This window comes from Amblyomma mixtum, chromosome 3 (assembly GCF_055824585.1).
Source record: "Amblyomma mixtum isolate Tamu chromosome 3, ASM5582458v1, whole genome shotgun sequence".
In the NCBI taxonomy this organism is placed as follows: domain Eukaryota; kingdom Metazoa; phylum Arthropoda; class Arachnida; order Ixodida; family Ixodidae; genus Amblyomma; species Amblyomma mixtum.
This window is the reverse complement of record NC_143014.1, coordinates 106,885,498-107,173,855: the sequence shown is the minus strand read 5'-3', so window position 1 is coordinate 107,173,855 and position 288,358 is coordinate 106,885,498. Positions and strand designations below refer to the sequence as shown.

At 43.7% G+C, this 288,358-nt stretch overlaps 7 protein-coding genes across 18 annotated transcripts in view; 4 read left to right on the top strand and 3 right to left on the bottom strand.

Annotated features, from left to right (window-relative positions):
• The window catches only part of LOC149351286 (5-oxoprolinase), a 91,622-nt gene extending 28,213 nt beyond the window's left edge, over nucleotides 1–63,409 (bottom strand). Inside the window, exons 1-23 of one of the 2 annotated variants that reach the window (XM_089580571.1) lie at nucleotides 63,010–63,409; nucleotides 61,929–62,120; nucleotides 51,289–51,414; nucleotides 49,761–49,867; nucleotides 46,173–46,288; nucleotides 45,137–45,216; nucleotides 44,850–44,902; nucleotides 44,633–44,745; nucleotides 43,260–43,348; nucleotides 42,211–42,328; nucleotides 37,250–37,392; nucleotides 33,626–33,864; nucleotides 31,819–31,907; nucleotides 29,831–29,912; nucleotides 24,815–24,982; nucleotides 20,988–21,129; nucleotides 19,257–19,369; nucleotides 14,748–14,811; nucleotides 12,398–12,498; nucleotides 9,776–9,812; nucleotides 6,332–6,442; nucleotides 3,089–3,190; nucleotides 1,032–1,206 (exon numbers count right to left, since the gene is read on the bottom strand). In XM_089580571.1, the coding sequence (XP_089436697.1) occupies nucleotides 1,032–1,206; nucleotides 3,089–3,190; nucleotides 6,332–6,442; nucleotides 9,776–9,812; nucleotides 12,398–12,498; nucleotides 14,748–14,811; nucleotides 19,257–19,369; nucleotides 20,988–21,129; nucleotides 24,815–24,982; nucleotides 29,831–29,912; nucleotides 31,819–31,907; nucleotides 33,626–33,864; nucleotides 37,250–37,392; nucleotides 42,211–42,328; nucleotides 43,260–43,348; nucleotides 44,633–44,745; nucleotides 44,850–44,902; nucleotides 45,137–45,216; nucleotides 46,173–46,288; nucleotides 49,761–49,867; nucleotides 51,289–51,414; nucleotides 61,929–62,120; nucleotides 63,010–63,189 (2,740 nt within the window). In that variant the 5' untranslated portion in view covers nucleotides 63,190–63,409. The remainder of the gene's footprint in view (nucleotides 1–1,031; nucleotides 1,207–3,088; nucleotides 3,191–6,331; nucleotides 6,443–9,775; nucleotides 9,813–12,397; nucleotides 12,499–14,747; nucleotides 14,812–19,256; nucleotides 19,370–20,987; nucleotides 21,130–24,814; nucleotides 24,983–29,830; nucleotides 29,913–31,818; nucleotides 31,908–33,625; nucleotides 33,865–37,249; nucleotides 37,393–42,210; nucleotides 42,329–43,259; nucleotides 43,349–44,632; nucleotides 44,746–44,849; nucleotides 44,903–45,136; nucleotides 45,217–46,172; nucleotides 46,289–49,760; nucleotides 49,868–51,288; nucleotides 51,415–61,928; nucleotides 62,121–63,009) is intronic. The other variant, XM_089580570.1, reaches the window with a different exon arrangement.
• Nucleotides 63,410–63,859: 450 nt separating this feature from the next.
• On the top strand, nucleotides 63,860–86,738 carry l(1)G0320 (signal sequence receptor subunit 1 l(1)G0320). The gene is made up of 9 exons (XM_089580575.1): nucleotides 63,860–64,051; nucleotides 65,136–65,233; nucleotides 68,234–68,339; nucleotides 69,899–70,026; nucleotides 76,951–77,082; nucleotides 80,856–80,935; nucleotides 83,998–84,076; nucleotides 85,298–85,394; nucleotides 86,390–86,738. Exons 1-9 carry the CDS (start codon nucleotides 63,985–63,987, stop codon nucleotides 86,467–86,469), a joined length of 867 nt encoding a protein of 288 aa, XP_089436701.1. The 5' UTR covers nucleotides 63,860–63,984; the 3' UTR covers nucleotides 86,470–86,738.
• Nucleotides 86,739–92,039: 5,301 nt separating this feature from the next.
• Nucleotides 92,040–124,088, top strand: LOC149351284 (uncharacterized). 2 transcript variants are annotated; one of them, XM_089580578.1, is made up of 4 exons: nucleotides 92,040–92,599; nucleotides 106,559–106,720; nucleotides 109,776–109,883; nucleotides 119,392–124,088. In XM_089580578.1, exons 1-4 carry the CDS (start codon nucleotides 92,471–92,473, stop codon nucleotides 119,458–119,460), a joined length of 468 nt encoding a protein of 155 aa, XP_089436704.1. In that variant the 5' UTR covers nucleotides 92,040–92,470; the 3' UTR covers nucleotides 119,461–124,088. The 2 variants fall into 2 exon arrangements, with proteins under 2 accessions (XP_089436704.1, XP_089436703.1); XM_089580577.1 differs by lacking the exon at nucleotides 92,040–92,599 and adding an exon at nucleotides 93,021–93,208.
• A 9,723-nt stretch (nucleotides 124,089–133,811) lies between these two features.
• Nucleotides 133,812–183,465, bottom strand: LeuRS-m (Leucyl-tRNA synthetase, mitochondrial). Of its 3 annotated transcripts, none has more exons than XM_089580572.1 (20): nucleotides 183,301–183,465; nucleotides 179,587–179,670; nucleotides 174,132–174,260; nucleotides 171,277–171,368; nucleotides 169,627–169,687; nucleotides 169,423–169,512; nucleotides 164,493–164,636; nucleotides 163,181–163,538; nucleotides 157,643–157,752; nucleotides 156,916–157,080; nucleotides 156,700–156,818; nucleotides 154,645–154,811; nucleotides 151,610–151,780; nucleotides 151,383–151,477; nucleotides 149,308–149,398; nucleotides 141,448–141,605; nucleotides 135,346–135,423; nucleotides 134,462–134,617; nucleotides 134,324–134,392; nucleotides 133,812–134,148 (listed from the first exon to the last, which is right to left on the bottom strand). In XM_089580572.1, exons 1-20 carry the CDS (start codon nucleotides 183,379–183,381, stop codon nucleotides 133,906–133,908), a joined length of 2,661 nt encoding a protein of 886 aa, XP_089436698.1. In that variant the 5' UTR covers nucleotides 183,382–183,465; the 3' UTR covers nucleotides 133,812–133,905. The 3 variants fall into 3 exon arrangements, with proteins under 3 accessions (XP_089436698.1, XP_089436699.1, XP_089436700.1); XM_089580573.1 differs by having other exon boundaries at nucleotides 156,916–157,059; XM_089580574.1 differs by lacking the exons at nucleotides 174,132–174,260; nucleotides 179,587–179,670; nucleotides 183,301–183,465 and having other exon boundaries at nucleotides 171,207–171,323.
• A 203-nt stretch (nucleotides 183,466–183,668) lies between these two features.
• Nucleotides 183,669–190,043, top strand: RpL13 (ribosomal protein L13). The gene is made up of 4 exons (XM_089580568.1): nucleotides 183,669–183,788; nucleotides 183,971–184,227; nucleotides 188,153–188,326; nucleotides 189,779–190,043. The coding sequence occupies exons 2-4, from the start codon at nucleotides 183,982–183,984 to the stop codon at nucleotides 190,001–190,003; spliced, it is 645 nt and encodes a 214-aa protein (XP_089436694.1). The 5' UTR covers nucleotides 183,669–183,788; nucleotides 183,971–183,981; the 3' UTR covers nucleotides 190,004–190,043.
• Nucleotides 189,583–214,690, bottom strand: LOC149351281 (uncharacterized). 5 transcript variants are annotated; one of them, XR_016290567.1, is made up of 7 exons: nucleotides 214,114–214,689; nucleotides 213,449–213,529; nucleotides 213,303–213,365; nucleotides 211,777–211,920; nucleotides 205,687–205,791; nucleotides 204,346–204,411; nucleotides 189,583–194,684 (listed from the first exon to the last, which is right to left on the bottom strand). XR_016290567.1 is itself a non-coding variant. In XM_089580569.1 (6 exons), the coding sequence occupies exons 1-4, from the start codon at nucleotides 214,253–214,255 to the stop codon at nucleotides 211,859–211,861; spliced, it is 348 nt and encodes a 115-aa protein (XP_089436695.1). In that variant the 5' UTR covers nucleotides 214,256–214,684; the 3' UTR covers nucleotides 204,323–204,460; nucleotides 205,687–205,791; nucleotides 211,777–211,858. The 5 variants fall into 5 exon arrangements, 1 of the variants encoding a protein (XP_089436695.1); XR_016290568.1 differs by lacking the exon at nucleotides 204,346–204,411 and having other exon boundaries at nucleotides 189,584–194,684; nucleotides 214,114–214,688; XR_016290569.1 differs by lacking the exon at nucleotides 204,346–204,411 and having other exon boundaries at nucleotides 189,595–191,236; nucleotides 214,114–214,688.
• On the top strand, nucleotides 199,226–268,366 carry Dip-B (Dipeptidase B). Of its 4 annotated transcripts, none has more exons than XM_089580561.1 (17): nucleotides 199,226–199,345; nucleotides 222,585–222,665; nucleotides 244,239–244,359; nucleotides 249,745–249,889; nucleotides 254,504–254,572; nucleotides 254,637–254,719; nucleotides 256,010–256,121; nucleotides 256,912–257,042; nucleotides 257,472–257,647; nucleotides 258,904–258,989; nucleotides 259,494–259,598; nucleotides 259,793–259,868; nucleotides 260,503–260,621; nucleotides 260,712–260,795; nucleotides 260,860–260,967; nucleotides 261,608–261,739; nucleotides 267,954–268,366. In XM_089580561.1, the coding sequence occupies exons 3-17, from the start codon at nucleotides 244,343–244,345 to the stop codon at nucleotides 268,080–268,082; spliced, it is 1,572 nt and encodes a 523-aa protein (XP_089436687.1). In that variant the 5' UTR covers nucleotides 199,226–199,345; nucleotides 222,585–222,665; nucleotides 244,239–244,342; the 3' UTR covers nucleotides 268,083–268,366. The 4 variants fall into 4 exon arrangements, with proteins under 4 accessions (XP_089436687.1, XP_089436690.1, XP_089436689.1 ...); XM_089580563.1 differs by lacking the exon at nucleotides 199,226–199,345 and adding an exon at nucleotides 221,731–221,776; XM_089580564.1 differs by lacking the exon at nucleotides 222,585–222,665 and having other exon boundaries at nucleotides 199,270–199,345.
• Nucleotides 268,367–288,358: the final 19,992 nt, after the last annotated feature.

The window sequence follows — 288,358 nt, the reverse complement described above, 5'->3', positions numbered from 1 at the left end:
GATGTTTTTAGTATGCTATATCCATTGCCATCAATACAGTAGCTATCTCACGAAGAAACTTTTGCATGCTGCAAGGTTGACTCAGTTGACAAAATGGGCTTGTGACAGCTTGTCATACATGATGTCTAACAAAAGCTGACACTATATATTCTCCTACGTTCCACCATCAAATACAATAAAAAAAAGCACTCTTCTGAGCATAGAGGACACACATTGCTTTCAATTTTTTTGGAGCCACTGCTTATGACACTTGTATTTAACCTTGCTTTCTGAAACTTGTCGCTGCAACAGGACAGACACAAACAGCAGAAGAGTACAAGTCACAGACACAAGCTAACCTTCAGCTGGTTTATTCGTGACCAAAGTACCCACAATATAACCTTTCATCAGGACATGCACAGGATACAGCAGGAAAAAAAGAGCAGAAAAATCTTAAGATAGCCTCTGATTAGATGACTCTAAGATGGCAAACCAAATCACACAAAAATTCAGCTCGGCGGCTAAACAAAAAATTACAGGACGATCAGACATCTGATGCGACAATTATGCGAAAGCAGTTGAATTTAACCTCAATGATTACTTCGATACTTTTGCTCTAATCCAAGGCTTCAAACACGTGACAGAATTTTTCTGGAGGGTGAGGCTAGGTGGAGGTGGGCCGAGGGTGGCGATGGGTAGGTGAGCAGCCCCCTAGATAGGGGCATGGGGTGGGGAGATGGCTGGAGGGTGGTGCTTCATGAGGGTGAGGACTTCACTCTCTGAGACTACAGACAGTCAGACACAAACATTTTCTCACTCTGGCACTGGTACTGCTTTTACAGTAAAAAAAAATTAGGTTTCGCTAAAATAGATACTTTCTCCGATCTTTGGAAACATCCAACTATCGTCACCTCTTCTGCTGTGATACCTTTAATTTTAATATAATACCACCAAAACTGGAGATCTTTAATTTAATAAGCAGAGTACTCAGGGTCCTGTTGCAAGCTCTGCAATGCAAGCCCCCAAAAATTTGCATAAGCAAGATCACTTACCTTCTTGCTGAAAGACTCCAGTCTGGACAACTTTGAACGAGACAAATGTGGCTCCTTCTTCAAGGATGGTGTGCGAGTGAGCTGGCATTGAGCCTGGTGCTATGCCACCAATATCAGCGTGGTGGCCCCGGTTGGCAACAAAGAAGACAGGACGTGGTTCATCTTTGTAGAAAACCTAAGTGACGAGAGCATTAGATGCATAGACTGAAACTAAATTACTGCTACACGTAAGGCCACAGTGTTTGCCACACACACCAGGCATGGTGCTTCTTTGGCTAATCTGCTCTTGCGCCATTAAAATCAGACCATCATCACCAAGCCTCCAATGGCCAAGGATCACTGAAGGCATACTACTGCCAAAAATTGGCAACTTTATCAACCAACAATGCCTCGGCCTTTTTGAGGTTATGCCGCAAAATATGATGCAAAATAGTCACCACCTCTATTCTATCAATACAAATCAATTCAAGAAATAGTGTATACAGAAACATGCACTGCCAGGATAGCAAATGAATCTCTAAAAATGATCCTGTTTAAGCCTTGTGTTTTGAATGATAGTCCAACATGAACAAGCACTACTGGTAACTGCTGGACACACCGCACTACATACTGATAAGGCAGCTTAACATTTCCACGTTATAATTTTTTTTTCTGTACTATGGCACAAACTTATGCAAATTGTAAACTGTGAGGTTTAGTCCCAAAGTGACACATGGGCTGTAAGGAACACCACAGTGGAGGCCTCTGGATAATTTACACCATCTGGAGTTTTTTAACATGCGCTGAAATCACATAGCACATGGGCTTTTTCTTGCATTTAACCTCCATCGAAATACGGCTGCCACTGCTGGAATCAAACCCACAACCTTGGGATCAGCAGCCAAACTCCAAAGCCAATGAGCCATGGCAGCGGGTTGCACAAACTTTAGTTATAGTAGATGGCTGAAATAAATGACCACTTTAAAAGGAATGAACATTATAGATTTTATATCCATGCACAGTTTGCAAACACATAATGAAGGTAGTTTAACATCTGATCTTTAATCAATGCTTGAGGCTATGATTACAACACCAGGTGAACCATTACACATGCCAAATAGTGAAATTAATAAAAAGGAATGTACGACAATGTCACAAGCTAAAATCTACAGGGTAATTTTTTTTTAACCTATACAAATTTTCATTTTAAAAACTGTGAGATACGTCGCTGCGGTCAGTTGAGCTGAATTTTACAACCAAGCGGACATTATGTACTTCACATGAATTAATAACTGTACAATTAATTAACTTAAATTAACCAATAAACTTCATTATTTTTTGTTTTAGGGGGCAAGGTTATATAGCGAAATTAATGGCTGTCTACATCGAAGGTGAGCCCTGTTTTTTAATTTTCTTAATCAGCAATGTGGTTTGAAATACTGAATGTCAAAAATAAGCATTTGAAAGCTCAATGAGTTGGCTTTCCTGCATTGCATATTTATAAACTGGAGTCTCTCGCACTTGTTATGCATAAAATACAAGTGCAGTTGATGCATCTGATGATGTAGAAAAAGTTAAATTGATTTCAGTGACCATACCACAGGCAGCGACATCATTTTATAAATATGCAATGCGGGAAAGCCAACTCAATGAGCTTTCAAATGCGTATTTCTGACGTTCAATATTTTGAGATAGACGGTGATTACCAAAATTTTAAAAAAGGGCCACCTTCAATGTTGGCAGCCATCAGTTTTTCAATATAAGATAAAAAATGATAGAGTTCATTAATTAATTTAATTTAATTAATCTTCTAATTATTCATCAACATGAGGTACATAATGTCTACCTTGCTGTAAAATCCAGCCCAACAGACCACACTGATGTACATCTCACAGTTCTTAAACCAAAAATCTGTAAAGGTTAAAAAGAAGTGCACTGTACAAAGAAACGCTACAGCTATGCCAAAAAATGCAGTTAAAGTTACATGAGGTAAAACCCACACTACTGTTATTGCATGACCGTCAGTGCCTCACTATACAGTCTTTCTAACATGGACAGATATAAGCAGGTCAACATACGGGGGTGATGATTGTGAGATCCGGTAAATGGCTACCACCAGCCTGAGGATGATTTGACAGGAGCACATCACCAGGCACAAGGTTGTCACCCAACATCATCATCTGCAAGATTTTAAGTACCAAATGTTGTCAGACACCAAAAGTAAAGTAGAATTCTGTGCAGAGCCTGCAATCTAACACAAATAACATGCAAGCTCAGTCAATGGCCACATTTAGCTGTTGCAAGGCAAGATTCGTGAAATATGCAAGTACGCACAAAAAAAAAGAATTAACAAGCACAATGTATGAATCAATCTTTTTACATTGGATTTCACCCTTTCAAGGCTATCATACAATCATCTCACAGCCATCTTTTAATTAACAAATAAACATACGCTAACGAAACCTGCTCCCGTAGAGTACACCTAAAACAAAATGGAGCTGCTGTAAAGCAGTGGAGACAACTGAAAAAAAAAAACACACATGTGACAGAAGAATGAAACATTAAGAACACATGGCAGGAGCAAGACAGCTTAAAACATTGCTTAAAAATATCCCAGAGGGTAGCACATATTACGCACAATATTATTCATACTCTACACTGTACAAGATGGCAATATAGAGCATAAAGAGCCAGATTCATTCATAACACTTTCAGAACTTACAGCTAGTCCTGGACTACTTGTAATCAGTGAGCTAGTTTTATATTTGAAATTTTTGTGCCAGCGTTTGGACTATCTCTTGAGAATTAATGCCAGCAAATATCCATCACGGCCCTAAGACAATATAAGCACGAACACAACAAACTGCACAAATACAGATTTCGCACCAACATGTTTTCTGTTTTGCTCTCTTTATAAACAATCAGTGAATGCATCCAATCTGCAGTCCCAAGAGATTATTAACTTGAAATCTATTAACACATTCTTCTGAGCTAACCTTTCACCAATTGACACTAACTTTTCAGAATAAACGAAATCTGAACACTTCCAACTCCCAAGTCTTGGTAGAATGAAAAACAGTGGCAAGAAACGATTTGCCTTCAAACAAAAGTCACTGAGCATTACAGTAACTGGGTAAACAGGAAGAGATTGTATGCAAAGTAAGTGATTTAGCAAAATGAGAACAATGTCCTTTCTAAATCACCACATGGGGGCAAGTTATTCATCTCGATAAACCGTAGCTAGCTGCCTGCAGGGCTTTTTTAACATAAGCATCTCAGAATCAATGACACCAGGCATGACAGCACAGCTAATAGGATTATATTTAAGCTGTCCAAGAAGAACGCAGGAAAAAAGTTTGGTTTATTGGTTTATTGGGGTTTAACGTCCCAAAGCAACTTAGGCTATGAGGGACGCCGTAGTGAAGGGCTCCGGAAATTTCGACCACCTGGGGTTCTTTAATGTGCACCGACATCGCACAGCACACGGGCCTCTGGAATTTCGCCTTCATCGAAATTCAGCCGCCGCGGCCGGGATCGAACCCGCGTCTTTCGGGTCAGCAGCTGAGCACCGTAACCACTGAGCCACCGCGGCGGGGTGCAGGAAAAAAGAGCACGATGCATCATGCATAATTAACAATGCGACTGCTGCAATGAACAAAAGCAGAAAAAAAGAGGATATAGACAGGGTTTTATCGCTCACAAGTAGCACAGCTAAGGCATCTTACTTACAGTAAATTTGGTTTCAGTAAATAAATGCCATTGCAGAATGTTAACAGGGAGCCACCTGCAGCCCAGCCTAACAAGGCAAGCACTCTCCTAAAACCAGGGACCTTACCAGACAGCAGCAATATCCTTAGACCTATTCTGTCATTTGCATAAACACTAAAAAATATAAAATATATAGTTTCCTTATGTGCCAATTTTATTCTTAGGCTTAAGAAGTATAATACATGATCTTTCCAGTTGATTTGTTTGCTCAGGGAAGCTTTGTCATCACCCATACTGCATTTTACACGCCATATGTATTTGACACGCTGTTTTCACACTTAAACAAGCTCCCCTGTTGCACCCCAGCAAAACTTCAAGGTACAGAAAACTGATATTTGTGTTCACACTCTGCTCAATAACTTGTGCTAGAAGGTAACCATGCAGCAAGCAGTAAATATGCACTAATCAAGTACTGTTAGCATTTTCAGCCCAGAAAAGCAGGGTCAAGAAAACACTGCAGTTTGTTTAATTAAAAAGAAGCCACCAACATATAGCATCAACCAATAACACCTTATTCCTGCTATTCAGGTCTGCCTCCTGCACTTCATACAAGGTAAAATGAAATAAAAAGTCTTTTTCAGCCTTATAGTTCATATCAGAACAAGACATTAGAGGTTTTTCTTTTTTTTTTTACCACAGTGCACAGAACATGAAGCATCGGCTACTATGCATGTCAGCCTTGAGGCTTGACAAGGTCTGTACCTTCAACATTGTAGATCTATGGTAATGAACAACTTATGCTGGCAAAAACACTAAAGAAATTGTTCAAAATTTTCAAGAATAAATTAATTATACAGTAGTTACCTAATTACCATGTAAAACTATACGTAGTTACATATTACAACATTAAAACATCAGTTGTAACTGAACAGTGTGTAATAATGAAGATATTGTGTTACTGTTTGAGGAATTTTTGTCAAAATGAGCCAAGTGCATGTTAACAGAAAGCAAGAAAAAAGCAAGTCTTATATACTCTCAATGGCCATAGATTCTAGAGAAATTTTACGATATGCGCTTTATACGTGTAAAATGAGCTACCACATTATTACAAACCAAAAATTACAAGGATATTTTTATAGTAATTGTTGTCTAAAGACTGCATTTGGCTCGTGTAGGTATGACCCAGCACGGTTGCACCATTTTATTTTTAGTATTTTGTTTTAAGCAACCTTCACATCATACACAAAAAAAGAAAAAGATGAGCGCAGCCTGTGCTTTAAACATTTTGGGAATAAACCTAAGGCACAAAGTGGACGACGAGAGGCATACATCACCTTTTCGACTTCAAACAACCTCGGCTAGGCCTGCCACCTCGCTGTGTGTGCAGCAGACACTAAACATGTGGTATAGGCCATATCCTCTCTTGGAGCACACCTCACAGACAAAAAATATCACATAATTTCAGCTTCAACACTTGGCTCATTTTTAAAAAAATACTCCTCATTTGTTGTTGCACATGCAAAATTAAAAACAAACTTCTGGGCTTAACAAGTTGCCACATGACAAAAAGCAATACCATACTGTATGCCTGAAAGTGAAAGCAGCACGATTACCTGATATTGGACAGCCTCTTGCATGGCTCCAAGGTGGACAGGAATGTGTGGGGCATTGCACACGAGGCCACCATCAGGACCAAAAAGTGCACAGGAAAAATCAAGTCTTTCCTGCACAATAAGTTTGCACTGTTGTGAATGCACTGTTGTGACCTACAAACAAATACAAGCAAGCCACAACACCTTGCAGCTCCTTCACGGTTGACAACAAACTCAGCTCATCATGAGCCTTAAGCTTTTCTTCAAAACAAGTGGAATTAATCAAGCACTGCTCAGTATGATATGCATGGCTTTTAACAGCAGCAGCCTGCCAAATACATTTAGTTGCTTGTTTGATACAACGTATAGCCACAAGATATTCGACCACTTTGGAATCATTTTTCATGAAATATACATTATTAAGAAGCCAAGCCACTACCATGTTCTGGATGCCTGTGCAAAAACTAAGCTATGACCCAACTAGCCCAAAAATGTGCTCAAGTCCAAAATTGTAAACATCCTGAACTAGCATCACGGCTATAAGATACTGCTGAGTACACCAGTTTTAGGTAACTTTCAAACTGCTAAATTATAAACAGTCAGATCTGTACCACTAAGGTATTGTTTTAGTTAATAAAGTGAACAAAAATAGTATGCCTGAAAATAGGCTCACTATTCCCAAATTTTAGAGAAAGTGTCACTGCAATTGAAAAAGGTCATGACCAGGCATGTGTGAATAGTGCTTTTTTTTTTGGTCCGAAGCGAATATTTATTTCCTTCGAATAATTTTGAAGCCAATATTTTGAATACTTCTGGCACACAAAAAACATTGAACGGTACAACAAGCATTTTCAAAATCATGTAATTTTCGAACACACAAGGCAATTACATGAAAAAAAAATGAAATTGCACTGAAGCTTTGCCACACTCACTAAAGCTCTGTCAACATTCTGCAAAAGTGGCCATCAGAAATTGGGAGAGCCGACCTACACGCGGTGGCGACATATCTATGGGGTGTGAGACCTATATGTGGGGCCTCCAAATGCTGCTTTTAACTGCAACTGCATCGTTTCACAGCTGTTGCTTTTAAGCAGTGACTCCATGACACTTGCTAGGCATACACATCTCGCGTCCAGTGCCCAGTGCCACCTCGTATCAGGTGTCGGAAAGGGGCACCCATCTCCACGTGTCTCGTGCCAGCTCCTTTTTGTGCTCGTGCCATCATGCCTGTTTAACGAACTTCAGGCAGAGAAGAGTGGCTGCAGCAGCTGCAGTCAGTTCAGACTCATTCTGCAGAAGTCAAGGGAGCCGTGCGTCCTCCTATTACAGAGATTTAACATAGAGCGATCCGCTTCCACGGGGAGCCACTGCACATGTACAGGTCACCCTGAGTACACACCAGGCACCGGCTAGCTGTTTGCACGCCTGTCCCGTCAGGACCAATCAAAGCGTGCACACTGGCAGCGTGCAGAAGCTGATTACGACACATGTGCACCACGAGTATTGCAGCCGCAGACACCTGCCAGATACAGATCTAGGCGACGCGCTTCCACTTGCTCCCATCTGTTGCCGGGAGCACCTGCAGACCTGTACTGGCATACGTGTGGGAGTGCAGGCATATGGCGCGGAGACAGGGTTTTGGTTGCATGCATGCCGCAGTGCCATACTGGAAACCACCCGCAGCAAGAGTTCCAGAAACCTTATTCGTTCAAGATGAATACTTCGAAATTTTTAATACCAAACATTCAGATCGAATCGAATATCGAATACTTTACTATTTGACCGAATATTCGAAATTAGCAAATGCATGCACATGCCAAGGGTTCATGACCCATAAAATACTTCTGCATTCATTTGATATTTGATATGCAAGAAGAAAAATAATTTGTCGCATGTGGGGAACAACAATAAAATGCAATGAATACAAACTGCTTTTCCAATTACATTTCATGAAAGGATGTCAAAGCAAGTATTTGAAGCTTATTCCTTGAAGTGTTGCAAAATGGTACAAAACCTATTACATAATTTTGTCTCAATACTATAATTGCATAGCTTTCAATGAAAGCAGTAGCTCGTTAGTACAATGAAAAATAGGAAACTGACTTTTTGTTTTTGTTCTGATAACTCTGAAATAACTGCCGAATGATCAATTTTCCCCATAGGCCACTGAACAACTTACAGAACAGAATGTTTCGCTTGCACACAAGTGAAACTACACACCATGTGACAACAAAATGCAGCATAAAAAGAATTTAAAAGGCTACATTCATGGTTTATAGTAACTATATTTACACACTCATGGGAGGTAAAGACAAAACCATTTTGTTCCTTACCATAAGGAAGTCAAAAGGTATTACTGCTGTTAACTGCAATATATTCCACTTACAATGACTAACATGCTCATCAAATTTTTTTTTTCTAACTACTAATCTATTCCTACATAAGTTAAAAATTTTTTACAAACTATTAATACCCGGCACACTTATGGACACCTCTCGAAAAAATTAATTGCCATTTCATGACATGTACTTCAAGGCTAAAAAATTATCAGAATGTGGAAAAATTTTAAAGATGAGGATGATTAAGTCAATTATGACAGGCACCCAATTGTGTAAATGTAACATCTGCAAGAAATGGTCTGGCCTCACAATGATGACATTTTTTATTTATAACCTTAATATTGACATCTATGCGATTCACAGAGGAAAAAACCATTTACAACTTAGCAATTTTGTCTCATTTGTGAAGCTTACAACTAAGCATTTTCCATCAAGCCACTAATATGATGCTTAGGTTTAGGTTTAAATTTATTGGGGTTTAACGTCCCAAAGCAACTCATCCTATGAGGAACGCCGTAGTGAAGGGCTCCGGAAATTTCAACCACCTGGGGTTCTTTAACGTGCACTGACCTCGCACAGTACATGGGCCACTAGAATTTTGCCTCCATCGAAATTCGGCGCCGCGGCCGGGATCGAACCCGCATCTAATATGATGCACCAATGCAGATAACTGAGCAAGTTGGTAAACACTCATTGTGAATAACACAAGCGCTACATGCACAGACACAAAGTGTCTGTGTTTGTAGCACTTATGTTATTCGCAACTAATACATGATGCTCAGACAGTCAGCCACTTGGCATGCTCAAATCATGAGGTTCATCCTTTGACAATAAAAGCATGTATGTAATGCAAAAAAAGGATACAAACAGTATGAGCAGCAAAAGTATTTTGTCAAACTAGCATAAAATAAAAGAAAGGTACTGCTTGTCCATTTAGATTTATATCCCACAGCATTTCCATATGACTATGACTCTTGCAAACATTTTTTTTCGACACCGATTCAAGACGCCCCATTTATTTTGATAGAAACCAGCAATTGTATAAAAACCAATATAAACTCAAGCTTCATTTTCAATTGCTTTCTCCAGACCACCCTCAAAGACAATAAGAAAAATGAGACTGTACCTTAATGTTTGTTGATATGGATGTTCTTTGAAGAATCCTGCAAGGAACATAGTATGTGAGATGTGCTCTAGTATTAATAAAAAATTTACTCAATTTTGCAGCACTTTCAAGCATACAAAATGCATTCAGAGCCCTTTGGATATATAGTGGATTTAAGCAAGCTGAAAAGGCACATATATATGCACACATAAGTACCCTATAAACGTTGGTAAGGGCCGCACCCATGTATGGGCCGCACCCTGTTTCCCCAAAGGAAATATTAAAAAAAAAAAGAAAGATCTGTGTAAGGGCTGCACCCAAACTTTCGACGATCCACCTGTGGCCTCCATGATCAGCTCCTGCAGCGAGCAACAGCGCTTAATCATGGAGGCCATGCATGCGCACAGGAAATTCAAGGTGCCACCCACGGATGGCGCCCAAGGCCGCAAGTCATCATCATCACCATCAAGTTTTTTCGCCGCCGCGAGCTCATGCTATCCATATTGATCATGAGCTCTGGTTTTTTGTGGCCATCAAAGGCATGGGAGTTGTGACAGCGTGGTAGTTCACTGTAGTTGTGACTTTCATGTGCTGTCGCTGAGCGTTGCAATTTTAGCATGATGGGCAAGCACCTTAATAACTACACGGCAAGCGTGCAGTGGGCAGGAAATTCGAACGTGGACGAGATGTGTGTCTAACAATGGTGCAACCAAAAGGATGCATTGAGGAACACAAGCTGCAAAAAGCGAGCTTTCCGAGACCAGTCGTGCAAGTTTCCCGAACTGGAAGAAGAGCTGATCTGCTATGTGATGGAAGTGCGGAGCAACGGCTACATGTTGACAATGGACCTGCTCAGCCAGCTCAGAGTCGGAAGACTTTGAGAGCGACAAGTGAACATAGAATAAATGCCGCTCATTCCCTGATTGGTGTGTTTTTACATTAATTTTTTTTTTGCCCGTCGCATATATGGGCCGCATCCCGAAAATAGGCCCTCGAATCTGGAAAAAATGTGTGGCCCTTACACACATTTATCGGTATGCAGTGATGCAAAACATGCTGTCACAAACATTTACCATATTTTCCGGTGTATAAGACACACCCTTGTATAAGACGCACCCCCCATATATGCAGGCTGTCATTGAAAAAGTTATTATATAAGACGCACCCGTGTATAAGACGCATCCCAATTTACCCAGTTAGGCTAGTGAGGCTTAATTAAACATGCTTGTGCGACCATTGCAAAATGCACCTTACCTGTGAGAAGTTCTTAAGCACCGCTAAGTGATCGAAAAAGGCAACACTCACGCCATACTCACCCACGCTTTATAGCAAAAAAAGAAAAAAAGAACGAAGGAACTCTCCTTATGTCCATAAGAACATTTATATTAACTTAAAACCTTCAAAGTCTTGATCTTAAGATGTGCTATCAAAAAGCACGCCCATTTCTGGAGGCGACCCAGCTGAAACATTTTCTTCGCACTATGTACGTACTACGTACACGGAGCAAACAAAGTTTCAAAGGGTGACTGAAAGAAACGCCGGCTTGTCTTGACAATGGCGAGAAACGCGATTGTCACCATCTTTTGGCATTTCACATTACTTTTGCTTGGGGCCTGCGAAACGGTCGCGGGTTTATGATTCCGGAAGTCGTGATCCCCACCGTTTAATAATAAAGTTGCTCTCGGTGGTCCCCGTATTGAAGTATTAACCGTGTTAAAACTGTGTTATTGGTAGTGATGTTTTTTCGTTGAAAAAAGCTTGAACATGGACCTGAGTAATTTCTGAACTCGCAAAAAAAAAACAGAAAAAGTCGCATATAAGACGCACCCTTGTATAGGACGCACCAGCAAGATTTAAAAAAAAAATCCGCGTCTTATATACCGGAAAATACGGTAGACACTTTGTGTAAGCTTATGACTAAATCTAGAAGAGTGCTCTTATATTGTAAAGAAAATAAGAAGTTCGCAATTCGATTGGTTTCTTCCTTTTGGTATGTGTAATAATGGTCAGTAAACTTATTCAAATTTACAGCACAAAAGAATGACATATGAAAGGAAGGTAACAGGGCCTCAGCATTAGTCCTGTTAGTACTGTCTTCTTTCATACCCATTGACCTTTCGTGCTGTTGTTTTGAACAAGAACATATAACTTTTCATTTACACATTCTGTTGGACAGTAAAGTTTTACTAGTACACACAATGCTCTAACCATTTGATCTTCACTGTAGTACTACAGCATTCAAGCTAAACAGCATGAGCTGGAGCATCTATATGTTCATTCACAAAGCCATTTTTCATACAAGAGCTACAGTGGCCAAGTCTGCTATACAGATTAAGAAAAGGATGCTGATGGTTTATGAACCATTTTTTGTATCCTTCATTTAAGCTACATATTTCAGATGAGCATATTTTTTAGAAACACTATACAGCTCTTTCGTCAATTTTTTTATTACAACAGATCACTGCCCCAACACAAGAGCAGAAGAGAACCAACATTCCAATGCTACAGCAGAAAAAGGCGACAAATTTAAAGCTACCTAATGCTGATGTGCAATGATGACATGTACAACAAAACTGAGAGTACCTTGTCACCATAATGAGCTCTAAAAACAGGATGAATCCCCAATGTACAAAGCATACTTACTTTCCCATTTGCTCAGCAATGCTCATAAAGCGATGAGAGAAGAGGGAAAGTCGCACAGCATCCAACTCCAGTCCAATCTTCTCTTCCTTAGATTTGCTGACCTGTCATGCAAACAGCTAAGTGGCCCCATTTTCTCCAAAAAGTGCATCTCATGTTAGAAAACACAGCTCTGGACTACACAGTAAGCAGCTAGCTGCTATAACACTAAAAACACATTGCATGTTGCAGAATCACAGTGTACCAGAAAAGAAGGGAGGCATCACTATTTCATGATTTCATAACTTCATGATTTGTTAAAGCACAGTTAACCGACTAACAACTACTGTACTTCAGAGAGAAAAATAACGTTTTAACTTTCAACGCCTCAGGTTTGAAATTTTGAAATTCGTAGTACCTCCTCCCACCACAAACAGCACACTGACACCTTGAAGTCAAATTAAGTGCATGTGTTTCATCTTCAATTACCTTCAATAAGTTTCAATTCCTGTCCTCAAGAATTCAAATCTGGTATTAAAAGATAACAAACATGGACATGTTGAAAACTTCTGTTAGCAATGCAATAACATTTTATTCTGTACAGACTTAATGCTGATATGGTAACAGATTAGCATATACCACAAAGATACCATAACCTTTTTCAATGTTGTCCCAAAGTTCACCTGAGAAAATCAATGAAATGCAACAGCTTCAATTTTTTTTTATGCATATTACACAAATACAAACAGACTTGCAACACAATACCAACAAAGCAATTATTCAGACTGACATTCTGCATGCTATTTTTATTTCTGCCTTTTTTTTTTGAAATTAAAATGTTTTATTTTGACAAGGAATGACAAGACAAGGTATAACAGCTAAAACAGACATTTAAACACGCACATACTTGTGAACAAAAAATGGGTGGCAAAAGAAAGTGAAAACAGATAGAAGAGGCACAAGTACAAAGAGAGTAATTATGCGGTACTCATTGATGAGACCTGTTATTGCAAAATGAAAACACAAAAAGTGGTTCATGGCATACTTAAAAATCTCAAATAAAATTTAGTTGATACAGAGACTGACTATTCAAAACAGCCCGGCATGTATCAACTTCCATTTAAAAAGCATTAGAGGAAGGTAACAAATGATTACCCCATATTAACCTGATTTTTTGCTTTAGAGCATGCAGTGGAATAGCCCTTTTTTGTTTTTTGTTTGTTTTTCAGCAGAAGCTGATGTGTTTAGCTTTGCCGAAGGGGGCTGGATGAGGCAAAAACTACTTGTTTTAAATAGGACTGGCCACATTTCAGAACACAGCCCAGCTTGGTCACCCTTACCCTCAGTAAGCCTCCATGTTCTCAGTTATAAATGCGTCAGAGGCGCAGCGAATGAGATTTAGGCGCCTACGGAAGTAGGCAGTAGAAGTATTACAACAGCATTGGGCAAATTACATGATTATGGCCATCAACTGTGCTCATGTTTGCTATTATTGCTTTGATAACAAAACAACAAGCAATCTAAGAAATAATGCACCAGTTCATTTCACTATTCCAGCCATGCATTATGCCATTACACTTTCAAAGCGGCTTTGAATTTAAAAAACACCATATAAGATCGAGTTAAATTTTGTGCTTGGCTTGAATGAGGACAGGTGCCTACATGAAGTCTTATCAATGAGCTGAGAAATATAGGGGGCTTCAGCGAAAAACGCAAGCTTTGGGGAACCGAGAAATGCCTGAAAATACCACAAAGAGTTCATTGATTCTCACCTGAGAACCAGTCAGTCAAAACTATCCAGAAGATTTAGCATTTGTATCCAAGTATATTAAGTCTCATTCTGATCATAAGAATAAACAAAAAACTGGAGAGGACACCTAAGTTTCGCCTTAACGGTTTGACACAATAACGTTAATGGCTAAATGCCAGTATATGTGGAACTGGTCATTCTATACTTTACATCCACAGATTGCTTGGAGTCTTCATACCACTCCTGGCACAGTGGTGTAGCAGTTAAGTGATGCACCACTGCTCTGGCAGGTGGCCGTTTCAAACACAGCCACTGGTGGGGCTTGCGAAGCCCAGGGCTTGCAAGATGCTCTTCCCGAGCAACCGCTCGTGACCAATCATCAATTTTACTGCCATCTGCCATGGTAGGCAGTTTTCTCACAAAACGTTGGAGGCACAACCTGTCTTAGCGCGCAGGTTGTGAGGTCGTCACTTGGTCAACATAACCTAGGTGGTAGGTGGGCCACCTGCTTTATGAGGGATTTTTTGCTCTAGCAGCAGGCAGTGGGTTTTCTGCTGAATGCAACCCGTAAAGCTATCGTGTTAGCAGGAATGCAAGTACATATATAGAAAAGTAAAACATTACCTCAATGCTTATATCTCCATGCTTGAGGACTTGAGCACAGCATGAGGGCTCTACCACAATTGTGCTGCCATGGAAGAAATGAAATTGAAAGAAAACCTGTTTAGATCTTTCAGATCACCACGCGACTACAGCCAGCAAAAAAAACTGCAAGAAAGTCAAACCTATGCTGCAGTTTAATAAAGGTCTTCAGGAAATCTACAGTCAAAATTAAATGTAGTTTAAAAATAGTGACTGCAGTTTACAGAATTTTCCATATTTAGCCTACTAATTTTGCACACTCAAAAACAATGTTCAAAAAAATTTCTGAATAGCAATAAGACACATGTAGCAGTATGTCCGGGTGCTAAATATTTGCTGCCCTAGGTCACGCAATTTTATGACAGATATATGTAAAACATCCAAAGTCAGAGATTCCCTAGCATTAAAAATGCAGTAAATTCACAGTTTCCGAAAAAATATAATCAGGTTTTCATAAAAATGCATAAAAACATGCAAGGTTCAGACCATTTATAAAATAAGCAACCAATCTGAAACAGCAATTTAGGTAACAAAGTGAATACCTATTAAATGTGGCTGCAATAAATTCAAGTTCACACAGGCGCAGCCACTCTAGAAATGCACGAGTCGCTGCAATTTCTGGATACACAAGCATTTTGCAAGGTCTCTTTTCAACCCTTTGAACCCTAGGTACAACTGTGTACAAAGCGAACTTGCACCTTTTTCTGAGAATGGGCTCCACCTAGCAGCGATTTCTTTGTTTCAAGTGAATTTCTCATCCTTCACGTTGCAGATAAAACGAACGCAGTAAATATTATTTTGCATAACAGTGACGTGGCCAGTTGGTTGGTTTTATGGTTTTATGGGGTTTAACGTCCCAAAGCGACTAAGGCTATGAGAGACGCCGTAGTGGAGGGCTCCGGAAATTTCGACCACCTGGGGTTCTTTAACGTGCACTGACATCGCACAGTACACGGGCCTCGAATTTCTCCTCCAAAGAAATTCAGCCGCCGCGGCCGGGATCGAACCCGCGTCTTTCGGGTCAGCAGCCGAGCGCTGTAACCACTGAGCCACCGCGGCGGGGGGTGCCATTTTTGTGGAGACATACTTTGCCGACAGTAGTAACATCATTTTTTTTTTCTCCAATTTGAAGCGTAATGTGCACCTTCGAAATAAAAATTATTTCCACAATCCTTCAGGCGTTTACTTACAAGTCGTGGCATATCAAAGTTGCTATTTTCATCAATTTTGACACTTTATACGAAATTTTGCACGTCCCTGCAAAAAATTCACCACTAGTATTTTTCACTGGAAAAGTAACAAAGTTTCTTTCTTAAAGCCTGAATATACCACTTATCCAGAAAAATATTTATTTTCAATCGAAACAAAAATGGCGTGTCAAAGGGTCAAGTTAACTCATCTATAAATGCCTTGTTTTAGAGTTCCATGGCGCACCAAGTGTATCCATCCTGAAGCAACATTGAATGCTTCAAACAGAGCATTTTAATGCTGCAATAAAAAACTATCAAAGCTTGTTTACTACCATAACCTCCTATCGCACTTTAGCCGTACAGCAATAGATAGTAATTACAATTTTTATGGTCTCTTAACTTAAGTGTAAAAATACACCTTCCATTCATAGTAAACTCTAACTTGAGTGAAACCCATTGTTTTAGACTACTAAGCAGTTTCCCCATCCATCCCATGTAGAAATATTTCAATCCAACATATTTCACAGTAATGATTATTTAAGTAGAACAAACACTTGAGCTGGACCCAATATGTTTTCACAGTCAGTTTAGCGAAGTGCCATGCTTGAAACCACTGCCCTAGCCCTTCAAACTGCTCTTCAAGTGGCCACAGTAGCAGAGTAACATTGCTGACAGTTGTAGCAAGCATCAAGCTAGAGCAGTTAAGCAAGCAGCCAATGCATTTCTGCTTTCCTGTGTCGCCTCCGGTGTCTGTTTTTGTCTGTCCATCCATCCGTCCGCATAGGTAAATTGTGGGGTTTAACGCCCCGAAGCAACACACGGGCTATGAGGGACACTGTAGTGAAGGGCTCCAAATTAATTTAGGCCACCCAGGAGATTCTTTAACAAATGATGACATTGCACAGCACATGGGCACCTTTTACATTTCGCCTCCATTGAAATGCGGCTGCGTGGCCGAGAATGAACCTGGGTACTTCAGCTCAGGAGCCGAGTGCATTAACCACTGGGCCACCGCAGTGGGTCTGTCCACAAAGGTGCACAGTGTGCACCTGTGCACCTTTGTGGACAGACCCACTGAGGTGGCCCAGCGGTTAATGCACTCGGCTCCTGAGCTGAAGTACCCAGGTTCATTCTCGGCCACGCAGCCACACCTGTGAAAAGGTCAATCTACCCCTGCTCTGCACCTGTGCTTATCCTTTGTACAGGTGCACCTGTGCGGACCCTGAATGTCATGAAACAGGCTGTCATTTCTTGTACAGCTCACTGTAATAAATCAGCTTCAGTGGGAGCCCATTTCGCCAATTCAAGTCTAAGCTCACCTAGATAACAGAGGAACTACCATGTAGTTACAAGTGTAGATGATAGCTTACGTATTGCTTTGTATAAGCTTTGTGAAGAGAAGCGCCATGGGAAGGTACCTACTGCTTAAAGGATTGCCCTAAGCAGTAAGGTAATCCAGGCGAAGTATGAATTAGCCGGCAAGCTTTCTTTTATTGCGTTATCAGCAAGAGCAATATTCCCCCGAAACGGTGGTAGCATATCAAGCCTTGGCACATGAAGCTGCACCAGAGCCACCCACTACCCACCTCCACCCTCCAGAAGCCTATGCAGCAGCGGATTTAAAAGGTGACAGCGAAATAAATTTCAAAGACTCAATTGAAACAATATTAGTAACAGAAAAATGCACAACCAATACTGCTAATGCAGATTTGCAGCATCACATTCTATGATCGCCCACCAGATTTTTCTTTCTGGTCTCATTCAATTGTACATAGCCAATTTGGGGACAGCTGACAATAGATAACAGTGCAGGCACTGACGGAAATTGGTATAAATGTGAAACAGAAGCCGTATTCCATATATGACATGCTTGAAACAAGTTTGGTTTGATTTATGGGGTTTAACGTCCCATAGCGGCTCAGGCTATGAGAGACGCCGTCAATGGAAGGCTCCGCGTAATTTTGACCACCTGAGGTTCTTTAACGAGCACTGACATCACACAGTACACAGGCCTCTAGCATTTCGCCTCCAACGAAATGCTACCGCCGCGGCCGGCATCGCACCCGCATCTTACGGGTCAGCAGCCGAGCACCATAACCACTGTGCCACCGCAGCCCTCAAAAGCAAGTTGACATGGCTCAGGAATATGGCAGTGCTACATAAATGCTGTCACCAAATCTGAAACAGAATGCTAAAATCAATGAAGAAACTTCACTCAACCTCACCAGCAAGCACCTTTCCATGGGATACTTCAAACAAAAAAAAACTGACACTTTTGGAAAATACATGCAGCTATGTACGCAAGTGGCTCGGCTACAAAGTAAATGAACTAGGCAAGCTGTCATGCATTTTATATATATTCTTGAACACAACTAAATAAATGGCTTTCAACAGTTTTGATATTTTGTGCATGTTCCGCTCTGCACTATTTCATATCATGATTATCCAGTTTAACTTTTTTCAAGGTCCCCTGGAGTTCACATAGGTGGGAGATTATTGTATTTTTGTAAATGTCGCAGATTCTCTTTAAGATGGATTTTACCCGATTTCTTATGGTCCACAATGTAGATTTTAGCAATGAATTTGATGAACTTAATCCCCAAAGCATATACCACAACGTTACAAAGCAGCGCTATTTGTAGACAACAGAAGACATTAGCGACAGTAAGTGCTTGATTGCCATTTTGCCTTCCCTAAAATGACAAACTGCCATCAAATAAGGGCACCAACACAGAAATAAACTTCGATCCCGGCTGCGGTGGCTGAATTTCGATGGAGGCGAAATTCTAGAGGCCCGTGTGCTGTGCGATGTCAGTGCACATTAAAGAACCCCAGGTGGACGAAATTTCCGGAGCCCTTCACTATGGCGTCCCTCATAGCCTGAGTTGCTTGGGGACATAAAACCCCAATAAACCAAACAGAAATAAACTGGCTAATATAACAGTTAATTTAACTCTCCTATGTAACTCTGGGTCTCATTTTTTCACATTTGTTGATTTGATTTAGGCCCCAGATGTTCAGTTTTAAGAGAAAAATGATAAGACACCATGGTGTTTTTTTTTTCAGATCTAAAAAAGACTGTAGGCTTGTTACATGAGCAACAACTGAAAACTGCATATTTTTTATATTTTTAATTATATTCAAATGAGAATATTTTTACCATTGGGTGTTTCATTTAAATAGTTCATCACCTGTGCAATTCAATCTCTGCAAAGGCCAATCTTAAAGCTAGTTTACTAATTACAAAAAGCACGCTTTTTCTTAGCTGACATCTTGAACAACCATTAACCAGCATCCATACCAGTTGTCATCAATGATGATAGCAGGACCATTGATCAAATTCCCTGCCAAGAGGTTTTTCAGCAGGTAAACAGGAGTTGGGTGGTAGCGGTCTTCAAAGTAGCACTGTACAGTCTGTAATTTGAAAAATCAATTGTTTCTCTATGTTTCTAGCAATACTGACTTAACTTGGTAAAGATACAATAACAGCCGTGTACAGAGATTTCATGGACGTTAAAGAACTTCACGTTGTAGAAATTTTTCTAGAGCTATACACTAAGGTGTGCCTCACAGCCCCACTGCTACGTTGGCATGAAAAATCTATTAGCCATTAACCATTACGAGAAAAGATGTAAGAAATCAATCAATAAAGTGAATAATACACTTAACTGCCATAACATAATCAGAAACTTTCAGCACTGGTTTGGTATTAACAAAAGCTACTCTACAAAACTGATTTATTGATATACTGCATTAATCTTGCAAAAGCTTGTTATGGCAATGACTCAATCATTCATATTTCAAAATAAGTGAGTCTAATTTTTGTCCACACCAATCCAAAAAGTAGCATTCGTGGCATAAAAGTAGTTCCAGCTCAGACACAAAGTGTTTGTCAAAGCTACCTAATTTTTTTCTAACCTTAAATTGTACCAAGACCATTAAGGATAACTTAACCGCCATGATGTGTCACCCCATCCAGATTGAAGCCAGCCAAAGTTAGCATTAAAAATTGAAATAATTAAAAATACAAAAATATAAATAAAAATTAAAATTCAATCAGAAGAAATTATGTGATATTCACCTTCAAATGCACCTAATTTCTCATCAAGTCTGGCAACAAAGCATGCTCTGTTACAAAAGCGGAAATCCTTCTGCGCAACCTAGAAAAGAAGCTTTCAGCACTCTGAATTTTTTATGCATTAGGTCAAATGCATGGTAGCTTTAGAGGTTATGACATGAAAAATGCCAGAAATTTACCATAGCCTGTGGGCTCAGCTCTTCTGATTGCACAAAATATGGAGCTTCGAAGGGTGACATATTAATGTAACTTCTCTTCAATACAAACATTAATCAGCTGTCTTGTAAATATCAGTAATGTGAGTAAGTTTGTAATGCATGCACTGACTTTAGTCTTCACAACATGAAACTCCTGACCAAAACCTGGCTTGAAAAAAGCTTTGTCTCAATTGGCAACACTGTCACCTGTTGACAGCTTAACAGTCAATTTTGTGAATGAAAAAAAGAGTCCTTGCAGTTAATTTTTAAGGTAACATAATGTGACTTTTTACCATTTTAAAAGCGAATAAAACTCTTTTGATAATGGCTTTTCATCTCCCGACGGTAACAACATGAATTTCTCCTGGAGAAAACCTACAAACGAGAGGTAGAAACTAAAATTATTGTTTTTAAAAAGATATACCTGGTTTTTAATCAGGTGTTCATTATATAAAGAACACCTATTTTGTATTATAGCAAAAAATCAAAATTTTGTCCTCTATGGACACAAATCACCTGGCAATACACACTGAAAGGTTTATTAAACAGACATAAAATCCATATCAATACCGGACAGGTAGCAGCAGAACACAATTTAATAGCCTAGCAAACACTCATCTCCATAGTGCAACATTATTTTTACTTACGATGCCCTCATTTTCTGCATCCTGTAAAAATGAATTAAAATGACAGGATTCCAGAACAAAATAAGCACTGAATTAAACTGAGTGAAAACAAAACAATTCACAAATGCTACCTCAACAGGCTGTGATGGTTGCTTGCTACCAGATGCTAGGCATCCACTCTCAGCGAAGGCAGCGCGGCCCACGGCTCGAACCCGAATGTCGTCAACAATTATGCTGCGCCCAGGCAGCACGAAGCCAAATTCACGCTTGTACCTGCATCCCATCACAAGATAATAACAAGACAAAAATTACATGCACCACCGGCCCCATTCCAATGCTGCAACAAGTCCTAGTTCTTCTACTGAACAGTCTTCATATTGACATATGATCACTGCATACATCATGAAGACATGCAAATATCAATTTTGGCTGAGAGTAGAAATACACAACCACACAAAATAAAGAACAATAATGCCTTGAGATACACTACTACTTGTACAAATTCAAATTATTGTGATGCACAAACATATTCAGTTGTGGAAATATCAATGAGCACTTGAGAGCAGATCCTGCGACTTTCAAAGAGCCAATTAGGAGCATGCGCTCCTGGTTTTGTAGTAGGTACCTGATACTCCACAACTAAGTCAATGCAAAGATGCCTTGTGATTAAAACCATAAATATCAGTAAAGACAAGAAAACCTGAATACAGTCGTCAACCGAAAATTCCGACCCCTCATTTTCCGAACATGCTTGATTATTCTGGCTTTTTCTTGGCACTGCGACATGCCCCATAGAGCCAATGCATAAGAGCACTTGAAATTTCAGACACATCGCAACTGATTGGTCAATTTTTCAGACCTCACTCACACTCACCACAATTGAGCCGCCAATAATAAAGCACAATATATATAATGCATATTGAACCTCACTAACTCAGACTTCAATGGGGATTGAAAACTTGATTGAATAAAGCAGAATTCAAGCTGACATTCTCCACTGGTTTGCACAATGCACACACATAGTTAACTGCCTAATGGACATGTCTGTTGTCGAAAATGGTACCAAAATGGTGATTTAGTACCCTGTCTCCACCTGTTGGCAAACCACAAAAATTATTTGGGCAAGCCCTACTCACCTTAAAACGGACACAGAGTGCCAGATAACACATAACAAGCTGAACTTGTCACGAGACAGATATGACAGTCAGCTAATGATGAGTCTGGCTCGTACAAGTCCGCTAGGGGCTTAAGAGCTCGTACTCTTCCCAGATGTTGCCCGCTGTGCATACTAGAATAAGCACATACTGCACAAGAAATGCATAGTGAGGAACATGTTACAAATACAAAAAAAAAATGCCATAAAAGCAGGAATGCAATTAAAACAAATTTCAGTTGCACAGTAGCAGGCCATTCATTTTTTTTTGTTAGCCTTCAGGTGACATATAATTGCAGTCATTACTTCTTTTGAGATGGCAGTGCTTACCGCTTTAACAATGTTCATCAGGTTCATGCTTCTGTAATGAATGATTCAGCATTTGCCAATGCATATTGTGGCTTGACTGGCCATTGTACTTCAAAAGTCTTAACTGAATATGTTTGCACGCACTCAGTTTTTGACACACCGTACATTAAAAAGAGAAACAACTAACAAAGCTGAGAAAGAAAATGAAGGGGGAAATGATCACAGCTAGGCTAAAGCCCAGCCAGATGGAGCAAATAAAGAGAGTGACTTGGTGGTGCATGAGAGAACTGGCATAGCTCTACTCAGGCAACGGAAAGCTAGACAAAGAAAGGAGGGATGTACCACTTCCCTAAACTGCAATGTAAAAAGTGTGTAGCACCACCCAAAAGGTTGATACAGAGCACTAAAAAGAGCAACAAAGACAACAGTAGACTTCTCTGACCAAAGAGGAGAGGCAAAGAAGCTAAGGCAGTATAGCGGAATGGCAAGAATGGCATGCAAATGGGTCAAATAGTGGGTGTTCAATACTGGAATGGAAGCACAGACTAATGGAATCTTTGATAAACTTGCGCACGAGTTGTCTCGCAACCACTGTCGTGCTCAGGAGCCCATGGCATAGTGGAGCCCTGTGCGAACTAGTGCAATTATCGAAGATAAAATAGCACACCCAAAGATGCTGCAAAGAATGGGAGACCACAGAAAAACAGACATGGTAAGATCACAAGACAAGGCAGCAAAAATGGGCAGAAAAGTAGAGGCATGCACCAAAGGCACAAGAATTGATGCAGTATGCACAGCAGCGTGAAAAATTGGATCACAAGGCAGCTATCCCATTATGTCTCCTTTGGATGGAGTTGCATGAGCCCTCATGTGTTCTTTTGAGTTTGTTATGGTAGTTTTGGATACACCTGTCTCCAGTATAGTCATATGCTTCATATGGCAATGCTGCAGAGACAAATGTCTGAAACGAGGGCACACTGCACCAGTGTAATAACATTATATAGAGTACGAAATTGGACTGTGTTGCACAGGCTGCTGTTTTGGCTAGCCAAGTTAATTGTGAGTATAAATGCATTAGTCACACCCCTCGCATTAACGAATAGCTACATTCAGTTGGCCCTTGCTGCACCTCCCAGCAGAAACATATTTTGGTGCAGCAAAGGCACACATTCAACTAGGAGTGCTAACTGTGACAGCATGTAGAAGGTTTAACAAAATGAAGCTGTGTGGGTCAATGGACAAACATTTCTGCCACTTTACTTTAAAACAGCCTTGGTTAACCATGCACCAATCTTAACAGTACTAGCAGTGTAAAAAATGTTTGCTAAGTCATGCTCAAAGTCCTGAAGGAGGCCCCTAAATGAAATGATTTTTTTCCTGAAAATTAAAAATAATACTGAGCCAATTACAATTACACTGCATGCCTCTACTAAATGAATGGTTCATGGTTTATGGGGGTTTAGCGTCCCAAAGCGACTCGGGCTATGAAGGACGCCACAGTGAAGGGCTCCAGAAATTTCAACCACCTGGGCGTCTAGAATTTCATCCCCATCGAAATTCGACCGCAGCGGCCAGGATCGAACCTGTGTCTTTTGGATCAGCAGCGGAGCGCCATAACCCCTGAGCCACCACGGCGGGCCCTACTAAATGAAGTAAACAAGGAAGACTACATTGAGCAAGAACAGGAGGACATGAAATCTGTGCTCCATTTTAACAGCCCTGATCACCACACAAGGCATGCCCACTTAAAACTCTGTGCTAAGGTGTAATCTCAATGATACAATAACAGATGATGGAAATATAGGTATGACATGAATTCAAGAAATTCCGCAGCTAAAGTTCATTGTGAACAAACATGCGGAAATTCAGGACTACGAATACACTCCTGCACCACTACATATGATAGGAATGCGGGATTCGTGACCGCACCCGTGAACAATAAGCGCTGCCCTCACCAGTAGAAAAGCACGGACCTCAAAACGCTGGTGCTCGGCACACACATTGTTGATGCCATGATTGCCAGTCGCACAGTACGCACCACGAGTACCGAGCGATGACCCATGGTCCACACAATGCTCACGCTGCAACCACCAGTCACGCAATACGCACCACGAGTACCAAGCGATGACCCACAGCCCACACATTGCTGATGCCGCAATTGCCAGTCCCGCAGTACACACCACGAGTACAGAGTTGTGCCGTGAGGCCATAAATAAATCCCGGCTGCCGTAAATAAATTTGTCTGAATGCTATTCTCACTATTTCGCTTGTTCTCACACAAATTTCGGGTGATACAAAAATTTTTCACAGCTGCACGAGATTTGTACCATTGAGGTTCTACTGCACAAAGCTCAACATCATTCGCTTCATTTTTTTTTTTAACCCGTTATTTTACATGGCTCTGTTTTGTAAATTTGTCCACTTTTACAGCATGATAAGCACTTCAAATGTGAGCAAAACTGCTCTCCTCCTTAAGGCTGGCAGGAGTAAGCTCACCGTGACTCAAAGGACGATTCAAAGTCTCCAAAAGCAGAAGTGGCCTGCCCATCAGCCGATGCAGGTGGCACACTTGAACCACTTTTAATGACCTCAGAAGGGCACATGAGGGCACAGTCAGTCCGGTCATATCGCATGTGCAGAAAAGGTTCCACAAGAATGTTTCGCCTGCAATCAAAAAGGTATTACATATTTATTTATTTAGAATACCCCTAAGGGCCCTCGTGCAAGGGTATTAAAAGGGGGGGGGGGTGATACAAGCATAAATATACGGCACAGGCACTTGAAATAAAACAAATAATGCATGTAATAGTGAAGTATGAAATAAAGCTAGTGAAGTACACAAATAAAAGAACAAATAATGCAAAATAAAATACTCAGTGAAAGTATAATGCACATAACACAACAAAAATACAAAACCTGTCAGTCCATGGTTTGCTTTAACAAATGCTGAAGGATTATAATTTAACCTCAGTAGCTATGTGTGATGGCAGGTTGTTCCAGTCTATTATGGTGTGAAGAATGAATGATTTCACATAAAGTGATGAATGGCACGTCATGCATTTTATTTTGTTATCGTGGTAACGGCGAGGAAGGACTGCAGGGGGTGACAAAAAGAAGCCATCGTGGAGGGTGGATACAGTTTGTGAAGTAAGGTTAGGCGAGCGAAATGGCATCAACATGATAGTGGTTCCAACTCGGCACATTGTTTTAATGCTGTGACACCAGTGAAGCACGAATAATCTGAAAAGATGAAGCGAACAGCACAGTTTTGCAGGGATTCAATGTTGTTTATGATGTATGCTTGTTGAGGGAAGAAGTGTACCCAACTTTCGGGCAGATTAGCGTGATGTCAGCAAGTTTTTTTAAGTATGAAGGTGTGTGCTTGAGATTACGCCTAAGAAGGCCGAGTGCACGGTTTGCTGATGCTAAGATTGTGTTAATATGGTAATGAAAAGTTAGGTCAGACTGAAAGTGAACTCCAAGGTACTTGTAAGTTGCTGTAAGTTCTAGGCTATCGTTATTGAAGTATGCTGTAGGAATTCGAGTGGAGCGGTTAGTAGACAAAATTAACTTTGTTTTATATGCATTTAGAGATATTAGCCAGGAGGAACACCAAGCCGTTACAGTGTCAAGATCAGTTTGAAGGGAATAGCGGGCGGTTTCATTAGTAATATTAAGATATATAACACAATCATCCGTGAATAACCTAATTTGAGACAATACACATTTGGGTAGATCGTTAATAAAAATTTTAAAAAAGCAGAGGGCCAAGTACCCTGCCCTGGGGGACTCAAGATGTTACAAGGACAGAAGACGAGTTAAAGCCATTGACGGAGGTGAATTGTTTTCAATTGTAGAAGACCTGTTTTATCTATGAAATAACATTTGGATGGAGATTTAAATTGGTCAATTTGGTTACGAGCCTGTGATGGGGAACGCGATCAAAAGCTTTAGAAAAGTCTAAAAATACTGCGTCAACCTGTAAGCCTGCGTCTACTGCGAAAAATATGTTGTTAGTAAATCCAGCGAGTTGGGTGTCGCATGAATAGCCCCTGCGAAAACAGTGTTGATATTTGAAAATGATATCGTGCTCCTCTAGATAATTAATGACTTGAGTATGTATTACGTGCGCGAGGAGTTTACAGATGTTGCTGGTTAATGAGATAGGGCGATAGTTAAGTGGAATAGTGTGGTCTCGGGATTTGAAAATGGTTATCACTTTCGCTGTACACCAGTCATAAGGAATTGTACCAGATGATAATGATTGTGAAAAAAGCGATGACAATGCTTGATAGAGGTTTAGAGAGGCATTTTTAGTATTTTGTTATTAAAACCAAGGTGATCAGAGCTGGTAGTAATCTTGAGGTTATCTAAAAGAGCAAGAATGCCTGATTCACTAATGATAATTTCTGGCATGGAAGTGACGGAAGATGGCTGTAACATGGGCGAGGAGGTGGTGTTTTCATGGGTGAACATGAATAAAAATGCATCATTAAGAAGCTGTGCATACTCAGTTTCAGTGACTGGTTCTCATCAGTATTAATTAGTGCTATTTCGGGGTGGGAACTTGGATTGATGACGAGGCAGAATCTATGAGAGTTATTGGTTAACATGGTGGACAGGTCATCACTGAAGAAATCATGACTAGTTGTTTTAAGCAGTGACTGACATTCGTGATCGCAATGACTGTACTTTGTACTCTGTATATTTATTAAAACACTTTCAAGGCCCTAAGGCACTACAGAGAGGAATGGAACTATGCCTATGCATGGCACCTCATGCAACACATGGCAAGCATTTAAACAGTATGTTATCTAAAGTTTAATGCCCTAAGGTACATGCTGGCTATGGGAGATGCCATAGTAGGGCTCCAGATTAATTTTGACCACCTGGGGTTCTTTAATGTGCACTGACAACACACAAATATTTTAGCATTTCACCTCCATCAAATTGCGGCTGCTGAGACCTGGATTTGATCCCTTGCCCTTGGACTCAGCAGCTGAACGTAGTAGCCACTCAGACACCGAGGCGGGTTCCAAGCATTTAAAGGAAGCATTTAAAGAAGTGACACTTAAACACTATTGTTGGCAGTCATCAAGAATATCTAGAGATACTGAGACCATTTTCCAATTCATACTCGTGATGACGACCCAGATACAACAAAAATAATCTAGTTATTCAGTTAAAATGCATTGATCAACATTACTGCTACAGATGGTATGAGAAAGACTTCAATTTGAGAGCAGTAGAATGCCGAAGAAAACCACAAGTGACATATTCTGAGTAAAGCGTGCAAAATCTAAAATACCTGCAATAACAGTGTGTTCAAGTTGTGCAGCCCCAATTACTACTAATACATGCAAGTGGCCACAGTCTTGTTATCCTCCTGGATTCTGCTGTTCTTACAGAGCATAAGAACAATCTACTGAACAACCTCAAATGCACATAAAGACTGAGCCACCTGCATTTTTTTTTTTAAGCGATACAACTTTGTAACTGAAATGTTTTATTTTTCTCTAGTTAGGCATAAACATTAACCATTTGTTCTTCAGTAATTCATTCCTTTGCTTCGGGCTACTGCAAATAATATTATTTAAGTTTCACTTCCCCAACATGAACCAGTTTCCTTTAGAGCCAAGGCATTGAACCACTTTCCTTTAGGCCCCGGCCCCTAGGCTGGGCCCAGGCTTTTGGGCTGGCCTGAGCCCATGCTGTTCACTAGTGTAGACAACAGCGAAAAAAAAAAAGAAAGGTCTGCTAAGAGAATCTATACAGAGAAGCCCTAAAATCAGTGCTGTTTTTCTGATAGTACTCATCTCACCAGAGGCAGCAATGGTATCCTCAACTGCTGCTCTTAAGTCACAGAATGAATTACTTACACACCACTACTATTCTAGCACACTTTCAAGTATGAGCTAAAACAATTTTCTATATCTAATATCGCTTATTTTGAGGTCCCACTCTGGTGGTTACATTTGATAATTGTGAAGTTTTTGCTGTATTATTAAAGTTGTTATGTGCCCTTCTCTACACTCTTTCTTAATTGCTCTTTCATGAATTTCTTGACACAATCTTAAGTTTAACATGTATCAATCTATTTTTTTGCACTATATTATTATTATTATTATTATTATTATTATTATTATTATTATTATTATTATTATTAGGCAATGTCTGTTTACTTTGAATGATTATATTACACTAGCTATCAATTCACTGCTTTACTGTGTGTGTTGCTCTCATTTTGCAACTCTTAGTCAGGGATTTCATTGCAGTCAGCCATTGACTCTGGGACCCTTGTCTATACATGTTTTCTCTCATGAATGAATGACTGCTGACTGATAATAATAATAAACTGGAAGTAGACAATGTGATTCCACTCAAGAACATGGGCATTCAAAGAAAGAGAGAGCGCTGACTGGGCTAAAGTTCACTCCCAATCAAATGTAATAACGTTGCTCCTCGACTTGTCCTTTTCCCCCTCAGAAAAAATTTCTGGTCATAGCTCGGGTTCCTTTGAAGTTAGTTCTTGAAACTAAACTGCCATGTTAAAGTCAAATCAAGCATTGTGATTCTAAGCCCTCCCAAGGTCAGCTGACAACCTCATTTCAGAAAACAAAAAGTGAGGTAACAAACAGACTGATTATAATCACCATACCCGAGTCCAAAGGTCCCCTTTTTGAAAAAAAAAAAGGGATTTACAATAATACAGCATCCTACTAGTTAATCCAGCGAGATTGAGCATTTACTGGCATCTCACCTAGATTAGAACGCAGTAATACGTACAGGCCATACAACAGTTGTCTACACTGGTTCAGTAGCCAGCTATGGATTGCACAGGAGTCACACTCCTGACACTAGCCACTTGGTTCTAGATTGGATGGCCAACAGCACCAAGAGCTTGCATGATGCACGCACACTTTTCAAGGTGAAAGCCTGTGCTGTTTGCTGGTCACAAGTGACAGTGCTGACTAGGTACTTTTGCTTTGCAGACAGTGCCTGCCATGAGTGTGCCATGTTGCACCCACAATACCCATGGCATGCAACACACTCCCGAGCTGTGTCATGCCAAAATGGCAGTCAGAAATTGAAGCAGCATTCAATGCAAAGAGTGCGGGTGCACTGTGACGCATTCGCCGCAAGTGCTGTCAGCAAGCTGAAAGTGTCACTTCAGCACTGCTGCTTGTGACTGCCAAACCGCATAGGTTAGCATCCCAATGAGGCTGCAACTGAAATGACATATGCAAGCCCTTGGAACTCAAGGCCACCTGATCTTGAAGCCAGTGGTTAGCATCAGGACTCGCATGCAAAGTGGAGCAGGCTGCTTGGGCACTCAGACAACTGTATCTGGGTTTGTCTGAATAGGTGTAAAACTGACTGCCTTGTAAAGCTAGGTTATGATAACGAATGTTGTGCAAATGACAGAGAGAACAACACTATGATAATTCAACAGTTTTCACCCCTAGCATCATTACCAACAAGCAATTGCTGCAGATGACCTGCATGACTTACTTGTCAAAGCCTTGTTGACAGAGTGCTTCTGTGCATTTCTTACTTAAGGCTTTGATTCTGGCATCAATCAAAGGAATGTTTCCTGCAAAATAAACCAATATCAGCCTCTGCCACGAAATATCTCAAACCACCATTCTTTAAATGATGGAAGCCTTATGATTAATAAAAGCAGAAGAAAAAAACAACCACATGCCGCCGCTGGGATCCGAACCCACAACCTCCGAACTGACTGTTGGCTTCCGTCATTTATGTCATAACAAGCACCTCTTTCCATTCCCTTTGTCTTCTGAACAGTTCACCATTCTTTAAGACTGTTTGTTAGCATGAAGTGCAAGGTAAACAAGAAAAAGAAGCTATACATGCAGTTTAGCACAAGCATTTTATATAGATATAAAACATGATAAAAACCTATCCAAAGACCTGACTACAGCAACTGAATGACAGCGCACAAAAGGAATTACAGGCCTAAATATACATCTTAAAGATTTAGCGCGATGAAAGGCAAGAGAAAGAAAAGAAAGATTACATGTCTTTCTGTGTCTCATCTTTACCACACTAAATATTTAAAATGAATGTAAACCATCCAGGCCAATACAGTATAAACTTGAATTATACGCTTTGCTTTTTGAAGTTACTTTCTGAGTTCACCTGGCCTGACAAGTGAATCAGCTTTGCAAACCATAATAAACCAGGAGTAGTTTCATGCGGGTCAGAAAACTTGTAATGATACACACTGACTGCAAGAACAGACAATGTGGTTTTGCAAGTAAAGTTCCAGACAAGCAGACTTCCCATTAGCAGTGCTGCATTGGTTTTAATACATACTCATATTTACTGCTTTTGTAAATTCACTCCACGTTAGAAGGAAACATAAAAAGAACATTATTAAAACAACTTCAGAAGTCAGCTATGTTGCAAAATCTACAAACACTAATGGTGATGCCATTTCAACAAGCCCAATAACAGGGCTTTCCAGGCGACGTCAGCCACATGACGTCCCATGTGTGGAGACAGCTGAAAACAAGTGGAGAGCTGCTGCCCATATCAGCCGAGTGCTACAATTTTTAAGCAAGAATAGAATGTAAATTATCTGCCTTACTCAAAGCTCTTGAACTTGAACATTCGAACATTCACAATGACCTCTTTGGCGGATTTAATACACTAGAATATAGCCATCAAAACATTCTGTAATTATGTATTTATTTATTGTCGACTGAAACTGCTTTTTTTTAACTTTCCCTCCCTCCCTTTCGCCCCCCCCCCCCCCCCCACATACACACACACACACAAACACACACACACTCTCACACGCTCTCTCACATGCTCTCTCATTCGCTCTCTCACTCGCTCCACTCACTCACCTCACTCGCTCACTCAGCCCCACCACGGTGGCTCAGTGGTTACGGCGCTCGGCTGCTGGCCCGAAAGATGTGGGTTCGATCCCGGTTTACTGTGCGATGTCGGTGCATGTTAAAGAACTCCAGGTGGTCGAAATTTTCGGAGCCCTTCACTACGGCGTCCCTGATAGCCTGAGTTGCTTTGCTCACTCACTCACTCACTGTACACCTCAAATGCCCCTAATAGAGGTATTACATGAGGGGAAATACAATGCAATACAAAATATCAATACGAACTGAATGACACTGGCATGTGGGGTTTAACATACCCAAAGATGAGCATAGGCTACGAGAGACACCCTAATGAAGGTCTCCAGATTAATTTAAGATACCTGGGGTCTGTCCTTTAAGCAGTGACACAGCACAACACACAAGACGTTTTAGCATTTCACCTCCACAGAAATGTGGCCATCATGGCCAGAATTCAATCTCATGTCCTTGGGCTCAGCAGCCAAACACCATAGCCACTAAGCCACCGCAATGGGTGGTCTCATAATAGGTATTTCATGGTTCTTGGTGCTTCATTTTCTTTTTCAAGCTATGCAATCCAACAGTAAAAATATTTGCTGCACACTGTCACAGTGTCCTCACCAGCAGTATAGCTCATAGCACATGGTTCCTGTGCTTCCTCCACGACATCTGCAAGTGCCATGCCATAAGCTGACAGTATACCTGCATATCTGAAAAAAAAAAATACAGGAGCAAAGAATAAGATGGCATAAGTAGTTTATTATGCATCCCAAAGAAAAAATGAAAAAGAAAGGGCAGGTTTCTCAGTAATCCATATTAAGAAACTGAAACCCGTGAGTCAGAGGCCCAATTTTGCACTGTCTACAGAAAGCTCTATATTATATTACAACACTACCATGCAGCAAGTTGTTTTAAGAGATGCTGAGGGGTGCAGAAGAACATAAAAGGAAGCAAAGAAATAGAATAGAATAAAAACACAATACACATTGTAAAATAATATGATGCATAAACGACATTCACAGTAAGCCACTGCCCAATGAAACATAACTTGGTTGCCTTTAAGTTTAAATGTAAGCAGCACACAGGCTATGAAGCTTCAAGCCCATTAATACCACACAGCATCTCAACTACACAGCAGTATAAATACTGGGTGAGAATGATGTTTTATGCAATACACACAGATGCTATGTATGACGAAACTGGTAGTGCTCACGCAAAATTACATAAGACATCACAAGTAACTCCAGTAAGAAATGTAAACACCAGTTGGTAATAGACAGTGGAAGTGTACATGATGAAAAGAAGCTGAGAAAATACTACAGACAATCCAGCCAGTTAAAACTGAACTCGTCACAAAGCACCCAAGTCCTAGTGAATGCTCAAAAAACTGTTGTATGTGTACGACTACACACTTCGCTCTGTGAAATAACAACAGGCCATTACATTTGCTAGCTTTATTCCACTGACGCACAATAGAAAATAAGGCTGCAGTGTTTACTGTACAATCTTGACTGGCCATCTATATGTTTATGGACATAGGAGGAAGACAAAGGAGAAAGAAATGCATTCCCCAAACAACAAACAACTTCTGTTTGGCATTAGATTAGGTTGCGGACACAATGTAAGAAGGATAGCACAAAACAAATTTAACTCTTTGGCAGTCTATACTGACGCATCCTCACCAGCCATTCATCTTAAATGCAAAGCTTTACAGTACCCGAAAACCTGTGAAGATGCCACACTACTGCCCGAAAAATATATTTTGAATGTAATGAGCAAGAAAATGAAAATTAAGTCAAAGTTACCAGTATCTTTCAGCTTTCTGGGGAAAAAATAAAAGTGGCCATCGTTTTCTCTGGGTACGCATGGTGATCATCACAAGTGCTTAAACATGACATTTAAGTGCTAGTTACACAAGTATCATGGATGCATACCTGCAGGCTGCGAAGGTGCAATTTAACTGGACACAAAGACACAGTACATGACTGATAGCATAAGCGCCATGGCTACAGCACACAGGCTTTTGCCTTCTTTCTTTGCCTATATGTCTGGATGATTTAAATTTTCCCTACTGACCTTACACACAAAAGCTGTGCAAAAAATGCAGAATGAGCAGGATCATAAACAGTAAATGCATGAAATGATTTGACACTGAAAAGAAATTCATTCTAGAAGAAAAATCATGCAATGTATAAGTATTTTTCCAGTGATTTCTGCTTGTCTAAACATAAGCCATTATAAGCACAGGTGAGAAGCAAACTGGAGCAGCTGCGAAACAATGCAGAGCTCAGATTAAAAGTTTTGTTCGCATGGACTAGCACTGACAAACAATGTGGACAAGCATCGGCACTAGTCTATGTTCATGTTTCTTGCGCCCGTCCATTTAGAGCCCCACAGTTAAAATGGGTAGAGCCTAGTACTGCCGTACCTGTGAATCAGGACCTTTGTCATGCCAAGAGCTCTGGCAATTGCACAGGCATGCTGTGCACCTGCACCTCCAAAACAGGCTAATAAATGGTTGGAAACATCAAATCCTTTGCCCTGAGTCAAGGCTCGAATGGGACGGCACATTGACTCGTTGGCCACATTGATGAAACCCATTGCAACTTGTTCCAAGGTCATGTGCTTGTTCGCACTACCTGGCTGGCTTTTCAGGAACAAGTTCACCTGCACAAACCCAGAAACAGCCATGCATCCAACACGCCATTTAATACCAAAATTAGCAGTAGACACAGGAAAACGTTTGTCAGATACAATATACAAATGAACATTCACGGGATTTAACAAAGAGGTTTCACAACACTGAACAGCCATACCGTGCAGCCCTGCCTATGGAGTATTCGAACATATATGTGCTATGTTTAGTGTAGTTTTATGGGGGTTTAACGTCCCAAAGCGACTGAGGCTATGAGAGACGCCGTAGTGAAGGGCTCCGGAAATTTCGACCACCTGGGGTTCTTTAACGTGCACTGACATCGCACAGTACACGGGCCTCTAGAATTTCGCCTTCATCAAAATTCAGCCGCCGCAGCCGGGATCGAACCCGCGTCTTTCGGGTCAGCAGCCGAGCGCCGTAACCACTGGGCCACCGCGGCGGGGTATATATGTGCTATGCATCAGCAACGTTTGGTCTCAACAAATAAATGAGTAAGGTAATTTGATTGCTTTATAGGGTTACAGTGTCTCGTGTTAATGATGAAACTTTTAGATACCTGTAGTTTGTTTAAAACACTGGCTTCCTTGAGAAACTTAAAAATATGTGAGAAATCAACAAGTGCTTGATCAGCTAAAAGCAACACTGGGTGTAATGGGATGTATTTATTGTAAAATGGATGTAAAATTTTCTTTTCTTAGTTGTTCAAGTTTTGTACATGAAATTAAAATGTGGTTTACTATCCAACATTTCACAGAGAGGTTTGTCTTAGTTTTGTCAGTAAAAGTTTCAAGTAAAGTGACATAAATACGACATACAGTAACTTCTGTGAAACGTTCCTGATGTCCACATGATTTCCATTCTCCTAAGATGGGCTTTACAGAATGCAGTTCGTTGTTTATCTGATCTTCCCATACATCCGGCCACTTATTTCCCAGTTTACTGCACATTAGCTTCAAACAATCCCTGTGTGGTATGTTTACCTGTTCTATTTGACCAAATCGGGCTTGTGCAGCACATGCATCTGCTTTCTCATTACCCCCAATCCCAACATGGCTTGGAACCCAGCAGAATCTTATGTTAAGTTTTTGCGCTGCGACTTTAACAACATTATGTATGATGTTTCTTATTAAGGGTTCAGCAGCATTTCTAGAGTGCAGTCCTCTGAGCATACTCAGGAAATCAGTGTAGATGATGCTGTTTTTGATGTTTTCTTTCCAGGGCATATGTCAGCAAAAATATGAGCTGGCTGGCAAGTGAGCATAAAATAATTCACTACATGCTCACTCCCCTGTTCATTAAGTGAAGCTCACAGATCTGTGTGCATGAGTCAACTGCTTCCCATAATGTAAAGATAATATACTAATTTGTATAGTGATGAACCATAATTTGCAGCCTTAAGACATGCTTCCTCAGGAGCGCATTAAGAGCTATTCCAACATGACTACATATTTTCATGTCACAGTAGGTATGTTTTGGGTATACTGCTTTCACTGCATTTTGTTGTATACTGAAAAGTAACACCAAAATTCAAGCTACAAAAATGTAAACCTGCAAAAAAAAAAAGAGCATGCAGAAGCTTCTCCATCCATTGTGCTTTATTTGTACTTCGATACCATGAAGAAAAATTAAAGGTTAAAGCATAAAGTATATAGCTGCAGAATAAAAAATAAATGAAAATAAAATAATAACAAATAATAAAATAAATAAAAAGAAAAAAGAAAAGACAAAGAAGAAAACTACTACGCTATCAAACTCTCAACTTACAACTTGTCAATTCAGAGTTTACTACCACAGCACCCCAAAAAGGCTATAATGCACCAAGCCCTCCAAGGTATGCTGTTAAAAAAGAATAAAATCACTTAACGCTAGTGCAAGTGCCATCTAGTCAAAATGACAAAGTGACAAATTACTGAAGACACAATTTATATGCGTAGAAATGGGAATCATGCTTATATCAAAGGAAATGCTTTCTGTGCTTCACATAACTGTTATAAAAGTTAAAAGAGTAGAAAACTGATCTAGTTGGTTCATACTTCTGGGTGGGTACACAGCAGGAACAACAAAACGCGGACGCAGAAAGAAACACACAGAACACACGAAGCTGACTGTCAACTAAAAAGACAAAAGAAGCAGCAATGCCAGATCGCACATCGAACAAGATACAGCAAGTGTGTTAAAGGCGTGGTTTATACTATCCCTCTGGCCTGTGGCAAACAATATATAGGGCAGACGGGAAGGTGCCTCAATGATAGGATAAGAGAACATGCATCATCTCTATCAGGTGCCTCAAGCAGCAATCTAGCCTTGCATTGCAGAGATTGTAAAAGAAACAAAAAAGGAAAAAAGAAGAAAGAAGCGCGCAAATGTAAGCCCAAGTTGCATAAAGTGCAAGTCATGGAAAGGTCTGCAGACCAAGTAACACGTGAAATCCTTGAAGCATGGGCGATACGGGAAACAGGACAGTAGTGCGTTAGCGCACCATCAATAGCTTTATCAAGAAAAGAAATTTCTTTCTTGAGTGAACCCCACGGGAGATGAAAAGCAAGACAATTTTGACAAGGAAACAAAAAGCACGGGTTTTCCAATAAATTTTTAGTTGACAGTCAGCTTCATCCTCGTTCAGTGTATTTCTTTCTGCGTCCGCGTTTTGTTGTTCCTGCTGTACCCACTCAGATGTTATAAAAGAAGATGGTACTTAACTTCTAACCACATTTTAAACAAACTGTATGGTGTTCACAAAAAGCCAAACATCCATGAATAAAATGATACACAGGAGCAAGAGCCCAGCGCAATGCCATAAAATCTACCCCATAACACCTGCACGACTCTAACAGCATACACTTTATGAGGTACGATTTGCTATACTTTAGCCATCAAACATCCCTCTAAATGCTTGTACCTCAGTAACCAAGGCAGTGACCAAATAGCACATGCACCCAGATGAGCAGCACCTAAGCAAGCATATGCAGTGTACATTGAAGTACACAAAGGTGCTCTCTTCAAAGCAATAAAAAATTCAAATGAAGATTTAAACTTCTTCAAACCTGTAATTAGCTGTTGTACCTATAGTAGCATATTTTGCACTTGCTCCACCTTTCTAAAAAATAGCTGAGGTTTTTGATTTAGAAGAATTTGTTTCTGAGCTAGTCGGTTGAGCTAGTTGATTTATCAATACACAAATATAAAATGCTACTTCTCCCAAACCACTAGCAACAAAGATATCTTGAGTCTTTGCAGGCATAAAATAAAGCTCAGGATGTGTAGACCTTGGTTCTAATATAGTCAGAGAACATACCCACACATAACATGACCCAATTAAGATCTTACTTTTTCATCCACATCTTGGCCGTTAATGTACCTCCACAGCGCTATCACCAAGAAACTTTTACTGCTCACCTCATGTGTTAATCTGCGAAAAGCTGCCAAAGCAGCCTCTTTATCTAGTGGTTCCCTTTCTGAATGGCCAAAAATCTTGGGAAAATAATCTGGCAGCAGGCGGCCCAAGCAGACATTGGCATCAGTCACAGTTAGCGGGCCCCCTAGTGAAAGAAAGTGAAATCAGGCTGTTATGAAACGGAACAATAATGAATCAAGGTGGTTATGTTCAGTCAAGCCAACAGTACAAAACTGCCCATTTTATTCACATTTTTCGATGCACTACTGGCAGCAGCAAGCAATGTGCACCTTTATTTTGTCCAGCTTTTCTGAATTGGAAGCAAAGCTAGCAGCATGCTGACATCAAAGTTTCCTAAAGAAAGTGCTCAGATAATGTGGCACAAGTACAGCTTTCAATAAACATGCCTGGGGCATGCATGTGCAGTGATTCATGAATTAAAAAAAAAAAAAACAGAACTTGACCGTAGCTACTGTATTCCAGAAACAATGCCCATACACAAGTGCAGTCATACAGACATATGAGCAACACGCAGAAAAGCAGCACAGTTCCCGCCAAGCAGCTGCAGCAAAATCCTCCTTTGTTTCCTTCACAGTACACGGCTCCTGCCCTCTATGTATGACAGAGGCTGCACTTATTAATGCCCCCATGGTTCTCCACCTTTGCCTATTACAAAGAGTGACCTCAAAGAAAGTACAGCTACATAACACAAGCACAAGAAATTATAGAAAAAAAGAACCACAGAAAAGAGCATAAAACGCTGTGGGAACACATTATTTAAAGGGACGGTGAAATGGTTTCTTGAGAATTCGAGGTTATTTGAGAATTCGAATCTACGAAGCTTCTTGGTAATGCGGGCAAAGTAGTTGTGCGCTAGCATTTAAAATGGCGACATAATCACCGATTAAAACAGCAATGAAGTTCAGGCTTCTCCTCACTGTGCTGGAGGAGTGTGGGGAAACTCGTGGAGACGTCATCACTGCCGAAATTTCAGATGTCCACTGTCTTCGTCTACATGCAGCCGTGCATCTTCCGATGCCTCAAAACAAAGCTTCGTGAGCTTCAGCTTCGACGGCATTTGTTTTCTTCCTTGAAACAACCACCTGTTCGCTAGAAACTTAGCGCTGCCGTACGTGACGTCATCACTGGGGTCTCTGCCTGTCGCTGTGCACTGCAGAGAATCCTGAACACCGATGCCCCTTTAGACGGTGATTACATCACTATTTCAAATCCTAGTGCAAAAAAGATTTTGCATGCTTTACCTGCAAGTTTCACCATTCGGCACGTTTAAACTTATCAAATTCTGAAAACTCTTCAGTTGCCCTTTAATTTGATTTGCATCTTATTGCCTTTTCCTGCCATTTATTTACAAGTGCCACATGTTTTTGCACTTTTGCAATTATTTTAGTTCTCTTGGAAAGTAACGATATGAAAGAACACAGAGGAGAATATACACTGCTGATAATATGACAGTAATGCAGTCAACTAAAAGCCTGACAAATTGAAAACACCACATTGGCCAAGCCGATGATGTGGCGTGCTTCGCCTGCACAATCGCCACTCCACCTTCTGCGCTGCTCCTGCACACAGACTGCATGCAGACAAGGGGCTGCACGTACAGTGCGCAAGTGCACTACGCTACCTTCAATGTGGCGTCAGTGTAGGCATGTGTAAGGTGAAGAGTGCACCGGGTGCAGCACTGAGAGAAGGTGCGGGTCCAGGAGAAGGGTGGAGGGGTGATGTGTGGGGCACCGCACTGGGCGATGCTGGACCCAGTGAAGCCTGTCTGAGAACTGCGACCTCCCATCAGTCACCATCAACACTTCAACTGCGATTAGCCATATAATTTATATCGCGCCCTTAAAGCAGAGCCGTGTCGGGGCTATGAGCCTCGGCAAGGAGCAGATGACCACGTTGGAGATCTTCAAAAGCACCGTGACAGGGCTATCTCCAAAGACAGAAATGAGCATGATGGACTTTACCCACATACTACAAACTTTGGATACAATGTACCAAATCTGCGGGACCATGAGGTTATAAGTGGGCTCAACTATATTGCATAAAAACATGGTGAAAGTACCTATTGGAAGCCAAATATATAAAAAAAATAAAAAACTTTTCATAATTTCATACATTTTCGTAGCATCCATGCATGTGGTCATCATGGCACAAAGCTGCTGCATGTCCAAAAACACTATAACATATTTTCTCTTTTTCAGGTTATTGCTAGACATTCATAAATGTTTACTTATGACAAAATGCACCTCAGAGAATTATTATTTACTTGTAAAACAGACGAAAACTATTCTTTCTTGAGAATAGACAGCGAAAGATTCAGTATTTCATGCACCAAATACGACTCTCTAATTCGCAGCCTTCATGCCTGCATTGTTTCGGCCTAGGCGGGCTTATATGCTGGCGTCCTTGATTTCACCAACCGCCTAATATAGATTTCACCGCCTAATATAGATGCGGGCGGGAAATGGTGTCAGAGCCAACCAGTTCATCGCCGCCGTGAAAGATGCCATGCCCTCTTGGATTTAAACAGAGTCCTTCGCATGGATTGGCTGGGACAGCCTTTGCTATTTCTCCATCACTGCACTAGAGGCTATGGCACGTTCTTCATCGCCATCAAGGAGACGTACAAAAAAGAGCATGCAATTGCAATAAAAATGAGGCAGCTGCAGCGTCCGCCGTGGCTTAGATGACGAAGACCGCGGTGCGGGGCAGATGGGGTGGGGGGTTCACTACCAGCATTATCCATGGAAATTAACTGTTCTTGTATTGCGCGGCGCGTGTGACCATTCGTGCCATCACCTGCGGCTGTATCGCACTGTCTGGTATCGTGACGTGAGGTAGTATGAACATAACAAAAGCATGGCTCTGGCTTGGACAGAGTATAACGTTATCACTTGCAAATGAAATGTGAGGAGCGGCAAAGTTCATGATTTTCAAGCCCAGCTTTTCACAGAGGAGTCAATTTTTTAAGTTCATTGATTTTTCAGACTGTTCGATTATTCGGACCCTTTTTCGTGTCCTGCCGAGTCTGTAAAATTGGTCAGTGATTGTACTCTATTAGCAATATCAAATTGAAAGGTGAGCAAACCTAACGCATATTTTTTTTGCATTTGCTCTTGGCACTTCAGAGGTATTACAACCAAGTGTCGTAAGTGAAAATGAACTAAAATGAGAGATGACCCGATGCAGCCGATTTTTTATTCTTGTGAGCATTTAGTACAAAGACATCTAGCTTATTCACCCCCTCATGAACTTCTTTTATTTGACGATGACTTTAGGGCTTTGAATGCTGTCGTGATGATTTGGGGCTTCATTCCAACTTCGAACAGCTCTAGCCCATGACAGCTGAAGACATGTTAACAATGCTATTGCAAACAGACAAGAACAAGGTCTTCATTTTGAGAAATACTCTCGTGATAGTTTCCTCATCCTTCTACCTGGAGTTCTTTTTCCATTGCTATCAAACAACCAAGCAAGCATTCACCATCATAGAGGCATTTGCAATTCCCATCCATTTCATAATCAGGAAAGTCACCAGCAGAGACATCTCCATTGGTGATCTATACAAAAATGCTTCAGAGCTCAAATAATCCAAGTTTCTCTAAACAGTTGCTTGACTTTGAACACCTGCAGTCAATAAGGACATTTAGTATAGTACCTGATCACAGATAGGGCACATCAGGGAAAAAAAAATGCACTTGAAAAATTTTGAGCAGAAAGGTGATGTGTCCACGTTTGAGGACACAAAACTTTGGAAGCACGCCACAGCACTTTTTTTGTGTGTGTATATGATTATTAAGACCGCAGGATTGTTTCTACATTAACTTATTTCCCCATTTCACATGTTAAGCTGCTAGATAAACGACCAATTGAAGAGTCAGCATGTGAAAATAGGCAAATTTTTCATCCTGCCATTAAACATGCGAACGCCTATTTTTACATATCTTTTTCAAAAACATTTTCGCTGTATCTGTAAGTGAAGCAGCAACACATGTGAAAGGCAGGGTCTAAATATTTAGAGCGAGCAGTCCCAGGGTAGACATTTGCCTCGTATAAAAGGACATAATTAGGATTAGGTCACGTCCACTTATGTGGACACTGTGTCTGAAGGAAATATAGAAAAAAAACATTTCGCAAAGTATTTGCACACAAGTCACTCCCATTTTTGAACCATGCCAGTTACTACGTAGCTAAGGTCCCACCACTAAACTATTTTTCATTAAAAATATACCTTTTTAATTTGAACAGTATGAGCTCTTGATGAATTTCACGAGTTTAGAGAAACAAAAAGGTTACATAATATGGCACTGCAGTATATCAAAGAACAGTACTGTGCTAGCTGAAACTGCTCCCTATGTCATAAAGGTAATGCTACCTAAAAAATGAATTATATATGGCTAGTCCTTCTCAAACTACACTTATTCTACATAACACATGATTCATGCTCATGTAGCTTCATATAATAAGCAGTTAAAAAGCAAACTTGTTAAGTGTGTTTTTCATGGGTCTTAATTCATCAGTCATGGATCACATGACTGCCACACTCTCAAAAGCACACATTCTCAGGCTCGCATGGTCTTTTTAGCCCACACCCAACTTGATCATAACACCGTTAGCTAGCAGGTGAACACAGGAATCTTCAGTTATAGCACATTACAGCAATAAGAGAAACCACAAACTTAGCAGGAAGTCTGTTAACAGTTACTGCTGTAAGGGTATAGTATATCTTGCTTTGTTGTTTTCTCAAAGCAGCTTGGAAAACAAAAAGCCTACCTATTTCCTGGAAATAACCTTTAAAATGCTGCAACAGTTGACAGTCAGTACAAATTACTACAAATCTGAAATCAAGAAGAGGTGTTAATATCCCAAAATATGCCAGACAGTCTTTCCACAACCTGGATAAAGTAACAGTCCCTTATATAAAAGGGTTGCTAAGGTTGATCACCTTTCCGATAGCAGACAGGCCCAGGATGAGCCCCAGCCGACTCAGGTCCCACAACAAAGAGTCCTGATCGAAAGAACAGCATGGAGCCACCACCAGCAGCCACTGTGCTGATGTCCAGCTGAAGTATTAATACAATGCAAAGCAACCTCAAAACCTCGCAGTGAACACAGCTAACTCAGCAAAATTTAAGATCACTCGCACCAGAGTGCAACTAAAGTAATACTACAGCAGTATCATATAGAAACACTTCACACATTTTTTTTATCCATGATGTTTCCCACCTTTGCACTTCTCATTTCCTTTTTACTCCCCAAGATTCACTTCCCATACTTCAGGTATTCCATGTCAATACAGGTAATGCTCTTGTTTTGCATGATACCAATACCTTTCCTTCCTTTCTTCATTTCTTGAGCCCACATTCTGCCCACAGGTTTTCTCTGCTTCTCTCAACCCCACTACATCTTGATATGGCCTCAAAGCTGTTTTTTTCCGACTGTGTAATGCAGAAAAAAAATAAAACAAAAGTCCAGTTTGTTTTCCTTCCCACACTTGTGGTTCTGCCTTCTTTACTTTGGATCTATTAGCCTTGTTAGCCTCCTCCTGCTTTTCTGCATACAAACCAAAAATTCAAGGCATCCCAATTTTAGACATGCCACCTACTTGGCAACCATGCTGCTTATGGAAAGAGACATGCTGAGAATTTCACTTCCTTGGCAAATTCAATCAGGGACAACTGTCTTCGAAGACTCCCGCTTCACAATAACCCGAATCTGCCCTTTTTTTTTTTCAGCACTAGATGGCAGTCTTCATGGCCTCAGAATTCAAAATTCTTTTTGGATAACTTTGGACTTTTTGGAGACTTTCTGGAGACTTCAGATAACTGCATAAACGAAACTTCACTTGTCAAAATAGAACTGACCTGAGGCTCTAACTTGGTTCACTTCAATTCTACTCAGCTACGTTTTGCACCAACAAGCATGATAGCTTGTAAAGACACATGAACAACAATATAAAAGCAAGCCTGCTTTTGAAAAGTATGTGTTACAAACCTGTGGCGCTTGAATTGTCACACCAGCTGTTGTTGTTTCAAAGGTATGGTCAAAGTGGCCATCATATCTGCTTACATCAGTTGATGTTCCTGGAAACCAAATAATTGCACTTTTTTTGCACTAAAAGAGGACCTCGTGTAAGAATCCTTGTCAAACAAGAAAGCACACAGAGAATATGATATAAACTATGAAATTCTGAGTATTAAATTTACTGAAATAAAAGCCTAGAAAAGTCTTGTCTGGTCAAATGCTATTCATGCTAAAAGGAACTTATGCTGAAAGGGGGTACAATGATAACCACGAAGGTTGGAATTTAAAAGCATTTCATTTTCCTCACGACAGCTTAACTTACTCAGCGACATCCGAAAGAAAGCTGAAACATCTTGAATCCTGACTTTCTTGGAAGGCATCTTGTTCGTTTCTAACATGAAATAAATTTACTGAGCAAAGATAACATTAAAACTGGCAAAAACCACTAAAATCTAGTATAGTGCTTCTTTTTATATGCTGGCTCACTCAACTGCATTACCATGAAAAATGAAGAGACTAAGTATATAAAGCAAATGTATATACAGAATGCAGTGGATTTACAAACATAAAAAACTTAAAATATTCATCTTTGTATCAGCAACTTTAAAACCTACAGCCCCAGTACTCACATCCATTTATCCGAGGTCGAATTTCCAGTATCAAGAAAGTAAACAAGAAAATATTGTTGAAAATACAATGTTCACGTCTTATATAAGTAAGTTCAACACATTTCAGCAAGTTCAGAACCAGAATGTGATAAAAAAAATGTTGCCATAGGTCCTGGAAGGTCTTAGACCACCATAAAGCAGCTTACAATAATTAAATTCTGCTGAAAAAAATCCCCTACAATAAAAAAGGTTAGTGATACAGCACCAGCTAGTGAACAGCGATCAAACAGCTTATCAATAGGACTGCGATAAACATATTATAAATGCAGCAAAAGCAATCAGGCTTTAAAGTTCCAAAGCTCATAATGCCTATGTTGCTGAATACTACATTCAGCAAAATTAGAAATGTATTGGCAGACGATGTTCTTGCATTTTTTCAAAAGAATTGAAAATACAGTGAAAATGAGTCACTTTTTTGCAAGCTCTTCCACAACAATCAACATACACACAGCAATCCCTTAAAAATGAAACCTTTTGAGGCAATTTTGTTGTAGAAACCTAGTCTCATTAATGATAACCATTAAAGCCATTGTGCATCATGGCAGATAAAAGGAACATGTTACAAAATTTTATGAAGGTGTTTCCTCACTTTAGAATGCTTCCACTGATACCACATCACAGACTCAATATCATTTCAGAAGTTTGGCAACACAAGCACAGGACAAAAATACTAACCTCCCATATCAAAGCCAATAACTGGCACTTTATCCTCTTCATTGTAGGATGTTTTAGCGTAGCCGACTACACCCCCAGCTGGGCCAGACAGGATGGATCGAGAGCCTGAAAACCTGAATCAAAAGTGTATACATGAAAACTTGCCAAATTGATTGCAATTGCCAATAATGTTATAAATAAAATGCAAAATAAAAGGTGAAGGTGTCAAATGACATACGTTTCCATTGGTGTCAGTCCCCCATCAGACTGCATAAACAGGACAGGCACATCCTGTGGAATTGAAGAGAAGAAAAGGAGAGCATTTACAGCACAAATTATGGCAAGGAAAATAGCCAAGAACTAGACAATACAATGCGCTGGGGCAGAAATAAAGTGCCACAAATCTAATCAGCTGAACTATTCAGCACACTAGTCAGTATGTACTAATTCAAGGCATCAGGAAATGCACAACCCCCCCTGCCACTCCCTGCCTTAAGAAGCAGTAGAACAAATAAATAAAATTACTTTGAGGTTGTTTTTGAATCCACATGCGAAACTTTCGACATACTTCTTGATACAAGGTGTCAGATAAGCATCAACACAAGCTGAAAAAAAGAAGAGGTACAATCAGCAAAATCAATAGCTTTTAGGAACAATTACCTTCTGATTTATTAATTTTCCACATGTAATGTGAGCACCATTACGCTACTCATCATTCATCAGGCATGTAGGCATCTTTTGAAATTTTGGATGCATGCAAATACAGCTATTCATATCACTGCCAGCAGTGCAATGGTTGTATGCAAATAAAAGCAATCATGGATGGCTATGCCACCGAGAGTGGAAACCATGTAGCATGTGTTTATGTCAAATGCCAACCTAGCACTCAACCACAGATGGATTAGTTCCCTTCTGCAATGGTGAAAGGTTGGGGGTCCCTAAAAAGCCATGGTGGCAGAGGGTTGCGGAGTAATGCTACAAAGATAACAAATATAGCCACATCATTTTTTCAAGTACCAAATGAACTTATTTATTCTTGCACACAGAGAACATCAATGAAAAGCTGCACTGTTTTCTTCTGTTCATCAATGTATGGTGCACAATTGCATCATACGATTACTAGCACTATGCATGCATACAATGCTGTATATTTAGGTTCATAATAGGTCAATTACATATATTTGCTCTCAATATATGTTTCAAAGGAGGCTAGCTCACACATACACAATGCAGAAAGCTGTAGCAGACGATCATATCTAGCCTATGTTAATCCTCACTCAGAGATGGCCTTGGCTAATCGCTTGCAGGTCTATCTAGCCTTTCGCACAACTGTATAAAAAAACAAAGAGGAAGGAGGCTCCTGTGTTATGAAGTTTGAAGAACTTCATTACGCATTTACTGGTCTCATCATTTTTCGATACTGTCTTAACAGGCAAAGTGGTTCTTTACCAAAAATATATATCTCAGTCAAAATACACTGGTGTTTTGACTGAGCCTTTCCTTCCATGACTTTCACTTCACACAAAAAAAATGGGGCAACCATTGCAGCTAGCTCACGGACCTGTGAATCCTCTGGGAACGATGCGGACCATGGGCATCACATCGGATGACAAGGACACATGCTCGAAGCCAAGCTCAGTAGCACACTGGCCCACTAGCAGCTCATGCTCCTTGAACCTTTAAAAATATTACGAACATTATCTTGTTTGTGAAAAAAAAAACTGAACAGTCACAATGCACATTAGTGTAGCAAGAACAAGCTAGTCACAACAGCCAGAGCCAGGGCTGCTCTCATGTTTCTACACAACACATGATGCACAGCAAAGGACATCTGGTGTGCTCAGAAGCAGCAGCAGCAATGCTGAAGCCCACTAATCCTTAACTGGCCTGAAAAGCTTCCAGGAGCTTTTCCCTCTTCAGAAGCAACCCCCCCCCCCCCCCCCCCCCCTCGCTCCCATGTGAATGCCAACCGCACACTCCCCTCCCCAAATGGATAGCATTCCCATTGGCTAGCAAGTGAATGTGAGAGTTTCTGCTTGTAGCATATTGTGACACTGATGCCTATTCCCCAGAAAAAAAAGTCCCCTTGACAACTATAGCTGCAAAGATTACCACCAATAACATTCAGCACAATAAGTTGTATTCAAACAAGAAGCCTCTAAACATAGTCTAAGAGCACTTGCTGCTGGGCTAGTTGGTTTTGATTCATATTTGAAAAGGTTTTTTGCGCCTAAAACCTTTTTAAATAAGAAGCCTCTAACACAGACATGTGAAAAAGACATGGGCAGATTCAACCACCGTTCAAAACAGCAGTTAAGCTTTCTAGCTGCTGCTAAAATTAACAGCAGTAAGCCGTATTTTCACAGACCATTAAAAAAAACTACTTTCCCCTGTCTTCATCACCTAATTACAGCATGTGCAGAATGTCAATGTATAAAACTTTTTGCATTTTGGTACTCTTATTTTTAAACTTCGTTCCCATATTTTACTTTAATGAATTGCAATTTCTATTCAAGCTTTGTGCTTTGTGTATGCCACAGTTGAGCATAGCTTAAAACCAAGACAATCCAGTAGAGGTGCATTTGGCTCCAGCACTTGGCCACAGCTTTTTTGATATCACTCTACATGCTTGCACTATAGAGTCGATCAGTAATAGGACCTGTACTAGCCAGTACAATAATTTTTCATGTGACCTGAGGACATGTGGCAGTGTGAAATATTGCCAATTTGGCTAATATGGTGAGTCTGTCAACCACCACTTTGTCAGATGACCCATCCATCTGGGACCACAGATATCAGCTAAACTGAAGTGCCACTGAGAGCTCAACAACAGTTGGCACTGCTGTGTGGCACCACTCCACTGCAGCCAACTGCAGTCCAACTCAAGTGACATTCAACTTGATTACCAATGAAAATTCCCATGTAACAGAGGTATTCATATTCATACCTGTTGCAGTTGCTTCCAGCTACACAAAGATATTTTGATACTCTAAACTGCACTCATAGAGACCAGAGAACAAAAGAACAAGTGCTATGCCGCATTTATCTTAACAGTCAGTCATCCTACAATGAATACACTTTTCAAGCCCAGCAGCTGAGCACATCATGTGCTTCTTGGGGGAGCAGCTGCCACACAGTCCTGCTCTTCCTTTCACTCACAAGCTTTTGAAGCATGCCCACACAATATCTGGGGCCATGATATACTGATATTCTTGCATTGAGCATTTCAGCTCATATTTAAAGCAGTACCTGCTGAAGAGCCGCAGATAATTTTTTCACAAAGCCTGCATGGCCATATGGCACTCCTACTCAATCAGGAGGTCATCTAGCACAGCAGTGCTTTTACACAAAATAATTATGCAACAAAGCATTTTGGACAGCTCTGCAGACTAGCCAACCTACAGCCTTTCGCATCTCCAGCTCCATCCAGTTCAGCTGGAAACTTGAAGTATGGCTGCTCAATCTGAAAATTCTAAGGATATAATGACATTCTAAATAAATACACACTACTCAATTTATTTTCAATATTGCTGTCACTTCTGGGAAACACTTGCCTGAACTCCTAAACCTAGTCAGAAAAAAAAAAAAAGGACATTCCCTCACTTTAATAAGCAAGTCCAGCATTAATGTTTACAAAATGTGACAGACTTCATACCAATAAGGCTATGCTTACTGTTCAGATCATTGTGTGCCATTATTGTTACTACCTAATATTTAAGACAAATAAATAAGCTGCTCTTCCAACTGAGCTACAGTGACAGCTGTCAAATGTTCCGCTTTTGGGGGTATGTACGTTGTGTGTAACCTAACCTCGAGAGTGTTCACCAGTGCCACCCTTATCAATAGCAGCGGATGTAGTACGTCCTGTACTGGAGGTTGTGGGTTCCGATTCCACCGGCAGCATGTGGTTGTTTTTTCTTCTGCTTTCTAATCAATTATCTTCCAGCCATTAACTAATTACACTATTATTTCCTGTTGATCAAAAAAAAAAACAAATTAAAAAATAGAAACGCTCCCCTATGCTACTTAGTTTCGGTGACCGTTGGCTTCTTTAACACATATGTCATAACAAGCCCCACATTTCTCTTCCCTTGTCTGCTCAACTGCTTAACGAAGGCCTCGGTTCTGGCAGTCTTGATGCCATAGGTAGCATAACAGGGTTCTCGCACAGCTTCCACCCTTCTCTGTTCGATCAAGCTCCACATGGCGCTCACGGTAATACAGGACATTCTATGTGCACCACTATGGACGAGGGTAGCGCAGATGGACACTCTCAAGGTTATGTAACACGCAATGTAGATACCCCGAAAGTAGAAGATCTGACTGCTGCCACTGTAACTCAGTTGGTAGAGCACTGTGCGTGAAATTCAGAGGTCACTGACCTCACCGACGGCATGTGGTTGTTTTTTCTTCTGCTTTAGAATAATTTGTCTTTTAGCCATTAAGTAGTTACAGTATTATTTCCCACTCATAAAAAATTTAAATAAATAAAAAAGAAACACTCCTCTATGCTGCTAGGTTTCGATGCCTGTTGACTTCTGTCGTATGTATGCAATAACAAGCACCTTATTTCCCCTTCCCTTGTCTGCTCATGTTTACTGCTAAGAAATTCGGAGTTAAAAATATCTTTCCTGGTGCTCCAATTCAAACTTGTGACAATGATGATAATGTTAAGTGTGTCCAGAGCTCTAATACTGACTAGGGAGAAGTAAGTGCTATGGCCGAGGCCCAGAGACCTGCACAAAAAACTGCACTTGAAGTCACAGTAGTTTGCTTGTGAAATCGGACTGTGACGGATTTCGCAGGCCTCTCACAGCCTGTGACACGCGCACTACTGTACAAAAGTTTGTTACTAACATGCCATTAACAAAACAGCGCAGGGACACAGAAAAGCACAGAAGCACACACAGACAGGGCACTGCACTTGCATCTCTCAGTGGTTCTGTTCTCACCGGTGCCCCTGCACTGTTTTGATAATGTCACACCAACTTTCTCAAGCATCCACTTTTGTCCACATGACACTCACAAGTGCATATATAAACAAAAACACATGCCCCAGCCATTTTTAAGGCTGCTAATTGTATCCTTTCCAACCTCACATAAAATTTTTTTATCCCTGACACAAACAAATGTAACTTCTTAAACGTACGTGTAAGAATGAATCAAAGCCACAGCCAGGCTCTTGATTCCTTGATCCAACACCTTTTGCAGATCCAACTTCAGCTTTTGTACGTCAAGAGGTTTGATGATGGTCACCTATACAGATGTGCATGAAAATATAGCAACATTAGCAAAAGAAGTATTGGTTGGTAAATTGGTTTATTGGGGTTTAAAGTCCCAAAGCAACTCAGGCTATGAGAGACGCAGTAGTGAAGGGCTCCGGAAATTTCGACCAACTGAGGTTCTTAACGTGCACCGCCAATGCAGAGTACACGGGCCTCCAGAATTTCGCCTTCATCGAAATTCGGCCGCCGTGGCCGGGATCGAACCCGCGTCTTTCGAGTCAGCAGCCGAGCGCCGTAACCACTGAGCCACCACGGTGGGGCAAAAGAAGTATAAAGGTAAATGCAAGTGTGAGAAAAAAATTTAAAGAATATATAGCTGGCTCACCAAAATTCATCTACATGCAGTCTTTGCTAAGCAAAACTGTCCAGAATGTTCCCTTCCAATATTTCCAGCAGTAGAATATGATTAACATGATTCCAAACATAGTGACAGCTACAGCAACATGAATAAATGGCCAAGATTATCAAGCACAGATTTTTTTTTTACAAACAGACTACTGGCTTTATGGGGTACAAGTCAACATGTCTTGCGAAAGAAAAAAAATCTTGCAAAAGACAAAAAAAGAGAGAAAAAAAAGGTCTCAGTAAATACAATGTATTATGCAAATCTTTACCTCATATCAAAATTCTAATATAAAATACACCTGTCAGTAATGATGAGAATAACACTAAGCTACAAACAGCTTTTGAGCAAATCCATGAATTGAAACAGATGGGGCCATTTACTATATTTGCCTCAAGACTGTTGGGTACAAGAACAATTCATAGGAAAAGTAAGTGTTTTCCGTTCCAATTCAATGGGGAAACTCTCTCAATTTAAAGGAGTGCTAAGGCCCTGTGGAGCTGTCGAGCATCCTGTTTGTATATGTACCTTAGTTAATTACAAACTTATTGTGAATAAGTGTAACACACACATTTCGGTCTCTAACAAGCTCCTGATATAAAATGGATCCAAGTTCACTCTTTTAAGCGAAGATGTAGGTGACAACTACCGACCCTGCAAATTAATTGCAATGATTTTCAAAACACAGGTGCTCTCTAGGACACTTAAGAAGGAAACAAGCCTAACATTTGCAACCCACAACTGCTGCAAAACACACACATGACCAACATGCATGTCAAGTGTTATTATGAGAAACAAGTACAAATGCACTGCACAAGATTAGATCCAAGTGCACAAATCAGATAGCTTAGTGAAGGTTATCCTTGACTCAGGCTGATGCCAAGTTTTAGAAAGGAAAAAAAAAAAGAGAAAGAATGGTTAATATTTTAATAAACTTCCATGACCTCAGTACATATATTGCAAGCCATGAGCTCTTACACTGCAGCTTATACATCTGACCTATAGATGCTACAATCGTCATGCTTACTCTATTTAGTAGCTCTAAATACCTTTTCTTCGGTGGTGCCCAAGAATTCTGGTGAGTCCAGATCTAGACAGCAGTCATCTCTGCATAGAGCGACCCGCTCATCTGCCTCAACTACATAATCATAGAGCACTTCAGGCTTGGCACAGGTCTGTTTAGAAGACAAAATAGAAGGCAAAGTAAGAAACCAAGCAAACTACACCACTTACCTTGACAGTTATTTGATTCATTCTTTGCACCACTATTGAGTAAAAGCAAGCCATGTTTTATCGCAATGGAAATTAACCAGTCACACTTTATACTTAAACAAATACATATGTGTTGAGATGCAGTGATATAGCAGGCAGAGGCACAAATCATAATCACATGGTGAGTTACAGGTTATTTACGACACCCCAAAAGAAAAGACGTACAGTAAGTACTGAATCAGGCACAAGGCTTCAACTTACTGTGAAGCGAAGCATACTACGTAAAATCATTACTAGCATTATTATTGATGCCTGCACCCAGAAAAATTCAAATCTTCTTAATTATGCAGCAAGAATTGAAAAAGCCAAAGCTTTCCATGTTAGTATCACCACAATAGTGCATAAAACATGCCTTTTATCATATCCTGCATGAAGATAGCTCAGCCCTTTGTTCTGATCGTTACCACTACAGCACCACCTTCCCACATCTGCAATAGTAACCCACATCTGCAATCCTTGTTTACATAGTTGAAAACTCTATGCAAAAACACTTCACGAATATTACTCCCCTTTTAGAAACATGAAATACATGCAAAAGAAAAGAATGTAGTGACTGAAGAATAAATAGTGCAGTATACACAGAGCACTGCATCTTCCTTATTTCTTCACACACTGGGCACTGACAACTGGAAACTGCTATCATAAACAGACCTAGCAGGACACTGATCATGAACCCCACATAATTTTGAATGGAATATTTCTCCTTTCAAATTATGTGGCACTCTTAACATCATGTAACAAACTTTTTTTGCACCTTACAGCCAGGTTATAAAGTAGGTATATGCTGCCAACGACTTTCAATTGTTAAGTGCTTTACTTTTTCAGCTGGTATCGAATGCTACACAAGTCAGTTATGTCGCGTATTATACGGATTTCTTGAGCAGTATGAGTGTGCAAACACTGAATTTTTTTAATATGAAGAAAAATGCCATCGAATATTGCATGTGTGTTCAGTGTAAAGGTAAATTTCAGAAAGTGATAAATCGGCAACCACTGTGGTCTTTTCTGAAAACTGTGAGGTCTTTGAAAGTGAAATTAAACAATACCAGGCTAGCTAAGCACGTTACTAAAAAAAAGTTGGCAGTGGCTTAGCTCTGCTACGCCAGGGTACATGTAGCGTGAGCAGTGACGTCACATGGCTCTGCGCCGGCGGCAGCAGCGCCAGCGGCATGCCCGCGCGGCGAGGCACGCCACCTGTGCACAGTGACGTCACTCGCCCCTTGCGCATGCGCAGTATGGTCGATGGAAGGAGCACGCGAAACGGCGAGACTGTGGCCAATGTAGCTCACGCTACAAAAAAAAAAGCGCACAGAAATGTGTACTGCTTGATTAAACAGCATAACAGCATGCAAACTGTAATGTGGTCATTGTAAATGAGAGACGAAATGGGATCCATGAATTGACACATGACTGCCAGCTAAAACTAACATGGGTAGTAAAACTTCATTAATTCGTACTTCAAGGGACAGGATGAAATGCCTGAATTATTCGAACACATACAATGGCGTCAGAACAGCGAGACTGCTTCAAAAGAGAAAAATAAATGACCAGCGATGCACCAGTCAGTGACCGAAAGCAGCTTGAAGAGGTGCACAGACAGCTGCTGAGGTGAAGCCCAGAAACTAAAACTACACGGCCAGCTGTTTTTAGCCTTGTGACAGGGGTACTCCTATCATCATCGTGCCTTCTGTCATGCGCACGTCAGATGTGGGCGGGCTACAATGCAGCTTATAGCAGGTGAGATATACAATAGATTACTTTGCCAAAGACATCTCAACTCGGCTCTGCCTTCGGGAGCTCCATTTGAAATTCTGCGAGTGGACTTTCCTGCATATCACAGTTATCTAAAATGAGACGGCGGAGCTCAAACTGGAAGAGTTATAAAGGCGACAGGACAAGTTAAAGCGTTAAGTATGAAACAGATTATGGAAGGTTAAAAAACGATGCACTTTCGCATTGTGATTTTTGAAGCTGGTAGTTGACCATATTGTTTTCATCAAGAGGGGTAAGTGGGAAAGCTCACTTGCAGAACTTCGCATGTGGCCCAAGCTCATCAGTGTCTGAATGGTGACAGACAAAAATGTGACGAGGACACCTCTGTACTGTTTTTCGAACACTTTAAACTCGATATTAGGGTAAACTGCCCAGATGTTATGGTTTTGCCTTAGTCAGATTTATGACATTCGAAATATTTGATCGCTGCCGAATACTTGGAAATTTTCGAGTATTAGTTTATTTCCTAATCGATATGAACCAAATAATAAGCATATTTGATATGTAATCGAGATATCGAATATTCACACTCCCCTATTGAGCAGCAAACTTTTTAAAAAAGAAAAGCAGCTGCAAACAAGCACAAATAGCGCACACCAACAAATTAATGCCAACACCAGGATACAGTTAGTATGTGTGACATGTGTACACAAACTGCACATGCCACTGATATCACTCAGTGAACTCCATGCTACTTGAGAGAATATGAAATGCAGTGTTGTAGCTACAGAAAAACCACTAATACAAGACCGGTGCTAGCACCATTATTTCAGTGTTTCACTGCTCAGAAGAGATGGAGCAGCACATTCATTGCTCACTTTGACGATACCTGAATGCGACTGGAATGCTTCTATTCTATGAGGTCTGCATATACAGATCAACAAAGTATATGCATTCAAAAATACAAGGAACTAGGATTTCAAACTTAAATGCTGGGTCTCCTGCAGTCAAAATAAACCAGAGGCATCCACTATGACATGCCTCACGGCCCATAAATCAGAGGTTAGACTTTTTGGTTTAAACCAAAAAAAGTTAATAAAAGTACGCCAAATTCAGTTTTCAAAATACGGTTTTAACCAAAAAAGGTCAGCACTTTTGGCATGCAGGCATAGCTACCTGGTTGCCGAGTACATGTTACCACACCATCAAAGTTGAAAATTAAGCCAAGGGAAGCCAAGGGCGTGGTGAGACGGTGATATTGTTGAATAAGCAGCTCAGTTGTGCGATTTGAGGTATTGCTTCACTAGCTAACATGCCTCTGCAGACCAAGAAGCACCTTGCCGCTTGCTAGCTAAGTACTGTTTATTCACTACCATCCCACACTTAGAGTAGCTGATTGGTTATGTAGGGTCATCAACTGCATGTAGGACAATGACACAAAACCATGCATGGGTGTCATGAAATAGCATCATGTTCTGGCTACCACAACAACTAAGTGGCAGTTCCACCACTGCAGTACACACACAGACCATGTGATGCCCCACGCTCTCGATCAACCCAATGTGAGAACCCAAAAATAACATGTCGATCTAGTCCTTAAAAGTAAACTTCCACATATGTTTTTAACTGCCGGCTACCTCATTTGACTTGCCTTACTTTTTTTTAATGGCGGCAGCAATACCTTCTACAAGCACAGTTCTAAGTACTACCATTTACACAATAATTACGGGTAAATAAACTGTTCATGCTGACAAAAGCGCTGAGATAAACTCGAGATGACTTCTGACCACACAGGACTGCCACATTAAACCACCGGAAAAAGTTAGTAATTCAGTAATTCATTCATCGAAAATAATACTCATAAAAAAAAAACGAAACTTGCCTTCTGAAATAAACATTGAAAAAAGTCTGCCGAATTTTTTAAAAATAAAAGTGAAAAGTCCCACCCCTACCTATAATACAGCTTCAGTACATAAAAATCCAAAACCAAATAAATCCTGAGGCCCAAGTTCTGCTTCCTAGCCACTATTTGACCTCTTTCTCAATCAATGGTAGCATGTTCATCATGCTCATGTAACAAGAGAGAACTCAGAACAAAGAACAGCTCATGCACTTCTCCCTTGTAGGCCCACGAAAGACTAGCATGCATGCTCATCCACATTTAGGCAGGCAAGAAAACCATAGGGGCAGTCTCATTGATCAGTGTAAGCAAGGCAACAACACAGTAATAGCTGCAAAAATTAAGACCCATCATATGCCTACCACTAATGGATTAAAGAAATAAATCACACGAGGACGTTACAGCATGAGAAATCTATAGTAATAAAAGCTACAATTACTACATGGCCAAAGCCTCTGAGCAAAACTACCACAGTCAAAATGCCATGCAACTGGAGATTCACTATTGAATGAGATGCATGTACTAATATTGCAGACATCACACTGCTGCAAACACTACACAATAAACAGGCAAAGTTACTTTTCGGTTTGGTTTGGTTTATGGGGTTTAACGTCCCAAAGCGACTAAGGCTATGAGAGACGCCGTAGTGGAGGGCTCCGGAAATTTCGACCACCTGGGGTTCTTTAACGTGCACTGACATCGCACAGTACACTTCCATGCAGATTTTCAACAAAAGCAAAGTTACTTTTACACGCAGATTTTTAGCATGACTGCAACCACTACATTAATCCCTACCTTGTTCCTCAAATTAAATTCAGAAGATAATATTTCTGGTATTACAGCAGCTTTTAGATTATGTTACATGCATGCTACACATATTGATTACGCGAAATGAACGAAAAGTTGTGCTAACGCAGATTTAAAGCATAAATTTGTGCGGTCCCCTGTTTAACTCAGAGTACATCATAAATGAAATGACAAACTTAACGGGTATGGAGCTTCATTTTTTAGTGTTACTTTCTTCTTGAAATTCAGGACGTAAAAACCTGGTGTGATTTCTTAAGTTCAAAGTTGGTTGGAAATTGAGGATTTCTACAAGCCATTCTATAGTTTAGGTATTTAAAAAAGTCATTTTTAATGAACAAAAAAAAATTCATCATCAGAACTCAGTGTGGTAGTATAAAGAGCCCGATTTTCATAAAACAGTACCCCAAAAAATAATGCACTTAAAGGCGTTCATAGGTACCTTGAATGAATAAATAAGTTATATTGGGGTATTCCTTACAGGCTTCCAGGTTCCCTTTTTCTGCACTTCATTTACTATTCTTTCTCTAAATACATTATCATCCACACTCAGTGCATTTGTATGTTAATGCTAAAACTGCCATGCCTTTGCATACACTCAAACGGAAAAAGCATTCAGCCAGCATTACAGCTTCCATTTAGAAGAAACAGGAGCATTAAACTAGCGCCAGCTACGGTGTGGGCTTGCACTTAACCATTGGCATCAATAACCTATCAGGTGAACATCTGTGTTGCCAAAGTTCGTAGCTAACTGCATGTGTTTGAACTCATCCTGAGACAAGACCATACCTTGAGTAACAGGGCAAAGTTTACTTCCACTGCTAATAGACAAGGAACGCCAGCTGAAGTGGATTTAGGGTAGTGTCTTGTGCCAGTCAACACGTTCAGCCATTCACACCAACAGACCACATTTTAGAAACGCGGTTTTACTGGGAAAAATCAAATTCAACCTAAATTTCTTAAAATTAGCTTGGGGGTGCAAATATAGAAAAATGTTTGATTTTACCTGAAAACAAAGGGTCCTAATTATATGCAATCTAGACCAATACCTCAAAAAATTCATTTAAAGTGCAATAAGTAAGGTTACTACAAAAATTACGAAGAGCACTTAAGTCTACTACCATGCTTTGAATTCGAAAGCAGTGTTTCTATTTCTATTTCTTTATTATTATTCATTAATTTATTATTTTTTCTCTTCCTTTCCAATGACACACGTACTCATTAGCATAGAGTCGTAGGGCAACACATACACTGTAGGTTCATAACTGTTCACCAAGAAGCAACGCGGTTTTCCGGAAGTCCTGTGTTCAATTCCTGGCACCTTTGGAAGAAATTTTATTTTTCTTTGCTGATGACATCACCAGGTTTCTGGACACCACTTTCTTACAGTCTGCTGCTGGCCAATGCTGATGCCGGGTTTCGTTGCCGATAAGCCATATAACGTTTTTGCATAAAGAAACCTAAAATCCAATCCTACTTAGCCCAGTAGAGCAATCTGAGAAGAATGACTGCACTGTCACAAGAGTTTATTAGAAGAGAAATGAGGCTTACAAAAAAATCTTTAAAATTCTTATAACATTTTTTTCTATCACTAATTTTTCTGTCAAACCCACTACCTACTAACTTCTATGACCTCCTTTCACTGTTACAAGCACACAAAACATAGTATGCGCCTCATGCTTATTACTTCCAGATGCTTGCAAGCTGCATGGCTGTGCATAAACGCTGTGCAGAGAGATTACCAATAACATACTTCAACCAAGGCACTGATACATACAGCAGGGTTGTAAAAAGACAATGCCAGCTGTCCAGGAGCAGCCAGCTTTGAAACGCTTGAAATGAAACACTCTCGGAACACCTGTATTTTTTTTCCTTTTTTTCCATACGTCACAAGTAGCTTTCCTGTGGCTCGTAGGAATGAAAACAGCTTGTCAATCAGTCTAGCCCCCAGTTAGTCACTGTGGCTTTCAAAGAATGTCGTGAGCCACTTTCTTTTTTAACAAAATATACTGGAATCAAGCAAAAAAATTGTAATTGAGCAGGTCACTACTAACAAATGCTACTCTAACTAAACAATTAAATTTTAAATTGCACCTACATGGCTTCACTTCTCTATGTGATCAATGTACCAGCAGAGGTGCACCACATCACATCCAGCTCAGTAGTTGTTAGGTAATAATCAGAAGACAACACAACTGCAATTTTTTAAATATACCCAAATACTTTAATTTTTTTCTGCTCCATAATAAATTCTCTTAAGCACCACGTAAGCATGAGGGCCCACAGTGTACGTCTTTTAAAACAAGATTGACCCTTCAAGCTGTAGTCAGCATCACTACTAAGCAGAGCTTATAAGCATAAATTGGTTTAAGCTTTAAGCTAAGCAAATATTTCCACAAGAGCGAATTTAAGCTCTTTATTCTCACCAACAACCTTCTCAATGCATTATACCATGCATCATGAAAAGAATTCATTTTCAGAACATAAACAGAACAGATAAGGTAAGCAAGAATTGCTTGCATGAGCATACAAGACAAGTGTCTTCATGCTACCGTGAATTCGTTGCTTTTGATGACTCAAAAAACTCTGTGCATTCATGTGACAGCCCTTTACTCTGACAATATTGCCCATCGAAAAGGGGAGGCCTTTTCCAGACCAATTTTTTTTATCACACATTTGGTTTGGTTTATGGGGGTTTAACGTCCCAGAGTGACTCAGGCTATCAGGGACACCGTAGTGAAGAGCTCCGGAAAATTTGGCCACCTGGGGTTCTTTAATGTGCACTGACATCGCACAGTACACGGGCCTCTAGAATTCCGCCTCCATCGAAATTCGACCGCTGCGGCCGGGATCGAACCCGCGTCTTTCGGTAAGCAGCCAAGCGTCATAACCACTGAGCCACCGCGGCGGCTTTTATCTCACATGTAAAAACAGCCCAATCTGTGCTTTACAAAACGTTGTGTGACTGGCGTCAGGTAGTCGATACCTCCACTGGAACTGTGGTTATCAGTTATCTGTTTTGCTGTCATCGTTAGTTAGGCTCTGCTTGTTAGTACATCTGGAAATCTTCTCAGGGTCATATATTATTTTAGAAGAGCGTATTGGAGGGCTAGTTGGTCCTTTTGCTGCATGGTTAGGGAACAGCGCAGGAACGAGACACAAGGAACATTCAAAGACACACACACACAGGCATTAACTATCAACTGATTTTTATTTCGAAGTACAGAGAATATATAGCGAAGAAAAAAAGGGGGGTACATCGATAAGAGGGTTGCTTGGTCATATATTGCTCGGTCATATATTATTTTTGAAATTCTTTTAACTTTGAAGCTTTAAATAATAATAAACACGGACACTGCATGCCATGCTTTCAAAATCTATGAGTGAATGAGAGTTGCCCTGTTGGCACTGAAAGCTTGAAATGCAACTGTCCGTTTACCAGGTGTTGCTTTCTTCTTTTTTTTTCCAAATTCTAGGCTGTCAAATTTGGGGCAGAGTCTTTTACACAAGTGTGATGCACAAATAACTTATCGTACACCTATAAATAAGCATTATGTTCCCGAAAAGTGCCCACAAGTCACACCGCATATCAGTGTCTGAAAACATCATTAGGTGCACTCTGTGCCCACAACAGATTTTTGGGGGCAAGATGCACACAAAAAAATAATTTGTAATAAGGGAGTAAATCATTTTTCTTTAACTGCGAAGTTTCTGAGAAAGCTGTATAGCTTTCCTTTGTAGCCGTATGGCCGCGTTTGGGTGGATGCCAATGAGTAATTACTCCCTTATTACAAATCTACTCCACCTTGGGGGTTTCCCCTAAACATCTGACCAATACTGTTCCCGCTTCAGAGTTATTGATCAACTCGCTCTCGCCCTACCATACGCTTGTCGTCCCGGCTAGCTCAGTTGGTAGAGCGACTGCTCCGGTGAAGCAGTGGTCCTGGATTCGGACCCCAGATCAGGAGGAATTTTTCTTTAACTGTGAAGTTTCTGAGAAAGTTGTATAGCTTTCCTTTCTGTATGGCTTCGTTTGGGTGGATGCCACTGAGTAATTACTCCTTCATTACAAATCTACTCCACCTTGAGGGATTCCCTAAACATACGACCAAAAAAATAATTTCTTTAAGCTTTCCTGAAAGCTTGAAGCATTGCTAGACTGTATAATAAAGAACTTGGCATAGTAGCAAACCTAGTTCAAAATGTTAAATGGTAGATGTTAACTGCAGTTATTTCCTGGTTAGACACTTATTTGACTTTAAAATGTTTTTCAGAATACATTATAACAGCAAGTTTATTATAAATTATCAAGAGAACATCAAAATACTCTCATTTTCAAAGTAATGTGTATGTATGACAGGCACTCCATGAAAACACTTGAAAGTTTCAGTGTTCTAATTTAATAAGCGCAAATTATTTTTTCTCATCACACAGTTTATCTCCATACAGCAGACTACACTCTATTTAGGTTTCCACAGCTACCACTGTCGCGCATCCTATGCAACACTACAGGGGCCCCCAATTTTATGGACCCAAGGGCAAGTACAGCCAAACCATGCTAGCTGAAGAATTACATAGACCATTCGTGTCTATGACAATGCAGGGTGTAAATGAAACTAAAGCGGCATATTGAAAGCAGATTGTATAAGGGCATTTCTAACAAACAGCAACCAATTAGTGCTATACTATAAGAAGGCGAAGAGAAGACTGGCTAAAAAATCAATAATGAACCAGTGTATAAGGGCCAAAAAGGCAATCTAGTAATTGCGTTAGCAAATCCAGAAGCCTCACCACAATTCTTGTCACTGGAAGAACTGTGAAGCTGCCGAGAAACAATACAAAAAAAAAGACTCAGTTGTCTCCTAAAACTTGAGGGAGAGACTGAGTTACGTACGACAAAAAACCCTTTGTAAGAAGCCCTACTCTGATAAAAAAACTTCCAAGGCATTGCTAAAATTGAGCATTCCTTCATCTTCCAAGAGATAAGTGTGATGAGGAGGTAGACTTCTTCTCAATAGCACAGGGAAGTGTCTCTTCCTCTCAAGCCCTAGTCTATGACATGCAATTAGAATAAAGAAGAATGAGAGGCAGCTTCTCCAACATCTTGTACACCATGGCTTCTATGTGCTGCTTGGGAGATGAGTGCATTGCATGGGTGTGTTCTGTCCATAGTTTGTACAGTGTAACCTCCTTAAATCTGTCACTTTTTTTTGCAGATCTGCTTATTTTCGTAGTTTAACTGTGTGTAGTTTGTTGTCCATCTGTGGGTTCCATTCCTCTTACCAGAGATAGCAGAGTTTATTTTGAATGCTTGATGTAAAGTCCTGGTACAGTGTGTGATGAAAAGCAGTTACATCTTGAAGATGAGTTGATGCACCATGCCTGCCAGCTGTCTTTTTTACCAGCTATGCGCCTGTGACAAGAGACCCAGCATACAGTAATGTTGATGCTTATGTGCTCATAGACATGAATTAAGCGAGTAGTCGATGACTGAGTTTGTTTTTTTTTAGGCTTGGTTGGTTGGTTTGTGGGGTTTAACGTCCCAAAGTGACTAAGGCTATGAGAGACGCCGTAGTGGAGGGCTCCGGAAATTTCGACCACCTGGGGTTCTTTAACGTGCACTGACATCACACACTACACGGGCCTCTAGAATTTCTCCTCCAAAGAAATTCAACCGCCGCGGCCGGGATCGAACCCGCGTCTTTCAGGTCAGCAGCCAAGCACCATAACCACTGAGCCACCGCGGCGGCTTTTTTTTTTTTTTTTTCCTTTCTGGATGATAAAGCACCCGCTATGCTTAAGGAACTTGTCTATATAAGAAAGAGGGTGATATCTAATTTCCTATGATGTGTATTACATCCAGGATGACACCATACACTTCTGCAGTAATAGTGCTTCTGTACCATACACTTCTATACCATACTCTATTGCAAGAAAAGTGGCACATACAAAAACAATTCAGACAAATATGATGAAACTTAGTGCACTGCTGAGGCTCACAAGATCAAACAGATGTGGTCTGGCCTGATTTCCAATGTACAGCAGGTCTCTGAATCCTGCAGTGACAACAAAGGCAGTAGGCTCTCCTTTGCGCTCCAGAAGGGCATTTGTAGCCACAGTGGTTCCCATGCGAATCCACTCTATCATTGAAGCATCAATCCTGTCATTTGCTGGGTAGGGTTGCCCTGTTTCCTGCACATAAGGTACATAACAGTAGAACAATCAGGAACTTAATGTGAACAAAATTATAAAATTGTCCACACTGTACTAAACAGCAAATACAAGGCAGGGCTATTATATTTTAACTGAAAGCATCAAATGTAAACATAACGCAGATGGTGCAACAACGAAGTAGGTATGCATTAAATGCTCACGATGAGTCCCCAAAAGGTAATTTCCCCGTGAAGCACTTCTGCACTGGTTCAAAGAGTGGGATGCTTGGCTGCATTACGCTCATCTGTGCAGCTCGGGATTCCTGCGCAGTGCTCTCCGGCGTACAGCGTACAGGCAAACTGCACTCGTGGAATATAAGTTGTGCATGCAACACAAGTGAAGACTACAAACTAAAACTGTTCATCCTGATGTGATGCTGCGAAGAAGCCACCAAACAAGCCATTGAGGCCGAGGTTTCCTTAATTCATATGCGCTTGAACTAATAGAGTGCAGCCGTAAGTTTAAGAACTAAATTAGTAACAACAGGTTATTAACTGCAACTTTAGATTTACACCCACGCACGGCTGTGAAATATTTAGAGCTGCTGTAAAAATCTCAGTCAGCGGCCAGCAGTGAACCAGCAGGTTCCCCCAAAATATGCATCCACGGTTCAGCAATCTTCCCCAGTCAGAAACTGGTATACTTAAGTCATGCGTTTATTTCGTAACTTGTGCTGTGGCAGGGCAATCTGATATGGCTATGATCGACTGCAGATGCCGTCGTATTCCGAATTCTAATGGTAATCACTGGGTGCGCAATTCAATTATCGGTGCAAAGCATTAAATCCTTCCCAAGAATTCGCATGCAGCAGTAAAGTATAATTTGCTACGCTGTGAATATTAGACAAATGCTAGGGTACATGGCTCACCTCTTCCAAGATCCTCCTAATGCCTTCCCTCGGTGCATCGGGGTAGTTATTTGGATCTTCAGAAAGGAGCTTCATGACTTTTACTTTACCGCCTGGACACCGAGCATAAATATCGGTAAACGTACCTCCACGATCTATTGCAAACTGAAACTTGAGACTGGAATCCGGTACTGCGCTCATTGTGCACTGTTCCTCGACGTTAAACTGAAACTCGAGCCAGCACAGGTTGCCTTAAGAACAGGATTAGATTAGCTTAACCCACAGTTTAAAACGCGCTACTTTTTACGCCAATGCAGACTTCAGCGACCGCAGAAATGTAGTACGATCGCGAATACCGACCGTTACAACCATAGCGCTAGCCGCTATTTGAACAGATGTTTGTCACGTGCTTCCACTAAACATCGGACAGGACGAGCAAGGTCAACGAACCGGTATTTTACAACTAATAGAATCTATTTGTTTTCAACTTAATTTGATGCACTTTTAAATGTAAAATAAAACTTGCGAAATTCTCACTTTTAGGGCCCAAATATTTTTTTTTTCTTTTGTGCGTGTGTGTATCACGAATGAATTAACGCTGCTAACATTGTGCCGCCACCATCACGGCCACGAAGAAGCGTCTGCTGCTGACGTGTTCGACAACAGCGGCGCAGTTGTCATTGCGAGAATAAACTTCTTTCGGGATTTTGTTATTAAAATCTGCTTGCTTGATGCCTTGGGCAAATTGTTATTGCAGTTCAAGTGGTACCTGTTATCATGTAACCTCCAGGAGGATTTGAAAAGAAAATAATGGCTGAATACTTTACTTCAGTTTGGTCCAGTGTTGTCTGCTTGTATTTTTGTAGCCTCGAAACCGGTCCTTTTTGTAATGGTGGTGCTGGGGTAAGCACCGGTGTAGTCTGCTCGTCACCTCAAATCGGTTTTAATCCATCGACGTTTAGCCATTTCATCTGCGTATTCCCTCACTGCTACGAAATGTTATTCCGTTATATTATTGTAGCGCTTCTTATTGTACCTCTGGCGACTATATTTCATCAAAGCGGTGAGTATAAACTTTACGTGGCGGAGGACGCAGCATTTCCTTTAGCCGTCAACTGCGCCTCATATGTTTCGCTGAAGGATTGAGGCTACGTGTGTAGTAGAAACTAGTAGTATGTACTATAGGTGACTCGAGTCGGGCATTTTTGTGAGGGATTGTGCCGATTTAACTATTACTCAGAATTTGATTTGGTGCGCAATATGAGAGCAGATCTTGTGTTTGTCAGATATGTTTAATATGGTCCACTAATTTAGATTGTTATGTGGTGGTTATTCAGAGTAACAAAATTTTTCTATACTATAAGCTACCTGAAAAAATTTACGTGATTTCGCTTGGTAATTGTTCTAGGGTTCACTTGTAATCATCTCTGGTGGATAAGCATACGTCTTGCAACTCGATGAATTTTTGGGGCAGTCTTCACTTTAAGCGTTGGAATCGATTCAGGCAACTAGATGTTAATTTGTATAATGTATCGCCTTTGATCCATCAACTGAATTAATGCTGCCGACCAGCGAGTAAACACCGCATGCTATCGTCAGCCCTGATGTCGTTGGTTTAGATTGGCAAGCTCACTCTTGGTTGAACTTGTGGTATATATATGGCGGGCTGATTTCGCGCTTAACTAGCCGTGTGTTGCGAAAGAGGTATGGTTTGACCTCTGAAAGCACCAGCAGCCAGCTGTAGTGAATGGCACTCTCACCTGCCGCGAATTGTGCAAACTGAGGCGAACCAGTGAGCAGCGTTTGGCAGGCCCTATCGTAAGCTGTTGTTGTAGGTCTGAAAGCTTCTTAGAAAGTGACTGAATACTCAAGTCGTATTCTCAGATTTCTTTCCTGAAGGCTCCGAAAGCACAAAAGTCTGAAGGGAAAAAAAAAATTATATTAAACCTCGTTTCTCGTAAGCATCCTTGTGAGAGCGAACCTTATTCTTTGAAAGAAGAGCCTGGCAGCTTATTTTGAAATTGCCAGTACCTTGTCTAGAAAAGTATCAGTTCTAGGAGAGCAGGCAGCCTTTTGTAACAGTCTTCAACTACTCGTAAAAACGTGTCTTGCAGTAATGACCTTGTTTTAACGTGTACTTTTTTTAGGCCCACCCTATGCGCTAGCACAAGAGGAGGATGATGTTGTTGTTGAAGATGCTGCACCAAGTGGCTCTGAGCAGCAAGAAGCAGCAGTGAGTGAACAGGTTAGTAGCACTGACTTTGTTTTGAGCTTGCCCGTTAATTAACCATATGTAGCAGTGCTCATATACCACTTGTTGACTGTAACGGTGCCTGGAACGCCATTGTGTGGGGTCTTTTATGTTTTTTTCACGCAGAATTCATCAGCTAACCCGAGTTCAAGCCTTGTGCAACTTCTGCCTCGCAGTATTATTGTCCAAGAACTGCTTACGGCATTTGCACATTTGTATAGTCGCTGCTTTTCTGTAAAAATGTTTAAAATATGGTAGCAATGATCCTACTGCCCTTTTGTGCTGTCATGTTTCAAGTCAAGTTTCTGTTTTTTGTTTGGAACAAGGCCACTTAATATGGCAGCTTGGTAGCCAAGACATTCTTTTGCTGACCGTCAAAAGGCTGCCACAGTTTCAGTGCATGTTAAACGAAGGCATCTTCACAAAAACTTTCCTGCAGCCGTTCATTGCAGTGTCCCTTTTATAGTGCAGCTTTGGGGCATAGTTTGCTGTTTTGTGTGCTTATAAAGTTTTGCTACTGCTCGCATTGTGCTGTTGTCATCAGGTGGTTTGCATGAGGCCTCACATGCTCAACCAGTTGATGAAAATGCAACCTTTGCTGCTGCATGTACAAGTTCCCTTGACCATTTCAAGCTGCACCGCCAGGAAACATACCAGAGTATTCTGGAATATACATTACTTTTACAGCGTTGAAATAGTGCTTATGTTCACCATATGCCTTGAAGAGTTGATGCTGTAATGTACGAGTGATATTTTTCTAGGGCAGGTTATGCAGATTTAGCAGGAAAGTATTTTAATTTAGTAGAGACTATGTAGTTCATACTTCAGTCATTCAAAGTACCTTTTACCCTTTTTCACCATACTGTCAACCGTGAAAATTTGTGGGATCTGCGATGCATGGCAGAGCAAGGCAAAACTGCATTGCAGCGCCATCTGCCGTCACAGAGCATGGTGTCGAGGCCCGCGGCACTGTGGCTGACAGTACATTATTGGAAACTGCCTGCTTAAACTGGCATCCACTCTTGCGCATGCATGTGCGGTGGGGGTAGGCTGGCAATGTGGTCAGCCTATCATATGCAGTTTAACTTGACACTGTTTAGTATGGCAAAATGTAATTCTTTGGAGTACAGGGCCAACCTCTAGCTCTTTTCTGATGGGTTTCCAGTGTAGAGGTTATTGATTGGAGGCTCCTACATGGCAACCCTGCTGGGATACAGGGTCGACCAAGCTGGTTCCCAGAAGACGGGAACTGGAGGGTGCCAACAAACTTTCACCCTTCCCAGCATGGCTTGGTATATTCGGGCCCACCGGATTAGCCCACTCATGTAGCCACGACAGATGTGACCACCTACACGTTCAACAGCAAAATCCACGTCACATGAACAAGCTTTATAGCCCCAGAGATGTGTGTATGAGTCGGGGGGCATGTTTCATGTATTCCTTTCTTACAAGTTCGGTTCTTTCAATGCAGTGCATAATTAACGCGTTTTCTGATGTCGGCATACACGAGTAACTGCTGCAATATTAAGAGTTGATCTGCTTTAAAGCAGCTGTTATGACTTGAGCAACCCAAGAAACTGCTTAGTTGCACAGTGCTACTGGAGCAACGTGTGGTCCTGCCTGGTATATACAACTTGAACTGTGTGCTGGTAGTTTTTTGCATGATACCATGCCATACCATGTCTTGCCATGGAGGCAGATTACAGAGTTCACCCTCGGCAATGCAACTTGGTCCTAAAAAAGTAGTAAATTATTCCTTGGTCCTAAAAAAGTATTAAATTATGATGGCATGTGTGCGTCACAAAAGTGAACAGAACGACTCAACCTTTATGGAGGGTCCCACGCAGTATCTTTGCTTTGGCCAACTGCTCATTGGCTCTCCTAAAGGTATCTGACTGCAAAAAATCTGTGCATGAATATAGGCAGTTGTTATAAAAGAAATTGGGCGTTGTAACGTCCCAAAGGGAAAAAGGCTATGGGGGATGCCGTAGTGCAGGACTCCGCATTTATACCGCCTGGGGTTCCCTACATTGCACTGAGATCGCACTGCACACAGGTGCCTTTTGTGATTTGCCTCAATCAAAACTCGGCCAGTACGTGTTAAAACAATGTTGTAGACAATCAGTTTGCTGAAAGCTGGTTAGTCTGTCATGGCTTCATTTATAACTTACTTTTATTTTTGTACTTTTGGGCCAGAAGCAAATGCAGGTGTTGCCTATCAGAACACATTTCACCCACTCTTTTACTTCCAGTTATAGCGAGCAAGTACTATTGTTCCTACTTCTAAGTTAAAGGGGCTGTGAAAGGGGGTCTCAACAAAGATGCGAGATGCCTAGGATGCTAAAGGACGCATTGTTACAAATATCCTCCAGCAAAAATTTGTTTCATATGTTTTGTGGAAGCTGAGTTACTTGTAGGCAAAATTTGAATTTCCGAGTCTTCGCTCCTTTCCCTCTCCTCTCGTCACTTTTTGCACGCTGAAATGTCGGTCCACCGCCGCCATGCACTCTGCCCCTCTGCCAACTGCCCATGCGTGTGGGAATTCCCTAGGGGGCAGAGCCAATGCCTCCTGAACTGGTTCAATGTCAGCAGCACTGGAGCGGCGAACCAATGATGACATTCCGCTGCTGACGTAAAGAGCACTACATGACGCAATGCGCATGTATTCAGGTGAAAGCTCGGCACTGCTGGTCGCTGCGAGGCACGGAAGCTGTAGTTCTTAAAATTGTGTTGTAGATTATCGGCTCGATTTTGTGGTCTTGTACGCGGCATGAACGCTCGGTGGCCTGTACTCTACATAGTGCTATCATTCTATAGCCAACCTCCAACGCCCTCTACAGGGACCCTTTAACGGTCCTGTTAAGTGTATATTTCATCAGCTGGGTGCACATCTGTGGTATGGTATTGGAAGCTTTCTAATATTTAATTTCAGAGGGCCTTTTTAAGCAACGTGCAAGTTTTTATGTCTTGGACACTTTTGTGAAAATTGTGCAGGATGACGAAGATGAAGGTGATGACAGCACATCAGGTGGACCACTGAAACCCTCCCCTCATGGCGATACTTACCTGCTGTTCACAAAGCCTCAGAACTTCCAGTCAAGTTAGTTGGTTGTGATCTTCCTTGTGCCTCTGAATTCTTGCTTTCCTGTGGAATGCTTTCAGGCAGACGCTCAGTTTGTGAAAAAGCACCAGGCATGGGGATCCTGGAGGTAAAATTGCTGTGCAGTGAATGGAGCAACACATCATTTTGCAGCTAAATGTTTTGCTGCAGATTCGCGTTGCACTTAGGTAAATTCTAATGTAATGGTTGTTTGTGATTTTTCTGAGTTTCAGTTTTCATTCCTTTTTTCTTTCTTTCTTTTTGCCTCGCATGAGAAACTCTCATCTGACCTGGGCCTGTGTTCAGCATGTTTGCTTTATCTCGCCATGATTGGCCAGTGCCGTCGACTGTCACAAAGTATATCAAGTCGCACAGTATATCGAACTCACATTAGCTGGTCATTCCAATACCTAATGGTGCTGCGCACCTGCAAGTGGCGCTTTTCCTAACGATGCTCTTCGATCAGTTTTCACGGACAGAGATCGGTCAGTTGTGCGAACGTGGGGTGTGCTTCAGGGTGGCAGTAGTCTCCTGTGCTCTATCTCTGCGCCAATTTGCTGTCATGGGGTGAAACCAACCTAGCTACAGCCTAGCCGCAGCTCTGACATGGCGTGCTTCGCTGCAGGAGGTGTTGCAGAAACCAACTGTACCATAATTTTAATGAGTGGTTATTCTATTCATAGTGTACTGGTAGCAGCATTAGACATCTTATGATAGGCGGATAGTTCCAAAGCACCCTCCCCTCTACTGCAGATTCGTTACGAAGCAGGTTAGGCCTAGCAGCGCCTAGCAAGCAGTGTGCTGCCAACACGCCAGTGGGTGGCTCGTCTCTACATTAAGTGAGTCACTAGCATGGGTGCAATATATTCTTGCTTCCAGGTTACTGATACGCTATGCCATTTTTCTTAAAGTAGAATCGCTATCATAGAAATCTCACGGGGTCACAAAAATTATTCCTATCTTCCGAAACGAACCAAATTCATATGCAGAATTTGCGCAGATGTGTTTATGGCTGACGGGTTTTACATACGCCACGCACCACCGCTCAGTGCTACCGGTGCGCTCCGCACAGCTGGCGATCACAGTGTCGCCAATGTACGGGCTGCGCTGCCACTCACTGTTTGCAGTGCGCACCACGCGACTGGTGGTCCCGGCATTCGGCAATGTACAGGCAGCAAGCAGTTTGGGCTCGTGTAGTCGTGTCATCCACAGTGGGGCGGGAGGTTGCTCGTAACATCTGAACTGTGCCCACTGTGTGGCCAGGGAATTTTATGAATTCATGTCATCGTCAAATTAGTATCAACTGTAATTGTATTGCCGAGATTCTACTGTATATCGAATTATCAATATATTGAAATATTTTGAGATCTTCTTCGAGTTCGATATGTCCAGGCTCAACTGCACGTATAAAACTTCCTAAACCATGACAATCCGCATTTTCAGTAGAACGCATGTGCACTTTCTGTGTTTTATTTTGTAATGTTTTGCAGATGTGCTTGCACGTATGTAGAAATTAGGTGGCATGTCACTTTTTAAATTGAGGTTCCTCTTTTATGCAGAGTTGCCTGCTGGCAAGGAAGTACACTTTCTTGTGGGCTTTAGCAACAAGGGTGAAAGGGACTTTGTGTTGGACACCATGGACGCGTCCTTCCGTTACCCAATGGACTTCACTTTTTACATCCAGAATGTGAGTAATCAGAGTATTCAATAAGTGGCTTTCTCCCTGGGCCAACCTGGAATATGTCAGCCTCGACAGGCGGCAACCATCGAAATTGGGTGTGCCACATCAGCATTTCAATTTCAGATTTCATAATGGTCAGGATGTTGATCTCTACTCAGCATTGTTGTTTCAAGTGAAGAGAGACTGCTTTCAGGACTAACAAGGCTTCAGAAAATTGGTTAGCAGTTTGAGTACTCCTCACACTGTCCCATTAGTATCCCTGATATGTCGTGTTGCTACACACATGAAGGTAGTTACTGAATGAGTGATCTAATACAGGTGGGCATAGATTGTTTCAAGCTTCTCCAATATCCAATGATTTTTCTTCTAGTTGGCACCATTTTTATCAAAGTGATGGTGATTTCAGAGCATATGTGTACTTTTGTGATCAAAATATTACAGGACACGTGTTCTTGGAAAACAAAAAAAAAAATTGATAGTGTTTTACCGTAGTTAAGCCAGGTAGACGTATGAAAGCATGGGTTTAACGTGGTTGGCTCATTGCTTTGCTGCGCTGGGTCGTAGTCACATCTGGCTATGGTATTAGACTCTGGTTAAGCTCTTATCGAGGTTAAGCTGATCTGATCTGTTTGTGCCGCAGATGGAAGTTGATGAAGACAACGATGTGCAATGCACAGCACGAGAGTAATTTAACACAAAGCATGATCGGCTGGGGCGATTGCATAGGGCTCTCATGCAGTGGCTAGCGAAACTGATCTGTTCACGCTGCCGTGGGTTCAGAACCTAGTCGTGGCAATATTTATTTTATTTCTGCACCCTCAAGGTCAGGGATGCCATGAGATTCTTGTTTGGGTTTCATTGTAGCTCTTCCTCGCACCACAGTCGCGTGGTAGTGTTGCCAGCGGAAGAGGATACTTGTCCCCTCGCACCTTGACACATTTCAGGCGACTGGATTATGTGACTGCGCCATAAATATTTTTTCCCACACACTCGCGTCCTGTAAACTTTTGATCGCAATAGTACATGCATGCAGCCATGCCTTCTCTGTAGCAAATGAGATTATGATCAGCCGTGGTGAGGTTTGGTGTCTCGGGGAATGCTAGGAAACATTTATGCATGTATATGTTTGTGTAATGGTGCATGCTCATATGCTGTAAAAAAAACTTTTCTTTCTGGGACTCAATTTTTAGAAATTTCAGGTTTGGCTGAAATTTCGGAATATGGTTAAGCCTGGATGCAACAAAGCTCCATATAATGAATTCGTCAATATTACGAAGTTGCCAATTCCCCAATGATGCACCATTGGAGCGCTTGTATTTGTGAACTCCTTGTAACAGAGGTTTTGTGGCGATTAATTTTATATTTAATGAACTCGGTATGCCGACCATATCTTAGCGGGTGCTGCTGTACACGTAATTGAGCCGAACCATGCAAAAGTTTCTCAACAGTAAAACAAACCACTATAGGAAAGTCAATGATTTCAATGAGCGAACGCAGTTGACACAATGCGCCATGCTGCAGTGTTGTCAATACCTCTATGTGACAAATGCAGCAGTCTCCAAAGCTGACACTTTTGTAACATTGCACCGAGCGGCATTGCATCAGTTCATGCTCAGAAGCAGCCCGAAGCAACAGGACGTAGTAAAGAAGGCATGGTACGAGCAATGCGCACCCATTGCTGCCGCTCGATTGCTCGTGGTATTCTGGCGCTGACAGATGCTGTATGCCAGGAGTGGGTGGAGAGCGCCGGGGACTCGAGAAGTCGGTTATCAGGGCAATGACAGCCGGGCAAGTTGAGAGAGGGCACATGTAGGAAGAGTCCTCTGACTACGCGGCCTCGTGCACTCTCTCCACCTCATGCATAGTGGTACCGTGCGAGCTGTGGCAGACTGAGATGGTGGCAGTGGCTGCCACAGTCTCGTTATCAGAGCGATGACTTAATGGCTTCATGTGTGACTTCGAGTAATGGGGGTTTACTCTGAATATTTGAAGATGATTTCACCTACATTTATTTCCCATTTTGGTTTTCATTCTGCACTGACCTTTTGAGTCTTCGCATGAAAACGTCTTGTAGTGAAAAATTGCGGACTCTTCTCAGTTTCGCTATATACAGCTTTAACTGTATGCTGACACTAAATTTAGTTAGATGGCCTAATCTTCTGCAGGAGTGGGCCACCTGCGTAAATCATGTCTTTAGCATAACTAGCTGCACAGCACTTGACATGGGAATTGAGTTCAACATTACCAGCATGCTCAGTACATCAACACTGAGCACAGATCAAAGTTGGCCTGTATCGATGGGTTGGTGCGTTTCAATGACACGGCGGCTCCTTTCATAAAAATGGAGTTGTTGTAAGCTAAAAAAGGCTAAAGCCGAACTGTAGATATTGCCAGCACCGGTCATTCTCGCAGGGAAATAGTGGTGCACCGAGACATTTTTTCCCACACGGTCGCCTGAGGCTAGGCATACACTTCCAAATTGTTATCACTGAGACCTTTTTGCTCTGGACATCATGAGTTGAAAGCAATTGGTGGGAAATATTTTAAATCCAATTTCTCAGCAATAAATTTATTTCATGCTGCCGGATTTGTATCAACATAGCGAGAAAAAGTTGCAGCATCAATTTGTGCCGAGAGAAAAATTGGGTGAAGTGTCCCCAGGGTCCGCGTGTCGCCACTTTTGTACAAGAAAGCATGGAGGATGGAGAAACAAAACTGATGTCAGGATGACGTGCTAGTGCAGTGAAGCCTGCATATGCAGGAAGGTATGTTTGTCTGAACTGATCTGTTAAGGGTTATTTCTGGAAGTGTTGAGTTGCCTGTTCAAATTCAGCCTAAGCACCTTATCATGAGTTTGGTGAATTAAGTAGAGAAAAAGAAAATTAAGAGAAATAAGGAGGTTTATTGACGGAGAAAGAAGACTGAGTAGACCAATAAGGACTCACAGAACATGGTCAGAAGAGAGATGTGAAGGCTGAACACGACTTTCTGCTGGACAGAAAAAGGTTGTTCATGATGAAAATTTGTGGGCGCGAACAAACAAGACAGAGAAGAAACCACAGGACAAGCGCCTTTTTCACAACTAGTTTAATGAAAAGGCAACAAACACTTAAATATGAAAAGATATCACAGGTCGATACAGATAAAAACAGTTTTAAGATTTCATGTTATGACTAAACAAACTCAAAATTTACGCAGATAACCTATTTCCTTTTTCGTAAGCGATGCTGACGGCTTACTCACGCAATTACCGTGCGAGGCAATGTAGAAAGCTTCCATCACCTCCCTGATGCCTCGCACGGTAATTGCGTGAGTAAGCCGTCAATGTCACTTACGAAAAAGAAAATAGGTTATCTGCGTAAATTTTGAGTTTGTTTAGTCGTAACATGCAATCTTAACTGTTTTTATATGTATCTACCTGTGATATCTTTTCATATTTAAGTGTTTGTTGCCTTCCCATTAAACTAGTTGTGAAAAAGGCGCTTGTCCTGTGGTTTCTTCTGTCTTTTGTTTGTTCGCGCCCACAAATTTTCATCATGAACAACCTGCAACTAGCCCAGCTTTCCATTCTGTTCAAATATTTGTGTAGAATAAGCAAAAGACAAAGCAGGGGCTGCAAAAAAATATAGCCGACAGTTACGACTGTGTAACGCGACATTCTGCAATAGCAGTTTGTGGGACCTTCTCTTGAGCCTCTGCTCTCACGGCACGGAAGCGGAGTTTTCTCGCTTTCACGTTTTTGCTGTAATGTTTCTTGTGCCACAATGCACCAAGGATACCACAAACCCAAGTAGTGGCAGTGTGTGCAAGTGCTGCTTTGTTCTGCTGCACACAGATACATTAGGCTCCCGTTTAGACGAACTCGGTTAAGTCAAATTCTCGGGTAAGATGAGTAATGTGATACCATGTGGTTGGTTCCCATTAGGATTCAGTGTTTAAAAAAAAAAAAAAAAAATCTCCTGAAGACTAACTGTTTCGTGCGTGATTCAGTCAAGGCTAACTTTCACAGCAACTGCGAACCCCGGCAACCCCATGCAACGATTTTGCAGAGCGTCTGTGCAACACTGTCGAGCAAAGGAAAAGTATATAAAAGCTGCCCCGCAGTGAGCACGCCCTGACAAGAAGACTTCTGCCTAACTTCACGACGTTGTGTGGGGAACCTGTCTTGCAAGGCCCCTTTGCTGTTGCGTGGGTGGGGTGCAGATTCCAGATCTCTGCACCGTGCATGTGTCACCTGCCGCACATTGACACCGGCAGACTAAAAGGCGTGTCGGGTCGGAGTAGATCACTGGTTGACTTAGAGCTTAAACAGTTTGGAGCCGTACTTACAACTGTCACGGCGTTACAGTATGCATTATTGCGGCATAAGATGGCCAGATATCAGTGCCGCATGAGCACTGCCTGCGGCAGACGAAAAGGCACATGGTGCACCTGCTCGTCAAGTTGACAACGGCTACACTGCAGAAGGATCGAGATAAGAGAGAGATGCACGTCTGCCCAGGTAGGCGGCACCTTGAGAGCAGTTGGAGCCTCAGAAATTGCCGGGAACAAAAAATAACAAATAGAAGTCTCTGTAGAAGAGAGCTAAAAAGAGAGTGAAAAGAAGAAAACTAGACCAATGCGATTGATAACGTGTTTCATGCCCTCAGTGTTTAGCCCACTTCATGCATAATGCCATTTATGTTCCGTTTGCAATTATTCTCCTGCCGCAAGGTCGTTATATTTATTTTTTACTGCACTAGCACAAAGAACCCCACTCACCGATTTCACCACTGTCTGTCTGGCGACATGCATTGCTCGGGAAGAGCAAGCTGGGTCGCACAGGCCTCGCCAGCGGCAGCACCTGCCATCACGGAGCAGTGGTGCATTGCTTAACGCTGCACCACTGTGCCAGCAGTGGTAGGAGGACTCCCAGGGATCTGTGAATGTTAAGTAGAGAATTACCAGTTCCGCATAAATGGGCTTTAACCCATTAATGCTATCAGGTGGTACAGTTAAGGCAGGGCCCCCACTCACCATTTTTGACACTTTGTCTGAAACTCTGCTTGACCTTGAAAACCGAGCCTCGAACCGCAGTGAAAATCGAAGTGCTCACCTAACTCACATTTGGCCTAACCACGCTAAATCGTCAGTTATTTTTTTTTTCATGTAACACATATTTCGACATGCATAGCATGCTCACATATCTTTTTTTTTTTTTTTTGAGGCGCTTCTGATAAGGTGAACAGAATTTCTGGTCCCTTGATGTTCAAGTCTACTGTATTGTGTTCAGCCATTCTCAGTAACACGGCATCTCAGCCTTCCTCTTCTCATTCCCTCGCTGTCAGTCTTCTGTGTCATTGTCTCCAATGCCACAGAATCGGGAAACGTGCCCTTAAGTAATTTCGCACTGTGAGAGAAGAGGTGACGTGCCCTGGGGGCAGGCTGTTCCAAATGTCAGTGGGTGCTGCAAGGGAGCAAGCTGTCTTTGTCATGTCCCTAGGCCTAACAGCCTGGTGGATGCCACTCGCTTCTGTGCTGGTCCTGTTGCACGGACTCATGTCAACACAACATAGGCCCGAAGTGAGTGCCTCCGGTCATTGATGTGGTGAACTGCTGGCCATGGACCTTTGTCGTTGCTACTAGAAATCAGTTTCCAGTGCCATGGTACTGCTGACTTGGCACAGGCTCGCTAACACCACCTCTGCTGCTAGAGTCAAGTAGAGTCAAGTGTCTTTTTCTACCCGCACTAGTTTGTTAAACATTTGGTTTCAAGCTTTAGGTCTTTATTGTCTTATTGTCAGTAGCAGTTTTCTTCTTCGTTTGGTGTGCCATGTATATGTGCTTTGTGAATTGTGTGTCGTATAAAATGTTTCATTCCATATACAATCACTTGGCCGACTCTTCAGCTTATGACTCACACTCGTGCATAAGCCTTCCCAACTTCGTAACTATTTTCGATGAGCCTGCCATGAAATGTCACGAAGTTCGTAAGCATTCTTTATGTTAGTTCATTATAATCTGAAGAGACAGATCAGGTGGTCGCACGCGGGGCAAAACATCTCATACGACAGACAATTCACAAAGTGCACAGATGCATGTCAGCTGTCACCATGTGTCGCTTGCACCTATCACCGGCATGAACTGCATATGTGCGCTAGAACTGGTAGTTTGTTTTCATCCAACGGAGCCCAAGAGAGGGTAGAGGAGAGGTGCGCATGCGCTGAACAGCCATATGAAAAAGGCAGGTTAAAGTATTAATGCTTGAAACCAAACTCTTACAAACTGGCTCGCATGGAAAAAAAGAACCTTGAGGCCTCAACATGCTATGCCATATCGGCGAAGACTTACAGGTACACAGTTCTAGTGATAAGGTCCCAGCAGAGGTGGTGGTATGTGGGTCTGTGCCACATGTGCAGTAGCACGGCACTGGACCTATTGATCCTTCGTAGCAGCCACTAACGTCTGCAGCTGGCAGGTGATAACGTTCCGTTGATGGGGGTGTGCAGTGGATGCGAAGGACTGGAATGAAAGCCAGTGGCATCCATGCCTGGTCACTGTCCCTAGGGACACTGCAAAGCCTGCTTGCTGCCTTGCAACACCACTGATGTCTGGAACAGTCTGCCCAAGGCTTTGTCTTTCTCCTCTGACCATGTTCCACGAGTCCTATTATAAATATTGTTCTTTCCCGTCTCTTTTGTCTTCTTCCTTCTTCTATGAACCTTATTTCTCTTCTTTATTATATTCTTTCTCTCTTTCCCTACTTTATCCACCTTAATTCATGACGCACCTCCACTGGGTCCTAAGAACTTGCCTGAAATGAAGTGTCTGGGATTTATTACTAAGATTTTATCCTACAGGCTGTGCGTTATCCTATTTTGATACATGCAGTGGGCTGATTTTTCTCTTTTAAGGGACTTTAATTGATAACACATTTCCTTCTGCTTTTAGTTCACAACCATTGGTTACAACAAGGTGGTAAAGCCCAAGCAGCAGGCCACCCTGTCTTACAGCTTCTTCACCAGTGAGAGCTTCAGTGCTAGGCCCTTTGGTTTGGCTGTGAATCTTCGGTACAGAGATGCTGTAAGTATCACATCTTGCTGCATTATCTTTTCGCTTGTGAAGGTAATGCCTGATTAGTCAAAGATAAAATACAGCAGATATGTACAGAAGCACCTCGTTGATACTTCTTTTTTTTTTTTTAATGCAGGAAAAACTTGTTTTCTGGGAGAACGTATAAGTCAAACTGCCTAAGATTTTGAAAAATGTAACTGTTGAATGAGAATGAGATGCAAGGGCATTTATTTACAATATCACTTCGTAAGAATGTCGATTATCATTTCTTGGCACAAGGTCTGAACAGCTACTTTTCTAGTGTTAACGCAGTTCAGCCCGTATTTACGTTGTCCTTAGTACAGAAGAAACTTTGCAACACATCCGGTCCATTGACAGCAGGGGTGTAACCGGGATATCTTCCTCGTTGCTTTCATATGTGTTAAGCCCCACCTCGATGGACACTTCCCAGGCGTACACGCGAAGCGCCTGCGCGCCCAGCACGCGCCGCGACGGGCATCGAAAAGTGGCATTCACCTCCATGCTCCTGGTGCTGGCTCGCTCCCCCTCCCGAGCCCCGACTGAAAGAATGTCAAGCCGTGAACAAAAGATGGTTGGGGGGGCGCTGAAAAAACGAATTAAACCGCGAAGAAAAGTTTGGGGAACACGAAGCTATGAAGAAAAGAGTCCTCGAGAGCCCCGCGGTCCTCCGATTGTTGTCAACCGTCACTGGCGCCCGTACGCAGGCACCGATATCTGACATGCACAGATATCTGCGCCCCGCTTGCGCCTGCTTGCGCGTCGCGCCTCGCGCATGCGCAGACAGGCTCCAGCGTACGCCCGTGCGCGTAGGCGCTCCGCCCGTACGCCTCGGAAGTGTCCATCGAGGTGGGACTTTAGTTCCTTGCACCAATGCACTGCAGGGAAGCTGCTGTGGTGACTGAATGTTGCAGTGTTCTTCCTGTTGCGTTCCCCAGACTGGGGCTGCTTGTGTGTAAGTGTATCTTGTAGTCTTGTGATGCTTTGCCCTCTTGCCCTTACGCACTGGAAAGGATCCGCTGTTTCTTCTCTTGATGTCTCATTCCCACTGAGACGGCCCCCTGTATGTTAAGGCACTGCTTTGGTTTTTTTTACTCTTCTTCATCTTTTTATGTTTTGCCCTTTGCACCGAGGCACTGCAGGGAAGTTGCGGCGGCAGATGAATGCATTCCAACTCATAGTGCTGCGTGTTCCAAGTTCAGCCCGCTCGTGTGTTTGTGCACCTGCTGTTGATCACTAAACATATTGTAAAACCAGTATTTGTCAAAATATTGAAAATAGTTGCCAGGAAACCGTGTTATATGGAAACATAGGTATTAACCTGAACAAAATCAGTGTAACTCTATGGGAAATTTTTATTGCCTGCAATTTTGAGTGTATGAACCAGGAACTTTTCAACGGGGTTCTGCTGTATTTGAGCATGCTTGCAGCATTTGTAGATTTAATGTGCAGCATCATTATTAATGAAGTGTCTGCATAGTTGCAGACATCAGGGTCCATATTTGTCCTTGAAAATATTTGAGTGTAAAAAAAAGTGTTTTCAAGGGCTCTTGAAGTCCTAGTATTTCTGTTGGTCCTTGAAAAATCCTTGAATTATGGCATACTAAAGGGTGTCGCATTTTTAAATGGTAGCTGTAACGATAAGGAGCAGGAAGAGAGTCAGAGCGGGTCAGGGCACCAATGTGATTTTGTGATATCCTAGCTGAAACGAAGGGAAGGCAAACTTTGGCAGGGAGTGGCAGAGAGTCAGGTGGGCGCATGAGATTAAGAAGTTTGCAGGGATAAGGTGGCCGCAGCTGGCACAGGATGGGGTTAATTGGAAGGATATGCAAGTGGCCTTTGTCCTGCAGTGGCTGTAGTTAGGCTGATAATGATGAAAGGGGGCAGCCACGAAAGAACACTTGCACCCATTAAATTTTGCTTCTTTTACATACAAATCATTATGTTGTGAACAATTCCACCTTTTTATTTGGAGCAGGGCATCAAACTTACACCACAGTGTCTGAATGCAGAACTGAGCGACTGAGTTCGAGACAGGTGTGCGACGAGGACGGAGCACGGGCAGGCGGAAGCGGAAGCTATATCAGTGACCATTATTCGCTGTCCCCAAGGAAAACAAATTACTCACTGAACTACTCATCCACACTTGTGCCATCATTAGCGCTGCTGCAGTCCCACAGCATGTCGTCGTCCAGCGAAATCCTGCACATTGCAAACAACCACACAATGGCATTGTGTGGAACAACTGAAATTTTTCCCCGCTGCAGCCACCACACCTGCATCACACATTCCGAAGCGTTGAACTTGCTGCCCAGCACGCAGTTTTTTTTACATTAAGAATGACTGCCCTCTTGAATGTGGCCACTGCGGTGGCTCAGTGGTTATGGCGCTCGGCTGCTGACTTGAAAGACATGGGTTCGATCCCAGCCGCAGCAGTCGAATTTCGATGGAGGCAAAATTCTAGAGGCCCGTGTACTGTGTGATGTCAGTGCACGTTGAAGAACCCCAGGTGGTCGAAATTTCCAGAGCCCTTCACTACGGCGTCCCTCATACCCTGAGTCGCTTTGGGATGCTAAGCCCCCATAAACCAAACCTCTTGAATGTAGCCATGAACAAGCTCCGCATGCTTATCAGAGTCTGAGCATTCATGATGATTGACAAAGCACGACAGTAAAAACTGGTAAAACGTGGCCAGCAGTCAAGTCAAATGTGGCTAACAGAGCCAATGAGAAACTATGCTTAAGCAATGGCTGCAGTTCCATCAGCTAACACTCCCCAGAAGCGCTGCTGTTCTGTGTGGCAGTGCCGCCGAGCCTGGAACTCCGACCTTTCCATCAACAATCAGTACTCCCATGAGCGGCAACTGCGCAGTAAAAGTAAAAAAGAAAAAACCTACCAAGCAAGCATGCAGAATATAGCTGAATGACGAACCACACTATAGCATCCCTGCTGTCTATCTCGCTTGTCTCGCCTTTATTAATGGTGGCATGCTTTGGTTTTGATTGTTGGTCGTCCCCCCAAGTTCGTAATTTCAAAATGGGGGGGAAAAAAAAAAAAATAGGTAGACACATAATTCTGCTAATACAGTACTTTTTGTCTGCAAGTCGTGTGCCACCTCTGACACAGTTAACTTCAAACCGCATTAATAATGGCGCAGGTATTGCTGGTACAGTGCATTGATGCCAAAGGGACTGGTTGTGAACTGGGAAGCAAGAGCTAGATGTCCATAAAAAAAGAAAAAAAGGCTCAGAATATAGCCTCATTTCATTTTTTTCCTTACCTTGTTGAGGCTGTTATGAAATGGGATTGAGATGATAATTTGCACCAAATGCCGTATAGTTTTTTTCATGGACTGCAGTTTTTTTGCCCTGACAGGCATGTAGTAGTTAAAAATCACTGATACATTCTGCTTAATGCACGAATCGAAAGCTAGTGTAGAATAGTTCATATTCAAAGTATGCACGGTTAAGTGATTAAAACAACCTTGCTTGAAGCATCTGCGTGCCTATTGCTACTTTGGATTCATGATAGGCAAGTGCTGCTGCTTTATGAGGATCATATTTGAGTGCATTATGGAAATAGGTCAGGATGCTCCCCTGCATACGTGGAGCAGAACATTGCTATAAGAAAGCAGTAGCAAGAATTTTGAACAGAAGCCTCGTTATCCTGGGCCTGTATAGTTGCCTAAGGCTCTTGAGTGTTTTTCTTCTGCCCAATTTGTTGCTTGTTGCCTGATATGTACTTTATTTTTACCTCCTTTCAAGGATGGTAATGCCTTCCAAGATGCTGTCTTCAATGAAACAATTGAAGTAGTGGAAATCGATGAAGGACTTGATGGAGAGACGTAAGTGATTAATTTTAGTGCCAAAGCGCTACTTCACTAGCAATCCTGTACAGGCAGTATTTGTCTGAAGCCTCTCAGATACCTACAGAAATAATATTGCCGCAACCGGGTTTTGAACCCACTTCAACACAAACAGATCAGCTTCGCTGGCCACTGCATGAGAGCACTGTGCTATGGCCACAACTGATCACGCCTCGTGTTAAACTTCCATACTTTCGTGCTATGCATTGCACGTCGTCCCCTTTATAAACTTCCATCTGTGTGCAAAAAACACTGTAAACCTCCAACCCTACGAAATCTGCTGGTAGACATGAAGAGTCTGAGACAGTCACAGAAGGGAAGGAAAGATGCATAATTGGCTGCCTGGCTCAGTTGAAATGTCATTCGCATTTGGAGCTACGTGGCGGCAGTGAGTGAGATGTGCGCTGCATGCTTTGGCAGCAACGCAGCAGTGGAGCAAAATGTGTGAAAGGAGGCAGAGAATTGGCATTGGCATTGACAGCGTTGCAGACTCCGATGATGTTGAGGAAAGTAAAGGTGCATAACTGGCTCCCTGGATCAGTGGGTACCTTAATCGTGCTTTTAGGTATGTGGCGCTGGTGTCCGGTTTTAAAAAAAAAAGTGCTTTTGCACAGTATTCTGTGGGCAGCAGTACTAAACTGCCGGCCAAAATTATTTCGTAAAGCCTGAGAAGGAAGGAAGCATAGCCATAGTTATTGTTCTAGGTTGGTTCAGCAGTAGTGTGTTCAGGATGGCTTGGCTTAATTCTAAACGTCCCCGGAAGTTGAACCAACGTTCGGTTTAAAAAGTGTTAAAATAGTAGCTATTTATTCGCATAATGAATGCACCCCATTTTTTTTTGCATGCAGTCTGCTGCTGGTGGGAAATGTTAGCCGCTGCCTTTTCTTGCACACCAGCAAGTACGCAATGATATAAGGCGCCAGCCGTTGAATGTAAAGACTAGTACTATGTCTCACCCTACAGAACGACCGGTCTATAAGAATGTTTTGCCAGGTGTCTAACAACCAGAACACACCATACCTGGTCGCAAAAAATTTCTCTGTTCAATGTGCCATATTGAGGATTGTTGGAACTTGTAGAAGCTTTGCTTCGCGCTGAGTGCTGAGAGTTGTGTTAAAGTGAACTAGAGTTGCTCTCTTTAGACAGCATGATGGGCTCCTAAGTGAGTTGGCTACTGTGCTCTCCAGCATGAAAACTTTGCTGAAGTGTTGTTTTATTTTCAAAAAGAGCTGTGCCAGATGCAGTAGTTATTTATACCAGCCTACTTTTTCGTCACGTTTTTAACCGCTTCTTATTCTGAATATTTCACTTTGCGTAGTGAACACACGTCCAAAATTTTCGCATTTTTTTTTCCAGAAAAAATGTGCATTCAATATGCGAGTAAATATGGTAACATGGCTATGTATTAGTATAAGTAGGGATGCTTTTGTCCCTCTTCTGAGCATTTGTACGTTGGAAATATTTACTTTGCAAAGCTATTTACGACATCCAGTGAAGCTGTTATTGATGTGGCATGAGTGTTCACAACAATAATCAGCATATTCTGCTGCAGAATGGGACAAATGCCTTAATGTTATGAGTACGAAATGAACATGGGTGAGAGTGAAGCCTCAGTTCTCAAGCAAATGTTTCAACAAGAGGACTTGTCTTCATCTGGGCTTATGAGCGAGATATTGTGAAGAACTATTTTCTGTGAAAAACAACACACTCTCCTGTGCCAGCAAATGTTCATACTGCACAGAATTCATTTGCATGACCTTTTTTGATGCAGGCCCAAACGTGGCTGCTAGTTAAAAGCTAAGTGATCGACTTAGAAAGGCACCAAGGACCACTCCACGCTAATTTTGTTCACAATAAAAATTCTGTGCCTCTTTCTAGCCGTATTGATAATATGTAGTAGCAAAAGTTGTATTTATAAAGATTTTCCTGCCACTTGATTCAAGCTTGTGACGTCTGCACTGAAAAAGTCTCTTTGATCACCATTTCCTAGTGAATGGAAGTATAGCCTAGCCTCTGAGATCTGCACATTCATGAGGGCAAAGGGTTGCATTTAAAGAAACTAAAGGTGACCGCAGCAGGCTTCCAGAAGGAGCCAGAAGGCCTCACATCTGCACAATGACAGCAGCAACGAATGCTGCTGAACAGTCACTGAAGCAAGAAGACACTTTTCGAAGTGCTTGTGCATAATTTTGTGCTTGATGGCTGTTTGTCACGGTTGCAAATGTCATGTGTTCTCACTCTCATGCAGTGAAAAAACCTCTTGAACGAAGTACCATATAAACAAGTGTAAGGGCCGCAACCGTGTACGGGCTGCACCCGGACTTTCCATGACCGACGTGGCAATAGCCTTCTAAATGCTCGTGCCGTGGCCTCCGCGATCAGCTCCGTCTGCGAGCAACTGTTGGCCCAACGGTTGGCAAATAGGCCCTCGAATCCAGAAAAAAAAGTGCGGCCCTTACATGCGTTTATACGGTGACTGCTGTAATAATGTAATGACAGTCGGTGAGCTGAAGACACTATGCCAGGAGACTAAGGTTGGCGTGGTGGCAGAGCCTCTTGGTCTCCAGTCTGCACACAGTGTGTGTCTAAATCAACAGAGCAATATTGCCTCAGAACATACAACTGTACTACTTAATCCGGTGATCATAATGTTTCGCTAAGCTTCTGATTTAGTGCTTTGTTAATTCTCTCTTGTGACTATATTTGTAACTCGTACTCGATATTCAGCAAGATGTGGTGTCATCTCAGCAGTACTGCACTTTTTTTTGGCTAAAACTGAATTTGAAAATTTTAATTTGGTATATGTTTATCAGGTTGTTCTCCCCCCCCCCCCCCCCCCCCCCCCCCACGCTTTAAACCAAAAACTCCGACCCCTAATCACATCTTCACATCTTGCAATCGCATCTTGCAAGTTAGCATTTGAAGTACAAGCAGAAGGGAGAAAGCAAGGTGCCATTAGCCCAATTTTGTGCATGAATGTGAAAGTTCATGCACCTGGACTTTGCTCACTTGTCGTGAGATGTGAAGTTTATGCATTGCAGGTTCTTCTTGTACATGTTCTTGGCTACATGTCTGGTCCTTCTGCTGGTAGCTGCACAGCAGTTCCTCGGAACTCTCAGTGTAAGTGCCTGTTTATTTGTTCACTGGCACCATTTCGGTGTCGGTTAATGAAGTTTTTGCTCCTCTGTTCAAATTGCAGAAAGCGTTGTGTTACAAGTTCCAGTTGTTTGCTTGCATGAACTGTAATATTCATTAATTCTGAGATCGTGTGCCGAGCCTCAATACAGTAGCAGTGCCCTTACAGTATGCAGTAAAAGCTTGTCAATTCGAACTACAAGGGCCTAAGGAAAATGTTCCAATTATCTGAAAGTTTAATATAGAATGACCCCTAAAAACTGTTAAAAACTGCTGGCATCATGGTAAATTTGTTTGGTGAAATACTTGAGAATGGGGACCTGATTTTGTGATGAGAAAAGCTTGGCAGTGACTACTTTTTATGTTGCCACGAGTGCATTTTTCATCGGGAGCGTCGAAGCAGAACTGCCAGGATGAGTGACTCCACAACTTCGAGCTCGGGTTGGGTAACTGGGTAATTTCGATGATCTGTTGCCGTGCCAGTCGTACCAGGAGCCCGTTCAAATTAACCGGTGGGAGCCCCTTGGCGGCCCAAATAGCGAGCGTCCGACATCATAGACTTACATGGGCATTGGTGGGGACCGAGCTGACAGTTCACTTATTAGTATATCTGAATTAACGGGGGTCAAATTAACGAGCTTTTACGGGCATATTAATCATTGAGATTTTAGTGTCTACTGTAGGGTTTACTATAGGGTCTGTTGGAATCAAACGCTAGCCACCAGGTCACATCCTTTCGGTGGTTGTTTCATTTGTGGCCACTATAAACAAAGGCGCATCCTGAGCACGTAGGACACTGCGTATATGGCAGCACTGTTTCGTTGCATAGAGAACTCTATTGCAGCAAATGCTTGAGCAACCTGCACACATTCTTCTCGGGATTCACCTGTCTTTGCCATGACTGACAGTGCGTTCTTTCACATAAGTTCATTTGCAAGAGCCAGTTTATGTGGCTATGACAGAAGGACTTGCAGGTTAATTATGCCAGTGATCTCCCTAATATGTGTTGTTGAAGACATTTTAGCTAACTCCGCTTATACTAGGCATGCTTGAAATAAGTTGCTGCCAATTGTGCAAAGCCTTTGACATTTCTGTTATTTCAACTTTCTGTCTTTTGCAAATTAGCTTGCATGTAGCTGCGAATCCTGTTGGTAGCACTACGCTAGAATATGCACTCTTTTCTCTGCTGTTTGATTTTATTTACAGAAGAAGAAGCCAGCCAGTAAGCAAAAGGTGGAAATGGGTACTACAAATGCCAGTGATGTGGACTATGATTGGCTCCCCAAGGAAACTCGTGACCTGAGTGAGTGGAGATTTTTTGTGCAGTTGTGTTGCCCTAAAATGGTTCACCCACTGAATATGAGGTTTTGCGTGGTGGCACTACTTTCACACCAAATTTCTCTCTTGTTCCGTTATTGTAACAGCAACATGCAGTGTGCCGCAGTTCAACTTTGTGTGTTTGCGAATGCTGTCTCGCTAAGCTGAATAGTGTGTGCATATAGCATTGCATCAGGTGGCTCTAGCTACTTCTTCGACAATGGCCTTAGTTTTGTTGTTTTTGTGCTACAGTTATTGGAACTGCTGTAGTTTACCAAACATGTAAGCGACAAGAAATACAGCATTGATTTGAGTGCTATGCCAGTTCCACCGAGAGGTCGACCCTGCTACTTGCTGCTGAATTTTGGCAAAATGTATTGAAGTTATACCCACCTTCTTTGTGAGATTACCGTTCCTCCATGCTAAGCCCACAATCGCCACTCTCTAGCATTGACGAATGACGTGCATGCAAAGAAAGAAATTTTGTTCTCTCAGGCATTGGAGGCAGTTCTTTTAACCACAAAGCAAAGTGGAACTTATAATTCGGCACACAAAAATTGGGTCACATTAGCTGTTGTTCAAGCCGTATTTAGCTACCACATTGAGACAGTATCCTTGACTGTCACACAGTTAAACAGCGAGTCTTGCATAAATTTTTGATGCAGTGAGTTGTGAAAATGTTGAAAAATCTGAGTTTTAAAGACACGCTCGATGTTAAAGCCGTTGGGGTTCCTTTGGGATTGTACTGCTGCTGCACCGTACAGAGGGCTTGGGTGTTATCAAATGATGGTGTATTGAGGGCAACTTATAATTCATTGAATGTGTTTTCTCTCTCTTTTCACCATCCTAATTCCCCCCCCTTATTTTCTCTTTTCAAAATCTTGGCTCTCAGGGTTTCGTATCTACTAAGTTACAGTACAGCTTGGGTTTTGAGTAATGAAGTAAAATGAGTAACTTGTTACATTGCTTGCATGCATGCAGACCGGTCACCAAAGAGGTCACCACGTCAGTCACCAAGGTCACGACGACTCAAGAGGGGCACTGGATCAGGAGAGGAGTAGTGAGCCATCGAAGTTATGACTGTTGCCCGTGACACTCATGCTGAGCACCACATCGCATCACAGTCGCCTGTCATATCGTTGCATCTACTGCCACAGGCATCCTCTTTGAGTGCTGAAATAAGTTACGTCCAGTCATCGCTGTGGGAGTGGTTCTTCATAATTTTGTTGTATTAAATTTTGGTCCTGACATTGGCTGGACAGCAGGTTGGTTGGAGACAGGAGCTGCGGTGGGCTGTGATAGGCCACTATAATAAAGAACTTTTTTTTTACTTTTGTTTTCTTGTATAATCACCTGCACTTGTCCTTTCTGCCATCAAAGTACACCTCCACTGCATGTGTAGGATAGGGCTGCTTATTTCATATCACTAGAATTTTGTGGGCCTTCATTTGTCCTCCAGGTAATTTTACGTAACCCACTATTTTCAGTTACATTAAATATATTTAGTGCCCTTCATAGAAATTCACCATTACAGTACTTAGTAGAATCTTGATGATACGAATTTAGCGTGGCCCTGAAGAATATTCCTATCATCCTGATTTGGGTGATCAAAAGCAAGCCAAGTTGAACATGAGAATGAAGCACAGTTCATTTGGTTCAATTATTCTCTGTCTAAAAAGGTGGTAATATTTGTTTGCACCTTCTTGGCTTTGATTTCGCTGATAAGCCCAGCCTGGAAAGCATAAAACCGTGCCACAGTTGCGTCTCTCGCACTGCCGACTCTTGCGGTACGGCGCAGAACGTCGAGGGTGTTGAGAGTTTCTGCCACCAATGACAGTGCGTCACGCTCTTCTTCATCGCTGTCCATTGACGACAGTTCATTTGTTCCATCAATCATATCTTCATTGTTCCTCAACCCGCATGTTGCAATGTTGTCCGCAGTGACGAAGTCGTAAGAAGCTTGAATGTCCAGCATCTCCCAGCATTCAGTAGCCAAATCCATGTCGGACTCTTCGTCAATCGGCAGTGGGATCGGTGCCGTTGTAAATCCACATTTGCTGTAGCATTTTGCAATTGTATTTGTGCGCACACTGTCCCAAGACATGGCCAGAAAATGAGCGCCAAACAGACTAATCTGTAAATTCTTATCTCTGTGATCGATCTTTGCGGAACCAATCTCTCTGAGACCAACCAGGTTGGCCCACGTGCGTTCCAGCTCGCGTATTCAGGTGATCAGTTGTGCATTCGTATCATCTGTGCCAGCCTGAAAAACTCCATGCAATCCCGAATCGTAACGTATTCTGTGCATAGTAGCCCATCCGAGACACTTTTAAATTCAGATCAACCGTAATTGTATCATCGGGATTCTAATTATTTTGACCGTGTCTAGCCTTTATGCGACGATAAAGGAAATAACGTAAGCTTTGTGGATGCAAGGTAATTGAGTCTGCACCTGGTGAAGTAGTTGTTTCTCTTGTAAGGTGCTGTACAGTGTGTGTTGGTGCACCAGTGTACTATTTTTATTTTACCGAGGACTAAAAAAAATTTTGCTTAGTCTTGCTTCATATGATGGTTTGTAACGTTCTATCTACAGATAGCTTCACCTCATTCTGTGTGAACTGGTGTAAATACACAAATGCTAAGCTGTGGAACAAAGGATGTGGTATGGAAAGGAGGTACAGTTCTTGAAAAGTTTAGCAGGGTCTTCAGAACAGACTGGGGCTGTCACACTGCTCCCCTTCCTCCATACTCTTCCTAACCCTTCCCTGATGGAGCATCGCCTTTCGAAATAGACCTTTGAGGGTTACTCGAGCCTCGGTATTTGAAACAATGTGCGCCATATGTGCATCAAAAGACTTCAATGCTGGTAGGTTGTGAATGGCTGGCTAGAATCAATAGACCTCTCCTGGCCTACGTCATCGGCGCACATGTTTCTGGTCCGATGGGCAAAACATGCGCCATACCGAGAAGGCTCACACCGGGAGAAGAAAGGCTGCGAGGCGTTTCGAATCGGGGAACAAAGGTGGTGGGGGAGCGCTTGGCACCAGAAAAACCGGTTCAGAACCGAAAGTCGACGACTTTGCCCATCGGAGCACACCTTTTTGACGTCGCACTGTTTACATCAGGGAGAGGTCTATTGCCATATAATCTCGTGTGAAAGCTGCACTCGAGTATGGGCCGCACTCCCTGTTCTAGACCAGATAATTGAGAAAAAAAGTTTTTTTTTTATTCATCTATGGGCCTCACCTTCAAAAACTCGCACCTGGATTTTTTTAAAAGTGTGGCCATTAAAAGAGAGTACATGGTAGTTGTGCTGACATAACTATAGATTCAGTAATTTGCCTCTGTATACAGATGAGATGATTCTGTGAAATATTGCACCCATTGCCTTTGAGGCACGCATTGGCAGTGTAACAACTGTTTCCCCATTGCACTTGTCGCATGTAGAGCATCAGTGACAAATGTCTTGTGTATAAAACTGAGTAAAGGTGCTTCCAGCTAATGAAATTTTTTTGTGTGTGTGAGGAGCATCAAACGAAGGCCTGTTATGTCAACATTACTATTCAGCACTTCCTTGGATCAGCTCCTAACTGCCTGCGGTGGAAGAGATTCTTGGGGAAATGCAGTTTGGAAAGAAGAAAAATTCTGCCCTTGGATGGGCCTTTTCATAAGTTGGCTGGCTTTTCCACATTGCACATTGATCACGAAATGGAGGCGCATGCCAACTGTCGGCAGATGCTAATTCTTGGTAGCAGTGCACGTGGCGATCACTGGAGCATATCAACATTGGCGCCTTGAAACGCATGATTTTCATCTAAATTTTGTGCAATAAAAATGAATTGCACCGTTATTACTAACCAAACAGCATTAACATTATTGAAAACGGTCCATTAAATTATTGTATTTTATTATCAATGTAACACTGGGCTATGAGAGGTGTTTTATTGGAGGGCTTTGGACTATTTTGGCCTTCTTGCATGCAATGTCATTGGACGCTGTGAACACAGTAAGTCTGGAAAAGCATATCGCTCTGCTGCGTGTCGCTCATACTTCTCGATACACTGCTGAAGGTTTTGATGAAAATGTGTCGTGATATAAAACAACATGCTTGGCATACTGCAAATCATTCACAAGGCAGTTAGGCATTCAGTTATTGAACCCTGTATTTATAAATTTCACTGCTGGTGAAATGCGGTTTGAGCGCGGATATACCAGCCTTGCATCACTCTGCCGCATATGTCACTTTTACTTCTCAAAGTCTCGTTGAGGGGCAGCATGAAAACATGGTAAGAGGTAAAACGAAGTCCAGGACACTGCCAGTTGCAGTACTCTTTGACACAAGGAAAGGCATTTAAATAGAAGGTGGTGCTCATATGCCATCGTCATCCCCATGTTGCTTCGTGCTGCTCAGTTGTTATTAAGATACTTATGTGTACATTGGACTTGTGGCAAACTACTTTTCAGGCAAGTGCCCCTCAAAGGAGGCCCTCCAGCGAATGATGTCACGGTTAGTCCCCTAGCATTACATCGGGGGTGGATGGCGGATGCCTGTACGTAATGGTATTACAAGCAACGTCATTGGAAGCTGCAGACATCATTGGCTGGAGAGCCTTTTTTGAGGGGAATGTGCTTCTGCGTCCTTGAGTTGTGTCTGACTATAACTTTGGCAGCATTGCATGGATCCTTTAATGTGCACAGAAATCCGCTGGTTTTGCATATTTCACTTCTGGTTAAAGTATGGCTGCTTTGACTGAGATTGAACCGTGACATGTACTTAGCAGCTGAATGCCACAGTCACTGACCATTATAGTGGATTCTTTGTTGTTGAATGTTTCTTTGTACTATATGTAAAGTAAAGGATGGAAAAAGTGATCCGACTACCAAAAAAGGGCCAGTACTATATTGTTTTAGACTTTGTTTTAGACCCTGTACATGTCCTTCATAGGATGAAGAACATTCAGTAGAAATATTGGCAGTCATGTAGGCATTATACCAAGAAAAAACTAAGACATTCAAATATTCTCTGTCTAGCGACCACATGACCATATAGAAAGTGCGGCCGGAGGCGGCAGTTCACTGCCGACGATCGTACGAGACCAACGTTCGTGTACAGGAACCTGCCTTCGGCTCTATAAGCGGCGGCACGTCCATGCTCGTCGTAGATTGCTTTTATCAGGACGCATGTTGAACGTCAACGTTCATTGGCGCGATGCACAGCGATCTCTGCTTAAGATTCTGATGCAATCACCACTTCGCGAGGCACCGGCATCGACTTCGTGTTCGAGAACATATGCCATGCACAGTGCACGAAGTAAGGCACGTCGACATGATACTACGATCGCAAGGTCATGCTACTGTCGATCAACTGCAGGGACCTGCTGTCGCCGGAGCCCATGTGTTGGCCCATGGACGACAACGGCGACGAACAAGATGCTGCGTGCTTCGGGTACCCTTCGGACAACGACTACGCCATCTCCCCAGCATGAGGTGGAGCTCGCGCCTACGAATCCGATAAAGAAATGCGACAACATCATGGTGCCGCTCGGAAAAGTACTCTTACCGCTCGGTAAAGTGGTGGCAGCGAGAACGCACTCTAATGAGAACTCGGCAAATAAAACTCGGCTGAGAGATCGCAAGATGGCCGGTTCGTCGTCTTGCGTTGTCGCGACGCCATCAGCAGCAACATTACACTCGGAAACAAAGAAATACTAAACTCTAACAACAAATTTCTTCGTAGCGACAGGTAATGCACTTATACGCATAGCCTACAGTCCCCATAATGGCCATAATCCTGAGAACTGCAGTTCGTGCTCAGCTACGCGGCCCCTGAAATTACTGCGCCAATTCGTGTTGTTCGATTATGAGCAGCAACATTAAGAGCTTTGTTCCTTTTGATTGTAGGTAAAAGGTAATATACATGCTACGGTCATCTTCCTCTATGCTACGGTAACGGGCAGTACCACAATAATGGCGCCACATTTTTGGGTTCAGGCCTGCTCAAGGATATATCTCGTTGGGCCTACCGCCTACTATATGGTACGGGTGTAAAACGTTCTTTTTTTGGATTGAATATTAGGGCATACTGAAGTATGCCCATCACTTCACATGTACGCATAAAAAGCACATTCTCGCTCAAACCAGACGAAACAGTTTATTCGACCCTCCACGTATACAGCGCCAATGCTTACAACTTCAATATCCACTGCTCGCAACTCCACCGCCGGAGTCTAACCGCAACCAGACAGCACACTACCCGCAAAGACCACACTGGAGTAACAGGTGTGGTTGAAATACGATTTACTTTTTTGTTTGCGCTGCATTCAAAGCATCACCAAAATTACTCAGGCGAATTTTGCGCCTTACGACACGTCGGACGTTTATTTCACTTTAATAGGAAAGGCAATTTTAGCGGACAGCAGCGTTTGCGATGTACAGAAATCAACCGTTACCTGCAGCCATGGAGGGAAAAAAAAACTCCATGCACACTATTACCTAGAGGGAAAGCAGACGAGAGTAGAGGGAGAGCAGGCGGCACTGAACTTCATCACAGATTCCATCCACCGTATCTTTATCCATCAATCCATTCACCATAGAGAGTCACAGGAACGCCGGGAAGCGGAGGTCAGGAGGTTTCGTGTTTGGCTTGGCTAGGTACGGGTCCGTCCATGTCTGAATATTTTCGATATCCTGGCGCCATCCCTGCTAGCAACCTCTATCATTCCGTATGAAACTGGAGTTTCGGGCTCGATTTTATACGATTTAAATGGCAGTTCCACGTTCCATCTTACCGCATGCTTTACAGCCATGTTAGCTCATCCTCTCAAGCGTTTCAATTTCGCGCTTTGAGCAACCAGGGAAGCCTAGGGAAAAACAACGCTTTTGCAAAACAGGCTACCAACCGGAGCACCGAACGTGGTTGGCTTTTCGCTGCGTGTTGACACGGGAGCGACGCCTACGAGAATACTTTGCCTGGCGGGTTGCTCCTGGCCGTAAACAGTTCTCATACGTTATCCCACGAAGTAGTAAGAACTATTTAATTCATTGCCAATTCAACGCCGCACAATGCCTGTGACTGTCACGCAACAAACGACAACCGTTTCTTCATCCGGCGGGAATGAGAGGCTGGCATTATGCGCTTTCAACTTCGGCTACCTGAAAACACCGGATGGCTGGATCAAACTAGCTCAAGTGGTAAGTGAAGGTTGGTTAATAAGTACTTCTAGGGGATTCATAAAAACATTGACAGCTGTAGTTACTGTGAAGTATGCGCTGTAGTGTTTGCGCGAGGCACGGACAAACGTCTGCGTGCTTTCGTAGGGACATGAAACAGCGAACTTGCCTGTAACTAGTGTAAAGAACCTCTACCGAAACCGCGTCTTTGCGCTGAAGTCGTTTTGTGTGTGTGTGTGCGCGTGTGCGTGCGTGCGTGAAGCTGCCACGCACTGTCGCGTTGCCTACGTACGACACCTGTGGAGTTTTTTGCTCACAACAAGTGTGCTTAGAATTGTTTATCCACGCGACACCTAAATTAAAAGGTGCGCAGCCGTGTGGTTGGTAAATCATATATGTAATGTGCGTTTTAGGTTGTACGGGAACAGATTAGTATCGGCCTTTTGATCTGCAAAGATGGGCGGGGCTTTCCGGAACACCGCTTGTGCACGTTCCGTCGCCACCATGCTTATTTCTTTTCTCGTCTCAGTTCCGCTACCTGGCAGTGCTTTTAAAGTATATTTATATAATTGTTTCCGCCTTTTAAATTACCTGGCGCACGAAACGCCTTCATTCAGTTGTCGTGTTGCGGTATGTGCTACGATTGATAAGATATGTGTCCGATTATATAGCGATACGTGCTCAACTGCGACGACGCGGAACGTACTACACTACAAAGGGGGAACAACGTATACGTACTTTATCTTGTTTCATATTCACTTATATCCTGCAACATATTGAAGTCTTAAAACGTGGATATTGCTTTAGGACAGCTTGGGTGTTTGCAGAACCTTTTATTTACAAGGCACGGGTCGGCCTGAGCCAGTGTGTTGCCATTTGCCGTGCATGCGGAAGAAAATTTTCTGGTGTCAAAAGTTGCACAAAAAGTTGATTGGTTAGGTGCACGTTGGTGTGCAGGTCTGGTGCAAGAATTAAAAAATAAGACCTAAAATTTAGCGCTGCTGTGCAAAGTGGTTCCGCTTTGCCAGCGGCTGCAGAATTTATCCAAAATAGGTGGCAGTGGTGTCTTATGCTGTAAAGTGTGTGGCAAGAGAATCCTAGGCAGCAGTACATTGTTTAGAGTGTGGGAACGGTTTTCAGTTGTTGAGAATGTTGAATTGCGACAAGATGGGGTTGGAACTATGAATTGATCTCCATGAGACCTAGTGCGGACGAGGTAAAAAGTGGCACAGACGTCGTCCCCATCAAACAACTGTGGGTCATGCAACAGAATACTTAAGCACAACCTAAGCAGTACGAAATAGGGTTACATAATACATCAAATACGCAAGATGGCCGTCTTGCAGTGGGCGTAGTCAGGCTGATGATGATGATGAATAGAACATTAATTTTGACAAAAATGACAATGTAAGTATGATGCATTAATACTTAGAGCATTAATTTTGACAAAAATGACAATGTAAGTAGGATGCATTAATACGTATAGGATGCATTAATAGGCGTATAGCAGGAAAGACGTCTGAAGATAACAATCCAAGATGCCTACTGGATGGAGTGGATGCATTAAAAAGATCTACGTGCAACAGTGGCACAAGGACTGGGAAGCATACGTTGACGAAAGTAGTGTCCTACTTTACAAAAAACAACCTCCAGCTTCTCCAAGCCGACAAGGAGGGCGGCTTTGTCGTGTTCACCGAGGAAGAGTTCGGAGTAAGAGCCGTTGAAGCTATTGCCAAGAACTTCGTTGCTGTGAAATCCAGTGCCACGAGAGTGAAAGGCAAGGCAGCCCAGTTGTGCAAAGACTTGAATTTAGACAGACTTGCGAGTAGCATTACGAACAGTAAAAAGAATGCACTTACAGTGTTTTTTACTGCGAAGACGCATAAACCGTCAGTGCCTTTTAGATCTGTAGTTAGCGAGACGGACACTTGGCAGCTTAATCTAAGCAGATATCTGCAAAAACATCTCAATAATCTTCCTGTAGTTGATCCTTTTCATACCAAGTGTTCAAAAGATGTTATTAGTTTTCTAGAAGCAAATGATTCCATTGGGTATGTGTTTTCCGTCGATGTGGAAGATTTATTTTATTCTGTGCCCCCCAGTGAGTTTTTTGCAGCTGTAAGAGAAGCTATAGAAGGGAGCGGTGCTGTTCAATTTCAGAACTCGTCAGGGGTTTCAATAGATAATTTTATGAAGATACTTGAGTTTTACCTTGGTGTGACGTTTGTCGCTTACGACAATAAATTTTATCGCCAAAGACAAGGGATCTGCATTGGATCCTGCGTAGCGCCTGTACTGACTAATATTTTTCTTACATCTATTGACCGCGCCCTTGAACTAAGTTTAACGGGGAAGGGGGTACTGAAGGTTTTTAGGTATGTTGACGATTTCCTAGTAGTTTTTAAAAAGCAGAATGAATTGACGTACACAGACGCCGTGAGCTCTGTGTTAAATACTTTTAAAGAAATGGGAGGGGGATTGAGGTTCACGCATGAGCTGCCTGTGGGGGGTTCTTTACAGTTTTTAGACATCAACATCACTGTGGGTGAAGGTCATTCTTGTTGGCAATATGCACCGCGAGCACAGAAGGAGCTACTACCGTATGCTTCGGCCCAGTCAAAAACTGTGAAACGCGCCATTGCCAAGCTTTGCCTGGAATCGGCTCTCGTGAAATCGTGTTGTCATTTCATGCAAGCGAGCTATGACAAGCAGGTGGAAAGATTACGTTCGGCAGGATTTCCGGGCACAATCATCACAGCGGTTGCTGAAGCCCTGTTGAACAAGATGAAAGCCGTCAAGATGCAGCAGCCATGTTACAACAGGAAAGCGGCTGTGAAACCTGAAGTAGTGCCATATGTGCACAAGGTAGCCCACCACTTGAAAAAAGTGGCCAACAAACATGGCGTACCGGTTGTTTTCTCGGCCCCACGCAAGCTGTCACAGCTCTGCGCGCGCATCGCGAGCAAAGACAAGAGCGGGTGCCGCATCAGACATGCAAAGAAGTTCGTGAATTGCTGCATCGGGGTGGTGTACGAAATACCACTGTCATGCGGGAAAGCCTATGTGGGCCAAACAGGGCGGTGCATTAATGAAAGGGCAGGTGAGCACGCCCGGTCAGTGAAAGACGTAAGTGGTGCACACTTTTCTCAGCACTCCGCTGAGTGTTATGAATGCCCTCGAGCGGCAGAACATTTGCCACAGGCAAGATGCAAGTACTGCAGAAAGTGCCAACCACAGTTTCATGAGATAAAGATTTTAGGTAAAAGCAAAGACACAAGGGCGAGGGAACTATTGGAAGCATATCATATAAGGAAGAGAGGTGTATCGTGTGTTAGCGATACGTCAGTGAACCTCTACAAATCGGAGATGGCGTATCTTGAACGGTTCAGTAGATGGTGTGGTGTGGAAACTGGTATCTGTCGGCACGTATCCTGGTTTTTCCTTATATTTGCTGCGCTGTTAGTGAATAAAGTTAGATGAAGTTTAGCGCTAGTCCTGTGTGGTCCTCTCTTGTGTTCGTCTTGGTTGCGCTACTGTTCTTTTTCTTACAATACGAAGTAAAAAAGGAGTATTCTAGTCATGTATACGTATAAATGGCAGCTCCCAAAAATTGGCACGAAAAGGAACATATATGAAGGTAATGACACTTGAAATCAATGTGAGGGGAAAAAAATCGAACAGTCACTGAGGGTAGTCGGATTATCAAACAAATAAAGAATATATACCTTAGCATACGTGCTCGCTACAGTCAGTTCTGTGTGAAAACTGAATTGATTGGAATAGCAAGATTTTTCAAAATTGTAGTGCAGTTTAAAAAGACATCCTTATAAAGGGGCACCAAGGTGTTTTCCTCAGTGCCAGTTAATCTGATTAAATGGATTCCTCACGCGTTCCAGAGACCAGTGCAAAAAAAAAAAAAGAATTATTGAAATCAGAGCATGCAAACGAAAGTTACTCCACTTAGAATAATTCTAAAAGATCAGATGAAAACGCGTTTCACTCGCCCATTTCACTCACCCAGTGCTGAAATTGGCTGGTACTAATCAGAACCACGCTTAGCACACAGGTAGTAGAAGCTTGCTTGCCTGCAATTGTTGCTTTGACTGCATTGTCTCCCCGTCCCCACCCCCTATGTATATGCTGTAGAAAGGGCAAGGGTGACTAACTCTACAAAGGAAGCTCCCTGATCTTTGTTGGCAGCCCCAACCTTCCCTCCAGTCTCCTGTCTGGCTTCTCTCCATTTTTGGGCAATGTGTTTCCACTGGCTTTTCTTTTCTCTCTCTCTCTCCCCCCCACCTTTTTTTTTTACTGCCTACTTGCTGTGGTGAGAACAGCACTCGCCTCTACGAAAGTTTGAAGCGAAATTCAAAATGTTGCAAAGTCATTCTCTTCAAGTTTTGCGTCCACGTGGCCGTACCACTGTTTTTGCCAACTCATTTTTTTCTCGTGCAGCAGCTGACTGGAACGGCCTTCCCCATAATATTGCCGCCATAACATGTTCATCATCATTTTCAAGCACTATTGAAAATGCATTTTGTAAACCCCACCCCTTATGTAACACCCTGGAAAAGGGTCTTTAAGGAAAATAAAGTGATGTGATGTGATGTTGCCCCTAGCGTTACTCCTATTAGGTTTCATTAGCTTTCCCTGCTTTTTTATTAGTTTTTGTGCCATGTGAAAAACTTACAGCACTCATAGCCGTATTTTAGTTTCATTTTGTGAGTATTAAAAAGAAACTAGGTTCAAACTGGACTCCCAACCAATCAGAAAGAAAGGCAGCGCCCTATTTGGATGCCACCTCATTTCCACTGCCAAAAATAGCCGCAGCGTTGCGGCACCATCGGCTCGAAACAAGCATTTTTAGAGAAGATTACTATAGAATGAAAATGAAAATTGGTTTCTGAAATGTCTCGCATCTCGGTGTACACTTGAACCGTAAGGGAAGGGAGGAAGGTGGGAGTGAAAGAAGAAAGCGAGAGAAAGGTGCCGTAGTGTAGGGCTCCAAAATAATTTTGACCACCTGGGGATATTTAAAATATTAAATATTACAGTTCCGGCAATCTCTTTGGCCGTTCAGGCATCACAACATTTCTTACTTTGCATACAAAGAATAAAGACCTCATGCTTGATTTGCATCACAGGGCACCTTTAAGCTGTTTCAAACTCAGCCTGAAGCGTCAATGTTATTATTTAGGTTGGTGTTTAATAGCTGAAGAATGTTGTAACATAGAGTTTGTATCGCATAATTTGTGCAGTGAGGATAAGTCTTCCAATGTTCTGGATTTCATGTGTCATGACTTGAGTATTGTTTAATGGGAAGTTCTGCTAGGCAGTTAGCATATTATTGTTTTCTTTGCATTCAGTTATCAGTGCTGAATACAAGTAATAGGTGTAGATGTCTCCTGCCTATATTAATGCTAACATTGGGAAATGTTCATCTCTATTGCTATTATATGGCAAGTATGTTATAACTCAATAATTTTGCGTTGTAACGTGGCAAGTTTTTGTATGTTTTTTGTTGTAGTCGTTCCCCTAGACTATAGCGCAGTAACATAAGTGGGATAAGAACAGAGAATTGTACAGGAGCAACATTGTTTTTTGGGAGAAAATCTCTGTTTGTATAGAGTGCCCATCACTGATGCAAGTTTGGATGCTATATAGTCTATGCACTTGTCCAAGTACATATTTTGAGTAAATACAACTCCCAGAGTTCTAAATTCAGGCACGGTTTCTATGTGATTGTTGTTCAAGGTAAGTTTGAGAGCCAGTGCAGTGTGCTTTTCTTTAGCACAAAAGATAATCTGTTTTGTTTTAGAGTAATTGGTTGGCCCACGTGCCTAGTTTTAACAACATTGAATTGGCTGTACTAAACAGTTCTTCACAGGTATCATAAACACAAAAAATATTTGTGTCGTTGGCATAGACCATGAACTTTGCCCTAGTACCAATGGTAACAATAGCTTTCAAGTACATGATTTTATTGGGTTTAATGTCCCAAAGTGACTCAGGTTAAGAGGGACGCCATAATGGAGGGCTTCGGATGATTTCGACCACCTGGGGTTTTTAACTTGCACTGACATCGCACAGTGCACAGGCCGCTAGCATTTTGCCTTCATCGAAATGCGCTGGCCGGTATTGAACCTGCACTTTTCGGGTAAGCAGCCGAGCACCATAACCACTCATCCACTGCGACGGCCCATTCAAATATATGTTTAATAGTAAATGTCCATTAACGCTGCTGTGAGGAACCCCAAGGTGTACCTGTGCTTTATATGAAGAAAAACCATTGACATCAATATACTGAAAATGTTTTGAAAGATATGATTTGATTAGATCTACTGGTTTGTTATGAACCCCATAAAGGGGTAATTTTTCAAAAAGTACATTTCGGTTATAATAGTCAAAGGCCTTGGTGAAGTCAATAAGTATACCTAGTACAAAATTAATTACCAAATTCCTTAGTATGTATTCCTTCAGATACAGTAGAGCAAGTGCTGTGGAGTGAGTTTTATGGAATCCATATTGTGGATCAGTGATGAAGTTGTATTTTTCAAAGTAGGATTCAAATTTAATTAATTTTTCAAAGGTTTTGGAAAATACTGCTATGATTGGAACCGGGTGGCAGTTAATAAGTTTATTGTGATCATCCTTTTTCTAGATAGGTTCGAATTTCGCTAATTGCGTGTCTTTATGAAAAGTACCAGCGCAGCAGAGGTGAGACAAAGGTTAAGTATCTGAGCCAGAATTCATAATGTATTTACTCGAATTTAGGGCGGCGTTGATTCTAAGCAGACACCCAAAGTTGAAGGCCAAATAAAAAAAAAACTTTCCTCAAATGTAAGCTGGCCGAAAAAACAATTGAGGACTGCATCAAGAACAGCACGCAAACTGCATTTATTTGCATGAACCTGCTTCCGCTCACTCATCCTCGTCATCGTTGCCCTTCTTATCATGTGCCCACGCACTACACAAAGAGGAGAGAAACTATTTTTGTTGCTCAGGACCGAGTCTTAGTCGCCCTTTTAATGAAACAAGGTCAAAATAGCAGCCAATGCTCATGTGTGCTTTTATCGATGTAGGCTATGGATAATAACGGTTACAGTGCCCTCTTCTTTTGGTGTTTCGTGGGGGCGCCACTTTTATGCTAAATTTTGTCGTTTTTTATGAGCTATCGTATGTTCTTAATACAATGAAAAAATCCCTGAATCTAAGCTGACCTAAGAGTTTCATCTTTTGTTTTTAGAAAAAAAACTGTTGGCCTAGATTCGAATAAATGCGGTATGATGTTGAGAACGGACTTAACCAGTTTTATTTGTATTCCCTGTGCATTGCACATACTTTAATTTTTGAGCTGCATAAATATTACGTGTACTTCATTGGCGGAAGAAGGGGAAAGAAATAAAATGTTAGATGAATGCATATTAATTGAATGATCACTGCCATGTCGCAGAGGCGGCACTGGAAGACTTCTAAAATGGTCATTAAATGCATATGCTAAAGCAGTATCTTGTACCATTTTACCATTTATTGTGAGTTCTTTAATAGAAGCTGGTATTAATGACTAGCCTAGTACTTCGTTAAGTCTTCTCCAAGTTTAGCTTGCAGTGTTCTTTAACTGCTCTGAACCAACTTTTTAGGTAATAAGCCTTACATATACTAATTTCTTTGTGTAGACAGTTTCAATATTTCTTGAATTATTTGAAGTGAGGCAATTTCCCTAGTCTTTATAAACCTACTGAATGAATCATTTGTAACTCTTACTTTTGTCCAACAAGTGTTTATTTATCCAAGGTTGCTGGATTTTTTTCAAACACTGAAAATTTTTGAAAGGGCAGTGTTTGGTGTATAGCTATGTGAACTTGTCCAGAAATTGCTGACAAGTAGCATTAGGGTTTGAAATTGCCAACACATCAGACCATTCAATGACCATTAAGTTAAACCTGGATGTAACGAACCTCCATATAGGGAATTCCTCGATATAATGATGTTTTTCAATTCCCCAACGCCGCCCCCATTGAAGCCCGCGTATTTGAGACCTCCATGTAATGAACGCCTAGCGGCGGTTGACCTTGATGTAACGAACTCGCTAGGCCAACTGTCTGTTAGCTTGTGCTTAGTTACGAAATTTGGCTGAAAAGAAAAGCACGAAGTGACATGAGAGGAGCGTAAACAATCGCAACGAGCGACCGCAGTTGAGGTAACGCGTCCGTCAGCGCATCTGTGTAGCTTTCGCTTTCACCGCCCCGCGGTTGCTCGCGTAGTCAGGCGACGCCTTTTTTTTGACGATATTCGCATGGCAGAAAACGTGGCGGCGCAATGCCCGACCGGAGATGCACGGAGTGAAGAAGCGGCGGCGCGCCGCCGCGTATCCCTCGACGCGAAAGCAATTGCGATCAACAAGAGGCAAATACCACTGATCAGTTAGGTCTGTGAGAGCAGCGACACTGACTGTTCTGTTAAAATCACAAAAGTGTTCACTTCGACACCAGTGTACTTGTTTTAGCAAGCGTGCATAATTACAAGTATCTATAAGAATTTGCGTGCTCAAATGCATGGCGTCGCGAAACGTTGGGCGCCCGCTCAGCTGCAGACACCACTGGCTGCGGTTTTCTTCGGCACATTTGCTAGATGCCAGATTCGGCAGTATTCTGTACAAAAAAAGCAACATTTCATGTCTGATGTAGCGTTCATTTTCACGATAATAACATTTCTGCCGCGGTAGTAGTGATATCAGACATCGAATGATGGGGTTTCCTGTAAACATTTTCAAGGTGATTTCCCCTAAATTTATTTCTTATTTTGGTTCCTGTTCTGCATTGCCCCTTCGGGTCTTCTCGCGAAAACTGCATGTAACGAAAAATCCCGGACTTTTTTCAACTTCGTTATATCCAGGTTTAACTTATATCGTTGTGAAATGTGCTTACCTGGAATGGTAAAATTCATTCCTAGTTTTGCCATCGCGGTGGCTCAATGGTTATGGTACTCAGCTGCTGGCCCGAAAGACGCGAGTTCGATCCCGGCCGCGGCGGGCACATTTCAATGGAGGCATAATGCTAGAGGCCCGTGTACTGTGCGGTGTCAGTGCACATTAAAGAACACCAGGTGGTCGAAATTTCGAAGTCCTGCGCTACAGTGTCCCTCACAGCTTGAGTCACTTTGGGACGTTGAACTCAATTAAACCAAAACCCTCCTGATTCACCTGGACAAAGTCAAGATCTTGGCGAGTTGGTAGAGATTCAGCATGAATTGCAATACAGAGCAGACAAGATATACCATCTTTGCCAAAAACAACCAGGCTGCAGTGACCATCGACAAAGCACACTGGTAAAGGAATGGTGTTGGCATGATTGCTGGCTCTTGTCAGCTGCGAGGAGAAGCTGCGTTAGTGAACCTATTCCATCATTTTCCTTCCCTTGATGATATTAGGTCTCCTGATTTCTTAAGTGGTAAGGGCAGCCTGGCTACTTTTGGCAAAGACGGCAAATGTGGTTACTTTCTCTGTGTGCATCTTGGCTGCTTTGCACTGTAACTCATAACCAGGGAAAATTGGAAACTTGCCTAGGTGAGTTTTTACCACATTTGCTATTGATCATACTGCCTACAATGAATTGTAACATAGTCGGACATAAGTAGCCCTTATATTTGTGTAAGGTCGTCCAGGAGTTACATTGTTCCTGAAGATGGGTGTATAGTTCTCCATAATGTGTCGCAGCTATTGTGTCAACTCTGCCTTATTGGAATATGAAAATCTGGGAGTTTTGTTTTGAACACTGTTTGGGCACGTGCAAATAAGGCAACAAGTGACAAGATGCAGTTAGGCAAATTGTTGGGTATGTTTCCCATAGTAACAGTTAACAGTGTCAAGACAGAATTGTTCTAAGTAACTGATATAACCGTAATTGCAGCATGTGTTACAATTATTGGATGCTGCGAACAGTAATTGCAGCATGTGTTACGATTATTGGATGCTGCCAATTGTTGCTGCTATTACAAGCAGGGCTTAAGCCTTCACTATTTGCCAAAACATGCCGAAAAATGACTTGCTTATGCATTCCATTTGTCATATAAAGTGCCGAATTTAGGAATTTTTGCAGGCGACCAAACTGGTAGAAAGCAGGCCTGTGTGACAATGCAGTGAGTGTGTGGCTCAATATATGCCACAGGTGAGCAGAAATTAGCTCGAACGTATATTTCAAAAGCACTAACTGTTGGGCTTGTAATATGCGGTCATTTTCATATCTTCAGTGCAGAAGAGCGAGGACGAAAGTGCCCGTGTTTGTTATTTTTTTCTCTTCCTCATCCTTTTTCGCTAAAGATATGAATATTGCTGAAAGTACTATGCAGGAAGATGATCAGTTTCAGGAACCTGTGAACATGCAGACAGGAAAAGGGCACACTGTCAATAAGAACAGGATTTTTAAAAAAGTACAAAAAGCACACTCAGAACATTATTGGTAGGCACAGATTCCAGTAATTTATAGATGCAGAAGTCTACATCAATTGATTACTAATAATGGTTAGCAAGCACCACAGAACAAGTGCTACACTACGGAAGGGCTGTTGAATGACTGAAAGAGGGCCCCATTTTGCAAAAGTTATAGGTTGAATGAGAAGATGCACTGTTTATGGTGATAAGCAAGGAAATGATCTGTTGACTGTCAAAAAAAAATTTGCAGAATCGCGGTTTAATGTAAATTTTGGTGGAGATTTATCACTCTTTAGTGAAGCAGAGTGACCAAACAGGCACTTGTTGTTTAGGAGTGTACTCGGAGCACAAACCAGTTGCAGTGCCTAACAGGCAACAATTGTGCCAGCTTGTGCTTTGTGTGGATACGTGCACTTTTGTCCGTTTTGCCACTCCACTCTATGATAGGATGCTGAATAACTCTTCAATTGGCACCCTTGTAATGTCATTAAAAATATTGAGAAGCTGTGCTTGATTCACATGTTAACATCACAAAAACTTCTGGCTGTTTTAAATAGTGGCCAAAAACAAGTGGTCAGTACTATGATCAATACAAATTTTGTATCAGAAGTTCACGGCTCACAGTATGTACAGTATGGTCCACTGTTAAAGGGAACATTCCGCAGTGTGGCCGCCGCGTTATGTGAAGCGCCCCCTTTGGTAACCAGTGGGAACCTGCGACACCAGGCGCATGCGCCGTGAGTGTGGAAGGTGGACTCAGCCTCGCGTCTGCTACGGCGCTCTCATGGAGCTTGGCTTGCAGAGGTAGAAAATCTGGAATGCAAAGTGTGTGCTAAAAATAAAAAGCAGATTTTTCTCACAGCTACGTAATAAACGAGTATTTCTGCAATGTATATTTCTTTAATTTTCGATTCTTCTGAAGCAGTTTTTCCGCAATACAAAAGTGGTGCAGGAGAGACATCTCCTCTAGTTCTCGTCCACTTTCTACTCCAAACCTATGAAAACCTCCTATTGCCACAGAAGGCCGGTTACTAAGCAAAAGCATAAGGTGGCTGTTGAGGTGTTTTCTCAGCTCTGAGCATTGTTGTGTCTCTGTGACACGTGATATGGTATGTGTGGCTACACGAAGGTGTATGATTACGCATTCCGGGTAATACATGGCCGTTTATGATCGCGTCATGGCATGAGCCACCATGACTAATTTATTGCTATTGATTGGTGTGTGTGGAAACCGTTGTATTTGTATAGCAATGAGTGTGCGTATGTCTGTTATAAAGTGTACTAAGCATTACATGTGATGCGTGGTCGTGACAACATAACTCGTCATGCTGAGCGAGCATGATGTTACATACCAGATGACGTCACCAAACCGTAAGTGGCGTCACTAAACTGGAGGTGATGGCCAGAAGTGACATGACCAAATAGCAAGTGTGACCAGTAGCGAGGTCACCGGACTGGAAGTCTTCCGGCAACACCACGACGGGTTCATTGTGCTATCGCGTTAAAATTAACAGACACCAGACAGTGCGCAGGCTTGGTTTCGATAGCACAAGGAACCAGTTGAGCTGTTGTCGCAACACCTCCAGTTTGGTGACGTACTTCTGGTTGCCACTTCTGGTACGACAGTCTAACTTTTGTGCATCACTCATAGTTTGTTAACGTCAGTTCCGGTTTGGTAATGTCACATCCGGTTTGTTAATGTCACTTTTGGCTTGGTGGTGTCACTTCCTGTTGCTGTTTCTGGGTCGAAGGCGTCGCTTCTGTATATCTCTTTCAGTTTGGTGACGCCACTCCCGGACATAACTTCCAGTTTGGTAACGTCACTTCCAGCTTAGTGGTGTCATCGCTATACACGACACGGCTTCCATACACACCAGTCACTAACAGGTAATGTGGTCACTCATGTCATGATGATGATCATGCCATGACATGATCTCACGTGGCATGCACATGTGAACACTTATGCTTTGATTTCTATACACACACATAACACACCAAGCAACGACTGAGTGTGACAGCGACACAATAGCGCTCAAAGCCGGGAAAATGTCTTGACAGGCCCCTTATGCTTTCACTTAATAATAGCCCCACTGCAGCAACAGGAGGTTTTCATAGGTTTAGAGCAATAAGTGGGCAAGAACTAGTGATGTCTCCCCTGCACCACTTTTGTTTCGCAGAAAAATTGCTTCAGCAGAATCGAAGGTTAAAGAAATACGAGCATATATCACAGAAATACTTGTTTGCTGTGTAGCTGCGAGAAAAATCTGCTTTTTATTTTTAGTACAGCCTTTGCATTCAAGATTTTCTATCTCCGCAAGACAAGCAGCGGTAGAGTGTTGTAGTGGATGACGCACGGCTGATTCCACTTTCCGTGCTAACTGTGCATGCGCCTGCCTGATTCTTGCAAGTTAACGAAGGGGACGCTTCACAGAGCAGGGTGGCCACACTGCAGGATGTTCCCTTTAACAGTGCACCATACTGTACAAATAAATAATTTCAGGCTGAGCATGTTGACAGTGTTTTAATAAAGTTTTCTTGTGTTGTTGATGTGATGTACCTCTTTTGAACAATATTGCTACTTAGAATTAGGTCGATTGCACGTAGTTCATTTTTCTGCTTATGTAACTCTAATGTTTTATAGTTTTGGGTGCTACAACAGATACAAGAATATGACAAATATTCATCACCCTTCTTAGACTGCTTTTTAACGGTCTGAACTACATTCATTCACATAAGTTGTTTCTACTAGCACATATTATACAAATATTTATGTGCCATCATAGGTAATAGCTACGCTTCACGGCGGTCATCTAAGATAAAAGCAATTGAGGTATTCTATCTTATCCGTCACAAAGAGTAGCAGTTTTATTAGTCACTCCTAGAACTAATTATGCGATGGAGTAGTTTGCTTATGCATTACCAACACTCCCTCACTCATCTTATAGTCTGTTCGATATTGATCCTAAATCAATTAGGTTTTTCTGGACTTCATAGGCTGCATGCATTTTACTGTTCAACCATATTTTCTGTTATCTTGTTGACATATTTCATTTTTTTTTTGTTGCTGCTATACTGATAGGGCCTTGCAGCCTCCTGTCAAGTTGCTCCTTCGAGCACCTGTACCTAGCCTCCTCCAACACTTAATGTTGATGGGGAAATTAGGATTGTGGGTATTGTGCATAAGAGGGTAAAACACGGCCAAAGTAGAAGTGTGTGTGCACACAGAAACATTCTTACATTTCATAACTATGTTGGGGCAGGTAGTCCTCGCTGGGTAGTTTTGTCATGTGACAGCTGCTGGTGGAGCAAACTGTTACCATATGGAATCAGAGCGACAAGTACAAATTGATTTAAGAAAATGTTTGACCTTGAGGTTTGACAGTGCAACGATACTAGACTGTTGCCATCACAGGGATGACATTCGTTCACTGGCACTGGACACTAAAGGGTTTGCATGTTACAGTGTGGGGTTACAGGAATTTTTGCATTCATTTTTATGCTTGGATATAGCTACTTATTAGAAAGTTGAGTAGATTATTTCTTTCCCTTTTCAGATAGTGGGGCTGATAGTGATGTCTCTGCTGATCAAGACCTATCAGCTATCATGGGTGGTGTTCCTGATGATGACAGCTTTTGCTTTTGCTGTTGTCAGCTTCATTATTCTCCTTTCGGCCATGGGTTCCTACTCAGGATCGCTCCTCATCGGCACTCTGTTTGTAAGTGCTTGTCCTGCCATTTCCTGATATATTTAACTAGTTTGTCGGCGTTGCTGTCAAAGTGCTCAGTTGGTCTAATCCTGTCAAATTCATGGTTGTAAATGCTTCGGTGGCAAAGATAATGCTGCAGAAATTTTTAAAAGGTTTCAGCAAATTCTTCAAAACTTGATGGTAAGCCAACTTGATATGGGAAACTTGATGCTAAGGTGACTTTTCATACACTTAAAGAGGAGCTGAATTAGGTTAAAGCTGCGCCTGATTTTCTTATTTTCAGCCCCCTCCCTCTTCCCTCCCTCTTCCCTCCCCCTCCCGCCCAGAAAAAAGGATTTCAACATTATATTCGTTCTGAGAATTTTATAAATTTAATGCCGTTATGCAATGGCTGGCTGCAGGTGTGCATTTTCAGCTTGTTCCAATGATGTAATAATTAGAAAGTTAGTTTATATCAATCAGTAAATAATAAAGTAAAAATTGACTGGCAACTACACTACTCTCTCGAAATTTGAGCGGAGGGTGATTTTGCAATATATTGAGGCAGAAAACTTATACGATGCTTAAGCTGCCTTTTAAGAGTACATTGTGAAGCATTGCTGCTTTGTTGCACAACAAGGCCTCTAAACTATCTCACTGAACGATTGCTCCTCAGTGGTTTAGAGTTGTGCAGTGCAACCCTTGCCTAGTTCCGGTGTCCTCTCCCACGCTTGCTGCTCCGTGCGAGAACGCTTTGCAACATACTTGTCTCATTGCTTCGAGGAGGAATGCTGGTGCCACAGGGGACGAGTATTCATTTAGAGCGAGCCACAAGGCGCGTGGCCCACACGTGCAGAGTAGCATGTGCCCGTTCTCATGGTAAGCGGCATGGATTCCTTAAACAGCCCCCATAGATGCCCATATATATGTGCTGGTTGATGTTTCGTCTGCCGATTCTTGGCTTACTCAAGTTGTGGCTAGCAGTTTTGCGGTAAATCTTGCGCTGATTCGAACATAATCAGCCGCGCACCTGTGCGACAATTAAGGGGCCCACAAACCTTTCGCAAGGAATCGTCTCACTTGAGTAAAGCATTGCATCGTTTTTCACAAACCCTCTAATGTGTGCCACCTGAAACGGGGGGGTTGTGGGGGTATCTTATGCGCACGTGGTTGTGGTGCATGTTCTGAGCATGACGGCTATCTGTAAATGCAGTTAGGGAGGCATTACATAACAGCCAGCGGAAACTGAGCGCAGCCCTTCTCACCTGCCCCCACTATACCTTCCTCCTCCACTTTCCACCTTACGGTTCCGCCTTTCTCTCTTCCACCGGTATCCCCTCCTCCGCCTTTTCATTCTCGCCCTCCCTACATTACCGCCCTACTTTCACCTTCATCATACTCTTCGCTTTGCTGTAGCTCTGCCGGTTACACCGATGACGACGACGATACGTAAACCAGGAACGGGCACCTAAGAGCTGCACTCTAAAATAACAATACCATGGCGTATAATGTCTACATGTTTGCACGGCTGTGTAATGTACCTTTAAACAATATTTATGTTGTTGTGATAGCTGTGGTTGCTGTTTGTTGATCAGTCAGGCTGTGAGGTGACTCATTACTATTGCAAAATTATACTGAAAGCTATCTTGGTGTTGTGAAGTATTAATGTACGAGACATTTTTCTTGTGGAACTGTTGTTCATTGCCTTTTATTATACGGCCACTGGTTTATGAAACTGTATTTATGTGTTTGTAGGCTTTATTTGAGAGCAGCAGGGATGAAAGGCATAAACTTGTTCATGCTACATATTTGTGAAGTGTGGCAGTAGCACCTTGGTCAAGCTTTATAAAAAAAGCACTCATGGCCACTGTTTGCAAAGCCTTAATTGTGGCTCTAGAGGAGCAGAAGCAAGTGTGGTCTTTTTTTTTTTCTCTCTCTACACAGCGTTTCCAACGATTATTAGCCATGGTTAGAAGACCAGAAATGTTATAATTAGAGCTGTTATTCTTTTCACTAATTAAGGGCCTGTCACCACCCCTGCACAATCTTTTTTTGGGGAGGAGCTCTTTCCTCTCAGCATGACTAGCTTGCTGTTAGCAACAGGGTGTGCCTAGTGCACATTGTACATCACTGCCTGTGTGTCGCATAAGGCTTGTCCTCAATACTGGGCCAATCGCACGAAGCAGTGCCGAGTCTTCTTCAGACTGCTTTTACAATGCACTCATAAACGCATTCTCCTTTCCTCTCAGGCAGGGTTACTGACCAGTGATTACTGACCAGTTACTGACCAGACTCATACAGATCTGGCAAACATGGATCAGGGGCCCTGTAACATAGCAGTAATGCTACCCTTTATTGTGGAAAGTAACAAGGTTTTTTTGAGCATACGTCAATACTTTTATTGTCAAGCTCATTACACACAGTAGTTTCGGTTTTGATAGTTACGAGCCTGGTGCTTAACATAACATCCTAGTTTATTAAACGGCACATGTCAAAGGTGGTGGTATGTGTTGTGTGGTTTCAGGTAGCATTCTCAGTGCGCATTGCTCTCGGCTTTCCAAGCCACAGTGCAGACTGTTGTGAAGTGGCGCAGAAGCTTTTGTAATGTCAGTGCCAGGTTCCATTAAGTTGGATTGATCACCGTGTGTCGCACGAGTAGGCTTGTACGTTACTAAAATGCAAAAATGCCATTATTTTGTGCATGCTGGTCAGTGAGCCCAGGTTTGAGCTCCTGATACTGTGGGGGGGAAAAAAAAACCTGTTCTGTAAAATGGGACAAAAAGTGCATTCAAAACACATTTTTGCTTCCCTTGGATTTGGGCCTTTTGGGTTCCATAGATTGTGTAAAAATGTATGCTGTGAATGGAATGTTGCCATTTCAGATGATTGTAAATTTTGGCACTTGCATCACCTGCCTGCCTTGCATGCTTCTTCATCATGATAGAATCATTAATATATGTGATAAATGTATTGTTCAATGCTCACTATGTTAAATACATCTTTTTGCATGCTTTGCTGAAAATAACATATTTCATTTGACTGTGACTGCAGTTTCTCATTTACGCGGGAAATGACCTCTTTACAGTACCTGAACTACCACATTGTGGGCTTCATCTTCTACCTCTCAGGAGGGCTGACGTGTGTAGTCAACGCATCACAGTATACCGGCTTGGGTACCATTATAGCTGCTGGGGTGAGTATCTTTTCACAAAGGCATTTGTAGGTTCCACAGCCACACATTGAGTACGTTAATTCGATCGTTGTGCACTGTGGCAATTTTCCTGATACTTTAACACATTTGGATAGGGTGCACACATTAAGAGATTGGATCACGAGCAATAATTTTGAGTTCTGTATAGCTAAAGTAACCCTTAAGGGTTTATGACGACCTTAGCTCATCACGAGCGATTGCCATTTTTTCGCTTTTGACAAGCTCACCTCATCATGGGTGTTTTGCTGCTTTCTAAATGGTGTTTTACATTTAAAGCATAGATGGCAACACTTATTCTTTCATCCACACCTTTATTGAAGGAGAGTTTCCATATTAGATGGCAGGAGGCTTTCCTTGTGCACTGAGGCTCACCCTGGAAGTATGAAATTTTCCTGTGCTTTCAGACAAACATGGCATTATCCATGCGGTGTTATTGTTCAGAAGAGTGCTAGCCGTTATATGATCCCAGCAAACCATAAACCTCTCAGAGACATCTAGCTAGACGTCTCTGAGAGGTTTGTGGTTTGCTGGGATGATAGCATAAGCGATGAGATTGTTGACTCCAGTTTTATTCTTCAATTGAAGAAGATAGTGACGAGACTGTAACGGCAAGAACACCTGCAAATAAGCGAGGATCTGGTGTAGGCAGTGAAAGAAGGCCCTGTGCAGAGTGCCGTGTGTTGAGAACTAGCACACCATTCATAGTCTCCCACAGTTTGGAGGGAATCAATGGATGAATAGTGCATTTTAAGGCGAAAGCCTTTAATGGCTCTTACTCGCAGCCATGACTCTGTCTATTCATCCGTCCGTTATATCTGAAGGGAAAGTCGTAACTAGTGGCTCATAACTAGTCATTACTAGTCACAAGTCATGACTAACCAGTCATTAACCAGAAAAAAACTCCTAAAATCTTGTGCACGGCGAGAATCGAACCACCATCCTTCCGTTCCATAGCCAAGCTTGCTAACCACTATGCTACGCCGACTTCCTGCCAACGCATATGCAGTTCTCCTTGTTTAGCGTAAGATGCTGGAGAGCGTTGCGGGAAAGGCTTTCACCTCGTTGCACTTTAGTTCACCAAATTGCCCCCTCAAAATTTTGTGTACTGCTATTCAAAAGCAACCCTTTCTTTCTGGAGTTCCAAGAGCGGACAATACAAAATGGCTAATGAAACATTCACTGTCGTAAAGTGTTTTCGCAGATATTTTTGTGTTTTAAATATATTACTGAAGAATTTTATGTTGTAAAAAAAAAAATGAGCCATACTTTTTTTTTTTCTTTTTATTGAGCCCTTAAGGGGTTAATAAGACCATGTTCTACTACTGGCAAATTTTGATCATTTGTTATTTGGCGCAAAATTTTGCATTGCTTGGCTTGCCGCTTTTAAATGTGTATGTATTCAAATTAACATTGTGCATGACTCCACTTTGCACTAGTATCTTATATTTGTATGTAGTTCTTGGCATGTATTTGTAAGTGGAACCTCGATTATACGTCCCCCGGTCATGCGACGACCCGCATTTTACGACGAATTTGTGCGGTCCCGGCAAAACCCCCATAGAGACAATGCATTAAAAACCTCGGTTATACGACGCAAATTTTAGAAGGACCCCGCTTCGTACGACGGCTGGCTCCTACCGTCCGTCAAAAAAGGTCGTCAGCAAACGCAGGCCGGGATGTGCCGTATTTTCGCGATTCTAAGCACCCCCCCTATTTTCGGAAAAAAATTTCTGAAAAAAAAAAAAAAACTTTTCATGCGAATCTAAGCACCCCCGTTTTTGCGCGGAAGAGAGCGTTGCCGAGGCCGCCAAGTGCACTTGCTCTCTTTTTCGTCGAGCCTGTGCAGTCGGAGTCCCAAGGAGGCGCAGCCTGCGTGTTGTTGTTGCGACTGAGAGAAGGATGAAAAGGAAAGCGCACGGGCCCGCCTACTGGCGTGAGCCATGCCACCACCGCTGCCGAGGAGAGTTAAAAGATCAGAGGAAAGATAAAGAGAAAAATAAGACGCGCGTCGGTCGCAGCAACAGATGGGTCCGCAGGAGCCGACGCTGATGAAAAAACAGATAAGCGGGCGAGGCCGCGCTCGCCCAAGCGAGGACAGCGGCGTCCACGGCGCTTTTTGTAATGGAAGTAATGGATGCTTGTGCCCCACGATAAAACTTCCGACGAAGAGGAAGTGGACAACGATGTTACGCGGACGTGTTGCAGAGCGTCGACAACATCCGGCGCTTTGCTTGCGCGCGCGACGATGTTGGCGACCTACTGCCGGACGTGGCAGCCCTTGAAAGAAAGTTGATGCGCCGAGGTTGGGCAAAGGTGCAAAAAAAAAAAATTACCGATTTTTTTTAAACGGTAATAAAGATTTTTTTGCAAATCTGTTTCAAACAAATGCTGGGTTTTGTCTTTTTTAATCTGATTGGCGTACTTGCCGCGGGCTTGAAGCCGGTCAACAGTTTTCGGCGCAAGGCCGAGCGCCACTGGCCGCATTCTTTGATTTTCGATTATACGACACCCGGATTATACGACGGTTTCGCGCGGTCCCCTGAACGTCGTATAATCGAGGTTCCACATGTAGTTCTTGTATGTAGTTCTTGGCGAGTCTTGGCTTCACTGGCAAAGAAGTTGACACAGCTGTCCAGATGGCAATCTAACTGCCTTCGTTGAGCAACTGGAACATGTAGTCAGGGGTGCAAACACATCTGTTTTTTTTTGCCACTTGATGAGTTCAGAGTGACCCCTTGCGTTATGCAGGTGTAGTATTCTTACATATACAGTGTGGACTGCTTATACTGTATTTCATGGGGGCAGCGAAAATCTGCACTATAAGCGGTACCACACTATAACAAAAACATTGTTTTTCCAGGTCGCAATTCATGCTTGATAGGTAGCTTTTCTTTTAAAAAGGCTTTATTTATCACTGAGCAAAAAGAAGAAAGAACGCTTAGAATAGTTTTAGTATACCGAACACAGCATGATTACGGAGGACTGCGATAGAAGAGATTTCATCGTGGAGTGGAGTGAGCGGTAGACGGGTGCATGGTGCCGACAGCATGATGACAGCCGTTCCTTCAAGAAGTAGCAGCATAACCATTTTGGTGATTACAGAAGACAACATGCTTGAACCAACGCCTTCGCCCAGTGAAAGCGGTTTATGTGTGAATTCCAATGTGGAATCTAAAAAGCATATCCTAAGCAGCGGAGTGTCGGTGATCACGGAAACGATTCATGCTCTCGCATTTCCGTCGGATCGTCCATTGATTGCCACATAATTTTTTGTTGTGTTTGTTTTGTGGAGTAAGCGGCAGCGTGCCTCAAAAGCCCGCAGTGCTGTGCAGGGAAGGGCACTTGCTGTTCCGCGTGATCACCGAGCGAATCTCAAAACCACACTATACCCAGTATTTCATTTCGCTCGATTGTATATTAAGCGTTGTCACCTTACATTGAGTGCTATGGGAGGCAGACTGGTGGCCGGCAAATACTGCATTATATCCAGTCCCACACTATAAGCAGTTACTTTATAAGTGGTCTGTATATAAGGTAACCAAAAATGGTCTTGTTTTTGATGTCTCATTAGAAAATGAACACCAATATGTGAACATCTATGTTTTGTACTTGAAAAGTGCTTGAGGTGTGCATACGAACATTGATCACGACTAATATACACACATGTTGCATCTCCACCGCAGTCATAGCTCGAGTTGCTTCGAAGAGAAATGGAGCCCTTGCGCAATTGTAAAGAGATCCTGCTGTTAGGCACACGGTCCCGTGGTAACAGCCAATGTTAGGAACAATTGGGAATTTCATACAGGATACGCTTTTCGTCACTGGTGAGCACTCAGTCAAATATGGACGCATCCCAGTGCCGAAAGAGCCATGACAAACTGGCCGTCATCACTTGCTGTTGCTTGTTGTCATCTAACAGTGTGTGGGATATCCACTTTCTCAACTCAAATGCCCTTCCATTGTGGTGAGAACAATTGAGAACAAAAAATCTGTGAAATAATACCTCTTACGCATCTCACAATATATTCAATACCAAGGTATGACTATAGTGCGATTTTTTTTTTTCGAGCTTTTCAAGCCAGCTAAAGTGACCTTCGCCACCAGGCTGAAGAGCCGGTAGGCAAAGCCAGCTTTTTAATAGTCCTTGGGGCAAAGCGTGCAGCGTGCAAGTGCAAAGGAGAAGCTGGCTGTGGATAGAAAGGAGGCAGTGCGAGTCATTGAGAAAGAGAAGGCACTGAAAGTGTTGAGTGTAGTAAGGAAAGCAAAGGGCAAAAAGGGGCCAAGACTTGGCAGCTAGAAACACTGATTAGCGGTGGCGGCGGCTGCTGCGTGTGAGGCTGTGTGCGTTAAAGGGACACCGGCGACAACTCCATCCAGTTATTGTTCTGAGTAAAAAATTGATTCTCTGGCTCTTTCTGGCTATGTTGACATTTGTCTGGCAGCAAAAGGCACGTTTTTATCCTGAGAAATTTAGATTTAAATATTGTACCGCTAGTCTATTCAAGCTTGTGACGTCCTCACCGAAAAGGACAGGAATCTGTCACTGCACGCATTATATTACGAAAGTGGCCGGTGATGATGACAGCTGCATTTTGTTTTTTGGCCTTTTCTAGCTTATAAAAGTGCCATTTTCAGTTAGAGTGGTCTCTGATTAGAATGCGAGACCCACCAGTGCAAGCCAACTTCTATTTGTCCGCAATTTCACTTTAAAGTTTCGGAGGCTTGTTTTCACTTGATTATGACACGCACATCTGAATTGTTGCCTTTTAAATAACATTGACATATCTGCTGCTTTGGTATTTAACTCTTTCGCTACCGCGCAAAAATGCCCAATTTGGAGTGTACTGAAAGAAAAATTTTTTTCACAAGAACTATTACACCCAGCACATATTGCAATGCATGAAATTGTAGCTTATTAGTTGCACTTCTGAATGAAACAAACAGAAGAGTTCTGTGTGCAAAAGTAAATGAACATTTATTTGTGAAATTTGCTAAAAACACAAAAAAAGTATATAGCAAAAACAAAAATTACCGGCTGCACTAAGCCCGAGCTTGATTAGAGGAAAACTGGAATATACAAACTGTTTCACATGTTTATAGCTGTCATTATTCACAGTTTCACCTATGAGAAAAATTTACTGCACTTTCCATGGCCTGTCAAGTCAGGGGTCATGACTGTGGTGCCACTGTGAAGAGCAATAAGGGGTGAAGATGTGAAGCAGAGGTAGACTGACAAGTGCTTCACATAAGGTTTTATCTTTGTTCCTCCCTTGTTCTCTGATAGCCGAGCTTGCAGTTTCTTCTTTTTTTTTTCATTCTTTTCGGTTGGTGTGTAATGGATTCTATCAGAGGATTGGGGGCGTGGACTTCTTTTCCCTCATCATACCCGAAGATTTCTTGAATTAGCTGCTCCCTTAAAGCCAGCTGATAAAATTTGGCATTTTAGGCAAGCTCTAAAACATCAGGATCGATGAAATAAGTTTTATCGATGTGGTTCAAAAGCCAGGACACTTTCCAAGTGTTGCCAATAGAAGCTGCCGCCACTGAATTATCCAGGTCCGTTGCGCGCAAAAACAAACAAACAACAAAAGCGAAAAACCAATTTTGAAAAATGATTTTTGATGGCAGAGGGCCAGAATAAATTATTCTGGCATTTCAGTAGAGATACAGTCGTGGCAGGTCAACAATTCCAATGTAAATGATGATTCCAATGAACATCAGAATTTCCAACAGTTTCACGTCTTCCCATGAGCCGTCACGCCAAATTTGCTGAAAATCTTCATCCATGCATACTTATTAGTGTTTCCGCACACGGTCTTCATCATTTCCGCCGTGAAGAGCACCAAAAAAAAGTCGGGAAGTCGAGCGAATCTCCGAGCGCCGCTCCGCAGCGATGTGCCGATATGGACACCTAGCTGTCGTCTTGGTTGAAAAACGTGACGCGACCTTGAGCATTTGGCAAACTGTCTTCGCTATACGTTGTCAAGACCCTGAAGCACAAAAATAAACCACTGTCATCAATTACAAACCGTATGCACCGCAGAAAACACATAGCGAACGAAAACAGAACTTGCATGCAAGTACGCGCTGATGTTCCAGGCTCCCGAGGCAAAGTCTCACTGTCGAAACCGAAATCCGACGTTTGTACATTGTTGCCCGACTAATAACCGCTGCTTTTGTCGCAAAAAACGAAACTGAAACCAGCCGACGTGCTCGGTGTCAGCTTTCGCTTTCTGGGAGCGCGCGGCAACACGGACGCCATTTTCTCCGGCTGACGCTGCTGCGGCCGTTCGAAGTTTTATTTTTCACGGCGCCCCCTCATGTCAAAACACTCAAACCAAGGCTGCAATTGAAAGAGCAGTTGTTGAGCTTGCTAACTAGATGGTGGAGCACGTCCACGACGCTCCAAAATGAGCTTTTTTGCGCGGGCGATTTGAATCGATCATATGCGAACGATGGCCTATGGCGCGGTAGCGAAAGAGTTAAGCACGCTTTCTGCGTTTTTTTAGGGACCTTCAGAAATCGTTGGCCTGAACAGTTTGAGATTACAACATAGACGTTATATTTCTTTTAGAAGTCTCCCAAGTTCTCAAACTACCCTGTCGCATTATATTCGTGCAAGTAAGATAAAATAGTAACTTTTTCCGTATACTGTTGTTCCTTCTAATGCTGGTAACAACAATTGAATAAAAAAATTGAATGTGGCTGCTAACACACAATTCCACAAAAAATGCTTAAATCCGCAAATTTTCGTGAAATAGCGGGAAACTATGGGACTTAACGGTCATAGATTCATCGGCGAACTACTAAAATATGTGAAGCAACAAGTAGTCATGCTTGAATTGCTTTCCCACCAGCTGCTGCTGCTACTGCAAGTGCAGCCTTCATACAGTTTATCCTATTTTTTGTCATTTTAATTAGTCAGCTGAAGGCTTTTGCAGGTGTTTGGAAAGGATTTCTGAAAAGAGCAATTGTGTAAGGGTAAGTAGAAGGGTAAGCTAATTAACTGAGTATGATGTGTGTGGCTATATAATCCTTGATAAAAAAATTGCCATGCACTTCATACACACTAGCGAGCAGGTAGGTATGGCTGTAATGCTTGCCACATTGTAGCCATTCCTGGCTGCTGCATTGTTAAACACCAAATTCTCTTTGTGTGGCTTCGGGAGGAAAGGGTAGATTGAGCAGGAAGCTGTGTTTTGTGCGAGCCTGGCCATGTTTCAGTGGGTGGCCTGTTTAGCCTCCCCTTGGCTGCAGCACACCCTACTGCTTAAGTGGATTGAGTGCAAAGTTTAATGGTGAATATCTTTAAGCATGTTGCAAGGATATCACAGAATGTAGTAGTATTCGAGAGCAATTATATTTACTTTTCAGACTATAAGGTGTACTCTGAAATCTATGATAAAATGTTGATGCATTTCACTTGAGAGCCACCACTTTGTGAAAATTTTCTGCACTTATTTCCTCCCTGTTATGTGACATAGCTGCTGCAGCTAGAGTTGTGCAGGTCTTGTAGCATAAAAGGTCTGAGCTTGGATAATAGTACTCTGAATTCAAGCAGCAGTGTGTTTTTTTTTCCCCACGGTGAACGTGTCAGTTTTCAGAGATTGGTGTAAAGCTATTTGAGATGTATGCATCTCTTTTGTCAGTAATTTAAATGGCAGGCTTTTGCAAAGCTTTCACTTAACCCATTAGCGCCCAGCGTACTTTTAAAAGTACACTTAATTTTTTTATAATTTCACCACCAAAGACTGCAATTTTCTTTTCAAGTAGGGCAGGCTTTTGTCAACAGGGGATTGGCCAACCACCCTTAACTAATTTGGTGCACTTCCTCTGCTCAGTATGTTAGCTTTCTGTGGTGAAACTTCAGGATGTTTGTTTCCCACGAAGTGCACCGGTAGTTGCTTGCTTATAATTTTCTCACGGCCGCATTCATGTACATATTATGCTAGTTTCAAGTATAGAGCAGCACGAAAGACGAAAGTAAACAACGGATGCTTTGAATGTCCCGCACCTTTGGCATTTTTTGCTCTGTGATGATTTATATACTGCTGTACTTTCTATAGTACACTGGGTCTTCCTGTGTGCAGAACGGCGCCTATTTATTCCAGTTCATAGGTCTTACAGTTACTTCCAATTTTTCGGAAAAAATCACTTTGTCTGCTCAGCAAGGCCGGCCTCGGAGGCTGCTGTACTTGCAGCTAGCGGTCTTGAGTTTGATGATGGTATGATTTTAATTGGTTGTAATAAAGTTTGGTTATAAGAACTGAAGGTTCTGCCGAGCAGACAGTTACTGTTATGCCATTCACACCGTCTGCGCAAAGTACTTGAGTTCAGAAATGAAACTTTTGGAAGCGCGTGTTGTCCTGTCGTCACCTGAGGTGATTTAAACCCTTAGTGACCATTTCATCTTTTTTTAAAATTTTTTTTACCTCTCAAGACATTCTTGTAACGCTCCACTGGGAGGAATTTAGGGCTAGAGGAACCGTTCGCCAAAACAGGTTTAGGAAGTGTCCACTCGGGCCAAAGAAAGCGATGAAATAGAAGCAGCCATGAAACATCGATTCTTGCTTCAGTAGTATAGGTTACATGCCTTTATTGAAGTCTACGATCAACAGTATAGTAACTATGGCATGCAACTATAACAGCAGTGAGCCTACATGTTTTGTAGAGTGGTGGTTGCCTACAGCACAAGAAAAACAGATTTTTTTAAAGCCAAAACTCCTTTCCTTTTACAACAGTGGTATGGCAGGTGTTGACCTTTCGCATCAAACCGTCTACTGCCAGTATATCAGCATCAGGGACAAAAAGTGATAGTGGTTGTTGACACCAAAGCTCAACATTGCAATTGTGAAAGCCTGAACAATCTACCAGATTGCTAGAGACGAGCCTGCTGACTGTTTTTGCTTTGGTAAGAACGTTACTCATTATTATCTACACCTTGACATGCAGTAACCAGCGGTTCACAGACACTCTGGCTCAGTCGTATCTGATGCTTCTTTGAAAAGGAGAAAGCTTTCCGTGCAAAGTAGGATAACTGCGGTGCCAGTATAGCCAGAAAATATTCATGAGGGCCTGCAAGAAGTGTTATATCACCCTGCGTAAAAATCGCAGACATAATAACAAAATTCACGCACCAATGGGAATGCAGTGAAGTAGCCACATGTGCTATGGGGAAGACCCAGTGTACTATAAAAAGTACACCTGTGTAACCTCTGGAAGGAATAAAGCAATCGTGACGAAATTTCAGCAATCTCTTTTTCTTTATATGAGACTATTATGTGCTAAAATGAAGAAAATCCCTCTGCTAGATTTTTCTTGGTCCCTAATGGGTTAATAAAGTTTCCTCCTCTTTAAGCAGCGGCTCACCTAAAGATTAGTGCTTTTCAACAGTACCGTAAGTAATGTTGTGAAACTCAGCAAAAATTAGCTGATGCAATGCAGAAGTTGCACTGTTAATTCAATTTTTGTCTTGCTTTTATTATTTCAGGTACTTGGCCTTCTCGCTTCAGCCCTCTATGCTGTGGATGTAGCCCTGACAGTCAGAGCACGTGTTTAACTCCAATGCCACCTGCCTCTGTTTACGCCTGGAGCACTGCCGTGCTTGGCTGTAATGTTCTTGCCCTCCTATACATTCACTGACACTCGAAGACTGTAAGGCACTGTCAGTGTAGATGTTTGGCATACAGTTTCGTACTGCCTCAGGAAATGAGACCTGCAAAGCTTCAACGACGCTTGATTGGTGCAACCTAGCATTCGTACATGCACTGCGCAGTTTTATAGCAACAACACAGCAGGTGTGTTAACTTGCATGTATGTGTGTTCCATGTCATGTGCCTGCACACGCAGGTTGTTTTCTGCCTCTTAACATATTGTGAAACTAAGCAGCGAATCTTGTGACATGGTATAAGTTTCACTGATCATGAAATCTTTCTTTTAAGTTATTTGAACCGAGTTGATGGTTTTCATAGTCTATCTTTACAGGTGTTCATAAGCTTGTTGCTGAGGCAGTTTTCGAATGATCTGTTGTGGTTTAGTGCACTTCACTTGCTAGATTTAGTGTATCCCGAGCAGAAGACAGCCATGTGGAAAAACATAAATGCTGCAAAGATTTCATGGAGCTCTAGGTGCACTTCATGTCTGCTTAGTTATTTGGAATGAGAATGCCAAGGTTGGGAGCATTAAACGCTCATGAACATAGGCCAGAAACAGCCTCTTGTTTAATGATGGTATTATGAATTCAGCGGCTCCAGCACATTGAGTTCACTTTAAATGCAAGGCAGGGTGGGGGGGATTAATACGGTCACTTTGTGAAGATCTTTGCAGAGAACTATTTTGAGCTTGCAATGCCTTGGTTGAATCCCTGCGTAGCTGCCTTGCAGTAGCAGTTTCTGTTAAGTGTGATTTGCCTTTCATGTACCAGGATCACAGGGCCTAGTGCACAAATTGTGTAAGCTGCTGCCATGGTTAACACATGGGAGCACACTTTTTTGTCTACACGCATGGGTTGGTCACATCTCGGCTGATGTGATTAATTGTGAACTCATGAAAGATTGACAAAATATTGTTGCGTGGCGGCCAGCAGAAGAATGAGACGAGATGACTGATGGCAATGAGATGATTTAATAGCTGCTGGCCTAGCGCGAGCGCTCCGTCCTGCACCACTGCCAGCTTCGTCTTCATCACAATATTTAAACAGTCACATTCTCGAGCAAAACAGCGAGAAGCCAGAGCAGAAGCTTCAGATTCTCAATTAATTGAAGGCCATTAAATGTAAACAGTCATATAATCACCATAGCAGTGTTAGAGCAAGACGGAAGTGTTTACTGTATAATGGATTCCAATAAGCTGATTCGGTGTGCTGCAATGTGGTCCCCTAGGTTGTGATTTTTTTCGCTCGACGTATCTTTTATTAAGAGTTTGAAATTAGGTTATAGTGTCATCACTTGGCGAAATTCCAGAAGCAATTGAGCATCACTGAAAACTTTACTCCTAGCTGTTTTTCCCTCGTTTTATCAGTGAACCAGCAGCTGAAAGTTCAAAGGCTATTGAATTTGTTTCGTTTTTTAGGACTGTCACAAATGAGCCTTTCAGGTTTGACTGGAATGAGAAATTTTAAAATAAAAAGCAATCTGGCCAAGTGATACTAGTTTAAATGCAAAGCAGTATGTATGCTAACAAAATGGCATCGCAGTCGCCTCATAACGCTTAAAAAAGTAAACATACTTTTGTCTAGAATTGCGATGTTTTTGGTCCCATCAAGCTCAAAGCTTAGGTAATAGTCGACAAACCATACAGCTTAATGGCAGAAGCAACTTATGCACTATGTATTGACCTTATTTAGCATTGTGGTATGGGCTTTTCTGAAGTCTTCTTGGAAATGCGTAATATAACTGAAGGACCATGGCTGCCAACTCATTTGTTCATTTCATTGCCAAGCATTTGAATTTGTCACCTGTTCTGAAATGTACTGGTAATTTGTGAATGAAATCTCTTGAAGTATAGCGTGTATATATACTCATAGCAAATAGCTGTAAAGTACTCATTTGACAATTGGATTTGGGCTACTGGCTGAGCAGTGCTGCTCAAATTGCATATATTTTGAGAGGCATATGAAACTACCACACTGTGCTTTTGTTCTGAAGAATGCACAGGATAACAAAGTATATGGTGAACTAGCAGTTACATCAAGGTCACTAAGGCTTTTGCAGAGATCAACAGGGTCTGTTCAATGCATTTGTGCTGTTGTATAGAATCTCGATTCTTGTTATTTATGCATGCTGAGATTTTAAAATTTTTACATGCTTGTGTTTTCTTCCAATCCTTATGTTGTACACTGTGACATGAATTGGCATTGTGTAATGCAGTCCTGTTACTGTAATAGGTTCGTTACCAATGTGCAGTTGGTTAGGGCAATTTTTTGTTTTTCAGCCTGATCAGGTGCATGGCAGGTGATAACTGGCACTTTGGTAATACTTGAAACAATTATTTGAACTGCTGTCTAAAATGGTACAAGTAGAAAGAGAGAAAAGAAGTACTTGCAACTAGTGTGATGATGCTGTGCTTTGGGACACAGCGTTCATGAAAAAAAAACATAAAAAAAACATTGTAAATGTTCCTTTAAAGACCTTATACCTAGGACGGGCACATTCCTTCAGTTCTTGAGCTCTCATTGCTTGAACAATCATTCAGGCTAGCAGTAGGTCTATTTTTCCAGTTATAGGTGGAGCTAATGCACACGTACTGCCTGAAGCCAGATCCACAGAAGATTCTAGCAAAAAAAGGCATTGAGAGCGAGTGCTGTTGTAAAAAGTGGCCAAGTGCAGCAGCAGGTCGGGCCATTACCCGCAAGGCAAATCTGCTGCACTGCTTGCACGTGTATAGCAGGGTGCGTGATGCAAGTTACATGCTCCTGCGAGCAAACTAACTGTGGTCATCAAAGCTAGAGCCAAGTGACTAGTCTTGCTTGATGAAAGCATCTGACCATGCGCAGCGACATTATTCACTGAATTTACTTTTTGTATTTCTTGCAGAAAAAAGCAACACTTTAGCCCTTTCCATTCCTATTGTGTATTCACTAGTTTTTTATATCTCTAAGCTTCAAAGCCAAAGTACCTTCAGTTGTGACAATTGACAGAGGTCATTTCACATTAACATGCCTCTGAGCGGAACGAGTGAGTGAGTGAGTGAAAAACATTTATTGTTCCAAAAATCAGGCTTTAGCGGTGGGCCGATGTCTTCATGTCTTCGGCCTCTTCACAAGGTCGGCGCCCCTATTCTAGGGCACCGCTGCGTCTTGCTGCTTCGCAGGCGTGCTGCACCAGTGCCCTTTGGGCCGTGAGCTCGCTGCTGGTCAGCAGGCCCTCCCATTGTTCCGCACTCGGGTCATTTAGCTTGTGAAATGCTCTGTTACGTTCGCATTCCCATGTGATGTGATATAGCGTGGGGGTTGCTCCGCACCACGGACATGTGTCCCTGTATTGTGTAGGGAACATCTTGTGTAGTGAACGAGACATTTGTCTCTGTTGACTGCAAGCTCTTGATCAGAAAAGAGTGCATTTAATATGATATCTTAGAGATTGCCACTTGTAAATGTAGCTTAGCTACTGGTATTTTTGTTACTAGCCGGTGCTCATACTTTGCATACAGATTGCTACACAGCTTGACAGTCAACTTTTATTAGCAAGAAGAAAACTTCGGTGCAGGCATTGAATGGCTAAGTGAACACTTTAGAGTACAAAACTTCAGTATAAATTACATAAGGGATGCAGAACAGGTTGCAATGGATGAGAGGCGACTTCCAACTATATTTACTGCAGTGCCCATGCACATACAAGCAGAAAGCAGGAAATGAAACAGCAACATTCTTAAGAGCATTGAAAGACATTTAGTGGTGCACTGTTGCTGTTGCAAGTCAGAATTTGAGAAACACATGGTGAGTAGAAAGTGCACTGTTCATGTTGGAAGAATGCAGGAGAGGACAGATTACATAGGCCATGTGCATCATTACTAAAAGAACAATGAATTTTTCTGGGATAGCGCACAACATTTGAAGTGTGTGCAACTGTTTTCTTTGTCTTATGAGACTCTTTGTGCTGTTTTATGTCGTTTCCTACTTTCTGTATTTGTGTGCGCATGCTCGGAGTTGATCAGTTTTGTTGTTTCATAGTGAAAAATGACATAATGACAAACTTCCTGTGTTTCGTGCTACAAATTTAATGGATCACTAAGTAGTGAAGCCATGCATGTTAAACAACCCAGCAATACATAGAACCTATTTGGGTGAAAGTACTTGTTGTAGTGCTGTGCTGTAATGCAGGGATCACACTACAGACTTGCTCTTTGTACTTCAGAAAAGTACTTAAGCTCGCATTGAAAGCCTTAATGGATATTTTGCCAGCTTGCTTTGTGGCCATCAGATTAACACAAGAGAACTAATGAATAAGCTCCGGCAAGTTTTAGGCGGTTGATCCTCTTGGCATGATGTGCTTGCTGTGGAAATTTGTACAATTTTTATTGTCAGTGTACAAGCTCTAAGAGTATGGTTAAGCATTCCTGTTTGCGAGGTTTACTAATGTGAAATATCAAGAACGCATCCATTTTGTCAAAGGTTGACCTAATGTCTAATGCTATATTTTTTTATCTGTGTTGCAGCTTTGTGGAATAAAGAGCTCTAAACTACTGAAAGACTAAGGATGTTGTTGTTCTTTCTCGCCGTTCTAGTCGGTTTGTAACAAGGTAACCATCCCAACTGCTTTGCTTAGAACATCAAAGTATTCTGCACTACCCTGTGCAGGTATGGTAGTGCACTACTTTGTGCTCTACACAAAGTAATGAAAATAATCAAATGTATTACTGGACCCAAGTCCAATGTGAACACTACCTATGACCAGAGTGCATTGTGCCACCTTTTCACATCTGTTTTAAACAGCTAGCAAGAATAGTGTTTTCATGTGAAGCGCCCTGTAAAGTGCGTGTACAGATATGCCTATATTGTAGTACACACTTGGATGACACATGGAAGTATCCACTTCTGAATCTGGCTTCGTAGTACGCAACTCTCTTCTGCACTTACAAATATGTTCCTTTTAGGCAACACTACGAAGTCTTTGCCATATATATTTATTTATTTGCATTATCACTGTATCAGCTTAAAACTTTACAGCGAAACTTACTTGTACCGCTATGCCTCCCACTGCACTGCACTACGGAGCTCCGCTCCACTCTAACAAAAGCACGTAGGTCCCTCAAATATGAATGGGAACGAAGTTGGAGCATTTTAATGGTTACCCTATAATCAAGTGTGACAGGCACACATTTAACTTTTCTAGGTAGTTTTCCTCATGGCATATAATATGCAAACGCGATATTCAAGAGAAGAGTTAACCGATAGGCTAGTTGGTTTTCAGCCATTATAATCATCTCATTTAGCGCAAAACACACACCAGACAAAAGAAAGGAACACATGTGGCAAAACACGGGTGCTCTCACAACTAATTTATTCAAGGAAAGATCAAAGCATATGTATGTTCACTGACCTGCACTGATGCCACCTTACAAAGAATCTTAGAAATGAGCTTGCAAAAGTTAATAGGTACACAGGGAGAAAATTTATTCCCCTATAGTAGAGAGCAAGGCAAATATCACTGACTCAATCTTGTACAGCTTTTCTCGTGAAACATTGGAGGCTTATTTTATCAGAAAAGTGGGACATGATTGTGTCAGTTATACTTCCCTTGCTCTCTACTACAGAGAGGTAATTTTTTTTTTTTCACACCTCATCCGTTAACTCACTCCTTGTAAGGTGGTATCTGTGTAGGTCAGTGACATATATGCCTTGATTTTTACTGGAATAAATCGGCTGCGAGCACGCCCGTGTTTCATCTTTCGTGTTCCTTTCTTTTGTCTGGTGTGTGTTTGTGCTAAATGATATGAATATAATGGCAGAAAACCAACTAGCTCATCAGTTAACTCTTCTGCCCCGCCGCGGTGGCTCAGTGGTTACGGTGCTCGGCTGTTGACCCGGAAGAGGTTCGATCCCCGCCGCGGCAGCTGAATTAAGATGAAGGCAAAATTCTAGAGGCCCGTGTACTGTGCGATGTTGGTGCACGTTAAAGAACCCCAGGTGGTCGTAATTTCCGAAGCCCTTCACTACGGCGTCCCTCATAGCCTGAGTCGCTTTGGGACGTTAAACCCCAACCCAGATGAAAATATGAAGTGGGATTCCAAATGGTCCCACTTGCTTTCAAGTGGTGCCACTTGAAAGCAAGTGGTTTTGCAAATGGTCCCACTTGCCTTCAAGTGGGACCATTTGAAACAAGTGGTTTTTACAAGTGGTCCCACTTGCTTTCAAGTGGTACCATTAGAAAGCAAGTGGTTTTCAAAGTGGGACCACTAGACTGCAAGTGGCCACAGCTGGGCATCAAGTGGAACCATGATCCATGTGAACATTTGTATATTAGACAAACAAGGCAGATTCATAATCCGACTCTTAAAATAAGAGCTGTCAGCAGCTTAACCTAATAAATTGTATTCATTATTTGCTCAATCACTGAGGCTGAAATTATATGAAATAACTGCGCTCAATAGGCAAGCACCACTGGCCCCAGTATGAGAGTCTCACAAGCAGGGTACATATGTATGGAAGCAAAAGAGTGTAGGATGTGTACACATGAGTCGATGTTATTAGTGTCTGACTGTATCTCCTTCTTCTGTGTGATGTATGAGACCTACTCCCACAAAAACTACATTCCTGAGGCTGTGATGGATATCATCAAGCCGGTGTTCAAGGCTTTGTCAGATCCAGGTCTTCTGAGCAAATGTCTTCATGGGCGAACACAGAACACGAATGAGTCACTCAACCAACTCGTCTGGTGCAGCGGCCCTAAGACGACATTTGTCAGTGCTGACACATTGAAGACAGCAACTAATGATGCTGTAGCCAACTACAATGACGGCAATTCTGCATGTAAAGCTGTTCTGGAGGCCCTTGTAATTGTTCCAGGTGTGTTTTGCAATGTTGCCCTCGACAGGATGGACAAGGAGCGTGTTGACAGGGCAGAATTCTATGGCTCTGCCGAAAACAAGGAAAGACGACGGGTGAAAAGGAACATTAAGAAGGGTTTTGGAGACACCAGCAAGAAAGACAGCAGTGAAATGTATTCTGCTGGGGCATATTCAGCATCCATAGGCAGTATGCAAACATAAAACTTCATTTTTCTCAAATTGCATTTTTTATAAATTCTTCAAATTCAATGTGCCTTTTCTCAGAAAGTACTCATCCGATTCCAGTGAAACTTTGCACACATGTACTACAACCAGTCCTAAATAATCTGAACTAACAAAATTACTGATTATATAAATGATAATACTGGAAAAAAATTAAGATTCAAGACAACCCCCCCTGTGGCACTGTGCATGCAGTTATATTATTTTTTTTCGCACAAACACCGAAGAGGATATGACATCTCTTTAGTTCAGATATAATCTGTGGGTATTTAGAATAACATTGCCTAATATCATCACATTCCTCTGTGTGGTTGCAGAGAAAAGGTACACTGAATATTTAAACACAGCTGAAAATTTGGGAGTGCGCTAGGAAAGGTACGCCATCTAGACAAAAACAAAATGTGTCATAGTGTACCCAGGGGCATCTTCTGTAAGCACGCGAAACGTGATGCGAATATCTGTAACCGTTTATAAAATGTAGCGTTAAAACTAACATGCACCATTTACCCTACCATACCTCCTCAAAGATCTTGCGATCTAAACTGTGGCGACAAGTTCGGTTTTACTTTGACTGCTTGCATGCTGCCACTTTTTCTCAGAACCCAGAGTGGCTAGCAGAAAGGCGGTTTTTTTCTCCGAGACGGTAAGCGGCCCGGATCACAGAGTTCTGGTGGAATCGCAGCTTAAGAAAGATCCTTGGTGCTATGGGGAAGCCGAAGAAGCCTGCACTTCGAAGGAGAGGCTTGGTTGTGATGGGAGGTGCTTTGTTCCTGCCAGCATATCAAAACTTCTCGAGAAGGGTCCCAAGTTCAGACTGGAGCTTTGCATCCCTCCCCACGAACTGACTGCCTTGAACCGACGGATAGCTAAGGAAGGCCCTGCTGGAAGATCAGGAACGCTGTCTTCTGGAAAGAACTGACAGCCTTGCCGAGACTCTTCCACAGACTGGATCTGAGTGTGCTAAGGACTTTTTGCATAAAGTTGTCAAATATTTTAGGGATAACGAGCTTCGTCTTTTACAGGCTACGGTGGGTGGCTTCATAGCTTTGCCAAGATCAGCGTATAAAAAAAAATCTGCACAGGCTATTAACAAGAATTTCGTACAGGTGAAAAAAGGTGAAACAAGAATCGTGTAAAGCAGTCGAGTTTTGCAAGCATTAAAATTTGCAGAGGCTCTCCACCAAGATTACCACGAGTGAAAGCGATGCGTTGCATGTTTTCTTTAGTGTCAAGACTCATAAACCGGATGCCACATTTCGTACCATTGTGAACGAAGGTGGCACGTGGCAGATTTGTATCAGTAAGTTCCTGCTAAAAGAGTTAGCTGCTGAGCTAGCTGGTTGTCAGACTTAATAAAAGGATTCTAGCGCCAAGACTTATAACACACAAGGAATTGCTTACAACTTTTAATGTGGTGAAAGCGATCGACATATATACTCTCCCAAAACCCCTATGCATATGCACACATACAAGGCAACCGGGAAGTGCAATCAAAAGGTCTTATCATTGCGGGCATGAAAGGAATTTCCTCTCAGCCTCACAGAGATTAAACAGATGTGTTACTGACATAGTTTGAACCCGCATCTTTCATGTATAAGGCTTACGAAGCTTCATGAGCTGTTTGCTATCAGCCTCTGCCCAGAATCCTCGCATCGCAGAGACCTGGTATACAGTTGATGCAAGCCCTGCAGTGTTCAACAAGTCTCACCCTCATTTTCTATATTTTTTTGCATGTTCCCTAAGTCGTTTGTTCACGCAACGCCCTGTCTGGCCAATGTAGGATTTTACGCAAGACAATGGAACCTGCGCATTTTACGAAACTCCAACCATGCCTCTCTTCCGACTGCCAAACTTTTGGTTTTCGCAAGTTAGACGATGGCTTAGCTGAGCCAGCTTTCCGGGGGCAGAGAACAGCATCAGTACATTGAACCGGTTTGCCACTTTTTTCAGGCTGTGGGTGACTTTGTGGATGTAGGGTACCACTACAGGCCTCTCTCTGACCACCGATCCATTCCTGCTTGTGCCAGCCTTCATCTTCTTAAGGAGAGTTTCCGCCACAGGGACCAAGACCGACTCAGGGGAGCCAGCTGCGATGAGCCTGCCCAATTGATTATGGAAGCTAGCTTGCATCTTATGCACATGACTTCCAGAGCGAGAACTCCAAGCAAATGGTTGCGATGCCTCTTTTCACAATCTTTAGTGGGCATATTTTACAGCAAGAGCCCCTTCTGCGCATGAGGAGAATAGGCCCAGCAAATGTGCCCACCTGAAAGCTTTAACCATAAATCTACCGACTTAGGGAACATGCAAAAAATAGAAAATAATAAGGGTGAGTGACTTGGTGAACACTGCAGGGCTTGCACCAACTGTATACCATGGTTCCGCAATGTGGGCATTCTGGGCAGAGGCAGACAGCAAACAACTCACGAAACTTTGGAAGCCTTTCACATAAAAAAAATGCGGGTTCAAACTGTTGTCAGTGACATCTTTTTATCTCTATGAGGCTGAGAGGAAATTCCTTTCATGCCTGCTATGATAAGACCTTTTGAATGCATTTAACCGAGTTGCCTTGTACGTGTGCCCATGTGCAAGGGATTTGGGAGGGTATATGTGTCGATCGCTTTCGCCTCATTAAACAGTTGTGAGCAAGTGCCCGTGTCATGTTCTTTCTTATGTGTTGTACGTCTTGGTGCTAGAATGCTTTTATTATGTCCTACTAAAAGCTTTGAATGGCCTGGAGATAAGTGACCCCTTCCACACAAAAAGTTCAATTGACGTCGTCAGTTTCTTTGAGGCTAATGATGGCATAGATTTCGCCTTCTCTGTCGATGTGGAAGAGCTCTTTTATGCAGTGCCTCATTCTGAACTATTTGCACCTGTGAAAGAATGCATTGATGAAAACGGTGCTGTTGCTTTCCAAGACTAACTGGCCTGACGGCAGAGAACTTTTCAGCCCTTTTCGACTTTTACCTTTGCAGCACTTTTATCAAATTTGACGTTTTATCTGCAAAAGAAAGGCATCTAGCTATATTGGGTCATGTATCGCCCCAATGCTCTGTAATATCTTTTTATCTTACATAGATCGCTCTTAAAAAGCTCGTTTTAACAATTTTAACAGTGACAAAGTCCTTAAAGTGTTTTGTTATATGGACAACTTTCTAATTGTTTTGAATAAGCATTGCTCCTTTTTGAAAGAGGATACACTAAAGAGTGTACTAGAAGCATTTAAACAATTCGGCATAGGGCTAACTTTTACCTATGAGCTTCCCGAGGAAGGAAAGCTTAGTTTTTAGATTTACATATGTACACAATTCAACGAAGGGCACGTGTGCTAGGCACATTGCCCTCGTGAAAAAAGGTTCTTGCCATACGACTCAGCCCATTCAAAAATAGTAAAGACTAGCATAGCAACACTCTGCTTGGAATCCGCACTTCGGAGGTCATGTGTCCATCAAATGCAAGCAAGTTTGACCATCAATTGGACAGGCTGCTTTCAGCTGGCTTCCCTTGGTCGGTCATGATAGCTGTGGTTGAAACGCTTTTGAGAAAAATGAAGGCTGGCATTCGCATGAATGCTGCGAATACCTCAGATGGAAAATATAAACTGGAAGTGTTCCATACTTGCACAAGGTATCCCACAATCTGAAGAAGGTGGCTATTCAGTTTAGCTTTGCGACTGTCCTTTCAGCCGCCAAGAAGCTTGCTCAGCTGAGCAGTCACATCACTTGAGATAATAGAAAGCAATGCTGTAAGAAGCATGAAAAGCGTTTTGTCAACTATGCCATTAACATCGTTGACAAGATCCCCCTGTCCGCCGCTAAATCGTATATCGCCCTGACGGGATTTGTGAATGACTGACTCAGGGAGCATGCAAAAGATCTTGCTAACAGTAAACACATGCACCGTGTGGACCAATGCATTACTTGCACCGATTGTACACAGTGTTTCCGTTGTGTAAGAATCCTGGGGAGAAGTAGGCAAGAAACCGCTCATGACACATTGGAGGCTTATTCTATCAGAACAGTGGGACAAGAGTCTGTCAGTGATACCTCCCTTGCTCTCTATAATGGAGAAAAATTTTCTTTTGCACCTCATCTGTTAACTTCCTGCATGTTCATTTCCAAGATCCCTTGAAAGATGACATCTGTGCAGGTCAGTGAACATATATATATGCTTTCTTTCCTTGAAAAAATCAGTTGTTAGTAGCACCCATGTTTCGTCTTTTGTGTTCCTTTCTTTTGTCTGGGGTGTGTTTTGCGCTAAATGAGATGATATAATGGTCATTTTCAACCTTAGCAGTGAAATAATAAATTTATTTTTGTGTAAACTTGTAGTTCCCTTTCATATTGGAGGACCTGTACATTGCACTGAAGCCATACCCAGTGTAGACATGAAAATTTCGCCATGAAGGCAGTGCCATTCAGACATACTCCCCCCCCCCCATTAAAAAAAAAAAAAGGGTGTGGACTGCAGTTGACTGCTTGCATAAAACGGTGCAGAGATTATAAACAAGAATGCCATGGTGTTGCATCATTCTTCTGTCCAAATTCTGCACTTTTATGAAAGCTTACATGAACCAACAGTCACCTGACTGCTCTTAAAATAATGTAGCTGCTCATATGAGAGTGCCATATCAAAACTAGAACAAAATTAGGTACCAGGCTTTATACAGTAACCAGGATGTCTTGCTCGGATCAGTGCAGCTGCAAAACGGAAACTGAACTAATAGATTAAAACCATAATTAGAGCGAGTGAATATATATACAAATAGCACCCTGCAGTCCCAAGATTAAAAATGGCTCCGTGCTTATGTCAAAACACAGCACAGCTTTTAACTTCATGCTAGAGGTAAACACAGTGTTGGTTCTGGGTGACGCAGACGGTATTCTTTGTGCATCAGAACTTTCCTTATTTTTTTTTTTGGAAAAGTAATCCTGGGAAAAATCAGAGGGAGGGGTGGTGAGAGTGGTTGCTGCCCCCCAAGCAAGAAATTTTACATTGCAAAGCCATGCTGAATCCAATTTTTTAGCCAATAAAGTAGAAAAAATACATGGGTCAAATCGGACCACCTCCTCCAAGAGCGACCCATAAATCTGCCCTAGGCTAGGACCAGCTAAAAGAGTGCTACTAATGGTATTACCCCTCGAGTCCTTGAGAGTTTAAACAGAAGTGAGTCTTTACATTTTAAAACTCATTTTTGGCCACTTTCCTCCTAGTGACATCCCTCTGTGTAATCCTATGAAGGTTTTTAGCCTCCTGAATCCTCTGTCTGAAACAAAGCAGCCAGTTTTTCTTCAGGCTCTGTTGGCACATATTAATGTGCATAGAAGCTACATTCTACAGTTGCATGTTGTACCTCCATTAAATTTTTTGCACTACACATTTCTGATGCAGTTGATGGCAAGCGTCATCACTTTACTAATTGTTTTTAAGGGCACCCAGATTGCAAGAATTTGCATACTCCTGTGATGCAAGCTTTATGTGGTGTAGGGAGTTTTAAACAATACTTTCTTAGCACAGCTGCTTCAGCAAATTGTGCACGAGAGGAGCCTGTATACAGAAGCAATCTTACGTCTTCAGCACAAAAGAAGGTATATCATAAATAAAACTACTGACTGTGACAAATTTTGACCAGATCTGCCATGCATTTATGTCCGATACTTTTGTACGCCAGATGGTGCCACGGTGAAAAAATAATTTAAAGGGACTCTGAGGACAGCTCTGTCCAAATTGCAGTTCTTAGCAGAAATACATTTCATGGCTCTCTTTAAACATAAGACTACTACCCATTTAAAATGTTGATGTTAGCTTGGCAGCAAAAAAGTTACTATAAAAACCGTACTTAAGAACTGAACACTTTTTTTTTCTTCCTGCCACACGATCGAAACTTGTGAGGCCAAGACCTGACAGGACTAGATGATACCCATTTAGAAGCGAATACCAATGTAGCCTAGCTTTGGGGATCTGAGCACAAAAAAAATGGCTGAGGCTTAACTTGGTTAAGCCTGGAGAATGCGAAGCATCATCGTGTCGCGTAATTTGGAGGCGCACAACCACAGCGACGGCGCGAGGTGGGCCCTCGTTTCTCCACTGTCGTGACGTCATCGTGTCACGTGGTGTGACGTCATGTATCACGTGATTTGGAGGCGCACAACCACAGCGACGGCGCGAGGTGGGCCCCCGTTTCTCCACTGTCGTGACGTCATCGTGTCACGTGGTGTGACGTCATGTATCACGTGATTTGGAGGCGCACAACCACAGCGATGGCGCGAGGTGGGCCCCCGTTTCTGCACTGTCGTGACGTCATGTATCACGTGATTTGGAGGCGCACAACCACAGCAACGGCGCGAGGTGGGCCCCCGTTTCTCTACTGTCGTGACGTCATCGTGTCACGTGGTGTGACGTCATGTATCACGTGATTTGGAGGCGCATAACCACGGTGAAGGGCTGAAGTGGTAGCTAAAGTAGTATGCTTCGCATAAAAACTGTCCCGACATCACCACGGATTGCTGGCAAAAAAGTCCGATTATGACACCTATGTACCATTTTATAAAATTTAAAAAACTTATAGCTTATAAAACTAATTTTTAGTGAAAGTGCCCTTTTTGTCATTGGAACGTGTTCATCTGTTGATACAGGCAAACTTCATTTTGGCCTCGGTGTCTCTTCAAGGTATTTCTTATATACTTTGTCATGTTACTAGGGCTCGTACATTTAGAATGTACTAGGCTGCACACTGTGCAAGCAATGTATTTACAATCTACTACTCAATAAGAACTAACAGTACGAAAGTGGAAAATTTTTTGTGTGTTCGCTAAGGTTTACCACTCAATGCGTCCTTGACAGCCTCATCGACTGGTCCTGCACTTGGGGAGAAAGCTGCTTTTGTACACTACAGCATGTGTATGTGCATAGAATACCAAGAGAAAAATCATTTCTACTTTTGCACAGCATGCAGAAAGCCATGTGATGCCAGCAGTTAGTATCAAGCAACAGACACATATAGGCCTAATTGCTGTTTGATGATTGTACCAAACAATGTGCAAGCAGAAAGGAAGCAAGCTAAATATTGACCTGAACATGCAATTCAATGCATGTAAGTCACAATGACATGTGAGTAGCGAAAAATTAGCCATATGTGCCTCTCGCACGCCAGTGAACACTCAGACAAAAAGCATAGTATGGCCTCATAGAAAAAAATCAGATAGCACCCCGTAAAGCCTGACATACTAATTTATTGAAAAAAAAAAAAAAAACTTCCCTAGCTTCAAAACATTCATTCAGTATGCCTTTGTGAGCGCACCTTCTGAAGTTCCTCGGCATTTTTTCCTCGAGAAATGAAACGCAGTTCAGCCCTGTATGAAGGGTAGTGATCAAACACAACACGAAACTTGGGCCCCTTCTGCAAACGGTGACGCAGGCTCTCAGATTCAATGGCCATTTGATAGGCTGACTCTTTTGTCAAGCGTTCAAAATCATGACGAGGCAGCTGTATCCGCATCAGGTCCACGTTGTCTTCCTGCAAATTAAAAGCACGAGTCTAAACTTCATATTTTATCACACAGATCTGGAGACCGAGAAATGCATTTCCTCTGCAGGTGCACCAAACTCTGTCTTAGATGCAACAGCTTCCAGATGCCTTCCACACTCATGAGATTTAATGCTAGTAACAAATGCTTTTTCTTTCTCAATACCTTGATGAGAAGGTCCAGGTTGAAATCAGGATCAACTTCTGGCCACAGCTGCTCCATCAGTGGACGATCCTGAAATATTAAAGATTAATGAATGCAGAAGAGACGAAAAACATTTTTCAGATGGCAGTGGCAGCTTACCAGTTGGTAGTCAACGTCTCTGAATCTAGCAGCATCAGTGAATCCTGCCCAAAGCTCTGAAGCAAAGTGGGGTGCCAGTGGTGCTAGCATAAGCAGCAGTGCAGCAAGAGCACGCTCAAACTCACGGCCAAACACTACGTCACCCCGATTCTTGTACTGCAGAGAAAAAATAAAAACATCAAATTACTAAGATGAACAGTAATGGGGGGGGGGGGGGGCATTACAAGTGAACACCTCAGTAAAGGAATGGCATTCGTATAAGACTACTCAAACAGCACCCTGATTCTTATAATGCACAGAAAAAAAGGAATGAAGATATCAAATTCGAAGAGTGTAACAAAAAAAAAAAAACATTTCAAACCCAAATGCTACAATGAACACCTCAGTTAAGGAACAGTGTTAATGCAAAACCACACAAACATATTCTTGCATAAACACTACAATCTTGTCCTGCAAGCTTTCTTTCTGGTCAACGTGTGGGCTATGCTTTTCAGGATTGCAGTGTTCACTGAACAGAAGGAGCAAGGGGGAAACCACTTTAGTAACAGAAACGGGCTTGTATACAATTTCCCACGTCTGACTCTACTGCAAGAACTTATGCTTAGTCCATAGTACGCATGACAGCTGAGCTAACAGTTACCTTGGTGCTCCTGCCACCATACAAAAAAGACAACTTGTAATGTACAGACTTAAAACTCTATTACAGGTTGAAGATTCAGCACTCAGTCTTACGATGCTCAAAACTTACCCAGAGAGTAATTAGGAGGTACCCATTCATTTTTAGAAATGTGTTTCTATAATATTTTAATAGATTCAAAAGTTACTCACGACACTGTAAATGAATGTCATATACCGATCATGTCCACAATAAGAAGCAAGCTTACCCGCAAAAGTTTTGTGAATATCTGCAGGTCTTTGATGACTAGGTTGAGTTGCCGCGTAACATTGTACATGAAGGTCACCTGGGTAAAAATGGTATTCAGAGCATTTCATCTAAAAAATTTGCATTTCATGCATGTGCTTTCATGTGAATGAGTGACAAATGAAATGTTATTTTGAAACAGAAGTTCTGAATGTCTTCTTTCCCAGGGCCATACTGCCACTGCACTAGTCTGTGCATGCCATCATGCAAAAATGAGGGCTGCACTGCATAGGTGAATTCTTTGTTGGATATGAAGCATGGACCCTCCAGATGTTCCTTTATCTTGGGGGAAACAGTCCAGAGTCTGATGGCATGAGGCCTGGGCTGTGAGGTAAGTAAGGCAAAACAGCTGGCATCATCCTTCTACAGTGCCACACACAGCCTAGTTAACCTTTTACTTGCAAATGTTCCAGAACTGGTCAAAATGTGCCCTTCATCAAAATTTTTATTTTCACATACTGTAAGATGCATGTGAAAAACATTACCACTCTTTCATTTATTATCGACTGATTTAATGATTTACTTGAAATTACTGGTAAGCGGGGATGTCTTACGCCTTGTTACAGCCGAGTATTAGCCCTTTCGCAGAAAAAAATAAATGTTTAAATACACAAAACAGAACAAAGGTAATGACAAACAGCTGGTTGTCTCACGAAAGAAAAATGAAAAACTACTTTTGCTGACAGTGAGTTGTATGCAAATTTTCCTTTTTGGAACATGAGTTTTACTACTGCTAAACGCCAAAGAAGGGCAATAGTCATATCTTACAGCCCCGCATTACGCCAGCTGGTGTAAACGCTGTCCCATTCTGTCAAAAAAATGTGTGGGCACAATTCTGTGGATGTTATTGGGCAACATGCTCATGGGCAGCATCTCAGGTGCATACTAGGTATGTTGGACCTGCTGCATGTCTTCGGGTTTTCATCTCCCAGCCACATGCGGCGTCTGCAAGATGGTTTTGAAGTGTTTGGCTTGTCTTCACGACCACACGTTGCACCCAATGACAACAAAGACTGCACGAAGCGAAAGGCAGGATACACGCAGAGTGTGGTCACCCCACCCCGCCTTCCCCCATAGCGCGCACCTTAAGGCGACAAAGCCAGTGCGAGGCACGTGCAGATGGTAGCCACGGGATCACGAAATGGTTAAAAGCGTTGGTCGCCGTGGGGCATGTGTAAGCTCTGCTGCAAAAGCCACTGCTCAAGAAATGCATTCTAGCCTGCCATAGCTTCTAGTGATGAATGCGATACAGCTCACACGCAAAAATAAAACATTATTCGGGTTGTCCTCCATAGTTTCCTTTCTACAATTAATGAACACACTGTAGACAGCTATTATGTTGTCATCAGATACCAAGAAGAAATCTGCCCTGCACAGACCATAAAACGTGTTTCAGATGACATTAGAATTCTGTATATGGGACTAGCCAGCATTCAAAAAATGGAACATGAAAAGAAGAAAGCATGCTTAATCATTGAAAACATGGCTCCATTTTCTTTCATGGTTATTTTAGAAAGCATATGTGAATTACCAATAGGAATTTTTGCTTTTGTCTTTAAAGCATTGCTTCATACTGGAGCATTTAAAAGGTTAAGGGCAAGTGTGGGGCTGAAGGGTAAACTATTGAACCGCTCCACTGGTAGTAAAGAAAATTTCAGGTATAATGTACATATCCTAATGGCATTACACTGCCATTAGGATTAATTTCATAATAATGCCATTAGGATATATTCAAAATTTCAATATTTTATCTTGAATAAAAAAAGTTAGTGTGACAATGATCTACTGAGTGTTTCGGTTTAGAAAAACTATCATTTTAATTCTTGTAATTTAGTCACTTTTTCAGAACAGGTGACTCTAGGAAAATCCCTTGTACAGGACGAGGGGAAGAGATTGTCATTTCATGACAGCTTTTTCTGAAAACTACATGACTTAAATGCAACTTTTTTTTCTGCTATCACTGCTATTTAAAAGTTCTACCTTTTTTTGGCATGAAAACCTGCCAAACAAGCACAATAAGTTTATGGTTTATGGAGGTTTAATGTCCCACAGCGACTCAGGCTATGAGGGACGCCATAGTGAAGGGGGGCTTCGGAAATTTCGACCACCTGGGGTTCTTTAACGTGCACTGACATTGCACAGTACACGGGCCTCTAGCATTTCGTCTCCATCGAAATGCGACTGCCATGGCTTGGATCGAACCCGCATATTTCAGGTCAGCAGCCGAGAGCCATAACCAATGAGCCATCCCGGCGGCAAGCACAATAAGTATATTATTTGTTCTCCACAAAATTTTGGTGCTTGTTTTTCTAAATGTGCAGTTTGGCCCAAAGATGCGATTTGGAAAAATTTGTTCAAAGTTTTGAAGAGCTGTAATTTTATTTCCTGGCCCTTTTTTTCTAAACTAGCAGCCGTTGCTGCAGCGGTAGTACCTTCTTTCATTCAGTAATGATCAGTGGCAGTTGCTTGTAGTTTTACAGCCACAGCTGTCAAAGGCTCATTACCTGGGTTAGGCATCATAGTAATTGGCGCAACCAAAGGGTGGTAATGAGGGCGAATCATTCGGAAGGTGGTTACACTGGAAGGAGGAGGGTATGGCGAGAGACTAGGAATGTGCAGTCGGAGGGTGGTTACCATGGGGACCACCCGGAGGGAAGCTGCCAGGTACGGCGAGAGCAGAATGTGCAACTGGAGACGGGAAAAACCTGGAGGGTGGTTGCTGTGGAAGGAGGAGGATGAGGGTGACCGTAGAAGGAGGCAGGTATAACAAGAATGGGGCAATGCATAAATGGAGAGTGGTTGCCATAGAATGAGGGAGGTATGAGTAAAGCGGAGCAATGCGCAACTGGAGAGTGGTTGTCATGGGGAGAATCCGTAGGTTGGTTACCTAGGGAGAAGGAGGAAGAGTATGGCGAGAGCAATGTGGCACGCTCCGTCTGTGGCGGCTGCTGCAAAACAAACTGCGTGCCTAGTGTGGCGGACTGGAGAAGAAATCTAGTCAAAGAATGAGTATGGGTGGAAAACTAAAAAGAATGCTATAAAGTCAAGCCCACTTATAATAGCCGTAGTTATAAGGAACGCTCACTTATTACGAACAATTGCAGCGCTACCATCAAAATATGTATTAGGGAAATGGCATTGCGTGTCAGATACAACGAACACCTGTGGCTGCATAACTCGCTGTAAACTCGGACCCTCAGTTGAAAACCATCGGTTCTTGCAGGAGCGGAGAGTGACGAGTGCCTCCTAGGCTCCATGTCATCCCCTCCCCATGTCTCACAGATATAATGTGCCAACCCAGAAAAGCAAAAGTAATAAAAATAAATAATAAATATGGGACATGTGGAATGCCTACAGAATGTTTTACCAGATGCAGCGCCGTCAAAAATGCATGTCTTGAAAGGCGATGCCTAGCACTGGTGGAGAGTGCAGTAAGATTTGAGTTAGTGGGTTTCTGTGCATGAGCATAACAGCAGTGACTGGTGGTCGCCGTTTGTTATCATGAAGACTAGCAAGGCGCAGTGCTTTACAAGCGACGCTCCCATAAGCTACATGCCTGACAAAGGCCTGAATGATGTGCAATATATTTTTTTTTTATCCTATGAGTCTGCCACTAGACATAAGCTTAGAGGGGGCTTGGGGATGACAGGCAATTTGTTCACTGAGTGGTTTGTTGAGTTCGACCATGACATGGCTAAAAAAAAAAAAAGGGAAAGTCGTTCTCATACTCGACAACCGTGCAGTGCACCCTACGCTGCCTTCCCTCACTGCAGTGACCACGCTCTTCTCCCACCGAACGCGACAAACAAGAGCAGCCACTTGACATGGGCATAATTCACGTGCTCAAGGTGTCCTGTCGGCGGTGCGTCACCAGCACATACCGAGAGCAGTTGATTGGCCAGGTACCGCAATGTCGAAGTTCGAATTTCTCTGATCTCCAGTGAGGAATGATATGGTCCTGAGGATGGTACTGACCATGGAGTGCATCAAGAATTGCTTCCATAAGGCAGTGCTTATGGACCCAGGAAATATGGCGGATGCCAGTTAATACCACGGTATCGGACGCATACAGATTTGTGGAAACGCATCGTCAATGCGCAGCTGGCCCGACCTGATGTGGCTTTAGTTGGTGCGGATGATGACGCCGACATCAGAAAGCCATACACTGACAAAAATAACAGTGAGCAAAATACGAGAACTCGCACACTATTAGGAATCCGATGAAGGCAATGACCACGATTCCGATCTACCACCTGCTACAGAGATCGCTTCCACCACGATTACTTATATTGCGTCTCTGAGCCATCTTGTTGGTAGCAAGGATATCGGCAAAGAGCATGTGACTGCACTAGAGAGCTTGGAAAGCACCGTAACATAGTCTAGTTTTAATAAGCAGATGTGCCTAAAGGATCTAACACCGTACAACTTTGTATTTTTGGCTGTAACATGGGAAGTCCACTTACCACGAACCTCAGATACAATGAGCACAATCCACACGACCGTCAGGTTCATTAGTGGGCTGGACTGTACTACTGTACAGTCGTGGCCATAATATACAGCACACTTCTACGATCAAATTAGGAAGTATTTAATATTTATATCAGCAAATGCGGCTGGTGCACTCACGTATAAACACAAGAAACCTTCATATTTTCTGTCAGGAATGTATGAGAAAGGTTACAACGCCGAAGCATGCTCTATTATTTTGGCCGCACCTGTACATATATGCATGTCGCTCTCAAGTTCTTTACCTCAGTATATCACGAAATGACAATACCTAAACAGCTGTTGCTGAATTTCAAATTTTATCACTTATTTTTCAGCTTCTGAACTGTGGAGTGGCTTAGTTAGTGTTTAGAAAGTCATGAAAATAAGGTCAACAGCAAAGATAAGCAGTGTAAACTAAAATAAAACCAACGCCTTATGAACAACAAAAGGCAAGAATTTACTCTTCAATGGTCACATGATGAGTTTCCTTTAATCACAGCCTTAGTTAAGCTTCACCTGCTAATTGAAATTGAAAACTCCTTTTTGAGGAAAGGAAATGGTGCAGTAATTGTCTCTTATCTTGGTGGACATCCAAACCGCACCGTAAGGGAAGGGAGGAAGGTGGGAATGGAAGAAGAGAAAAAGAGGTATCATAGTGGAGGGCTCCGGCCTGCCAATTACAGCTTGGAAGAATAGTTAGATATCGCTTTTGCTTGTGTTTTTAATGAGTTTCTGCTGCTGCAACAGAACGTGTTGTGTTGTGTTTAATGGCGCATAAGCGGCTAAGGCTATCATGCACCAAGCTCAGGGTTGAGAAAATTGTTTTACTATATAGGATGTTATACAAAAGTGTAAATCAATGGTGGTGTAATGGGCCTAAAAAGTTATTTCGTGCAACCTAGCAAAAATATAAGACAAAATTTTAGAAGTGACTTATGCTAAAAGCTTTAAAGAAGGTCAGGTAACCTCTGCAACCATCCTTGGCGAGGCTCCCAACAAATTGAATAAAGACCTCAGCCTTCTTCTCAGGACGCTTCAACAAGCCAGAAAGGGCAAAAACAAACTACAATAAGTGTTTCTGCAACTGCGTTGCATGTTGACAACAACATTTAGCTTTACTGGAACACCTTGCCAGCCATTTTCAAGGGAAACAACCTCATATTCTACTGCGCAGATCACGACCAAACTTTGAAAATACGTTCCTTATTGGTTTACGAACCTTGTATATAGCCAAAATCCACATTTTTTTTTTGTCAAAATCGCATTTCTTGCTTTGCATCCCCCTTAACTGTAGTAAAAGTGCAATGTTGCTGGCTAATCAAAAAGCAATGCGCTCCTGGGAAAAAAAAGATGTTCCAAACTTTAATTTGAATGCAACACTTTTCAGTTCCATCACTGAAAAACTTACTAAACACCCCTCATACAACTAGCTACCCCCCCCAAAAAAAGAAAGTCAATTCTATTTAGGGATATAAGCTAGACATGCGACAATGATGCATGCATGCAAGAGAATGCACTGAAACAAAATTTTCTCTGGCAATTTCACTTTAAAAAAAAAAAAAGCTCAAGATATTACATTTTTTACATGGTGATTTCTGCCCTCGTAATAGTGGGCCTCTCGGTCTGCAAATTCAGGAGTTGACTGTGCCTCTTCCAGTGATCGTCCAACACTATTCCGGAAATCGTGCACAGTCAGCCATAGCCGCTCCTGCCAGCTGACAATACCACGAAACGCTGCAACAAAGTACCATTAGGATTAGGGAAGAAATATTGTCAAGGATTCCATATAAAAGCTCACTGAATGATCCAATTTCTTTTTCTCAGCAGATTTTGTTCCCAGAAGAACTATTTACATAGAGACTAGTGAATATGCTCACTGGAAGCTCATAAAACACAGTACTATCACTTCACCACAAAATTTTGACGAAAATACAATACCGTAGTGCATGAAAGATGCTATGCCAGCAGACTGCTTAAGAAGTAGGTGCCTGGATGCAACAAGCTTATAATGAAGCTTACCGCTGTGCAGTTTTCTTCCATGCAACACTGCACGGTTCCATCCTTACAGCATGATGCTATGAAACAGTTGCACTCATCCATAAAATAAAACTAAGACTAGATTAACTAAGACTAGATTCCGTCGTCAGGCTCCCCAATGCAAAGAACCCCACCTTAAAATTTTAAGTAGTGCATGAAGCAGTATGCAAGGTCCACATGGTTTGGTTTGGTTTGGTTTATGGGGTTTAACGTCCCAAAGCGACTCAGGCTATGAGAGACGCCGTAGTGAAGGGCTCCGGAAATTTCGACCACCTGGGGTTCTTTAACGTGCACTGACATCGCACAGTACAAGGGCCTCTAGAATTTCTCCTCCAAAGAAATTCTAGCCGCCGTAGCCGGGATCGAACCCGCGTCTTTTGGGTCAGCAGCCGAGTACCATGACCACTGAGCCACCGCGGCAGCTATACAGTGAACTCTCACTTGAGTGAACTTCAAGGGACCGAAGGAAATAGTTCACTTAACTGAAAGTTCACTAAACTGAATATTCACTAGACTAACATAAGACATGGCATCCATAGTGTCAAAAGTGTGAAACGGAATTTATACATAACTTATACAAGGTGCATAGCAGTTAAAACGCTGCCTTTCTCACTTTGAAAAAAAAAATCAGTAATCTTCTTCTGCACTTGTACATTTAAAGCACAAGAAGTTACAAAACTATCGAAAGAGTCAATGTTTTTGTAAACTTCTTCTGGCACAGCTTGCTGTTGAGACACGAAGTCTCTGAACTTTCCGATGCACCCTACAACCTCAGCTAGAGTTATATAGGGCTTGAAACTGGCTCTGCAGTTGCCTCTTCTTCATCGCACTTGTCTTCTTCTGGACAAACACTGGCAACAATCTCCAGATCAGTCTGTCCAGCACAGGTAATCAGTGCACTGTCACACAGTGCATAGTCTTCAAACGAAGTACTATTGCTATCGACCTCCAGCTGATGACAGATCTCTGTCATGAGGGCGGGCATCGGTTGCGCCTGCAGTGGAGGGCTCAAAACTTCGTTGAACTGATGGGAAAAATAAGCCTGGGTCCTCTGAGCGAGTTCGTTAAACTGAAATATTCATCTTGAAAGAATGTCGTACGCCAAAAAAGGACGAAACAGGAAGGAAAAACACAGAACAGGAAAGAGGCGCAACTTCCAACTTTAATAACAGGAAAGGAAACCAGGCGCTCTTTTATAGCCGCTGAGCTGCATGAGGGTGCGTGAACTAAAAAACAAATGCGGTGGTGGACGAGTGATAACAACACTGCAACACAGCACAACAAGTCATAGGGAGGTCGCTATTACAAAAGGCATGTTGAAAACTCATGCGAGCGTGAATGATAGCACAGGTTGAACGATTATGAAAAAGGATAAGAACTACCTCTAAGATATTAACAATCATGAAACCGATTGAAGGAAGCAGGCGGACTTTGCAAAGGGCATCTAAGCGAAACCGTCCAAAAAAGCTAGTTCGTTTCTGGTGAGGAGAACAGAAGGCGTGCTAACGCAGTTGTCTTTTCTTTGATCAATATAAAAAGCCTCAATGACTTCTCTTTCGATTTTTTCCTTTGCCCTGGCTAGAAACCTGGTCTCCTGAAATTTCGGAAAACAATCTTTACACCTGCTACAATGTAAAGCTAGATTGCTTCCCGTCTTGCTTTTTAGGGTCACATTGTGCTGTCGAGCACGCTCATTGAAGCACTGTCCCGTTTGCCCCACATATACTTTGCCACACGTCAAAGGAATCCCGTATACCACATTAGTGGTACATTTTGTGAACATTGTTTGATGTTTGACAGTGCAGGCCTTTTTGACCCGCTTTCCTGACACCATCGGACATATGCTTGCCAGTTTGCAGGGGGCTGAAAAAACCAGCCGCACTCCGTGCCTGGAAGCCACTTTTTTCAAATTGTGCGAAAACCCATGCAGGTAAGGTATGACCTGCACAGGTTTGTTTCCAAATTCCCGCTTGTAGACCGGCTTTTTCATTTTTTGAAGGAGGCTTTCAGACACACTGGTGACCAGTTGCAATGGGTAACCTGCTGACATAACTCTTCTGATCTGATACTGGAAGCTTTCACTGATTTTGTGTCAGATTCGCATATCGAAAACGTACTGACCGCTTTTAACTCGAAGTCAACGTCCCTGAAGTTCACGCATGAAAAGCCAGATCATGATTGTATACAGTTCTTGGATTTACAGATTTCCTTTACCAACAACCACGTTTGTTGGATGTATCAACCTCGCTCAAAGAAGTCTCTGTTAGCTTACGATAGCGCCCACTCCAAATTAGTAAAACGAGGAATAGTTTCTCTTTGCATTAGGTCGGCCCTAGAAAAATCTTGTCCACACAAAATCAGTGAAAGCTTCCAGTATCAGATCAGAAGAGTTATGTCAGCAGGTTACCCATTGCAACTGGTCACCAGTGTGTCTGAAAGCCTCCTTCAAAAAATGAAAAAGCCGGTCTACAAGCGGGAATTTGGAAACAAACCTGTGCAGGTCATACCTTACCTGCATGGGTTTTCGCACAATTTGAAAAAAGTGGCTTCCAGGCACGGAGTGCGGCTGGTTTTTTCAGCCCCCTGCAAACTGACAAGCATATGTCCGATGGTGTCAGGAAAGCGGGTCAAAAAGGCCTGCACTGTCAAACATCAAACAATGTTCACAAAATGTACCACTAATGTGGTATACGGGATTCCTTTGACGTGTGGCAAAGTATATGTGGGGCAAACGGGACAGTGCTTCAATGAGCGTGCTCGACAGCACAATGTGACCCTAAAAAGCAAGACGGGAAGCAATCTAGCTTTACATTGTAGCAGGTGTAAAGATTGTTTTCCGAAATTTCAGGAGACCAGGTTTCTAGCCAGGGCAAAGGAAAAAATCGAAAGAGAAGTCATTGAGGCTTTTTATATTGATCAAAGAAAAGACAACTGCGTTAGCACGCCTTCTGTTCTCCTCACCAGAAACGAACTAGCTTTTTTGGACGGTTTCGTTTAGATGCCCTTTGCAAAGTCCGCCTGCTTCCTTCAATCGGTTTCATGATTGTTAATATCTTAGAGGTAGTTCTTATCCTTTTTCATAATCGTTCAACCTGTGCTATCATTCACGCTCGCATGAGTTTTCAACATGCCTTTTGTAATAGCGACCTCCCTATGACTTGTTGTGCTGTGTTGTAGTGTTGTTATCACTCGTCCACCACCGCATTTGTTTTTTAGTTCACGCACCCTCATGCAGCTCAGCGGCTATAAAAGAGCGCCTGGTTTCCTTTCCTGTTATTAAAGTTGGAAGTTGCGCCTCTTTCCTGTTCTGTGTTTTTCCTTCCTGTTTCGTCCTTTTTTGGCGTACGACATTCTTTCAAGACAATGTACCAACTAACCCGTCAAAAAGTTCTACTACTGAAATATTCACTATTCCGAAATTCGTTTAAGTGAAACATTTGCGCATAGAATCTATAAGAAAACTGCCGGGGCTTTTTAAAAAGTTCGTTATTCTGAAATATTCGATAAACCGGAGTTCGTACAACTGAGAGTTTACTGTACAAGGTCCACATATAAAATGAGAAAACACACTGCCACAGAATAATGTCATGCTCCACTACATAGTAGTACAACGGGTAGACATGCCCTTGAATTGAAGTTATGATGTCATTATATGAACATAGACAGAGCAGCCATGTGAACACTGTGTTGTGTTTAATGGCACATAAGCAACGCTACCATGTGCCAAATACAAGGTTTAATACATCTGCTTGGCGGGAGGGAGCTGAAAGGTTTTTTAAAACACTATAACTCATTCAGAAGCTTTGCTCCTTTTAAGAACGAAACTACACAGGAAATTTTGATGAGTGAATTTTGTCCTAAGAGTAAGCTGGGGTGTGGAATGGGACGCGTTCATCATAAAATTGTGGGAAATGCTTTTTCCTTAGTTCACTGAGTGCCATGCATTCAAATAAGGTGTGGCTTGTGGTGACCACCTCCCCGCATAGTTCACATGTAGGTCTAGGTTGTTTTGCAAGAAAGAAGTTGAGCATTAAATGAGTGCGTCCAATACGAAAGCAGCATAAAAGTACTTTGATGAAGCATTCTTGATGACCACATGATTTTATTCTCCAGCGATCAGCGTCATTAGATGCAGTTCGTTGTTTACTTCGTTATTCCATGAAACCTGCCATTTTGCTCACTTCTCGCTGTACAAATTGCGTACAATCTTTATGCGGTATATTTACTTGCTCTATTTTAGCATTATCTCGCCACTGACTCCAATGTGGCTAGGTACCCAGCAGAACTTAATTACAAGTCCTTGTGTTTCAGCTGTTTACATTATCTATGATATCTCCTATTAAGGGGGGGTTCTGTTGTGTTTCTGGAGCGCAGTGCTGTGCTTGCGCTGAGGAATTCAGTGCAGAAGATACTCTTCTTCTGTATTATTTTTTTGACAGCCATGAAAATGACGTGACATCCGGCCATGAAACCTGATGCACATTCAGGCACCATTACTATTTCCTCCCATTTGTCTTGTATTACAGTACTTCCAACATAAAGTGCTGTTTTAGAAACATCCGTGTAAAAAGCTGTGTAGTTCTTGTAAGTTTCGTTTAGCGTGAAAAGCTTTTGCAGGATATATTCTTGTGGAGTTAGCTTTTTGTGGATGTGTGCTAATGTCAAGTCACATACAGTGGGGAAACTGTACCAAAGTGGCGGTGGGTCAGCTCTCCAGGCAGTATCGGGAAGTGCATCCAGTATGTTTAGTTCTTGGCATTTTTCCTCAAATTGGAGGAGCACTGGTCCAGGGTTTATTGTTGAATAGCGTTCTGGATGGTGTTTTTGTAATGACGGGTTAACAGAGATTTTTCAGTAATGAACAGATTTTGAAGATGCGTGCGCACGTGAAAATGGTTCTTCTGGATGCTAGTGATAGTTCACTGGTTTCCCCATAAAGACTATCTATGGGCGATGTCCTGTGCGCGCCAGTTGAAAAACGTAAACCTAAGTTGTGTGCTAGGTCCAGTCGTTTCAAGTATGATGGACTGGCAATCTAAACAACAGCCTAGTACAGAACAGCTGATATGCAAATGAGAAGTTCTGCCAGAACACCAGCATTTTTGTGAAATCACTTTCAGAACACCGAGAGTTTAATCAAAGTTTTTTCTTATTTATGTGGGGTAGGAATGCGAATTTTTTCTCAAAAGTTCTGCCTAAAAATTTCTGTTCTTGTTTAACTGGTAATGGTGTTTCATTTAGGGTTGGAGCAGGGTCACCATACTTTCTTTTGTGTGGAAGTCGTGGTTTCTGCCACCTTAAGTCAGCTATGGATGAAGTGTCCCTTGGCGTACGTGCCCTTCTTCTGGCGCTATTAAACAAAATTCATTAAGACTTCTTTCCGGACGAGCTGGTGCATTCTGGATCCAAGAAATGTAACAGCACTAACACATACAGCCACACAATGAGACAAGATTTACGAAAAGGCAAGATTTACAGCGCTTGTGTCTCGTAACTCTTGTCTCATTCTACGGATGCATGTGTTAGCATTATTATATTTCGTAGATTCAGTAAACAAAATTCCCCATTGTGGTCATGTGTAAAAAAAAAAAAATCCATTACAAATTAAGAAGGTGCGTCCAGAAAAACAAGGTGTGTGCACCCGGCCTATGGGGTGTGCAGGAAAATCCCTGGTGTACACTGCTCAAGAAGGCTGGAGAAGTATATAGAAAGCAGTTTTATTGAAAATAAGATCATATTAACCCTTTTAAAAATGCACTGCTGTGCTAGACTCGACTAAAAATGCGGTTGTGAGGAAAAGGGAAAAGCTTGTCGTCTAATCTATGCCATGCCTAAATTAACCAACTTCATGTAACAAAGTAGGATATTCCTTTATGCAGTAGGCGCGTTCTCATTGCGCTTCTCTTAATGGAGCTCCAATAGAGGCTTACGCATTCTTTGAGGCTCTTATCTACACCTGTACCTACATGGGAGCTCTTTTATTGCTTAGGTGAGCTTAGACATGTGTTGGCGAGGTGGGCTCCCACTGAATCCCATGGATAACAACACCAGCTGTATAGGGGAAGCTGGTCTGTTTGGAGGCATTCAGCATCTGCACAGGTGCTCTTATGCAAAGGATAACTACAGGTGCAGATCAGCAGTAGACAGACTTTTACACAGGTACACACCTGTGTGGACAGACGACACACGGACAAAAAAAAGCAGACACCAAGAGACCGGTCATCAGGAGAATGGACACGGAAAAGTCGGTATGTAACTGTATAATGCATTTCATGCGTTTAAATTTGGAACCGCATTCACATGCTGGCATCATCAGGCAAGCACAGTGCCAGGAAGTTCAAGTAAGACTGAATTGGGCTCTTGTAATTAATAAAGAGATAATGATGCAACCGGATTAGGAGCTTGGCACTGCTTCTACAGACCAGTAGAAAAGACCAGTCATGCCAGCATCAGTCACAAAGTGTAACTTATAATGAAGGACAGGCTTGCACACAGTGCTTATCAAAAACAAACAAGCATGCATAAGGTTAAGGCACTGACATAACATGGATGTGCCAATGAAGACAGTACGCTTTTTCAAATGCTTCCCAGTTTGCTTTTTCCTCATCATAAGTCACAGCGTCATAGCAAAGGTGTGTCAAGAAACTACACAAGCTAAACGAAAGACATAATTGCGTTTGCTGCAACAGCATGCGCACATTAAAAAAAAAATGCGGTAGCAGTGGCACAGTTAAATTGCTGTGGGCAGGATGAAAAACATTGAAACAGCAAAACAGCCTCATGCACACAAACTGTTTCTACTGATGGCAGCTGCATATATGGAATGCAGTACAGTGCACTAAACCCTTCCTCGTGCACAAATCAATCATGGCGGTAAGTCAACCCGACATTAGAATGCGGGCTACTTTTGAGCTGCTTGTCGAAAAATACCGTGAAACTGCATCATAACCCAGTATTTGAAAGCTATTTGAGAATAATTCATACAATGCTCATCAAATATTTATAACTTTGAATAGTTATGAACATGCAAAGTTTGATTTGGTCACCAATTCAAATAGACAGATATTAAATGTAATATTTGTAAATATTGCATATGCACACACCCCCAATATGTAATACTATCTTAAAAGTAAAACAGTAACCTTCATTCATGATTCATGGGTAAAAAACAGCAAAGCATTAGCTTGCACTAGTCACATGTCAGTGTTCAATTTTTACAGCCTTACAATGGCTAACTGTCTAAACAGTAATAAATACATACCACCATTTCAGAAACTTATATTATCAGGTGACTATGAAATGCAGCATCAAAACAACAGATGACTAACATACCAACACAACACAAAGCCATGAGTAGGCAACCTATGAAAACCAGATAACTCCAAAAAGTGGAACTTGCCAGGACTAGGCCACTTGTAGCGTGATGTTGGGGAGTAGGCACACAAGATGAACAACCTGGTAGTGTCTATGCCATGTTCCAAAACTACATCCTGTGTTTAGCAAAACAAGCAAAGAAGTATCATGATAATGCAGAAGAACTGACATTCCTGTGTTCCTCTCCTCTGTTGCCTCAACATCATTTATGCAGTGTAAATGGCCACCACATTGAGTAAGGCAATAACAAAAGACTCACATTTATGGCTACAGAAAATTCATAGCTGACACTTCTCAGATTCCTCACACACTGCAGGCTGACATTGATACTATAAAGCAGAATGGCATCAGTGTTCATGCATGTTTTATCAAGAAAACTTTAGTACAGTTATGTAGCAATATTCTGCCCTCTATATTATGAATCATGAACAATTGCAAGGAAGTCTAGCAATGCCTGGGCTGGGCTTGTATAAAAGTTAAGCTTAAACACAGGGCACAGGACATACTTTTGGCGACCATGCATTCTGCAATGCAGGCAAAGAACATATAAAAAGCAGGTTTTCATACAACAGTTTTTTGCTCAGAACACAGAAATCAAAGCTATGCAATTATGAACCCACAGCCTAATTCAACATTTCAATAAAAGCCTAAAATTTTGCAGCCAGCATGAATGCATTTTACTATTCCCTTAAGGCTTTGCATTTCACTCTTGTTCAATATATGCAATATGTACCAGCAAAAATAAACCAAGCCTAAAAAATACAACAGTTCATTTTGCAAGACTCAAAATCAAACAAGTATTTCTATAGTTACACAGCATGCCAAGGAGGTTTTTTTTTTTTTTTCTTCTGAATAACTTTCAAAATTAGTTGAGTTTTATTAATGTTTAAACCACTGGAGATATGTGAATGGTATCAAAGAGGAAGTTTTATGAAGTCAACATAGCAAAAGCACCATCTCTGAAAGGTAGCTTTATTCTGAACATTTTATTCTCATGCATTTAACAAAAATGTGCAAGAACATGGAGGTACCAGGTATTGTGGCAGCTCACATGCTCTCACAGCAAATGTGGCTGCATAGACTGTGGTATGCCACAGCTGCTGCCAGTAAATGTGCTCAAAGAAAGGTGCTCACTGCTTGGACATTTTGATACTCGGACAAACCACATGGAAAGTTTTTGCAAAATTTCTGCTCATTCTGGATAAAGCTGCATCCATTACAAAAATGAAAACATCCAGGGTTTCTTAAACACTATAAAACTTTTTAACTACTAAAACTTTTAATGCAGCTTTGATGATTCAAAGTTTAATTTTTTTTATCCATAACCTGTTACGTAAAACTTTTAAATACTACAATTGCATCACTGTTTTTCTGACCTGTTTTAAATACGTAAATATGTTTTCTGGAAAATAAAGGCGTTTATTATTATTATTAATGAGTGCCACCCCTGCATAAAACTTTCATTCGCGTTACATGAAATACCCTATATATAGTACGACGTGGTTAGCTGGGCTAATTGGAACATACTTTTGAAGTGGCACTGCAAAGATAACAGGACAGAAATGATAGAAACACATAAGACAACACTGGTGCCAGAGTCATTTTCCGTGTTCCTACCACTACTGTCATGTTATCTCCGTGATGCCATTTACAAACCCAATATTCTATATTGCTATATATTTAAAATAAATGTGACCAGTTAACTCTGTAAGCTGACCTTGCACACGCCAAATATATTTTCCAAGTGACGGAGCACACATTTTCTACTAGTATTATAGTGTATGTCTGGCAATGAAGATCATTGCCTCTGTGAACAAGACAGAAGACTTTTTTATGAAGGATAAATGTTCCCTCACACTTCAGCTGAATCACTGATGCATACAACTCATCTAACTGTATCAAGAGCAGGTAACAGTGTTTGCAGAGAAAGGTGAACAAAACTTATGCATGAGCTTTTTTGCAAAACACCAACCAGAAAAAATAAGTAGAACAGGTGCAGAAACTACATGAATAATATGAGTACAGTAAAACATCACAACTTTTGACAGAAGAGGTTTTAAATTGGACAACAGCTGACAATCAACAATGGAATGTGGTTACCTCTGGCCTAACACCATTGTGTTTTGACTTGCTCATCTTTTCCCAGTCAACAACAACTGGCTCGCCAGTGTCCTTGTGGAACAGCTTGGACCCCTCTTTCAGGATAACATGAGGCAGATACAAAAAATACAGCAATTACAAAACTACCCTTACCAGCAACACAAGAATGGGTGAATTTTGCCGCTTTAACATACAAACAAAATTAATGAATGAATACCAGAACTCACTCTGAATGACCGCATCACGAGGCAGGTATTGGCCAGTGGCACGAAGCTTGAAAGTTTCATTCACCACCATTCCATGCACAAGCATTCTCAGAAAAGGCTCCTTGGTTGTGGTTAAGCCCAGGCCATGGCAGAAGTGGTTCACAAACCGAGCATAATACAGGTGCATCACAGCTGGATGGCAAAAGTTGGAAATCCGAATAATGACAAGAAAGGAAGTTGTGGCATCAGAAATCCAAAGATCCTAAATGTGCTCATAAAAAAAAGAAAGTATGAAACAGTGTACGCCATCACTGTGGGCACATAGTGTTGCAGCAAAATCAAACACAGAGTGAATGCTTTCTGCACAATAATGCATGTCATTCAAGTAGCATAAAAACTGTTCAATATAGTTAACTCACTAGAAACCAAAAAATTTGACCACCTATAAAATGTAATAAGTGCGCAGACTAAGACGAACCTTGACACGCAAGTTAAAAGCCCAAGTGAGTTTCTGTAAATTGATAGAGAGCACTTTTGGCCTCCACCTGGCACTTCTGGAATACATTTGGCGATTTTGTGCCCACCCATTGCTGCACACCCATGCTGCACAAATTCTGCGCCATCTGTCATGTGGTACCGAAACTTGACGCTCAGTACTCCCCAAATTTATTTATTTATTTCGGAATACTGGCGATCCCTTTTTTGGGATTTTTACAAGAATGGACAAAAACAAGATGTGCACAAGTATAGTTTCAATGGCTTCAGTTTCAAGCTTCAACAATAGGCTGATATGCCACATGGCTGGCTTCAACATGTGGCTGATATGCCACATGTGATATGGATCACATGTGGCATAAATAAAGAAGGAATGAAGCAAATAAAACAATAACAGCACTTGCATCTGACAAATACACTGCAGTAAAATAAAATTAACTGACTCATGATGATGACTGGCCAAAGAGCACCATAGCACAAGGTGTATTCGTCTACACAAAGTAGGCTTAAGGACCAATTTACTAAGCATTTTACCCCAATATGCCGAGCACCAGGCCAGGGTAAAGCTCACAGGCGACATTGGGGATCTAACCCCACACCTCCCACATGCTTAATAGAGACATGCCAAAAGAAATGTGAAAACAAAGCTCTCGCCAGCTGGATAAATTTGACCACAGCTGGCTGAGCTTTAATCGACAGATGCAACTGATTCCGATCTCCAACTACTTGTGGAAAAAATGAATATCAGAAGGTATTACTGGAACACAAAAATTCTTCAAGAGTGAATGCATGCTTGTATCAAGTTCCTGTTGAATGGTTAATGTGAACAAAGTCTGTAGGGGACATTATTAATGAATTTTTAAGCAGTAAGTATGAAAATCTGAGACGGTGTAATTCAGCACGGCAAGAGAGCCTGTGGAGGCCTGCGGCACGCAAAAGTTCTGTGTGTGAATGTGTGCAATAATAACAGTTAAAGATAAAGTGCAAGGCTTTCCTTTGCTACTTTTCATGTGTTCTACTGTTATCTTTAGTGAAAGAGAATCAGTCTATGTTGGCAAATTCCAAGAATGGCTGGATAAACATGGCTTAAGCTAGAAGTTTTGTAACACTAGTGGAATGATGCAGGGCTGACAGATGGCAGTATTATGCCTATTTACAGGGTGAGCAGACCAATTTCACTACGCTTGCTGCATGCGTGCACAGCAGTAATCTGTTTACACTGCTCTGAAGCCTAACACAATCTTGAGACAGGTACCGAATCTAGCCACATAGTGGTGTATAGCTGAGGGGTTCACCCATCAGCTTTTTTCTGGCACACTCTGTTGCCTTTTGTACAACTGTGAGTAAGGAAATTAATGCTGCTGTTCTTATATACACTTTGTTTCAGCAATGAAATATAGGCTTTTCTACACAAGACATAAATCCTCTAAGTTTTAATTTTGTTTAATTAGAAATACACACACTTCACAATAAAATGACTTACGCCCAGAAACAAACTGTACCATGCAACTTTAAAGGGAACTTGCTTGTGTTACTACACCCTTTCTGTCTTCAAAAACTCTAACTTCAAACATGGTTGCCATGTAGCCCAGCTAATGACTATGGCTTCACCTTGCCTCTTTGCTCTTTTATTCCATTCTGAATCCATCCCTCCATGGTGTGATTGAGGTGTCCATCAAGAGGTAATCAGTTACCATGCCTTTCTTTTCTTCATAAGTAATTTATTATTATGATTATTATTATTATTATGACCTACAACTACTGGCATCCTCTAAGGCAGCAGTGGCATAGTGAAAATTTCAGTGAAATCATCGTTTATGTCCAGTCTGTAGTATAATGTCAGTTTCGATCATGGAAGGTGAAGGTGAATAAGATGACACTTTATTAGCTGCTAAACCTTTATGTTTATTGACAAGGGATCAAAAGTACTGTGCAGCTGTACAAGGACGGATGGAGATACCGTTGGCTTGTGTCACAGATAATTAATAAGCCTCAAAAACCAACTATGATATCAGGAACACATATGAACACATATGAAGTGATTCTGTATGGTTCTTATTTCACCTACCATATGCTTCCACTTTGCAAGTTCAAAGCTGAATTGCAATGAAAAAAAAAAAGAGGATAAAGTGACTGATGAAGAGTGCGAATAAAGAAGTTTTCAGTGACACAGTGATCTTTTATTGGAATTATTCATTGATGCTACTGTGCATGCAAGAGATTCTGCAGCGACTCAAGGCATCTGGTGTGATGAGTGAAAGTAACGCAATTTCGTGGAATACCCACACGAAGCAATATGTTTCGTTAAATGTCACGCTACATTTCTGCATCAGTAGGCTTCAGCGGAATGAAGATTTGCTGTATTTTTTTCTTTCACAGTTTATAAATTTTTTTTTCATAGTTTATAAGTAAAATCCTATTAAAGGTGCAAGCAAATGGATTGCATATTCTTCTCAGGCAGTCACAAAAATCTAAGCGCAAATGTGTAGCACACCTGATGCGAAAGAACTAGCATTCAATTATAAACAACATGCAGATGCCTCAAACAGCTAGCTTCTCACCATGCTCAAGGCCACCAATGTAGAGGTCAACAGGCATTAGGTCATGTGACACTGTTGGATCCACAATTTTTTCGGAATTGTTTGGGTCAAGGAAGCGCAGGTAGTACCAGGAACTATCAACAAATGTGTCCATGGTGTCTGTCTCACGGGTTGCCGGCCCACTGCATCTGCATCATGAATTTCCACTTGAAAACTTTAGCAATCACTTGGGAATGAACATGGGAATCATATGGGACTTAAACGCAAGGAAATATCAAAAACATCCACGCAAAAACCGTGCACAATGATACCAATACACAAGGACAACAAGGCGCACATAAAAATCAATTCCACATTGCTTACAAAATGATAATTGTTTTAAGCATGACTTCTGGGATACATATTCTTTAGAAACATAAGAACATGCCATGCAATGTTCATAAGAAAACCTCAATTATGACTGTGAAATGTACCAACCGAAAGCTGCAGAACCTTAAAAGCAATAAGGCTTCGGTCATTCGATGCTACTGTGCTTGGCCGCACAAGAGAAGAGATATGGAACCTCTCAATAATTTTGGGATAACCTACTACAGCTACAGACAATGTAATTCAACTCTTTTTCAACAGGTAATGAGGTTTTCTGTCAACTTACATATAGTGGCTCTTTCTTCACCTCAAAGAGTAAAAGTGGAGGGCCAACATGTGCCTGCACTCACTCATGCTAGTGTGAATATAGTAGGCTTTAAACAAATAAAAATCCTCCCTTTAGAAAAAACATGAAGGAACTCAAGACTCTTTTGTATTTATCATCACGATCAGCCAAACAATGTCTCCTGCAGGACTGAGACCTCCCCCAAAAATCTCCGACTGGCGCAGTCCTCTGCCAGCCACAGCGACCCCGTCCCAGAAGATACTGCACAACTGCTATTCTTGTCACGTTTTCTCATGAATTCATAAATGTTAAGCTTTATTACTGATCTCTAGCAGTCAACAGAAATCAACAAATGTCAAACTACCAGAGTATTTGCAGGTGCCCACTATCAACACTGTAGTACAGATTACCACAAAACAGTTAATATCGAAATTATTCAAAGTACACTTCCTTAAGCAGTGCATCACCAAGGCCTTTACACAGCAGATGCGCAAGTTGTTTTTGTTTCCTTGTGTCATCACGAGCCTGGTGCCTATATAAGCCATGTCGAGACAATACATGCAGTTATTAGTCAGCACCTGTGTTTGCATCCTTTTCTTGTCTCGACCACGTTGCTACTGCGCTGTAGTCCTACGTATGCAACGAACTAGCCAGTCATTGCATATTAAGCAGATGGAACAATGAAAAAAATGAAATAACTCAAGCTCCAGAAAAAAAAAATTATGCTTACAAAAGTGTTGTTTCACATTACCATGACTAGAATGCCCAAATAAAGGCAATTATGCATGCAATGTCTTTGCCTGCTTTGCTCATCTTGGAAGACAAGAATTGTAATGAAGCAATGCAGGCAAACAAATAGGCATAGGTGTACACAATTATTTTTATGTCTCAGTGTGTGGTTTTAAAAATTTGCAAAGAAACAGCAGCCTCATGCACCTAGAAGAGCAAGGAGCAAGTACCTAGACACTTTTGCAAGGTCAAAATCTGCCTTACCTACTCATGATTGAGGGCACCACATGCTTATATTTAAGTGCTATGCCAAGAGTGTTACAAGAGGATGAATCTAATCTGTGGCCTTGGATCTCTCAACAAAGAGCAGAAAAGCTGGCCATGTCATCAGCAATGCTTTACACTGCAATTAATATGGTGGCAGAGCTAGTCATGCAGGTTATATGTGCTTTTGCGTTTGAACTGTACTGTAAAATTATAGTACCAGTAAAGATTGCTATTACTTAGTGAAATCTTCAAAACTCGTTTGCTTTTAAACTCTCATATCTATGACAATTACGGTATACTACAGTTTTATTCCAGTTTCTTGCAGACCACCCGAGCATTTATTAATGCTTTTGGTCCTCATGCTCATGACTACTGCTACTGCTCGTGACAAGTGGCAGTTGATCCTACTGCAGAAAAAGGCATAAAACCTGGGGCATGGCGTGTTGAGCCAGTCGTGAGCACCACACAATGGCGAGACACCTTCCTTTGTAATCTTGTCCAGGAGAGGCAGCTCAACTGGGAGTTCTTCATATGGCACAGGAACAACCTGTATTTGGAATCTGGCATAAACACTAGGCATTATAATACATGCACATTTCTGCCTAGCACAGCAGCCTATTTGCCAGATTGAGTCAACAGCTTACCCCACAAGTTCTACAGTGCACGATGGGGATGGGTGTGCCCCAGTAGCGTTGCCTTGAGATAAGCCAGTCCTTGAGGTGGCTGCTGCATGGGTAGCCTCCCCTGCCCTCAAGCTGAGCTTGCTGGCACACTTGTAGCCGTGCAGCCTTTGCAGAAAGGCCAGTCAGCTACCACAGTGCACGGTCAGTGCACAGCAGTGAACAAAAACAGGTCACAAATGCAATCATGCATATCATAAAAAGGCTGTTATGAGAATCGCACACTCAAAAGCACTACAGCCAATGCTCACATAGTAGTCTTGCATTCGTGTATGATATCAACCTTGGCCCTTACATGGCACTGCATTTGTTTGCCAGTTCAGTCAAGTCTTCGCACATTTGCCTCCTACTTTGTCCAGGTTATTCAAATGCATTAACTTACTTGTTCTCCAACATTAACTTGTTAATTTTATAACAAGGCACTACAACCAGACTTATATTAAACAAATATGTAAACGAAAACGTTTCCCAACAATATCCCATGTGCACGCACACAGGCACATCTAACACTGAATTCCCCCTACACGCAAGTGCTTCAGAAGAAAACCATGCATGAAAGTTTGCACTGGCAGGCAAGACTGGTAGAACTAATCAGCAGTGTGTGCTTTCTTTAGCCCTTTAGCTCCTCTTTCAAATACGAGAGCATCATTCACACTATTTTCAAACTTACCATAAGTAATTTAACACTTACCGTGCCTGAATTGATGAGATGTGAAGGGTTATGATCATCAACAACTTTGATCACTTCAAGACTGTGTTCAACAGCAAACTCAAGGTCGTCTTTGCTCAGACTAGGAGTTCCTGCAGGAATGTCCATTATAGTATCAGTAATGCTTAGAATTAGGCCTTCCTCTCAGCTAATTATAGCAAATACACTTTGCTGCACCACCACAAGAAAAAAGACAATGAAGGCAACATACCAAGAGGCAAAGCAAAGCTTAAAGGCTTTTCAACAAAACTGACATAAAACTTTCCTTTGTAGCTAAACCACTACTGTTGTAATCATTAGCCATATCACAGCCACAAAACAATGGCTTCTTCCAGTAAACTCCAATTACGTCAGCTCTAACCAGCCGCACACATCATAACACAGCTAACTTCCTAACCTCATCACTAAAATCATGTCACTGCTGTTGCTGACTACATTTCCCTTTCATAGGTGTCCACTTTGTCACACTAATGGACTACCAGTAATCTATTCTGCACATTACACAAGCCCTGCATAAGACCTATTCCTTACTTTAATTTCAGCTAGGACATCGTCAACTCCTGCGGTAGTTCAATACCTTTACCTAAAAATGCCTCAGCTCAGCAACAAATCTTGTTGTTTTGTTGTGTTGGGTTTAATGGCACATAAGCATCAAAGGCTATCATGCGCCAAGCTCAAGGTGTAGGGTCAGCAACAAAGCCTGGATAAAAATGCGCCTCATGAATATTGTAATGAATCAAGCAAAGCTCGGGCTAGACCAAGTAATATCAATTTACTAATCAATGCTATCACTAAATATTAAAAAATGATATGACTACCTAGCAAAGTTAAGGCAATACTTTTTGCAATCTAACAAAACAAGAGTGACCTCTTTTCATAGTTTCCTTTCTTCAGGCCCTTACAAGGTCAGTAATAAAAAAGGCACATGAAATGTCAAAAGACATTGGAGCAGTCACATTCTACAAAAACAACTCAAAATTTTGTTTTCTTGCATATACAACTAGGTACCTCAAATGGCAGTAAAATTCATACTGTTCCTGGGGACACCTATACTACATTAAAGCACGCTACACTGTTTTTAACATTACAAATATGGCATTACATGAAACTCCTGCTGGTCATATGAAATACATTATGCCTTATCTACCTGGCTCCCATGACAACCCTACTGAAGTACTTGAAAAAAAAATGTGCACTCGTTGCTTATGTACCATGGTCACTAGTGTCATTACACTTGATCATTATGCTGAAAAGCAAGACTTATAGTTTTTCACATGACTAACTTCCTGTCTTTCTTTCAAGTGTGTGGCATCCCTGTTAGCCAAACCAAAGCATCTTTCATGTGTGTGCTTTGATGTTCATCTTCAATTCTCAAATTTATCTAAGGCCATTTCTGCTTGAGATGCACTTCCGAAGGGTATCATCAAGGAAGATAACACGACCGAATTCAGATATACAATACGAGGTCTACGTATTAATATGCGCAATGAGTGCAGCGTTAAGTGCTGTTACTTTTCCTCTGAAATCGTTAAAGGGACATTAAATATGATTTTATACATTGTGTATATAGTACTTAGAAAACTGGAATTTTGGCACGTTTAAGCCACAATCAGTGTGCTTAGCGCAAGCTGTGGCTAATTCTTTTCTGCAAAAAATTATTTTCAATTATGCAGTTTGTGTAATTACAGTTCATGCAAAGCAGAAGGTGATGTCACTCATGATTCCACTCTGCCACCATTGATAAGCAAGGTTATCGTGGTAATCATTATGACAGCTGCGAGCTGTGCCCACCAAAGCCTCCAGCTTGATTTGGCTGTATAATGTTCACATGAGCTGATGTGAGGAAATTATGACAACAGCAGATAAAGAACTACTCGTGAAAAAATATTGCAAAAAATCGCCACGGTGATAGCAGTACATTTGGTAAAAAAACATAAGGATGTCAACAAATGGTTAGCAAGATGACATATGTCAGGGCGCTATACCACACAATATCAGAGTTGAGTCGCGTGCTGTCTTCTATTTCCCTACATCTTATTAACAGATAAGGGCTCTGAAGCTTGGTCAAATGATCACCTGGGTAGCTTACTTTACAACATGCAGTCATAAGTGAAATTCACTTATGTTAGCTGGTAGGTTCTGTGCCTGCCAGTATGTGTCCCTGTGTGGTCCCTATCAAGAGGGCTGTCAACACATAACAATATGCAATGAAGGCAACTGCCCAAATAATATTGTGAGAAACATGACCCTTCATTTTGTGTGATAAAAGGTATGTGGAATGTGCTTAGTTTTGCCTGTTGGCTTTGCATTAGACTACCATGTCAAATTCATGTGCAGTGTGCACAGAACTTGTGTGCCAACAAATGAATTGCAAAAATATTTCAGTTTAGCTGAGCTCCAAGTAAATGGATTAATACTCACACTTTTACAACTCTATGAATTCCCTATGAATTCCATGATAACACTTAACTAAAACATGCACACAATTATATAATATGCCTCACAGTCTTGTACATCCTAGGCTACCATACAGGATTACTAACCTAAGACACATTCTCAGTAGCAACCCAGGATTGCAAGATTTTACTCAATAAACAATTGCACAACATAATTACAAATTTATATATCTTACACACAAAACGTTCAGTGCTAAATTTAAATTTACGCTCCTTGAACATCTTATTCTCCATCATGAACAGAAATACTGGCAAAACCAATAATTATCTCATATATAAAAAGACCTGCAAATACACCCACAAAACTAGGTGCAACTGCTGCAGAAATGCATTCCCACCTATTGTACCAATTACAACTGCTTCCTCCTTCTTCATTTAAGCTCACCCAGATAACATCAAATCATAACTTCTTCCTCTTGTTCTAGTGTTTTCCGGCAAAAAGATGCGACAGATCATCTTATGAAAGCTCCCACAGAAGCCCATATATTCTAGTGAGACACACTTTCTTCCCCTCCTTCCAAGCTCACTTGGATAATGCAGATGACCTAGCCTCCTACTTATGCAGCCACACATGTAGTGCACACAGTTGGCAATTTTTACAATCTAGTGATGTGCCTCAATTGGTCCACTATGGTGGCATTAAGGAGGACTGCTTCTGTGGCTAGCCACAGCAGAGTCGTGCTTGTTTTTAAGTTACACAATTTACTCAAGCTTCTTCGCTAATGGTGGCACCTCTTATGGGTGAAACAGACTTTCGATGGCTGGTATTTGAAACCATCTGGCACATACCGGAGCAGTAGACTGCTGACAAGTGCTTTGGAGATAAACTACTCTCCCCATGACGTAGACAATAAAGGCTTGGATAGCAGGTATATGACGAAACTGAACACTTAATTTTAGGCGTTTAGCCCTAAAGGTAAGCGAGGCCCAATGATTGTCAAGGTACTCGCACAGTAAACACGCAAGCTAAAAAAAAACCTAAAAAAAAAACCACACACTGTCACTTATAAAGCCATGCCTGTTGGATTTTATTTGTACCCATGAATATTATTCACCCTGACAGACTATAAACACTGGTATACATTTCTAATCATATGCATGGGTGGAAAAAAGAATATTAAGGTCGCCTATTTCCACGCACTGTTTCCAAGGAGCACTGATGCCCTGTGCTAGGGTTTTTTTTTTTTTTTTCAGGCAGAGGACTGAAGCCTTGCAATAAATGTAAGGCCAATATCATAAAATTGCTTAAGTCTGGTTCTATTCAATTTGTACCATCTGTCCGACTGAGTAACTGAGCCCAGTGACAGCAAAAAGAATCAGAAATGAAATTTGAATGCAATCATTACATCATCCCTCTGTGATTAACAAAGCCCCACATAACCATACACGCATGGCATAATGAAGGCTGTCACTAGTAAGAAAGTCATGTACAAAACCGTTTGTGCTTAAAATGCGCCCATTAGTCATCTATGCACAGCGATGTTTGTAGCAAGCAGCACCTTGTCATGCACAAGCAAGCTTGGCACATGACAAGAACACTGTGGCCACAGTGCACCACAGTGCAAGATAAATTTTTACTTGCTACAGGTAGACATAGGCTACCAGGATGCTGTATGGGGAGGCTCTGGGATAATCCTGAGCATCTAGGATCCTTTTAACCTACAGCAAAATGTCAGTTCACAACAGTTTTTTACATCTTGCATACATTGTTTTGTGGTCTCCGTGGTTGAAATTGAACCAAAAGCCTTGTGTTCACAGTGTAAAAGCATGTTAGTAACGAGTCACCATGGTGCCTGCGACCAGACAAAAAAAAAAATGTATGCAAGAGAACCACTCAGCAGTTGAGTTGACAACAGAAGTGCTATGTAAACTCTGCTTTGACAGTACCCCACACAAGTGTAAACAGACAAGGTGCTGGTGTCACCTGCTGGCCATTTTGCAGAAGTCGGGAACCAATTTTTAAAAATGAAAATTGTTTTTTTGGGAAAGGAAATGGCGCAGTATCTGCCTCACATATCTCGGTGGACACCCAAACCACGCCGTACCGGAAGGGATAGAGGAGGGACTGAGAGAAAAAAGGAAGGAAGAGGTGCCCTAGCGGAGGGCTCAGGAGTAATTTCGACCACCTGGGGACCTTTAATGTGCACTGACACCGCACAGTACACGGGCGCCTTTTGCGCTTCGACTCCATTGAAACGCAACCGCCGCGCTCAGGTTCGAATCCAGGTACTCTGGCTCAGTAGCCGAGCGCCCTAACCACTGAGCCACCGCGGGAACCAAGGTCATTATTTTTTGATCAGGTCATGAGTTGGTATGACTACTCATCTATCTGTTTATATCAATGCTGAGTGTTTCTCTGAAGTCTCAGTACAGTACGTGCTTACCCATATGGCTGGTTAAGGCTAGTTCGTCAACTGTGATGGCGCTGTGAAAAGCAAAGACACTGCTCAGTGCTACACTGATAACGAACCTGATTATTAAACAAGACTTTGGCCAAAGCAATCTATGTTTAGGCAGTTTGTGGCATGCCACCTCATTTCAATAAAAGTCCTGCAAGTGTTCCATTACAGTGTGGAAACTTCCTGTTCCCAATGCTCTCCGTGTCACTGGCTCCAGACAACTCACACCACACTTAGCAGCCCTTCTACCTCGCTAACATACAAGCAACCATATAAGAGCAGTTATAAAATTAATTGTTGCCTCGAAACTCTAACAAGGTATGAATGTGCCGGCAAACCACTTGAGCAACAGACCAAATGAATTGGTTCTCCATGCACCAATCCTCTGAGAACTAGTTTGTGCCACTGCTGCACCACAGTGTTGATTACGTAAAAACTGCCAATACATGGCAATGTATAAAATGCATGGTTATAAAGACACGGGTGGTCGTGATCACTATTGAGGCGAGCCTGGACCTGGATTACCCAATGCTCGTGAGCTCTCCAAAGTGGACGCAAAGTTGGTTCCGCGACAATCTGGCATGCAAGCCCTGGAAGGCACTTCTGCTTATGTAACATCGGCTCCATGTCAAGCTGTCAGCCAGCGACTGCCACACTGGACTCACCCAAATGGCAACTGGTAGCCCGAGGAAACTCAAACTTGCTGGACACAAGTAGTGGGACCTTCTTTCCTGAGATGGGGTTGAGTGCATAATAACTTCTCTTTTCTGCAGCACCATCAGAGCCACTTGCAATGGACAGTGCCAGACTATGGTCCGGAGAGAGGGCCACAAATGTCACAGCACCCAAGAATTCAGGCTGCTCAGTCCATACACGCAGCAGATCTGAATGAGGTGCTCCACTGCTGTCGATGACATTCCACTCAAATGAAAAGCCTGTACATTCTCCAATCCAGCCACGCTGAAGGGGACCAACGTCATCCCAGTCGTTGCGCTCCGAGTCACAAAGGCCCGAGAGGAGGTCCTGACAGCAGGCAGGGCATTGGAAGGTGAAAGCAAGATTTCTAACTTAAAGGGACAAAACAACCCCAGTCTTTTAGCTTCAAGCTCATGCACACACAGACAAAAAAATAGGCTTCACAGTTCACTATAATATATACTGTACCTAAAGCTGCTGTTTCCAAGTGGATTCTGTAAGTCAGCAACTTGCAGAACTAAATTTAACCAATTTTCTTCCTCCAGGCTATATGGCAAAAGCTTATCTAGGTATTCATACAGAGAACACATGTGCTGAGATTTACAGCATGAAGCTTGTCTTATTGTTACACACATTACACAAGCACACATTCCTCTGCACAATGGTGCATTCTGCAATTTTTGTCTTCTTGTGCAAAAGGTAATCACAGACACTTATAAACACTGCTTCAAAATATGGTAGTATCAGTACCAGGATGCCCATCAACCTTTGGCTGTACAGCCAAAACTAATTGATAGCAGGACATGCGAGTTACAAAAAGTTGAATTTCCTTGTGGCCTTAGAATGCAGTCTGGAACAGACAGGTGCATTGTGCACTTGCTTGTAAAGTACCCCAGCAGGTTCTTCAATTCTCCTCTATCCTTCAAGGCCTTGCTGTCAGGTGAGCAGACTGCAACTCTTACTACCACTTTCACACAAGCACACACCTACTTGAACACAGCTTGTCAAACAACTTTTGCAACTTACACAATTTTATTTCACCATAGATCTAAGAAAAAAAAAAATCTAACCTCCACACAAGTCAACCTTTTGTTTTGACCTGCAATTTTACTGGAAAGCATTCACTTATGATCACTCTCTTGGCTGCAGCTTTTTCTCAGAAATTTTAAAACTTTACCCATCTTGCAAACTGGCACAGAATGAGAATGTGAAGCAAGTACTGCCCTGGCTTACAGCACAAAATGCAAAAAGATGAGCTAATTAAATAAGCAGAAAAGTTACCTTGGAAAGATAGGTAGTACGAATAAACCATTGTCGAAGGTTTTTCTTTTCCACCACAGCACCTGAACGCCAAGAGCGACCCTCAGCATCCACCTGCTCATCTGCCAGCACTGTCTTGTCTACAGGATCCCAGTGAACCACCGCCTGTATAGGCACACACAACACAAGTGGACTTTGCCCAGGGCAACATGAAAAAAGAGCACCAAATTTCATCACCTAGCCATGCCTCAATTCTTCACAACATAGCTTCCCACTTATCAGACTCCCTTGCAAGCCAAATTGAGTGTTTCAAACTTTGCAAGCTAATAGCTCTAATAGTCGCTTCATTTCAAAATAGAAAACTAGTGCTGAAGGGCCCTTCATTCATAGTATGAAGAACCTATAGTTGACTTTCAGAGCATGCTGTAGGTGGATAGCTGATCTTTGGCTTTAGATGGTTTGATCAGCTACACTGGTCCAAGAAGGGGTAGAGTCTTACATTTGTGGGCTTGGTAATAATGGTGCCATAATGGAGTAAAATAATGCCAGGCCACCCTAGAATGTGCCCTATGTTTAGAGATCCATGGTAGTGAATGCATTTAAGAGGTGGATGTGAAGCATCTAAAGGATTTGAATAACCATTGATAAAATGGTCAGTGCAGCTCCAGTCTTTCATCAGGCCCATCTTGAAGAAAATATTTTCACTTCATCATGATGACAACATTCAACTACCATTCCCCATTCTCAGTGCTACACAACAGCATTACTGCCCACTTCATTACAGAATCACTTGCAAGCCATAATAATTTTCAAACTTCGCAAGCCAATAACTATTAGCACAATGAATGCTACACCTTTATTCTTTCTTCAGGTCACTTGAAGTAAAATAGGGATCCATCAGGACAACTCTGCTAAGCCTAATTCTCCAATACCATACCATACACCCGTGATATTTCTGCCAGATGACCATGAATAATTCCAATCAAAGGATGCCATCTTGAAAGATTATCAAAACATAGAAGACATTCACTGGTTATTCACTAGTTGGCTGATGTTACTAATATTTCATTCATTTTTGAAGTGCTTGACTAGGCAAAATGAAAACAGTCAATGAAACTAACAAAGTCCATAAATTTAAATGCGTTTCCCATAGCTGATGAAACTCAATTTAAAGTAATCCAAACCTAACTATAATGCTCCAACCCTGAACTTTATTTTAATGCAGCACAATGCTTAAGCCAGCATGTCTCATGATCCAAAATGACAACAATTAAATGACAAAGCAGCAATTACAATTCAGTTTTTTCATGCCTCACGTGGCTTATACTGAACATTAGTGCCACAGTTATCACGAGGCTGGCAAAACTGAAACCAAAAGAGCACGATGCATTGTTTAAGGGAATCCCCAAGATGGAGCAGATTTGTAATAATGGAGTAATTAGTCATTAGCATTCACCAAATCACAGCCATATGGTTACAAAGGAAAGCTAAACAGCTTTCACAGGAACTTGATAGTTGTTGTCCTAATCCGGGGTTCGAACCTGGGACCACTGCCTCACCGGAGCAGTCACTCTACCAATTGACGAACTTTTTTTGTTCAGCTACAAAGTTTCTACGAAAGCTGTTTAAGTTTCTTTTGTAGCCAGATAGATGAGCTTTGGTGGATGCTAATGAGTAATCACTCCCTTATTACAAATCAACTCCACCTTGGGAGATACCCCTACACATTGCACCAACACCATTCCAACTTTGAGTTATTGATCAATTCGCTCTCGCCTTATCATAAGCTAGCGATCCCAGTTAGCTCAATTGGTAGAGAGACTGCTCCGATGAGCGGTGGTCCCAGGTTCGAACCTTGGATTAGGATGAATTTTTCTTCAACTACAAAGTTTCTGTAAAACTCTTTAGCTTCCCTTTGTAGCACTACGGCTGCGCTCAGGTGGATGTCAATGATTAATTACTCCCTTATCGTGAAACACAATGAAAAATTATTTAGCGATCGTTGATGATCCATGTATACTAATGGCTTTTATACCATTATAAGCAAGAAAACATGCAACCAAAATATGGTGTCTTTAGTCCGTTAACTAGCTAAGCGTTCTACTTGGCTGTTTGCAACAAAAGAGTTTACTGTGTAATTTATACAAGTTTTTATTGTTGTGAAATAAATCAATTCTTTCTATTTGCAATATGTAATGAGAAGCAATTATTTTTGTTAGGAGTTATGCTATGTAGCAGACGAAATGATTATGATAAAGGGGAACTGAAGTGGTTTTAAAACTTAATGAGCTTAAAGGGGTCGAAACAGTGAAACATACATGTAAAGCATGCGAAGTCTTTATGTGCTCGCATTTTAAACAGTGATATAATCGCCGAATAAAGACGTGACGGTGTTCAGCCTTCTTCGCAGCACACAGCACCGGCCAAACGGCGCAATGAAAACGGAATACACAGCGGCGCTACATTTCCAATGACGATATGTTTGTTTGATGAAAGAAAGCCAACGTGATCGAAGGTAAATCCCATAAAGCACTGTTTGGCAGCATCGGAAGATACATGGCAGGATGTGGGCCAAGGCAAAAGAACTCTGAATTTTCAGCAACAATGAAGTCATCATTGAGCTTATTTCTACGCCCTTCTCCAATGCAGTTCTCAGATGCCTGAAGATAGTCATGGCTTTAATCAGCAAGTACATGATCAATGTAAATTCTAGCGCAAAAAATACTTGGCATGCTTTACATGGGGGCTTCATATATTCGAATTCTAGAATCTCATCCAGTTATCAGAAAACCATTCCATCTCCCCTTTAACCCTTCAGAGGGGCTCTGAAAGGGGCTCTAATAAAGTTGCAGTAAGCCTGGGATGTTAAAGGACGCCACTTCATGAATATTGTCCTGCAAGAATTTTTTTTAATGCGCCTAGTAGAAGCCGAGTTAGCTGTAGTCAAAATTTGAATTTCAGAGTCTTCGCACTTTTCCCTCTCCTCTCATCACTTTTTGCATGCTGGAAGGTCAGCGCTCCTCCGTCGACCCCATCGCTGAGGGCAGCGCTTCCTGACCTGCCGGAGCTACGAGGCTTACTGGCCGTGGCCACGGTAGCTGCCTGATGTCTGAAAGAATCTAACCAGTAGCCATCTCTGAATTGGTATACGCAGGTGCGAGCAACTGAAGAGGGTGCGAGCATGAAGTCACCGGAAAGGGGCTAGCCAACTTTTGCATGTGACTGTGGGTTCTCTGCTGCATGTAAAAGTGTATTATTTGGCTCAGCTGTTCATGACAACACAATACAATGATTGAGCGAGTTGATGTGCTCTCCACGGAAGGTGTTTCAGAGCCCCTTTAAGGCACTTTGCAAACAACTGTGCACATTACGAACTCAAAGCTCTTTCTCACAGTGTGCTCTAGCTAGCAGAAATTTCTTCGCTTCAGGCAATTTTAGCATCCATCACATTGTAAATAGGATGCTTTCTATGCCAGCTAGCGAAAGTTGAAAAAAATATTTCACAATACAGTGGGGTTGGTAGCACGTCTTCCATCGTTTTCATGCCAAAAGTTTTGCCACCAGAACTAAAAATGACATTCTTTTTTTTTGGATTTCTCACATCATGAGCGCCTTCGAAATAAAAAATTATTTTATGATCCCTAGGATGATTTCATAAATCCTGGTGTTTTAATATTAGTGTACAACTATTTCGACAGTTTGTAAGAAAGGCCGCTGCGGTGGCTCAGTGGTTATGGCGCTAGGCTGCTGACTCGAAAGACGTGGGTTCGATCCCGGCTGCGGCGGTAGAATTTCGATGGGGGCGAAATTCTAGAGGCCCGTGTACTGTGCGATGTCAGTGCACGTTAAAGAACCCCAGGCGGTCGAAATTTCCGGAGCCTTTCACTATGGCATCCCTCACAGCCTGAGTCGCTTTGGGATGTCTGAGTAGCTTTGGAGTCGCTTTCAAGCTTTTTCAGGCGCTTTGTACACAATTGCGTATGCAGCAAACTTGCAGCTTTTTCTGAGAAACTGGTGCACTTAGCAGGGATTTCATTATTTCAGTCAAATTGAGCACCCTTCTTGTTGTAAATTAGTTGTTTTTTTTTGTAGCATGTCGCGAATGCAGTAAATAATATTTCACATGACAGTGAGCTAGGTAGCCCTTTGTCCAGTGTTTTTGTGCAGGCAGGTTTTGCCGCGAGTGAAAACATCAGTTGTTTTTCCTCAGTTTCGAGCGTAATATGCATCTTTGAAATACAAAGTGATTCCATGATCTCTAGGGTGCTTACTTGACACACGAGAACATTTCGATGGTACTATTTCTAACAAATCTGACACTGTACGGAATTCTCCACATCATTGTAAAAACTTAACTGCTGGTCTTTCAAGCTCTAAAACTAACGAATTTCCTTTATTGAGGCCTGGTGAAAAAATAGGTGAAAAAATAATTGATTTCAGTCAAAACAAAAAATGGCGCCTGAAAGGGCTAAACCACCATAAACCAAACCAAGTTTGTAAGAAATTTTTTATGTGCTTTTAAAAAATTGACCACTGGTGCTTTCTGTTGGAAAACCACTGAACTGGCTTTCTTGAGGTGTGAATATGCTACTTAGGCCAAAAAATTTTAGTTTCGAATCAAAATTATAAATGAAGCCTGAAAGGGTTTCGGTAATGGGATGTAATAAAAAATTTCTGAAAGATGAGTTACCGTAATTAAGAAGGCATTCAATATCGTTATATAGGCTCCTTTCCAGATATAATAGGAAGACTGACACTAACTAGGCAGAGTAAAGGTTTGCACAGACACAGTTGCAGCTCAATGTGCTATGTCTGAAGATCCACTCCCAAGTTTGTGTGCCTTCTGCTTCCTTCCTTCCTACTCTTCAATCTATTTTCCTCCTCTTCATCACCACTGTCACACCCACAGAAGCAAGCAACATGAATAATGCTACACAGAAATGAACATTACACTTTTTTGGTAAACGAGTCCTTTTTCGTAAAGCTTTAGAAACAGGTACTGGGTCCATTTGTAATAACCTGGATCACACGTTGAGAGCTCCTGCAAAAAAAGAAAAACCGTGTATAGCTGTGATATGCATTACTAATATGTGCCCTCAACTTTATGACAAAGTAATAGCATTGACTATGCCTTCTTGTGATATTGCTTACTTACCCGGCTCCAGTCAAAGTTGAAGTTTAAGTCTTTAAGCTGCTTTTTCATTGACTCTATGTTCCTGAAGAAAAAAAAAAAAAGAGAGAGAGAGAAGCACACCTACAACTTATACAAATGCACACATATGGAAGGTCTTGCATTACACCAAGTGAGAATTTCTAAACAAATTCCCAACACTCCTCCTCAGTCATTAACAGGGATTACAATTTACTTTTCATATAGTAGCTCAAGGCTAAATGCGACTGCAATACTGTTCTGGCTTTTGAACAATAGCAATTCCATTCTCGCTATGACAAAAAGTATGGACACATGAACCAAGTTCCACACTGACCTACAATACTTTGAGCCCCAATATGCCATTCCTACAGAAGTTAACAGAAATGAGATATGATTTCAAGCAAAAGATTTTTATTCTCAATTTCTGTTTAAAAATACATGTGTACTGTGCTCTGAAATTTTACAGAATGAAAGTAATATGCAAGTGCAATGAAGTCAACTGTATATATATAAAAGAAATCAGCATCATGCTGTCCATCCTAAATGATGACATATGCCAGTGCTGCAATATTCAAGTGGCTTTTGCACACTCAATTCTGTTCTGACTAAAACAAAAAATAACAAAACATGAACACATTTCCATAGTGACTCATGGAGATGTACAATACATTTTGAGCCCCATTATGCTATTCCTAGAGAATAGTCAGTGGAACTGAGAAAAGGGCACGAGCAAAAGGTTTTGTTGCAAAATTCAGTGTGATTGTGCAACATTTGTACTCCTGTCGCACACACTGTGGGATGAATCCAATGAACTGTCGGGACAAAAGTTTCCAGGATGCACCGAAAGTCAGTCTTGGTCCTTAGGTGAGATGCCTGCTGCACACCATATACCTATTCAACCAACCCAAATGCGTGAAGGCAAGTCTGACTCAACTCCACAAGTGTGGCGGCCTCAAACCGCTGAAAACAGAGCTAGGCAGATTATTTGCTGTTTGTGTGTTCTGCACACTTTTGTCCCTGACAGTATGTGTACCCTATGTGACCACAGCGGAGACATGGCATACAGCAGTGCAGTTACCACTTGTTGGTTTTGTGATCAAAAATGTTGGCAAGAACTTATGCTACCTTTCCCAAGTCCACACAAACAAACTAACACAGCCATTCCCGCAATGCTGTCACCTCATTCACACCTCAGGCACGTGGGCCTGAGAATGTCTGCAGCAGACTAGAATGAACCTGGCTGCCTATAAAATAATTCAGCACTACACGACCCATCCTCAAAAGCACCATATGCCACTGCACTTTTAAAATGTTCCTCGTCAATAAGTTATCACTCACAACTGACCACAACCTTGAGTGCATCTATAATGTGAATATAAGTGCTGAAACCATGAACTAGGTTAAGAAGCATAATTCCTGTGGCGTCCCCATTGCATTACAAGATTGTCCACATCTGCCACGTTGAAGTTACTTAAGAACGGCTATGTGCTTAAGAGCACTAAAGTGCATGAGTAAACATTCTCGTGGAGCACAATTACTATCTGACATAAACCTTTCTCTAACATATATTTACCAATACCTACATAAACAGGTACATGTGGAGTCACTCAGAATTTCATATTAACAAACGTCTTCAGAGAAGAAAATGCCCACTTTTCTGTCCATGCTCTGGGATTTTCATTCCTCTCCACAGCTGCATTCTCGGCTGGCAAGCCAAAGCTGTCCCAGCCCATAGGATGGATAACCTGCATTGAAGAAGCAGCAAAACATTCCTTTATTCACTCATTTATATTACCTTCTGTGCAATGGCGCAAGCATCATGATCAACAGCGACACATTACACTATTCAGGCAAAGGCAAAAAAGCAACAAATCTGCCAATGAATCTAACAATGCTCCATTCTTAAACTGAAGCAGACTCACAAAAGATCCATAATAATAATAAAAAAAAAAATGTTTATGAAACAAGTTCTGGCAAGATTTTACTATTGCCCATTCTTTGACAATCCGTATTACCATAAGCATATCAAGCACGAAAGAAGCCCATAGAAGTGGGCCAAAATTCTGCAACCTATCAGGCACAAATTCTACCCAGTCACACCTATATGCATGAGCATTAAAATATATTTAGCCACATTTCATGACCGCACATGCCTCTGAGTGCTGCACTACAATGACTTACCTTTTTCTCTTAGAGGGACACAAAGGATACACTGAAATTGGTCTGTAATGATATATTACAGCACTCTAATGCCAAAGAGCCCACTCTCACTGAAAAAGGAGATTTTATAATAAAATAGAGGAGCTGCTATCACCGGCAGATTTCGCAAGCAAATTGCATGTGGTGACACCGAAATATGGGTGCAGATCCCAGAGGCTATGCTACACTGCCATATACTTCAAAACGCATGCAACCAGCCCTTCTCAGTGTAGACATCACAAGTTCAAATCTAGTGGAAGGAAAATTTTTAAAATCCAATTTTCTCAGCCATAAATGGGTCTTTGCTGCCGAAAAAAAAAAAAAACGCTTACATACCCAGAATGAGATAGAGAATCAACTGTTACAGGGAAAAATTCAATGAAGTAGCCTTCTTCGTCCGTTTAAATTGTTTTGGGGAATATCTTAAATGGACTGTGCTCAACCAGACCATCACACGCGTGTGACCTGTACATATGTTAATATGTAAATAGACTTATTACAGTGTACCTCTCCCCCTGTCCTTTCTACTATCCCCTCACTCCTTTCATTTCACTTCTACACACTGCCTGCTATCTTTTATTTCCGCTGCCCCAGCTCAGGTGCTTCCAGCAGCGATAGCAGATGCCAGGACAAGCAAAAACCTTTTCCTTCCATTTATTATGTCATTAAAACCACTTACTACTACTACTTCTTAAATGGCCTACAAAGGCGCCATTCACATATACAATAAGCTGCATGTTTGCCTTGACATATGCCACAACACTTTTTGCTATAGTACTAGTTTTCTCACATTCAAACTCCCCAAGCAGATTGTCTGCATTTCTGGCAGTTGAAGCATCTTCTCGGGTTTGGAATATAGGGACCAACTTTACAGTGGATGAATTCTGCTTTCACAGCATCTGGAAGACGGGACCTTTCAAATGTTAGGACGATATGGAGTGTCACTACCTCTTCACCGTTCCACCTTATGGTGATGCGGCGAAGGACAATGACACCTTGATCTCGGAAGCCTTCCAGGAGATCCGACTGTTTCGCAGATCAGATCTCATTCTGATATGACACCTTGTACTGTGTTTAGATTGCTGTGGGGGATGATGGTCACAAGAAGGTGAGCAAACTGCTTTTGCCTAAGAAAGATGTTGGAGTGATATTTCTGGGACACTTCAACAAGAAGGTCACCAGATGGAAGTTTTTTACTTTGTAGTTTTTCCCTATCATTTTCTCCAGGGTTCTAGCAATAACGAAAACAGACATTTCAACAACTGGGTCATTATCTGCCAGAGAGTGGATAACCAAGAAATGAGGAAGGTGGTCACAGTCAGGTCGGGTATTGGTGGAGCTTTCATCGGTGCGGTTCCTTTTCAGCGACTGATCAGGTTTTTTTAGAAGAAGTACTCATGCAATATGGATATGCTGACGGTTCCTAAAATGGTGCCTGTGGATCGCTGTCTTATTCACAGGAAGGTCCCGGAGCCCCCCGACTGGTAAACAGACGGGGAGCCTGTCGGCCGGAGCTTGACCATGGCCCCGACCGCCACCGTTCATGGTTTCTGCCCTCCACCTTAAAACCTATCGCCACAGTTCAGATGACAGCTTCGGTATGGGGGCTAAGGGTCCGTGGTGGCGCCTTGAGACTCATCACCTTGAGACTCAAGGTGCCCTTGCGGGTTTTATTAGGAAGACATACAAAAAAAATGGAGGGGACACTTAAGTTACGCCTTAAGGGTATGAAGTGATAACGCAGTGGGTAAATTCCCATATATGCTAAAGGTCATTCTCTACTTTGCATTCATAGATCCCTGGGAATCCTCATACCCTTCCTGGCGCAGTGGTGCAGCGTTAAGTGATGCACCACTTAGCTGCGATGGCAGGTGCTCCCACCCATGCGATTTATGCGGCCCAGGTTGCTCATTAATAATTAATCATTAATTTAACTGCCACCTGCCATGGTGGGCAGTTTGCTCACTATCCGATGGGTAGATTGTGATGATGCCACAAGGTCACTTGACCTAGGTGGCCCACCTGCCTGCTAGATTTGCTCTCTGGGGACCACCTACCATAGCCATGCGTGCGATTTTTCGCTCACAATACCGACGCCAACAACACCACTGCCGACACTAGATTTTCTGGGGAGTGCAGCATTTAATGCTGTCGCGTTAAAACCGAAAATCGCATTAAAATCAATGTATAAGGTTTCTGAAGCAGGTTAAGCACCAGTTATATAAATTATTCGCTGGTACAGCCACTGCAACACACTGGGTAGCCTAGATGTTAACTTAGGAAGTGACATGCAAACTGAAGAGCCTCACCTGCTTGCCATGCATGGCATAGAAGCGGGCATATGTGTCACTGATGGCATACACACGGACATGGCCGAGGTGCAGTTGCCCAGAGGGGTATGGAAACATGGACAGAACATACATTTTTTTGGCAGGATCCTGTAAAGTCAGAAAGAGAACAGAAGCTTTCAGTAATCCAGCAGCATAATGAAAAATAAATACTGCAATGTGAGAAGAAACTTCCTGACTTTCTGCCACCCTATGTGGAAAAGTGACACAGCTGTGTCACCTCCACCACACAGGAAGCAACTCAATCAATACACATGATGGGGTGGCCACAGTCCTACTAATTCACTAGCTCGCACTTCACAGAGTTCGTAAGCTTACTCTAGAGTGAAAGCGACAGGCATGCTGTCATACACACTGTAAACACATTCGTGCTGACCACACTAGTAGCCATTATGGTGATGTCTCCTGATAGCCAACCAAGGCTATCCGGATAAAGTACAGAACATACTAATATGGCAACAATAATCTTTTCAAATCACCTGAATTTAACTTACCACAATGGTCCCTATGGACAGATCTCCTAGAGCAATTTTAAAATCTGGGTGCGCAGAAGAATGGAAAAAATTAAACAAATTTAAATTTAAATTTAAACAGATTTCAGTGCTTGTTGAAGCAGTAAGAGGTTGATTTCGCCTCCCTTTTTGCACGAGTGCTCGTCAATACAATGATGGTGCTGCAGAGGGTTAGTACAGCCTCCTCTCCACAATTCACCCCCCGCAGCACCTTTTTTTCGTCACAAAGCAGTCATACAGGGCAATGGCATTACAGAGCTTTTGCTTACTGATCCTAAAAACGACGCTGGCAATGGTAAAGGCTCAAGAAACAGCTATCGTAGAAAAACATTTTTTCCCAATAACTTAATCCCGCAAAAATATCTTATTCAAAATGTACACTAAGTGGAACTGCGGCTGCACAGCGTAACTAAATTTACATTGGAAAGCCAGTCCACAGCCCTCTACTGGCACAAACACAAGTGCAAAGGCACAGTGAGTCTATGCAGCACTTCAGTCAGTAAAATGGTTAGTAGTGAGTAGTTTCTGTTCAAGATGGTGAGCACATCTTGCAAGCACAAATAAATTAATGCTAAGCCTGTAGAAACAAAGGAAGAAAAAGCGACCAAATAAAATACAGGAAAAAATGGAAAGGAAGGTGCAAAAAATAAAATAAGCCATACACGTGTAAGCACGTTAATTAAACAAATTTTTCCACCCTATAAGTGTGACTATGATGTGCAGAGAACAATAATAAACCAGACATATCAGTGAACTATTTATGGTTTATGGGGTTTAATGTCCCAAAGCGGCTCAGGCTATGAGGGACACCATAGTGGAGGGATCCATTTAACTCTGACCACCTGGGGTTCTTTAACGTACATTGACATCGCACAGTACATGGCCCTTTAGCATTTCACCTCCATCGAAATGTGTCCGCCACGGCCAGGATCGGACCCACGTCTTTTGAGTCAGCAGCCGAGCACCATAACCACTGAGCCATCGAGTCAACTGTTTAAAGAACACTTTTAAGAGTCTTCTAGGCATCCTTCACTGCATTTACTTAGGACTTTCCGGATGTTTATGTTTCCCAACTCACACCTACAGAAGCAGTTTTCCCATGGGACAAGTGTTGAGGAAAAGAGAAAAATCAGTCTGAACTAGGTAAAAATGTCATTTAGATATGAAAAATTGCAAATATTTGATAATTAATTTTTAACTGTGTCTTCTGTGAAAATATTTCAAAATATGAATAATAATTTATTTTGAATTTGTCTTAATTTCACACTTGAATTAATTCTACCCTGTGAATGTAACCAACCCAGTGGTCTCACTCGCCACTCGTGGAATTCATGGGCACTGTGCTGACTATTACACAGAGCACCGTGGTCATCCAGATCGCAGACCCCTCCACTGACATGTCCCTTCTGCCCCACTACCGCCACTGGGGTAATGCTGAACCACTTTTTAAGGCGAAAGCCTTTAATGCCTCATCGCTGTCGACAGAAGGTTGTCAGCAGAGGTGTCACGCTTTTTCTAGTCAGACCAGAAAAAAAATCTTTGTGCACGATGGGATTCGAACCACCATCCTTCCGTTCCGCAGCCGAGCGTACTAATGGCTGCGCTACTTCCAGCCAACACATACGAGGTCTGTTAGAAAAGTATCCGACTTTATTTTTTTTTTTGCAAACACCTGATGGATTTGAAACAAGCACACTTGCACCAGCCTACCTCGAACCTTCGTGCGCATGCACAAATTTTTTCTCGCCTACCGATAACATCAGTCCCTGGCGCACAGCGTTTGAGTGAGGCAGTGCGCAGTGCTCTCGTCGGTTTTTTATAGCAAGGAAAATGGCGGAGTGACAGGAGCAGCGCTACTGCATCAAATGTTGTCAGAAACTGGGCGACAGCCAAGTGGAAACCATTCAGAATATTCAGACGGCTTTCGGTGACAATGCTATGAGCAGCACAAAGATTAAGCAGTGGTACAATTGGCTTAAAGACGGCCGCACATCGGTGCAGAGAGAGCCCCGCTCCGGTCGGCCATCAACATGCCGAAATGACCAGGTCATTGCCGAAGTGAACGCTGTGGTGACGCGGGACCATCGTGTGACTATCCGAGAAATTGTGGAAGTGGTGGACATCACCAATTTTTCTGAACATTTCATTATCACCGAAAATTTGGCCGTGGAGAGAGTTGTGGCGAAATTCGCGCCGAAGCTGCTCACGGTGGAGCAAAAACAGCTTCGTGTTGAAGTCTCACAGGATATGCTGGATTCCACAAACCGTGACACCGACTTCATCACACCATAATCGCTAGTGACGAGTCTTGGGTGTACAGGTAAGACCCGGAAACCAAATCCCAGTCGTCACAATGGCAGTATTTCACGTCACCAAGACCAAAGAAGGCTCGCCAAGTGCGCAGCAATGTCAGAGTGATGCTGACTGCTTTCTTGACTCCCTCTGTGTAGCACACCACGCGTACGCACCCCACAAAGTAAACATTGACCAAAAGAATACTACAGGGAGCAAAAACAGCTGTCCTCCGTCGCCTGCGTGGTTGCTGCGGCGCAAGAGGCCGAAGTTGAGGTCAACAGGAAATTGGCGCATCCATCGTGACAATGCTTCTGCCCATTCCTCGCACTAAATTCACACTTTTTTCGCGAAAAACCATACTGCTGTAGTTCAACAGACTCCTTACTCTCCTGATATGGCCTCCTGTGACTTCTGGCTGTTTCCCAAAATCAAAAGGCCATTGAAAGGAGCGCGATTTCATACAAGAGAGGACATTATGGCTGCAACGACAGCTGAGCTAAACTACATTCCGAAAGGGGCCTTTTCGGAATACTTCCAACAATGGCAGCACCACTGGGAGAAGTATGTGGAGTCCCAATAAGACTACTTTGAAGGTGATTAGGTTTCCAACGCTCCAGTTATGCCAGTTTTTTTTCTTCGGCAAAAGGTCGGATACTTTTCTAACAGACCTCGTATGTAGTTTTCCTTGTCTAGGACGCAGGAGAGTGTTTGCAGAAAGGCAGAAAGGCGTCGAATTAGACAGATGCCTCCCAAACGCCCTCCAGTGTCTCCAGCATTTAAAGTTCACAAACAATTGTGTACTTAACATCTTAGCCATACATCAGTGACACAAGCAGCAACACCCCGCTAAAGCCTTTCGCCTCACCACACTTTAGGTCAACAAAGTGCTCCCCTGAATTTTTGGGGGGGACTAGCCCTGGACTTCGGGCAGCGCATGATTGGTATTTGCGCAGCCAAGTTTATCGCCCAAGTCGCTTGCCAGGAACCAGAATGTGGACATACAAACCTCAACACTGAGCCCTGTTAGCATTTATTAAAGAAACGAGCCTGTGCCTTTTCCTTTAATTTATGCCAAAGGGCACATTAAAAAATTCAAAACTGAATTGTATTTTATTACTCTACAAAGGCCTTCGGTAAGGAGCTTCATGGTACACTATTGCACAAATTACGAATTTCGATGCATTGTTGTCCCTAATTAGCTATCTGATATATTCAGGCCACCTGAAAGACAGAACAGTATGAAGAGATTATTAACGCCCCTTCATTAGTTTTTAGTGTCTCTTTAGAAGTCGCAAAAGGCAGAGAGTGGTACATAGACATTAATAATGCCCCTTCATGACTGCTTAGTGCGTTTTCAGAAGTCTTGTCCTAAAAGGAAGTGTGCTTGGACCACCATTGTGCATAATTTATGTTAATGATTTGGTTACTGTTGTTCCTGAGGATATATTTGCTAACTCATTCGCAGGTGACTGCGTTGTGTTCAAGGAAATGTCAACAGAACATGGCTGCAGGTCTGTACAAAAGGCTATCTTTGCTACTGATGAATGGTGTTTGAAATGGTGTTGTGTAGTTGGGGGTGGGGCTGAACAAGAAAAAAAAAACTACTTTTGCACATAACTAGCGAAAACTCACTCAACCCGTTCTGTTATTTTATTCATGTAAGTGTCATTTTACAAGCCAAGAAATATAAATACCTGGCTATTACACTAACAAATAAGTTGAACTGATCAACACAAATAATGAATATTTGTGCATCAGCATTGCACAAATTAATGGTATTAAAAAGAGAACTACAAACTGCTCCGATACATAATAATATCTTAGCTTGTAATGCTTGCGTAAGACCTGTAATCAAATATGCCTCGCCAGTGCGGGACCCATACGCAAACAGAGGCCGTCATGCAGGGGCAGATTTATGGGCAACTCCTGGAAGGGGCGGGTGGGGGGTCCTAACTGTGCAATGAAATTTTGGGGCTTTCTGCACAGAAAAAATCCACCACTGGCTTCATGCAAGTTGAAAATGCTAACAGGAAAATAGCTTGATTTATATTCGGTAAACATAGAACTGCAGATTCCCCATCTCACTTAATGCACCCAAATAACATTCAAACACTGAAAACTTAGTCAATTGATAATCGTCTACAACAGCTTATCAGGGAAAAATAAACTGAAGACTCTGGAATGCATCAGGCTTCCCGCAGTGAGGACTTTCAACATGCTCGAACACTCCAATGCTTTCATTTTCACTAGAACTATCAGTTTTAGGCACAGTTTTGTCCCCAGAAAAGGGAAGGATTGGAATTCATTACAAGCATGTGTATTTTTCTTGCATGATTTTGTTGGAGAGCAACGCCCATCTACCTGTTGCTAAAAATTGCAATATTTGTTCTTCTGACTGTTCTGATTCACTCCTGCATGAGCGAGCACATGGGCCTGCAGTATTTTGAAATAAATTAATTGATTCATTACTATGTTAATATCACAGCAGCCATTTAGAGTTTTGAAATCAGTTTTCATTGGCTGGTAGTAGGAAATATTTAAACCTCAATTACTATGAACCTACATAAGGACAGAAGGAAAGAGTTCACATGATGATAGAGCATGCTCACCACATGTTTAGGTGGGACTTGATTAATTTTGTCTTTCCAAAACTCTTCAACTTTAAGCCGTGTTGAAGCAGAGATCTTGGGGTCCTAGAACATAAAAAAAAAAAATGTGTGAACACAGAGCATACACTACAACCCCGGCATAGTCACACTGCATAGAGTAAAAAAAAGTTACTATGCCAACAAATTCACAAAATCAATAGACAACTTTCTTCTGTATTTACAGCCATGGAATTCTTTCAAAACAGGAATTTCATTTTTACTACAAGTACAAATACACATTTTATTTTGTTTCTATTTAAAAGCAACTGACAGCAAACTATGTATTTTGCCATGATGGTGGGCAGTGTTCCCGCAATATATGCACAGGTGAAGTGTCACAATAAGCTCACAGGAACAAGCAAATAAATGCGGTAATGTATCAGCAACAAAAGTGGTGGGCAAGCAGTCCTTGCAATGGACTGGCTCCCATCACGATGTGGGTGAGAGCAAACGTCGAGAAAAAATTGCAAACATGCCGGTGGGAGCCAAATCAGGACCTTAGTTTTTGTACACTATATCCATATTTACATTACACAAAAGGTTTCTGCATTGCAGTGAGGTCCTATCATACTTCATCCAAACTACTGTTACAGTGATTAAAAGTGATTAAAAGCATTATGAGCCCAATGCAGTTTCCATAAGGCTGGCAAATGGCACATGAAAATTGAAGACCGAAACGTTATCACTTGCTGACGACACCCAAATGCAAAAAAAGGCAATGTTTATTCTGCCTGCTGCAGGGAGAATTTCCTGGCTGAAATTCTGCCCACCCTTACCTCTGACTGGCTACAGAAAACTATGTGGCATTTTTTCATGAAAATAGTGTGACTTTCGGCGCCCTCACCGCCCTCATGACAGTCTTTCAGGAAAGAGAGCACTCCAGGCTTTCTGCGCCATTCATGCCTCTCTCTCATTTGTGTCCTACTCCTTCCGCACTGTTTACCCACTGCAGTGTTAGAAATTATTCAGCAGAAACTTGACTACTGGTTGGATTGCAAGCAAATGCAAGTAAGGACATATCTAGCCAATCTTTTTGAGACAGACTTCCTGTGAGCCAAATAATACCAAGCTCTCCAGTTTACAAGACGCAGCAGAAGCTGTGCGATGATATCATGGCACTGAATCTCAGAATACTGAACATCAAACTAGAAGTGCTGTCAGTCAAAAATTACATTAATAAAGCGCAAAGAGACTAAACAAGGATTAGAAACAATGCGCACAATGGGTGGGTTCAGTTAGCGAGCTTATGACTTGAGAGTAACCACACGCAGTTTGCAGACCACTACGGAGCTTAGCCGAACTTTTTCGCACACCTGGCACAAAATATTGTTCACTCCTTCTGCTTTCGATTCTGTAAAGTCGTGTGGAGTTCAAAGCCTAAAAAGCTACGAAGTCTGCAGTTCTCAGCAGCCTAGAAGGGCCATAAAAATAGCGAAAGAAACTACTCTTAAGCTGTTCTATGTGCCAGGAGAAACAGGGCCATGAAAAAAGCAAAAAAATTCTTGTCTTGCGTCGCCTTAAGTAGCCAATCAGAGGCATGTGAGCACAGAAATTCTCCTGGCTGGTGGAAGGATACAGACTGCAAAAATATAATGTTCCACTATATCACTATAGCAAGAGTAAACATGCAGAAAATAAAAAGAGGAATGCCACAAACCCTGCATTCTTTCTGAATAAAATTAGAAAGAAAGTGTACGGGTGTAAAAACAACATTCACACATACAGTTATTTCTTTTAGTTTTTTTAGTCATCACCTTTTCAATGCGTTCTTAACTTTTTTCCACCTCGTGTACATACTTGTTAGATGATTTTAATGCTTTATCAGAAGTGTGGACATGACCTCTCCACAAGGACAATAATACACTAGTGAACAACACATAAACATCAACTCTGCTAAACTAAACCAAAAAGCAAAGCGGTCTTTAGCGAACCTGCTCAAGTGAATTAGCATAACTTTCTGAAGGATCTGATACCGAGGACAGCATCAGCTGCATGACAATTCCACTGGGTGCCATATGCTGTCTAGAACAGAAGACTATGGACATAGTAGGAGCCATGACAAAAAATTGAAGGAGCCATGACGGAAAAAACTTCAGGGGACAATTAACCTTTGCCTTAAGGGTATGACACAATAGCGTTACCTTCAGCGGTCTGGGGTCCTCTTTGCGTATCACTTCACAGAAAAGAATACTATTTTTTCTTTCATCATTACATAACGATTTATAATAAGGGAGTAATTACTCATTGGCATCCACCCAAGCGCAGCCATACGGCTACAAAGGAAAGCTATAAAGCTTTCTCAGAAACTTCGTAGTTAAAGAAAAATTCGTCCTGGTCCGGGGTTTACCTACCCTTAAGGGTACAATGCATTAACATTAGAGATCCTTCTCGCTCAAGTGCTCCTTCTCTGTCGTCTAGGTTCTGCCTACATGCCCCAATATGCGGAACTGCTCATTCTCTGCCTTACATTCCTAGATTTTTCAGGAGTCCTCATATCACTCCTGGAGCAGCGGTGCAGTAAATGAGCAATGAGTCACTGCCCCAGCAGGTGGCTGTTTCACACACAGCCACTGATGGGGCTTTGCAAGACCCAGGTTGAGCAACCTCTCACGACCAGTCATTAATTTGGCTTTCACCTGCCGTGGTGGGCAGGTTGTGATGACGCCACAAGGTCATGTGACCTAGGTGGGCCATCTAGGTCACTTCTCCGGAGGAGAATGTTCTGCGGAGAGGGAGCCTTAACGCTATCCCATTAAAATAAATACAAAAATGTTTAGTGGCAGAGGGCACTTATGTAATATATCCCTGAAAACACCACTGCCGTATTTCTTGCCCAGTTTTCTTCACAGAAATGTGAATGCTTAATGGGTACACAGGCCATACACTTATCCAGAAAGCAAGATGCGCGAGCTGCAGAAGCAATATTTACAAACAGCTTCAAAATTTGCTGTGCTTAGGCACATTATTTTTTACTTTGTGATAAATTGACAGCGTGATACCGTGAAATACATAGTTACCTGATGTTCTACAAATCCAAATCCTTCATACGTTAATGACGGCAATCACTACTTTAAATATTATGGTTTATGGTTTACGGGGATTTAACGTCCCAAAGCGACTCAGGCTATGATGTACGCCATAGTGAAGGGCTCCGGAAATTCCGACCACCTGGGGTCCTTAACGTGCGCTGACATCGCACAGAACACGGGCCTCTAGAATTTCGCCTCATTCGACCACCGTAGCCGGGATCGAACCCGCGTCTTTCGGGTCAGCAGCCGAGCGCCATAACCACTGAGCCAATCAGGTTTACACTTGAACAAAAATAGTTACATCACAAATAAAAATATAAGAAAGGTTTCAACATTTAACGAATGACATGGACAGTGTCCTTTTGCATGTTACACAGAAAGCTCCAACCACAAAACACTGACGCACAACGATTTCTAACAAAGTACATAACACATTACATAAGTAAACCGAATTTCATCTACCTGAGAGAGTATTCCAAAGAAAATTTCCAAAACTCCGCAACCTTGCAGCACACGACAGCCTAAACAACGTAGCTGCGTAAGAACAGAACAACCTAGGTAGGCAAAGTGCGTGTCGGCTGCTCCGGCCCGCTACTAAGGGTAACCGCGCCATGCGATTTGAATGATGCACGTAGGGTCAGCTTACCCATACTGATGTAATGCTAAATATATTCCTCAGGTTACGCTGCTGTTGTTTCTTTGCAAGGATCCTGGTAATCATGAGCATACTGTGCTATAACAACCGGCACCATTCAAAACAACGGCACATGATCCGTAAGAACATGCGGGCCGCGCTAGCTTCTCGGCTGACTCGGCTACAACTCGGCTAGTAACTCGGCTTATGCAAACGACTCACGTTGGCCACTTATTGGTTCTGAGCAAATTTTTTAAGCTTACATTATAAAAGTGCATTGTAATGATGACGAGAATAATGCACAGTAGAAGCGTTTAGATAATAATTAGATGGGATTGCGTGTGTATATAGAGTGATATTTTTTTTTTGTAAATGTGGCAGTGCTACACAACATTTTGCTTCAAGCTTTGAGCGTCGTCACTAGTCTACGTCAGAAACGAATCCCACAAGTCAGTTCGCTTCCTGTTCCTTTTTGCTTCGATCGTGACCGCCGCCGCACGGTAAGAGTGTGGGTTGGGGTTGTTAAATCTGTTTTAATCTTTGAATATACTTGATATCTGTCGCCGTTGCGCTATCTAGGTAGCACATACACCTCTCTTATTGTGTAGAATGTTGCATTTTGAAGAAATAATATTGTTATGGTGTCGTGGTGAAAGGTGACATGTGTAGTGTTTGTGTGCAGGTTCATTCGAGATGGCTCCCAAAAGGAACAACATGGTCCCTAATGGGCATTTTCATAAGGATTGGCAACGCTACGTGAAGACGTGGTTCAATCAGCCCATGCGGAAGAAACGCCGTCATGCAAACCGCGTCAAGAAAGCCAGAACCATCGCGCCGAGGCCACTCAAGGGGTCCCTCCGTCCTGTGATCAGGTGCCCCGGTTTCAAGTATAACACCAAACAACGTTTGGGTAAAGGCTTCACCCTTGAGGAGCTGAAGGTAATTGCAGTACTATGTGCGCTGTTATATTTCGTCAAGGTTTCAGGAATTTTGAAACCTGGAAGGCTGTTACCATTCTGGTAGCTTTGTGCCTCGTCTTTTCGTGCCATACCGTGTACTTCCGGGCAGGAGAGGTAGAAAAAGAGATGACTACTTATTGATCTTTATCGTATATGACAGTCCACGCATTTACTGTGGCAATTGTGTCCGTAAGAAATAACCTATCTTGTATGCCTTGCGGATACTTGCGTGGACCTCGTGTGCTACTGGGCAGGACGTGTTCGGGGAGATTAGCCGCATTTATTCGTGTGGGGCTTTAATCATAATTGTGAGTTTCCCGTGTTTACAAAGAATGTTCTGCACTAGTGGCAAAATACGCAGCGCGGTGGCTCAGTGTCATGCGTTCGGCTGCTCATCTCAAGATCGTGGGTTCGATACCGGCCATATTTCGATGAATGCGAAATACAAAAAACGCCCGTGTGCTGTGCGATGTAAATAAAACCACCCCGGGTGGTTTTATTTCGCAGCCGTCCACTAGGGTGTCTCTTATAGCCCACGTTCGCTTCGGGACGTTAAACTTACTATCATTACCACTATCACTGCTGACGAAATCGTCTTCTACTTTTGAGCTTCAACCTTGCGACCTCTGAGGATGGAGCTCAAACAGTAGTACCAATGTGCAATACACTGCTGGTCACTGGACCGTTGTGCACACCTGGCCAGAGCACAGTGGAAGCAGTAGCGTGAGCTCCATACACCTGTTTGCAGAAGTTCAAAACTGGTGTTTTGACATCTGCATGTATCGAATAGCAAGATGATTTTGCATGTGGCATCGCGTGTACAACCGCGCGTAGCCTTTCTGGTTTTCTGGAGCATGGGGTGGTAAGTGAATTTGAAATGCTGACAGGCTTTTACATGATGGTACTCTGGTGACGGGATGGTCACTGTGACATTCATGCAAACTGTAGCGGACTAGTAAGCTTGCGGTATTTTGAAGTGTGACCTGTTCGATTTAGCCTGGCATCATATGTTGAGGCATTGCCTGCTACCTCAGTCGTAGACTGCTTGGCATATTTGTCAGTCTTTGCATAGTGCAAGGGCAGATTGTTCAGTTAGCACCTCATCACACGACGGTCCGTTCGCCCGCGCGAACGGACCGTCGTGTGAATCGGCCTTTAGTGTATCATGTAGGCTGCTTAAAATGTTAAAACTGTTAAATTCGAGGAGTTGTTGAGAGGTTCATTCACCTTGTTGCTGGCACTTTTTTGGTGATTCTACTAAATATAAAGGATGTCACAGCGGCCACCTATTTGAAAGCGCAGTGAAAGCCTGGGCATTTTGCTAATCCACTTATCGCCAACCTGTTCCTGCATACTGTGGAAGCTAGCCTTAGTACCAAAAGATGGCGCCTGTACATCGCATGAAAACTGCCTATTATACTGTTCCATTTTTGGTTTATACCATGCGTCTCTGAACTTTTCCATCGAGCGAGGGAGATGTCAAAACACCTCTTGTCTGGGATGTTGCAAACTGGTTCCACTGCTGCTTCCACCATGCCACCACCAGCTGCACCGAACAGCCCAGCGCGCAATGTGGTGGTGCCCAGGGAGCCCTTATTTCAAAGGTCTAAGTGTGCAGCATTCTGCAGGGCATGCTTGCTGCCACTTGGTGGCCTGTGCACTGATATCAGTGAAAGAAATCCTTTTGGCGTACAAGCATGCACTTTCAGTGATGCAGGCCTGTTGCTACACTATGCGTACACTAAACTCTGTATGCACTAAGCACAGCGAAAGGCTGCTTAGTGTATGCCAAAATGTCTGGCACTGTGGCTGAGGTGCATACTCTGTATAAAGCACTAGGCTTCTGCCATGGGCACCAAATGCTGTTTTCTGGGGCATATTACAGGTCATAGTACTGGCTACTGATGCGCTAGTCCTTTACAGAAAGAATCCAGTTTTAAAATTTTCATTTCCGCGCCGCTGTGGCTCAGTGGTTGTAGTGCTCAGCTACTGATCCGAAAGACGCTGGTTTGATCTCTGCCATGGCGGTCAAATTTCAATGGTGAAATTCTAGAGGCCCCTGTACTGTGCAAGGTCAGTGCACGTTAAAGGACCCCAGATGTTTGGAATTTCCGGAGCCCTTCACTATGGCGTCCTTCATAGCCTGAGTCGCTTTAGGACATTAGACCCCCATAAACCATCAAATTTTCACTTCGCAACCTACGGAGCAGCCAGGCAGCTCCCTAGGTTGTGGTTATACTTTACCGCCTCAGGGTTGCAATCTTTGGATGCAGTGAGCAAAGGAAAGGTGTGATCGATTTGTAAATTTACTTGTAGTGAAGAGCCAGATAATGCACTTCTACACGGAGCAAAGAACACACAATCATGCACGAAAGTTGGCAAGCCCTTTCCGGCGGCTTTCTCATGCTCACCGCTGCTGCATATACCATTTCAGAGATGGCTATTGGTTAAAGTTCTTTGAGGCATCTGGCTGCTGCTACCTTGGCTGCGGCCATTAAGCAGCATAGCTCCAGCAGGTCAGAAAGCAGTGAGGCCAGCGGAGGAGCGCCAACCATTCAGCATTTAAAAAGTGATGAGAGGAAAGGGTAAGGCGTGAAGACGCTGTAATTCGTATTTTTACTACAAAATACTGAGCTTCTACAAAACGCATCAAAAATGGAGGATATTCATGAAGCAGCGTCCTAACGTCACGGGCATACTGCAATTTTATTCTTCAGGGTCGCCAGTTGAATGAACACTCCTCTGAAATAATTGCACAATTTTCATGTGGTATCTTCAGCTTTATTAAATAAAACATATGTTCTCTATGCCTTTCATGTACCAGGTGATTTTAGGGGGCTCATAATTTGAAAAAGTAAAGTTTTTGAGTGAAAAGCTTTTTTTTTTTTTTTTGCGTAGTAATACCAGTGTTGTTAGACGGCAGATTACAGGCGAATCATGCTAACTAGCTATACTCCGTTTTCTGCATAGCAGGCAATGCTGTGGCGGTTGCTGAAGTTGTGCGTCTGCGAAACCATATTACTCCGCCACGTATCATTTGTTCTTCTCGAAACTCCGGTCAGTGTTTGGACAAATACAAAGAGCGGTATAAAAAGATGTGGTAGCATGGAAAGTCATGTTCAAAGCTGTCAGGCGGTTAGTGTTCAGGCTTTCTGGCCATAATTTCATGGAGTGTGAACTACTTTTTTGGACGCGGATTGAGTAGGGGCGATTCGCCGTACCAACAACGTATCATAACGCCACGTGCTTTGTTTCTCAAAGCTGTACAGTCACAGGACGAAAATGTGGGATGAGGTGAAACGAAGTCCTGGAGGTGCCAGTCACGGCACTTTGGATTTGTCGCAACAAAATAGGCTTGTGTTCACTTTGGTTGTATGGTGGACTACTTTTTGCGCGCGGACAGTGTGCAAACAGGCACGCTCACTTTGGCAGTGTTGCCCACTATGTATGAAACGGGAGTATAAGTGATTAACAAAATTCAAATAGTTCAAACGTTTTAACTTGCCAATAGGCACCTGATTTTAATAAGAGATTTGTAGCTGGCCGTTAGTAATAGCCATATCAGTTATAATTTTAAAAACGAGATTGTCTTCGCCGTTATGGCTCGACAAAATTTGGCTATTTTGATCGACTACGTGCACTGGAGGGGTTGCTTTGTCTGCATGCTTTTTGAAAGTGCATGTATTTTAGCATGATGTAGCCAGGATTAGTTGAGCCACAGCGACAAGGGTAATAGTGTTATCAAAATTCTAGGTAATGATATGGGTTTTACTATCGGCCGGCTACAAATCTCGAATTGCAATCAGATGCCTATCGGTAATAGTTTAAAAGTTATTACAATGTACAGTTATTATTACAATGGTTTGTGCTAAATACTGTGGTTTTTATGGCAACTTTTATAATAGGCTGCAGGTATTGACAAGAGGGCAGCAAGGACCATTGGCATTTCTGTGGACTACCGGCGCCGCAACAAGAGTGTTGAGAGCCTGCAGCAGAATGTTCAACGCCTTAAGGAGTACCGCTCGAAGTTGATCCTGTTCCCACTCAAGGGTTCGAAGTCTGGCAAGACAGAAGCTTCGGCAAGTTTCTTACAGATCAATTTTGCATGGTGTTATTAGTTGTGGTCTTGTTTCATTCTGGATGGGATGTGGCATTGCGGTCACAGAAGGGGCTGTATTTTGAGACAGGTGTTCTTGGGACTCGCCACTACACGCTTTCAACATTGATTCGACGTTAGTCACCAAGTACTGTGGGGTACGCTGAAGAATGGAAATCTTTTTTAACAGTAGAAGTCCCGTTTACAAATTTTTAATGCTGCTTGACAGTTAAGGTACAGTTTGAGCAATATGAGGAGACAAAATTTTTGCTAAAAATTGCACATTTTCTGCTTGTTTTTCTACCAAATTTGCAAATGACTTTTGGATATTATAGGCAAGGAGGAAAACTAGTTATAAAACAAACTGCTTGCCAAACATATGGAGTATTCAATAAATGAATGCTTTGTTCTCTTATATTGCTCACGACTGTGCATATGAAGGAAGTGGACAACCTGGAGGGGCTTTTTAGATGCTTCATTGAAAATTTTTCAGTTGTTCTGGCAATCTGATTGGTTCATAGTGCAGGGACTGCTTATGCCTGTTGAATTTTGATTGATTTTCCCGATTATGTAGACGCGACCAGATTTCTCTGTTGGTGTAGGGCCACTTTTCAAAATCTTTTCAGGAAATTTTTTAAATGAGCAGTCTTGTTGACAGCATCGCTTGATGCTGCCCTCTCCCCCCATATTTTTATTTTCAGAAGTTTAGAGTTGGCAGGTGCTGAGTCGTTCATAAGTTCGATGAAAAACACTCTCAACCAGATTGCTGGCTTGTTTGTGCTCAAATTTTGTATGGCATTTAGTGGTAGTGTCTGCTGTGCAGCACCACTAGCTGTTGGCGCCAGCAGAATGACAAATGCAGACTAACGTGATAAGAGCGCTCCCCAAGCTTTTGGGGCTGAGCGATAGCACTGCCAGTAGACCTCTCCCAGCCTACATCATCAGAGCACGTGCTTCTGGTCTGATTGGCAGAAGATCCTGTATATCAAGGGGGCCATAATCGGGAGAAGTGATGGCAAGGCGTAGTGATGGGTAATTGGGAGAGTGCTCATCGCTAGCAAAACAGGACTGTTTTGCCCACTGGGCAATGCCTCTTTGAAATCACATTGTTTACACCAGAGAGAAGTTATACAGCTGTTGCAAAACAATCTTTTTGTTTCTCCATTGGCAGTGAGTGGTTAAGCAGAGAAAGTGTTCTTATTTTCTCTGAGCAATGCAGTGCTCAGCCTTGTCCAAAGTTTTCCAGTTTGCACTGCTGATGAACCAATTAGAATATCCAGAATATGTAGCTGTATACATTTGCCTCTAGATTGAACAAATGTGTGTTTATAAATCTTGTACAGTGTGGACATGGAGGAGCATATCTTCTCCTGTCTCTTGAAAATTGGCACTCTATGGTGCTGGAAAACTTACCATTGCCATTTGTATTGCGCAGACGGATGAGCAGAAACTGGCGTTGCAGTTGAAGGGTGTCATCATGCCACTAAAGAAGACCACCCACTACGAAAAGCCCAGGGTGCCCACAGAGGAGGAGAAGAAGTACTGTGCTTATGTACACTTGCGACAAGCAAAGGCCAAGGCCCGCCTTTGGGGAAAGCGGGCAAAGAAGGCACGCGAGGCAGCAGAGAGCATGGAGGCTCAGGCCCCCAAGAAGGCCTAACATGGTGTTGGCTATTACCAATAAAGGAAGACTCTCCACATTGGGTTGTTTCTGCATGTATCTGCAGTGATGCGATTTATTAGGGATGTTTGGAAAGCTGTAATGGAGGAGCAAGTACCAGCGTAATTTTTTGCGAACTTTACTGTGTGCCCCTCCTCCATTGAATAAGCTGGATCTGCTGATTATTGGAAGCTCAAATATATTCAATCCCACTTCAGTGAGTTTTATCTAGTCACATTAAGTATGGGTGGTGTGAAACTAAGCCGAATTTAACTGCACGTTGGGTACAGCACATCTCAATGCAAGATCTGCACTGTGGTTATCCATAGCACCTATGCTTTATAAATGCAGTAATATCTTGCAGTGAGACAATAGATGCATTGCTCATACTAGTTAAGGTTTCGCGGAACAGTTGCGATAAGCTTGCGGCCTCAACACGCACAACTCCCTTGTGCTATGCTTTGTCGCTGTGCACACACAAAGAGGTTGCAGTTAAGCCTCCACCTACCTTCCTTCCCTCATGCGTTGTTTAGGTTCCCACAGTCATTTCTGTAAACACCTATCTCCGTGGCAAGTAGCTGTAAATTGCTCAGTATAGTTATTGATTGAAGTGTCCTATCTGCCGCCATGACCTAATGTGGGTGTGGGATGGCCTGAGTACTGAGCGTTAGGGTGCTATCATTCGTGTTTTCTCATGCCGGTTGCAGTCCTCCACAGAAGTATACAGCACGGTTGAAGATAGTCGGAGGTACCAGCAGAGTTGCTTATCCTGTGCTTTACAGGATGCGTTGCAGATTAACATGTTCACTGCATCATGGGTCACCGGTAGGTCATGTCGTATATTCCTGCTCAGATTTTAAGCAGGAATACATGAGCTCAAATTGTGACGAACTGAGCAAAGCACACATGCCACATCGCTATTGCCCTCTGCTTGTGGTTCCGAAATGCTCTTGCAGTTAATGTGTTGGGTCTCTCAATTTGCCTGCTGACAGATGGTAACACAGAAAAGTGGGTGCTCCGGCCATCGGATTGTTCACTTGCAGTGAATTGTCGAACGCAAGTTGTGTTCAGCACAGACTACAGTGCTGTCTGTGGTGTTCTGCTTCTGCTGAAATACGGCCATTTTTTTTACTGAGGGGGTATATGGTGCTGTCCCGCTGCTTTGGTGCCTTGATAGGGCGGAAGTGCTTGGCTCTGCTATGTGCACAGGTTAAAGGTAATAGTAGCCATTTTCTGCACCAAAGAACACAAAGTGCAGAAAAATGTCATCCCAAGTAGAGACAGTTCGCTGCAACCTTCAGATTGTTGTAACATGGAAAGCTCTTCTTAAAAGGCTAGGCTACAAAGGACAACTGTGCGAGAGAGAAAAACATTTGTACGACCAATGTCTGGGTCCGTGTTCTTGTGGTAGAGGGAGTTAAGGTTCCTCCCCCAAGATGATGAGCAGGTGTTTCAGGAGATTCAATTCAAATCATTTCTCATTTTTGTACTGTTGTAAAAAAAATGTGAGGGCAAGCAACAAAAAGCTGCTGATTAGCAGCTTGACGAAGGTTGCTGCCCCTGTATTTGGTAGGTTGAAGAGCGTTAACATACAGCTTTTATTGAAACAACTTTAGATGTCTGGATTAAAAGCAGAGGTCACTTATACATATCTTGTAGACCTTCTAATTGGACACAATCAAGCTGACTATTCATAGGCGTACATGGGGAAATATTACAAGCAATAAGACAACTAATAAGACTATTGGACATGCATTAGTGCACATGTTACACACTGCAATGCTACCCAAGCATTTGACATGTCATGTAACACAATACACACTAAAAAACGCACCATGTTCATTTTGTTGTAATCTCGCAGCAGAAAAAAAGTCACGTGAGACTTGATACAGTGAAAAAATGGCTCAGTGGCTATGGTGCTGGGCTGCTGGCCCGAAAGGCCGCGGCGGTTGAATTTCTTTGGAGGAGAAATTCGAGGCCCATGTACTGTGCGATGTCAGTGCACGTTAAAGAACCCCAGGTGGTCGAAATTTCCGGAGCCCTCCACTACGGCGTCTCTCATAGCCTCAGTCGCTTTGGGACGTTAAACTCCATAAACCAACTAAACCAACCGAAATGTAAGAGAAACCATATAAAGCCACCATTAGATGAAGGACAGAGAAATTATCTATGCAATCGCAACAAACTGTCATTTAGGACCGGAAGTTAATTACATTTCTAGGCTAAGTTGCAAGATCTGTGCTAGAAATGAGATATTTTTTCCAATCTTTCCTTGAGATATTCCTTATATCTAGATTTACATCCTCCAAGTTATTTAACAGTTTTGGAAGATAATATGCTATCCTCTTGCACCCTTGGTTTGTTCTAGAAAATGGCAGTGTCCAATTCTTTCTGTGTCTGATGTCGTAGGAAAGTTGCGAAGTTTTTGTCAGGTCGCACAGTTTGAGAAAGTAGTTGAGAGGATTTTTCAAGCTGTGTTTGTCAGGTCGCACAGTTTGAGAAAGTAGTTGAGAGGATTTTTCAAGCTGTGTTTGTATTTTAGCAAAAGGTTGAATTCGTATATATGCTTGACAGGAAGGATATCAAGAAGTGGAAATAATTCGCTTGTGTGAGCATCGTACGAAACGTTTGCGATGTGACGGATAGCTCTTTTTTGTATAAGAAATAGTTTATGAAAGTTCTTTTGGGATGTTGTGCCCCATACATGGCTGCATTAATTTAGATGGGGAGAGAATAGGGCGTTATACAGTAAAACCTTAATTCTTGGAGGAATAGTGTAGCGAAGTCGAGATAGTATACCGCAAGTCTTCGCGAGGCTTTTACTTATCCGGTCTACATGAGTATCCCAGATTAAGTGTTCATTAAAGATTACTCCCAAGGTTTATCTCTGTCACAAGCTCTAGCCTATCATTTCCAAGGTATATAAGTTTATGTCAAAGTTTACAGGCTTTTGTTATGGTACTAATAAAGCGGCCTTTGTTTTTGATGTATTAATTTTTAGCGAGTTAGTCGCACTCCAATCAGACAACAAAGCGAGCGTAGTATTGGCTAAACGCCCGAGTTCTATGACGTCTGACTGTAGAAAGATACTTGTATCGTCTGTGTAAACTATGAAATGTGTGCTGTCACTGATGTTAATTATATCGTTTACATATAAGTTAAACAATACCGGCCCTAAAATACTGCCTTGTTCACCAATGGCACACGAAGAGACCATTTTGCCTAGTTGGGCAACCCAGGCCTCCCACGTGGGCATGCTGCGAGAGGGAGCAATGTTGCATGGTGTTGGCTCTTGGGCAGTTCCGGTATATGTGGACAAGCATGGGTATGGAGCCACACACTTGATAGTGAGGTGTGTTGGGGCCATGTTGCATATTGTGCAAGGTGAAGTCATTGGGTAGTAAGTGCATGAGGTCAAGAAGGCAGCCAGTATACCGGAAAAACAACGCAAGCAACTCGGAGTAGCCCCAATACCCTGTAACATGGACCACCACCTACACCCAGGAAGACTAAGCGAGAACGAAGGCCCTACAGGAGAAATGAGAAGAACGCGGTACACGTATGAGAACAACAATCGGAAAGCGACAATGGCGGTGTTGGACTCTACTACCAAGAAATCGCCTGCACATCACTTCAAAACTGCTCAGTCACGGAAGCTGAAGTAGTTGCTCCAGCGGCGGCGCAGGGCTACTGGACACGGCGGTCACTAACTATCCTCGCAGGCTCTCAAGCGGCCTGCCGAAACAACACATATGACAGGATAAGCTCATCTGCGCTACGCAGACTTCTCGAAGCGGTTGGGGGGAATTGAAACAACGAAAAAGGCAAAAAGCTAATCCAGCACAGGATTATTTGGGTGCCAGCGTATGCAGGCATGGTAGGCAACCAAGAGGCGTGTCAGGTACATCGAGAATATGCAAAGAGTCGAGCAGCCATGGCGTCTGACCTTGAACGCACACCCATACCTCGTGAAACAGCGCAAGAAACGAGGTACCAGAGAGAGGAAGATCGGGTCCCTCATTTTTTGCACTGTTTAACAGTGAACCTGTACCAACTAGCCCAACTCGGCATTTTGCTACACCCGTGCCACGCGAGTACTCAGCAGTCTTGGAACACAGCTAGACAAAAATTTAAGCAGGGAGGAGGCTGTAGTATGGAGGAAACTCTCATCCAGACAGGCACATATCCGAACCTCTACATTATGAAGATATACATACCACAGTATACGCTGGCAAGTGTCCGTGCCGTGGGGCAAAGCCCGCACTTTATCACATCACATGGGAGTGTCAGAAAGCAGATGCGGTACAAATTGTACAACAACCTAATGCGGAGCAGTGGGAAGCACTGCTGGCCAGCGACTGCTGCAAAGACAAAAGAGGTCTAGTGCAATGAGCTAAAAAGTCGGCCAAGGCAAGCAGAGCCCTGGACTAAGGGCAGACAGCCACTACTGCAGACTTCCTGGGTGGAAAGACAATGCCGCCGAAGACATAGGCAGCTGCCTTTTAGAGCACAATAAAGTTTTTCCGTTCCATTTTTTCTTTTTTGCTCGAGAAAAATTTTAAGGCTCTCGCGTTGAAAGCGTACGTACAAATTGGTGACGTGTACGCACACCACGTGGCAACCATGTCTTGCGAAAGGTGCAGTGCCAACAAGGTTTCCTGAATGCCCTGCAAACCTGGCACTGCAAGAAAAGAAAAAGGCCTGCTGAGAGGCGTGACCTTCCAGTGCAAAAGAAACTTTCTTCAGGATGCGCTCTACGGTCCTCGAGAGGAGCTATGCGGCGAATCGAGGCCCCATCTACTGAGGACCCCGCAGGAATGTCAACCTTGGATACCACACTTAGCTTCTGCTTCTTTTCGAAGTGTTGCCAAATATCTTACCTTCGAGCTCTTGGGGCTGCCATCGACTGAGCTAGATAAAGTAAGAAGCGTACGTGTACTTTTCGAAAGCTGAGCGCATAGATTAAAGCTCCTGATCACTCGGCAGAACTCTCAGTCCGGTCACCTCCAGTCGTACTAGCAAGGATCGTATTATGTACAGTACGATACTGACGATATGACAATAAAGATACTGGGAAGACAAATACCGCTAGATAAATTTGAGCTGCTAAATAGCCCAAACGTTGTAAATGTGACCACTATAGTGACCGCTTTGCAAAGAATATGTCGGCAGATTCCCAACCAGCGCTGTGCATGTGAGTTTCATTGATTTTATGAAGGTAATAAGCAACACCAATTATCAGCCTCTGCACAGCTCGCATCCCACTCGTTCCATTATCCGAAGATTCCAAGAACAGTTCTGAGCATTTCTGGAAAACTTTAGTCTCATTTTCAGGTCAGTCTATATACCAGTTCCGGTTAAGCCTCTCCACTAATAATACACCAATATTGCAGCCTTTCTTTGCTAACATCTATTTTTGCCCAGTTTATTTTGCTGTTTCTAAAACCAATAAAGGCAAGGAGGAGAAAACGACTTCATTGTGCAGATGGGGAGGCCAGGCCAGGGGGCTATAGGTCGGGACCCAAGGGGTTGCAACCTTTGCCGACCATTCCGCTAGCTTGGCTTGTTTACCATAGTCAACATTTCTTAAAGGGGCTGTGAAAGGGGGTCTCAACAAAGATGTGATATGCCTAGGACGCTAAAGGATTCAGCGTTACAAATATCCTCTAGCAAAAATTTTTGCTGTGTTTTGTGGAAGCTGAGTTGTTTGTAGTCAAAATTTCAATTTCCGCGTCTTCGCGCCTTTCCCTCTCCTCTCATCACTTTTTGCACGCTAAAATGTAGTCCTCCGACGCGCGTGGGAATTCCCCAGGGGGCGGAGCCAACGCCTCCTAAACTGGTTTTGCGTCAACGGCGCTGGCGCGGCGAACCAATGATGGCATTCCGCTGCTGACGTAAAGAGCGCTACATGACGCAATGCGCGTGGATTCGGGCGAAAGCTCGGCACCGCAGGTCGCCGCGAAGCGCGGAAGCGGGAGTTCTTAAAATTGTATTGTAAATTATCGGCTCGCTTTTGAGGTCTTGTACGCGGCATGGACGCTCGGCGGCCTGTACTCTGCATGATACAAGCACCTTATAGCCGACCCCCAACACCCTTTTCAGGGACCCTTTAATGCCTTCTACCACTCTTCCGGTGAGGGGGCTAGTCACATGAGCTCTTTTGGAGGCGGATTACGTGGCAGCATCCCTATCAGAATGGGACGCAGCCGAGTAGCGCCATGTGGCGTGCTGTCTGCGGAGCACTCGTTCAGACACATTTTTAGTCTAGAGTTCTATCTCCGTGGTCTAGAGAACTCGAACGGCCTACTCCGGGGCGCGTTAACAACCCTTCCACGTACGCTTGAGAGGTGTAAGAGCTAGCGTACGGCGTACCACCAGCGACTGCAATAACGGCTTTGCGTTGCTATCCGCATCAACAATTCACGCACAACTCATTGCATAGATAAAAGATTTCTTGTAATTTCGAACTCTACAAATATTATCACTGCAACTCCTCTTATTCCTGCCACATCCGGCATTGCAAACGGGAGCGTGCTATATAGGTCCTTGCTTTTTCTAGTCTATATTAATGATTTGCCTAAATGCATGTTGTCCAGGGTAAGACTCTGTTCGCCGTTGATTGCGTAACTTAACGAAAAATTTCTAATGAACCATCAAGCATTGAAAACAGAACCCAAAGCACTAAATAGGTGGTGTTCAGACTGGCAAAACCCTCATACTAAATATATATGTTCATGTCATATTTACACACTCCTCTTCCCGTATTTCAACCTCCTACTTTATCTATGTTGTGGAGCTTACTCCACATACAAATGCCTAGCAATCAATTTGCAAGCGGATCTATAACGTCATCACATCAGCGTTACTCTTGCATCTGCTAACCGTACTTTCGGAATCATGAAACACAGTCTAAAGCAAGCGCTAACACGCCTAAAAAAACTCGCGTACACCACATTAATCAGACCTAAAACTGAATATGCATCTGCCATCTGGGATCCGAGCCAAGACTACATACGTAACATATTGAATCCCTGCAAAGCCATATGCCGCGCACGTTTCATTTTTTCCGATTATTCTCCGTATTCCAGTGTTACATTTTTAAAAAATCGTGCCGAATTAGACCCCCTATCACTACGACGGAAACACGATCGTTTATCACTTTTTCATAAACTTTATAGCCGCCGCGGTGGCTCAGTGGTTATGGTGCTCAGCTGCTGGCCCGAAAGACGTGGGTTCGATCCCGGCCGCGGCGACTGAATTTCTTTGGAGGAGAAATTCGAGGCCCGTGTACTGTGCGATGTCAGTGCACGTTAAAGAACCCCAGGTGGTCGAAATTTCCGGAGCCCTCCACTACGGCGTCTCTCATAGCCTTAGTCGCTTTGGGACGTTAAACCCCATAAACCAACCAACCATAAACTTTATCATCACGATCATTTGCAAGATGACTTCTTTCAGTCACCTCGTCATTTTCCCTCGCCGAGATCACCCTTACAAAGTCAAACGATCGTCATGTCACTCGGCTCATTATTTCACACCCGGAACCATAGTTGACTGGATAACCTCAGATATTGCCACTTAAGTTCACGCCGACCAATTTCATCAAATGCTGCGTGTATACTAGCTCATATCACAATGTGACGTCTCGAGTTTTCCGGCTTAGTTATTTGTGTTCCGGACTACTTTAACCCCTCTTGCTGCCTATTTCGACACTAATTACCCCAATAATTTCTCATTGATCAACACCTCACGTAAAAAAAAAAAAACCCTATGGTTTAGGTTTTGCTAGGCCTCAACTTTGTTTCAGGGTTTTTTTTATGTTACAGACGCGCGCCTCGGGATATGCAGCGTCAAGTGTGAAGCGTCACCAACCCGTGCTGGTGATACTGCTGTCTAAATTCCAGAATTACACAGCGCGGTGTAAACGCTTCATGCAATGTGTGGGCATGACTTGCGGATGTTTCGAGCGCCGTCTTTACCGGTGTTCAACCGCTCAACCCGCCGCATATTAAGGCGAAAGCATTTAATGGATCATCATTCCGTCCGTCTGTCACACTATAGCTGTCAATCGTCCTTACAACGTCATCATAGGTTTAATACGCCGTAACCTAGCCTCCCTCTGCGCGGTGGCGGGCCTGCAAGCCTCCCAACAGGGCTCAACTCTAGTTGAGCGCAGCCTTCGGCAGCGGTACCGCGCTGGCCTCGCAGCCGGGCCCAACTCTACTCGCGAAACGACGGCATAAAAGGTGGCTGACTGGCGCAAGATAGAGAAGAGAGAGCACCGGGCGGCTGGAGGAGGGGGCGATGTGGAGCGCAAGCGAACAACAGAGGCAGTCAAATCGGCGCGAAAAGGCTTTCGCCTCGCGCACTTTAGATCGGCAAGGTGTCCCCCTAATTTTTTATGTCCTCTCGCCTTCCTGCAGCATTCAAAAGAGGTGTTTCGAAGCGTTTGGCGTTTTTTTTTTTTTTTAACCGCGCGTCCCACCCGATGACGATAAAACTTGCGCGAGGCTCATGGTGCGTGAAGTGGGTCGCGACCGCAGCTCTCGCTTTGAAAACTCTCTCCTAGGCGCCGAGTGGCCAGAGCGACAAGGTTCCAACAATTGCAAATTTTTCGCCGCGACGTGCCCCTCATTCGATCAGTCGCTGGGTCGCTTGTATGCATGGAGGAAGGAATTTCCTTCCTCCAAGCTTGTATGTAAAACGCCTCGGCCATTCCTCAAAGCCGCCTCCGTCGTCGCTATTTCTGAGAAACATGCTGTGCAGTTTGTAGATTTAGCGGCACCCTGCAAACTTTGTAATTTAAATATTTTGATCAACCTTGAGTCCAAATGTTTTGATCAAGTTAGTAGGTCTTGGAAAGCTCTACCCTGTCCTTTCTTTCCCTTTCATTTCCGCCGGCTGCAGCTCGGGTGCTTAAGATATTAGATAGCAATTGCCGCGGCCGGCAACACTCTTTTGCTGATCACTTTTTTATTTTTCAAATAAACCACTACCACCACCACCTTTTAATCAACCTTTACAAGTACATTTCATGGTCGCAAGTGATGCAACAGTTTTATGCTAATATAGACCACTTTTTATTTCTTTTCGAACCGTGGAGGTTACGAAGGTAGAGTTTTTCAATTTGAGAAACTATTGTTTTAAGGCTCTCTCCGCGTCGTTTGTTGTTGTGAAGAGCTTGACGGCCGAGTGGGGCCGCTGCGATCGCAAAGGTGCTTTTTTTGAAATTACATAACAGGCCATACGGTACACGTGGTCGGTGAGTGAACGCACGGCAAACGCTCAGTGAACGCACGTCGCACGGTGAACTCGATAAAGAAGCCACCTCGTGCACCATAAGCTGTAAGCGCTTTCTCCAAGTGTGTGGTGTTATGTCTTTGAGGACAGTGCTGTCGTGTCAGAAAGGAGGTGTTGAATCCAAGCGTTTGCTCACCGTGTGTCAGCATAATTGTGAGCATTGCTGACTGTTTACCAGTACATTTGTACGCAGTTCGTTCGGATGCGTTTTTTTTTTTTGTTAGACGTGTAGCCCGCTGCGTCAAATTATTCATTATAAAAAACATTCGGTTTGCAAGAGACACCGGCGTACATACCGGCGAGATTGTCGCTCGATGCACTCGAAAATTTCGGTTGGAAAACCCATGGAACGCCAGTGACGAAAAACGAACGATGAGACAAGGCCACTTAAATGCATGGAAACTTGTTAAAAGGCGAGCCTGACTGAGTTTCGAAAAATATTGCAAGTCGGTAGTTCGTGCACTCATGAAACCCAACGTTTCATTCACAGAACTCGCCCGAATCTACCATTTTAAAGCGTTTGATAGGCGTTGTGGCAGGGGCAATTAGTTTCTGGAAGAGAATAAAAATGCTGGGTAGGGGAGCGGAGCGTGAGTTTGCAATCCGTTTTTTAGTTTATCGCGTTGCTTGCTTTGTTCTCTGATAAAATGCGTATCAGCTTCGTTGTGGCAGTTTCTTTCCAGGCAACGCGCACTCTTCTATGTTCGTGCCGTTGATCTTCTATTTTGACCTTTAGAGTTGATGTGCATGTGTACAAAGTTTAATGCTTGTGGTTTCCACCTATTTCCACGCACATCAAATATTTGTCAAAATGACGATGTCCACAACAGGTTTTTTATTGTTTGTTTTCGCAGTGATCAAAACTAGTGAAGCAAAAAACTACGCATGCATTGCATAGCGATGTTGATCGGTGACGGAAATCACATGGTAGCCGAGAATAACTAACCATTATTTCCTTATTTCTTGCTCTCTGTGATGACTGCTTGCTATGCGAAAGTTTCCTGTGTGAGGTATTAGTGATGCAGCAAGTTTAAACTGAGCTGGGTGAGAACGCCGTGAGATGGATTTTACAGTCCGAACACGACGAATTCACGCACTTCCAGCTCAAACGCAAACCACCTGACAGTTGTAGAAACTGGCAATGGCCCAAGTTACCCGAGCTGCGTCCGTGACGCGTTTTTTTTTTTTCCATAGCGTCATGTGTACGAACTTAAGCAAATGCGGAACTTCAGATAATCAAACTTTCTGACAGTGGCGCGCAGGTTGTTGAGGTGCGGTTGGGGTTGAGGCAGTCAGTTTCTTGCAGTTTTAAACTCTTCGCGCTGTTGCGCGGTGCAGCTGAGAGAATTTTTTGTAGCTCATGGAAATATAGCTTGGTTGAACATGTGCCCTACTCGCAACGATTAGCGCTTCGAGGCGCAAGAATAGACTGGTGTAGTAGCTATACGCTTTTTCGGCAAACAGCAACTTTTGGCCCGCGGGTGAAAACGCATCAGTTAAACAGGGCAGAAGAGATTTCCTGCCAAGGCTAGTAGTACCGACGCTCCTCCAGACTTTTACTGCGTAAACAGTACCCATCTCCCCCAAGGAATCTCGCGTTTGTCGGTGAAGCCTACTGGCGTGACGTTCCACTCTTCAGGAGCACCAGCGACCAACCCACCGCACCTCCCCTAGTTATAGTGCTGGCCACCTACATTCAAATACAACCCAAGAATGAAGTGGCAGATGCCCCTCAAAGGAGGCCCTCCAGCCACAGGACTGTCGCATCAGGCTGATCTGCCCATTTTTCCTATTACTGTTCCCAAGTATGGCACTCTTCCACCACTCTCTATGTGCACTTGATGTGTTGGATGGTGGTGACCGCTTGGCAGAGGTGGTGGGCCATGTGTGTGTTGCCATGGCAGACGACAGATTGAAAGTTGGCCACCTAGTGCATTCCTTGTACTGAGACCTGCACTCGAAAATCTGCATCGCACTGAAACTTGTCACCAAGCATCAAAAGGGGAATTAAATGTTTGTATGTGTTGTTTTTGAAAAAGAGATGCAAGCGAAGAGTAAATGCTCCACTGTGCATGATTTTAAAAAAAGCCTATTTATGTTGCAAATTGCAAATGTGGCGGAAAATTCATCTGATAGGAAAACAAACTGCCTTGGCTATGGAATGACTCTTGAGCACTAAATCAGCTCTGAGAACTACAATACCATTCTTAAACTATTATTGCATCCCAATATTGCTGCTGATGGTCTTTCTTTTGCATTTGTTCTAATTTTCAGCTGTTTTCTTTTAACCTTACTGTCTCGCTTGTTTGTTTTGATTGTGAACTGTGATCTATGCGTACTTAAGTGATAAATGTCTGGGACTTTCACATGTCTGCGAAACAGTTTTGTGTTTTCCAGTTTGCGAAATCCTTACTATGCCTGTATTACAGATGATCTGGAGATTGCATGAACAGAACAGCATTTTGCAGGGAGCCTCTAAATACCAAAAGCCGGTTACTTGTATTTTCAGTTGCAGCTCAGTACAACACTTTCAGCATAGCCCAGGTTCATGATAGCCCACAGAATGCGTGCGATTGCAAGCCAACTTTGACCTGTAATTTTGTTGAATGTTTGTTACGTAGTCTTGTGCTACTTGTACTGTTGCCTTCTACAAGACACTGACACAGGAAGAGGTTGTTAGGATTCATCCACAATGTTACAAATTCCATTTACTTCACACTGCGTTCTAAAAATCTTAGCACATGACTTCAAGTCACTTTAACCATTCTTTTACCCTTCACACCGGTTCTTTCTTCCTGAGGAAGCTATACAATGCCTTAGTTTTTACTTGCATTTTAGGAATGATCAAATTCTTATTTGGAGTGTTCATCACGTCGTGGGTCACTGGTGGATCATGTCATATATACAAGTTCTATGGCCATGAATACTGAGTCACATAATGAAGTCGTGGGTTAGCTTAGTAGGTTTCAAAGAGCCTACAACAGCATACATGCAAGATCATTATTGCCCTATGTTGGCTGCTCAAAGAAGATGATTTTGCTAGGATGCTGTACCCAAGAAAATTTAACCCTTAAAAGCCGATAGTGCTTCTACTATGAATAAATTGACTAAACGTTTCAAAAACAATCTCCATTAGTCTCTTAAGCCATTTTCAAGCAAAAGAACGCATCAGCTTGTATGTGGTGGAAAACACAGCTGTGGGAGTATTCTTCCTTGTGGGCTATGAGGGCTGTCCTACTTACGGTGGAACTTCATGAAGCAGGGAACAATGCAGAGGTGAACCTTGCACGTTGAACAGATGATCTTTTACCATTTGTCATTCTTGGCAGTGGAGCAATACCTGCAGCGCTTGTATGACATTGCCCCTTCCGGGAAGTGGAGTGTGGCGGCGAAGCGAGTTATCTGGCACGCCAAGATTTTTTGCAGGCTTTTTGATGGAAGGTCGTCGTGGCGCAAGGGCAGCTGATCTTTTCCTGCTTGTGTAGCCGTTGACAAGCTGCCTTGACAGCCTTATTAGGAAGGGTAGGTGGTCATCGCAACCAACATTTGACAGACTGTACAGCACACAGCTGTTTACAAGAGCGCAGTCAAGATTGAAATAAAAGAGGTGCACCCACCACTTTCGAGACTTTCTACTGACCGTGTAGCTGGTCGAAGCGGTCTACTCCACGCATGTATTTCGTGTACTCAACTATAGCAAGAGGACACTGCAGGTCAATTTTAGTGCCATCGTTTGCTTTCTTAGAGACACTCACTGTGTGCGAGCGATTGTGGGCAGTCGTGAGTACGTTCACAAGCCTCTTGTTTTGCCACTGAAGGGCTGCCGCATTCCCTTTTACATGGCAGGTGTGGAGAATCTCGGGAAGCCCTTTCTTTTGCTATATTGCACAGTGGCAACTGAATAGATACCTTCTTCGAAGAGATTCTGGAGCAGTTCTGGCAACGAAAAGAAGTCGAACACCACAAGTCACTCGGTTTGTGCCGGTTTCTCAGTGAACTTCCTTACCACACGAGTGCCGAAGCCGCTTCCATCACTCTCTTTTCCGGTATAAACGTCAAACTGGATCACAAAACCAGTAGCGGCATCTGCGCGCACCCAGTGAAGCCGTGGTTGATCGGTTTTAGAGACATATACTGCTTGAAGGACTTCCTCCCCTTGAAACGAACCATGCTGTCATCAATTGAGTAGCAGGAAGATGGTTGGTAGCACTCTCCAAATTTGCTCATTACTGACGTCATAAGTAGCTGTGCAATGGGTCATGACCTGGCTCACCTTTTGGCACTGACGTTGTGTTGTCATTGGCATGGAGAGCCCTCAAAAGCATAAAAAATCGGGATCTTGGCATGATGCAATTGATCGAAGTTATGGTGAGGTCGCTGTCGGTACACCAATAATCCCTTCGGTTCTCGATCTTGTGAAAACCCATCTTTATTATCACACCTAGAAACGCATGCATCTCTTTGATTGTTGTGTCTTGCCACCTTTTTAACTTTTCTTGTTTTGCAAACAAGTTGGTTTTGCGCACAAGAATTTTTTCAGCTTCACCAAACAGTGCCTCGAAAATCTGCAGAGGTGTGTTAGGTCTCGGGGAGATTCGATGACGCTGGCGGAAGTGACGAAAACTTAGGAATTTTTTTTTCATGCGGAAGAGAACGTATGCCCCAATCTTCATCATCACTTTCATGTTCTGAAACGCTATCGCTGCTCGAGTGGGAATCTGAGTAGTTGATGCAAGGTGCAATGCTGTGCTCTACATCTTTCGATTGGGTAACAACTGCTGCTGGCTCATCAAAGTCATCATCTTCACTATCTGTCGAGTGGTCTACGTTGTCAGGAAGTGAAAAAAAAAAAAACAGATCTAAAGCCTCTTCTGCAGTCAGATGTCCGGCGTCCGGAGGCAGAAAAAAGATAGGGAAATTGACTTGAGTTTCCGTGCAAAGCCCACAGGGAAATATGTTCCCACATGACAGCTTGAACAAGGCTCTAAAACACTATTACACGTTAAAGGAAACTTCAAAATATCGATTGTATACAATTTACTTACTTCACTGGCAGCAGGGGACACAGCATCCGTAATTTCTCTTCATGGCGATCAACGCACGCAAGAGCACTTGGAACGAAAAAAAAGGTGCCAAGTTCCAGAAAACGTGCAGTGGCACCTAGCAAGTTGCGAAAAAAAAATTACTTTTTTTAGTATGCTTCCAAGGCCTTACACTAGATGGCGCCACAATATTGTAAGCGAAGTCGCATGCCTTTGGCAAGCAGAAGCATTTGAATGAAGTAGGAAATATATTCCCTGCGGGCGCTTAAAGGTGCAGTGAAGAGGAATCTGAACTCGTCTTTTTGCCGCGGGAGCTCAATCAACACGTTCCGAGCATTCTTAGAAACTTCGATGTATTGCCCTGTGTGGCTGATTTCCCTAATTAAATCGGATTAACGTCCGGCTCCCGCCTTTTTTTTTTTAACGCTCCCGTATGGTGGGCGGAGTCGACCAACGCTTGGAATGCCTTTCAGCCAGCCCCGTGGAGGCTTGCCGCTCTGCCATCGGCGGAGTAATACGTAGTAATCCGTAGTAGCAAATAGTCCGCGCGTATTTTTATTTCTGCGGGCTTATTTTGCGGCTATATTATCTGCGAATGAAACTATTCATGGAAACCTAAAAACAAAATAAAGCGAAAGCAAAGCCTCCACGGAGCTGGCTGAAAGGCACTCCACGCGTTGGTTCACTCCGCCCACCGTACGGGGAGAATTAAAAAAAGGCAGGAGCCGGATGTTAATCTGATTTAATTAGGGAAATCTGCCACACAGGGCAATAAGTCGAAGTTTCTAAGAATGCTCGGAACGTGTAGATTCAGTTCCCGCGGCAAAAAAACGAGTTCAGATTACTCTTCACCTTTAAGGATTAAGGGTCGCCCACCGGATGGGTCGTGACACTCGGGGAATAAGACGCCAAAAGTCTCTCAGTGAGCAGTCTCTTTGGTCATGGTCAATAGCCAGGTAAAAGGCAAGACATTAGGAAGGTTACATTTAAGCTTTGGTTTGGTTTTATGGGGTTTAACGTCCCAAAGCGACTAAGGCTATGAGAGACGCCGTAGTGGAGGGCTCTGGAAATTTCGACCACCTGGGGTTCTTTAACGTGCACTGACATTGCGCAGTACACGGGCCTCTAGAATTTCTCCTCCAAAGAAATTCTAGCCGCCGCGGCTGGGATCGAACCCGCGTCTTTCGGGTCAGCAGCCGAGCACCATAACCGCTGAGCCACCGCGGCGGCACATTTAAGTTTTATTTCGCCATGACGTTGTTTAACCAAAATATACTTCCTTTACTTGCCCTTGTAGTTAAAAGAAAAAAAAAGAAAAGTTGCTAGATTTCTACTCATACATACCGAATCAAACATCAACACTTTCCTTGAAAAGTTTTGTCTGCTCCTATGCCTTGTGTGATCCTGGGCTGCTGCCACTTTTTCTCTTCCCATAGCTTCCTTTGGCATCTATACAGAGGAACCATTTGCAATCACACAATTTTCAAACAGAATTTTTAAACAGGCAGCATGGAAGCAATATGTACAGTCTTTGCCAAGAGTAACCAGGCAGCATGGTTTTGCGTCTCGCTCGTACAGCGGAGCTTACAGCTTCCCTAAAAATCCAAAGCTTTTTAAAGGTGAGGAAAAGGCTTCTTACCTTAGAGCTTTCGAGTTAGGGCGGTGGCTCAAGTGCTCCACTATAGCACTGAACAAGCAAGCCTTGCTGCCTGGCTACTTTTGGCAATTGCGGTAGATGTTTAGTTCAACGCTACGGTTTCGTGAAAACAGTGGATGTTCAGTTAGTTTAAAGATGTCCAATTACCATTCTTACGATCAAAACTCCTGCACCCTCGTCAGGTGCGTATCAAGGTCCCCCATGACAGTAATATAACAAGCATTGCATTCCAGGGCTTTTTTCCACTGTCCATACACTAATATATTCTTCCACTAACATAATGTGGAGTTAAAGCTCTTGTATTATGAACAGCCATAGCATACACACCACCAAAATGTCAACAGAAAATTTTACTTACTCCCTATTCTCCAATAACACTAATGGGGCACCCTTTGTGGCTGACTACATAAGCGTGAGCCCATGTATCAATTTGAATGTGAGTGCATTCGTTGCACGTATTACATATACACTTTATATAATTTTTAAAAATAGCCGTTTTGAGTTAGAAGAGCACTTTTTTCAGCATAGCATTGTCAGCGGTGTAGTACATCAGAATGCAGCTAAGATGTGCCAACTAGCAGGTTGGATAGCTAATATTGAATAGTTAACTTTTTAACTATTAATGATAGGCTGCTTAATTATTAAGAGGCACATAACCCATCTTAATATCCATATCAGTTTTTAGAATTTTGAAAATGCGCTTACCGTCGTCGCTGTGGCCCAACAAAATTTGGCTACATCGCACCAATATACTCGCACATTCCAGAAGCTTGCAGGCAATGCAACCTCTTCAGTGCATGCAACTCGTTGAAATAGCCAAAATCTGTTGGTCCACAGCGCTGAGGGTAACAGTTTTTGAAATGCTTAAAACTGATATGGCTCTTAATTACGGTGGGCTACATGCCTGTCAATAATAAAAGAGCCTTCCATCAATAGTTAAAAAGTCAACTATTAAATACTAGTTAATCAATCTGCTAGTTAACAAGTCTTAGCTGTATTCTGATGTGCTACACTGCTGACAGTGCTATGCCAAAAAAAGCACTCTTCTAACTCAAAAAGCCTAATTTTATAAATTGTGTAAAGTCTTAGGTGAAACACCCTGTATAGTGCTGCATTTTAGTGTTCAGCTGTAGGTCTCGTTCCTTTCAGAGCAAATTGAAGCTGTGTGCTGTCACAGTTTGCAGGTGTAGTCCTGCAGGGTTACCTTTTAGTTAAGGTTGCATTTATGTTTGTTTCAAGGATGTTTAAGTTTAGCACCTTCAGTCAGGGTTTCTCCATATGCACTTGTAATTTGTTTGGCATCTGTTGTAATTTGCTGGTATCTCGCACAGCTGGGATGTAATGTGCTGCGCGTGGCTGTAATCTATTAGGAACCTTTTGTGACAAGCCGCATAGAACCACCTCAAGCCAGGCGAGCAAAATGAATGCAGGAAAGTGTTTTCAAAGATAGATGTCATGTTTTACAGTAGCTCTGGTAATTGTTTTTTTGCAAGCATGACCACATTTAAAAGCTTAAAACATGCTTATTTTATTTACGTGATGCACTTTGATGAAAGGGAGGAGTCCAGAGAAGTATAATTAAGACCCTGACAGAGTGCTGACCCAGGCAGCACCGAACATTAGAATAGTGTTATAAAAATGTTATGCAAGTTACAGGCAGTAATGTTACATGTTTCATTGTAACCTTACATCAATGTTAAGAATTAACATATAACATTGTAAGTTATATAGAAAATGCTATTTTAACACTCTAAACAAACATTTTTTAATATAGTCTTCTGGTTTATGGAGTTCGTCCCAAAGCGACTCAGGCTATGAGGGGCATCGTAGTGAAGGGCTCTGGGAATTTCGACCACCTGGGGTTCTTTAACGTACATTGACATCGCACAGTACACGGGCCTCCAGCATTTCGCCTTTGTTGAAATGTGATTGTCGTGTCCAGGATTGAACCCGCCTCTTTTGGGTCAGCAGCTGAGTGCCATAACCACTGAGCCACCGCGGCAGCTTAATAGTCTTCTAAAGGTTATTGTAATGTTAGAGTCAACTATAAAACATTACAAATATATTTCGAGCATTGATTTCTAGAACTTTCCCCGATGTTTTTACAGAAAAGACGTTTTTCATCTAGCAGTACTTTGCAACGTCATCTCTTAGATAGTACTCGCCACAGATTGCATGCAGAGCCCCACTATTTTGTCACGAAACTGTTTATTACCCATTCGCCACTATCACTTGTGGGACATCCCTCAGTAATGCGTATATAAGCTTGACAACATGATATCTGTTCGCAGGTGTGTGAATAAGAGTTGCATGTTGTGCTACATATTGGAGCTGAGGTGACGCCATCGTTGCTGGTTCTTGCAAAGCGTTGTAAGTTGTGTGCAGTCACAACTTGTGGGCCTACATGCTTGTGCAGGGCTGCTTCACCATTTTTCGAAAATGTTACATTTATGTTGTTTATATGATTCATTAATGTTTGGGCAAGGTTAATCTAACGTTTATATGTAACATTACAAAATTGTCAAAAAAAAAGGATATTAAGCACATTGAAATAACATTTGACCATAACAAAAATGTAACATTATCATAACTTAAGTGAAAATTTTGAACTTGAAATCTGCTGGTTCCAGCAGTGCTGGTTCCAACAGTGTTTGGTTATTATACACATTCCCAACAGCTGCTGGGACCAATAGCTGTTGCAACCAGCAACTGCTGCAATGTATGCTAAAATGTCAGTCACCTTGCAGGACCATGCAGCACATGTACAGTTTCAAACCCCACTTGGCAAGCAGTCACTTTGGGATGTTAAACCCCATAAACCATAAACAAACCATAAACTGCAATACATATATAACTTACATGTAGAACTTACCACTCATGCTTACATGTGCCCACTGTTGAGGGTGTACTGGTGGTGTTAGTCAGAAATGGTTAATAAGCAAAGTTTTCTCATCAAATTTTGGCACTCTTTATGCAGTTTATAGTGGGCACAATCCAAAAGAGTTAGCTGAAAATTTCTTTTAGCTAAACAGCTTCATTACTATCCAAAGAATGGAAGAAGTTCTCCAAATTGAACAGCAAAAAGTTATTAGGTGGAACTGCAAATCGCTGTTCAAAACCAGCAAGCTGTATAGTTGGCACCAGCAGGTTTCTGCTGGAACGAGTTGGTGCTGTTGAAAGCCAGAAAGGTTCTAGCAAGGAGCAGTTGGACCAGTTAAAAACCATGCAGCAAGCTCTGTTGCTGGAACCTGGTGGCACATGTATTGTCTTGTGGCACATGTATTGTCTTGTGGCACATGTATTGTCTTGTGGCACATGTATTGTCTTGTGGCACAGTATTGTCTTTGCTTCATCGGACTAGACCCACTGCAGGGCAAAGGTCGCTCCCATATTCCTACAATTAACCCGGTCCTGTGCTAGATGCATCCACTTGGCTCCTGCAAACTTCTTAATTATTAATATTTTAATTCATTGTAGCCATTTCAATTTTACATAATTGCATCTTCGCTTATTCTACATTGGTATATACACTTTAAAAATGGTTGGAAATTTCATAATTACTGAAACCTGCACAGACTGCGCAAGTGAGTAAACGAATTCGAAAGCTGCGAAAAAAACACATAATATTTCTGAATTTGTGCTCGCACTGAAGCAAATGTGAACTGATATATTCATGGAAGTAGACATGAAAGTAGGCACTAGGTACAAAGCTATAGTATCGCAGACTGACGAGCTTCAAGGCTAGCATGACAAGAGGACGTTGGGCAGGAGAGATTTTCAAAGGAGGCCGAAGGTTGCTGTTCGTTCTGCTGTTCTAGATACGAACTCTTTCATAACAGCATCCAAATGCAGGTCCGAAACTCTTCTTGTGCACGTGGAGAGGGAGAAGGTGTGTCAGCCTCCTCTGCGTCATTCGATTGCGCAGAAATGTTTTTACTCTCCTGAGAGCACTGAAAGATCGCTTCCCTGAAGCAGCTGACGCAGGCACAGAAAAAACGAGTTGCAGGTACCGGACAACCTGGTCCATCATATTACGCATGTCTGCAGACTTCCCCTGCAGAATTTGTAAAATGCGTTCACTTGCGACCGGACCCTCGTCACGCAGGAGCGTTGGGAGAAGCACGAGTTGCGCTGAAAGCTTGCTGATGTCAAAATCTGCAGCGTGTGCTCCTAAAAGCTCATTTAGGTCGTTTGACATGAAGTTTTGACCTTGAGCAACGTCAAAATGCGCTCGAGGCTAATCAGCTGCTCCATGCCAGGCTGTTCAAATCGCCGCCGGATCTCAGTGGTAATACAATCGATAGTGGCAAAAACCTCTTCTCTGTAATGACTTGCCGTCAAGCGCTGCAAGCTCATCAGGCTTGTCTGTGAATTGAAGCCTTCTGGGCGGCTGCGAAACTCTGGGCGCTCAAGGTTCCTTTAGACCTAACTCTGTTTCTCTTGAGTTCGTCCGCTGCCACAGGACGTCAAATGAGGCGTCAGACCGCATCCCTAACAAGCAGTCACAAAGAGCCTCTGCTGCTTCTTTTGCTCTTGCAGCACAGTGAACTGGGTGTTGAAGCATCCTCGCTAATTCCTTTTCGAACTTCTTCAATACTTTCTCATATCCTTTTAAGGCTGCCTTGCTGGTGCCAATGAGAGAGCTTTGAGCTTGCACCAGTTCCTGCAAAGTTGCCTGGACCCTTTCATAGTTCTCAATGAACCTCTCCATTGATTTCACTCTTACTGTCCACCTCGTTGGACACAGTGGTAGCAGTAGGATGTTCTGCCTAGAACAATCTTGCTCACCGGCATCATTACCCGGGGGAAGTACAACGCTCGAATAAACAGTCTTCCTGTTCTTCGATTTGAGTATTGTATTGGAAACATCCTTTTACAATGTTGAGAGCGTCGCCGATGACATTGCAGTTCCTTGCGACCTCCTGGAGTGCCAAGTCTAGGCAGTGGTTTAGATTCCGTAATCCTTTTCTGCACGCCAGTAAATCTGCCTGCCATGTTCGCGGCCCCGTCAAAACAATGCCCCCTTAGGTTCTGAAAGTCCAGGCCCAGGCTCAATATGTCCCTCAAGGCTTTACACAACGTCTCAGCTCTGCTGTCTGGTGCATTGTACATGCCAAAAAATTCCTCACGAACTTCCAGTGTTATCCCATCTACCCAACGCACAAAAAATGAACTGCTCATTGCCTGTTACGTTGGTGGTACTGTCAGCAATGATTGCATAAAATGGACTGCATCTGATGTCTTTTATGATGCCTCGCTGAACGCTATGCACCATAATTTCTATGAGCTCGTTCTGTACGTCGCTGCTCAGCCACCTATCTCGCTTCTCCAGCCATTCCTTCAAAGCAGGCACGTCTTGCAATCGTTCATCTAGCAGATCAAGGAGGTTGCCTTCGTCCTTCGTTTGCCCTTGTAAAGCTTGACCTGTGTGGCATAGCTAATGCACCGAACTCACTATTGCACGCAGTGCCTGCCTGGCTTCCTCCTGCTATCTGCTGCTGTATTGCGATAATAGCTGCACTACACGCATTCCTTTTTCTTTCGACAGTTGGCAGCTTGCGGAAACGCAGTGAAAATGGCTCTTCTCATGACACTGAAATTTTTCAACAGCCTTTTTCCAATTACTGAACCCGTTGTGAATGAAACACAGTTCCACCGCTGTAATGTTTTTCTCCTCTTTCCTTGAAAGCTATTGACACAAATTGCAAAACACGACGTCGCATTCGTAGTCATACGATAGCCACGTGAATTTCTCAAACCATGCATATTTACAGGACCTTTTCTGGTTCGTTGGAAATTTGTAGCTCTTTGGTAGCAGTGATCGGACATCCGGGGGCGTGTCGTCATGGCTTGCGATTTTTATCGAAGCACAATCTGTTGCCAAGAGGGGCTCTCCACCATTGCTATGGTTGCTGGGATCTCTGTAATAAGTGAGATAAAAGTGATTATTAGCCAATAAACACTGTATGAATCATTTTTTGATTACCGTATATACTCGTGTATGGGCCGCACTTTTTTTCCGCAGTTCTTGCGGGGTGCAGCCCTTACATGGACCCGGCGTTTTTCCGCTAAAAATTTCTGCTACAGCGCAGCCTCGATTACGCGTCCGCTTTTTACGCGGCGATACCCATTTTTATGACGAATTAGCGCAGGCGCGACGAATCCTTCGAATACACACTGCATTAAAAGTGTGGATTGTGCTCGCGCGGTCTGCGCGATTACCACCCGCAGTTAGACAGGTTGCTAGCGGTTGCCCGATCACTGTTGCTTTACTGGCTAATTTCACGTGATCCTAAGTTGAGATCCATCTAAGGTGCGGCGCTTGTGACGGCTTGGAGCGGCGCGTCGCCGCCCAAAAACGCGCCACTCTTGTTTTCTTGCACGGTAAGGCACACCCAACACGCCTGCACCCCATCCTGGCTTTTGCACAGCATAACGTTTTGTCAATCCTTTCTGGTGCGAACGCCGAGCGAGCTAGCGTCGATGACGGACCGCGTGTGCGGGGTTCCAGGCCGAGCACGGCGCGCGAGACGACGCGTTCGTGGTCGTAGCGATTTTTATGCGGCCAAAATTATGCGCTTATAAAACAGTTTTTGGCTCACTTTTTTTTTTTTTTTCAAATTGCTGGCGGCCAAGTTGAGGATGCGGCCCTTATACGAGTATATACGGTAATCTTTAAAAAAAAAAAAAGAAATATAGCAAGATATGCATGACACACAAAAAAGTTGATGAAAGGCACATGAAGAGTACAGCTGCAACGGAAAAAGATTAGCACAAGTGACTCACGACCGGAGCGGAAAAATTGCGAGACGCGGCGCTATTGTAGCCGTGTGCGCAGATAGCGAGAGTGCCTGGCACATTCCACTTTCCAAAGTGGGGGTGGCCGACAGAAAGCAGCCCATCCGAAAGCAGGCACTGCCACACATTACTTTTGACAGTGCATCCCCAGCACATTTTTAAAGGAAAACGGTGATAAAAATAACAACGATAGCCACGCCAGCGCAAAAAAATAAATAAAACGCGATTATGTGCTCAGCCACCTTAGCACATGGTTTGGCTGATAAGAGATCTACAGGCGTTCGTTTAAGACGTTACATTTCAGATGGGTTAATCTCTAGGTGGGTTGCTTTCTGCCGGCCACCCCCGCTTTAGGAAATGGAATGTTCCTGGCACTCTCGCTATCGGTGCACTCAGCAACAATAGCGCCGTGTGTCGCGATTTTTTCGCTCCGGTCATGATTCACTTGTGCAATTCTTTTTCCGTTGCAGCTGTACGGTGGAAATAAAACATTGCAAAAACGTACCGTAAATATTTTCTGCTCCTATCGCACGCTCATCTGGTTGACTTTCATGAGAGGTGCTTCCCGCTGCCAGCCAAAATACAAATACGAAGGGGCATTAGAAACACATCAGTAATCAAAGCGGTGACAAAAAATGTGACGCAATATACCTTGTGTAACCTCGCTTCCATGGCCTAAACGTTTCGTCCCAGGCACGAAGAAGATGATGTTCTTTTGAGACGCTGCCCCCCCTGGAAAAAAGTGGGGGGTTCCGGAGACCCTGCCCCCACCCCTCTTTTTCTCTCTCTCACTAGAGAGTATACTACTCGGACCTCACGCCACACACTTTTGCCGAAGCGCCCTGACTTGTCCCGTCTATGCGAAATTTGCCGAGAGCGCCTTTTTTTTTTTTTTCGGGTCTAGAATTATGCTTAAGGAATTAGGGCCGCGAGAACATTCCCCGGCGCATAAACGTATATAATTACGCTATCCGTCAATGTGCAAGTTGCTGACGCAGCCGCTCGCTGTTTTGAGCTAGTTGGTTCGTAGCCATGTGAAACAAAGGCGCAAATGGGACGAGGGCAAGAAGGAGTTTGAAGCAACAGGACAGGCGCCTGTCCTGTTGCTTCAAACTCCTTCTTGCCCTCGTCCCATTTGCGCCTTTCTGTTTCAAACATATCGCAACCGCTTGCCACCGCTCAACAGAAACAGCTTGCTGTAGATATAAAAGTACCTATTTTGCTCGTAAAAGCTGTACACCTAACTGAAGTCGCAGTCAGTACATACTCCAGCCTGCAAAACCGTGACGACAAAGACCTGAAAGGTACTGACTTACCGATGGGAAAGGGCGGATAGCTCCGTGGAATGTCGTAAAGCGTTGCAAGCAGACTTCGTTGATGAATGAAAAAAGTGCGCGCTTTCGGAAGCTGAAGTGCTCTCTTGCTGCGCCGAAAAATACGTGTCTCAGAGTAGAGCATATGATATGCAAAATAAAAAGGAAATTAGCCGGTGTTGAGGTCAGCTTGTCCGAACTAAGATGCCGAGAAAGAACAACCAAGTCGAATGCAGCGATTTAGCCATGGCATAAAGAGAGGCACGCAGAACGCAGAACCGGCGTGCTTAGTACCCGCGTAAATTGTCACTGTGGCTACGATAGAAGCACCTCCCTCTCCAGATAAGAGAGAGTGAAAGGAAGGGGGCCGCGCGACTTGGCGCTGGGAGCCGATAAAGTGTCGATAAGCTAAGCCGGCTGCTCCCCGAGAGGCTTGTTTTGTCGGCATTCAGCTCGCACGTTGGTTTGCACACCAGACGCCGGCAACATTCAGCATGACTGGCAGCTCGCTGGGAGCGCTCGCTGGCGCACGCAGTACAGTTCCTCGCCGGGCTGGCCAGGACGCCAGAGTAACGCGAATCATGACAGGGCAATCAGATTACAAGGAGTTTGCGTTGGTGGTCCTACGTTGGTTGGCGTTGAGCGCACGGAAGACGTCGCATTGAGAAGGCTTAAGCGCGCTGTGTCGCTGCGCTGAAGAGAGCAGTTAATGCAGCTCGCGACTTAAAATGGTCGCTAATAATTAAGGCATCCTCACGACAAGAATCAGCTCGACAGAGTGCCCACAGCATTCCTTGATTCGAGGTGACACGCCATCATCAGTCTAACACCTAGGACGCAGGCGCTTGTCGCTGAAGGCCAGGCGAAGAAGAGCAGAGATGTATCCGGATGATATCTGGTTGGCTACCCACAGGGGGCCAAGTGACGACAAAAAAGATAAGGAAAAAAAAACACAAACAGCTGGGCCAGACCGACTGCAGGGGGTGGGTTGACTTTGCCGAACTCTGCCTCCTCTCTGGTCTGGCTGGCGCAAGAACTCGGAGATAATTTTTCTGGTCACGTATTGAGGCAAAATGGCAGCAAGTACGAGTACCATGACGAGTACGAGCGCGCGCGCGGCGTGGAGCGAAGATTCCCTTCAATGTTTCTTGACGCTTATAAAAGCTAAAAGCGTGAGCGAAGCACTCTACAGCAAGCGCCAGTGAAATCAAGACGTATATAAAGAATTGGAGCGGGAAATGCGCGGTATGGGTTATAATTTTACATGGGAACAGCTGCGCACCTGCTGGAAGAACATGAAGAAATGGTTCACGCTTGTAAGTATTGAAAAAGTCGTCCTTGTGTGACCTCCCAGGTAATTTATTCGTGGATTTTAGGAGCTGTTCGGATCGGACCAGTCGTCGCTCAGTCTTGAACGAGACCATTCCGACGTGAGGCTTCGGAAGCGGCGGAAGGGAACGTTTTGATGGTACATCGCCACGCCAAGCATGTTGTGCACATTCATCCATGAAACTAAACTCGGCATGAAATAGAGCTGATTCAAACATAACATGAAGCTCAACACAGCAGCGGAGACACCCATTGGAAATCAAAGCGAGCCGCTGCCGGCCTCGAAGAGAGCGCGCAAGTGAACGGGCGAACCAACCGACCGGAAAGAGCAGTAGTCGGGAAAGGGAACTTTTCGTCTGGGCGTTCCTCCTCCTCTAGCATGCGTGTGGTTTGCTTGCTCGACGCTAGGGGTAGCGCCGATCTCTGCCCGACAGAAAACAACGCGGTGGGGTCGGGCTACTGGTAGACAGAAGGGTTGAAATGTTGTTGAGAGTACACACCAGTCGTTGTGGTGTGTACTCTCTTCTTGTCCGTCGTCTTGTGTGACTGGTTTTTTCTCAGTTTACTGGTAGACATCTGGCGCGGCCCGACCCGACCCGCAACGTCGAGCTCCAGTAAACAAGGTTATTGGCACTGTAGCATTCTAGGCTGACGAGAGGCCAGATCGCGCTTTTGTTTGTCTTTGGAGGCAGTATGTGTGTCGATGCGTGCACAGTAGCATACTATAGTGATGCGTGTTATTCTTTGCTCGGGCGAACTCTCCGCACAAGGGGGAATCAGGCATTCCAATGGGAAATGAGTATGAAATTGTGAAAGCTGCTCAAATCACAAGCCACACTACCACCTTACTAGGATATGCCAGGTGGCAGCTCCTTCTGTAACGAGAGATGTAAGGAACGATTCTACTCTTCATTAATGTTCCGTTAGTCAGTTTGATGTGCACTGCAATAAAGCGAACCTCTGTAGCTTCCTCCATTTTCTCACGAGTGCAAAGGCGTTGGGTGGCGTTTAGGCTCTGAAAGAATATTTCTTAACAGCCCTGCCCTTTTGAAAGATGTTTACGGCGCTAAAGGTGGAAAGTTGTGACCCTGCAGGCGTCGTCATGTGGCAGGCATTGAATTGTGCTACAGACAAACTTCCTGTGACAACAAGGCGCCGACAAAGGAGTGGAAGGGTCGGAGCCATCCGTCTAAATGTGACCTCGGCGCCCGCATGTCTCATGCGAGGACGGCAGAGTACTCACCTGAGCGCTGGTGATTGAAGGCCGACTTTTGCAATGCCAGAAACTAAAGCCCACGCGATGCTTTTACAGACACCACGAGGAAGCATGAAGCTTTATTTCTGCGAGCATGTAGCTCTACGCTATTGGAATTGTGCGGAAGCGGCCCACTAAAGCCGGATTTCGACATCACAGTGCGCATAGTTTACAAATATTCAAGAAAATCTGGCGCTTGCAATGAATAAATGAAGCTCAGCCATGCTCGGCGACAAATATTTTGCAGTTGAGCCCACTTTTAACGCACTTGGTGGTCGCGCGGATTGCGTTCGTTCTATCCGAGGTTCGCAGTAAGCGGACTCCCCATGTTACAGCCGAAACTACTAAGTCGGACAGAGTAAATCCTTTTTGCGTGTCTGCCTATTTGAACGAAACCCTATTACAGTGCTTTCTAAGCTCTCCAACGCGGCGAAATGGTCGTCGCCGGCACCCTTGCTACCGACAAGCTGGTTTAGGGACGCGATATAACTAATCGTGGTGGAAGCGCTCAAGATAGCAGACGGCAGGTCATCCCACTCGTCAACTTTCTCATCAGATTCCTGGCATTGCCAGGGTTCCTGTACTTTGAATGCTATTATTTTCGTCAGTGTATGCCCTTCCGATGTCGGCGTCATCATCCGAACCCATGAAGTCATATCACAGGCAGCGTGCCAGGCCGGGCGAGCTGCGCATCGACGACGCGTTGCCGCATGTTCATATGCGTCCTCCATCGTTCCTGGCTCCCTAAACGCTGCCTTGCAGAAGCAGTTCTTGATGCACTCCGCAGCCAGTTCCATCCTTATCATTCCACGCCGGGGAGCCGAGAAATTCGAACTCGGACGTCGCGGCACCTGCCATGGACAGGACAAGATGACCGACCACCCGTTTCGGAAAATCACAATGAGAAAGCGCGCGGTTTTTTATTTGATCATTCCATAATGTTTGGGCTTATATGGGTTTAACGCCCCAAAGCGACTCAGGCTATGAGGGACGCCATGGTAAAGGGCCTCGGGAATTTCGACCGCCTGGGGTTTTTTAATGTGTTATATACTTAACGCCCATACCGATGGCACTCGTCCTGCCACCTTGACAACACTTGGGGCGTGAGCCCTGCTGTCTAGTTTTGGTCAACCATGATAAGCGGGAATTTCGCCAGGGGCTCCGAAGGGGGGTCGTGTTGAGGTATCACCCTGTAGTGCTAGTGATCGCGTAAAAATCCCGCCAATTGCATGATGTATTGCAACCCGCGCACCTTTTGTGTGCGTGTAACGACATGCGGATTGGAGCGCTCTCACTAGGCTAAAAAATTACCCGGCCGCTTAGTTTCGGTTTCTGAGCGTCACGGCCAGGCGCGGCGACGGCAGCTGTCGGCCGCCGAACCCAGCTGCGCGCCGCTTTCGGACGGCGACTGGCGCGTCGTTGGTCACATTTTTATTTTTAGAAACTGTCTATGTGCGTTCCCCTCACTTATGGCCGCGCCGTTCTTCCAGCACGTCAAAACTGCGCTCTCGTCACGGTGTTTTCGTTGTTTGCGCGATGGCGCATCTTTGTTCGCAAGACTTCATCGCATATTGGCATTTTCGGCAGTTTTTTTTTCCCCAAATAATTCGGCCTTCGGATAATTCAGAAATTTCTACCGGTCCCCTGAAGTGCGGACTAACGCGGTCAATACGGTTATGCTACCCACCGTGTTATATTTAGTTACCAGCCATGTGTCATTTCATGGCTTTCATTTTGTTAACATATTTTGCATGACCGTATAACGGGCTGTATATTGTTACGCTGTCTGAGCAGAGAGTATACATTTCTGTGTACGTCATGTTTTCTTTTTTATTGTATGGTACTGAGTCAGTCTAGTTTTGTTTTGTCTTAATTTCAAAGACTATACACAAAAGACTTAAGAGTCATTGAACGTCTACTCTGCCGGGTGTTTTTTTTTAGAAGGTCCAAAATTTTTAAAGAAAGGTAAATTCCTTTAGATTTATTTTAACTCTGGGGCTATACTGAGGGCTACGGCGAACGCCAGGCAAGAAGCAAACTATTTTGATTAGTTCGCTGATTAACTGAATACGTTAATTAACTTTTATAATTTTTATTTTAGGGGATATGTTGTATTAGTAGAATTGGAGACCGTCTTCCAACAGTCCAACCAAGAAAAAAAATGTTCATGAAAAAATTTTTTGCGCGCGTTACGAAGCGAGAAAAAGTCACCCTGGTAGGCACCTTCACACTGTAGCACAGTGTCTGTGAGCACCTGTGACGTAGTTCGCTCCGCCCTGCGCTTTGTGTCAATGCGTTTTTGTTCCAACGCGATATTCCGTGAGGCCGCGGAGCGAAGCGAAACAAGCAGCGATAGCGCAGGCCGCCCGTCCGGGCTTTCAGGTGATATCAGCCGTGTGACGCGAAGCGTAGGGCGGAGCGAACTACGTCAGAGGCGCTCACCGCCGCTGAGTTACGGTGTGAAGATGCCTACCAGGGTGACTTTTTCGCGCCTCGTAACGTGCGTGAAAAATTTTTAATTAAAATTGTTTCTTCTCGGTTGGACTGTATGGAGGACGATCTCCAGTTCTGCGAATACAACATAACCCCTAAAATAAAATTTTGAAAAGTTTATTAACATATTTAGTTAATCAGCGAACTAATTAAAGCAGTTTTCCTCTTGCCTGGCGCCCGCCTTAGCCTCCAGTATAGCCCCAATGCTAAAACAAATCTAAAGCAATTTACCTTTTTTTAAAAATTTTGGACCTTCTGAAAAAAAAAAAAAAACACCCGTATATTTCTCCACTTGTGTAGTTGCTGGTCGAATTGCTCCTAGGCACATCTGGCTTTTTTGTCCCTCGGGCGACGCGTGAAGCCTACCCAAACATGTTGAATTCAGTTATTGTTAAGTAGACCGGCTTGGCCACTCCATAAGGTCCACGCTTTTCTTCAACCATTTTTTCATAAGCCGAGGAGAGTGCTTCGGGTCGTTGTTCTTTAAAAACACGTATCCAGATTCCAAGTCTTTCCATGTCTAAGGAAGCATCACCTTTTCAAAAATTATCTGATGTATCTCTTTGCTTACGGTACTTTGAATTAGATGAACGAATCCAACTCCAAAATCAGCTCCGTGCCATTACGTTCCCGCCTCTTTATGGTTTAACGTGGGAACCTGATGACGAGGTCCATATCGACTGCGTTTGGGGCGGCGGATCACATCACTCACACACGACCAGAACTTTGATTCGTCTAACGAACTCACTCTTTTCAGTTGGTCGCATACGCACACCATGCAGGTGTTCTTTTGCCTACCTCATCCTGGCAGCCCAATTCTCTTCACTGATATGCGAGTTTTGAGCTTGGCTCTCTCCGTTTAGCCCAGCACATTGCACATGGCGTCTCACAGAGCATTAAGCCACTGCAGAGCCTGGTACCGAAGCAAAATCACAGTAAATGCCGATAAAAGACAGTCAGAGGTTTTTCGAGTCGCGCGAGCAATTTCTTTCTCGACAATTTGGCTGCTCGATACGGGGTGCCCCGGGGATGAGCGGAAAACCAAACCTCCCCTGAATGTAAACCTCTTCGAAAGTTGCTAAGCCGTGGACATGCGCTACTGTGAATTGCATTGAAAGCTGGTATAGTGTGACGTTACGTGCGCCTCGCACACCGCCCATTCCGTATTAATATATGCAGTAATAACTGTAGCCGCCGAATATGTTGCTTGAACATATGGCAAATTAATCATAGTTTAGTACAGACGGAAAATGAGCGCAATAGGAAGTGCCCATGATACGACGAAAATGAAAATCTTACTAAAGGCAAACAGTTACGCCCCCAACGAGTCCTCCGGGGATTTTTCCGGATGATATTTACCGAGGGATATTCCGGGGGTATTTTGAATTTATACTAGAAAACTGAAAAATATATCTTTTCTTCCACGACTGTACATCTTACCAGTCACGAACAATGGTAGACTGGGGTGCATTGCCTTCCTATCGAAGTTTTTTCTAAGTGTTCCAATTCTCTTCCTCTGCTTTGTACAACCTCAGAATGTTAGGATGGCTTATTACCATTCTGCAATGCGCCTGCCAAAGGCGTCATTGCAGCCCTAACTCTGTGCGAGAATTATACAGTAACGAACACAACCGCATTATGACATTATGAAGTCGATAGTAGTCGTGTAGTGAATATAGGTAGCGATTAAATCATCCGTACTTGGGGCGAGTAACGAGAACACGTCTGCGTCCTGTTGTGTTTTTTTCTTCTTCATTCTCCTCCTTGCTTAAACAGCGCAAAAATATGAATAAAAAGAGGTAGGCGCAAAAAAAAGGGGGGGGGGGGGGGGCTTTGTAGATGCATATTTCTTTTTATTTGTTTTAGGCTGTAGTCAATATTGCCGTATCTGGACGGCTGCGTCCTGCGCTATCCCGACGTCGTGGATAACGTGCGTGCTTATACCACGGCTCTCATTTTGCACTTCCTGCAGCCCTGAAAAATATAACTGCGTCTGATGTATCGTCTTGCAGTCCGTGAGCGACAGAACCGTAGCCCACCTTTGAGAATCACTGGGGGAATGGAATGTGCTAGCGCAGTCTCGTCCGTTCTTTATATATTTTTTGATTTTCTAACTAACGTCAGCTTATAAGTGGGCGCCTTAATTTTTATTTTCTCTTTGCTGCCGATAAAAAACGAGTAAGAAATAAGATATTTCCATAGTCGTTAGCGATATTCTTTTTACGAGCGCACCTCGCACGTGCCTTCGCTCTCTTGCGCAGCATCGGAGAACGGTACGCGCGCAGAGCACTTTTAGTGAAACTATTTTCGCATCAGTGCCGTGCTTCTTTCTCCATTGTTCTAGCAGATACGTAGTGGTAGTGCGGAACGCGGTTCTTTTCTCTCTCTTTTTTTTTTTATTAGGGCCGCTCGCGATACGGGATCCCCCTGAATGTGACGCTCCTTTCCGAGAGCAGCTGCCGTGTAGATTGCATCCGGCGAGGGTAGAAAAGCGATCCCTTCGGCATCTCGTCATGAATCTGAGACGTAGCGCGAGCGGCCGGCCTCCGTCCCTGCTGGCAGTCTATCCGCGGGGACGGAGCACGCCAGGTGAGTTCGGAGGGTGCGGTCCGATTCGCGCGTCCATTTCAAGATGCTGTCGTAGACTACTGGCATTTTGGCTCCCGCCCCTACGGAGGTTTAAGGTTCGATTCTCGCGCCTCAAACGACATAACGTCAATTGTTCCCTTAAGTGAGATTTTAAGAAAAGAGGGTGCAGCTAATCGAACACCGCGTACTGGCTCAAAGCCGGCAGTAGAACGAAGAATGAGGTGCTTAGCTGCATTTAATATTATTCTGACAGCGGGTATAGGGAGTGCACCACAGAACTTGAGTCAGAGTTAAAAATAAAGCGGCGCATTATGCGAGGACGCAGCTTGTTAAACCACGTGTTTGGCCACTCAATAAGGCAATTCTAAGTGTTTTTGTACTATTCATTATTGTATTATGAAATAAATAAGTTCCAAAACTTAATTGACGCGTCAAGTTTGAAATTATAGGTGAAATTTCTGTAGAGTGGTCAATGAAACTTATAATTTAGAAGTTTGCATCTTGTAGTTTCTGTTGCATGGATTAGGGCAACAGAAAGCCCGCGGAATTAGAGAGTTTTAGCAGAGTGGAGTCGTATTAGCATGCACGTAAGCCGGATGGCTGCTCCGAACGCGCAGCTGTCACTGCGCGTACGCAGCAGGTGTGTGGTATACGTCTACGCTATGCTAAAATATGCTAAAACTCTCTAAGGCTGTAGAGAATTTCGCCGCAAGGACCCTGCTCGTATGAGAGCATTGCTATCGCGGCGTGATAGCGAACACGTATTAAACGCTCTAGTCATTAATTTCATGTTTCCAACCATTTTCAGACCTTCCTCGCTTGCGGGAGGCTGCACCACCTGCTGTTCTGAAGTCGCCCGGGAATCCGTGCCAGCAACTCCCTTTAAATCGCAAGTGGCAGCGACCTTTGATGCTATCGCTTTCAGTGACCTCAAGCATGCAGAGTCCTCAGGAAAAACCGTTCCTTCAAAATGTTGGCAGGAGCGGCTATGAGTGTGCCCGATTTAACACTGGAAACGGATCGCGCCGAGTGTTGCTGAAACCAATCGTTTGGGCCCAGCTTACCCAATACGCTGGGCGATCTAATACCCGCACTACTGTGATGTTTTGCCTGACTTCTTACTGAACTCACTGAACTGAACTCACTCTATGACAGTCTAAAACGGACCCGGCCTTTAACGGAACACGGTTTCATTAGAAGCAGGCATTTAAATGCTATAACAGGAAATAACTACCAGACTAACCGTATCTTTCAGTGTACAGCAATACTACCATGTGCCCCCTTTGATGCTCTGCAGCATTCCGACTGGAAATGCACAGTTGAAGCCCGTCATAGTAGCTACGCATAGAGTAAAATTCCGCCGAGGAGCGTCCAATGAGATCGTGCTTTGTCCCACACCACCGCCGGGGATGACGTGATCAGCACCAGCCGGGGGCTGCACCTGAGCCCTGATGGGAAGGGGCCGTGTGCATTCATTCGCCGATGAGCTGGAAATGTGACGACGAACCCCTGCATCGTTCCGACCGCGACCGGTAGAGGACGGGAAGAGGGGGTCGCTGTAGCGCTGTTGCGGGGGCTACGCGCCGCGTAAGCAGCCGATGATTGGTCATATCACAGTCCTTCCATATTTCCATATGCAGCCCGGGGAAAGCGAAAGGAAAGAGCAAGGGCTGTTTCCGTTGTCGGCATCGACTCATCACCGGATTCAGAGGAGAAACGAAGACCATGATATCAGCGGCCGAAGTAGCGTCGTGGATGAAGGAACAATGGCGTAAAAAAAAAATACACTTGACACTTTGGAAATTCTAAAGTGTGCGTGGCGAAAGCCTTGTGGTCAACCCACTGCCGCTTCTTCGAACCGCTTGGCGCGGAATCTTCGGAGCCGTGCGTCTCACTTACTCAACTGCAACGAGACTGTCCATGAATTTAAGCCATTTCCTTGCAACGAGACGTCCGGCGACGGAGCGGCAGTGCAGCTACCACTGCCGACGCGCGCGCGCTCGTTCTACCGCTACTGTGTGACGTCACGGTTGCTATGCATAGCTGCGCCGCCCACTGGCGCGCCGGTTGCTAAGGAGAAGAGAAGGTTGCGCCGCTGCGCGGAGGAGAGGCCACAGCTGGCACGATTCCAGAAGGGTGACACCTCTGTTGTCAACCTTCTGTCGACAACGATGAGGCATTAAAGGGAGACTGAAGCACTTTTTCTGAAAATCGGGCTGGCAGCGGCATCCTATAGTTTTTCATGCTGTATACTGGAATATCGCATCCAATTAAGGCAAAAACAAGCGCGAATTGTCTTTTTTAGCCGAAATATGCGGCCTGTGTCGCGGGGCACGCCGCGCGGCGCGCCGCCGCCCGTGATTGGTCAAGAGAGGTCGTGACGTCACTTTGAGGACTGGAGAAGCTGCCGATGCGGATCCGGCGCTGCGTTGAGGGCAGACCGCAGCTTTCCGTGTCGTTGTAAAAGCGAATACGGCGACTATTTTTTTTTACTGACCACCGAAGAAAAGGATACTACAGTTTGCTCATTCCACGTATCGCCTGAAACCAAAAAAGACACAAGCAAAAAATTCTATGCCTAGCACAAGCATACGCCAGCGTCAAAGACGCGATACAGACCATGCGTAAAAGGTGCCAGCACATCATCGGCTCGTATTCTCGGAAAGGAAGGGGTGCGAACAATACTCAAGTCAATTACCACCACCGGACGCCTCCTGGCTCGCCCGGAAGAGCGTCATCCTAAAGAAAAGGCCCAAAGCACTGTCTAAATCTTGTTCTCAGTACCCGGCGTTGCAGGTTGGGGCAAGAAAGTATTTCAAGTGAACGATGAAGGAGCACAAAGTTGGTGTCAAAATTAGCGAAGCGCAGTGGCCAAGCACTGCGAGGCATGTGACCACAAGATAGTGACGCAATCATGGTGCGCTGGAAACCAAGCCAAATACGCGCACAAATACGCTTCACTCCTGGCGCGTTCAGCAGATGCCAGAAAACATTAATCGCTGCCTCGGAAACGTTCGCCCTTTCTAGATTTGCAGTTTAGGTTCAGTGAAGTAGTTGCCAACTATATGTGTGTTTAAAAGCCAAGCTAGCTGCAACTCGCCCGCTGCCACAACTTGATGAAGAAACCGAGTGAGGTTGCGGTGTTTTTTTGCAAAAACTCGGTTGGCATTCATTTCACTCATAAATTTGCATCCGAAATCAACGTCAAACGCTTTCATTTTAATTGCTTAGCTAGGATTAAACGAGATGCCGCATATGAAGAGCTTCGATGCTTGCTTGCTTTGCTTTATTGTGCTTTGCTCTGCTTGCTTGCTTGCTTGCTTGCTTGGAGACGTCGAACCGAGTATAAAATCACTAACCGAGCCTTGCTGAGTACGTCTCAGGTGGTCTGGCCGCACCTAAGCTGAGAAGAGCGACACATGCTTAAGCCTCTATAAGGTTTCTTCAGGGGCTAAATGAGCATGTTTCTACTTTTAAAAGAGGCGCTTCTTCGGAATGGTGACACGCCTCTTATGCGCGAGGAAATCGATGGAACTGTGTCATGGTTCAGCCGCGCCTTTTCGACAGAAATCTCCAGAGATCACACTAGGACAAGCTCTGCCTGTAGCCGCTTTTACGAAAGTGTTTCGAGCAGAGTAAGCTTGCTTTAGTCGGCTTGAATTCTTTGTCACAGCAGCGAGCGGTTGCGCTGCGAGCTTGTGGTCTTGTGGAAAACAGTGGGAGACGACACAGTCGCGGCCGTAGTTGTTCGTGGACACGAACGCAGAGTAGTACCTGTTGAATCTGATTCTCAAGGTCGGCTGACACGCTTTGTACGTCGCAACTCTCGCAGTACGAGGAACAACGCATGCAGCACGAGAAACAACGCGCGCTGAAAGCGCGCTCGCGTGCGCCGAAGCATCCCCGGCTCCTCAACATGACGTCACGCTGGCCGACATGGACGAGGTTTCCCTCTCCGCTGTTCCCCTCTCCTGCGCTCGCGCGGGGCGCGGGAAATTTAAACATCGCGTTTTTAATTGGTGATTGCGCCACTGTTTTAGCCAAAATCGAAAAAAATAATTTCACAGACGTGATCAGCAATGACACTACTTCAAAATCCTAGAAGGTTAGCTGATTCGAAAACCGCCTCAGTATCCCTTTAAAGGCTTTCGCCTTAAAAAAAAAAGAAAAGCGAAGCAAAAGTTCGTCGTCTTTCGATCGTTAGACTGGCGTGGCCTTTGTGGTGTCCCAAGTAACTTGAATCAATGTTTAAAGTTGCGGAACATCCTAAAAACATGCAATAAGTTTTCACACTGTGATGTAGTGGTAATTATCCCAGTTTACAAAAGAAAGCCAGCAAAATATTCAACGATTTTGTTTTTTTACCCACGTGAAACCCGCTCTCGTAAGGCAAAAGTCGGAAGAGCAGCTTCTGGGCCCATCCGCGGGTGATTGATCGTCGATAGTGAGTGGCTAAGAACAAAAGGGAAGGGGAGAATGCGAAAATAATTGCTAAAGAAAAAAAGATTGGTAGGAAACCGAGTAGGCATGCGAAAGCAGGTGTTCATTTTTCATTTGGAGGAGATACTTAAGCTCAGCCTTAGGGTATGACGCGATATCTTAGTGGTTTAATGCCCGTATATGCAAACTGGTCATTCCCTACATTCATAGGTGGCGGCGAGTCCTCGTACCAGCGCAGTGGCGCAGCGGTTGAGCGACGCGTCACTGCACTCGCCTGCCCAGCTTGCACCGCACAGTAGTCTCTGCAGGCTTTGATCTGGAGTAGAGCACTGCACGGGCCTCAATCTGAGGCTCGAGCCCGGCCCGGGCCCGAGACCTGAAGCCCGAGCCCGGCCCAGGCCCGCGGCTTCAAGCCCGGGCCCGGCCCAGGCCCGCTAAATTATCGCTCTAGCGAGCCCGGCCCGGCCCGTGAATCCTCGAGTGAAGCCCAGCCCGGGCCCGGCCCGGCCCGGCCCGTTTCACTGTTATGCTTGAGATATACTGCTCACTCTGAGCAAGTAGACTGCTACTAGACCGATAAGAAACTTGCCGACAAAGGTTCTTAAAACAGTTTGGCTTGGAGAAAGTTAGTTCTTTTTAACCCAGAAGGAAGTGATTAAGAGTAGTGATTGCCATGCCCGTCTTTTAGACAGTGATATCGTGTTGGTGCGCAGACAAACACGGAAGTTCCGAGAGCCAAATAAAAAGGGCTGCATACGCGCGTAACAGACTACTTTGCATTCCCCCATGATTTTAATCAGTTATATTTCGCCACCCGGAAGTATAAACATTAAAGCTGCCTAGCAAGCAGTGGGATGACAATTTTAGTGAACGCGATCTCACAGGTTGAACTCATAGCCGAACTGGTCGCCTTTCAGCAGAAACGAAATGCTAAAAGGCTTGAGTATTTCATGGTGTGTGTTTTGAAGACTATAAGCGTCGTAAACTTATATGTTCTTCCCGAATGCATTTCTAATAGTGTATAGGTATTTTTTTTTTCAGGAGGACACAGGGGCGCAATAAAAGACACGGACAGAGAAGTAGACAGGGACGAGCGCTCGTCCCTGTCTACTTCTCTGTCCGTGTCTTTTATTGCGCCCCTGTGTCCTCCTGAAAAGTTATGAACCAACACGCCCAAATACAAGTACTTTTGTGTATAGGTATGTTTTGGGATGACGAACGATCAATGGCCAATTAAGACCGGTTGAATTTTACTCTTCCTGGTGGAGCAGAAGATAACGCGCGAACCACGTGATAACTTACAGGGCAAAACACTTGCCATGACAACCAGGCTGAAGAAGCGAGGAGGGATAGATGTGGTTATGAGATGAGATTTACAAACTGTCGCGAGCTTTTGTGGCCATTTCATTTACGAAACGTTTCGGTCAGCTGATCAAAATGAAAACCAAATGCGCTTTACTTTGTGAATTTGCTCACAAGAGAAAAATATAGCTATAACATAAACGCTATGTTTTTGGGGCTTAAGGGCCCAAGGGGAGTCAGGCTGTGAGAGAAACCGAAGCAGAGGGCTCCGGATCATTTCGACCACCTGCTTCTTCAACGAGTAGCGATACTGCAAAGTACGCGGCTGTCATGCTGGCCGCCTAGATAGAAAGGCGGCCGCCGAGGCTAGGAGCAAACCCTGGTTCCCCGGCTCAGTAATCAAGCGCCTTGACCACTAAGCCACGGCGGCGTGGAAATAAGGAAATAAATAAGCCAAGTAGTAAAGCTTAGTTGTTTTTTTTTTTCTCAGCGCGTACTATAACCCATAGTTCATCCGTGTCGCTGCTCCAATGCCGCAGTTGTGTACTTCACTCTACAATAGTGCATGAAAAGTCGGACACCAGCCGTTTCTGTACGGACCCAAGCCCGACTCAGGTCCGCCGCTTTAAGCCCGAGCCCGGCCCGGGCCCGCAACTTCAGGCCCGGCCCAGGCCCGGCAAAACAAATGTCCCGACCCGGCCCGCGGGCCGGGCCCGGGCTTTCGGGCCGGCCCGAGCCCGTGCAGTGCACTAATCTGGAGACAGGAATTCCAGGTCGGATCTAGGTTTCATTGACGCAGTGGTAGCCTTGGGGCAGAGCATCTGCATTGGGAGGCGCCGAGTTCGAATCCCGTTTCCACCGTGGTCCCATCGATATTTCAAATTGATAACAGCGCCTCGCAGCCAGGTGCTCGGTTCTTCCAGGGCCCAGGGGGAACATGGTTGGACAAAAGACCACCCGGTACCTAGAAAAACTGGTGAGAACATGATTCAGGCAGTATAATTTCAATATTGACCAAGTAGAGGAGAATACATGCAGTAATGTTATTCGCTAGTGTTTATAAATAGCCACATGCGTTCGCGCAAAAGGAAAGCGGCGTCTCAACGGCCGCCTTTGCCTCCTGACTGCCGCTCTATTTTGTGGAAGCACGGCGCTCGACCGTTCACAGCCGCCGAGTTCTCCCGCATACGTCGGAAGGAGGGCGCCTTTGCACTGCGGGCGCTTCAAGCGGCAGTCCGCACAGTAGTCGCTCGGCCGGACTGCGCCCGGCGAAAGGCAGCTGCATCGCCTTGGCGCGCGCGACGCCGGTAGGAAGTTGCGGTATCGTGCATGGGGGCGGCAGTTATCGCCGCGCGTGGGAGGCGTCGCCGACGTCGCGAGCGAGGAACGTCGCCTCCTCGGGTGCCCTTTGTCCCCGAGTGCTTGCTATCGGCCCCATAAGTGACCGCAGCGCGCACGGCAGCGCACGCACATCGCCGTGCACACACGGACCTGGTCTCGCGGTAAGTGGTCTCCAACTCTACGCCTGCCGCCGGTGCGGTGGTCACGCGGCGGCCGTGTACGCCCCCCCGCTGCGAGTTATGGAGGACGGGCTTAATTCTCACCGGACGCACATGCCGGTGGAACTGGGGATTTTACCTGCTGCATGTTGCGCTCGGGCTGTTTGCTTTGCTTCGGGGCGGCTCTCCTTTCCTACGAATTTTATTGCATCGAATCGGAACACCCGGCTGCGCTGCTTGTTTTTGATTAACTTCATCGTACTTGGGCGTTAGGGACGTAATTGTGGAAATCGAACTGATGACGCGCAGAGAACAAGAAAAGAATTGTGATTTTTTTTTTTTTTTTTGAGCAGTAAATGCCGCATGCCGCCAACGCATATATCGTGCGATAGGTTTGGGTTACTAAACGCGCATCGGCATCACGTGCTGTTGCACAGCAACGACACACGTAATAGATCCCGAGGGCATACGCGGGTATCGAGAAAGTATCGCAGACAAGAGCGGTCCAGAAGACGAGGTCGTACAGAAAGCGTGGTTATCGAACGTTGTCTTGTCAGATGCAGCCACAGTGGCGTTCGCTTTCGATACCTCCGATACTGCCAGCAGTTTTACTGCTGACGCACACCATCGGGCTCCCGGAGATGCTCTTGCCGTGGGAAGTCGAGTTCGCTTTCACCTCTGTAGGAGCCGAGATCGCCCTGTGTGTGGGCCCGCCGCGTGATGATTTCTATTTTCTCGATAGAGATGCGGTGATTCCGGAGTTTTGGTCCCACTTGCAGGAGTGTATATTCGAAAGAGGCGTATATGATGACCTTTACGTTATCAAGACTGAGCGCCTTCATCTTCTTTCTTAATTTGCGCATACGAAAATGCACGAAAATTACAATTTTCTCCGCGTAGTTCTTTCATCTCGACTAGGTTGCTACCGCAGCTGTGGCCCAGTGCATGGTTTGAGCATCCGCGTCGCTTTCGGAAGGTGCGGGGTTCGATCCCCTGTGCCGCCGGGCACCCACCGGTGATACAAGGGTACAAGCGTTCCCCTGGCCTGGTGCTCGGCTTATATAGGGTGAAATTCTTGGAAAACGGGTCTTTGACGTCCCACCTTATTTAACGAAAGAATACCTGGTGCATTGGCGCTCTTTGGCCTAAGGTGCCCTTGCGCCGTAAAAAAAAATTCGTTATCGTTATCTTTATTCGTACTGACTTCGTTATTCGTACTTCGTTATTGGTTATTCGTACTGACTGCCTGAAATACTCCTTTTTTCCACTCACAATAAGAGAACGGAACACCCTTGACCACTCTATTACCCGCAGCACATCACTAGATATCTTCACTCAGTCAGTAGAAAATTATCTTCACTCGTAAACACACTTGAATTCTGAACCTTTGTTGAAAACTTCCTTTTTTGCCTTGCTATTTTTCTTACCAGTGCTTGTTCGTTTCTAATGTCATATATATCCCATGTATTGATTATGTTATCTTGTCTTGAACTAACTGTACAATCCGACGATCCTATTGCTGTTCCCGTGACTTTTATGTATTGAACCTTAATTAAGTGCGACACTGTAGTCGTTTATATTGTCCTTCAATCCTTCTTCTTGTTCACTCTTTGTGTCCATTATTCATGACGTTGTTGTAGTTTTTACTTTGATGTGCCTTGTTCCAGCGCCCTTCCTGTTAAAATCCCCAGTGGATTGACAGTATCTCTAAATAAATAAAATAAATAAATAATTAGGTTACTGACTGTGCTGGACTGTGTCCACAGTTGTCAAACTTAAAAGCCCTAGCAGGCCTGTTTCACTCAGAGACCTAACCCACTGTTCCTATTGTAGAATAAAGAAAGAAAAACTTTGCCGCTGTAGCAGCGCTAACCGCTCGTGTCAATTAGGCTGTCTTTGAACAACGAGGGCAGCGCGGATTCTAGCGCACGGCCCGCAAGCACTCGCGCAGGTGTCCCATTTAACCTGAAACAAAGCGTTTGAAATTGCGTGGGGCATTCTGGAGATGCTAAACGACGGTAGCGTTGTACGTGGTTATGTTGTGCGAACAGAAGTACTTGCTTCTTTTTTTTTTTTGTCTCACTCTCGCTCTCTTCGTGATGACGAAGCAGTTGGCCTTTAAACCATGCGAGAATATTTCCTTAGAAACTTGATCGCTGAGAGCCGAAACATGTGAGAAGCCTCCTCAGCATTATCGGAGTTAAGAATTCATGTACAGCCTTTGCCAAAAACGTACAGGCCACTTGATTTTCATCTGGGCTCTGCAATGTGGCTCGTTCGCAGAGGAGAACACTCGTCCTCACTTTCCTGACTGGGAGCTTAGCAGTCTCAGAAGTGCCATGAGAGCCCACTACGTGGCCCAGCTGGAAATCCCGTGGCCTGCGTATATTCGACAAAAGCTGTGCGTATTCATTCGTGTTGGAGAAGTGACAGCGGCTAGTTTCACTTGCAATAAAAGAGGCCATACTGCATCGCATAGCCACACCAATTCTGTAGGAGATCTCTAAAACGGCTCCATACCATAGTGGTTAAAGATAAAGGGTGAGAGGCAGCCCCATGTATGGGGTTCACTTACCGTCGCTGACTTGTTTTCGTTTAATTATTTGCCTCTCCATCTGGGAGGAACAGTGTACTTCCGCGTTCTGCTGAGGTCGGCGTAATGTGCTGCAGCGAATCCTAGTTTCGTTCGTTGCGTATGCTTTTCTTTATTTAATTTTTTTAATATTTTAATTTTTTTTTTTTACATAGGACACAGGTACCGTACTGACTGTCTCGTCTCCGTTTTCCTGAGTGGGTGCTTGCGTTTTCTGGATGTTTATCAGGTCTCTTCTTTCTCACGCATTCCTGCAGAAATGAGTGAGAAAGAAAACTGGATTCATATAGTTCTGGCAGAGGAGGGCAACATGAACTGGTGGGCGAGTTGGTCTGACATATCTAGTGAAGCAGCGCAACGGCACAAGGCCAAGGGAAGAAGAGGACAAACACAGCGCTGATGTGTGATTCAGCGCTGTGTTTGTCCTCTTCTTCCCTTGGCCTTGTGCCGTTGCGCTGCTTCACTAGATAGAGGAGGGCGTTCGCGACGGCTTTAGGAGCCCACAAAGAAGCATCGCGTGTACGCTCGTGTGAAACTGTCACGTGACCATCGCGCAATAAGTGAGCCTTGCGCTTCCGTGTCCGCTTCATTTTCACTTATCCGCTATCACTTTGAGTGCGCATAAAACCGCGTAAAATCAAAAGGCAATTATCAGTGACCGCGCTGTTCACTGCGCTAGAAAAGCCGGGAGCTGAGGGCTTCCTTCGTGCGCATTGCACGTGCGTATGTAGTGCGCATGCGCGATTGCGCCGCCATCTGCTTGGCCGCTGTAAATGTACGCAATTTGTGCGCGTTAAGCCGTTCGCGTGTCGCACGAAAGCGCGGCGAAGCGACGCGTTTACGAAACAATGCATCCTTGGCCGCGGCTGCTACGGAGGCAGCGCCAAGCGTCATTTGCGAATGAGGCCGTTCGGATGCTTCGCGTGAAAAGCCAATGAGCCCCCTCTCACGGAATCGCTACTCAAGTGCTTAGCTTCGTATACGGTTGGAAAAGCTAATGCGTTCTGTTCGCTCATGCGCGTCCACTACAACTGACGTTGCGTGTAGCAGGTGAAAAGAAAGCCGCTTCTTTTTTAAATATTTTTTTTTTTTTAGAGTTCCAGTCGCGGCAGTCGCATTTCAATGGAGGCTGAATGCAAAACCGCAACGCCGTGTACCGAACAAGGTGACATTGGCGAAGAGTAGCGAGAGTCATCTCGAGACACGATGGCTGCCGCGTGCGCTTCGAGGTGAAGGCAGGGCAGGGACGTTGTTGCTGAGATTGTGCCGTCGTCGTTCGCTCGGCGCAAGCAGCAAAGTACACCCGGGTGCTGCTCGTTTTTGTTATCTGTGTACCGCGCCGTTGCGTGCCTCGTATGCCGAAGCTGCTTGTTCTCTGTGAGTGCCCACAGTAAGTCAAAAAGCGAGCAGTGGGGTATTCGAGAACAGTTTGAGCGAAGCAAAAATGCTGCAAACGTATCCGACTGGAAAGCTTCTGACGACAAGCTTGGCCTCATAGTGCAGCTCCGAAGCGCAGTGGGAAAGAGCGGGACGTCGGGGAGATAACGCGGAAGCCTGCGCACGCGTGGGAACACTGCGTTTCTGTTTAGCGCGTTGCCGGAGGCGCGCACGCGTTCCGGAGCGTCAAAGCTGTCAGCTCGGTTAAAGCGGTGAGAGGCAGCGTGAAAGCCGTGGCGACAACATGTTTACAACAGAGCATGCCCGTTTGGGTCCAGAACATAACGTTTTGTCAGCCCTGATTTGGCTCGTTAGGACCGCTTGAAGTAAAGCTTCTGGTCTACTGGTTGAACACATGGTTAAAAGTGCTTGTATTGCATTTCAAACCAGCGGTGTGTCGCATCGTAATATGCCTCACTGTGTTGTGCACTTTCCACATACCCCGCGTCTGGCCCTGAAGGAAGCGTATGGCGTCTTTGATGCCTGCGAGTTTGAATGTCAGTCCCAGTGGACCCTGGCTGCCTCGCTTCCAGCGAAAAAGGCTGGTGACAAAAGGCGCCTCTAACCGTCACGAATTGTTTCGCAATTATTGAGTTTGATGCATGACTAGCACACAGTTAGGCATGAACAAAGGTCCTCGCCTTCCCTTCATTCCTTCTTGCTTCCTTGGCTTCGATTGCGGTGCCTTGTGACCTGAATATCTCGTCTTTAAAGTTTTTTTTTTCCCCTCGTCTTATTTTATCTTATTTTGTTAACTGATGTCGCGATGCAGTGACAATGGGCGGCAGGACGGGCGAAGATTTCGTAAGCAAATCTGGGGTGAACTTGTGGCCTTAAATGGTGTATTCAGCGGCAGGTTGTCAGCATTCCTATCACTCACAAGCCACGCGGACCCTACACGAGCATAAGCCACTACACGTTCCTGCGCGGCGATCACGAGGCGCCCCGCATCCGACCCTCTCCCTGGATCACGCGGTGATCGCCGCGCAGGAGCGTGTAGTGGCTTATGCTCGTGTAGGGTCCGCGTGGCTTGTGAGTGATAGGAATGCTGACAAGGGATAGAGCCTCACCTAGTCGGCAGTCATCCCAAATAACCCGCGGGCATCATGGCGAACATTTCCGGTCATGGTAGATGATTCTGAGTGCATGGTCGCGATCCTCCGCTTGCGAACCAGCTCTTGATATCTGGTTCTGTGTAGTGAAACATGTTAATTGTATGCAGCTGTGCCGGTGGAGAAACAGTATTTATATCGATAACGAGAACCTTATAAATTGCTCACGCAGGCCTAGTGTTCATGCCCTGGGTTCTGCGTCTACCATCATCTCAGCGCTTTTTCTTGTTCATCTTTCTGTAAGCCGCGAACAGAAAAAAATGTTGGAACCGTCCCGCTGGACGCGACGTCAAATACGCTTGAGAGCAAATGAAGTTTTTCGCTCACTCATTTTCCCACAGATGGTTTCTGTGCTTGCACTTGTGGTGGGCAGCCTCGCGGTACGCGTGACCTCATGTTCGCAGTCCACGGCGCGTGACGCTTCGAGCGCTACAGTTTGCCATTGTGCACGCCGTATCTCTTTCAACTATTGTTTTAAGGTGGTGCGACGAACGTTGGTTATCATCAGCATGTCGTCGTGGGTACATGATGCGCCGAAACAGGCACGTGAAAACACTGTGGGTTTGCGCGGAGCAGAAATAAATAAATAAATAAATAAATAAATAAATAAATAAATCACCTCAGCCTCTTTCATAGCCAACATTCTCGGACGAAAATTTTGGAAATTGGAATTACTGTTATAGAAATATTGAAGGGAATGGTCCATTTTTCCGATGTGCGTAGCAAAAATCTTTCTTTTTAAGTGTTTCCATTGCTCGCATCGAGCAGTTAAAACCGCCATAGAAAACCAGTGAGGAAGGTTTTTGCCTGCAGAAAAAATAACGTTAATAGCAAAAAAAAAAAAATGGAAGTATGCTGATAGGAGATCTGCGGATTTGTTGATGGTTGTAGTGAAATCTTACAATCTATAAAAAAATTTCGCTCATAAACTGGTTCCCGTTCAAAAATGCTTTTGTCCAAAATTCACGAGTTTGTTAATTGCCTCTGTATACTGGACGCCGTCTTAGCAATGAAATGATTAACTGCGTCTTGCGCAAATGGTAGAGCGTCAAATCTTTTATCTGTCGCCTTATCCGTTTTCACCATCACTGTGGATACGATCCAGTATGCATTGTACCATTAATTGCTTTGATCGCATGTTCCAGTACATTAAAGGGGCAGTCGTTTAACCAGTAAACTAGGATTTCCTCTCGAAGCGTTGACCAGTTGACGGTAGATTAATTTGCAATTACAGTGTATGCAATAGGACAACAAGCACGTGTTGTTAGGCTGTAGCAAGCGGGAATTCAAACAGAAAAACTTTCGCCGCAGCAGGGTCAAAGTATAGCGGCGGCAACTTACACGAGTCCTAAATGAAACGCGGAGAGGCGGTGGACAGTTTTTCAAGATGATTTGCAAGAGAAGAGAAAAGCGTACACATTGCACGAAACATATTACCTTTCCTTCTGTTGACGCCTCCCGAATTGCCGTTTTGTTTTCTTTGCTGTCCCAGCTGTGATTTACAAAATTTAAGGATAATTTAAGAAAATTTAAGAATCGCCCCAGGATTCCTGCTGCCTCGTTAGTGAAGTATTTATAAGCTATTTTTTATATGTTTTTCCTCTTTGCCAGGAATAACTTCCGCGTATTTGCAGTAATGTTTTGCTTTGTGTTATTTGAAACTGCATTGCAGTAGTATTAGCATATTGTTATCCAAACAGGTCTCTGTAAAATGGTTGCTTAGCTAAGGTATAGTGCCTAGAATACTGGCTAGTGTGGCAAGGGCGGGCTTGGCGAGGGTCCCGATGTTGATGATTTCCGGTGGCGCCCGCTTGGTGCGCTGTTGTTCGGGTGGGTGCATCTGCGTTCAATACGCGCGCGCCGAGCAGCGCGAAGCAAACTATTCTTTTTTTTGTATTTGGAGCGTTCTTAAAAAAAATGTTCCGTTATATAAGAACTATGCGAGCTCGCTGACAGTGCGTATATTTTGCAATACCAGGTATAGATCAATTTGTTGACGTATTCTAGCAGTTTGCCTTCGCCCGCAAAAAACTCGATACTGACCATGCAACCGATTCTTTTTTATTTACTAAGCTCTCGAGAGCAAAATTATTTCAGAAAGACCAAAGCCCCTTACCACATAGCCTTCATTCGACCATACTTGAAGTGGAAATAAAGATTCAGAATAAGGTTAAGCAATAAACTGCACACTAAAGTAACGTGCGAGATGTTCGTTGCACTGGAATTTGAAACGCTGAAACCGAGAATTTTATGGCAGTGAAATTTAAAGCGCCACACCTTTATATCGTTGTAGATATTTTTGCTCAGTGGCTATGGTGCTCGGCTGCTATCCCGAAGGACGCGGTTTCGATCCCGGCCGCGGCGGTTGAATTTCTTTGGAGGAGAAATTCGAGGCCCGTGTACTGTGCGGTGTCAGTGCACGTTAAAGAACCCCAGGTGGTCGAAATTTCCGGAGCCCTCCACTACGGCGTCTCTCATAGCCTTAGTCGCTTTGGGACGTTAAACCCCATAAACCAACCAACCATTTTTGCAAGCATTTTCGTCCAGGCAGAATCATAATGCTCTGCTTCCGAAGGTGTTCGTAGAGCTTTGGGCTCCGCATCCTCATTAGCAAAGATTCCACAATCCAGGCATCATCATAAGGCATGCCTCTCAGTGACTTTCGTCTTCCGGCCAGGAAACAAGCTCTTACAGCTAACTCCTGCCTCTTCGGGAGTGCCTGTACTTTTGCCTCGAGTGCTTCTTCGCTCAGTGCATTGTTTTGCTCCTTCATTTGAGTCACATGCTGCTGAGCATTGGCCACGCTTTTCTTTGTCTTTCTCAAAGCACGAGAAAAATTCTTGAATTTTTTTTTGTCAGGGCAAGGATCTTTCGTCTTTTTTCTTCTGCACATGTTGTTCGGCGAGAGCTTCAGTAAATATTTGCAGTGCAAGAATGATTCTCCTTTTCCGTCGGTGGTCAGCAAGCATTTTTCTGCAAAGTACATACTTCTGTATGAAGTGTGTTTGCTTGCAACAGGAATCATGCCACATACATTACAGAGGCCATGCAGAGCCATTTCTTTGATTAATGTCTCTGCCTCATGGTGGGCTGTAGGCACGCGCTTTTCATTTTCTCTTCCTCGGAAGTAAATTGTGGCAATTACAGAACCGTGCTCACGCAAAGGTTTTCCGAAAGTCACTATTCTTTCGATGAATAGTTTCGAGAAGTCACCAGCTTCGGTCTCGCAACAGGCATAAGTTAAAACGCCATTTGAAGCAGCAGGAAACTTCATCCATGTCACCGGAATCAGAATTCCATCGAACGGGTGCCGAGCATCACTTGCGGTATCGCTTCGCTATCGCACACCGGTCCTGTAGTCTGCTCGGAATCGGAGTTCCTCTGATGCGCCTACACGAGCGACGCAATGAGAGTCAACCCGCGTATCATCACCGTCGACTGCAGAGCAGAACTCGGGATCCACCAGCTCGACATTTCGCTTCCGTTGTTTAGGTGCCGGTCGCAAATGTTTCGCACCTTGCTTTTCACCGTCTTTTTGGGCACAATATGAGCTGGATAATTTTCGAATACTCTAGGGACAGCATCGGGCTTCAGGCGTGGCTTCACTCGGGCGAGTTCGTTCACGACGCCGTTCACCGTAATCTTAAAAGATTTTTCGATGCATTCGTTCTCGAAATGTTTTTCGCATACGACAGCCTTCGGTGTCAGCCTTCTGTCTGCCCTCTTGATCTTATTTTCCCATTCAGCAAGCCGTGCTGGGTCCGCCGGTGCAGTGAACTAAGACACCTTTTCTTCGTTCGTTAGACCGATAACCGCTTCGACGCAACGGAACAAAACACGTCCTCTCTTTGCATTGCCGCTTAGCCTTTAACATTTCAGGATGTTTTTGCTCACGTTTAGCGTCTTCCAGCTTCACAATCCAAGAGATGATGCCTGTCAAACATTTATTTCACACGAGCAATCGCGCGACGCTGCGGTATCGGCGCGACAGCAGACGACAGGAGTTCGGCGGCTTTCGCGCACCCACTCGACCGGCAGCGCCCCTTGCGGCCTCTCCGCGCAGTCATCGCGGCGGGGACCTCGCCCTCCCGCATAGAGTTTCTTACTATTACCTAGAGGGAAAGCTGGCGGCGCTGCACTTCAGCCACCATGGACGCCCAAAGCATCATGGGGCGGTGAGCTACTTGTTGCGGAACAGTCGTAGTTTTTCAGGAACATGGAGTGGCACTACTAAGACGTTCCATTCCGAAAACGCTGTTCGTGTGTGCGCAGACGACTTTCGCGCGAACGCAGTGGGCAAAATCCATAGTAGTGAAAACGCGACGACACACGACGCCAATAACAGGTTTCACTTTTCCGAAATGCCATTTAAAAACCTCTTATAGTATTTCAGCAACAACATCTTTTTTGAAAACATATTTACTTTTAAAAGTGCGCCTGTTAGTTACGAAATATTAGTTTTTATAGTGTTCATTACTAGGCCAATAGGAGAGCGAGTCGTCTCTTATTTTGGGCAAACTTTACACTTAAATGCTTTTCTGCTCGTTTGTTGCAATCATTAGACAAGATATTGAATATCAGGACGTTTGTAGTTATCAAACAGCTTTATTTTTTTATTATTTTTTGGCCAAAAGTTGCAGTTCCGCAACAAGTAGCTCACCGCCCCATGATGCTTTGAGCGCCCATGGTGGCTGAAGTGGTCTCGAGGGGTCGCCATGCAAACTCCCATAGACGGGCCGCCAGCTTTCCCTCTAGGTAAGAGTAGGAAACTCTATGCCCTCCCGTACATAGAGTTTCTTACTATTACCTAGAGGGAAAGCTGGCGGCGCTGCACTTCAGCCACCATGGACGCCCAAGGCATCATGGGGCGGTGAGCTACTTGTTGCGGCACAGTCGTAGTTTTTCAGGAACACGGAGTGTCATTACTAAGACGTTTCATTCCAAAAACGCTGTCCGTGTGTGCGCAGACGACTTTCGCGCGAACGCAGTGTGCAAAACTCATAGTAGTGAAAACGCGACGACACACGACGCCAATAAAAGGTTGCACTTTTCCGAAATGCCATTAAAAAAAACTCTTATAGTATTTAAGCAACAGCATCTTTTCTGGAAACATATTTACTTTTAAAAGTGCGCCTGTTAATTATGAAATATTAGTTTTTATAGTGTTCATTACTAGGCCAATAGGAGAGCGAGTCGTCTCTTATTTTGGGCAAACTTTGCACTTAAATGCTTTTCTGCTCGTTTGTTGCAATCATTAGACAAGATATTGAATATTAGGACGTTTGTAGTTATCAAACAGCTTAATTTTTTTATTCTTTTTTTGCCAAAAGTTCGAGTTCCGCAACAAGTAGCTCACCGCCCCATGATGCTTTGAGCGCCCATGGTGGCTAAAGTGGTCTCGAGGGGTCGCCATGCAAACTCCCATAGACGGGCTGCCAGCTTTCCCTCTAGGTAATAGTAAGAAACACTATGCTCCCGTACGAAACGCGCGCGCTGCGCACACTATGGACAGAAGATGTTACAATGAAAGGAAAGGAAAGGCGCGGTAACCTGCTAAATCTGGTGGACACCTGAAGCCCGCCGTGAGGGAGCAGGTGAAGGAAATGTAAAAGAGAAGAAATGCATGGTCGGCCCTCATATCAGCTATTATTATTATTATTATTTCTGTTCATTTTTATTTTTCTGACTTTCAAAATTTATTTCGTTATTCTTTTTCGCTCTCTTTCAGTCAGTGCAAAATTAAACCATTACACGCATTGCATTCGAATTTGCACATAAAGCCGTCGTCCCATCTTCGATCTCCCAGCTAACAGGTCCCCTGTCGTTGCGTCGTCCATTCTGTCAGCCTATACCCTATTACTACTCCCTTTCCTCTATAAATTCTCCTCTTTCCATCAGTTCACCGCCTGTGTCTTGGCCACTCCCCCGTAGTGGGTACGTGCCATTCTATTTGAGGCCAACCAACCAACCAAAGCAGCCGTGGTTCCCCGTCACGCTGGTTTGTGAATCAGTCGCGATTGCCTAACTTTCCGCTTTGAAATCGTTGTGAGGAGGAAGGGGAAGAGAGCGACGGATGGGTATAGCCTGGCAAAGTCTTGGTATATCTGTTATGGTCAGGTGTGTTCGATTTCAGTCTGTATAGGAACCTTCGGAAGGCGCTGCGACTGCTCGAGAAAGGCGCAGAAACAGCTCGAGTGCCGGGACGGCGCTCTTTGCGCGACAAACAGCTGCCGGCAGTGCACGGCTGCTTGGGCCGCGACGAAATCGGAACAACGTTTTGAACGAGAGAAGACGCGTACCTGTTTCAGTCATGGGGCAGACGCTCCAGCGCAGGTTGCGTATCACTCTACACCTTTCGTAAGCCAGCACGCGTCAATGTATAACAAACTGGCTGTCTTTTTGGCATGTCAATAAGGCTTTCTAGCTGTTCGGATTCCATGAGCTGCATCTCAGAGGGGGACTCGGATTGGGCGTATCGTTGAGTACAACGATATACTGAGAGCACACTAAGAACCTCGGTGTGCATTAGGGCTGAAGATCCCATAGAAATCCATGTGTCGTGTTGAAGATACATCTCCTCGCCTGCTTCCACTTCTTCCAGGCATACCTGGACAACATTGTAGTCTGTCTTGGCTACACCGAACATCATAAAATTACTAAGGCTGTCCCTGTAATAAACGATTCGCATTTGAAAAGAAAACTGTGTCGAGATAACGGCGGGCAATTCTAGCCATTTGCCTTCTGCTTGCGCGGAAGGAAGCCTTCAAAGTTGCGCCGGCTGCTCACTTCCTCGAGTTCAGTGCTTCCCGCTTGAGGTATAGTGAACATTGTGGTGGTGACTTCCCATCTTGTCGGACACTTCGGTTGAGTGGCTGCCTCCTTACCTGCGAGTTTAGGCCCGCCTGATATAAACGTCACCACGAGAGAAAATATCCACAGACAACTTTTCCTTTGCTTCCATTTTTTTTTTCTGTTTGTATACGCAGAAGCGCTATAAGCAGGGCGTGTGTTTGATTTCTAACGTGGTTTCGTTCGCGCGGTGCTGCAAAACTTTATCTGAAGGCACCGCATAAGCTGTTAGTAACGTTGGTTATGCCCTGGCGTGGCCATTTACCGCCTACGGGCGCGCCGCGGTGCGGGCGTTTCTGTGGGGACTGCGGGGCTGCGGCAACTCCACGGCCGCGCCTGCATATAGCCGCGCTTCGGGCGCTAAAAAAACATTGCCGAGCATACTTTCGCAGCGTGGCTGTGTTGCAGGCAGTATTTACGTTATCGAAGGGATAGATGCGTTTTAATGACGTTTAGTTTGACATTCACGTTAATTGTACCGGCGCTTAGAACGCGCTCGTGCTTATATCGCTACCACCTCGAAGTAAACTTTTGTTCAATATCAAGCATTAGGCGTGCGGCTAAGCATGCAGTTCCAATTCTAATGTACTCTTAATCCTTCCTGCCAGCCATAAAGCACCCCCCCCCCCCCCCCCCTCCCAGAAACAGGGCTTTCTTGTCGCCTGCGTGGTGCGCCAGTTTATCAAGAAATTACCTCTGCGAGCTTTAATTGAGTCGCATCGCCAACAGAAAACAAATTTTGCCATGGTTTATGCAACCTGGTGGATAAAAACGTACTTTCGCTTAGTTTATCAAAGCATGAATAGATATGAGCTGCGAATCCAGCTTTCACGAATTCTGAGGTCCGAAGTCGCGTTTATTTTATTCGGGAGTTCTCACAGCATGTGACAGCGTTGGGTAGCCGTTTGGCTAAGTGTGAAAAAATGTAATAAAATCGCGCATACATGGTCTGTTCTGAAAGTAGTAGGACGCATTTTTTTTAATAAAATGTATTCATGAGAGTAGTACAAACGATTAGAATTTTTCAAAGGAGCACCCTTCCGCACCTACACGCTGCTGCCAATGAGTTTTCCAGTTTTCGTACGCCTCCAGGAACGCCTGGACCGGAATGCTGTTTAGCTCCCCCGTCACGGCCTGTTGAACCGCCTCTACCGATCCGTGATGTTTCCCCTTAAGCGTCGATTTTATTTTCGGGAACAGAAAAAAGCCTGGCTGGGCCAAGCTGGGGCTGTAGGGGTGCTGAGGCAGCGTTGCCGCCTTGTGCTGGGCAAAAAATGGTCCGGAGTGGTCGACGTCTTCCACTCTTTCCTGACCTTCTCGGAACCGCTTGTGCCACTCAAAAAACACCTGATCTACCCATGGCAGCGTCTTAGTAGGCCTCCTTAATCATGTCGTGAGTCTCTTTCCCGTTTTGCCAAGATTTACACAAAATTTGATCGCGTATCGCTGATCCAGTAAACGCTCTATGATTTTGCGTGACGGGACGTTTCGACAGGGGTTCACAGTACAAGCGACCTGCTCTATTCAACGGCCGAAAGCCGACTGCCGATTTTCTCCAGCATTCCCAATATCCCCCTTCAATGATCCCGCACGCGCAGACCGCCTCTCGTCCGCCCAGGAAAAAAACAGTCCTACTACTTTCAGAACAGACCCTGTATTTTTCTATGATTGAGGTAGATACCAACACGGTAAACCCTTTGCCCCCCGATCCCTCTGACATGCGTGCGGAAAGAGCAACTGAAATTGGTAGCGGTCGTGCTTACAATCCTGTGTATGAAATGTGTTTAATGGTAACAAGGGCAAGCTCAGCGCTCGGATGCCGAAGACGTTCTGGTGATCGAAAACACGCGCTTCGTATACCAACAACCTCCAGTCTGCTGCTTGCCTATCCGGTTGCTACACCATTGAGTCAAATCAATAAATCTACATTCTGATGCATTAAATTATCGTAGATGATGGCTCACGTAAAAGGCGACAACAAGCGACACGCAAGCGAGGAAATCTATAGAAGTACCGGTTTCCAGTCCGCACCCTACCTGGTCGAGTACCCTCGGATGTCACGTTACAGTGCCTAGCACTGTAGTCACGTTAACGAGTGACTGCGCGCAAGATAACCGCAGTACTGTCTGGTAGAGGGAGAATGTGAGTGGTGACGCACAGCACACACCCTCAAGGTGATGGAGCACAACGACAGAAGCGAACAGATAATTGTCAAACTAAAGGCGCCAAAAACCACACACACACACAAGACAAGAAAACGGGACAGAGCGCCACTCACAACTAGTTTATTTTTCAGTACCCAGATACATATATACACTTAGCCAGCGCCTGCGCAAGGAGCAAAACGTATACATATCAATGAGATAACGAAAGCTCTAAAAACTTTTTTTCCGCCTGATACAGAGCAACAGATGTTTCACTGACACACGAACTTCCTTTCTTATTGATATAGAACGCTTCAATCAGCTCTCTGGCTTTGATATTGCTGCTTCTGGCAAGAATCCGCACTGATGAGAAGCATGGCCGACAAGAGCGTGAAGGGCATGATCTGATATGTTTCGGCAAATTTGAGCCCTCTTTATTTTGTTCTACGTTTCGTTCATGTTCCCTAATTCGCTCATTGACGCAGCGCCCTGTTTGTCCAATATAGGAACAACCGCACGACAGGGGTATTTCGTAAACAACCCCTTCGGCACATTTCATGAAAGGTCGCCCATGCTTAGTACCACAGAACAGATAAACATGCCTTGTACGCGCGGCGCCGGCGCGACCCGCAGTCCCTCGGGCTGCGCGCGCCGACAGATGACGACTGGTGTCGAGAGTAGGAGCGCGCCCGCAACCTGTGTGCGAGGGTAGAAGTGCCTGGTCTCTTTCGCGCTACCCGTATTGCTGCGGTGAAACTCATCGCAATTTCTTCCTCCGTTCACAACCCGGACGCGCATTGCAGTACGTGCTAGCGAGTACGTTGATGTGTAATTGCCTATATTTGAAGCCAGTTTCTTCATTGTTGCTTTCATATTTCGCGCGCCGCACTCTCACGTGCCACGAGTCGGTGCACGCGAGGAATGCGCGCCGCAGTGTTGGTTTTATTTCCCATCCCTCATAAATACACTGGCGTGTGTCGCTTTCCGCAGATTTTATCCGCGTCTAACCGCATTGCCTCTTTTCGCTGCAACGCCAATCGAGGGGTTTTTCCGACGGGAGAGTGGAACGCGGCTTGTTTTGCGCAGGACGCATCGGCGGAGCGAAGCAGTAGCGCCGACAAAGAGCCGCATCCCGAAGCCGACTGCGTGAGGCCAGCAGCAGCGACGTGGTCCTCCCGCTGACAGAAGCCATGGCTGAAACGGCCGAGTACGTACCTCACCACTCTTTCTTCTCCTAAAGGGCGGCTGCGTGGCCTCGGTCAGGTGAATGGCATTTGCACAGTGCGCGCGCCGCGCCAGAAACGGGACGGTGCAGGCACGGCTTCTCGAACGGGCCGAGGATTCCCGCCCCTGCAGCAGCGGCGAGCGCAGCACGAAGGGAGGGTGGGGTGAGGAAAGAGCGGGAAGTTTTGGCGCGCTTTCAAAATTTTCAGCGTGGCGGACCCCTGGCGAGCGTCCCGATTTCTGCGCGGCAGGTACGCCGCGGCGTGAACGAGCTCGCATTGTTCGACGGTGACGTTTTTCGCTGCAGCACGCGCTGCATCTATTGTTCGAGACGGTAAACGTCAACGCCCTTCACCCAAGGCGCTTCGCACGTGCGGCAGCTGTCATCGGCGCCTCCGCGGAAACGGATCATGCTCCGACAGTGATATAATGACGCTGACGACAAATTTCGCTTTCCGCGATTTTCGCGCGCGCCATCCAAGGTCCCGCGTGTGCGCAGATGCAAATGCGACGCAAGTTCGAGGCCGGACGTTCACTTTTGCAAGCGTTTGCGCTTATCTGCTGCTGCCCGACGGAGAGAGAGGCCAACAACCCCGTTTCTAGCGCATACGAGGTGCCCGCGAATGAAAGGTGCCGGGATAGCCAGGTTTTTTTCAAATGTCGAGATACTACACTCCCGCTAAGTGCGAAACCGCGAAACCGGTTCGACTTTTCCGGCGACGGTGACGACGTGGAGAAACACCTGCGAGCGTGGAACGCGGTTGTGTAAATGCTGTGGGTGATATGGTGGTAGCCATACCGGCTGTGTTTTGTTGCACTGGAAGCAAGTGCTGCGCATGTTCCGTGGCAATGAAACAAAAGGGCATGGGGAGCATAGATTGTACCTTCTGCTGCTGCTCCACGAGGTTAATGACCACTCAAAAGCTGCGCAAGCAGCTGAGCCAACGCGCCCCTCTTCCCTGATCCCTCAGGGAGCGCAGCCCAAAACAACTCTGTCCATTGGCGGCCTGCCGCGAAGTTGTTCTCAGGAAGGCATGAACACGCGGGTGCATAATGTTCCGCACATCACTCGCATTAGTACATTCAAGTAGGATGGAAAGCTGGGCTAGTCGGTAGCAGTTCATTGAGCTTGGAACAGCGCGGAAACAAGGCGAAACACGAAGGAAGAATACGCACAGACGAGTGCCGACTTAATTTTTCATTGGAAAAAAAAAATTATACACAAGAGTCATGTCATGCCACTTTTCAGAGCCTATGCAACTCATGAAGCTCCCCTCACATTCAAGACCACCGAATGAAATTCCTCCGTGACAAAAAGGAGACCACTGTTAAAGTTAAAAGAAGAAGCTAATCACGAGACGAAATTATAAGCATCGAGGCACCCTACTCTTAAACCCTCCCCACCCTTAACCCGAACAATGAACAAGCCGATCCCCATGGCACGGGGACAAAGGTCCTTCTCCTTTTTTTTCTTGCCTAGTGTCTGCCTCATAAGGACCGGTCGATACCACTGGCTGGAGGCGGAGAAGTGTGCATGCGCAAAGCGAGCATGTGAAAAAGGCGGATTGATCAGCGGAGTGATACATGACGCCGCGAATGTGACAAGTGTTGCCAACTGCTTTTTTTTTTGTTGTTTAAGAGCTGCTTCTTAAGCAGTTTGACCAGCGATGCGGTGAACCTCAATCAGATCAAGTCTTCACCCTCTTCAGACCCCCCCCTCCCCCCAATCCCTCTTTTATTTTTCTCTTTTCCACTGTAAAAATCGAAAGTTGCCAAGAAACATGGTTGATCAGATCAAGGCTGGTCAGACTGCTTAAGAAGCACCCCTTGAAAGTGATGTGCGCATGTGCACTACGCTAGTCACATAACATGACTCTCGTGTATAATTTTTTGTTTCCACTGAAAAATTAGTTGAGTCAGCGTGTGTTCTTCCTTTTGTGGTTCGTCTTGTTTTCACGCTGTTCGAACCGCAGTCGTTACCATAGGCACCTGAGCGCAGTCACGCGAGGTTTCTGAGAAAGCTGTGTAGCTTTTCTTTATGTAGCCGTTTTACTACGCTCTTGTATATGCCAGTGAGTAATCATTCCATTTATTGTTATGCGCTGCACCTTGGGGCGTTATTCCCCTAAATACATTATGCCACTCACAGCCATACCTCGGCAAAATCGCGAATGATCACTCAGGCGCACTTACAAAAGTTCGGTCAACCTACGGGCTCACTCATTGTCACAGAGGCCCGGGCTCACTCTAACTCATGAACTCAAACTGACTCACTAGTCATCCGGGGTCAACCACTCATAGCGCCTCGCGTCTCACTCAGACACGACTCATCTAGGCTCGCTCACTCATTTGGACTCATGACTCATCTGGACTCGCGACTCATCCGGGCTCGAAACTCATCCGGGCTCATTCATTTCTACTCCCAACTCACCCGGACTCACTCATTTTCACTCGCTACTTATCTGGGCTCACTCACACATTTTGACTCTCGACTCATCTGGACTCACTTATTTCGACTCACGACTCATCTGTATTCACTCGTTCCGGCTCACTCGCACATTTAAACTCATGACTCACCCAGGCTCACCTTGACTCAGTGCTCCTATAAGCTCACACATCGGGTAGCTGAATCGTTTTTACGTCCAAAGGCCTAAGTTATGCGCCTAAAGTGCCAAAAGCAGTTGTTAAAAACATGGTGATGTAATGAGCTTTTAACTTCAGCTAGCTTGTAGCCAGGTCTGGCTGAGAGGTCTAGAGGCCTGTTGCTGCAGCTCGCGAGACGTAAAGATCTGAGGCCGCTGCATGTGTTCGGCTACCAACTGAAAAACAGTAAAGGAAGAACTAGAACAAACGCGATGCAGCAAGCCACAGCTAATATCCAGCGAGACCAAGCTTGGCGGCTAATCAACTTTTCTCGCCTTTTAGTAATGTCCTAGACTGCAGCAACCACAAAAATTACATACCACGAAACAGTGAAATTGCTGTACATCATCATCTCGATTAAAAGCATATTCAGTATTACGAGTGTGCAGGAAACTCGCGTTTATGAACGTTACAAACTCGTGCCCAATCGGTATCATGGATTCACTTGGAATCATGAGATTGTTCAACCTCACATCATGGACTTAATTGATTTGCTAGGCCCACACTACTGCACTGACCCGGAGGACTCGGCTCACAATCTGAATGTGAACCCATTCTCACCATGACTCAGATCATGATCTGAATGTGAGCCCGTACTTACTCACGACTCAGATCATGATCAGAATGAAGTCCGGACTCACTCACCACTCAGATCATGATCTGAAGTGAGTCTGAGTGAGCCTGCGTGAGTCTACTCATGAGTGAGTCCGCCGACCTATGCTCACAGCATCACAAACCATGCGCTTATCGGGTGCTCTGCATGCAGGCTCACATCTCATTTCTGCGATGCCATGGACGCAAACGGACAGAGAGAAATAGAGAAAGGAACTGTACAGCCACAAGGGGGCATGTTCTTATAACGGGCGTGGCTGACTTCAATCTTGAAAAGTTTGAAGTCAGCCAATGAAAAGTTTGAGGTCAAAGTTCGAGGTCGCTTTTTCACCTAGCCTCGTCCACACACTTGTCTACAAAGCACTTGAACGGCGCGCTCTGTTGTGCATTTATGAAAATCGCCACTGTATATGGCGCGCGCGCAATAGCTATTGATAAGTTGAACATGATCCATGGGGATGTGCATGCACGATGAGGTCAGTAATAGTAGTAGTAAGAGGTTGAGGGAAAAGGAAAGGAAAGATGCACGGGTCTGTGACTGGTGAGTTGTCACCACCACCACTGCCGGCGTGCCGTTAGGGAGGAGAGGAGGAGAGGAAGGGTCAGGTAACGAGCCCATTCTTATATGACACAAGTGTTCTCCCCGGAGCGCCGTTCAAGCGTTCTATAGACAGGCGTGCACCACTTCCAGGTGGCGCTTCTGCGAGGCCCATGGTTACTTTTGCTGGATTAGTTGCAGCACGTCAAGTGTGGATGTTTTGTCTTGCACAGGAGGCGCTAAGCTCTAATATTGCGATAGAACGCTTTTGCACATGTACGTCGTAACAGGCAGCATGTTCCAAAGGCGCTCCTCGACATGTCTCATCGGTGCAGAAAAAAAAAAAAACTGTCCGGTTTCCTTACTGCAGCGTGAGCATATAGTGTGCGTGCAGCGAGGTTTGTTTAACATAGTAGAATCCTCAGCCTATGCATGCCGTAGCTGCAGCAGCCAGTAGAGAGCCTGCTTGCAGATATAAAGCTCGCTGCTGCAGCGAAACGCACGTAGCCATTTCCTGTGCGTTGATTCGCGATTTTTACGAGGCAACCATAGTATTGGTGCCAGAGTGCTGAGAATCGAAAATGCGCAATTTCTCAGACAAAGCGCTTCATGATCCAGCAGCACAGCCGCGTGAGCACTGAGGGCTATTTACACAACTTTGCTGTCCTCCGCACAGCGATAAGGCCAGTTGTTGCTGGGCGTTTTCACTGAGAGCGATAATGTGCGAGCTTGTCGCTCGCACCTCGTGATGGCTGCGTCGTCTCACTCGTATGATACTGCATTCATAGAAGGCAGCTATCTGATGCTTTCAGTCTTGCGTTAACTTTTGTCGGGCGCGTCTGTGAAAGTCAACAGCTTGGGGCGGTGCTGATAGGCTTTCGCTATCAGTTCTCGGCAGCGGAATGTGGCAGCTTCAATTACAGACAGACGTTCTTCACATTTGGGCTGTGAACTGTCTCACTCTCCTCACTAATTGCGTATTCCAATCGGCGATCCGGAGCAGTTCTCTGAATCCTCGAAAGAGAAATACCATTTTCTGCATGCGCTAGGAATATACAGGTTTTGCAAATGTTGACGATAGAATCGTAAGCCTCCATAGTGCATTTCAAAATTGTCTGATTATGAGTGAGATGTTTGGAATAGCCGCAGCATCCCATAGGTGAGGTTGAATGCGGGCATGCCAGTTGAAACGGAAGGCTTCCACCAGGGTTGTGCATGTGGACAGCCCTTTAGTTGGCCCGACAGAGTGTGGGGTGCAACATGACCATTCAACCGAAACGCCGAGTAGTGTAATATTTCCCTGTAGTTTTGAATGGTGGAATTAAGGACATGGAGAGCGCAGTGCGACGCATGATTGCGGAGTTCATTTCGCTGGGAAAGCTCGAGCATCATTTTCGTGCTGGCGGCAATCCGCGCGGTGCCGTGGGAAGGACATTACTATGAACTCTATGGGCGCAGCATAACCTGCAGTCTCCAGCTGAACTTTTCCCGCCCGCTTGCTTCGCCGGATCCGGGTGGCTCGAAGAGAGAGCCGATCCTAACTCAGCAGTTAACCATGGCGCCCGCTTGTTGCAGCATCCTGTTTCCCGTCAACGTGGTGGACGGTTCGGAGGGAACCCACTACAACAGCGTGGTCATTGTGGGGACGGGCCTGGACGACGATCACTTCCAGGGCGGCCTCCTGAAGAAGTACCTCGATCCCCTTCTTGATTACAAGAAGGCGAGTATAGCTGGTCCCAGCTCGCGCAGGTTTCTGCATGTACTAGGACTGCTGGTGCTGTACAGCGACTTTTAGCGTTGCGGAGATGTACTAGCTTAGACGTATAGCGGTTTACCAGACGCCGGCATGCGTCTACGCTAATACGTCTCCGGTATGCTAACTCTGATAGCAGTGCGCAAACGAGACCACACTCGAGACCACACTCATGCTTATGAATGCTGTGCTGGCTTAGTGGCTTTGGGATGCGGCAGCTGAGCCCAAGGACCAAGGTCGCGCATTCATTCCCTGCGGAGGCTGCATTTCTGTGGAGGCGAAATGCAAAAACGCTTTGTACTGAAGTTTCGGTGCTCATCTAGAAGCCTGAGTGGTCAGAATTCATCCGCAGTGAGTCCTCTATTAAACTGCGATCACAGCCCACAGTGTTTTTCAGAAATCCCTTAATGAATTGCATGCATGCAGACACAGCGGACACGACACTGCCTTCTTTCTTTTCCTGTCTCATGTACTCACATATACATTGCATAGTCAAAAGAGTTTGACGAAAATTCATCTGGAACGAACTGACAGCCTCTTACGATATCAAAGGTTAAACGAATTCTGGAGTGTCTGGGAACTACATACCGTATTTTCCGGTGTATAAGATGCACCTTTTTTTTTTCAAAAACTTGGTGGTGCGTCCTATACAATGGTGCGTCTTATACGCAAATTTTTAGTTTTTTTTTGCGAGTTCAGAAATGACTCAGGCTCATGTTCAAGCCTTTTTCACCGAATAAATATCACTACCCATAACGCGGTTGTAACACGGTTAATACTTCAATACTGGGACAGCCATGCGCAACTTTTTTAGGTGAACTTTATCATGAAACGGCGGGGATGACGACTTCCGGGATCACAAGTACATGGCCGTTTCGGAGGCCGCAAGCAAAAGTAACGTGAAATGCCAAAAGATGGTGAAAATCACGCTTCTCGCCATTGTCAAGACAAGCCATGACTAGTCGGTGTTCTTTTTTAGTCACCCTTTGCAACTTTGTTTTCTCCATGTACGTAGTACGAAGAGAATGTTTCAGCCGCGTTGCCTTCAGAAATGGGCGACTTTTTGTTAGCGCATCCGAAGATGAAGACTTAGAAGGTTTTAAGTAAAAATAAAATGTTGTTCTGAACATAAGGAGAGTTTTTTCGTTTTTTCTTTCTTTTTGGCTAAAACGTGGGTGGGTATGGTGTAAGTGTTCCCTTTTTCGATCACTCAGCGTTGCTTAAGAACTTCTCACAGGTACGGTGCATTTCGCGATGGTTGCGCAAGTGTGTTTAATTAAGCCTTACTAGCCTAACTGGGTAAATTTGGGTGCGTCTTATACATGGGTGCATCTTATATGCCAAGTTTTTCAATGACAGCCTGCATATATGGCGGGTGCGTCTAATACAAGGGTGCGTGTTATACACCGGAAAATACGGTACAATTTTCCTGTTCTCTGAGGAGGCCAAAAGTCTGTCGTTGCTAAGTACACAGTGCATGACGTGATAAGTGTAATAATCACAATCATTACGTCATGTATTGCGTACTTAAGTAACGACAAATGGCCCTCGTGAACAAGGAACCCACATGTTTAACTTTTACCGGTGACATGGCCAGTGACCATCAAGGCGCCCCTGGTATGTGTTGTCTCGAGTCAGGCCGTTTGTGTGTTGTTCTTGATTGACTCGCATGATACACCAGCGGGCCAGAGCAAGCACGTTATTACAGCGATTGTTGCTGTTATATTCTCCTCCACTTTTTCAGTCCGCCGCGCCGTTATCCGGTCATTGCACTAAAGACGGCACGGCGGCACTCGATTCGGTGATGAATGAAGTCTGCCAAAAGAATCTGAGTATACTCGGAATATGAGAACCTGGAACCATATTCCTCTCCTTTTAAGGCGCTTGCGCACAATCCTGTACATTGCGAAGTCACAAATTTCTGTGACAGTGTGCTACGTCTAAGACTGATTTCTTTATTGCATGCGAATATAGTAACATTCATAGTGTATTGGATGTTATATAGCCAGGTCAGTAAATGATGTTTCATAAAAATTCAACTTTGAAGCAGGTAGCCTGCTTCAGCATGTGCTTCAGCATTGCCATGAAGGTTGATGTTGCCATTTTTTTCAGGTTTGTGGCGTTAGTTCTACAAGTTCTGAAAATACTTGATTCTGAAATAATTGCTTTGCTCATTCGATAAATGCCAGTGGTGATTTACAGAGAGCGGTAACCTTTCACCGCCACAATTTGTACATGTGCACACATGTTTACGAAACGCATTGGTGGAACTGAACCGTATGCTTCCTGCCAGTGGGCATCTAGCTGCATTCAGCAGTGTGTATGTGTATTTGGAAATCACTAGCATTTTTGTTTCAAATATTTTCTCGCCTTCTTTTTATTTAAAAAAAAAAATTCACGGTGCATCAGAAAATTACGCCCGAACCAAATTTTATTTCAGATCGGGAACCATCCCGCACGTTGACTTTGTCGTTAATGGAGCGCGGCTATAACGCTTCAGCCATCTTTTAACATGTGAGTGAAGAAGTGAAGGAAGGTACGCGTTTAGGACAATGCTACCACGCTGGCGCTAATGCATGTTACAAAACATAGGCTACTTGCCGCAGACGTTAAATCTTCCAAAGGCAATTCTATCATTTTCAGAGTGCAGGATTAGCTTGCTCGACTAAACAAGTAGCTCTTCCCACTCCTTCTCTCGCCGAAAGTGTGGCCAAATTAATAAGTGACATAAATTTAATGATTATATTTGCGGTTAGGTAGTCGTCTCAAGGTCTGCCATGCTTCCATTATAACCCAGGTTAGCCAGTTGGCGCAAACGGCGATAAGAATAAAATTGAATGGAATATATAGAGACGGTATAGTATACTTGCCCTTGTCACAGAACTGCAACAACCAGGGCACTTTGTGCATGGTTGTGTATGTACCTGTAATATGTTAGTAGAAGTTTCGCATTGCAGAGCAAGTTAAATACCTTTCTTGAGACATCCATAAGCGGTATATGAGAGAAGAAATTTTTTTTCCATCGAAATGGCGTGCGGTGCTGAAAGGGTTAAGTTGCCTATTGAATGAGCACTCTGCAAGCTGGAGCATGTCTTAGAGACACGGTTGCATTCGGCACCCTTGTCCAAGCATGCAATGCCAGACGACGATTGCCTATGAAACGGATGAAAAACAAAACAATATTAAAACAGGAATGATGCCTGGGGAATATGCTGGCATCTTTATTATTATGCCTGCCCTGCCTGCATTACATCTGCCACTGCTGTTGTTATGAAGCATCTGTGGACGCAACTGACTTCAAAAGGTATTCCTACGGGGCCGATTATTCCGCGTATTAGGAGAAAATTTGCAAATGCGTGTTTGCCGAAAAGGGTCTTCTCTCTGTGCGTATTTTTTGTGGCACTGCTGACGGACAAGACGTTTTTTCAGGCGCAGGCGGTTAATGCTCTAATTATGTTGCAGGTAGCCGGCCATCAGTGCTACGAATGGTGACGTTCTAGTACATACCTTTGTGTTTACTTGCAACGTTTTTCGACTGTTTTTGTGAATTTATTCGTTTTGGTGTTGGTATTCCTAATTATTGTATTGCTTCGCTTTTTCGAATCATGTATTTTCATGCAGCTAGTTTTCTTTTTGCAATCATGCGTATCGTTTTTTGTAGGCATGTCTATGTATGCGTTACCCCCCTTTCTGTAACAGTTTCATTTTATATCTATGTACCACTCCCCTCAATAATGCCCTGTGGGCCATGAGGGTATCAGAAATAAATAAATAAATTAACTCCCCCCCTCCAAAGTCGTTTAGCAGTTTCTGCTGTTCTGTACTCTCTTTGGTCTTTATTTATTCATTTAATAATGCGAATTACCCCTAATGCCTCAAGGGGGAGGGGGGGGATATAGAAAGGGACCCGGGGGTGTTACAAATGAATACATGAAAAAAATTACACGACGTAGTGCATACCAAATAACAAGAACATAAAACTTGGCTTGCCCCCTGGAGGAGGAAGAACAGAACATGTAGTAACGAAACAAAAACAAAAATCAAGTTGAGGTCCGAGAACTGTGCGAAGCGTAGTATTTTCTGCTCGAGCTGAACTCTTTCCTATGCAATAATCGTATGCAGATTGCAGGTAAAGAAAGATTTCAGTCTGCAGTTCGGGTGCCTAGCAAACATTTGCGGCCGTACTACGGAGATGTGGACGGGAGGGGTATGTCCGGAGACGGTGCATGCCACGTTGTACTTCTGTCTCATTTTAATCGGCCCTGCGGCCAAACAAATGACGCTATACAGAAACCTCACTTCTTCATATCGGGCCATAATGGATTTCAGAGAACGTTCAAGCATTCAAAAAGAAGGTTGCACGCCACTGGTATGAAGCTTTACCACTAAGGGCGTTTACTTTTGTCTATTTTTTTCAATATGCCAGGCACTTGTATCAGAGACACTGATAGACGTGTGCTTCATTTTTTTTTTATTTGTCCTCGCGAAAATTAACGCAGTCTTTCTTGGCTTCTTGATGCGTGTAACATACACGTGGCCCCCAAGTCGTGCCATAATTTGTGCTTTATTTCTACTGCGCAGGTGGACGTAAAGGCCGAGGAAGAGGTTTTCGTTCTGCGCTTGCCGGGCAACTATCCCATCAAGCGCCTGGTGCGTTCCCATACGCGCGGACGGTTCAAAGTGCGGTGCGCAAATGTGGTTTTCTTTCGCGCAGGTCTATTCCCCTACTGGACCCCTCAACAGAGACTTTGACGATGTGCGTGTCTTCGCTGATGCCGCTTACAAGGGAGTCAAGCGGTACGTGTGTGCCAACTTTTGGCAACATACTTTTCATCCAGCCTCACAGAGAGAAGCAATTTTAGCGAACAACCCCGCGGGGCTTTTACAGGCACGTGCTCCGGTTTTTTAGCAGAACCACGATGCCTGGCGAGCAGGTGGCTGTTGTATCAGTTTACCAGTTGTCATAGACCCTAATGAGTCGATTAGGCCTCCAGGGTCCCGAATGCAGTGCTCTGCGTTTGTTATTGCGAAACGTCAGTCGCAAATGTAAGCGAAGGTGCTTTGTTGTCCTCTAGACCGTTTTGTGAGGCGGCGCTGCCGGCGCGAAGAGAATGCGCTGAGAGTGGATTTCAGAACTGGGCTTTCATTTTTGTTCACCTTGTCTCACTTCGTGCGCCGAGGACTTTGTCTGCTGCGGCGTTTTTTTTTCCTTTTCATGTCCGACTGTTGGCCGACTTTTGTTCTTACAAGAAGAGTGCGCTCGCCAGGAGGGGGACTAGGGCACAGCGACTGAGGAGTGGAGCATGTGGACAGCTGTCGCAACCCCATTAGCGTCTGGAACAAAGAGCCGCAGTGTATTCCGGGGGATGGGTTGTTGTGTCAGTTAGAATGCATTACTTGTTTCTGTACTACGCATGATATTGCAAACCGGAAGTCGTTGAGGGCCTCTCACATGCTGGAACGAAGGCTTTTGCATCTGCTGCTTGAAGAGTGCCAGCCGAAGCACCGCAAATTCTGAATGGTGATGCCCACTGCGGATAGCAGAGACAGCGCCAGCATGGCCTCTTATTTTAAGAGTTAGATGTTGGGCTATTTGGTTTGCTGACAAATCATTCATCGTTTAGCGCAAACACGAGTGGACACAAAAAGAAAGACAAACACATTGTGTTTCGTGCTTGTCTTTCTTTTTGTGTCCTGTCGCGTTTGCGCTAAGAGGATGAATGCTTCTTTTATTTCGTTGTGCCTCTGCTTTGACGGCCATAGTAATTGGAAGAAGCATTTGCAAACTCGCAGCTATCATTTACAAACTCGCAATTACTTTAACTACAGATAGTGAAATTGCGCGTCTTGTGAACCACGCCAATTATCAGTGCAGAAGAGCATTTTCTGCACATTCGTGAGTTCTTGCGATGCACGCATAGACAGTGCGATTTGAACAGATTGACATATGCGCTGTACGGCGAACCGTCGCTGGCTGATGTCATTTGGTGCAACGACAGCCCCGCTTTCTTGTGGCAGTTGTGCCGGGTGTGCCCTGGTGCGTCAGCATTCGCTTATGCGTCCACTGACGAACGCGCTCTGTCACAGGGCCCTGGCTGCCGGCAGCGACAGTCCACTGGTGTTTCTTCCCACTCAACATGGGCAGTTCGACGGCTACGACTTGGCCACGGTCCTGGGCGCCCTTCACGCGCTCTACGTGGTGAGAGAGCGATTAGTAACGCCCGCGTACCGCGTGGCTATAGCTAAACCATGCTTTTTATGCTGATTAGTAAGGAGTCTGCCAGGCACTCTCCTGCTCCACTGCCCCGGCAGTGGTGTAGCCAATCTTTTACTTTTTTTTCACTGGGGGAGGGCAGCAGCCACTACCTTCACGCTAAACAGATAAAACCATAATATTGACCAGACTAGAAGATGGTTGAAGCTATGAGCCTTGTTCTTTCTTCCTGTATATACTCCGGTTCGTCTCCTTTTGCTCTTGCACATGCAGCTAGTCTAGCCGGCAAACGAACCTGATAGGCATGGAAAGCCGAATAGGCATGGAGGGGTGCCATTCCATGGATTTTATTTCATTTTATAGGGGAGAGGTTCTGGATCTTGATTAACAGCCCCTTGTAGCTACGCCCCTGGCCCTCGTATGAGTGTCCTTTGGTAAAAACCTTAAATGCGTAAGGAATCCCACACCAGTGCACTATCTTAAATGGCCTCAAGTAGTAATGGCCGTGGCCCCTGGGCCGTCCCACAGTACACGTGGATATTGTCTGATTAGCCAGTCTGACAGAACCCTGGTCCACGTCGCTCCGCTGTGGGCACTCAATATTTTTGCACAAACGCTGGATAATGCACACTTTCCGAGGAAAATGTTGGCAACAAAACTCCGGGCCCGGGCTGTAGGTTTGTGGGGTGGTGCTTTGTGAAAACGTTTTTCCCATTTCGCCATAAAGGAAATGGTCCCATGGCTCAAGTGCCTTTCGCTACGTTCATTTTTTCAGCCCCTGGAAATTCGAGAGGCCATGCCGATCCGAAGGCAGAAAGTGTTACAGCTGGGCTTTGGCACTTCGCCGGCAAAAAAGCTCTCCTTTGGGAAGAATTTGCTGGTAGCTCTAGCCATAGAGCAAGGAAGGTAAGCTTTCCTGTGACAGTTTGCTTGTCCACGGCTTACTGTAAAGAACTTGTGATTAAGGCTATACTGCGAGGATGCTCAACGTTGCACAAATGCTGCAGATGTCTCCTTCTTGTAGAGTAATTACCGTATTGCTACAGTGACGTGACAGCATGCAGAGAGAAATGATCTGTATGAAGAGGCTTTATCCTTGAGGGAGCATAAGCATTTCTTCTTCCATTAACTATTTGCCGTTAGTTGGAGGCCAGGCAGTTTATATTCAGAAGGGAGACCTTTTTTTCATTTGCTAGCAGTCTGCCTCTTCCGGTGACAATGCGAGGAGTTGTGGCATTGTGCGATGTGAATGACGTGTCGGGGGAGCGCCATCTCTGGTCGGCAGCAAGGTATGTGTCGTTTAATGCGGTCGCTAAGCAGGAGAAAATGGCGCAGGATCGTATGCCGGGACATCGGCGGCAGTGACCCGGAGCGCATGGCGGCTCCACGGGTGGCCGACTACATCGCACAAATCTTCGAGGATTCTCCCGTGAGGGTGCAGATGATGAATGACGAGTCCATCATCCAGGCCAACTACCCGCTGCTGGCTGCCGTCAACAGGGCAACCAGAGGTAACTCTGGGCGGCGCCCGTGTTGGGAGTCCTTAATTGCGCAGAAGCGCTTCTGAAGGTGCCTCTCGCATGCAGCGTGGATAAAGCGGAAGGCTCGTGGGAGGTGGGGCCAACGCTAGTCTTTCTTGCGAAATCGCTTTGCGTTTATGACGTTTAATTGCGGTTTGAGACGGTTACGGAATTATAATCCCAAATATGAAGTGGAACGAGTTGGAGTAATTCCCCATCAAGGATGTCTCGCATGCGGGTTTAACCAAAAACAAAGCTTTGCAGGGCAAGAAAATAGCCTGAACGCCAAGTGCTCTTGACGACTCGCCATACGCAGTTTCGGGTGAGGATGACTTTGCAACGAGCAGTTTCATCGGTTGCGTCTGGCAAATTGTTTGTAAGATGTAAATCGGAGCATTATGATGCAAGATATTTTGCGGCTTGGAGCGGTTTATTGAGAGAGGTGGGATGCCAACTCAGTGCGAATTGCACACGCACGCACGCACGCGCCACCAGTGGGCCTTCTGGGTGCTCGTGGTTCTGTGAGCTGGCCCGTGACGTCACGAATTTGTGGTGAGAAATGTGAATTGCTGTTATCTCCGGGCCCGCCTGGCAAGCAGGGATGTAATAGCAAGGGGCCCGATTAACTGTTCGAATGCATTATAGAAATAAACTTTGAGATGAGATTCTGATTTATGTAACTGTCGCCGATTTTTGAGAGTCCATATGTGTCCGCGCAGGTGTTTTGATAGCGGTTTTCTGACACTTCGCGAGGTTCACAGCGTTTCTTGTAGTTGGCCGTAACACAGTGAGATTAATAATAATATTAATCATAATGTTTACTATCAACAGAGAATAGAAATGCAAAATATTGTGGGCCAGTAATAATAATAAAAAGATGGCACCTCAGCCAGGAATCTTACTTGCCAATGCTTAGTTGGTTTTCTGGACGTGTTTCTTTTAGCACAGCGCATGATTTTCTGGCGCATTCGGCTCATAATCAGCTCGTACTAAGCCTTCCGGGTTGGGACAATTTATTTTCAATTCCTTTCGCTGTCCTAACAGTTTTTGTCCTACTAAGCCTACAAGTTAAGTATGAACAAATGTACATTTACTGACAAGAAGTCTGTATCTTTCCATCCCACATGCCGTTTTTTCGTCGCTACACACTGATATCTGCCTATTTATTTATAAATAAATAGATTAATATTGATTTCTAGTGATACTGCATGTGAAGTGCATGGGAAATAAATTCCTTTTTGTTCCAGGCGTTAAACGCCACCAGTGCAGGGTGATCCAACTGACCTACAATCCCAAGGGGCCTATCACCAAAACGTTGTTTTTGGTGGGAAAGGTGAGAATTGGTGAATGCTTACAGCGAATGCATCGCATACACGGGAAACCTAGATGGGCCGTCGGGTCCGGCTTGGCTTGTGTGTGTGCAACTGGCTTCTCAAGCAACTTGTGGAATTGTTTATCTTGGCTTGTCTGAGCTGAACGAGGTCCAGAGATTGACATGCTTCATGGCCCTTGTTTTGCGATGTGAATTCACGTTAAGTGCCCTTCACCTAGCTGTATTTTGTTTTGCTAACGAAATAATAATGAAAAAAGAATCTTGTCGTTTACGCTGTTTGTATCATGGGATAAGGGATGACAGTTGGCCTCGGCTATTGAATCTTGGTCACATCACGCGTAAGTTTTGAAATACTGAGGCGACTTTTCTGGCCGCACCACCTTAGTCTGTTGGGGTCGCACTTCACTTTTTGTCGCATGCATGGTTCCCCTCTGTCGGTGTGCACTGCCGAAGCGCCTGACTGCTGGCAATGCCGCGCTGATGCCTGGTCGCGTTGCTTTGCAGGGCGTGACGTACGATACGGGTGGCGCTGATGTCAAGGCCGGCGGCCACATGGCCGGTATGCATCGTGACAAGTGCGGCGCAGCCGCAGTGGCTGGCTTCTTCCAGGTGCGCCTCGTTGTTGCAGCAGGCTTTAAGGCAGGCACTTGCACGCGAAAAGTATGGCTACCTAATTCAACTAAAACCATCCGCGCTGCCTCAACTTGCATGAAACAGTGGAGAACTGCTGACCAGAATGCGTTAGGTTGAACCATGGGAGTTCAGCATCCGTAATTTCTCCTTTTCAATGTTGCCTCTTGCAGGTGCTGACCAAACTTCGTCCGAAGAACATAAAAGTATATGGAGCAATGGCGATGGTCCGAAACAGCATTGGATCAGGTGAGCTGTAGCCCTCATTTGGCTGCCAATAGTTGTCAACAGTGTGAACATTTTGAACGCTGGATTTATCCTGTATTACGTGTCTTGGTTAGTTATCTGCATGGTTCGATCTCCAAGGGGCGCTGGGTTAGAGCAGCTGAGGTGCAAGCAGCCAGGAAACATTGGCATCAGTGGGCGAGCGTCTTTGAGAAAACTGCGCCCGCCTTCCTTCATAGCTACAAGCGGTGTTCAGTAAGTTATGGCTTATGGGCTGTAACGATTTTTATTATTATTATTATTATTATTATTATGTGATGGAATCAAAAGATGTTACATCCTAATGGAAGTCTGGAATAACCTCTTTGCTTGGAATGCATCACAGCTAGAATGCATCGCCGCTGCTGTGGACTATGTTGAAAAGTGGTGTGCTCCTGGGAAAGAGGACCATCAAAGTTTTTACTGGAACATACAGTGTCTCTAAGTTTCATCACTTCATACAAAAAGTTGCAGCCCAAGAGGCAAAACTTATTGAATGCCCTGCCCAAAGTGGCCTTTGCGTAAAAAGCAGCGAACCAAAGAAAAAAGCAATCAAGAATGGAAAATCAAATTCTGAGGTCGCAGTAACAACGAAACATTACCTGCTTTTCTATTGCAGAGTGTTACGTGTCAGACGAAATCATTAAGTCGCGAGCGGGTGTCCGGGTTCGGGTTGGAAACACTGACGCCGAAGGACGCATGGCTATGGCCGATCTTCTCTGCGAGTTCAAGGAAATGGTGAGGCTCAATCGATGAGGGCGAACTATTTATTTTTTCTTTCTGATTTTTGAGGCGGTGCTGAAGTGATTGGGCCTCTTGTTGGTGCAGGCTCTCAATGAAGTGAACCCTCATATATTCACCATTGCTACCCTGACGGGACACGCCTGCATGGCTGTTGGAGATGGCTATTCGGTAAGGCTTTCGTGTGGAATGCGAGACCTAATGTCACGGCACTTAAGCGTGGTTATTTTTCCAGATAATCATCGACAACGGCCCTGCTCGTTCGAGCGCCACCAGCGTAATCGTGCAGAGGGCCGGCGACAGGATCGGAGACCCGTTCGAGGTGTCCACCCTCCGCCGCGAGGTCAGTGTGAAAGCTGTCGTCTTTAGCATCAAGCGTAGCGCGTCTGAACGTGCGGGCACGCACAAGTATGGCAGTGAGAGTTGTGGCACACCACCTTTAGTGAGTTAGTCAAAGGCGACGAGCCTCGTTTCAGCCTGGCATTGGGTAGGTCACGGGTCTGATCCAGGCCGTGTAGTGGTGCGCAAGGCCTCACCAATTTCGTCTAATAATGCTTCTTTGCTGCTTCATTGCTATTGTGGGTGGCTTTTCAGGTGGGCGTGATGTTTTTCGGTAAAGCTCAGGCCCTCAGTATGCGTATTATAGCCATTTTCTATGTTAGGCAAAATGATCGCGCTGCTTCAACTGGCAGCTATACGAGTGGAGATCAACGACTGTGGAATACGTCGCGAGCTGACAGTCGAAGGCAACAGACTGTCTTCTTCTAAAATCAGGTTTGCTAGCCTTGCCAGTGTTCAATGTAATTTCGGCGGGGCCCTGCTTGCGCTCCACTGAAAGCTGGAACGTGTTTTCTGGGAGGGTTGCAGCAATTTTAGAAGATTGTGTGTTGCAGGGTCACTGTCGTCTCTCGTGTTTCTGGTTGATGTAATGCGTGCACTGGCTGCGCTATCTGGACAGTGTACATCTCTGGGTCTCCGTGCAGGATTATAACTTCGTGCGGGGACCGTCCGAGTACGAGGACGTGCTGCAGTGCAACAACGAACCGTCGTCGCGTACCCCGCGAGGCCACCAGATGCCGGCCGCCTTCCTCATCAAGGCGTCGGGCCTGGACAAGGTTGGTGTTTTTCGTGCTTTGAAAGTGAATGCGTTTTCTGCCTTGTCAACACGCAGGCTGAGAACAGCCTGGGTTTGCTCATGCAGCATGTTCCAAGCCTAAGCAACGCGACATCAAACGGGCGTAAAAAATGCATGTGTGCATAGGACAGGCGCTGTGAACCTACACGTGCTACAGAGAAGGAGCACTTGTCCTGTGTGCGAAGTGCACTGCAACAGATTTGGTGCGTGTAAAAAGAAGGGGGAGGATTGTTGGCGATCATTAAATTTTCTCATAAGTACTTGCCATGGCATTCTAAGCCCTTTCGCATTCTTGTGAACCATTTTTTAAAGCATTCTTTCCACTGATTGATTCTCTTTGAGTTCTGCACGCTCATTCCCATAGACGTGAGACTTCTTCAGGGTTTGAGGATTTTTCACTGTAGGAAACGTGACGTAATCACTCGGGATCAGGTCAAGGTCTGTAATGCTGATGAAACATGAAACTGCACTGAGTGGTTCTGTTATATGCGTGTGCGGTTGCAGTGCCGCGGTGCAAAATGACCCCCCCCCCCCCCCGGCCCTTCTGCCCTTCTCGCTGCTCTGTCCATGGTAGCCATTCTTGCGACGGCTTGCGCAATGCTTTTGACAGGTTGCTGATGGGTTGGAAGATTGTGTGCCATTCAGCAGTAATAGGCCTTTGGGACACTTCTGACATGGCGGCTTGTACGGTGACAGCAGTGCCAGTGGCACTTGGCGCGGATGCCGGCGTTGTCTGTGTGAGGTGTCGGCGAGTGAAGCCTCCACCCTTCAGAAGCGTCACCCATCACCAACCCGCCTGTCTCCACGTTTCACTAGGCCTCTACCCATTTGGTCCACGCAGCAACGGAACAAAAACGGGACGCGAAATCGAATTAAAGGACGCAGTGGGAAAGCCAGCTGCCCCGCAGAAGCGCCACCCACCAGCCACGTTTCCACCCCACCCTCGATCCACGCCACCACACACCCTGCAGAAGTGCCACCCACCCACCTTCACACTCAGGAAAAATTCTGTCACGCGTGTACAGCCCCTGCTTAGAGTAAAAGCATTCGTTAGAGTAAAGGCATCAAAGTAATCACCGAGGGTAAATCCAACTGCTTTCGCAACTTTCTCGCATCAGGTATTACAATTGTCCTGTCAGTTTTTGCCGAACAAAGTGGCCACCGTTTTCTTGCCGACACTTCAGGACTGCGTCACTGTCGGTTAATTATTATAGGATCATTCACTCCAAACTTACCAGTGTCTTTGCTCGACCTTGCCAAATTTTTTCCAGAAATTTTGTGGGTTTTTATCCCAGTGTCGAAAGTAATTTCTCAAAATATTTTTGGAAAAAAGTTCCATGTCATGTGACAGCACTTTGAACTTTCCAGATGAGTGCAAAATTAAGCCTCATTAAAAAAAAAGCAGAAAACATTTTTTATGTTTTCTATGCTTTAAAATTTTCCTGAACAATAAATAAGCATTGTGCTTTATCATCAGCCAGCGAAAAACTGCCAGCAGAGAGTTGTTTATTTATCTTTAGTCTATTTTTTTTCCAAAAATTGCCATTTTCGCACTTTCATTTTTAAAATATATGTGACATACGTGAACAATATTTAATGTTTAATCGGCTGCCTGGGAAATTTAATTCTTGACAAAAATGTTTGAACTAAAATAGAACAGCGTGAAATTTCAGAAAAAAAATTCAGAAGTAGCAGAAAAATGCGCCTTGCTTCGTATTCAATAGTTCAACTAAAAATACAAAAATATGGCCAGTTTCTTGCAAATATGGCTGTAATTTCACGGTGCGATTTTTATCGGAGTGTGTCTTGTTTTAGGTAAGAAAAAAAAATATTGGTTCCCTTTTCACGCATTCAGGCATTCATGCTCCAACACCCTGACCATAATCGTCACCAGCGCTTTTCATGTGACGTATTTACACAAGCAGTGGTATGCGCACATGGTATCAATTGACTCAATCACCCGGTGCAGCCCGTTTAATAGGGTCTCGCCGTGCTGAGCTCTGCCTTCTCTTGTTCCCCCACCTCTCACCCGGAGCCGACATATTTCACCAGCTCCCGAAATATGTAACAGCAGTTATTTGCCTAATAGAGCAGATGCAATATAGCCATTATCCTAAATACAGAATAAGAAATTATGCCCTACTAGTTGAGTACCAAGAGCAGTCAGGTGCGGAGGCAAGTCGTTGTAGTGAAAATGTTAGTAAAAAAAAAAAAAAGCTGGATGGGGCACAAGCGTTACTGGGTTGATGCCCATATATGCGGAATTGCTCATTCTCTACTTTAAATTCATAGATCGCAGCGAGTCCTCATACCAATCCCTGGCGCAGGTATGCAACGGTGAAGCGATGCACCACTGTCCCGGAAGGTGGCTGTTTCAAACACAGGCACTGGGGGGCCTTGTGAGGTTGCTCTTCCCGAGCAGCCTCTCGCGTCCAATCGTTAATTTAACTGCCACCTGCCCACCGTGGCAGGCCTACTTTTTCGCTCACGACGGCGGATATCCAGTAGAGTGGGAGCCTAATTACTGCTATAGCGTTCAAAAATTTGCTCTGTGCCATAGGTTCAGCAGTAGCCACATACCAAAGTGGCCCTGGTTAATATGAAGGATATAATGTCTTGATCATCATGAATTGATAGGTTATCTTCCTGTAAGTTTATTTAATTTTTTTTATTTGCGTCATACAAGACAGTAAATTTAAAGTCCACTTTCTGAAACTACATACAAGCCGACGGCCAAAGTTATACACGAAAGTAATGAAACGGCTTGTTAATGCGGTGACTCTCAAGGAATGCGAACCAATCTTTCTTAGTGGCCCAAATTAGGTAGCACATGAGAGCTATCTTGATGCCACTATCACAGTTCCGCACCTGAGCTAACCCATGATGTTTATACAGCTTTAGTGCCAACAGCTCCTCATTATTGCACTATGTTAACTGAGCTGATCGGATTAAACTGACGTGTTGTTAGCCACAGTTAAGTCAACTGATTTTTATTTTTTCCGCTGGCTACCACTGTTACAAAGTTTGTGCATGCCTTGTCTTTCGTTTTTCTTTTGCGTTTGAGGTGGCCACGGTGCCGGTTGTTCGCAGGCATGTCGCAGTACGGCAGCGACGACTTTGCCCCCCCCCCCCCGCGTGGATAGTTGACCCCTCATGACACTGGAGGGTCAAGGCTACTCTGCCCCCTCATAGGATTATCGCCGGGTAGCGAGTGCTTGCATGTTGTGGGGTTGGGGAGCTGTCGGTTGAATGCCCTGGCACCTTCCCGACCTTCGCAAGTTAGCATCGCTCCTCTTTAGGACCGTGGCCTTCTCCCGCGTTCCTTCTCAGTTTCTTCGTGTTTCTTTTCCCCCCTTTTTAACATCTGCAAATTGTTGGCGCACTGGGCCTTGATGATTTATTTGTTTTTTTTTTTGCTTTTTTTTTTGTCACGAGAACGCGGCGGTGGGAAAACCGCGAGCCGGGGAGTTGGCTTGGAGATTTCGATGCGTGCGGACGTGTGTGAGGTCAGCCAGGGAAGTGGTCGGCAAGTGAGCCTAGGCGGTCGCTTGACGCGTAGAACGCAGCGATGGCAGCCCCGAAGACGTGTGGCCCAAGTTCGCCCGTATCCGCGACAGCCCATCAGCCCCGAACGCATCCGCAGCCCGACGCTCCCTGCGAACGGACCTTGCCACCCCGCAGCTAAGCCACCGTTTCTTCCCACTCGCTTTAACTCTTTCTCTTTGACCTATCGCTGTTCCTCGTCCTAGCCTTTTGTACAGTATAGCTTTGTTCTTGTAATGTTGTTGCATACTCGTAATATCGCCCTATGTTTTCCTCTTCCTGTTAATAGTTGTTAGCGTCCTCATTTTGTGTTTGTTATTCGTGTCGCGCCTGTGTATTGACGCTATTTTGCTGGGCTTTGTTTTGTCGTTGTGCTTTGCCCAAGTAAAGGGGTTTGTTAAGGAACTTGTCTACGCCTCATGCCTCCGGTCAGCGGCTAATCAGGCGTGGCCCCTATTGCCAGTCAGCAGTCGAACCTCATCTTTCGCCCGTGGGGTGGAGACGTTTGTCGCTGCTCCCGGGCCCCTCCGAACTTACAGAGTGCAGTGGCGGGCAGGTTGGCCCGATCAGTTATGATTTCGGCACCGACCGACCATCAAGCCGCCCACAATATCCTGACACCCACACACGCTTTGTTGCCAAAACAGAGCGCTCGAACTGTTCTTATGTGTTCAGTAGTTGCTGCAGCGCACTTACAATAAGTGGGCCTGAAAAACACTATACAAGCTATACAAGCTATACAAGGTTTGCTATACAAGCGCGCGAACATGGCATCCGCAATCGATCGTATTGCCCAACAGTGCAAGACAAGACCGAGAGCGTATACTGACTATGAACTCGAATCTTCACATACCCAGGGAGGAAGAAACTTGTTTCTGCAGTTCTCATCGTCCGCTTGAAAAGCATAGCACAAAGCAGCTGGTGTGTGCCTGTGAGGAACTGGGGAGAGCGTCCAGTGCGAGACAAAAATTACCGCTGGTGCTGGCACTCAATTTCAAAACATTTTTTTTTTCTTGCATGAGTCTAAAAGCTATCCGATAAATATCACTTAGCGAAATTACAGTAATATTAGCTGCGCAAAACGAGCCGCATTTTATTTCTGCTTGGAACACCTCAGTGTGAAATTGAAGGCTGAATATGAAGAAAATCACACCTTTTTGCAACTTATGATCTTTTCTCTGAAATTTATTTTGTTGTATTCCATTTCCAACTTTTTTACCAAGCATTACATGTCCCAGAGAGCCGACGAAGTGTTTTATATGCTCATGAATGTCACGTACGTTCCTTTAAAAATTTTTAAAAGTGTTACTTTTCGTGCTAAAATAATGAATTAAAAGTACATAAAGCATCTCTGCTGGCAGTTTTTTGCTGGAGGACACTAAAGTACAATGCTGATACATTATACAGTAAAAATTTCAAGCGTAAAAACGAACAAATTTTTGTAATTTTTTAAACGAAACCTATTTTTACTTGTCCTGTCACATGACCGAAAAAAAAACTTTTTTTTTTTCCCGAAGAGGCTGCGTGAAATTACTTTGGACAGTGCAATAAAGATTCATAAATTTTCTAAATGGGAGGATAGAGTGCTAACTCTGGTGCATTTGGCTTGGAATGAACTTATGACGAAAGATTTGCGTTGCCGACTGGGTCTTATTTTAATAAAACCGGAAAGTCTAGCTCTCACCACCTGCAGCAATGTTGAAAGCAAGTCTACAGTTGCCTCTGTCGAATCTGACCAGCATTTCATTGCACCGTCCACCATGGATACGGTTTCACCCATTTGTCAAAGCAGTGAGGCACCCACCGGGATGACTCCCGCCTTGATAATGCTCATGCAGGATATCCGGCACTCTCAGTTATGCATTCTGTAGTGCCGCTATAGTGTCTTTGTAATGCCACTTGTTCAGTGGAAAATTTTTCCGCAGCGGTGATGTTTTCCTCAACTGGTGCGATTGCCATTCTCTTCTCCTTGGCTTTCAGTAAACTTCTGCTGCTTTTAACTGTCGAAACCATCGAAGAATTGTCGCACGGGAAAGGGTAAGATCCGCAAAAGCCCACTGCAAGAGCTCGAGAGAGCACTTTACCGCGACGATTTTGTACGATTTGAAAACTGGCTCAGCATGAGCGTGAAAGTGCCCGCTTTCCAGTTCTACTGCAGGCAGTGAATGAGCGCCAGGTAACATCAAACGTAGTCCTCCTAGGATTAAGCTGGTCAGGTTGAAATCTTGGCTGACTGAAAAAGGGGCTGCTCTTGACCGCGTTTCTTGCTAATGAAACAATGAATCGTATCATAGTATGTCTAAAAAATTTCGCACTAGCTCGTGTCATAGCGCTTGACTCGGGGGTTTCGTTTTCACCAAGCCACCTTCGGGTACGGAAGAGGTATTCTCAATATAAAATAATATTAATAATAAGTGTTAATTATTATTATTTTATATTTTTATAATTGATGCTGTTGATGTTGTTTTGTACTGTAGCACTTTAAAGTATTGTGACTGCTTTTTCTGACTTGGTCCTTGCTTTGCTCTTCGGTCTCATGTTGAGTCCGCTAGTGGGCTGCAACGCATGAAAAAAAACTAACAATAAAGAAATCAAATCTGTATCGAATGCAGCCTTTTGACGCCAAGTCACCTTTTGTTCTTTCCATGCAGCATGGCCTGGACTCAACGCGTCCGCTCTGCTACTCTCACATCGACATCGCAGCCAGTTCGGGCCCGTACCCGGGTGTGCCGTCGGGTGCGCCCATTGCTGCCCTCACTCAAGCATTTGTGCCTTTTTGAGTCTATGAGGCGCTTGCTTCGAATGGACAGCAGAGATTAATTCCATTCGCAGGCCAGAGGACGAAACTGAGATTATTCCTTTTTTTTTCTTTCTTGTGGTATAACCATCCATGTTTGCCACTTCTTAAAGCTTTATGAATCCATTTATACACAAGAGATTGTACTCAACAGTTTCTGAAAGCTTGTCTTTCGTCTGTTCTTTCACAGGTACCTGAAAGGTACAATTTATTTTTTTGTATGTTTCGTTAATATATAATAAAAGTTGAAAACTACCCTTCTCAAAATGACTGCCGTACTTGTTATTTATCTATTCACAAATAGCACATAGTGTGCAAAGCAGCACTTGCAGCATGAGAGAAAGCGTTGTTTGAAAACTGGTCAAGCTAATGAGAAAAATCGCTGATTTCGAGACAATAACATTTTTTCGGGCTGCTTTACGTGTGATTTTCGAGTGGTCTGAAAACTTTGAGGGAAAAGAAATCTAGCCTTATAAGGTGCTTGGAACTATGGTCAGCAAATTAAATTCAAACAAGAAAACTGAAATTCGAGCACAAGAACACCATTATAGCTGTAGGAGACGAAACAGAAGCTATGTTCAATAACACATCTAAAGGAGCCTTCGCGCCTGTATACATGAAAGTAACCTGCAGTAGTACTGAGTTTGCCCCGGTTAAGATCTTCTCCTTTTGCTGTTCATGCTTCAGTTGTCTAGTTCGCGTTTCATTTTTTGAGTACAGCACCCAATCATGCACTCAGCTAATTAACTTTTTATGAGAGTTGGCCACAGCTACCAGTCATACCTTTCATTTAGACATATATAGTACCCTTTATATCCTAAACAGGGTGTTTTTATTGTATGTCAAATAGTGAACACAGTAAACATATTCGAAACAATGAGCCTGGTAGTACGTGATCCATCATTTTTATGCTGATGGGCTTTTCCACCCATATTGTTTTTTTTTCTCTGCGTTTCCATTGTCATATGCATCTTCACAATAGATAATATAGATCTCTTCATTTCTTGAGCGCTCATTACACAAATCTTAGTGTTTCGACGTTACAGTTTCAAGTCTTAATGACACATCCAAAATTTCGTAGGTTTCCCAAAAACAATTACTGCTCACCGGACTGTTTTGAGACTTGCGTGAACTATTCGGACAGAAAAATAAAATTTTTGCAGAGATATGGCGAGTGGCGACTGAAAGAGTTAAGAAAACAAGGGGCGAGAAATTGCTTCATGGAAATCTCACCACACCAGATCAAAAACGATTGTGAACTGGTTAATATGCAGTACTTTCTGAAAAAGACGTGGCGCTACAAGTACACACACACACAAAAATGAGGAGATGAAGCACAGGCGAAAAAAAAAATTGTCCCGACCTGTGCACCCCGTCTAGCATCAATATGGAACCCACACCGGTTCACCAGTGACCCAGCCGCCGTCTCTGCAGAGAGTCGCCTGAATTTCGGCCCACAAGGACGACGCAGCCTCGACCGTTGAGTGCTACTGACATGGCCACTGACACCAGGCCTATGGCGCCGATCTTCTGCACCTAGCACCTCCACCACACTGTAACGTGTAACGTGAAGGAGAACCACCGGAGCTGAGCCGAAAAACTGCGGCTGTCCCAAAGCGTTCCAGCGCGCAAGCGATAGGCAGCCAACTTCTGCCTCTGTACTAATGCTTCCGCTACTTCTTCGGTTTGGTTTGGTTTGGTTTATAGGGTTTAATGTCATGGAAAACCGGTCCCGTAGAAATAACTTGCTCTTTTTTGGTGCTTCAGATACGGACAAAGAATCATGGAATGATTCGGAGGCTAAGGTCATATCAATCTGCGACGAAAAACTGGGTGTTAAAATTGATCCCGCTGCAATTGAGAGAGCGCATAGAATAGGCAGGTATGCTGAAAACAAAAAGAGACCAATCATTGTTAAATTTAACTTGTTTAAGGACAAACAGCGGGTTCTTTCTGTTGCTTGCATCTAAATTTAAGGATACCGGTTACTCAGTGAGTGAAGACTACTCGCCCAGTGTGTGTCAATCAAGGAGCAGGTTAAGTGCATATGCCCGAGGTCTGAACGCTAAGTATGCGTTAAAGTATGATAAACTAATAATTGATGGGAAAGCATACATTTTTGACAGCGCTACTGATTCTGTTCGTGAATTTGTGCAATAGCAATCATGTACCCCTCCCCGTCGTAATAAGCACTCTATGAGCCAGCTATCTTTGCTGCTGATTTTGCCAGTTTAGTAGGGGTGACACAGGCTCATGTTATCGGAACTGAGTCTTGGCTTGACCACAGTATAACAAGCTCTGAAGTTTTTCCCTCGTGTTATATAGCATATCGAAAGGATCGAGACGCGCATGGCGGTGGAGTGTTTATTCTTGTACGCGACGACATCCAAAGTGTACCAATCAGCCGTATTCATGATGGTGCAGAATCTGTGTGGTGCAAAATAATTTTGTCAAATGGGGAGAGCCTTGCCGTCGGATCATTCTACAGGCCACCTAGTTCAAACAACCCGGAAATATTTCACAGTGTATCAAGATCACTGTCAAGCTTATCATCAGATTTGATTATTCTGGGAGGCCTGCCTGATGTCGTATGGAACATCCCGTTAACATGCCTGATGTCGTATGGAACAACCGGCTTCCTGTCGAACAAAGTAGATCAGCGCTACACTCAGCCTTTTATGAGATGATCGGGAACTATGGGCTCTTTCAATTTGTGGATTTTCCGACTTGCTTATGCACAACTGGTGCAAATGTCTTAGATTTGCTTTTTTAGCAACCAAAATGGTACATACAGTTGAATCTGTTACAGTGGCACCGGGAATAAGCGACCATGAAGCTGTTGCCGCCATTGTTTTTTGCAAGAAACCCGAATTTCAAAAAGGGCGCTCAAGAAAAATATTTCTGTACGAGAGAGGGAACTACGATGCTGTAAAGAATGCTTTAGTAAATTACTTCCCTTTGTTTCTCAGTTATAGCGAAACGTGTGACATGGATGGTTTGTGGATCGCATTTAAGGACAAGCTTCTCTATTTGATTACAGCGTACGTTCCTTCTAAGACTGTATCAGGGAAACTACGCGCTGACAAACCTTGGATTTCAAGAGAATTACGTAGATCCATTAAAAGAAAGGCCACACTGTATAAGAAATATCCTAAAACTAAGAGCCCCTCCTTATTCACAAAACTGAAGTTATTGATGTGTTCGCTTAAGACAGAAGTGCTAAGCGTCTTTACCTATCGTCTTTATCGGAAAAGATAAGAGTTAATCCAAAACAAGTGTGGAAGCATATTAAAAATACTAAAAAAGATAACATTGGAATTCCATCTTTGGTGCACAATAACAGCATTGTAGCAGACGACTTGAGTAAAGCTGAAATTTTTAACGCGTATTTTCACTCAGTATTTGTCAGTGATCAAGCATATCTCAATCTAGTCACGCAAAATTTCACACACTTGCCGGAAATGGAAGATGTAATGATAACTGAGACGGGTGTGATGGCGCTGCTGTCTAATCTAAATTCCCATTCTGCTCACGGCCCAGACGATATATCAAATCATATTTTGAAGCTATGTGCAATAGAAATAGCTCCATTTTTGGTCACAATATTCAATAAGTCCCTGGATTATAAAAAAACTCCCAAATGACTGGAAACTTGCGAATGTAACGCCAATACATAAAGATGGTGATCGCGCAAATATATGTAATTACAGACCGGTGTCCCTCACCTCTGTTTCTTGTAAAAAGCTGGATCATATAATATATTCTGGTCTTATGAAGCACCTTAATGGTAATGATTTCTTCACTACCGCTCAACATGGTTTCCGTTCGGGCCTATCGTGTACAACTCAGCTCACTGAGTTCATCCATGATGTCGCGGAAGGTATAGATAGGGGTGTTCAAATAGACGCAGTTTTTCTTGATTTCCGCAAAGCTTTTGACGCGGTTTCGCATTCTCTGCTCTTAACAAAGTTATCATATTTAGGTATACCTTCTAGACTTCTTGGATGGATTCAAGATTATTTGTATGCACGGCAACAACGGGTACTTATAAACGGTGTCACTTCCTGTTCAGGTTTTATCGGGTGTGCCGCAAGGCTTGGTACTTGGGCCTTTGTTGTTTCTTGTTTTTGTAAATGATTTGCCGAGTGATCTGTGCTCCCGTGTTAGGCTGTACGCCGATGACTGTGTTGTTTACCGTTCTGTCACGTGCGCAAATGATACCATTCTGTTGCAGTCTGACCTTGACAAACTATGTGCGTCGTGTGACAAACGGAAGATGACTCTCAACACCAGTAGATGTTACCTCATGCAGTTCACAAACAAACAAAAAAAAAAGATATGGGGCAACTATAATCTAAATCAATCTGTTGTACAGACAAAGGACCGAGTAAAGTATCTGGGTATCACATTTACAGCGAAGTTGGATTGGACCGCACACGTCGACGCGATAACTGCCAAAGCTTCCCGCGTTCTCAACCTTTTTAAAAGAAACTTTAAACATACAACTCCACGCCTAAAAGAAACATTGTACGTTACGAATGTCAGGCCAATTCTCGAATATGGATGCGTATGTTGGGACCCGTTCACAAATATTTTAAAAGACAAGCTAGAATAGAAGCGGGCAGCAAGGTTCGTAACTGGGAATTATAATTTTAAGGTTAGAAGTACTGAACTTCGGGAAGCTCTTGGTTGGAAGTTATTATCCCACCGAAGAAAAGTTTTTAGAATAAAGTTTTTGTACGACATTTACAATAATAAAACAGGAATTAATAAAAGCCTGTATTTAAGGCAACCTCACTATGTTTCGAGTAGAACGGACAATACCATGAAAATTAGAGGGTATAACTGCCGGATTAATACATTTAAATATTCATTTTTTTCCCAACACAATAAGTGACTGGAACCTGCTGCCTAATGAAGTGTTTGAGAGCGAGAATTTCCAGGACGCAATTGACCACGCAATAATCTGATTATGCTGTTGTCAGTGTTGGTTCTGCGTGTCGGGTGCAATCAGAATGCTTTTATCTTTTTGGAAGTTCTTAACATTTTTCTGTAACTTTTCTTTCTGTTTTGTTCTCTTGTGCTGTATTGAATTTTACTGTTAATGTACTTTACCCCCCTACAATAATGCCTCTCAAGGCGCTGTAGGTACCTTGAATAAATAAATAAATAAAGCGACTCAGGCTATGAGAGACGCCGTAGTGAAGGGCTACGGAAATTTCGTCCCCCTGGGGTTCTTTAACGTGCACTGACATTGCACAGTACATGGGCCTCTAGAATTTCGCCTCCATCGAAATTCGACCTCCGCGGCCGGGATCGAACCCGCGTCTTTTGGGTCAGCAGCCGAGCACCATAACCACTGAGCCACCGCGACGGCTAACTTCTTCGTCTACAGTGGCAGGTATCAATATTTTACTAGAATGTGGCAATATCCATCCAGATGTCGATACAGGCACAGCCACTCTCTGTGAGGCCCTATAGTTTAGAGATAACAAAGGTCATGAGAATGAATCTGCGGTAGTTACTGAAGTAATTGTACGTTGCGAAAAAGTTTGCAGCGTTACTGGGACGAGATCAGATAGAGAGGAGACGAATGGAAATTTGCACTTATTAGGTCCAGGAAAATGTTTGAAGGTGGCTTCTTCAAGTTGTTTATTATATCCACTCGCATGATGCTGAAGAAAAAAATGTCTATCTCATCGTAGAGGGTACTGGTAGCATGAACGGCGTTGCAGAAAAACCGTAGCGCATTCTAGAACGTCTCATAGATGGCGGTAGTCGAAAAGAAAAATCCCGGACTCACAATGGCGGAAAAGGACTATAAAACTATTAAGGAAGTACGCAGGACACAAGAACGGAGAAATAAAGAGCTTTAAACTACAGGTAAAAAAATTCAGAGGGTTAAGAGCGCGTTTAGAACAATTGCTTGGGCATTTTAATGTCATAAAGAAACCATATTTTGTAATGGGGGACGTGAACATTGATCTGCTGAAGGACGATTTACCCGCACGGGACCTGAAAAACCTCATCATGTCCTATGGCTGTGAGAATGCCATTTCCAGCCCTACCCGTATTACTTGGAACTATTCCACAAGTATAGATGTCGCAATAACAAACCTTAACGACTCGGGATATACAGCAGGGGTTTTGACATGTGATCTTAGTGATCATCAGCCGATTTATATCGCCACCCAATGTTTATTCAGAAAAGATAAGGATAGAACTCGTAATTTTGAGCACAGGATCATATGCAACAACTCACTGACTAAGTTTAGAGTATTGATCGAGCAAGCAGATTGGACTGAAGCAAGGGCGTCCGCAGAATTTTTTGCAGGGGGGGGGGCCCATTGGTTGTCGGCGCCGGAGTGGGGGGGGGGGGGGGGTATGTTCGTAGCATAAAGACACTATTTGCGGATTAAATTTATTTATTTATATATAACTAAAAAATAAGTGAAACACACACATGAAAAAAATACAAACAGCAAATTAAAGCACGTACGTAGAAAACCAGCGAAAAGGACGCATTCACAAGGAGGAGAAGTACACAGGACAACGCTGGAAACACAACTGAAAATTCTTTACTTGGTGGATCGCCAACATTAAAGCGTGGCTAGGAGAGATACATTGCTGTTTATCAACGAAGAAACATTTAAAATTAATAAAGAAATGCAAAAAGATACGATTACTTCGTGGAGAAGAGTGCTCAGTCTTGCTGCATGCATACGGGTTCTCGACTCACCCGGACTGATGACCAGCACACAGCACAATATGTTCACAAACACGCAACTACAGTCACTCAGTCAGTCTTCCTTGAACAGCAACTGTAGGCGCCTCGGATTTTTCTGGGCGAATTGCGTGATTACACGGGTGATAAATTCATTTCTGTGCTTCATTACACGCTCTCGGTGCACACTCATCATACACATATTGATTGGAAAAACGGTTGAACGCGTACGTTGAAAACAAAAGGTGACTATATATACAACGAAAACTTATTTACAAGATAAATGCACGCTCGCAGCTTCATACACCTCGCTCCATCTTGCGCTCGCGCATCCGCACAGTCGAGCAACCGCACACACACTGCTCGCCGCTCGTCGTTTTCTCGTCCGCTGTCTTGGTTGTTCTCACCTTCGTTGACAACCGGCCACTAAAAGCACAGGCGCGCACACGTGCAAGGGCTTACTTGCCGCAATATCCCCGAATGCGCACTTTGGGGGCGAAAGGAACGCCGCGCGACTTCCGAGGGGAATTGACACTCGCCACTCCGGTCGGAAAATTTGTTTTTGTGTTTTTATGGGTTTCAGAGCCCCTAAACAACTCAGGCTATTAGGGACGGAGTAGTACAGAATTCCGGATAATGTCGACCACCTGGGTCTCTTTACCATCTGACATCGCACAGTACATGGGCGCTGTTGTGATTTGAGGCCCAGCCAGAGGTGACAGGCGAGCCATGCAGGCGCCGTCGGGCTGCGTTGACCAAAGGCGCTGGTTTTCGGAGAAGACGCAAGGAACGCTGGTGTGGGGGCGCCTCTGGAGACTGCGTCGCCGTGAACAAAAGCAGATAATCATCTTTGCCGAAGATTTTGAAAGCGGCGCTTCTACCGAACTGCGCTCTCCCGTGGATCGGAGGAGACAGCGAGCGGCGGCGGCGCCAACTCATCGCCCGCTTGCCCCTGCGCAGCCCGACAAAGCGGGGGTGGACACGGCTGATTTGTCTTTCCCTCCTGAAGAATTCATCGGTGGCCGGCGTACGAACGTATCCTGATTATAGCGAGCGACGAAGGCGAAAACAAGATGCCCTGTGCACTGTCTGCCTCCCTGTCGCTCTCTCTCTAGAGATCAAAGAAACAGACACCCATCTCAAGACTATACTCGAAACACATGCTCGCCGGTGCCGCTGTACTTCTGCAACAGGTCGCCCTTTAGTAGAGCTAACGATGGCGTGGTTTGAAAACGGCGGAACGACGCGCGCCCGTACGCGGCGCGTTTCGCAGACGTGACCCAAAGCGTGGAAGAGGGGCTGCTTTTACCCTTTTGGCTGAGCGCACCACCGCCCCTGGCGTGCGGCCATCACTCACGGTTCGAGTGAGTGATTTTCCAGGGGGGTGCAGCCGCCCCCCCTTGCCCCCCCCTCCGGACGCCCATGGACTGAAGTGTATTCAGAAGAAAATCCAGACAAAGCATACGACCTATTTCTGGATACCTTTCTATACTGCTACAATGATGCTTTTCCGTTACAAAGTGCAAAAGTGCAGAAACGTAAAATTAGGAAGCCTTGGATTAGTGCAGGGCTTTATAAAAGAATAAAACAAAAGAACACAATGTTTCATAAATTTCTTGCCAGTAAGGATTATGGCTTATTTCTTGAGTTTAGGCGCTTTCGGAACAAATTAAATAGCGACGTAAAGAAAGCAAAAAAAGACTACTATGAGTAACTATTCTCCCGAATAAGATCGGACCCAAGAAAAATATGGAAAGAAGTTAATTTCTTAACAGGGAAAAATCAAGCTAGCAGTGAACCTCAACAAATGAAAATTAATAACATCGTTTTCGAAGGTCAACCCTTAGCGGACGTGATAAATGAATACTTTGTGCATGCAGCAATGCCCGCAACAGGCCAGGTTGAAAATGACTGTAACTATGATGAAACTAGTCAAATTAATTCTCTTGTGCTGTTTGATGTTACTCCAGCTGAGGTCGCCAGATTTATAAAGGAATTAAAAGCCACTGCTTCGAGCGGATATGACGAAATTAAGGTAGCGCCAATAAAGGAAGTCTCGTCTGTAATTAGTCCAATACTTGCGTTCCTAATAAACCTATCGTTTCTGACTGGAATCTTCCCACAGAAACTGAAGGTGGCGAAAGTAGTCCCCGTTCATAAGGGTGGTTCTACAAATGACATCTCAAATTACCGACCAATTTCAGTCCTGCCCGCATTTTCAAAAATTTATGAAAAGTGCATTCACAAGCGCCTTACAACATACCTTAACAAATACAATATACTTTCGCCATCCCAATATGGTTTTCAAAAAAACAAGACGACAGAAGAAGCCCTCGTAAAAGTTAAAACTCATATTATTAACAATCTTGACAGGAGGCTGTATACCCTAGGTATCTTCCTCGATTTACGGAAAGCCTTTGATTCGGTGAATCACGATATCATGCTTAGTAAACTGAACAGATGTGGCATTAGAGGCATTACCTTAAATCTTTTCCAGAGTTTCTTGTCAGTGAGGCAACAGTACGTTACCTTGAACAACGTATGTTCCCAGAAACTACTTATAAAAGCAGGTGTCCCACAAGGTTCGATACTGGGGCCAGTACTATTTCTGTTATACATTAATGATATCACTGAGCTAAAACACACACCTGAAATCACGTTGTTTGCTGATGACACAAGTATATATTTTACAGGCACAACCATCCAAGAAATAAGAAATGAAGCTAATGATTATCTGCTAGAACTGTCCCGTTGGCTAGAAAAAAATAAGTTGCAGCTCAATGCGCAAAAAACTAAATACATAGTATTCAGACCCATCAATAAGAATGCATGTGATAATATCAGTATTAAGTTTGAAGACCATTACTTGGAGAAAGTGCAGACGCAAAAGTTTCTTGGAATATGGTTTCACGAACATTTGTCATGGACTTATCATGTAGATCATTTAATTTCGGAACTCGTGCGTTCTGTAGGATGTTTAAGTAAAGTGGCCCATATCTTACCTCTTTGGCTGAAGAGATCAATCTACTACACTTTATTCTATTCCAAACTGCTCTATGGTATGCTAGTGTGGGGTACGACCACCAAAGGGAATTATGAGAGAATATTAGTTCTGCAGAAGCGCGTACTTCGGATATTAGAGAATTACAAAGGTCAAGTAAGAAACTTGCCTACGCAACCACTTTTCTTCAAACATAATATCCTTCCAGTTAAAAAAGTGTACAATTTCCGGATAATGCAACTAATATACAAAAAACAGCTATATGCCGATAACGTCCAGCATGCCTCCATGAGATATGCAATCAGGAATCGTAAGAGAAAGGTACAAAAATACAGAACGAACTATGGCAAACAGGCTATGAACTATCAAATAGTTAGACTGCTTAACATACACGAATCTTATGTTGACTTCAGCCAACCATTCAGAGCCTTCAAACGAAATTATCGAGCATTCCTATTTTCCTCAAATACAATTTTAGAACCATAAACGCATTACAAATACAGTCAACATCTTCTACATGGTTATCATGCATTTGCAACTATTATTCTAATTTTGTTCTTTTGTTTCCCTTTCGTACTGCTCTTTGTTAGACTGTGATATACGCTAATACTCACTTCTGTTCAATTGTGTTATTAGAAACTTGCAGTTTGTACGCAACGTACGCAAGTTATGGCTTAGTTTCTTTTCATGTGTACATTGATGCATATGTACCGTCATTCCTGCTCAAAACTTTTCAACTGCACTTTAGTTATATTGCTGCATTGTACTGTGTATTTCTCGTATTCATTGTGTTGTAATTGAAAAGCGTGAACATGTTATCCTATTGCAACCGCGTACATGCTTAAATTCAGAAAATGTGTGTCTGCTGCTGCAGGCTGTAACTGATGTGAGGGGGCTAAGGCCTCGTCAGGCTTCCAAGCCTTTAGCCTTACGCCACCCGCAGGGATTCATCTGTATTGTTTCCTGCAAATAAAAAGCCAATTCAATTCAATTCAATTAAATTCAATAAATTCAATGGAAAAAGGCATACTCTAGGCCTGCATAAAAATATGGAAAAGTCAAATTGGGTAGAAATCGATCTGTGATAACTCGAGGCAGCGCGCTACTCCTTGAAGATAGATCAGGGTGTCCTAGAACGCGAACCTACAAAAAGAAATTTAACCAAGAATATGACACATACAGTGTGCTGTATATCTGTAGAGAAAATTGAACATACTTTACTAGAATGTGTTAGTGTCCATTCAGATGTAGAATGTGTCAGTGTCCATTCAGATGTCCATTCAGAACTCTCCCTGAGGCTCTAGGTTTTAGAGATAGCAAAAGGTAATGACAATTAATCTGCGGTAGACGTTAGCAAAAAGCGCTTGAATGGCGGCTCAAAAGCAGGGCGGTGACGTAAGGATGCAAGATCGGGATTAAAAATTGGTCAAACGTAAAAGTCAATAGAACATTGTACGTAAAAAAACAAAGCAGCACCGGATTTCTATATATTGCCTTCAAGTTTGACAGGTTAGTTTGGGAAATAAAAAAGAACTACAGAGCATGCACTGTAATCAAAAATAAACACAAAAGGGAGTATAAATGGTGGCGGCCACCCTTTTTACTCCATTTGTGAAAACATTTACTCCATGAGTGTGAAGTAAAAAGGCGGACTGACCGCCATTTTACTCCCATGAGGGAATAATGGAGTAAAAATGAGGATTTACCTGCATTTACTCCAGTCTATATAGGGAGTTAATTGTGCCAAATACTCCACCAGTGCCGAAATGGAGTAAAAACACCATTTTGTCTGCTTCTGGTCAGTCGTCTGATAATGGCGGTGAGTGAATACCGCTTGGTTACCATCGTCGCTGGATCTCTGCTCACTTCTGCTCCTTCACGGGCGCCTGCCGCGGTACAAGCTATCGGCTTGTCGCCGTTTTCTGCTACAGTACGCTACATAACTGAATTGCTCCTTTGAAGCCTCCAGTGTTTAACCATACCTGACTTTCCTTTGTTAGTGTCGCCACCCCGTTACAGCCTCCCCTTAGGCCTAATTCTCACAGGCTTTTTTCAGTGTGGTTCTCGCAATGTGTAGCAGAAGATTATGTGTTGTATGAACATGGAACTCTGATAGAACATAGTGTCAACGCTGAGCTCTTGACTTAGCTGATGAGGCTACGTTTTTTCTCTGTCATATTGAAAAGCCAAGCCCTGAGAAGTGAATATGAAGGCAAACACGGCCATTCCAAACTTCCATCAGGGGTGTTTTCAACTTTTCTGCTCTGGTTTTCAGTCAAATATAGCGTGGTGCATGACCGTTAAAACTACCCAGCGACTCGTTCTCAGTTTTGAACTATTGATTATAATGTTACACCCCTTTACCTACGAACATGGCCAATCAAACGAGCTCGAACAGCAAAAGCAGACGACAAGCAGACAACTCATGCCGCCTACACTGGCCGCATTTGTTTTTCCAGTCCCGGACTACTTGCTGGCAGGTCTCGGCTTCCGCTCGGACAGGAAAAGCGTCATGGTCACATGACCTACTTGCCATAGGCTGCTTTCTAACACGGCGCCAGAGTCGGGCTCCCCCTCGGTTACCGTACAAGGACGCTGTCATCTGCTAGCAGACGATGCAAGCCACGGCCACTACGACGCCGAAGCAACGCCGAAGCAACGCCGTGCGCTCGATCATGATACTGAGTCGATTTAAAGACTGTACTGTCAGCTTAGCGTAGGTGCATTACAGAACTCAGCTTCGGAGGTATGCTCGCCGCTACTGCTTGCGGCGAAGTTCGCACAAAGTAGCCCAACTCGTTGCGGAAAGGCGGATAGACGAAAGCCTCCGCAAAAATGTTGACAACAAGCTCTATAGCTGCTCCAGTATACGAGTGGTTCACCTGCGATGCTTTCAGGTAAGCGTACAGACAGCATGTGGCAAAACAAGCGAACAAGAACCTCTTGACGACACGAGCAAACAATACGCGCTCGCAGCTCCGAACGTGCGTCCGTGTGCGGTGGATTTCAAGAAAATAAACGAAGATGCAAGAACAAAAAGTCTTGCGATGGCTCAGAGAGGAGCTACGGAGCTCATGTGAAGGTTTAACGCATGATATCGACCTCCAGGGACACGAAAAGCACTCAAAATGCACACGGAGTCTAACTTAATATGGCTGCCAGCGCGGCGCGCAGCTATCGTCTGCTGCCTTCTCAGCAGCCCCAAGCAGCCCGCGGACTGCCATAGGCTAAAAACGAACGCGTTGCTATGGCGATGCAAGCAGGTGGGCGGAGCTTTCGGGCTGCCCGAGAAAAACAAATACCGGACTCGAGTCCGCAAGTAGTCCCGGACAGTCCGGGACTGAAAAACAAATGCGCCCACTGTTAGCAAAAAAACACCCAAATGGAGTAAATGGCTTATCCTAAACGTACACCCAAAAGGAGGTTTTTTTTACTCCATATGTATGGTGTTTTTATTTACTCCCTTATATAAGGGAGTTATTAAGGAGTGAGAAGGGAGTAATTTTTTTTACTACCCACAGAAATGGAGCCCAAAAATGGCGTCATGTTTATTTATTTTCATTCAGGCTCATTCTTACAGCAGTGACAGCGGCGGAAACGGGCAGTAGCTCTGTGGGCCGCCGGCAACCCAACTTGGCAAACTGCGCTGCCCTAATGTGACCCCGCGTCGCGCATTCTTTTCGCCGTCTGCGAGAGATCCAGCGACGATGGTATCCAAGCGTTCTTCACTCACCGCCATTATCAGACGACTGACCAGAAGCAGATGAGACGCTTGGTGGCGGGGCGGATTGCACAAAATGGTCTTTTTTTACTCCATTTCGGCACTGGTGGAGCATTTGGCACAACTCTCTTTATAGACTAGAGTAAATGCAGATAAATCCTCATTTTTACTCCATTATTCCCTCATAGGAGTAAAATGGTGGACAGTCCACCTTTTTACTCCACACTCATGGAGTAAATGTTTTCACAAATGGAGTAAAAAGGGTGGCCGCCACCATTTATACTCCCTTTTGGGTTTATTTTTATTTACAGTGTACACCGCCGCTGGGCTTGCAGACTACAAGAAAAATGCGTGACGCGCGGTCACATTAGGACACCGCAGTTTCCGAAGTTGGGTTGCCGGTGGCCCGCAGAACTACTGCCCGTTTCCGCCGCTGTCACTGCTGTAAGAATGACCCTGAATGAGGATAAATAAACATGACGCCATTTTGGGGCTCCATTTCTGCGGGTAGTAAAACATTTACTCCCTTATACTCCAAAATAACTCCCTTATATAAGGGAGTAAATAAAAACGACATACATATGGAGTAAGAAAACCTTTCGGGTGTGCGTTAGAGGACAAGCCATTTACTCCCTTTTGGGTGCTTTTTTTTGTTGGCAATGTGGTGGCACCTGCCGCCATCTCGTTTTCAAAAGAGACGCTCCTAACGGTTATCCATCCTATACGCCAGATCCTGCTACGGCTGCCGTACGTTTATTTATTTATTTACATATTTACACAATACTTCAGACCCCACATCGTCCAGGCAGGACGGGAAACTGGAAAGAATCAATATTCATAGTGCCTGGAAATAATACAATTCAATAAAATGACCCCGCCGTGACCCTGCCTTTGCTCGCCTCTGTTCTTCGAGATAGGTAGCGCGCATGGTCTCCCTGGCAGCTTTCGCGGATTGAGGAGCCTCCGCCATCAGCCGCTTCTCTTCCAGCTGGACAGCGCGCTCGACTTCTGTCGCCTATTTTGGTGCTTTACGTGCGTCGCTGCGTTCAGCGAATGAACGAACGAATGAAAGATCACGATTTAAGCGCTAGCAACGTTTAGCACTACGGCCAACGGGCATTTAGGAGTGCAGTCCTAACGAATGAACGACGATACAGAAAACGACTTAGCCCACGTTGCGTGCGAAGCATTGGTTCGATTCACGGCTTGGGGGTATGGTAGGATAAAGTTTATGCTGTTTCGATGGAAAATTTGGGAATGTTTCGGATAGGCCCTGCTTCGTATTCGGCATCAGGTTCGCCGCGCTTTCTGGGGCTGTGTTTGCGGAGTGTGCCGAGGACGGAAGCTAAAAGAATTCAATGCCTAAAATACGAACGTTGGGAGGTGGATGGGTGGGGTGTAAGAGGAGCAGAGGCGACACCGCAGAATAGTAATAAAAAAAGGAGCGAAAAGCGCTGATGCTGACCCGTCCGTTTCTTTGTAAGTCTCCTGTTTTGACTGCCACTGAATAGGTAAACAGTAACGTGAACCTCCATCAAATTGCAAATCTGCTCCAGTTCGGTTTTTGTGGCACAACTCAGGAATGTCTGTGCCAGCCGCATGCGACAGGGAGCGCTCGCGCGCTGCTCGGACGGGCACAACGTCCCGATTATGTGGAACAATGGCCGATGCGTGGCACCAAAAAGCACAAACGAACGCACAGAGATGAAGCGACCTGAATGACAAGCGAACATTAAAACCAAGCTTACTGCCAGTCGCGATTGCGCGCGCGCAGACCATAGCGCAAATATAGACCTTTCAGGGACGACGCAAAGGTGCAATAAGATTTGGTTCCAAACTGAATGCGACCTAAATGTTCTGTTTCTCATTCGTATCTGTACAAAGTGTGTGCACTGTGAACGGACCGCATTTGCTCGATCCTACTGATGCAGGAGTACTATCCACTCATGTTCCGACGCTACGGATCGTTGCCTTTACCACTACTCGGTGTTGACTACCCCGAAGCAGGCGGAACATGATATGATGTGTGCGGCGGTGGACGAGATGAGCCTGTTACGGGCGGAAATAGCGCTAGATGTATGCTCGGCGAAGCGTGTCTTGGAGCGCTTTCGAGGACAACCGAAATGCGGAGGAGCGGAAGATTTAAATGCGAACGCAAAAATGATCACTGAAAGAAACGAAATACGAAAAGCGCCGTTCGTTATCAGCTTCGAAGAGCGGTAATTGCACGCTGAAAGTGATAATTAACCATGCAGTTTTTAACCGTCCGGAACAGGAATGTCGCTACCCCGCTTTTCGGATCTGAATTGCTTCGTTCGTGCTTTCCTTCTCTCCTATAGGACGCATGCCATACGAAAGCGCCGAGGCTAAAGTGGTCCCACTCTCCTGAGGCCGGATGCGCTTTGGGCGCTGCCTCCACGTGTGCGACTCGGAGCGTAGCGGCCTCGCGATTGATTTGACATGTTCTCACTTATCTGAGCCGCACCCATGAAATGCGGCTGCGCTCCGTGGAGCGCCACCGATCTGTCTGGGCTAGGGTGACAAATTACGCGCTGTGCAGCGGATTCGCTTCGCAAGTGCCCACCTCAACACGAGAGTTAACTCATTCGCAGCGCAGAGTTCATGGCCGGCCTGCGTGAGCCGGTAACAGTATACATGCTGGTGACAGTATACATGCTTGGATCTTTCAGATGCAAGGCATAACGAAATAGCAATACAAAGTTCAAGCAATGGATGATACAAGACTCCATTTAGAACGAGTAAAGAGGAAGGCGATCAACAGTGAACATTAGACCGAAATGAAATGAACCCTTGTGTAACTTAAAAAACTGAAAGCGCATGATTTAACACAATACAATAAAAATTAAGCTCAGTAAACTTCAAACAGTTGGTCATATCACTGTCCCAGCGCAAATCAACTTAGTTACATTCATGACAACTGTGCTGCGAGTAACTAATTTTCTGCTACCGCTATTAAGTATCTTAGTGATGAAATGTTGAAAGATCGAGTTTGCTCTACTCTAGTTATTAAGAAAATTAAGAACAATTTATATTCTTATATAAAATTACATTCCTAATTTTCCAGTATTCCTATATTGCTAATCCCTAAATGTCTGGTGATAGCTAGAGAATGGCGCCCCTTGAACTAGTGACGAACTGCTAACAGAATGAAACTCTACATGACCCCAGGCCCGCACTCCACTTGTCAAGACCTACCTTCGTCCGGTCCGCAGGAATTTCTTTGTTCGCGTATTTATGCGCCGAAATTTTCGCGTGCCCATATATGCTACCGATTTGTATTCAAAGTCCTTTTGCTTTTATGCCTACCCTTCATGCAGCGGTAGATAAAAAAGTTATTGGCGATTCATTATCAAACGACCGCAGAAAATGTAAAGGAAGTAATGGTAAAGCTGTTTCAAACCCCACAATCTTAGCTACAAATTTGTACCGAGAACATGTTCTAGCGCTTTCCTTTTTCTTAGGTTTAGCTTCGACGTGTACCATGTCTGAATGGCGCTCCACCCTACTTGTTCTAAACATCTGTAAACCGACACACACAAAAAAAGTACGTGTAGATGCCACTATATACCGCAAGAAATCACTACATATATCCACAAGTTGTGCCGTCACTGGAAAGTGGTATTTTTACTGGCTAGCAAATTATTCTACTTAACTTTAGATGGAATGTGTGCACTACGAGAATATGCATGATATCAAAAGCGCTGTTAGTAAAAACTTCACTGTCATGGTCATCGCTGCTTGTGGATGCGGGCACACGTGTTACGGCCTCCTGTTCAGCCTGCCACAGGAGGCGGCGGGGTTGAGTTAAACCAGCAGTGGTGAGCATCGGGTTACGTGTGCGCTCACGCAAGAAATGCTTGTGGACTTCTGAGATCGATGAGAAATCGTTCCTAGAGTACACCACAATAACCCTTTATAAGGCGCCAGCTGTTTGCATGCATAAGACGCATACTATGGTAAAATTGCACCCAGAATGACTCTAAGAATTCCATGACATCATTTTATGCTGTTTCCGCAACTAAATTTGCAGAAGAAAGGGGTACACAGTTGTACCAATCACTTCGTCAGATGTAGTACGTATCATAGCCTTTTGGATGCATTAGAAAATTTGTATTAAAATTGAAAATTGCTTTTAATAAGTATTATGAAGCAGTTGACTGAAAGAAAAGGCTGAAAAGCACAACAATTTTTCTTTTTTTTTTTACCAACGTGGGTCTTGTCGAACCGTCACACTCGAGCTTGCAAAAGGAGGCCTATTAGTGAAATATAGAAACACACTGAACTGCTTATTTGATAGTTCGGTAGTATTCCGCAGACTAAAATACAGTACGTAGGCGCATCGTTTTGCGTTTCTCGGTACATGTGTCCCACTGCTGCACAAAGGTACAATGCAAGGGATACCTCTCGGAGACGCGCATTTTGTCGTGAATGCTTATCGCTTCTGAGCAATGCTCGATGGCAGTGGATCAACGACCGCGAGGAGACCATGCAGGTGGTATTGTTGAGGGTGTCAAACCAGAACTTTTTTTTTCCGTCAGAACTTCCATTTAGGTTTGGTTTATAGAGGCTTAACGTCCCAAAGCGACTCAGGCTATGAGGGACGCCGTAGTGAAGGGCTCCGGATAATCTCGACCGCCTGGGGTTCCTTAACGTGCACTGACATTGCATAGTACACGAGCACCTAGAATTTCGCATCCATCGAAATTCGACCACCGCGGCCGGGAACGAACCCTCGTCTTTCGGGTCAGCAGCCGAGCGCCGTAACCACTGAGCCACCGCAGCGGCGCCGTTTAGGTTCGGAGGAAACGAACGATCCAGTTGTGGTGCCGCTCCAGAGCGGTCACACACGGGTCATGCCATTCACATTCATACGTTTGTGGTACAAAAAATACGTTTCTTTTTTTTGAAGGCCAATAAATTACCGTTAGAGACAAAATTATAATTTAACGTTACTGTATAAACAACGAAACACAATGCGCTTCATAGAGCACTTCGGCTAGTAGAGGAAAAGTGCGTAAAGTATATTAGTACGGATGAGGCTCGCTCTACATTATCTGTGTGGCAAGCATACCAGGGGAGGTTTGTACCTTTGAAAATGCTGTTTTTTTTTTCTTGTGGGACCTCAGCACTACGCTTAATCGGTCTCCTTTCCACGTCGCCTACAGTCACGTACAACCGGCGCCCCGTGACGGGCCGAAATGCAACGCGTAAAAAGCGTAGAAAGCGTTGAAATTGAGGCTTGACCTGACCGATACGGACTGACCGCAAAAACATGAAGACGCAGGCAAAGAAACAGGCTTTTTCGCCTCCTCACCTTTTGCCGTGAAAGTCTTATTTCAAAAAAGCGTGATTGGGAAAGGAGTGCCTCAGCGCATGCGCCAAACTGTCCATAGGATTTTCATCTCTAAAGAATTATTGAAAGTTGGTGCACCTGTCCGCTCCTTTGACTACGCGCCCTCGTTGCTTAGCCCTAGTTCCGTCTTAATCATCACGGCGAACCGGTGCAAGCGGAAGCACAAGAAGAACAGGTATTGCATGTGGCAAAAAACAAAAACAAAAAGGAAGCGTAGACCTCGCCGAGATTTGAATTCGGATTACTGGATTCAGAGTTCAAGAGTGCTAGCGATTACTCTATAAGACAAATTTCTGACGTCTAGAATCGAACCCGGGGATCCTTGGTGAAAGTCGGGTATCTTATACGAACAGACCACGCCGGTTCCTTTCTTCCTTTCCTTCTGGTTTCATTCACACATGCAAATCACACAAGGATTGATCACACTGAATTCAACAGACGAAAGGCTGCACTGTGTCCAGGGCAGTTTGTCTAAAATGGATTAATTGAAGCCAGTTGACCAAAGCTGGCAGCCAATCGGGGGCCCTCTCAGAGCCTTGTACAAAAGAGGATGGGGGAGACGCGGAGCTCATCCAGACGACACAGGTCACGCGTCGATGGCTCCTCGCCCGTCGCCACCGGCAATGGTCGGCGGTGACGGAGAACTAGCCAAATCAGGCCCTCCCGAACTTGGTGCGTCAGCGCCGCACAAGCGGGCGACAGGACTCCGTTCGGGCTTCTACTCGAGCGTACATAGAAGGTGCTCGTGTTAGACCACCCCGCGTTCTTGGTTCCCCGGCAAAGGCTAGGGAGCCGGGAGGAAAACCCAACGCGCACCTTGTTGCTGCCTGGCCAGTGGCGGTCTCCTCCTCACACCGAAACAACGCTGCAAACGTCACCCAGTGGTGAGGCGAGACCAAAGCGGGAAGGACGGAAAGGAGGGTGATTGACACCGGTTCTGAGAGGAGTTTCCCTTCCCAAGGAGACAAGCAGGGCGCCCGCCTGCATATCGCTCGCAAAGAGCCTACGGGGTGTAGCAGCGACCGCGCACCTGAGTTGCTCAAGAGGCCCAATTCCCACAACATAAATAAATCTTCATTTTACATGATTGAAGGGAAAACTGCGCAGAACAAAGCGCCAACTGGCAAGTCAGGACAGCCTCTTCGACAATGCCTATGAGTTATGCAAGAAGGCACAATCACCAGACTTGCTGACCGCATTAGACGCAAATATATTATATAATGACTTGAAGCTTTCGACCATTCCTTCTGTTTAAGCCTCACTTTCTATTTTCGGTTCTTGGACGGGCAGAACATCAATGTGACCGAGCAACAAGCAGCTAAGCTGGACTTGCCGCTCTCTTGCCCCTATAAGCCGCGTATATTCAAGATTCTCACGCGAAGGCATATCTCGATTTTTATAGCGAAAAACAGTTATAAAAAGCCCCGTCCATGCAAGGC

Bases quoted from the DNA above. Each gene is read 5' to 3' on its own strand.
- LOC149351284 (XM_089580577.1), top strand. From the start codon at position 93,035: ATGGGCGGGGCTTTCCGGAACACCGCTTGTGCACGTTCCGTCGCCACC. The intron at 93,209-106,558 runs GTATGTGCTACG...TTCCCTTTTCAG, and splicing joins CATTCAGTTGTCGTGTTGCG to ATAGTGGGGCTGATAGTGAT. The intron at 109,884-119,391 runs GTGAGTATCTTT...TTATTATTTCAG, and splicing joins GTACCATTATAGCTGCTGGG to GTACTTGGCCTTCTCGCTTC.
- LeuRS-m (XM_089580572.1), bottom strand. From the start codon at position 183,381: ATGCTCATGATTACCAGGATCCTTGCAAAGAAACAACAGCAGCGTAAC. The intron at 179,671-183,300 runs GTAAGCTGACCC...TTTATGTTCTAG, and splicing joins TTAGCATTACATCAGTATGG to GACCCCAAGATCTCTGCTTC. The intron at 151,781-154,644 runs GTGAGAAGCTAG...TTTGCCATCCAG, and splicing joins CATTGGTGGCCTTGAGCATG to CTGTGATGCACCTGTATTAT.
- RpL13 (XM_089580568.1), top strand. From the start codon at position 183,982: ATGGCTCCCAAAAGGAACAACATGGTCCCTAATGGGCATTTTCATAAG. The intron at 184,228-188,152 runs GTAATTGCAGTA...CTTTTATAATAG, and splicing joins TCACCCTTGAGGAGCTGAAG to GCTGCAGGTATTGACAAGAG. The intron at 188,327-189,778 runs GCAAGTTTCTTA...TGTATTGCGCAG, and splicing joins CTGGCAAGACAGAAGCTTCG to ACGGATGAGCAGAAACTGGC.
- LOC149351281 (XM_089580569.1), bottom strand. From the start codon at position 214,255: ATGCTCTACTCTGAGACACGTATTTTTCGGCGCAGCAAGAGAGCACTT. The intron at 213,366-213,448 runs GTATATTGCGTC...TTTGGCTGGCAG, and splicing joins TGGAAGCGAGGTTACACAAG to CGGGAAGCACCTCTCATGAA. The intron at 211,921-213,302 runs GTACGTTTTTGC...CACTTATTACAG, and splicing joins AGGAGCAGAAAATATTTACG to AGATCCCAGCAACCATAGCA.
- Dip-B (XM_089580561.1), top strand. The intron at 254,720-256,009 runs GTACGTGTGTGC...GCTCTGTCACAG, and splicing joins GCTTACAAGGGAGTCAAGCG to GGCCCTGGCTGCCGGCAGCG. The intron at 256,122-256,911 runs GTGAGAGAGCGA...TCATTTTTTCAG, and splicing joins CCCTTCACGCGCTCTACGTG to CCCCTGGAAATTCGAGAGGC.